The sequence below is a fragment of the Eptesicus fuscus genome, chromosome 1 (assembly GCF_027574615.1).
Source record: "Eptesicus fuscus isolate TK198812 chromosome 1, DD_ASM_mEF_20220401, whole genome shotgun sequence".
Taxonomy (NCBI): domain Eukaryota; kingdom Metazoa; phylum Chordata; class Mammalia; order Chiroptera; family Vespertilionidae; genus Eptesicus; species Eptesicus fuscus.
Window position 1 is genome coordinate 72,886,754 of NC_072473.1, and position 288,358 is coordinate 73,175,111.

Below are 288,358 nucleotides of genomic sequence, written 5' to 3' on the forward strand. Positions count from 1 at the left end.
TATAATAAAAGCCTAATATGCTAAGTATCTGGTTGACCAGTCGGCCGTTTAACCAATCAAAGCATAATATGCTAATGATATGCTAAGGCCACTCAACCGCTCACTATGACGTGCACTCACCACCAGGGGGCAGATGCTCCAACCAGTAGGTTAGCTTGCTGCTGGGGTCCGGCTGATCGGGACTGAGCAAGATGGGCCGGACACACCCTGGAACCCTCCAGCGGTCCCTCCCCCGCTGGCCAACCTCCCATGGCTCTCCCCAGCCTTGATGGTGCACTGGTGGGGTCCCTCAGACTGGCCTGCACCTTCTTGCAATCTGGGACCCCTCGGGGGATATTAGAAAGCCAGTTTTGGCTCGATCCCACAGGCCAGGCCAAGAGACCCCACTGGTGCATGAATTTGTGCACCAGGCCTCTAGTAATAATAATAATAATAATAATAATAATAACAACAACAACAATAACAGACACCACTTATAAAGCCCTCATTATACTGTACCATGCTGTGCTCAGCTAAATATCTTTATGCATTATCTTATTTGATCCTCTCAACAACTCTGTGAGGTAGGGAATATTACTATATTTATTTTAGAGGTGAGGAAACCAAAACTTAGAGATGTCACTCAAATAGTCAATGCTACTTTGACTTCACATATCTTGATCTGTCTGGTTTTCAAATCCCTTCCAGTCACCCACTGCTTTTGTTCTGCTAGGGTTCTAAGTGATATAAAGCACAGAGGAGACACTATATGCAAATGCATATTCTTCATTAATTGCTGGGCCTTTGGTCCCCAGATTTATGTACTATATGACTTTGGGAGAGCTGGCCTGAACTATTCATGAGCCTTGAGAACTTGTCTCTTGCTTTAGCATGAAACCTCCACCGGAGACAGTGTACTCTAGGCCTCTTTCTAACCCAACATCCTCCTGGTCCAATCCATTTAACCACCCAATTCCCACCATTCTGAAATGAGATAGGAAGAAAGAAAATTAAAGAGATTTTCTTAAAGATTAAGAGCAGAGCAAATGTAAGCTGCTTGTGCCCTTATTACTTTCTCTTGGACCCTACCCTCTCCCTCTTGGCCTTCCAAAGGCTTGCAGCAGGAGGATTGTCTATGCCCAGTCTTTCTGTACCAACCATAGGAGGCTTAAAAGAAAAGGTGAATACTAATCCCCTTTACTCTTCTCACCAGAGATCTTTGCATTTGGGAATCCTACCAAAAAAGGTTTTTGTGGTGCTGACAAGACCTTGATCCATATGAGGGATTCTTCTTCTTGGTATGGGAGAAAGTAGCCTTGAGCTCCCCGAGAAGTTGAAGTGTTTGACCTACAGTCAACATTGAGCATGCCAGACAGAAGGTAGCATCACATTAGTTACTGAGCTGTGAATCAGAGATAGAAGTCCCAGTTCTTGGGTGGGGCTGGCATTAGCAAAGAAGGACTTCCTTTGTAGATGTTTGTGATATTAGATTACAAGGAACAGGAATTGAGATTAAGACAGAAACTGACTTATCAGTGTAACTTGTTGTTAATGCCCAGAATATTGATGAAGGAAGCCCTTTAATTAAGTCCATCTTACTCATAGTCAGGATTTGTCTTTAAAATTGTAGCAGGACAGAACCTTCAGGTACAAAGTAGAGAGGTCATGAAGCAGGTAAGGCCCAATACATGATGTCAGGATAAACTCTTAGCTGGTGCCTTCTCACCCTCTTCATCTCTTATAACTGAAAGTTGTCAGTTATCTCATATCCTCATTGATAGGTTAGAGCTTTGCCTCCTACCTGGAATCCCAAGTGGTTCTCAAAGTGTGGCCCCAGGACCTTCAGCATTAGCATCACTTGGGAATTGATGAGAAATGGAAATTCTCAGATGGTACTCAAGATGTAGTGAATTGGAAAATCTAGGGTAACGGCCCAGCAACCTGTGCTGTGACACATCTTCCAGGGGATTCTGAGGCCACTCAAGTTTGAGAACTACTGCTGTAAGGTGCTTTGGTGGTCCAGGCCATACCTTCACAATACCATTAGTTAATCTGTCCCTGAATCCTTATGTGCTTCAAGCTCTGAGTTTTAGTAACTGTACAGCACTTCTTTCGACTTGTTCCCTGTCTAGTGATCCTGGCTCTGTGGCTGTCCCAAGTGGAAAATAATACTCAAACTCTCTTGCCTGATGCTATACAACCAGCTTAGTGTGCAAATACAAACTCAAATTGACTATGCCTGCACAAATCCAAATCAAAAGTATAGCATAGTGCTTAAGGCTCTATAGCAGAATGGATAAAAATGTGGTCTCTAGAACCAGGTACCTTGGATTTGAATTCTGATTCTTTCACTTATTAGCTATGTGATCCTGCACAAGCTATTTACCACTCAGAACCTCAGTTTTCCCATTTGTAAAATGGAGCTAATAGTAGTATTTTAGTCTAGGGAATTAATTAATATGTGTAAACTGTTTGGGACAGAGCCTGACACACTTTATTTTGAAATTATTGAAAAGCATGGCATGAACAGAATTTACAGAAGATGGGACTGTCATGTGAGTGGGGGGCACTTGTATAAATGTGACCTAAAACCCAGCCCCGGTATCTAAGAACCATCCTGAGTGAGAGCCTGATTGACTCACATGTGTATTTTGGCATTGTGTACATCCAACTTTCTGTGTAGCTTGGCCCAGGTGTACTTAACTTTATATATATATATATATATATATATATATATATATATATATATATAGTGTCAGTGAAGAAATAATGAACATCTACCAAGAGATTCTCAGCTTAATGGGAATACAGATGAAGAAGGAGAAATGATCTCTACCCTTGGGGAACCTACAGTATGGCTAGACAGATGAGATTAGCAGCATGGAATAACAGAAGAGTACAAGAGAGCATTAAGTGGTAAGTGGTGTAGCAGAGATGACACGTACTGCTGCACAAATCCAGAGAAGAGGAGATGAGGAAGGCTGGAAGGAGGAAGGGGTTTCTTGGAGGTGATATTTTGAGCTTGGCTTTTAAGGATGGGGAAGATCTTGCTGGATAGAGGGAAGTGTAAGTGAGAGGTGCTTATCACATTGGAAAAAGTCTCATTAAGGATTCTTTTAAGTAGTTGCCACCCTTAGGATGTTTAATATCCAACTCAATATACAAAGTTGTAAACATTTTGAAGCATACTGGACTAGGAGAGAAATATTTGGAGTCTTCATTTTATCACAAATTAGTTATATCCATTTACTCAATTTTCCTTCTATTTTCCAGGACTCTGTTTCCTCATCTATAAAGCAAGGGGCTGAACTCAATGACCTCTAAGATCCTACTTTGAATATAGCCTTACTAATTGCTAATGTTATTGAGTGCTTACTCTGGTATAGTTTGTATACTTATTAATTCATTTAACAATTCTTACAATATGTCATCCCTTTTGTGGATGAGAGAACCAAGATACAGGAAGGTTGAATAACACGTTCAAGGTTTGTTGTGTAATGGAGTCATGGACATATATCACTAGTACCACACAGTAAGTATATAACATAGGGTTTCTGTGTGGGAAGTATTTATAAACAAAGAAGCATCAGAATGTAAGCAGCCCTCTGATTTCTCATCATGCCATGGGACAGGCTGGACATAGATGTTTTGTATGCATTGTGGCCAAGATTCTAGCAGGAGTTGGGGGCCTGCCTGGGCCAGCACCCTAAACTTGGGACAGAGTATTCCAACTGTGAGAATGAACTCTGTCCCCAACTAACATTACATATTCATAAGCTATTTTAAAAGGAGCAAGGGAACACCTAATTTTTTAAGTGACAAGGAATATAATAAAGGATCTCCCAGCCTCAGGACCACACCAGGGAACAGGCATATGGAACACCAGAATCTGCATAGCAATAGCCTTACCTACCAGGCCAAAGACCTTACCTCTCTTCAGTAAGAATCAGTGCAGCTGAGCCAGCTCTTGGCCAAACTACCAAAATGGGGGAGGAAATAAGCCTACAGGGTCATCTGCATATGTCTCCTGTCAAGGACATCCAGCAGAGTTGGAATCAAACTCAAGCAGTGTGGTGCCAGAGCCCACGCTCTTAACCAATAAACTATGCAGTGTGAATTCTCACACTTATGCTAAATATAGTGATGGATTTATAAGGAAAGCAAGTTAACTTTTGAGCCAGTAAAGCCTGAATTTGAATCCTGGCTCTTCCATTTACCAGAGGTGAGGCTTTGGATAAGTTATTTAATCTCTCTGAGCCTCATTTTTCTGTCTGCATAATGAGAAAAACAAACCCCTACTTCCCAGGCTTACTCTGAGAATTAACTGAAATAGCCAAGGTGAAGTTCTAGTATCATGACTGGTATATAGGAAGTGTTTAGAAAGGGTGGCTGCTATTATCATCATGGGTGTTTTTCCTATTACTGGCTTGCCTTACAGAAATGCTCAGTTCTAAAATCACCCACAAGATGTCCCTCTCTCAATAGAAAGTTCTGTAGCACTGCTATGTGTATAATAAATATGTACATCTGAGGATCTGAGATTTTGAAAAATGATTTTCACATCCACGGCTGCCTGAACAAAAACATATATTGAACCATGTGCACAGGAGGAAATCATAGTTGGTTTGCAACCAAGGCACATATGGCTCTCAAGACAGTTCTAAGGCGAGCCTATCGCTTTCCAGGCTGCATGTGGGTGGTGACTACATCCCTACAGTCCAGTCCAAGCATGATGCAGTGGAAGGAGTTTGGGGGACTGTAATTATGTTCCTTTCTCAAGTCCTGAGGGAAGTATATGGCTCTCAAGAATGTGTGAATGGGTGAATGTGTGCATGAACGTGCGTGTGCCAATGTGCATAAGTGGGGGCAGAGAGAGGTTGGAGATGTAGCCTTCCCCCTGAAAATTTTGCACCAGACATAGAAGTATCCTTTCACTTTCTGCTATTCTGTGGATATTATTTTTGGTAGGTCCTTGTGATACAGGACAGAAGTTCAGAAAGATACTGTGCCGTTTGTGCAGAACAGATAATACCAGACCTAGAATAATTACATGTATTCAGGACAATGGAATAATATATCTAAGTGTGGAGGCTGCCTTTGCAGCAGGAGCTATATTGTCATGCATTTTTTTAACCACTTGAGAAATCGTTTCCTCCTGGTCAGCGCAGGGAGAAATAGCACAGAATAGCTGTTTTGATCCTTTCTTTCCTTCCATTAAACTCATTTGCATACTCAGGGCCTACTCAGCCTGGCAAATATTTTTCTCATTAGTCTATTGTATGTGGGCTTGTGTCTTTTAAGGATAATTTCCTTTGTTTCTGAATGAAGGACAATAGCGCCTGGCTGCTATTGCTGGATCACATCGCTTTGTTCCAGAAAGAGAAAATGGCCTTTTTTTCTTGGCAATTCTTCAGTATTCTGGATATTTCAGGGAAAGCTGTTTGGGCAGAGCAGGATCTTTCTGCCACAGAGAAACTCAGACATTGGGTCTCACAAGAAAGGTAAGCACTCTCTAAACACAACTCTCTTCCCAGGCGCACAGTGCCCTTACACTGTCCCCACCCTGTCCCAGTTGTTTTATCTAGACCGGACCTTTCTGGACAACATTCCAAGATCCACGTTTTTCTCAGATTTCCTCTCTTTGCCCAAACTTCTGTTTCTTGATATCCCTCCATCTCCCAAGGTTGTCCTTGGCTTCTTGCTTTGCAAACCAAGGAAAGCGCAAATTTTGGATATCATGGCAGTGTGGCAGGGGGTATGTATTGCCTTACTGTCATTTTTTATGGTGGCAACTAATTTGAATTCATTTTGGAATAGAATGCAATATTCCCTCAAATATTTAAGATAAAATAATGACTAATGTCTCTGTTCTAAGTGCTTGGTACATATTAATTAGGTTAATTTTTCTAACAATCTTAACAGGTAGGTTATATGTTTTATCCAATTTTAGAGATGGGAAACTGAGGCACAGGGAGGTTAATTACTTGTTCAAGGTCAAAGAGCTGGGTAAATGGCAGTCTGCCTGAGCGTCCATGCTCTTATCTAAAACTAGAGGCCCGATGCACAAAGATTTGTGCAAGAATGGGCCTTCCTTCCCCTGGCTGCCAGCACCACCTCTGCTCCGGCCGGAGCCGCCTTTTTGCTCCGGCCCGGAGCTGCCTTTCTGCCTTCCCACACTGCCCAGAGGCCCGGAGCAGCTGGGACGGTGTGGAATGCAAGCGTCCCCCCTGCCCCAACCTCTGGGCACTTTCGTATGTAAATTAAACCACCATCTTTGTTGGGTTGATTTGCATACTCACTCCTGATAGGCTGGTGGGCATCACGAAGGTATGGTCAATTTGCATCCTACTCTTTTATTAGTGTAGAGATACTGTGTTTTCTGTCAAGAACACATTGGATTATGCCCTCCAGACCTAGGGCATCTTTCTCTGCCATTAGGATCAAGTGCAACTCTTCTATTTAGTGGCTTTATAGTTTGACTTGGACCTTTGAGCCATGTAACATTCACTTGAAGGAATAATTCTGATATTGGGTATGAGGGCAAGTGACAGATCAATAGAGGAGACAGTTTAAGATAAGGATGCTTCTTTTCATCTTCACATTAAATCAGACCAGAAGTTAGTCATCTCTATTTATTTATAAGATCAGGGATATAAATGGGTATACCAGGTATACGTTTTAGTCCACATCATTAAGGGCAAATGTTAGGACTGAATCGTGCACACACCCCCCCCCCCCCATTCACATATTGAAGTCCTAACAGCCTATAAGGAAGTAATTAAGGTTGAATGAGAACTTGATCAGTTAGGATGTAGTGCCCTTATAAGAAGAAACACTAGAGAGCGCTCTTGCACTCATATGCTTGCTGGAGTGTGCTCTTGGGATCTCCTTCTCCCACTCCCTATCCCTCCTTCTTTCCCTCTCTCTCCTTCTGTCGCCCTCTCTCCCTTCCTTTTCCCACAAATATACACAAAGAAAAGGTCATATGAGTGCACAGTGAGATGGAGGTCCGTCTATAAGCCTAGATGGGAGGCATTAGAATGAAACTTATCCAGCACCTTAATTTCAGACTTCTCAGCCTCCAGCACTATGAGAAATAAATTTCTGTTGTTGAAGCACCCAGTCTATGATATTTTATTATAGCAGCCCTAGTCAACTAATATAGGCAAGCTATGTCTTATAAATAAAAGATAATATTTTCAGAGCCCCAACATGTTGTATGGGCAGGAAATTAAATGTCGGTTATTATTGAGGTTTCCTACATTCATTCATGAGGTCACTGAAGAGTCCTGGGCTTTTGTTGTGCCAGAAAATTAGGTGAAGACTGGGTTCTTAGTTCTTAGTGGTTTCACCTCCATTGTTGTTGCTTGGTCTCCAAGAGGTTGCCATTGACAGGTACCTGTTGACTGTCTTTGGGTACTGCTTCTCTAAGTGGGCCCAGAGATAATGTCTTTTTGACTACTGACCTGTCTGGGGCATTATGCCCATACAGAGTGCACTGATTTTGTCATTCAATTCTGACCTCTCCCAGTCTCAGTGGGAGGGAGTGTAAGTTCTTTCTCAGGCTCAGTGGCTTCCCTCTCCCCAACTCAAAGCCCTTCTCTCCATAGGCTGATCTATAATAATAAAAGCTTAATATGCTAATTAGACCGGACGTCCTTCCAGACGTCCTTCCGGACAACATTCCGGATCAAGCCAGGGCTGTGAGGGAAGCCTGGGTCCCATGTGCCAGTGGGAAGCCGGTGCCAGCATCCAGGGGAAGGAAAGCCTACTCTTGCACGAATTTTGTGCATCAGGCCTCTAGTATAGCATAATTGCCTTCATTAATCCTTTAGACTAGGGGTCAAGGAACTTTTTCTGTAAAGGTCCATATATTTTGGGTTTGTTGGTTATAAGGTCTCTGTTGCAAATACTCAACTCAGGTAGAAAGCAGCCATATACAAAATGTAAATGGATGGCCATATTGTGTTCAAATAAAACTTCATTTATGGATACTGAAATTTGAATTTAACATAATTTCCACAAGTCATGAAATATTAGTCTTCTTTTGACACCCCCCCACAGCCATTTGAAAAAAATCTAAAAACCGTTTGTATCTCACAGGTTTTATAAACACAGGCAGCAGATTTGGCCTATGGGCTGTATGCTGCTGATCTCTGTTTCAGACGTTTGCTACTCTAAGTGTGCGTGCATTGGCCAGCAGTGCTAACATTATCTGCAAGCTTATTAGAAATGCAGAACTTCAGGCCTCACCACAGACCCACCCAATAGGAATTGGAATTTTAATAAGATCCCTAGGTGATGCATATTAAAGTTAGAGAAGTACCAATTGAGAAACCCAGTGCTGGTTTCTCTTTTCTGGACACTAGAGAGGGAAGAACAGGTGCTAACATTAGTTATTCCGTTTTACTCCTGAATACCATCCATAGATATCTCAGCATTGACCTTTCTACCTGATTTCCACTGTTGCCCTTGGAACCACAATTAATAATGTGAGTTACAGCCAGTTTTTTGTTAGGCATGTTAATCCACAGATCATTAGCACTTGACCTCAGAATTAATCATTTGATATTTTTGGCAAATCTACTTACTTTTCAAGTTGTGGTTTATTTCTTTCAATGTTAAAATTCCCACTTGCTGAGTTGAGCACCAGCTGAGTATTTAGGGAAGAGAAACAAGGTCAAACAGCCTGTACTTAAAATTTTGTTGTGGCTAATTTCCACAGCATATACAAATCAAGTAATATAATGCATGGACCACTACTATGGAAAACAAAACAAAACAAAACAAAACACAAAACAAAACACAACTGGCAGAATGTTTTTAGAAGAGCACATGGTTTTGTTACATATTATTTATGTTCTGTAGGCTTTTCATTGCATTTTTCTAGACTAATATTAAAATGAGTTTGTATTCTATGAGTACACATCTGTGGGCATAGGTAGCTCAGAGGCATGGGCAGAAGTGTGGGGGAAAGTCTCCCTGAGATTAAAAATTTTTTTTAGCTAATCCATGAGATGATGTGTGACAGTCTCGTGAGGTAAGAGTGTATTGAGAATTAAGACATGTTTAGGTCAATGTGGGAAAAAGGAGACATATGTAATATTTTAAACAATAAAGAATTTAAATGAAAAATAAAAAGACATGTTTTACCTACCTTTGGCTCTTTACAATCACAATCTCTCTCATGTTTCCTTGGTGAATTGTAGACCAACTGTCTTATCACTAATTATCAGTGATTCCTGTGCAGGATTTCAAGGAACCAAGTTTAGGGGAAGCAGGAGACAGACTCCTGCTTTTCTCTTCTTTCCAAATCTTGTGGTCATTAAAGTTTGATTTCCATTAATGTCAACACCCCAATGAAAATGCAACTCTTCTGCATGTGTTTTGATTACCTTGTCAGAGGTCAGGCAAAGAGAGGTTGAACAGAAGTACTGCTCCTGCACTCTGTTATTTCTGCTTCCATTACTTGTCATATCTGTCAGTTTCAGGAACATTCATATCTATGGAGTCATTATTTTTAGTACTTTAATTATCTTGGATGTCTAAGGACACAATTAATGTATCATGGGTTGCAAAAATGGCAGGTAGCCCTTCGAGGTGTTTGTGCATAGGGAGTGGTTTTCCAAAGTTCTTGGGCATGTGGTAGATTAAGTTGGTAAATTCCCTTGACTCTTAGCCTCTGGATAGTCAACCTCTGAAGCAAATCCTTAATATTTGCTTTTGCCTCAAAAAATACTTTAAGATTTTCTTATCATTTCCTGTTTCTCACTCATTTTACACTACACACCACCCAACTTGATTCTCAATTTGATCTTCCTGGCCAGTGTCCTATGTGCTAATCTCATATTCCTGATAGATTGGAATAACAATAATAGGTAATATTTATTGAGTGTTTACACTGTGCCAGGCACCTTACAAACACTATCTCATTTAATCCTCTGACAACAACCCTAAAAGTTAGGTACTATTTTTACCTCCAATTTACAGATGAGGAAACTGAAGAATAGTGATCAAGGCCACATGAGTAGTATGTTCTGGAGCTGGGATTTTGGCCCTGACTCCAGTGCACATGCACTTAACTATTGTGCTATACTGCACTCAACTCAAATAACAGCTAACAGTTACTGAGTGCTTACCTTTTGGCCAAGCATGGTGCTAAGCTCTTCATATGTATTAACTCAGTTATTAATCCTCCTAACAATTCTAAATAGTAGGCTTTATTATTATCACTGATTTTCTGAAAAAAAGAAAGTGGGGCACAGAAATGTGAAATAACTTACCAATTCACACTATTAAACAATCAATGATAGACAGAAGCAGCAGTCGACTGCAGAGTCTACATTCTTAACATTCTCCTATGCTTTTTTCCAGATGCCTGCTGGGGCAAGGCAGATGATGTCAAAGAGTGAAGTATGTCCATTTGGGGAGATGGTGGGAGCCACTGTTCATTGTTACCATATAGGAGTGGTAAGTACAGGGGTGTCAGGTTTTAAAAGAAAAGTCCCAAACCTGGACCTTTATATGAAACTAGAGGCCCGGTGCATGACATTTTGTGCACTGGGGGATGGGGGAGGTCCCTCAGCCTGGCCTGCACCCTCTTGCACACAGTCCAGGACCCCTCGGGGGATGTCCAACTGCTGGCTTAGGCTCACTCCTCACAGTCGGACATCCCTCTTGCAGTCCAGGATTCCTTGCTCTTTACCGCCCGTCTGCAGCAGAGGCGGGAGAGGCTCCTGCCACCACTGCTGCACTTGCCAGTGGTGGGCCCAGCTTCTGTGGGAGCACACTGACCACCAGGGGGCAGCTCCTGCTTTGAGCGCCTGCCCCCTGGTGGTCAGTGTGCATCATAGCAACTGGTCATTCCACAGTTCAGTCAATTAGCATACTAGGGTTTTATTATATAGGATTTCCTTATTTTAAATATTGGCAACACATTTCAATTCTTTAAAAAGCAAGCACTGTTCTAGATTACAAAAAAATCTGTTTATAGGGAGCATTAAATTATGTATAAACTTATTTAATTCACATACAGAATTTATGAAATATTAATTGAGTGCTTCTTATGAACACTGCTAATTCTAGATAATATTACTCAATGTAAACCTATGGACTCCCCATTTTCTATGTTAGTTCTCAGTGTTAATAAGAAATTTGACTTCCTCCCTGATTTCATTGGTAACAAATCAGCTTAAATTATAGTTTATGTATAATTTAGAGTTTAATTATGCATTTTAGAGTTTAATTCCTCAATGAATTTATAAGGCTATTGGGAGAAAAATGTATACCTTCATAGTTTAGTATACCAAGGATGCATGTTGAATTATCTGTTTTCTAAATGTGAAGAAGTGGTATGAGAAATAAGTACTATTTTTTTGTAAACTTTGCGGTGAACAAAACACACATATGTTACACACACACACACACACACACACACACACACATACTCTACAAGTGAGACTGAAACAATGGGCCAACCCAGGGGTTTTCAATCATAGCTATACCTTAGAATCACCTTGAGATCTTTATAAAATGCTGATTCTAGAGCTCCAGCCTTAGCAATTCCTGCTTAAGTGGTCTGTGGTGGGACTCTGGACATCAATACTTTTTAATAGAAGCTCTCCAGGCATTCTAATATGCAGTCAGGGTTGAAACTGATAAATGGTGGTCCAACTGATGAATATGTGTTTGTCAGAAGGTTCCAAATGTTCTCTTTGAGGCTTTATCAACTGCTTTCTCTTTCATTAAAATCAAAGACTTTTATAAATAGGCAAGAATAATCATATCTTTATGTAGTGTTTTCTTGTGAACCAGACTGTTGTTTCTAATTCTTCTGTAGTGGCTGGGTAAATAGACAAGAACATGGGATAAAGGTGTGTATTTGTTGAAGAGGGTGTAACAGGTGACTTCTGAAATGGTTCCTCAATGGGTGGTTCCAGATCAGCAGCATCAGTATCACCTGGGGGAACTTGTTACATATGCTAATGCTGCAAAGGTCTATAGCCTATCTCAGTGGTCGGCAAACTGTGGCTCACGAGCCACATGCAGCTCGTGAGCTGCGGTTTGCCACTTTGTTGACTAATGAGTTTGCCGACCACTGTCATATACTATCCTTTACATCTTTGCACACAATATGCCACAATTGTCTAATCCTCACAGCTTCCAACTACACGGTAACATTTAGTCTAGCAGTGGTCGGCAAACTCATTAGTCAACAGAGCAGCAAACCGTGGCTCGCGAGCCACATGTGGCTCGTGAGCTGCAGTTTGCCAACCACTGGCTTAGCTTAACTTGCAGATCTATCTTCCCAGAGGCCTTGGATATATCATCCCAGAGGTTGGGAAGTAACAAGCATAAGTAGAGGTATAGGTCCATAGTCGGTAAACTGCGGCTCGCGAGCCACATGTGGCTCTTTGGCTCCTTGAGTGTGGCTCTTCCACAAAATACCACAGCCTGGGCGAGTCTATTATGAAGAAGTGGTGTTAGAAGAAGTTTAAGTTTAAAAAATTTGGCTCTCAAAAGAAATTTCAGTCATTGTACTGTTGATATTTGGCTCTGTTGACTAATGAGTTTGCCGACTACTGGTATAGGTGATTCCCTGCCCACTTATAAAGTAAATGTCATCACCTGTTGGTGAGGTGAGACTGGCTTATATGTAGCCATGCTTTTCCCTGCCCTTAGTTGACACAGCATTCTGGCTTCCCATTGAACTTCAGGGACTTGGGACTTACCTATTTTCAACCAACCCACAGAGCTGCCTCAAGCTGGTGCAACTCAAATGAACCATAGTGACAAAGGCCAACTACTCAGTAAGTGAAGCATGATGTATGGCTTCCTTTACTATAAAAACCTTCCTGTGGAAGTGAGGCTGGCAATCAAGTGGAATGAATTATTTTCTTACTAGAGGCCCAGTGCAAGAATTCATGTATGGGTGGGGTCCCTGGTGGGGGGAGGGGCGAGAATCAATAGGTCCTCTGGACGGGTGGTGGGACGCCCTTGCCGGCTGGGATCCGGATCTGTCCTGCTGACATTTGTGCTTGTTGTCAGGAGCCACCTGGTGGCTGATTTTATATTATTTCTTCCTTGAAGAGCATTTAGGGAGGGGAAGTGGTCACAGTGCCTGAGGCAGACTTCTAGGAGGCCAGAAGCACTGTCAGGATTGTGCCAGTGGTGCTTGTCCATCGGTGCCTGGCCTTTTCTCTGGAGATTGGACCTGCAGGACTACTGAGGGAGTGACTGCTGTGGGGCCAGTGGGTGGGTCGCCAGGACAGGTCAGTCAGCTGAGTGGCGCTCCAGCTATGAAAGCACACTGGCCACGAGGGGCAGCTCTTGTGTTGAGCGTCTGTCCCCTGGTGGTCAGTGCGCATCATAGCGATTGGTCAACGAGTCATTTGGTCATATATATATTCGTCTACTGTACATATTTTCCACTTGGCCCTGTCCTTACAAATCTGAGTTAGTGAATAAGAGGGAGCTGAGGTTAAGAAAGGGTCCATTCCAGATCCTGGGAGCTGGAAGATGGTGGCGGAATAGACAGATGGGTCCTGAGCCTTGTCCCGGAGCAGAAAGAAGGAACAGCTGAGCGTCGTACAGGTAGTATTTGTTGGTGAGTTAAGGGACAGCTAAACTCCAGGAGAAGATGGGGGACTGCTGGAAGGGGTTCCCCTGACTGGGCAGCTCCGACTGCAGCTGGGTTCCCTCTCAGAGCGACTGGCTTGGACGCGGAAACTGTGCCATCTTGAAGGGGAAAGTGGATCTTATTGAAAGCTTGAAAAGTTGCACCTGCGGCAACCACCGAACAGCTGTGAACCCCAGAACACTGGTCCCCAATTCATGCAAACACCCGGTTTCAGAGGAGGTCTACACTCCACCACAGAAAGGAGAGAGAGAACTACATAACCAGACATCCAGAGAAGAGAGACCATGGGGAGACAAAGAAACAGCCCACATATGAAAGAAAAGCAAGCATCACCAGAAAAGGAAGTAAACAAAATAGAGGCGAACAACATGTCAGAGAAAAAATTCAGAGAAATGGTCATAAGGTGGCTGAAAAGAATGGAAGACAAATTCGACAATATGAGTAAGAACCAAGAAGAAAAAATGAAGAAGAACCAAGAAGAAATGAAAAATGACATCGCTGCTGTAAAGAACTCAATAGAGAGCATCAAGAGTAGACTATAAGAAGCAGAGGACCACATCAGTGAGCTAGAAGACAAGGTGGGAAAAAATACCCAATTAGAGCAGCTTCTAGAAAAAAAAAATTAAAAGCAGGAGGAGAGCCTAAGGGAACTGTGGGACATCACGAAACAAAACAACATCCACATAATAGGGGTTCCAGAAGGAGAGGAAATTGAGAAAGGAATAGAAAACCTGTTTGAAGAAATAATGACAGAAAACTTCCCCGATATAGGAAAGAAAAACCCACACAAATCCAAGAAGCTCACAGAGTCCCAAGCAAAATGAACCCCAAAAGATCGACGCCAAGGCACATTATAATTAAACTGGCAAACACCAACGACAAAGAATCTTAAAAGCGGCCAGAGAGAGACAGAAAGTTACATACTAAGGAACCCCCATCAGACTAGCAACTGATTTCTCAACAGAAACCCATCAGGCCAGAAGAGAATGGAATGAAATATACAAAGTTATGCAATGGAAGGGTCTGAATCCAAGAATACTGTACCCAGCAAGGATATCAATCAAAATTGATTGTGAAATCAAGAGCTTCACATACAAAAAAAGGACTAAGGGAATTTATCACCACTAAACCAGCAATGCAAGAAATGTTAAAGGGTCTGCTGTAAAAAAGAATATAGGAAATGAAGAAGGAACACAGGGGTAAAGAATAAGAATGGTGACAAATAAGTACCTATCAATAATAACTTTAGATGTAAATGGATTAAATGCCCCAATCAAAAGACATAGGGTAACGGATTGGATAAGAAAACAAGACCCATATATCTGCTGTCTACAAGAAACCCGCCTCAGAAAAAAAGACGCACACAGACTGAGGGTGAAGGGATGGAAAAAGGTTTTTCAGGCGAATGGAAATGAAAAAAAAAGCTGAGGTAGCAATACTTATATCTGACAAATTAGATCTCAAAGTTAAGGACATAACAAGAGATAAGAAAGGCCACTTCATAATACTAAAGGGAGCAATCCATCAAGAAGAAATAACTCTGGTAAACATATACGCACCCAATACAGGAGCACCCAAATACATAAAAAAAACTCCTGGAGGATATCAAGGGAGAAATTGACAGCAATACACTCATAGTAGGAGACTTTAATACCCCACTATCACCATTGGACAAATCCTCTAATAAAAAAATCAGCAAAGAAACATCAATTCTAAATGATTCATTAGACCAGATGCAATGAATTGACATCTTGAGAACATTTCACACCAAAGCCACAGAATATACATTCTTCTCAAGTGCACATGGGTCATTTTCAAAGATAGACCATATGCTGGGATATAGGCAAAGTCTCTTCAAATTCAAGAAGATAGAAATCATACCGAGTATCTTCTCAGATCACAGTGGCATAAAACTGGAAATCAACTACAATAACAACAATCCAAAAAAAATCTAACACATGGAGACTAAACAGCATGCTATTAAACAATGACTGGGTTACCAGAGAGATCAAGGAAGAAATAAAAAAAAAACATCACGGCAACAAATGACAATGAAAACACAACAATCCAAAATCTATGGGACAAAGTGAAAGCAGTCTTGAGATGGAAGTTCATAGCTCTACAAGCCTACTGCAAAAAACAAGAAACAATGGTAATAAATTACCTAACCCAACAACTCAAAGAGTTAGAGAGAGAGCAACAAGAAAGGCCCAGTGTAAGCAGAAGGAAGGAAATAATAAAGATCACAGTGAAGATAAACGACATAGAGACCAAAGAAACAATACAAAAGATCAACAAAACCAAGAGCTGGTTCTTTGAAAGGATAAACAAGATTGATGAACCCTTTGTCAGGCTCACCAAGAAGCAAAGAGAGAGGACCCAAATAAACAATAAAAAATGAAAGAGGTGAAATAACAACAGACCTCACAGAAATACAAAGGATTGTTACAAAATACTACGAACAACTTTATTCCAACAAACTGGACAACCTGGAGAAAATGGACATATTCCTAGAAAAATATAACCTTCCAAATGTCAATCAGGAAGAATCTAAACAACTCAATAGACCAATAACTATGGAAGAAATTGAAGCACTCGTCAAAAATCTTTTGGCAAACAAAAGCCCGGGGCCAGACGGCTTCACAGGAGAGTTTTACCAAACATTCAAGGAAGAACTAAAACCTATCCTCCTGATGGCTGGTTAGCCAGAGACGGGTAAGATTCCTCAAGGAAGGAACAACCTAAGACAGGCACAGTCGCAGAGGGGCCATCAGGAGAGAATTTGGGGATCAACAGAGGTGGGGCACAGACACTCACCCCCCCCCAACATTGCAGGGGCCTGAACCCTAGCCTCTTCTGAGGCAGGTCTCCTGCCCCCATGGCTGCTTCGTGCTTCCCATGCCCAGCTCAGATCAGGACCCAGGTGACCGACAGAGACTTGGCCGACAGCAGCTGCCCTCTCACTCCAACAAGAATTGTTTGAGTTGTCTTGTACCCATGGTGTGGGGAAGTGGGTTTACGATATCTAAATCCAGCCTACCACCAGGAATGCTCAGGACCTACTCAAGAAGGCAAATAATCCCTTCCACCAATATTTACAGGGTAAAACAAGATTGTTGTTAGAGTAATAAATTTGAGAGTAAAATAGTAGTCAAGTTTTCAGGCAAATTTAAATTGGCTAATTGAAACAAGCGAATATTCTAGAAAAATTAATAGTACTGGATAAAAAGGTGTTCCTAAAGTGTTAACTAAAATTTTTATTGGTACTTCATCACATGATAAAATTGTGCACCAAGTAATGAACCAAAAACAGTAATATTATAGTGCAAAAAATTAAAATTTAAAAGCCATCAAGACTACATTATAAAATTTTCAAAAGCCTCCTAATATTTAAATCAATAAAGCAGAGGATAGTAGAGGAATATCATGTAAGGAAAAATATCCTGTAAGTAAATTACATCTAGAAAATTAATACTTTAGGAAATTAATTGTAAGGCTAAAAGCAAGACACCCATGAAAAACACACAAGGTCACAAAACAAGCCAGAGGAAAATCACTTGGGTAAAAAATGAAACAGGATTCCAAGTCAAATTTATAGAAAATATTCCTTTATTAACTTTTGGTCGAGAATATGTTTGTATATTTTCAGAAAACAACTCTGAGACCATGTGGATTCCAGCAACAGAGAGTAAACAACAGGACTACTCCAGCCATTAAGACAGAAGAGAAGCAGTCCAGAGACGGAAGATGCTGATGTGGCCTTCCCATACTAGCAGTTAGCAGCTGTGCATCACTGCAGGTTGCCCAGGACCAAACCAGAGAGAGTCGGACCTGCATTACCACCATTTGTCCACCATCCAGAACTGTAATGTCAGTGCTGACATGTACACATAAGGAACTGTTGGACATTGAAATTGGGTCTCAAAAGAACTGTTGGCCCAGAAAGAAACTCACTGCAGACTGATTCATTTGCCTGTCACCATAACCATTATTGCTTGTCTCATTTTCGGTTCTTATAAGTGTATTTCTAATAGCACATGATCTCACTCATCTAGGGGAAATAATGAACATAGACTGATGAACAAGAACAGACCCAGAAACAAGGAGGCATGGATCAGCCTGTCGGGCCTCAGAGGGAGGGTAGGGAAGGGTGGGGGTAAAGGGGAGAGATCAACCAAAGGACTTGTGTGCAAGCATATGAGCCTAAAGCAGTGGTTAAGGACAACAAGGGTGTGGGGGCATGTGTGGGGAGGGGTATGGGATGGGAATGGGGGGATGAGGACAATTATGTGATACCTTAATCAATAAAGAAATTAAAAAAAAACCTATCCTCCTAAGACTATTCCAAAAAATTAAAGAGGAAGGAACACTTCCAAGCTCCTTCTATGAAGCCAGCATCACCCTAATACCAAAACCAGATAAAGACAACACAATGAAAGAGAATTACAGGCCAATATCCCTCATGAACATAGATGACAAAATCCTCAACAAAATTTTAGAAAATCAGATCCAGCAGTACATCAGAAAGATCATACACCATGACCAAGTAGATTTATCACAGGGATGCAAGGATGGAACAATATCCGCAAATAGATAAACGTGATTCATCACATAAACAAATTGAGAGATAAAAATCATATAGTCATATCAATTGATGCAGAAAAAGCATTTGACAAAATCCAACACCCTTTCTTGATAAAAACTCTCAACAATGTGGGAATAGAAGGATCATACCTCAATGTAATAAAAGCTGTATATGATAAACCCACAGCTAACATCATACTCAATGGGCAAAACTTAAATAATTTCCCCTAAGAACAGGAACAAGATAGGGATGCCCACTCTCACCACTCCTGTTTGACATAGTACTGGAAGTATTAGCCATTGCGATCAGACAAGAAGAAGAAATACAAGGCATCCAAATTGGAAAAGAAGAAGTAAAGCTGTCCTTATTTGCAGATGACATGATATTGTACATAAAAACCCCATAAGACTCCATAAAAAAACTAACAGATTTAATAAATGAATTTGGCAATGTAGCAGGATACAAAATTAACGCCAAGAAATCTATGGCATTTCTATACACCAATAGTGAACTTACAGAAAGAGAGACTAAAAAAGAAATCCCATTTACAATTGCACCAAAAAAATTAAGATACCTAGGAATAAACTTAACCAAGGAGGTAAAAGACCTATACGCGGAAAACTACAGGACACTGAAAAAAGAGATAGAGGAAGACAAGAACATACCACATTCATGAATTGGTAGAATCAACATCATTAAAATGTCCAAAGCAATCTATAGATTCAATGCACTCCCCATTAAAATTCCAACGGCATATTTCACAGACCTAAAAAGAACTCTCCAAAAATTCATCTGGAATTAAAAAAGACCCCGAATAGCCACAGCAATCCTGAGAAAGAAGAAAAAAGTAGGTGGGATCTTAATAGCAGATTTCAAGCTGTATTACAAAGCCACTGTTCTCAAAACTGCCTGGTACTGGCACAAGAACAGACATATAGACCTATGGAATAGAATAGAGAATCCAGATATCGACCCAAACCACTATGCTCAATTAATATTTGACAAAGGAGGCATGAACATACAATGGAGTCAAGACAGTCTCTTCAATGAATGATGTTGTGAAAATTGGACAGATACATGCAAAAAAAGTGAAACTAGACCACCAACTTACACCATACACAAAAATAAACTCAAAATGGATACAGGACTTAAACATAAGACAGGAAACCATAAAAATACTAGAGGAATCCACAGGCAGCAAAATCTCAGACATATGCCGAAAGAACTTCTTCACTGATATTGCTCCTAGGGCAATGGAAGCTATAGAGAAAATAAACAAATGGGACTACATCAAAATAAAAAGCTTTTTCATAGCACAAACAACAACAACAACAACAACAAAAAAAAAACAATCAACAAAACAACAAGAAAGCCCACTGTATGGGAAAACATATTTGCAAATGTTATCACTGATAAAGGTTTAATCTCCAACATCTACAGGCAACTTATACAATTTAATAAAAGGAAGATAAATGATCCAATAAAAAATAGGCAACGGACCTAAATAGAATCTTTTCGTAAGAAAACAGAAGGAAGGCCAAGAAACACATGAAAACTTGCTCAAAGTCACTAATTATCTGAGAGATGCAAATCAAAACAACAATGCTTTACCATCTCACACCTGTCAGAATGGCTATTATCAACAAATTAAGAAATGACAAATGTTGGTGAGGATGCGGAGAAAAAGGAACCCTCATGCACTGCTGGTGGGAATGTAGACTGGTGCAGCCACTGTGGAGAACAGTATGGAGTTTCCTCAAAAAGCTAAAAATGGAACTCCCATGTGACCCAGTAATCCCACTTCTAGGAATATATCCTAAGAAATTGGAAACACCAATCAGAATGGATATACGCACCCCTATGTTCATAGCAGCACAATTTACAATAGCTAAGATCTGGAAACTGCCTAGGTGCCCATCAGCAGATGACTGGATCAGAAAACTGTGGTACATCTACACAATGGAATACTATGCTGCCATAAAAAAGAAGGAATTCTGTGGGAATCCCTTGTCACGTCCCGCGTGTTTCAGGGTTCCCGTTCAGGTCCGGTTTCTGGAGAAGGCCGCAATCAAAATGAAGAGAAGCTAGAAAAGAATCAATTTGGGAAAATGGGGGCCAGGCGGGAGTCCACCTCTAGTGGGAGGACTGCTCTGCTCCTCTGGCCTTTGCCATCCCTTTTATTGGGGTTCTGAGATACACCCAAAAGACAATCAGCAAAAATTTACATGATTAACAGGTGAGAGATTCTTTAACTACCAATGTCTCAACTAAACTATGAGTGAATGGCTCTGACCATTCAGAGCTATTAAGGTTGACCAGCCTTCTGGATTCCCTTTTCACATTTAACTTCCAATGTCTCAATGTTCGGTTTCCGGCAGAATTCTTACCATTTGCAGCAACCTGGATGGAACTGGAGAACATCATGCTAAGTGAAATAAGCCAGTCAATGAAAGAAAAATACATGATCTCACTCATTTATGGATAATAGAGAACATTATAAACTGATGAACAAAAAGATAGATACAGAGACAGTAAAGCATCAAACAGACTGTCAAATTATAGGGGGAAGGTTAGGGAGAGGTGGGGAGATAAGAGATCAACCGAAGGACTTGTATGCATGCATGTAAGCATAACCAATGGACGCAAAACACTGGGAGGTGAGGGCATGTATGGGAGTGGGGAGGGGGGGCAATGGTAAGATATGTACACATATAATACCTTAATAAAAAATGAATAACAAAAAAAGAATAAAAAAAATAAAAACGAAATGGTCCATTCCAGTATTCCTGTCAAGTGTGCTATGGACAGGCAAAATCTGGTTTAAGTCACACTATAAAAGAAAACAAAGGCATAAGCTACTGCTGCCAGACATTACAGCTGGTTAGGCCTGAAGAGCTGCTTTGCATAAGTAACCAATACCATTTACTGTGTCATCCACCAGGGAACTGCTGCCCCAGATGCTGTGGTCCTTCCATCACAAGAATTCTGATTGAATAGCCCTCACACCCATCACATATGGCCATCCCAGAAACAAAGATTACCATTGAATGAAATATTCTGGATCTCAACCTACAATGAATTGCTTACCCTCATCTAAGAGACTGCCAGAACTAATCCCATTGTGCCTTCCCAAGCCTCCCTGAACACCACTCATTCTACATACTTCCCTAATTATTTTCCTATTAGACATAAGCCACTTCTCCCCAAGCTCTTGCTGTACCCTCTAGAAATGCTTATCTGTGATGGCCAAAATCCCATGTACTTAGCTTCTTATCAGTACATGTCTTCTGCTTCTTACCATAATTGGAACCTTGGCTGCATCTTAACTGTGTTTCCCAGGAGCAGAGGTTGGGGTTGTCATAGCTCTCCCAAATTCCTTTATCATTGCCCTTCATCCCTCTTGCAGAAGCCCTACAGTTCCACCCTCTTCATTGCTGTCACCTTCCAAGCTCCTGATGACTTCCCATTTATCACAAATCTAGTTTATGGCTTACTCTCTTCCTTTTAATTCCTCTCATCATTCTTTAGAACTTCAGTATCTTTTGTCAAGTATGTCAGAGCTTTACATGGCTCAGGAGGCCCCTTTGTTTAAAAATAAATCTGTTATTAGAAATTCAGAGATGAGTTGTCCGGGAGTAGAAGACTTTGAGAGTGGGAGAAGAGGAGAGCGGACCACTTGAAGGGTATATTGGATCTTCTGAACCTGGGCACAGGGGAGGGAGGGAGGCAGGGTCCCAGAGTGGCTGGGATCTGTGCCCTGATCCACCTACCTCCCAGCAGCCTGAGGGATGAAGTAGAAATTCTCTTGATGGGGTGGAATGGCTTTGCTGTCCTTTCTACCCCAACTCTGATCATCATTCTTGCTGACTTCACATTCATGTTGATAACTCATCCCTCATAGCTTTTCACCTCCTTGATCTCTTCACTTCAATTATCTTTTCCTCTACCCACCTCAACTACTCATTCGCTTGGTCATATACTAGCCCTTTTTATCACCAGAAACTGCTTTATTTTGTAAATCATAACCTCCATTCCTGTGGTTCCTCAACCTTATCAGGTTACAGCTCTAATTGAATGATCCTCCCTACATTTTCTTTCTCAATTAGCCCGCTATTGTTTATATTTACCTCCTTCCCGAGCTTAGAGTCCATCTATAGTATTATTATCACTTTCTCTTTCCCTCTCAATCTTTTATATCCACTGAACTGTAATATCCTAACGCTAAGTTATCCTAGCCTCCTTCCCCTCTCCTTTTTTAAATAGCCAAGACTTTCACAACTTGGCTGACTGTCATCATTCATCATGAACTTCAGATGGATACATGACAATGTTCATCACTTCTATTACCCTTCCTTAGTGAGGGTTTTTGGATTACAGTTCTCTGTGTTGTCCTCTTCCTTCTCTCTCCTTGGACCTGCCTCTCCCACCCTTCCTTTCTTCTCATGCTTACTGATGACCTCAACCCACATGGTACGGAACAGAATCCAGAGAATGGTAACATTTTTATCTTCTCACCACTAAATCTACCCTCCTAAATACACATGAAACCATTGTCCTTCCCCCCTTTACAATGAAGAATATGTCTATTTTTCTTATGGTAGAAATCTAATCTAATAATAGACAAATATGCAAATTGACCGAACCTTCGCTACACCTAAGCCACGCCCACCATCCAAGACACGCCCACCAACCAATCAGGATGAGCATGCAAATTACCCCAACAAAGATGGCGGCTAATTTGCATATCAAGACAGCGTCCAAAGAAGCCAAGAGCTGCAGAAGGGAGTAAAGCTTCGAAGAAGCAAGCAAGCCCAGGGGCAGGGGGAGAAGGGCGGGGCAGAGGCGGGGCCGGGGGCGAAGGGAAACGCGGGCGGGCTGGAGAAGGCGGGGCGGGTGACAAGGGCGGAGCGGAGGCGGGGTAGAGTGCAGCAGGAAATCCTATTGCAGGATTTTTCCTGCAATGGGAAAGCTAGTTACTCCTATAAGAGGCCAATTTCTTTTAGATCCATTCAATCTTGCTTCCATAGGGGACTTGGGTTCTTCAGTTATCTCTTCTTTTTTTCTGCATTATCAATATCTCCCTTTTGTCTGTTTTTTTTTAAACATAAACAACAAACCACGTTATACATTTATTCAAAACACAAACAAAACAATGACATTTTCTCCCTTGATTCCACATTTTTCTCTAGCCACCATTTCATTTCTCTATTCCTCTTCACAGCTAACTTTTTTGAAAGATGTGTTTGTACATTCTCTTCTTACATCTTGTTCCAACTCAAACCCTCTCTAATCTGGCTTCAGTCCCCAACTGATTATATTTTGCCTATGTGGCGACTTGAGAATCAACCCTATAGGCAACTGAGATGGTAATTTCAAAGTCTATTATGGTTAGAACACAAAGGAAACTGAGGCTCAGAGAGGTTAAGTGATTTGCCTAAAATCATACAGCTAGTAAGTAGCTAAATTGAGATTGGATCCAGATACATCTAATTCTAGGAACTTATCATTAATAACATCTCTTCTGTGCTCTGCATATATATTGTTGGGATTATCACATTGAATTGTAATTATTTGTTGACATGTCCCTTCCTCCATTGGATTATGATTTCAAGGACAAGAACAAAGTTTAGAACACATAGTAGGTGTTCATTAAATGCTTGTTCAGTGAATGAAGGGATGCTGTTATCTGAGCACATTTGTTCTTTTTTATTTTGGTCATCAGCAGTGATGGATCACCACTGCTCACTACTTTTCATTTAATATAATCATAGAATCATGACATTTTAGAACTGCAAGGGACCTTAGAGATCAGGAAATTAAGATCCATAAAGGTTAAGTAACATACCCAAGGTCAACTGGCTAGTTAGTTGCAGTCTAGTGCTCTTCCCATACTATCTTCAATAGGTGTTACCGCTGCTTCCTTCCCTCCTTTGCCTCCCCCCCCCCAACATTCTCTTTTTCAATCTAAATAATTCCAATGCCAGGCATCATTCAGACAGCAGAAAGTCAGTAGAAGGACATTGTGAATGTGATGGGCAGCCAATGCAGTGTTTTTTAGTGTTAATGAACACTTTCCTCCTTGATTCGAGTTGGTGCCTGCTAGCTACTTCGGTTCTAGTTTAAAATATCCTTTTTATGAGCTCCTGTCTTCTATTATATTCATCATAGTGCTTTGGATATTTTAATGAGTTTTTTTCTTATCGCTTATTTATAAAACCAGACCTACTTTATAGTGTTTTGTTGTTGTTTTTTAATAACTCAAATTCCAAAGTCTTGTTCCTTTTCCATTGCTCTTTCTCCTTTATACTTTTTATGTTTGTGTGCTTGAAGATGAGCAGTGCATTTTTAAATGCAATCTTGTGAATTGTTAATAAAATGCTAGAGCAATCAGTTTTTCTATAGGGAAGAATAAACTACCTAACCAGAACCCTCAGCCTAAAGTTGTGAAAGTAGCAAGATCTCTGAAATAAGGCATAGTTGAGTTTAAATCCTGGCTTTCTACTTACCTATCTATTTATTTATTTTTTACTGTTTATCTCTTTCTTATTCTTTTTTTTTAAATTGAGGTATAATTGACATAACATTATATTAGTTTTAGGTGTACATCATGATTCAGCATTTGTATATATTGCAAAATGATCACCAAAATAAGTTCAGTTAACATTTTATTACTTAATAATTGTGTGATCTTGGGCAGATTGTTTAACCTCCCTGTACACATTTCCTCATTTTCAAAATGATAGTAATAGTACTGTGTCTATCACATAAAGTAGATGTAAAGATTAAATGAAATAATATGTAGACCTAGGTTTAAAATGCCCATTCTGCCACATACTGGCTATGGAATGATCACAGTAAAGTTCATTTAACTTTTTCAAACCTCAGTTTCCCTCTCTGTATAATTGGCATTGTTAATAGAATTTGATGTATAACATACAACCTCAAAATGTAGTGGTTTAAAATAGCCACCGTTTATTTGCTCATGATTCTGTGGATTGGTAGTTGGAACTGAACTCAGCTGGGATTGTCTCTGCTTCACGTGTGTCAGTTGGGTTCACTCATCCATTTATGTCAAGTAGCCTCCATCATATGTCTGACAGTTGGCTGGTTGTCAATAACGGTGATGGAAATAACTGGTTCATGTGTCATTCATCACCTGTTGTGTTGGCTTGGCTCATTCATGTGGTGAATGATGATTACCAAGAGCATCAAGAGAGAGCAAGATCCAATGTGCAAGCGCTTTTTGAGTCTCAGTTTGCTTTTATTTGCTATTGTCACATTGGTCAAAGTTAATCATATTACCAAACTCAGAGCAGGGTGGGAAGGAACTACCCTAGGGCATGGATGTAGGCAAGGTATTTATTGCAGCCATTTTATTTCAGACACTCTATCATATACTTGATAATACCTTTTACCCAGCATCTTTGTGAGAATTGGAGACAATGCATATCAAGAACTGAGTGAAATGACTGGTATAGTAGGTACTCAGCAAATGACAGCTAAAGCATATTATACTTTAGCTGACATAGAGTAAGTGTTTAGTTAAGTAAAGTTCTCTTTTCTGCCCACTCTCTTTTCCTCATTACTTGGTTATTAAAAGAAAACTGTGATTCAAAAAGCATACAAAAACAAAAAACAAGCCAATGTACATTAGCGATTTTAATTTTTTTATAATGTAAACAAACATCTACAATGAAACATCAAGTAAAAAAATTCCCCAGACCAAAACTAACGACGTTGAGACTGAACATACTTTATTATTGTACTTTCTGAATCTCTAGCCATAGGCTCTGATGTCCCTGAGGACATATAGGGTACTGGGTCTTCAAGAAAAATTCCATTATAGTGACCAAGGCATCATAGAAGATACAGACATTTGACAAAGAATTTTCATACCTGGGAGTTTAATCAAAACAAGTTTTGTGGTTGACTCTATTTTTCAAACAATGGCATTGCAATCCTTGCATCTTTGAGTTGGAAGGGACTTGACTTAAGAAGCCTTGGAATCTTAGATCTCCCATTCCTCCTCAGCTATGGTTCCCATACTTTATGATCTTAGGGTCACTTATACTCTTAAAAATTATCAAGGACCCCAAAGCACTTTTGTTTCTGTGGTACATATCTCTCTATATAAAAGCCTAAGTGACCATTGCAACCGAACATATGAGCGAACAGGCTGTGTGGGGCGACTAAGCTGGCAGGGGGGTTAGTGAGGGATGACCAAACGACTGAGCAGCAGGGTGCATGGGGTGACCAGGCCAGCAGGGGCGTTAGTGAGGGGCGACCAAATGACTGAGCAGTGGGGGGTCAGTGAGGGGCAACCAAATGACCAAGCAGCAGGCTGCATGGGGCAACCAGGCCAGCAGGGGGGTTAGTGAGGGGTGACCAAACGACTGAGCAGCAGGCTGCGTGGGGTGACCATGCCTGCAGGGGGGCAGTTGGAGGCAACCAGGCCAGCAGGTGGGGCAATGAGGGGCAACCAGGCTGGCAGAGGGGGCAGTGAGGGGTGACCAGTCCAGTAGGAGGGGCATTTTGGGCAACCAGGCCAGCATGGGGGCAGTAAGGGGCAACTTGGCTGGCAGGAGGGCAGTTAGGGGTGACCAGGCTGGTGCGGAGGCAGTTAGGGGCAACCAGGCCAGTGGGGGGGCCAGTTAGGGGCAACCAAGCTGGCAGGGGGCAGTTGGGGATGACCAGGCCGGCAGGGGGGGCAGTTGCAGGAGACCAGGCCAGCAGTGGGGGCAGTTAGGGGGATCAGGCAGGCAGGCAGATGAGCAGTTAGGAGCCAGTGGTCCCAGGATCGGGCCTAAACCAGCAGTCGGACATCTCCTGAGGGGTTCCGGGTTGGATAGGGTGTAGGCTGGGCTGAAGGGACCCCCCCATGCACAAATTTCATGCACTGAGCCTCTAGTCTATCAATATCTACTATGTGAAAAAATTTAACTGAGAAAAATAAAAATATAAAAGAATATACAACACACATTTCTTTACTGTCAGAGCAATGACTCATTGTAGTATGTTATATAACTTCTAGAAAATTCTGTAGAATCATAAAAGAATGAAAGTGAAAAAAGCAAATAATATTATTGTCTTATCTAACAAAGAGAAAATATGCTAATTGACTGTCACACCCTCACAAATATGGCGGTGCCCACAGCCAATAAGGAGGACATATGCTGATTGGCTGCCATGCCTCAAAGATGGCAGTGCCCACAGCCAATAAGGAGGGAATATGCTAATTGACTGCCACACCCTCAAAGATGGCAGCGCCCACAGCCACAAGATGGTGGTGCACAGTCCCCTCAGCCCTGCCGGGGCAGCAGGCACGGCACGGCCAGGCCTGCCCCCAGGCGGGTCTGACTGCTCCATGCACCTGCCTCCGGAGTCCCCCAGTCCCCTCAGCCCCCCAGCCACCCAGGGCCGGCCCGAGGCACAGGCAAGCCTCGGATGGTTGCTGCCCAACTGCCCAGGGCCTCCTGAGGTTCAGGTAACCAGGGCTGGCCGAGTCTTGCGCTGCTGGCAGTGGCAGCAGCAAAGGTGTGTTGGGGGCGTTGCCTTCCTCTGATTGCCGGGTCGCCTCCCACTCCTGAGGGCTCCCAGACTGTGAGAGGAGGCAGGCCGGGCTGAGGGATGCCCCACTCCACTGCATGAATTTTCATGCACTGGGCCTCTAGTATTATTATAAAAATGGATTTGACCTCATTAACACCTGACAGAGTTTTGGGGATTCCCAAGTGTCTGAGGAGCACACTTGACAAATTGCTGCTCTATAGTCTCCCTGTCAGATAGGAGTTGCTCAACTGAAGCATTTGGTGTCAGTACAGTAAAAAGGATCCACCTTGGACTCATGAGATTAACTTCTTCATCTGTAAAATGGAGATGATAATAATTAAATCTGCCTCATATAGTTGTGGAGATTAAACAAAGTGAAGCAATGTGTCTAACCTATATTAAGGGCCTTGTATAAAACCTGGCATAAAGCAGGACCCCAATAAATGCTGGTCCTCTCATCACTGAAATAAATACTTAATAGCTCACTTCCTCATGAAGCAGCTTATCTGGGTTCCAGTTTTTAGAAAATTTCTCCTCCTGCCTCTGTAATTTCTACCCTGTAACTTTAGTACTTATTTCTCTGTAGAGAACAAAGCAAAGCCCTCTGAGTTTTAGAAAAAGGCAGTTGGGGTATGTTTATTCTTCTTTCTTATAAGCTATGTCATGGTTTCCATCTTATCCTGGTAATTTTTTCTTTGGATAAAGTCACTAATTAAAAAAAATATTTATTGAGCATGAAAGTACTATGTGCTCAATAGGTGAAAAAAGACAGTACCTCTGCTTTCCAGAAGCTTGCATTCTAAACATAGGAGACAGATAAAAAGCAAGTAAGCAAATAAATAATAACAGATGTGATAGGTATTACAATGGAAAATAAAGCAAGGGAAGGGAACAAAGATTGTTGAGGGTGATATTTTAGGTAGTTGGTGGTGTTATTTAGGTAGAGTCATCACACAAATACTTCTCTGAGGAAATGGTATTTGAATGGAGATCAGAATAAAGTGAAGGGGGCAAGTCAGGCTGAGAAAAGTCAGTGCAAAATTTAATTTTTTTTCTAATCATGATTGGAAGATTTTAGGTGGGAAAATGAAGTGCTATGAATCATCTTTAAAAAAGCTAACTATTGCCATTTTGTGGAGAACAGACTAGGGGACAAGAATAGAAGCAGAGGAGAAAAAAAGAAAAAAAAATAGAAGCAGAGGGAATAGTTAAATAGCTCTTGAAATAATCCAGAGAAGAGGTGATGGTGCCTTGGAGGTGGTGAGAAGTTGGACTGAGATAGAAAGCAGTGCCAACAGGGTTTAATGAAGGAGTAATGTGTTATGTGAGGAAGAAGGATTCAGGAATTATACCCTAGGGTTTTGACCTGAACAACTGGATGAGAAATGGGGCATTAACTAAAGTGGGGAGGACTGGGTGAGGAACACAGGGAAGAGACAGGATAAGAGTTTTGTTTGGAATATATATTAAATTTGAGCTGCCTATTAGACATCTATGTAGAAATATGGAGTGAATAATCTGGAGCTCAGAGGAAAGTCAGGGCTTGAGATTGCCATTTGGGAGTCCTCAGTGTATAGAGAAAACATTCAAGAACTGAGCCCTGGAGCACTCCAATGGTTAGAGGTTGGGAAGATGGGGAAGAACCAGCAAGGGAGAATGAGAAAAAGTATCTGAGATATATAGGGTGGCACAAAAGTAGGTTTACAGTTGTTTGTATGGAAAATAATGCAATAATTAATAAATAATAATACAAGAATAAACTCTGTTTCATATACTCACAACTGTAAACCTACTTTTGCCCCACCCTATTATAGGAAAAAAATACAGGAGACTGTGTGGTCACAGAAGCCAAGATATGGTTCAAAAAGGAGGGAGTAATCAAGTGAGCCAAATGTTGAGAAGTTTAATGAGATGAAGAATAAGAGTTTGCTTCTAACTTTGGCAAGATGAAGGTTGTTGACAACCTTGATAAGAGTGGTGTCATTATCAGTAGCATGGAGACACAAGCCTTTTTGGCATGGGTTTAGGAGAGAATGAGAGTTGAAGAAATGGGGAGAGAACCATAGACAACTATTTTGAGTAATTTTGTTATAAAGAGGAGAAAAAATTGTGCAGTAACTGAAGGTGGGTATGTGGTCAAAGGAGTTTTTTGTTTGTTTTAAAAGGGAGATTTTGTATTGTGTTTATATTCTGATGGGAATGATCCATCAGCACATTGATGGAAAGAACAATTGGTGACAACAGAGAGAGGGGTTAACTACTGGAGCAAAAATGCTTGAATAGCTGAGAGTGGAAGTGATCCTATGCACAAGTTGGAGGAATGGCCTTATGGGAATGTGGAAAGCTGCTCCACAGAAACAGGAGAGACCTCAGGGTAAATGCAGGTGAGTTGATAGACTTGTGGGTTTGAAGATGAGGTAGTTCTCTTCTGATTGTTTGTATTTTGTCTATTAAATAAGAAGTGAAATCATCAGCTGAGAATTATGAAGGGGAGTTGTTTGGGGTTTCTTCATGGAAGAGCAGTATGAAATAGTTGTCTTGGAGAGAAGGACAGTAAACTGACTGGAAGCATTTAGGATTGTAGGGCATTGTTGAAGGCAAACTTGAGAGTTCTGGTCAAATTAAATCTAAAGTAGGGCCATTTTGCTGCATAGGTGGAGTTGTTCTTAACCGGGGTTAAGTCTGATGGAAGGACTACTTGAATACCTCTCCCACTTGCAGATCTATTCAAGGCAGTGGCTACAATGATAGAACCTGGGATTTAGCTGGGTAGTGTGGAAAAAGAATACATGAAAGGACAGATGGACAGTCTGTGTAGTATTATCCATGGATTGGAGGTAGAGATGATGTGGGAGGATTGAGGTTGAAATTATGGTGGCAATGAAGTTATAGGTAATGACTTCTAGAATATGACCAGAGGAATGTATGGCTGGGCTGGCATTATGGGGAAAAAAAGGTTATTAGAAGTGACGTCAAGGGATAATGGGACCAAGGGATTGGCTATATCCTGAAGTGGATATTGAAATAACAGGAGAAATGGTGGGAGAAAAAGACTGTGAGCCAGGTGCTAACATTTCTAATGAATGAACAAAAGGAAGTTACTGGGAGATTGGTGGAGTCCAGCCACAAGGAGGGGTGGTAATTGGTATAGTCTGATGGTCCACACTTTTAGTGGGCTGACATTTCTGAGATAAGAGGGAGGAGAAATGGCCTGGAAGTGGCAAAGAGGAAGAAGGAGGTCTCTCCTCTACCTCCAGTGGTATGAAGGGTGTGGAAAAGAAATCATCCACTGTTTGAGAGGGCTGTGTGGAAGCAGAGATTCAGGGAAGAGCCAAACTTCATTTAGAACAAGGAGTGGAATGAAATGTTTAGGATATAGGAGAATTTGCTGATGATGGGCTCTGAGTTTCAGAGAGCAGGGAAGGAGGGCTTTGGAGTTCATTGGTAAGAGGATAGTGAATCAGATTAGAGAATATATGGAGACTTAAGGTGTTGGGAATTGAGGTAATGATGCTCGCTGAGGGGCTAGGACTGTGGAGGTGACTGGGGTAAGCAGGGATGTAAGATGTGTCAGGATTAGTCCTGTTGGACACCTAGGAGGAGGTGGATTATCAATGCTAATTGTAACCTCCTTCTGGGTCTGGTCTCCTTATTGGAGGGGAGGCTGGAGGATAGATGCTCACACTAGGAACACTTGATACTACCTATGCTCCCTTAACATTTTCTGTGGTCCTTTTCAAGCCTGGAGTAAGGGGCTTATTAAGACTTTTCAATAATGATGATATCTTGAGGAACTTTAACTTAAGCCCTCTATATCTCTATTCATTCCCACCAAGGCCAATTCAAATGAATACACCATCTAAGAAAACAACAACACGTGCTTGTTATAGAAATGCAGTTTCAAGACAATTTCTGTAGCCACTTCAACACCTCCCAAACAGATTGCTGCACTGAGTCTTCTATCTTTTACCATTTAGTACGACAATTTCAATCATACAGAAAAATAGATTCACATAATGAGCTCCCATGTACCTAGATTTAACAGATGCTAACATTTTGACATGCTTGCTTCATCTATTTTTCCTTTCACTAAAATTTCTTCAAGTAAATTACATATACTCCTAAATACTTCAGTATCATAAGCCCTTTCTACATTGGAATTCTGAGGCTGCCACTGCTCCTCAAAATGTCATGCCAAGAACTATTCCAAATGTGGACTGGTCAGCCGAGTATACAGAAAGAATAACTAGACACAATTTTGTCAATGCAAATTACAATCTCTAAAATTAATCATTTTAGAGGCCACAGTACACTTTTGATTCAAATGCATTTGTGGTCAGCTAAAGTAACCAAGTTCTTGGCACATGAACTACTGCTGCCAAGTCAGCTTTCCACCATCATGCATTTGTGTAATTGAATTTTTGTTGGTTTTAGCCTATTGCAAATATTTTGAATTGGAATTTTGCCTTCCAGTGAATTAGATAATCTTTTCCCCCTTTGGTTCATCAGAAAAGTTGATAAGTAAACCTTTTATATATTCATGCAAGTATATAGTAGTTACTTTCTAAAACTGAGGCTTATGTTATCTCAAATTTGTGGAGACTGCAATAACATACAGAAGGCCAAGCACTAAGAGTGGACTTTTGTAGCATACATGATTTAAATGAACTGTTCCTGATTAATGATTGAAATCTAACCTTCTTAACTATTCAAACTTGACTATTCTCTGGAATAACAAACTGGTATCTGAATACAATTTTCTAAGGCATTCTAAGCCATCCCAGAATAACTATATAATATAAAAAAATCACCAGTTTTTTAGTGGAGCCTTAGAAACACCCACATTATTCATGATAGCTAACTCGAGGGGTTGGATTTGCTTTCTCATAGATCTCATTGGAACCCAAGGTATTGGATGCAATTTGGTGTCATATTCATGAAGTTCTTTATCTAGATTGAAATATTTCTAGTCTGGGGTTGCTCTAGGCTGCCATGCAGTCTCCCATATTTACCTTATAATCCTGATTTCCATTCAAGTGCCTCCAGAGGCTTGCTAAGAACAGTTAAAAAAAAACATGGAAAGTTCTTACACACTTTCTACTTTGAGCAAGCCAAGGTAGTTCTGGCCTCTTAGTTGCTTGTTTTGAGCCCTCAGTTTATCTCCCATGGTAGCAGACAACGACTCCAACTTTCCAGGGGAAGAAATTTGAGAAATCTTTTTTTTTTTTCATACATGAATATACTGTTACATTGCTTTCAGCATTCCAATATTCAACCTTGACAGCAATAGTGATTTGTATTGTCTGTCCACTAAGTGGTAAAAAAAAAAAAACTATTTAAAAACAGTCACAAAAATTGACATAAGTAACTTTGATAGGTATTGGCCAGAGAAAGAGTTAATATATATGCCCTTTTCTTTTTTTTCTCCAAGCTGTTCTTTAATTCTGATATTGTTACAGGTGATGTATTTTTTAAAAAAATTCTTTATTGTTTAAAGTACTACATACAGTATTACATATGTCTCCTTTTCCCCCCATTGACCTCTTTCCTGGTCATCCCACCCTCTAGCACATGCCCTCACCCCCTTTGGTTGATCTTTTCAACCTTCCCCCCCGCCCCTCGCCGCCTTGCCTCTGAAGTTAGATGGTTTATTCCATGCTTCTCTGACTCTGGATCTATTTTTTGTTGATCAGTTTATGTTGTTCATTATATTGCACATATGAGTGAGATCATGTGATATTTATCTTTCTCCGACTGGCTTATTTCGCTTAGCATAATGCTCTCCAGTTCCATCCATGCTGTTGCAAATGGTAAAAGTTCTTTCTTATTTACTCCAACGTAGTATTCCATTGTGTATATGTACAACAGTTTTTTAATCCACTCATCTTCTGATGGCATTTAAGCTGTTTCCAAATCTTAGCTATTGTAAATAGTGCTGCTATGAACATAGGGATGCATATGTCCTTTTTGAATGAAGTTTCTGATTTCTTGGGATATATTCCTAGAAGTGGATTACTGGGTCAAATGGGAGTTCCATTTTTAGTTTTTTGAGGAAATTCCATGCTGTTTTCCACAATGGCTGAACCAATCTGCATTCCCACCAGCAGTGCATGATGGTTCCTTTTTCTCCACAACCTCACCAGCACTTGTTGTTTGTTGATTTGTTGATGATAACCATTCTGACAGGTGTGAGATGGAACCTCATTGTTGTTTTGATTTGCATCTCTCAGATGATTAGTGACTTTGAGCATGTTTTCATATGTCTCTTGGCCTTCTGTATATCCACTTTTGAAAAGTATCTAAGTCCTTTGCCCATTTTTTTATTAGATTGTTTATCTTCCTTTTGTAAGATGTATGAGTTCCCTAGATATTTTGGAGATTAGGCCCTTATCAGATATAACATTGGCAAATATGTTCTCTCATACAGTGGGCTTTCATGTTGTTTTGTTGATGGTTTCTTTTGCTATGCAGAAGCTTTTTATTTTTATGTATTGCCATTTGTTTATTTTTTCCTTAGTTTTCATTGCCCTAGGAGTGTTGCAGAAGACCAAAGGAATACCAAGCACGCTTTCTAAAGAAAGGGAGGGACCCGTTTATTAACACTAGTGGACTCTGGGAATAATTTCCAAATCAGAGTGAAGAAACACGCAGAGGGCTTCACTTTTTTATAACCTTCTGGGGTCTTTGTCTTGCAGATATGGTTCCATCCCCTTTTGTGGGCTTACAGGAAGGCTCTCAGGTGTTGGGGGTCCCCAGGCCATATCCAATGATCTGTCCTAGGGGCAGCGATAACAACCCTCCCCCCCACGACCCAGGGCAGTTTTTATGGCCTGACACGCCTTGCAAGACCAGTTTCCTCCTCATTTCCCGCCCCCCCCCCCCCTGTCCCACAAGCTTCTTTAAGCCTTGTGGAGCAACGACCATTGGGATGTTATGGTGAACAGGGATGACGACTGCTCTTAGCTATTTCCTGCTGGAAAGGGATGATGACCAAGGGGTTAGCATCCCGCTTCTTCCTCTCAAAGGGGTTTGTAGGGAGTTCTGGTTTGTAGGACCATCTGAAGTTTAAAGGCATTCCTGTCCAGTTTTCAGGCAGGCAGAGGTAAGCAGTGGTCCCACACACGTAGAATGTTCCTGCAGGGGGCACCAGGGGTAGGTGGTGTTTTCAGCCTTGGGGGTAGAGTTGCATAGTTCATCTGGGAGGTGACCTGTTGGATGTTGGCCCTGCATACTGCTGAAACAAATAGGAGCAACATTAGTTAGCTGCACATTGGCTATGACAGGTCCTATTATTATTGTTTTCTGTCCAATATAATTTCCCCCCCGCCACATGCATTTGGTAGTAGAGTTGTAACATGCCGCAGGCTGATAAGTATAGCTAGCAAAAATCTGGCTTGATTTGGTTTTCTCGTGGACTACCTGGTCTAGCATATTTGGGTAGCGAGTTTCTAAGCAAGGAGCAAAGGATGTCATGACAAAGTGTAATCCAACAATTTATGATAAGGCCTTTGTTTCCTTGCTGTGTGGGGAGCAGTAATTTTATGGTGCTTCTGTGTCCCAGCAAGAGCAGATGAGTTCTCCTCCTGGTACTAGTCTCATATTCCACTGGCACTCATAAAAAGACAAGATAAGAATTATTAGATAAAACCAGTGATTAGCCAGAAATACTAGAGCATGTTACATTAGGAGGAGATAAGAAAGAAAGATTACGCCGAAACCGGTTTGGCTCAGTGGATAGACCGTTGGCCTGTGGACTCAAGGGTCCCAGGTTCGATTCCGGTCAAGGGCATGTACCTTGGCTGCGGGCACATCCCCAGTAGGGAGTGTGCAAGAGGCAGCTGATCGGTGTTTCTCTCTCATCGATGTTTCTAACTCTCTATCCCTCTCTCTTCCTCTCTGTAAAAAAATCAATAAAATATATATTTTTTTAAAAAGAAAGATTAGTGTTAGGGAGAATTAAGCAAGGTGTTATCTGAATTCCTTGGAGTAGGTTGCTCGGCCAGGTCTGCTGTCTTCTTAAGGGTGCTCCGCAAGGGGTGTTTCTGGTTAGAGGTCACCTTCCACTCAGTCTGGATGTCACTCGGCTGGTGGTCTGCCTTCACCCGGGAGTGGTGGATCCAGGTGTTTAGTCCTGCAACCTTAAGAGCTGTGGGGGTGGTTAATATGACTGGATAGGGTCCCTTCCAGGCTTGAGGGGCTTCTTTTTCCAATCCTTTACCCAAACCTGGTCTCCAGGTTTATAAGTATGTACAGCTGTTCCTAAAGAGATGGGTAGAAGGTCAATAACCCCACCTGTGGACCTCAAAGACAGTTTTTCCAAGTCCTTGTAGTTGTTTCTGGATTTCTAAGTTCCCTATTTTCCCCAAATCTCCCTTTGGCCGAATTAAGGGAGGGGGTCTACCTTATAGAATTTCAAAGGGAGAGAAACCTACCCTGGCCCTTGGGGCACAGCATACCCGCAGGAGTACAAGAGGCAAGATATCTGTCCAGGGTAAGGTTGTCTCTTGGCAAAGCTTAGCCATAGCCTGCTTTAGAGTCCTGTTCATGCGCTCCACTTTCCCTGAACTCTGAGGCCTGTAAGCTGTATGTAGATTCCATTTAATTCCTAAAGCATTGGCTACCTGTTGTACTATTTCTGCTACAAAGGCTGGGCCATTATCGGACCCTATGGTCAGAGGCATTCCATACCATGGAATTATATCCTTCAGCAATGCCTTAGTGACTTCTCTCGCCTCTTCAGTGTGAGTGGGATATGCCTCGACCCAGCCTGAAAAGGTGCAAACAAAAACTAGCAGGTATTTATTCCCTCTGCTAGGCCCTATTTCTATAAAATCTACTTCTAAGTCCTCAAAAGGAGCTTGTCCACAGCGCTGAACTCCTATCGGTCCCACAGGACCCTGTTTAGCATTGTTCTGAGCACAGAGGAGGCAACGCTGAGAGACTGAGGCACACAAGGAGGGAAGACGGGCAATTAGGTAGTATCTGCCTAACAAAGCTTCTAGGGCAGCCTTTCCTAAATGAGTGAGTTCATGCTGCTGGAGGACTACCTTATGGGCTAACTGTTCTGGGACACAGACCCTATGATCTGGGAGTATCCACCAGCCTTCCTTGTTCTCTTGCCCCCTTCTTTCTGGGCCCATTTCTCTTCCTGAGGAGTGTAGTTTGGAGGTTCAGGTAATTCGGGGCCAACATGATCCATGCCGGTGCTGCTTGTTCTTTAGCAGCCAGCTTGGCTGTGGCATCAGCACGCTGGTTTCCTTCTGATACTGAGTCTTTCCCTTTCTGGTGACTTTTGCAATGGATGACAGCTATTTCCTTAGGCTCCCAGACTGCTTCTAGTAACTTTAATATCTCATTCTGATTTTTTATTCCTTTTCCTCCTACTGTTAAGAGCCCCCTTTCCTTATATATGGCCCCATTGACATGCAGGGTAGCAAAGGCATAGTGCAAGTCAGTGTAGATGTTGACCTGCTTATCCTTACTGAGTTCTAGGGCTCTTACTAGGGCCCAAAGTTCTGCCCTCTGTGCTGACCATCCTTCAGGCAGGGCCTGTGCTTCAGTTGTCTCAAAGTTTGATACCACTGCATACCTGGCTCGTCTTTTTCCTTCATCTAAGAAGCTGTTGCCGTCTGTGAACAACACCAAGTCCGCGTTTTGCAGGGGCCTATCCCTTAGGTCTGGCTGGCTGGAATAAACCTCCTCTAGGACTTCCAGGCAATCATGCTCAGGGGGCCCCTCAGTTATAGGTAGAAAGGTGGCAAGATTAAGTGTTCTCACTGCTTCTAATCGTACCTGTGGATTCTCACATAACAGCCCTTGATACTGAGTCATTCAAGCATGAGTCAGCCAGTGCTGCCCCCTTGCTTCCATCAGGGTGACAACAGCATGAGGAACTTTTACATTTAAGTTTTGTCCTAAGGTAAGCTTATCCGCTTCCTTGACTAATAATGCTATGGCTGCAAGGGCCCTGAGGCACAGGGGCCACCCGGGGGCAACTGGGTCAATCCGCTTGGAGAGATAGGCTACTGGTCTTTGTCAGGGTCCAAACTCCTGGGTTAGAACTCCTAGGGCTACCCCGCTGTTCTCGTGAACAAAAAGATTAAAGTCTCGTGTCACATCTGGTAGCCCTAGTGCCGGGGCCTCAGTGAGCTTTGCCTTTATGGTGACAAAGGCTTTCTCCTGTTCGGGACCCCAGTCAATGGGTGCCTTCTCTTCTACTTTTAAAGCTTCATAGAGAGGCCTGGTCATGTCTGAAAACCCTGGGATCCAAATTCGACAGAATCCTGCCTCTCCCAGGAATTCCGGAATCTGCCGCCGGGTGCTGGGGACTGGGATGACACATACTTCCTGCTTCCTTTCATTCCCTAGCCTTTGTTTCCCTTGGGTGATCCAGAAGCCTAGATACTTGACTTCTTTCTGACAAATCTGTGCCTTTTTCTTAGACACCCGATAACCTGTTTCAGTTAACAGTCTCAGGAGGGCTCGTGTTCCCTCCCAGCACTGAGCTCGTGTGGAGCTGGCCAGTAGGAGGTCGTCTACATACTGGAGTAGAACACACCCCAAGTCCTGTCCTGGGAACTTAGATCAGATGCTAGTGCTCCACTAAAAAGAGTAGGGGAGTTCTTGAACCCTTGTGGCGGTCTGGTCCAGATGAACTCCTCTTTGGCCCCTGTTGTTGGGTTTTACCATTCGAAAGCGAGGAGAGGCTGACTGGAAGGCACTAATCAAAGACACAAAAAGGCATCTTTCAGATCTAGGCATGTAAACCATTCCGCCTCTGATGGGATGAGTCCCAGAAGAGTGTAGGGATTCAGCAGTGCTGAATGCAGGGTTATAACAGCCTCATTAACAGCCCGTAGATCCTGTACCAGGCGGTAGTCGTTAGTTCCAGGCTTTTTGACAGGCAAGAGAGGAGTGTTCCATGGAGATCTGCATCGTTTAACAAGTCCCCACTGAAGCAGCCGGTCTAAGTGGACCTGGATTCCTAGGCGTGCTCTAAGTGGACCTGGATTCCTAGGTGTGCTTCCCTTGGAATTGGATATTGGCGGATTTTAACAGGCTGTGCCCCAGGCTTTAACTCGATTATCAACAGGGTGTGGTCCTTAGCCAGGCCTGGAGGATTCCCTTCTGCCCAGACCAGCGGGAATTCCTTCTCTAATTCAGGTTCTAATGGTGAGGCCTTTGTATGGAGGGTTTAAAGTCTCCATTCTTCCTCCTACAGCACTGGTAAGGACAAAAGTCAAATATCTAGGGGAGGTCTCCTCACCTAGCCAAAGCTGTGATGAGCCATCTGGAGCAAAAGTGATTTCTGCCCCCATTTTGGCTAAAAGGTCTCTACCCATTAGAGGCACTGGACAGTCTGGCAAGTACAGGAATTCATGAATTACTTGATGACCGCCAAGTTGGCATTGGCAAGGGCAGCAAAATGGTCTACAGGTCTGGTCCCCAGTAGCTCCAATAATGGTGACCTCCTTTCCTGAGAGAGGTGCTACTTTCTGAGTGACTACTGAGTGCTCAGCTCCGGTATCAACCATAAAGTCCACAGTCTGGCCCCCAATTTTCATTCTGACCATGGGCTCGTGGGGGCCTAGTTGAAGTGAGTCCGGTCTGTCCTAGTCGGAATCAGCCATTGCTAGCCCAATGAGATCTGCTTCAGGTGGCTCTGGGTAATAGCAGCTGGGTGGAAAAGGGGGCCCAATCTTTTTACTTTGCCGTTTGGGACATTCATTCTTCCAGTGTCCTGTCTCCTTACAATAGGCACACTGGTCTCATCTCAGGTTCGCTCTTCCTTTTCTCCCTGGTCTGTATCCTTGCTGTGTCTTGGAGCCTGAGCCTCTAAAAGCTGCTGCTATTATATTGGCCCTTCTTTGTATTCTCTTTTCTTCCTCCTTCCTTGCTGCACTGTCTCAATTGATGAAAACCTTGTTAGCTATCTCTAGCAGTTCAGTAGCATTCTTTCCTGAAAACCCTTCCAGTTTCTGTAATTTTTTCCTGATGTCAGGCTGGGCTTGGCCTACAGAAACAGCATTTACCATGGTTTGATTTTCTGGGGCCTCAGGTCTAAAGGGGGTGTAGATCGGTATGCCTCACATAGTCTCTCATAGAAAGCTGCTGGACTTTCATCGGGCTTCTGGAAAACTTCAGAGATTTTAGCCATGTTGGTGGGCTTATTGGCTCTGGCCCTGACCCCCTGGAGGAAGGCCAGCAGATATCTTTCTAGCCAGGTCCTTCTATCTTCTGAGTTCAAGTTCCAATTGGGTTCCTCATCTGGGAAGGCCTCTTTGGCCCATCTGTCTGTATCTAATATTCCTTCTGGGGCCTGGGTCTGGAGCCACTTCCGAGCCTCTTTTACTACTCTCACGCACTCCTCAGTGTTAAAGAACGTGAAAAGGAGCTGCTTTCGGTCCACCCAGGTGGGCTTCTGGGTCTGGAAGATCGTTTCTAGGAGGTCTACCATGGCCTGAGGTTTTTCAGAATAAGCTGGGGTGTGATGTTTCCAATTCAAGATGTCACTGTTGGTAAAGGGCTGATAATAATAGACTGGCCCTCCATCCTGTAAGGCCCCATCTTCGCCAACTACTTTGGCACCCCAAATCTCCCTTAGAGGCATCTGACTTGCTGGTTGTGGCCTGGGCCCTTGATCGGCTGAACGCAAGTGCCGCCCAACTGGCTCTGGAGAGCCTGGTTGAGGAGAAACGGAAGGGGGCGGTGTTTCTGGACCTTTCAGACCAGCTGGGGAAACACTTGGTGCTGCCTGTGGCACATATGGAGATGGTAAAACTAGCGGGACTTCCTCAGGGGATCCTGGCAGAACAAGGGGTTGGGTTCCCTTCTGACAGACCTGTTTCTTTTCTCCTACTACTAAAACCTTACAGAACTGGACCCAAGGTGGCAAGGTTTGAGCAATTCCTAACCAGCTGTCTATGTAAGGGAACTGATCTGGGTGTCCGGAGTCTGTCATAACTACATTCCAGACCGCCCTGACCAGTCCTACATCTAAAGAGCCTTCTAGGTGCCAGCCGACCCCAAAGGCTGGCCATTCTAATTCACAGAATTTCCTCAGTGTTTTGGGGTTCATTTTAATACCATAGTCCTCAATAAAACCTTTTCAAAAATTTCCAACATGCAATTGACAACAGTGGATTTACTTTGTCCCAACCCCATGATGATCGGTGGTGAGAGACAGACAAGGGTGCAGAGAAATTCACTAAAAGCCTGGAGGGTCTCCTTAAAGACAAGATCCTTAATCAGTACAGGCGGAACTGTGAGCCCCACCCCTGAAAGTCCCAGCCAGACAAAAGAGACAAGAAAAGCCGCAAATACCTTAAATCTACCCCAGAATTCCAAAATTTCAACCTAACACAGCAAAATCACAGAGAAAACCAAAGCCCCTAGTACACAAACATAGACAGAAATTTTTATCAACTATCCCTCGTGATAGAGAGCAAACGTGTCTGAGAAAACTAACTCAACAGCACTGCTTGAGAATTTTGCAGACCATCACGGGTTCAGCCTTCTTTAGGTCAAACGTTTTAACCAGATGAGCAAACAGAAAATCAAAGTAGCTTTCGCTTTCACACAGACCAGTTAATCAGCAGATAATTATGCCAAGACAGACAAACATCTGTACTCACACTCTCTCAGTAGACTATCCCAGACTGGAGCTGAGCAGATAATGCCCAATTCCCCAGATGGGCATGGGGGCACTCCCAGCACCCAAGCCCTAGACCAGAATTCTTGACCGATGTCTCGGTGAGAATTTACCGGAGGAGTTAAGACTGCATCCAGCCCCCCTTCTCAGTAGCAAATTGGCTAGTCCCACACACAAACAAACAGAAGAGTGAACCCATAATTCCTTAATCTAATCTGAATTCACTCACCTCTGGAGTCCTGATTCCTGATTTACCTGACCAAGTCCTATGACTTTTGGGGAGGTGATCAAGCTCCCCCTTCCACTCACTTGGAGTGGGCCTGACTGACTGGAGCCCCTACCTTACCGATTCTGTTGACAGGTCCAGATGTGTCCGTCCACTTTCTCCAGATGCCAGCCAGGTCCTGGGCTGAAGTCCGGGAGCGTCTGGAGCGCCCGCCCCCCCCCCCCCCCCCAGCCTGGTTCAATTCTGCTAAAATTAGCAGCTTCCTGAGGCCTGTCCCTCGCCCCCGGGCCCCAAACCCTGTCCACTCACCGGAGGCAAGAGCCAAACGTGGTTAACTTCCTGGTTCAGGGAACCAAATGTTGCAGAAGACCAAAGAAATACCAAGCACACTTCCTAGAGAAAGGGAGGGACCCCATTTATTAACACTAGTGGACTCTGGGAATAATTTCCAAATCAGAGTGAAGAAACACGCAGAGGGCTTCACTTTTTATAACCTTCTGGGGTCTTTGTCTTGCAGATATGGTTCCGTCTCCTTTTGTGGGCTTACAGGAAGGCTCCCAGGTGTTGGGGGTGCCCAGCCCATATCCGATCACTGTCCTGGGGCCAGCGATAACAAGCCTTATCCCCCACCCCCAGGGCAGTGCATTGGTCACAGTTTTTATGGCCTGACACGCCTTGCAAGACCAGTTTCCTCCTCAGGAGCTGTATCAGTAAAGACATTGTTAAGACATATGTCTGATATTTTGCTGCCTATGGATTCTTCTAAGATTTTTTATGGTTTCCCACTTTATGTTTAAGTCCATTATCCACTTTGAGTTTATTTTTGTGTATGGTGTAAGTTGGTGGTCTAGTTTCATTGTTTTGCATGTATCTATCCAATTTTCCCAACACCATTTATTGAAGCAATTGTCTTGATTCTATTGTAAGCTCTTGCCTCCTTTGTCATATATTAATTGAGCATAATGGCTTTGGTTGATTTCTGGGTTCTCTGTTCTGTTCCATTGGTCTATATGTCTGTTCTTGTGCCAGTACCAGGCAGTTTTGAGAACATTGGTATTGTAATATAGCTTGATATCTGCTATTGTGATCCCTCCAACTTTATTCTTCTCTCTAAAGATTGCTGTGGCTATTCAGGGTCTTTTTTTATTCTATATGAATTTTTGGAGAGTTTTTCTTAGGTCTGTGAAATATCCCATTGGTATTTTAATGGGATTGCATTAAATCTATAGATTGCTTTGGGTAGTGTGGACATTTTAATTATGTTGATTCTGCCAATCCATGAACATTGTATATTCTTCCATTTGTTTATGTTTTCCTCTATCTCTTTTTCAGTGTCCTGTAGTTTTTCAAGTACAGGTCTTTTACCTCCTTAGTTAAGTTTATTTCGAGGTATCTTAATTGTTTTGGTGCAATGGTAAATGGGATTGTTTTTGTTTGTTTGTTTCTCTTTCTTTGAGTTCGTTATTGGTGTGTAAAAAGCCATATATTTGTGGGTCTTAATTTTTGTATCCTGCTACATTGTCGAATTCATTTATTAAATCTAGTAGTTTTTGTTGCAATCTTTAGGGTTTTCTATGTACAATATCATGTCATCTGAGAATAATGACAATTTATTTCTTCTTTTCCAATTTGGATGCCTGTTATTTCTTCTTCTTGTGTGATCGCTATGGCTAGCACTTCCAGTACTATGTTGAACAGGAGTGGTGAAAGTGGGCATCCCTGTCTTGTTCCTGTTCTTAGGATAAATTGTTTTATTTTTTGCCCATTCAGTATGATGTTGGCTATAGGTTTATATATCATATAAGACTTTGATTATGCTGAGGTATGATCCCTCTATTCCGACTTTGCTGAGAGCTTTTATCAAGAAAGGGTGTTGTATTTTGTCAAATGCTTTTTCTGCATCAATTGATATGATTATGTGATTTTTGTCTCTCAATTCGTCTATGTGATATATCACATTTATTGATTTTCAGATATTGTACCATCCTTGCATCCCTGGAATAAATACCACTTTGTCATGGTGTATGAACTTTCTAATGTAATACTGGATTTGATTTGCTAGTGTTTTTTTGAGTATTTTAGCATCTCTGTTCATCAGAGATATTGGCCTGTAATTCTCTTTCTTTGTGGTGTCTTTATCTGGTTTTGGGATTAGGCTAATGCTGGTGTCATAGAAAAAACTTGGAATTCTTCCTTCCTCAATAATTTTTTGGAATAATCTGAGGAGGATAGGTTGAATTCTTCTTTGAATGTTTGGTAAAACTCCCCTGTGAAGCTGTCTGGACCAGGGCTTTTGTTTGCTGGAAGTTTTTTGATTACTGCTTTAATTTCCTCCATAGTTAACTGTCTGTTCAGATTTTTTTTATTCTTCCTGATTGAGTTTTGGAAGGTCATATTTTTCTAGGAATATGTCCATTTCATCTAGGTTGTCCTGTTTGCTGGAGTAGAGTTGTTTGTAGTATTTTTGTACAACCCTTATATTTCTGTGGGTCAGTTGTTACTTCACCTCTTTCATTTCTGATTTTATTTATTTGGCTCTTCTCTCTTTATTTCTTGGTGAGCCTGGCTAGAGGTTCATAAATCTTATTTATCCTTTCAAAGAATCAGCTCTTGGTTCTATTGAACTTTTTTTGTTTGTTTGTTTTTGTTTTTTGGTCTCTATGTCATTTATTTGTGCTTCGGTCTTTATTATTTCCTTCCTTCTACTCACTCTGGGCTTTTCTTGTTGCTCTCTTTCTAGTTCTCTAAGTTGTAGGGTTTGATATCTTATTACCAGTCCGTCTGTCTTTCTTTCTTTCTTTCTTTCTTTCTTTCTTTCTTTCTTTCTTTCTTTCTTTCTTTCTTTCTTTCTTTCTTTCTTTCTTTCTTTCTTCTTTCTGAGGTAGGCCTGTAGTGCTATGAACTTCTCTCAGGACTACTTTTCATTGTGTCACATAGATTTTTCATTGTTGTGTCTTTATTTTCATTTGTTTCCAGAATTTTTAAAATTTCTTCCTTAATCTCTTTGGTAACCCATTTATTGTTTAATAGCATGCTATTTAGCCTCCATGTGTTGGATTGCTTTTTATTGTTTTTATTGTAGTTGATATCTAATTTTATGCCATTGTGATCTGAGAAGATGCTAGATATGATTTCAATTTTCTTGAATTTGTAGAGACTTAGCCTGTGTCCCAATATTTGTTCTATCTTTGAAAATGTCCCATGTGCACTTGAGAAGAATGTATATTCTGTAGCGTTGGAGTGAAATGTTCTGAGGATGTTGATTTTGTCCATCTGATCTAGTGAGTCTTTTAGGATTGCTGTTTCTTTGCTGATTTTTTTTGTCTAGTGGATTTATCTAGTGATGTCAATGGGGTATGAAAATCCCCTACTAGGATTGTATTGCTATCAGTCTTTCCCTCGACTTCCAGACTTATTTTTAAGTATTAGGGTGCTCCTGTTTTGGTGCATAAATATTTACCAGTGTTATATTCTTTTGCTGAATAGATCCCTTTAGTATTATGAAGTGGCTTTCCTTATCTCTTGTTATGGCCTTCACTTTGAAGTCAATTCAGTTAGATATATGTATTGCTACCCCAGTTTTTTTTTTTTTTCATTTCCATTTGCCTGAAAGATATTTTCCCATCCCTTCACTTTCAGTGTGTGTGAGTCCTTTGTTCAGACATGGGTCTCTTGTAAACTGCATATTTATGGGTCTTATTTTTTTATCCATTCAACTAAACTATGTCTTTTTATTGGAGCATTTAATGCATTTACATTTAAAGTTATTACTGAAAGGTGCTTCTTCATTGCCATTTTTATTCTTTATGCCTGTTTTCCTTCTTCCCTTTATATTTCTTCTTTGACAGCAGTCCGTTTAGCATTTTTTTTTTTTTGCATTGCTGGCTTGATGGCAATAAACTCCCTTAGCTTTTTTTTGTTTATCTGTGAGGCTCCTGATTTCACCTTCAATTTTGAATTATAGCCTTGCTGGATAGAGCATTCTTATATTTAGCCCCTTGCTTTGCATCACTTTGTATACTTCATTCCTTTCCCTTCTGGCCTGCTGGGTTTCTTTTGAGAAATCAGTTGATAGTCTAATGGGAGATCCCTTGTAGGTACTTTTCTGTCTTTCTCTGGCACCCTTTAAGATTCTTAGTTTGTCATTGATGTTTGCCAATTTAATTATGATGTGTCTTGGTATGAGTCTTTTTGGGTTCATCTTGTTTGGGACTCTGTGCTTCTTAGACTTGTGTGACTGTTTTCTTCCCAAAGTCAGGGAAGTTTTCCGTCATTTCTTCAAACAAGTTTTCTATTCCTTGCTCAGCTTCTTCTCCTTCTGGCACCCCTTTTATGTGGATGTTGTTTCATTTCATGTTGTCCCAAAGCTCCCCTAGACTCTCCTCCTGCTTTTTAAGTCACCCCCCCCCACAATTGCTGTTTTGCTTGGGTTTTTCTACCTTGTCTTCTAACTCACTGATGCAGTCTTCAGCTTATTCTAGTCTACTATTGAAACCTTCTGTTGTTTTCTTTATTGCATCTATATCATTCTTCAATTTCTCTTGATTCTTACACATGGTGAATTTTTTATCCAGTCGTTTGAGCATCCTTATAGCCATAACTCTGAATTCTTTCTCTGACAAATTGCTTGCCTCCATTTCATTTATTTTTTCTTCTGGTGATTCCTCCTTTTCTTTCATATGGAGATATTTCTTTTTCTCCTCATTTTTGCTGTTCTTTTGTGATTGTTTTAAGATATTATATCAAAATGCTATGCCACTCAGATTTTTTGAATTTGTATTATGTAGTAGATGTTTTGTGAGACCTTGTGGTTTAGTCTCTCAAGTCTTCTTGGCTGGGTATTCCCTCTATTTAAGATATTTGGGTTCTCTTGATGTAGTGAGGTCTTTAATGTTATTGTCCCTTTCATGGATGGAGTTTCCTCTCAGAGTGTCTGGTTATGTGGCTTGCTCTCTATCAGGTCCTGCCAACTGTTGTAGAGGTGCTAACAGAACAGCACAAAAATACAACACAACAAGTCACGGCACAAAAGGAATAGAGCACGAATGTACACAGGGCACCTATAATCCCAATAAAAGTGACCACCAAAGGAAAGAGAATTAGTAGAGAGAAAAGAGAACAAAAATGCTAGAGAGAAAATAATAAAAGAAAAGAAAAAGAGAGAAAGGATATGGGGAGAAAACACAATAAAACAAACAAACTAAAACCTCCAGAAAAGGGTGGGGCAGAATTTGTAGAAGCAGAACTTATATGCAGAAAATGAGGTTAAGAAATTGGATGAATAGGGGAAGGACCATGGTTTAGTATTATGGAGGGAGAAAGAAAATGAGTGGATAAGAATTTAAAAAATCTTAAAAATTAGAAATTTATTTATTTATTTTGAAAAGGATAATAGAGGAGAACTCAGATAGGCCTGAATTTAGGAAGTGAACTAATATAAAAATTAGGAGAAGAAAAGAGAAAGAGTGGAGAGGAAAAAATAGTGAATAGAAAAGAAAGGGAAAAAAGAAGGGGAAGTGGAGTAGGAGCAGGAAAGAGGAAATTTGATATATGAACTATAGGCCCCGTGCACGGATTCGTGCATTGGCAGGGTGCCTTCGCTTGTCCTGCGGGGATTGGGCTGAAACTGGTTCTCCGACATCCCCTGAAGGGTCCTGGATTGTGAGAGGGCAGTTCTCAGGTGATGCACCCTGGAATTGGGCTCCCTCCTCTCTGGTTCTGTGTGCATCACCCAAGAACTGCAGCTACCAAGTCACTGCGGCTCGGCAGCCCCTGTATTGAGAGCTTCTGCCCCCTGGTGGTCATTGCACGTCATAGCTACCAGTCGGATGGTTGAACGGTTGGACGGTCACTTAGGCTTTTATATATATACTAATAAAATGGTAATATGCTAATTAGACTGGACATCTTCCAGACATCCTTCCGGACAAAGCCACGGTGGCAGGGGCCGAGGCAGAGGTTGTTAGGAGCAATCAGGCTGGCAGGGGAGAGCAGTTAGGGGTGATCGGGCCAGCAGGGGGAGCAGTTAGGCAGCAATCAGGCTGGCAGGAGGGGCATTTAGCAGGCAATCAGGTCAGCAGGGAGGCCAGTAGGGTGATCAGGCTGGCAGGGGGGGGAGTTAGGGGGCAATCAGGCTGCAGGGGGGAAGTTAGGGGGCGATCATACCAGCAGGGGGGCAGTTAGGGTGTGACCAGGCTGGCAGGGGGGCAGTTGGGTGATCAGGCCATGGGGGGGGGGCAGTTAGGGGGTGATCAGGCCGTCAGGGGGGAGCAGTTAGGGGGCAATCAGGTTGGCAGGAAGAGGCAGTTAGGGGCAATCAGGCTGGCAGGGGAGTAGTTAGGGGCATCAGGCCAGCAGGCAGGTGAGCGGTTAGGAGCCAGCGGTCTCAGATTGTGAGAGGATGTCCAAATGCCGGCAGTTGGACATCTCCCGAGGTGTCCCAGATTGGAGAGGGTGCAGGTCGGGATGAGGGGACTCCCCCCCTCTCCTGTGCTTGAATTTTGTGCACTGGGCCTCTAGTATATAGATAAGCCAACAGAGACTACTATAATAATAACACATCAATAAAGCAGGTAAAGAAGATCCCTTTTTAACAAGTGTTAAAAAGGAAGAAGAGGGAAAAGCTAAGTGAGGAAAGGAGAAGAAAAACAGGATGAAAAAGGGAGAAGCAAGGAAGAAAGGGATTCCAAAAAATAAAAAATAAAATAAAATAACAATAAAATAATAAATAATACTAATTTTTTTTTAAAACATAAAAAAGTGAAGTGTCATTCACTTCAGCCATGTTTTAATGTCCCAAGGGGGCTGGTTTAAGACCCCATTCCTCTGTTCTGTCTTCCAATTCTGGTCTTCCTGTTACGTAGTTAGGTGCTGACCACTGTCAGGCACTTTCTTTGACTTTTGCACCGTTTTGAAGCCCCAAGCGATCCACTGCTCCTCTGCTTGTGTCTGTCTCCACAGGCCTTGGTTGTAAGGAGGTAGGACCAATCTTACCACTTTGCCTGTCTGCCAGTTGTCAATCTTAATCACTTAAGCATCTGTTTCTTTTTTTTTTTACCTTTTATTTTTTTTTTATAATTTTTTTTATAAATCTTTATTGTTCAGATGATTATTACAGGTGTTCCTCTTCCCCCCCTATAGCTCCCCTCCACCTGATTCCCCACCCCATACCCTTACCCCCCCGCCACTGTCTTCATTTATAGGTGTAAGATTTTTGTCCAATCTCTTCCTGCACCCCTCAGACCCCCTTCCCCCTGAGAATTGTCTGTCACCTCCCTTTCTATGTCCTTGATTCTATTATATTCACCAGTCCATTCTGTTCTTCAGATTTTTTTATTCACTTGATTTTTAGATTCACTTGTTGGTAGCTATGTATTTGATGTATTTTTGTTGTTCATAATTTTTACCTTTACCTTTTTTTTTCTTCTTCCTCTTCTTAAAGAATACCCTTCAGCATTTCATGTAATCCTAGTTTGGTGGTGATGAACTCCTTTAGCTTTTTCTTGTCTGTGAAGCTCTTCGTCTGACCTTCAATTCTGAATGATAGCTTTGTTGGGTAGAGTAATCTTGGTTGTAGGTTCTTGCTGTTCATCACTTTGAATATTTCTTGCCACTCCCATCTGGCCTGCATAGTTTCTCTTGAGAAATCAGCTGACAGTAGTATGGGTACTCCCTTGTAGATAACTGTTTTTCTCTTGCTGCTTTCAAGATTCTCTCTTTGTCATTTGCCCTTGGCATTTTAATTATGATGTGTCTTGGTGTGGTCCTCTTTGGATTCCTCTTCTTTGGGGTTCTGTGCGCTTCCTGGACTTGTAAGTCTATTTCTTTCATCAGGTGGGGGAAGTTTTCTGTCATTATTTCTTTAAATAGATTTTCAGTATCTTGCTCTCTCTCTTCTTCTGGCACCCCAAAAATTCGGATGTTGGTACGCTTAAAGCCGTCCCAGAGGCTCCTTACGCTATCCTCACACCTTTGGATTCTTCTTACTTTCCGCCTCTCTGGTTGGGTGTTTTTTGATTCCTCATATTCCAGATCTTTGGTTTGACTCTTGGGGTACGTTGATCTACAGTTGAGTTTCTGTATATTCTTTATTTCAGACAGTGTATCCTTAATTTCTGACTGGTCCTTTTCCATTTTTTTGGCATTCTCATTAAGGTCCTTGAAGGTCTCATTAAGGTCCTTGAAGGTCTCTTCAAGTTTATCAGCAGTTTTTAGAAAATTCTTGAGTAACCTTATAAATGTGGTTCTGAACACTGTGTCGTCCATTAGTTTACTTTCCTCCATCTCTTCTATTCGTGACCTGCTTCAGTGTCTCCACATTTTGGCTGCCTCCCTGTGTTGATGGAGTGGCTTTGTGTGGTCAGTGACCTATAGGGGCTGGTAGCTCAGCTTCCCCAATCTCCCTAGGTGGTCACTCTTGGTACCCCCCTTTGTGGGCTGAGTGCAAAGTCTTGGTGTTGTTAAGCCTTGATTGCTGTTGGTACACTTGGAGGATTTGACCTCCAGTCCAATTGCCTGTGAGGATCAGCTGTGTCTACTCCGGGAGACAGCCTTATTCAATTAGACTTGCAAAATTGTAAAAGCCTCTGTGCTCAGCTTGGATGGGATGGAGTTTCAGGGTGGAGCCTACATTCTTGGCTTCCCATCAGCCCCGCCCTATGAGGTTCCTGGGTCTCAGTGTCCCTCAGTGTCCCTCTGTACTCCCTGCAAGCACCTCTGAGAGAAAGGCGCCCTGGAGTTTCGCCCGCTGCCAAACAGTCTAGTCTCTCCCCCAATGAATCTGGATTCCCAGATTCTTGCCCGGAACTGGGTTTCAGTACAGTCAGAACTGGGGCTCAGCGCAGTCTGGAGCTTTTGTCTCCTTCCCGCTAGGGCAATTTAGTGGCACAGTCAACAGTCCATCCTCTGTGCACATTCCCGTGTGCACCTCCGGAGCTCTGCCTTTCGCCGCTCTCCTGAGTTTCCGCCTTACAGCCCAGATTCCCCCAGTATGAGCCTGGCTTCCCAGGGTCTCGCCCGGAACTGGGGTTCAGTGCAGTCGGAGCTGGGGTTCAGCGCAATCTGGAGCTTTTATCTCCTTCCCGCTAGAGAACGCCGGCCAGGAACTCAGACGCCCTGTCTTCTCCGGCTCCATCCTCCCCGCAAGCACGTGCGCCCGTGTCTCTGCCCGTGTCTCCATACCTCAGGCTTTTACAGCTCCTCTGATTTTCCTTGTGGTTTTCTCTTTCCTTCTAGTTGTGGGCGTTTCAGTCAGCCAGCTTTCCTGTGGTTCTGGATGATGTCCGTTTTGACTTTTAGTTGTATTTTTGAAATTGTTGTGCGAGGCTGCAGGTTAGGTGTTTACCTATGCCGCCACCTTGGTTTCCCATCAAGCGTCTGTTTCTCACAGGGCTTTAAGTGGGGGTGGTGCTGTTTTGCTTTCCAGGAATTAGATGGATATTTTTTCCCTGACCTAGAGCTACTCCACAGCGAGTGGCCCAAAATATTACTCTGGCCTTGGTTGATCAGAGGTCCTAGTTTGGAGACCAGTGGTTTTTTTTTTTTTTTATCAGTCTGGTTCCAAGAATAGTGGGGTGGACTAGCTATCCAACCCAGTCACTGAGGGCTCTTTGGGGCTATTTAGAGCCTTTTTTTTCCTTTTGTATAGTTCAAAATGCAGGCAGGGTCTGGCAGGCTGTATTTTCTGCCTTGAGGCCACTAGAAGGGGCTAGCTCTTCAGGAGAGAAATGGCCACTTAGGTTTTGAAAGTTATGAATGTCCCAACACTGGGCACATCTCCCTGACTTGCTTCCCTCCCCAGCCTCTCCTCAGGCACCTCAATTCTGTGCCTCTCCCTGCGCCTCAACCTCAGGTGAGTATTTGCAATTGAAAAGTCCTATGTTCTGGGTTTAGTGAATAAAAGCAAAGGCAAAATGAAAGCAAAACAACCATGAAACTGCAGTTTCTCTCCCCCAGCACTGCGTTGCTTGGGCCGCTTTTCAGGCCACCTTTTGGGGCTCAGCCTTTTGCGGCTATGGTCTTAAGTCTAGATTCCCCAGTCCTCAGCATCCCTGAGGCTTTTTCTTTTCCCAATTGGGTGTTATGCCTGTCACCAAGGGACATGGCTTTGGTGCAATGCAGCTTCCTCCTCACCTACTCTGTCCAGTGGCTGGGGTTCACTCTCCAGCCCAGATTCCCATTCCTACCATTTCCCAGGTGTCCTCTGCCCTTCTTTTTTGTAAATTGTCTCCTTAGCTGTGTCTAATTTGTTAATTCTGAGTGTATGTTCTCTGATTTAGTTGCAGTCTGGCCCCGGGACAAGGTGAAGGATATGTCTGCCTGTTCTGCCGCCATTTTTAAAAAATCTCTGTTTCCACTTTTTGAGTATTATGAATAAAGCATAATAGCTTTAAGCATTTATGTACAGGTTTTGGTGTGAACATAAGCTTTCATTTCCTTAGGTAGATACCTAGCAGTGGGATAACTAATTTCAAAAAGGTAGTTATTCAAATATCCAGATAAAAAAGGAAAAATGTCTACATTTTGGCAACCACCACCATTAATCATGTACCATTTCAGAGTAGTTTAATAACTCCAAACTTCACATCTGCATCACCATTTACTCTCAGAATCATCTTATTTTGAAACTGGGTACATTTGTGTTCTCCCAGAATTTCTGTCTTGTAATCTCCTTAGTAACGTAACATGTTATATTTTGGTTTATTGTTACACAGATTATAATAGGCTTTTGATCACACCTTCCCTGAAACAAGTGTATGTGAGTAAACATTGGGTAGTCTTGAAACAAGGCCCTATTTACTAACCCCTGAAAAACATTGACTTTATAATGACCATTCTTTAAGGAGATGCCCTTTATGTAGCTAGAATGAGCAATGACCTACCTGACATTAATTGAAAACCACTGTCCTAATATATCAAACCTATGAGCTTTCTACAGAACCTAGAGTTGCTGCCATTAGCATAACTCTTCTGGGCCAAGGTTCAGACATTTTCTCTAGAAGGTTTCTGTTAAAAATGTACATTTTAAATTTGTGAGGGCAGATTTTTAGCTCATTAGCTAGCGGTCACCTCAGAGAGATTGTGGCTCTGATCTCTGAGATTCCTCTCTATTGACAACTTCCCATTAGTCTGGAAACACTCATTTCTGTTTCACTCAACTGTGAGCTGTTAGACTTAGGGCAGCATTAATCTCTGTATTTCCAGTGCCTGGCATGTAGTAGGTTGTCCATGTATACTTCTAGAATGGCTGAATAAATGCATGATGAGCACATGATGTTTGAGGATAGAGAGTGGGGGATTTGAAGGGAAAAGTTCCTCAGGGGTGGCAAAGGCAAGAAAAGACATGCCTAGATGAAAGGGTACAATAGGAGTCCGGTGTACCTACCAGAGAATAGCAGAATAGAACTAATTTGTCCTGGGAATAGTAGACAACTAAAGATGGGAAATATTTGAAGAACAGATTTAAAGTTTAAAGCTTTTTGGAAGCTGTGGCTAAGGAGGCAGTCTTTGGAGACAGAATTGGCTAAAATCCCAGCATTGCTTCTTTCTACTGGAATTTGACTTTCAGTTCAAATGCAATGGAGATTAATTTTGGATGGGGTGTTTCATTGAAAGAATAATTTGATCTGACTTTTATTTTAATAAGATCACTCTGGGTACATTTTTGGGCTTAGAATGAAGTGGGAGGGCAAGAACAGCATCAGAGCCATCAGTAAAGAGGCTGTTACAGTAACCCAAGTGGGAGATGACAGTGCCTTTCATAGGATAGATACAGTGGAGGTTGCAAGAAGTGGTTAGATTTAGCATATATGCTGAAGGTAGAGTTGTCATAATTTCATGATGGATGATGCTGGATTTCCTTCTTCTGCCTAAAAAAAACCAAACCAAACACTTTATAATGTTTATAAACTATAAATAGAAGTTGATGATATTGGTTTAAGTAGAACTAATTTCCTAGTGAAGCAAAACTTTCTTGATGTGGAGGTACTAGTAACTGTGCATTCAGTATGTGTCCACCAGCTGACATGAGGCTTTAAAGTCCATGTTTTCCAGATGCCTTCTATAAGGAGCTTCAGCAGAGAAGTATTAACATTATATCTTTTCCTGTCAATTGAACCTGTAGCAAACAGAGCAGTGTGTATAATTTTATCTCACTTGAGAGCATATCTGACCATGGATCTTTCCCTGATTATATGGGGAATAGAATTCTTTCAGAGTGTACTTTTTTCAGGAAAAGCTTTTACCAAGTGAGATAAATACACTATGAAAACAATTTTATTAACTAAGAGTTCATGAACCCCTCCTTATCCATACATGTACACACATTCAGCTCCATATATTTTAAGTGCTGGTCCCTGGCCCTGATGTGAGAAGACAAAGTCTTGGTTAGAATAACAATTGATAATCTAATCCCTAAGTAAAATTTTCATTGTTGAATTCCTATTGATTATCCAGATAATTTTATACAATGGTGTAACCACTGCTCTGAGAAGGCATTTATGGATAGGGAAACCTCTGAACAAAGTATTCTTATGTAACTCAGATGGTAATTAAACTCCATAATTCAATTATAGCTTCCAGAATAGTGTCCCATCCCCTGATCACTATGACATAACTAGGCATTTCAAGCAGCAAGGGAAGTATTGGTAAGGGAACATGACTCTGTCAGAAGATGTGTAGTCTCATGATTGAGCCGAACTGTGATTGAAAAACATAATTGTCCTTCACTCTTGGGTCTGTGGGAGCACCTAAGAGCAATCTTTGGGAGTCCTGCATGTCTGAGGAAGTCACCAGAGACAGAGGGCATATGCAAATGGCTTTGGGAAGATTGGATAAAATCTTGCAGGGATGATATTTGATCCATTGGCCCTTTCTTTGAGGTGAGAGCTTGAGAACTAGAGAAGTCCTTGGGATTTGTGTTAGTGTGCTTATTCACAGGGTAATAGCTAGAGGCTGAAGCTTGAAGTGGGTGTCTGTCAATGAAATAGTGATATCCCAGTTTCTCTGAAGGGAAGTAAAAATTTCAAAGCGTAAGTGTTGAAGACTCAAGTGATTTTTTTGTCTTTTATTGTGCTTCAGTGTATTATAAAAAAGTATAACAAAGTCAGAAAGTTTATTCTTTCTTTTTTCCCCCCAATTTTTTTATTAAGGTATTATATGTGTATATATCTTACCATTGTCCTCCCCCAAACCCACACCCATACATGCCCTCACCCCCTAGAGTTTTGCGTCCATTGGTTATGCTTATATGCATGCATTCAAGTTCTTCAGTTGATCTCTTATCTCCCCCACCTCTCCCTAACCTTCCCCCTATAATTTGACATTCTGTTTGATGCTTTACTATCTCTGTATCTATATTTTTGTCCATCAGTTTATAATATTCTTTATTATCCATAAATGAGTGAGATCATGTGGTATTTTTCTTTCATTGACTAGCTTATTTCACTTAGCATAATGTTCTTCAGTTCCATCCAGGTTGCTGCAAATGATGATAATTCCTTCTTTTTATGGCAGCATAGTATTCCATTGTGTAGATGTACCACAGTTTTCTGATCTAGTCATCTGCTGACGGGCACCTAGGTTGTTTCCAAATCTTAGCTATTGTAAATTGTGCTGCTATGAACATAGGGGGTGCATATATCCTTTCTGATTGGTGTTTCTAGTTTCTTCGGATATATTCCCAGGAGTGGGATTACTGGGTCAAATGGGAGTTCCATTTTCAGTTTTTTGAGGAAACTCCATACTGTTCTCCGTAGTGGCTGCACCAGTCTGCATTCCCACCAGCAGTGCACGAGGGTTCCTTTTTCTCCGCATCCTCAACAACACTTGTCATTTGTTGATTTGTTGATGATAGCCATTCTGACAGGTGTGAGATGGTACTGCATTGTTGTTTTGATTTGCATCTCTTGGATAATTAGTGACTTTGAGCAAGTTTTCATGTGTTTCTTGGCCTTCCTTCTGTCTTCTTTTGAAAAGATTCTATTGAGGTCTGTTGCCCATTTTTTTATTGGATCATTTATCTTCCTTTTATTAAGTTGCATAAGCTGCCTGTAGATGTTGGAGATTAACCTTTATCAGTGATACCATTTGCAAATATGTTCTCCCATGCAGTGGGCTTTCTTGTTGTTTTGTTGATGGTTTCTTTTGCTGTAAAAAAGCTTTTTATTTTGATGTAGTCCCATTTGTTAATTTTCTCTTGAGAAACTCACCATCTTGCAAGGAAAGGAGGATTTTATTGTAGCCTGACTTTCCACGACAACTGCAAACACTGAACAGCCGTGAGCACCAGAACACTGGTCCCCAATCGGTGCAAACATGCGGATCTAAAGGAACTCTTCACTGCCCCACGGAAAGGTCAGATTTCACCTGGGATAAGGTGTGGTTTCTCATCCCCACAGCGGGAGAGGGAAGCATGTGAGCCGCGGGACCGGCAGGACTGGGAGGTCTGTGTCGAGAAAAATCTGCGTCAGTTGGAGCTGCCGTGATCCGTGAATGTGGAAGGGGGTCCTCTGAGCTGCTAACAGAAGGGTTCTCTAAAAAGCAACTCACTTTAATCTGACAAGGAGGGTCAGACTAAGAATTTTCAAAGGAGCGCAGGCTCCTTAGTCTTGCGTGCAGACCCACTGTCAGCACACTTGGGCTCTTTCCGACTCTGATTACTAAGCCCAATACATAGGAAAACCCAGGTGGGGAATAGCCTGAAAGACTGCAGGGGGAAGTTGTTTTTCCGGAATCTGGGGAGCAGAGCTGGGTGCAACCATCAGAGAGGCAGTTCTGAGGCGCACACCTCCACAAACCGGTAGTGAGTGCCATAGAGGAAAAAAAAAAAAAAAAAGATAGAGAGGCCCTGAAGGCAATTCAGAAACACTGCCACCCAGGGGCCGAAACACAAATTGTCTCTGGTGTAATCAAAAACAAATATGAGAAATAAAGATATGGCTGACTTAAAAATCAGGACTGGCTTACAACACTGAGGAGCAGTTGAACAAAGGGAACCGAAATACAGCCCAGACTGGGAAACAGGCGTACCAAACAGAACAACAACAGCTGCTACTGCACATTTTATTCTTCCTATTTTTTTATTTTAAATTATTTTTAAAAATTTTTTATTCTAATTTTTTATTTTTTATTTTCATTTTTTGCATCTTTTACCAAAGAACTAATTTTTTTCTTTTTCCTCACTCGATTTTCACCTTTTTAATTATTACATTTTTATTTTCAATCAGCATTATTATTACTATTATTTTACTTTTTTTAAAAAACTGTCATTTGATTTTATCTTTGTTTTATTTTGGGATTAGTGTCCTACATTCTATTTGCATCTTTCCTTTACAATCGTTTTACCCTATCTCAACGTTAACTTTATGCCATCACTCTCCTCCTAAACTTTCCCCTTTTGGTCTCCTGTTTATCTTAACCCTTTCTGGCTTTAGATTTTCCCTACTCTTTCAGTTTACCCTCTGCTAAAATCTCACCCTACTTATATATCTAATTCCCAACTCCCTGCTACAAGTCCATACACACCTCTCTCTACGCTACCTTAACTAAAAAAAAAAAAAAAAAAAAAAATTTGTTTTTCTCTCTGGCCTTTTGTTGTTGTTTGCTTGAATGTTGATTAGATTGAATCTTTATGCTTTTTTATGAGATTGTTTTGATTATTCTTTTTGTTTGTTTGTTTGGTTCTTTGTTTTTTGTTTTTGTTTGTTTTTTTACTTCTGTTTTCCCTTGCCTCACTTGGTATTAGTTGGTGTTGAAGTATGTATTAATCTCCAGGTTCGTGTTGCTGGAATTTGCTGGGATTAGTGGTTGTTCTATTGAAGTTTACTCCCCATATATATAGTTTGTTACCCTTCTCTCTCTTAGTATCATTCTTGTCTCTCTTACTTTTCTTTCTTTTCTTTTTTTCTTCTCTTTTCCCAAGTTCATATTCACACTCTTTTTTTGTTGTGGTTGCTGTTCTTTCTTTTTACTCTTTCTCTCCTATTCCCTAATTTGTCTTTCTCTGGTGGTCACCTTTATTGGAGGTTATTAATATCGTGAATACAATTCCGTTCAGTGCCTTGTGTGCTGTACCTGGTTGTGTTGTATTTTGTACCTTTAAATCAACGCAGGAGAGAGAGAACTACATAACCAGACATCCAGAGAAGAGAGACCATGGGGAGACAAAGAAACAGCCCCCATAGGAAAGAAAAGCAGGCATCACCAGAAAAGGAAGTAAACGAATTAGAGGAAAGCAACCTACCAGAGAAAGAATTCAGAGAAATGGTTTTAAGGTGGCTGAAAAGGATGGAAGACAAATTCGACAATATGAGTAAGAACCAAGAGGAAATGAAGAAGAAACAAGAAGAAATGAAAAATGACATAGTTGCTGTAAAGAACTCAATAGAAAGCATCAAGAGTAGACTCGAAGAAGCAGAGGACCACATAAGTGAGCTAGAAGACAAGATGGAAAAAAATACCCAATTACAACAGCTTCTAGAAACAAAAATTAGAAAGCATGAGGAGCGCCTAAGGGAACTTCGGGACAACATGAAACAAAACAACATCCGAATAATAGGGGTACCAGAAGGAAAGGAAACTGAGCAAGGAATAGAAAACCTGTTTGAAGAAATAATAACAGAAAACTTCCCTGATATAGGGAAGAAAAAACCCACACAAATCCAAGAAGCTCACAGAGCTCCAAGCAAAATGAACCCCAAAAGACCAACGCCAAGGCACATTATAATTAAACTGGCAAACACCAAGGATAAAGTAAGAATCTTAAAAGCGGACAGAGAGAGACAGACAGTTACATACAAAGGAACCCCCATCAGACTAGCAACTGATTTATCAACAGAAACTCATCAGGCCAGAAGGGAATGGAATGAAATATACAAAGTCATGCAAAGGAAGGGTCTGAATCCAAGAATACTGTACCCAGCAAGGCTATCAATCAAAATTGAAGGTGAAATCAGGAGCTTCACAGACAATAAAGAAATAAGGGAGTTTATCACCACCAAACCAGCAATGCAAGAAATGCTAAAGGGTCTGCTGTAAAAAAAAAAAAAAAAAAAGAAAGAAAGAAGTAGGAAGCAAAGAAGGAACACAGGGGTATACAATAAAAATGGCGACAAATAAGTACCTATCAATAATAACTTTAAATGTAAATGGATTGAATGCCCCAATCAAAAGACACAGGGTAACAGATTGGATAAGAAAACAAAACCCATATATCTGCTGTCTACAGGAAACCCACCTCAGAAAAAAGGACGCATACAGGCTGAGAGTAAAGGGATGGAAAAAGGTTTTCCAGGTGAATGGAAATGAAAAAAAAACACTGGGGTAGCAATACTTATATCGGACAAATTAGATCTCAAAGTGAAGGACATAACAAGAGATAATGAAGGCCACTTCATAATACTAAAGGGAGCAATCCATCAAGAAGAAATAACTCTAGTAAACATATATGCACCCAATACAGGAGCACCAAGATCCATTAAAAAACTCCTGAAAAATATTAAAGGAGACATTGACAGCAATACAATCATAGTAGGAGACTTCAATACCCCACTATCACCATTGGACAAATCCTCTAAACAAAAAATCAGAAAAGAAACATCAATCCTAAATGACTCACTAGACCAGATAGAATTAATTCACATCTTCAGAACATTTCACCCCAAAGCAACAGAATATACATTTTTCTCAAGTGCACATGGGTCATTTTCAAAGATAGACCATATGTTAGGACATAGGCAAAGTCTCTCCAAATTCAAGAAGATAGAAATCATATCAAGTATCTTCTCAGATCACAGTGGCATAAAACTGGAAATCAACTACAATAAAAACAATCCAAAGAAATAAAACACATGGAGACTAAACAGCATGCTATTAAACAATGACTGGGTTACCAAAGACATCAAGGAAGAAATAAAAAACATCATGACAACAAATGACAATGAAAACACAACAATCCAAAATCTATGGGAAACAGTGAAAGCAGACCTGAGAGGGAAGTTCATAGCTCTACAAGCCTACTGCAAAAAACAAGAAACAACGGTAATAAATTACCTAACCCAACAACTCAAAGAGTTAGAGAGAGAGCAACAAGAAAAGCCCAGTGTAAGCAGAAGGAAAGAAATAATAAAGATCAGAATGGAGATAAACGACATAGAGACCAAAGAAACAATACAAAAGATAAACAAAACCAAGAGTTGGTTCTTTGAAAGGATAAACAAGATTGATGAACCTCTAGCCAGGCTCACCAAGAAGCAAAGAGAGAGGACCCAAATAAACAAAATCAGAAATGAAAGAGGTGAAATAACAACAGACCCCGACGAAATACAAAAGATTGTTACAAAATACTACGAACAACTCTATTCCAACAAACTGGACAACCTAGAGGAAATGGACATATTCCTAGAAAAATACAAACTTCCAAAACTCAATCAGGAAGAATCTAAACAGCTCAACAGGCCAGTAACTATGGAAGAAATTGAAGCAGTCATCAAAAAGCTTCAGGTAAACAAAAGCCCGGGGCCAGACGGCTTCACAGGAGAGTTTTACCAAACTTTCAAGGAAGAACTAAAACCTATCCTCCTCAGACTATTGCAAAAAATTCAAGAGGAAGGAACACTTCCAAGCTCCTTCTATGAAGCCAGCGTCACCCTAATACCAAAACCAGATAAAGACAACACAATCAAAGAGAATTACAGACCAATATCCCTCATGAACATAGATGCCAAAATCCTCAACAAAATCCTAGCAAATCGGCTCCAGCAATACATCAGAAAGATGATACATCATGACCAAGTAGGATTTATCCCAGGAATGCAAGGATGGTACAATATCCGCAAATCAATAAACGTAATACATCATATAAACAAAGTGAGAGATAAAAATCACATAGTCATATCAATAGATGCAGAAAAAGCATTTGACAAAATCCAACACCCTTTCTTGATAAAATCTCTCAACAAGGTCGGAATAGAAGGATCATACCTCAACATAATAAATGCTATATATGATAAACCCACAGCAAACATCATACTCAATGGGCAAAAACTAGAACCATTTCCCCTAAGAACAGGAATAAGACAGGGATGCCCACTCTCACCACTCCTGTTTGACATAGTACTGGAAGTATTAGCTATTGCAATTAGGCAAGAAGAAGAAATAAGAGGCATCCAAATTGGAAAAGAAGAAGTGAAGCTGTCCTTATTTGCAGATTACATGATATTGTACATAAAAAACCCAAAAGATTCCATCAAAAAACTAATAGACTTAATAAATGAATTCGGCAATTTAGCAGGATACAAAATTAACGCCAAGAAATCTATGGCATTTCTATACACCAATAGTGAACTTACAGAAAGAGAGACTAAAAAAGCAATCCCATTTACCATCGCACCAAAAAAATTACGATACCTAGGAATAAACTTAACTAAGGAGGTAAAAGACCTATACGTGGAAAACTACAGGATACTGAAAAAAGAGATAGAGGAAGATATAAACAGATGGAAGAACATACCATGTTCATGGATTGGTAGAATCAACATCATTAAAATGTCCATACTACCCAAAGCAATGTACAGATTCAATGCACTCCCCATCAAAATACCAACAGCATATTTCACAGACCTAGAAAGAACTCTCCAAAAATTCATCTGGAATGAAAAAAGACCCCGAATAGCCACAGCAATCCTGAGAAAGAAGAATAAAGTAGGAGGGATCTCAATACCAGATTTCAAGCTATATTACAAAGCCACTGTTCTCAAAACTGCCTGGTACTGGCACAATAACAGACATATAGATCAATGGAACAGAATAGAGAATCCAGATATCGACCCAAACCACTATGCTCAATTAATATTTGACAAAGGAGGCATGAACATACAATGGAGTCAAGACAGTCTCTTCAATAAATGGTGTTGGGAAAATTGGACAGATACATGCAAAAAAATAAACTAGATCACCAACTTACACCATACACAAAAATAAACTCAAAATGGATACAGGACTTAAACATAAGACGAGAAACCATAAAAATACTAGAGGAATCCACAGGCAACAAAATATCAGGCATATGCCAAAAGAATTTCTTCACTGACACTGCCCCTAGGGCAATGGAAGCTAAAGAGAAAATTAACAAATGGGACTAAATCAAAATAAAAAGCTTTTTTACAGCAAAAGAAACCATCAACAAAACAACAAGAAAGCCCACTGCATGGGAGAACATATTTGCAAATGCTATCACTGATAAAGGTTTAATTTCCAACATCTACAGGCAGCTTATGCAACTTAATAAAAGGAAGATAAATGATCCAATAAAAAAATGGGCAACGAACCTAAACAGAATATTTTCAAAAGAAGACAGAAGTAAGGCCAAGAGACACATGAAAACATGCTCAAAGTCACTTATTATCTGAGAGATGCAAATCAAAAAAAACAATGAGGTACCATCTCACACCTGTCAGAATGGTTATCATCAACAAATCAAGAAACGACAAGTGTTGGCGAGAATGCGGAGAAAAAGGAACCCTCGTGCACTGCTGGTGGGAATGCAGACTGGTGCAGCCACTGTGGAGAACAGTATGGAGTTTCCTCAAAAAACTGAAAATGGAACTCCCATTTGACCCAGTAATCCCACTCCTGGGAATATATCCGAAGAAACTAGAAACACCAATCAGAAAGGAGATATGCACCCCTATGTTCATAGCAGCACAATTTACAATAGCTAAGATTTGGAAACAGCCTAGGTGCCCGTCAGCAGATGACTGGACCAGAAAACTGTGGTACATCTACACAATGGAATACTATGCTGCCATAAAAAAGAAGGGATTATCATCATTTGCAGCAACCTGGATGGAATTGGAGAACATTATGCTAAGTGAAATAAGCTAGTCAATGAAAGAAAAATACCACATGATCTCACTTATTTATGGATAATAAAGAATATTATAAACTGATGAACAAAAAGATAGATACAGAGACAGTAAAGCATCAAACAGACTGTCAAATTATAGGGGGAAGGTTAGGGAGAGGTGGGGGATATAAGAGATCAATCGAAGGACTTGTATGCATGAATATAAGCATAACCAATGGATGCAAAACTCTGGGGGGTGAGGGCAAATATGGGTGTGGGGTAGGGGGGGACAATGGTAAGATATGTACACTTATAATACCTTAATTAAAAAAATAAATTGAAACAATTTTTCTCTTTAGCTTCCATTGCCCTAGGGGCAGTGTCAGTGAAGAAGTTCTTTTGGCATATGTGTGAGATATTGTTGCCTGTGGATTCCTCTGGTATTTTTATGGTTTCCCGTCTTATGTTTAAGTCCTGTATCCATTTTGAGTTGATTTTTGTGTATGGTGTAAGTTGATGATCCAGTTTCATTTTTTTGCACGTATCTGTCCAATTTTCCCAACACCATTTATTGAAAAGACTGTCTTTATTCCATTGTATGTTCATGCCTCCTTTGTCAAATATTAATTGAGCATAGTGGTTTGGGTCGATATCTGGATTCTCAATTTTGTTCCATTGATCTATATGTCTGTTCTTTTTCCAGTACCAGGCTGTTTTGAGAACTGTGGCATTGTAATACATCTTGAGGTCTGGTATTGAGATCCCTCTTACTTCATTCTTCTTTCTCAGGATTGTTGTGGCCACTCGGGGTCTTTTTTATTCCAGGGGAAATTTTGGAGAGTTCTTTCTAGTCTGTGAATTATGCTGTTGGTATTTTGATGGGGAGTGCATTGAATCTGTAGATTGCTTTGTGTAGTATGGACATTTTAATGATGTTGATTCTACCAATCCATGAACACGGTATGTTCTTCCATCTGTTTACGTCTTCCTCTATCTCTTTTTTTCAGTGTCCTGTAGTTTTCCATGTATAGGTCTTTTACCTCCTTAGTTAAATTTATTCCTAGGTATCTTAGTTTTTTTGGTGTGAAGGTAAATGGGATTGCTTTTTTAGTCTCTCTTTCTGTAAGTTCACTATTGGTGTATAGAAAGGCCATAGATTTCTTGGCGTTAATTTTGTATCCCGCTAAATTGCCGAATTCATTTATTAAATATATTAGTTTTTTGATGGAGTATTTTGGTTTTTTTTTATGTACAATATCATGTAATCTGCAAATAAGGACAACTTTACTTCTTCTTTTCCAATTTGGATGCCTCTTATTTCTTCTTCTTGTCTAATTGCAATGGCTATTACTTCCAATAATATGTCAAACAGGAGTGGTGAGAGTGGGCATCCCTGTCTTGTTACTGTTCTGAGGGGAAATGGTTTTAGTTTTTGCCCGTTGAGTATGATGTTTGCTGTGGGTTTATCATATATAGCTTTTATTATGTTGAGGTATGATCCTTCTATTCCGACCTTGTTGAGAGTTTTTATCAAGAAAGGGTGTTGGATTTTGTCAAATGCTTTTTCTGCATCAATTGATATGACTATGTGATTTTTTTTTCTCTCACTTTGTTTATGTGATGTATCACGTTTATTGATTTGCAGATATTGTACCAACCTTGCATTCCTGGGATAAATCCTACTTGGTCATGGTGTATGATCTTTCTGATGTACTGCTGGAGCCGATTTGCTAGAATCTTGTTGAGGATTTTGGCATCTGTGTTCATGAGGGATATTGGCCTGTAATTCTCTTTCATTGTGTTGTCTTTATCTGGTTTTGGTATTAGGGTGATGCTGGCTTCATAGAAGGAGCCTGAAAGTGTTCCTTCCTCTTGAATTTTTTGGAATAATCTGACGAGGATAGGTTTTAATTCTTCCTTGAATGTTTGGTAAAATTCTCCTGTGAAGCCATCTGGCACCGGGCTTTTGTTTGCAGGAAGCTTTTTGATGGCTGCTTCAATTTCTTCCATAGTTACTGGCCTGTTGAGCTGTTTAGATTCTTCCTGATTGAGTTTTGGAAGTTTATATTTTTCTAGGAATATGTCCATTTCCTCCAGGTAGTCCACTTTGTTGGAATAGAGTTGTTCATAGTATTTTGTAACAATCCTTTGTATTTTGGCGGGATTGTTGTTATTTCACCACTTTCATTTCTTTTTTTTTAAAATATTTTATTGATTTTTTTCAGAGAGGAAGGGAGAGGGATAGAGAGTTAGAAACGTCGATGAGAGAGAAACATCGACCAGCTGCCTCCTGCACATCCCCCACTGGGGACGTGCCCGCAACCAATGTACATGCCCTTGACCGGAATCGAACCTGGGACCTTTCAGTCCGCAGACCGACGCTCTATCCACTGAGCCAAACCGGTTTTGTCACCACTTTCATTTCTGATTTTGTTTATTTGTGTCTTCTCCCTTTGCTTCTTGGTGAGCCTGGCTAGAGGTTCATCAATCTTGTTTATCCTTTCAAAGAACCAACTCTTCTGTTTGTTGATCTTTTGTATTGTTTCTTTGGTCTCTATGTCGTTTATCTCCATTCTGATCTTTATTATTTCTTTCCTTCTGCTTACACTGGGCTTTTCTTGTTGCTCTCTCTCTAACTATTTGAGTTGTTGGGTTAGATAATTTATTACCATTTTTTCTTGTTTTTTGCAGTAGGCTTGTAGAGCTATGAACTTCCTTCTCAGGACTGCTTTCTCTGTGTCCCATAGATTTTGGATTGTTGTGTTTTCATTGTCATTTGTTGCCATGATGTTTTTTATTTCTTCCTTGATGTCTTTGGTAACCCAGTCATTGTTTAATAACATTCTGTTTAGTCTCCATGTGTTTGATTTCTTTGGATTGTTTTTATTGTAGTTGATTTCCAGTTTTATGCTGCTATGATCTGAGAAGATACTTGATATGATTTCTATCTTCTTAAATTTGGAGAGATTTTTGCCTATGTCCTAACATATGGTCTATCTTAGAAAATGACCCATGTGCACTTGAGAAGAATGTATGTTCTGTGGCTTTGGGGTGAAATGTTCTGAAGATGTCAATTAATTCCATCTGGTCTAGTGAGTCATTTAGGATTGATGTTTCTTTTCTGATTTTTTGTTTAGAGGATTTGTCCAATGGTGATAGTGGGGTATTGAAGTCTCCTACTATGATTGTATTGCTGTCAATCTCTCCTTTGATATCTTCCAGGAGTTTTTTTTTTTTATTTATTTCGGTGCTCCTGTATTGGGTGCATATATGTTTACCAGAGTTATTTCTTCTTGTTGGATTGCTCCCTTTGGTATTATGAAGTGGCCTTCATTATCTCTTGTTATGTCCTTCACTTTGAGATCTAATTTTTAGGATATAATTATTGCAACCCCAGTTGTTTTTTTTTTCATTTCCATTCGCCTGGAAAACCTTTTTTCATCCCTTCATTCTCAGTCTGTATGCTTCTTTTTTTTCTGAGGTGGGTGTCCTGTAGACAGCAGATATATGGGTTTTATTTTCTCATCCAATCAGTTACCCTGTGTCTTTTGATTGGGGCATTCAATCCATTTACATTTAAAGTTATTATTGATAGGTACTTATTTGTCGTCATTTTTATTATATACCCGTGTTCCTTCTTTGCTTCCTATTTCTTTTTGTTTTTACAGCAGATCCTTTAGCATTTCTTGCATTGCTGGTTTGGTGCTGATAAACTCCCTTAGTCCTTTTTTGTCTGTGAAGCTCCTGATTTCACCTTCAATTTTGATTGATAGCCTTGCTGGGTACAGTATTCTTGGATTCAGACCCTTCCTTTGCATGACTTTGTATATTTCATTTAATTCCCTTCTGGCCTGATTTGTTTCTGTTGAGAAATCAGTTGCTAGTCTGATGGGGGTTCCTTTGTATGTAACTTTCTGTCTCTCTCTTGCCACTTTTAAGATTCTTATTTTGTTGTTGGTGTTTGCCAATTTAATTATAATGTGCCTTGACGTCGGTCTTTTGGGGTTCATTTTGCTTGGAGCTCTGTGAGCTTCTTGGATTTGTGTGGGTTTTTTCTTCCCTATATCAGGGAAGTTTTCTGTTATTATTTCTTCAAACAGGTTTTATATTACTTGCTCAGTTTCCATTCCTTCTGGTACCCGTATTATTCGGATGTTGTTTTGTTTCGTGTTGTCCCAAAGTTCCCTTAGGCTCTCCACATGCCTTCTAATTTTTTTTTTTCTAGAAGCTGTTGTACTTGGGTATTTTTTTCCATCTTGTTTTCTAGCTCACTTATGTGGTCCTCTGCTTCTTCTAGTCTACTCTTGATGCTTTCTATTTTGTTCTTTACAGCAGCGATATCATTTCTCATTTCTTCTTGTTCCTTCTTCATTTCCTCTTGGTTCTTACTCATATTGTCGAATTTGTCTTCCATTCTTTTCATCCACCTTATGACCATTTCTCTGAATTCTTTCTCTGATAGGTTGCTTGCCTTGAATTCGTTTACTTCCTTTTCTGGTGATGCCTGCTTTTCTTTCCTATGGGGGCTGTTTCTTTGTCTCCCCATGGTCTATCTTCTCCAGATGTCTGGTTATGTAGTTCTCTTTCTCCTTTTCTTGGTACAGTGAAGAGATCCTTTGAATCCGCGTGTTTGCTCTTATTAGGGACTGGTGTTCTGGTGCTCAGAGGTGTTCAGTGTTCGCCGTTGTCGCGGAAAGTCACACACACACACACACACACACACACATATTCAGAGCCCATTAATGAACCACATAAGATAATCAGGCCCTAGTCCATTTGACTCAGTGTACAGAGCATTGGCCTGTAGACTGAAGGATCCCAGGTTTGATTCTGGTCAAGGGCACATGCCAGGTGGCAGGGTTGATCCCCAATAGGGGGCATGCAGGAGGAAGCCAATCAATGATTCTCTCTCATCATTGATGTTTCTATCTCTCCCTCTCCATTCCTCTCTGAAATCAATAAAAATCTTTAAAAAAAGAAAAGAAAATCAGTCTCATGACATATACACAGAAAATAACACAACACAATCAAGAACCAGGCAGTGAGAAACGGAAGACCTCATAATAATAAATGTTTTCATTTATTTAACATTTAACACATATTTATTGAGCAATTATTAGGTGCTAAGAACTATTGTAGGAGATATAAATACAAATGTGAACAAAACAGACAAAATCCATGCCCTCTTCTATTTTAGTGTGTGTGTTGAGGGGGGTTTTAAACAGATAATAAATAATAAATAAGGTAAGATACAAGAAGATTTTCATAAAAAGAAAAATGCTATAAAGAACATAAGACGGGGTTCTATGGTAGAGTGATTTATGGGCCTGTGTGACAAGGCCAACCCAGAATGAACTAGGTCATCAAGGAAGGCCTCTCTAAGAATATGGTATTTGAATTGTGATCTAAACAAAAAGAAGGGTTGGACCTTGTGTAGATCAGGAGAAAGTAACTTTCAGAGGGATTAGCAATGCAAATGCCCTGAAGTGCTAACCACTTGGCTTATTTGCACAAGAATGGAGGCCTGTTAGTATGCTCTTGCAGTACTATAGGCCTGAGATGATGATGGCTTGAATTAGCAAGAGAGCAATGGAAATGGAAAGAAGTGATTGGATTCAGGGTATAATTTAGAAGTGAAGTCCGTAAGACTTATATGTATATTGGATATGGGAGATAAAAGACAGAGAGACTTAAAGAATAAATCCGAGGTTTTGTGTCAAGCAGTTGAGTGGGTGGTGGTATGCCACTAACTGTGGTAGAAAAGCCTGGAACAGAAATATGTTGGGGAGCAGGTGGAAATCAAGAGTCCTGTTTTGTACATATTAAGTTCGAGATGCTGATTAGACACACAAAAGTGGTTGCCAAATACTCATCACCATATATCTTCATATTTGTAAGAAGCTCCTCAGGTCCTCCATCAGAGATGTTTTCCTTATTTTATTCACAGATTAATGAACTTGGTTCTGCAGTTTTTAAATCCACAAAAAAGCTTTGGCATCTCTCTCTTTTGAGTACCAGATTCCATTTGTCAAATTACATACTGAAAAGATCCCCCCAGCCTAACATGTTTAAAGCTAAATCTGTTGTCTTTCTCTTCACACTTTTTCCTTCTGTATTTTTTTAAATCCTGCTCAATACTTCCTTTGTTCACACTATGATACAAGCTTATTTCTAGACTCTGCACTTCCCTCACCCCAACATTCAATGAATTAAGTTGTGTTGAATAATATCTCCCAAATAGCTCTCTAATCATTCTCCTACTCTCCATCTGAACTGCTACTACCATTCAAGACCACATTACTTCTTGCCTGCATTACCATATAAGCATATGCTGCTGCACCATCATCTTAAATCACCTTTTACCCACTAAATTTTTAGTAACTCCTGCTTATATTTCAAAACTTATATCAGTGATAACTTTGTCCAGGAAGACTTCACTGACATTTCTTACTTGTCCACCACCGCATTTAGATTAAGCAACCCCTATTATGTCTCTATAGTACCCTGTGATTGCTCTTTTTGTTATTTTTAAAATTTCTTTATTGATTAAGTTATTACGTATGTGTCCTCATCCCCCCATTAACCCCCCAACGCCACCCCCACTCATGCCCTCACCCCTGTTGTCTGTGTCCATTGGTTAGGCTTATATGCATGCATACAAGTCCTTTGGTTGATCTCTCCCCCTTAACCCCACCCTCCCCTCCCTTCCCTCTGAGGTTTGACAGTCTGATCGATGCTTCTCTGTCTCTGGATCTGTTTTTGTTCATCAGTTTATGTTGTTTACTATATTCCATAAATGAGTAAGATCATGTGGTATTTATATTTCTCTGACTGGCTTATTTCACTTAGCATAATGATCTCCAGTTCCATCCATGCTGTTGCAAATGGTAAGAATTCCTTCTTTTTTACCACAGCATAGTATTCCATTGTGTAGATGTACCACAGTTTTTTAATCCACTCATCTGCTGATGGGCACTTAGCCTGTTTCCAAATCTTAGCTATGGTAAATTGTGCTGCTATGAACATAAAGGTGCATATATCCTTTCTGATTGGTGTTTCTAGCTTCTTGGGATATATTCCTAGAAGTGGGATTGCAGGGTCAAATGGGAGTTCCATTTTTAGTTTTTTGAGGAAACTTTATACTGTTCTCCACAGTGGCTGCACCAGTCTGCATTCCCACCAGAAGTGCCAAAGAGTTCCTTTTTTTCCACATCCTCACAACACTTGTAGTTTGTTGATTGTTGATGATAGCCATTCTGACAGGTGTGAGATGATACCGCATTGTCGTTTTGATTTGCATCTCTCGGATGATTAGTGACTTTGAGCATGTTTTCATATGCCTCTTGGCCTTCCTTCTGTCTTCAATGGAAAAGTACCTATTTAGGTTCATTGCCTATTTTTTGATTGGATTATTTTTCTTCCTTTTGTTAAGTTGTATGAGTTCCCTGTAAATGTTGGAGATTAAGCCCCTATCGGTGATAACATTGGCAAATATATTCTTCCATGCAGTGGGCTTTCTTCTTGTTTTGTTGATGGTTTCCTTTGCTGTGCAAAAGCTTTTTATTTTGATGTAGTCCCATTTGTTTATTTTCTCTTTAGTTTCCATTGCCCTAGGAGCAGTATCAGTGAAGAAATTGCATCAGCATATGCATGATATTTTGTTGCCTGTGAATTCCTCTAGTATTTTTATGGTTTCCCGTCTTATGTTTAAGTCCTTTATCCATTTTGAGTTTATTTTTGTGTATGGTACAAGTTGGTGGTCTAGTTTCATTTTTTTTTTTGCATGTATCTGTCCAATTTTCCCAACGCCATTTATTGAAGAGACTGTCTTGACTCCATTGTATGTTCATGCCTCCTTTGTCTAATATCAATTGGGCATAGTGGTTTGGGTCGATATCTGGGTTCTCTATTCTATTCCATTGATTTATATGTCTGTTCTTGTGCCAGTACCAGGCTGTTTTGAGAACAGTGGCTTTGTAATATAGCTTAATATCTTGTATTGAGATCCCACCTACTTTGTTCTTATTTCTCAGGATTGCTGCAGGTATTCGGGGTCTTTTTGTATTCCAAATGAATTATTGGAAAATTCATTCTAGGTCTGTGAAATATGCCGTTGGTATTTTAATGGGGATTGCATTGAATCTATAGATTGCTTTGGGTAGCATAGACTTTTTGATGATTTTGATTCTACCAATCCATGAACAGGGTATGTTCTTCCATCTGTTTATGTCTTCCTCTATCTCTTTTTTCAGTGTCCTGTATTTTTTCGCATATAGGTCTTTTACCTCCTTAGTTAAATTTATTCCTAGGTATCTTACTTTTTTTGGTGTGATAGTAAATGGGATTGCTTTTTTAGTGTCTCTTTCTGTAGGGTCACTATTGGTGTAAAGAAATGCCATAGATTTCTTGGCATTAATCTTGTATACTGCTACATTGCTGAATTCATTTATTAAGTCTAATAATTATTTGATGGGGTTTTCTATGTACAGTATCATGTCATCTGCAAATAAGGACAGTTTTACTTCTTTTTTTCCAATTTGGATGCCTTTTATTTCTTCTTCTTCTCTGATTGCAATGGCTAGTACTTCCAGTACTATGTTGAACAGGAGTGGTGAGAGTGCGCATCCCTGTCTTGTTCCTGTTCTTAGGGGAAATGGTTTTAGTTTTTGCCCGTTGAGTATGATGTTTGCTGTGGGTTTATCATATATAGCTTTTATTATGTTGAGGTATGAGCCTTCTATTTCCCCCTTGTTGAGAGTTTTTATCAAGAAATGATGTTGGATTTTGTCAAATGCTTTTTCTGTGTCAATTGATATGACTTTGTGATTTTTATCTCTCAATTTGTTTATATGATATATCACGTTTATTGATTTTCTGATATTGTACCATCCTTGCGTCCCTGGTATAAATCCTACTTGATCATGGTGTATGATCTTTCTGATGAACTGCTGGAGCCGATTTGCTAGAATTTTGTTGAGGATTTTGGCATCTGTGTTCATGAGGGTTATTGGCCTATAATTCTCTTTCTTTGTGTTGTCTTTATCTGGTTTTGGTATTAGGGTGATGCTGGCTTCATAGAATGAGCTTGGAAGTGCTCCTTCCTCTTGAATTTTTGGAATAGTCTGAGGAGGATAGGTTTAATTCTTCCTTGAATGTTTGGTAAAACTCCCCTGTGAAGCCGTCTGGCCCCTGGCTTTTGTTTGCCGGAAGCTTTTTGATGGCTGCTTCAATTTCTTCCATAGTTATCAGCCTACTGAGATTTTTAGAATCTTCCTGATTGAGTTTTGAAAAGTTGTATTTTTCTAGGAATATGTCCATTTCCTCCAGGTTGTCTAATTTGTTGGAGTAGCGTTTTTCATAGTGTTTTTTTTTTTTAAACAATCCTTTGTATTTCTGTGGGGTCTGTTGTTATTTCTCCTCTTTAATTTCTGATTTTGTTTATTTGGGTCCTCTCTCTCTGCTTCTTGGTGATCCTAACTAGAGGTTCATCAATCTGTTTTGTCCTTTCAAAGAACCAGCTCTTGGTTTCATTGATCTTTTGTAGTGCTTTTTGTTTGTTTGTTGTTGTTGTTGTTTTTGTCTCTATGTCATTTATTTCTGCTCTGATCTTTAGTATCTCCTTCCTTCTGCTCACTCTGGGCTTTTCTTGTTACTCTCTTTCTAATTCTTTGAGTTGTAGAGTTAGATGATTTCTTACCATTTCTTTCTTTCTTTCTTTCTTTCTTTCTTTCTTTCTTTCTTTCTTTCTTTCTTTCTTTCTTTTTTTTTTTTGAGGTAGGCCTGTAGAGCTATAAACTTCCCTCTCAGGACTGCTTTCATTGTGTCCCATAGATTTTGGATTGTTGTGTTTTTATTGTCATTAGTTTCCAGGATGTTTTTAATTTCTTCTTTCATCTCATTGGTAACCCAATCATTATTTAATAGCATGCTGTTCAGCTTCCAAGTGTTTGAGTTTTTTGGATTATTTTTATTGTAGTTTATTTCTAGTATTATGCCATTGTGGTCTGAGAAGATGCTTGGTATGATTTCAATCTTCTTGAATTTGGGGAGACTTTGCTTGTGACCCAATATGTGGTCTATTTTTGAAAATGTCCCATGTGCACTTGAGAAGAACGTATATTCCATGGCTTTGGGGTGAAATGTTCTGAAGATGTCAGTTAAGTCCATCTGATCTAGTGCGTCATTTAGGATTGCTGTTTCTTTGCTGATTTTTTTGTCTATAGGATTTATTCAGTGATGTCAGTGGTGTATTAAAGTCCCCTACTATGATTGTATTGTTGTTGATCTCTCCCTTGATATATTGCAGGAGATTTTTTTATGTATTTGGGTGCTTCTGCATTGGGTGCATATATGTTTTTCAGGGTTATATACTCTTGTTGTATCAATCCCTTTAGTATTCTGAAGTGGCCTTCCTTATCTCTTGTTATGGCCTTCACTTTGAGTTCTATTTTTTCAGATATAAGTATTGCTCCCCCAGCTTTTTTTCATTTCCATTTGCCTGAAAAACATTTTTCCATCCCTTCACTTTCAGTCTGTGTGAGTCCCTTATTCTTAGTTGGTTCTCTTGTAGGCAGCATATATATGGGTCGTGTGTTTTTATCCATTCAGCCACTCAATGTCTTTTGATTGGAGCATTTAGTCCATTTATGTTTAAAGTTATCATTGAAAGGTACTTGTTTTTAGTCATTTCCATTTTTGTGCCTGTGTTCCTTCTTACCTTTTTATTTCTTCTTTTTAAAGCATTCACTTTAGCATTTCTTGCATTGCTGGCTTGGTAGTGATAAACTCCCTTAGCCTTTTTTATTTTTTTGTCTGCAAGGCTCCTGATTTCCCCTTCAATTTTGATTGATAGCCTTGCTGGATAGAGTATTCTTGGATTCAGTCATTTTCTTTGCAACACTTTTTATACCTCCTTCCATTCCCTTCTAGCTTGATGTGTTTCTGTTGAGATATCATTTGATAATCTGATGGGGGATCCTTTGTAGGTAACTCTCTGTCTCTCTCTTGCAGCCTTTAAGATTCTCTCTTTGTTGTTAACATTTGCCATTGTACTTCTGACGCAACTTGGTGTGGGTCTTTTGTGATTAATCTTGCTTGGGATTCTCTGTACTTGTGTAACATTTTTCTTCCCCATATCTGGGAAATTTTCTGTCATTATTTCTTCAAATAGATTTTCTAATCCTTGTTGTTCTTCTTGTCCTTCTGGCAGCCCTATTATACGTATGTTACTTTGATTCATGTTGTCCCAAAGCTCCCTTAGGGTCTCCTCCTGCTTTTTAATTTTTTTTTCCAGTTGTTGTTCAGATTGAGCTTGTTTCTCTACCTTATCTTCTAACTCACTAATTTGTTCCTCTGCTTCTTCTAGTCTACTGTTGAAACTTTCCATGGTGTTTTTGATTGTAGCTATATCACTTTTCATTTCTTCCTGATTCTTGCATAGGTTGTTGATTTTCTCATCCATCCGGTGTATGAATTGCACGACCATTACTGTGAATTCTTTTTGTGTCATGTTGCATGCTTCCATTTCACTAATTTCCTTTCTTGGTGACTCCTCATTTTCTTTCCTCTGTGGATTGTGTCATCTCTCCATTCTGACTATCACCAGAAAGTTTAAATGTTGAGTTGTGTGGGCCTGGGCCGTGTGCAGTGGGAGCTTCGCACCATCCAATTGTTACTGAAGAGCTCTGACACTAAGACGTGTGGTTGCCATGGGTTGGTGGGAACCAGGCTCTCCCAGGGTTAGTGTTACCAGTGCTCAGTGTGGCCTTGTGTGCGCACCTAGAATCAGGGACCCCACCTGCACCGTGCTGAAACAGAGACCCTGCTGGCATGTGCTGAAAATCAGAGCCCCCTAGCATGTGCTAGGAGTCAGAGTTCCCCTGTGCCTGCACCAAGAATTGAGTATCAGAGTCTCTGTTGCTTTGTGCGGCCTCTCGCTGAGAATCAGGGTCCCTGTGTGTGCATGCACCAAGAATTGGAGTCATTGGCTCTTAGTGTGAATGCACTGGGAGTCAGGGATCCCAGGCGCATGTGATAAGAAACAGTCAAGTCTGCCTGCCTCCAGCCCGGCGAATTGGGGTCCCGGTCAGCTTGGGGGACTGGGTTGCACAGTAGCACTGTGTTGGCAGGAGGTCTGCTCCTGCACTGTGGAAAACAGACTTCCGTGTGCGCTTGCCCAAAATCGAAGTCAGGTGGCACTGCCACTCTGTATGGGCTTCGGGTTTGGTTGTCCGATTGCGTTGCGGGGAACAGATTCCCAGTGTCCACACGCTCCCAGGCTCAAATTCCTATAGCGGCACTGAGGTCCATGCGAGGCGAGGGTCTATCAGTTACTATGGCGCTGCCCGTGAGCCTGCAGGCAGGGAGATAGGCTCTGTGACTCACAGAAATCTGTGGCTGGGATGTCTGGATTCTTGGTGTCTGTGGGTCTGCAGCTGTGGTTGCAGGTCTCTGTCCCCAGTGGCTGCAGGGTCCTGGTTTGCGTCTGAGACCAGACTGGGTGGTGCTGAGTCCAGGATCCTAGTCTCAAGCAGCTCTGTTTTTCAAGATAGTGTGGTCTCTGTGCCCATGCTGGCTGCCCAGGAGTGTCCACGTTGTGCGGGGCTCCACCATCTAAGACTGCCCAGTTTGGGAGCCCCTTGGAATCCCTGCAGAATTCAACTGTCCCTAGCTCATACACACGCATACCACACACGTCCACACACTCCTCTGTTGCTCCCTCACTCTCTAACACTCTCTCCCTCGCTACCTTCCTACTGGTTGCCATCTTCCAGCAGCCGTGATTGCATTTATTATAGCATATACCATATGGTATTATTATTGCTTCTTCAGTTGTCTCTTTTAAAATCCACTGTGAGCATCTAGATATCAGGAACTTTATCTCTTATTGTCATATCTCCAATGGCCAATGTGGTGTCTGAAACACTATTGTCAGTCAATAAATGTTTTTGAATGCATGAATACTTGAAACAAATTACAAGGGAAACCTGCTTATAAGGAAATTGACAAAAGTAAGAAACAATAGCTTATACTTGCATAAGTGAGGAAGGAAACAATTAAATATGCCATAAAAATCTCAAAAAGTATAATAATCTGGGGTTACTTAATGTAGGGACTATTAGTATTGAAACAGAAACTTTAGGGGAATATAGACAGGCTTAGGAAATTTTTAGAATTGGGGTCCATGGAAAAACACAGGGCTACAGACTTGGAGAAGGTACATTTCCATAACACAAGGAAGCCAGGTGCAGTTATATTTCCATAAGACAAGGAAGCAGCAACAGGTATCTATATGTATAAAGAGCCATGGTCTGTAACATTAAAAATGACCAAAGGGATGACTGAACGCCAGGCTGCACGTGCAGCAGGTTCGGGTGGGCAGTGACTGGTGAGCGGGCTGAACTGCTGACCTCTTGGATAGAGAGAGAGGCATAGTGCTGGCAAGGCCAGGAGAGAGAGAGAGGCATGGGCTGATCATCAGCTGCCATGGAGGCTGAGGATCAGACCCTGCTTCTCTCTCAGGGCCTCGCCAGCAGCTGTGCTGCTTTCTCTCTCTGAGAGGTAAGCAGTTCAGCCCGCTGGCCAGCAGCCTGGGGTGGCTGTTCATCAGCCCTGCCTCTCTGATCAGGCCCAGAGACAGGCCCGGAGATGCTGACTGGCATAGAAACCGACCAATCAGAACCAAATATGGGTGAACTGTTAGTAGCCAATGGCTGCTTAGGAGGTGGAGCTTTTAACACTGACTGGCAGAAACTGACCAATTAGAACCAAATCTGGGTGCACTGCACAGGCAGAACCTAAGGTGGGGGCTGAGGAGTGGTTTTAAGGGCAACAGCTGTTTGGTGTAAGGTGTAAGAAAGCAGTTCAATATTTTAATGACTGGTTTGGCAGTATAGTGCATATGGCTAGCTATCAGTCCAGATATAGGGATTATGTATTTTTGTCAGCTAAGATCACCTCCTCCTGCTGACAAAAGCTCCCCCCCATTTAAGCAATCCTATACTATATAATTTATGTATACTACTAAAGGGGTAATATGCTAATTAGACTGCATCGACTGGCCATCGTCCGGACGTATGACTTCCTTCCAGACAGAGCCATGGTGGTGGGGGGACAAGGCAGAGGCAGTTGGGGGCAAGATCAGGCTGGCAGGGGGTTAGGGACAATCAGGCCAGCAGGGGAGGGCTGTTGGGGGTGAGATCAGGCCTGCAGGGTAGGGCTGTTGGGGGCAAGATCAGGCCGGCAGGGGAGGACCATTGGGGGCGAGATCAGGCTGGCAGGAGAGAACAGTTGGGGGTGAGACTAAGCCAGCAGGGGAGGGAAATTATGGACAATCAGGCAGGCAGAGGCAGTTAGGGGCGATCAGTCTGGCTGGGGAGAGCAGTTAGGGGTGAGATTAGGCCAGCAGGGGAGGGCAGTTAGGGGGGATCAGGCAGGCAGGCAGAGGCAGTTAGGGGCAATCAGGCAGGCAGGCAGAGGGGTTAGGGGCAATCAGGCACACAGGTAGAGGCAGTTAGGGGTGATCAGGCAGACAGGCCGGTGAGCGGTTAGGAACCAGTGGTCCCAGATTGCAAGAGAGATGTCCAACTGCTGGTTTAGGCCCGATCCCCCAAGGGGTCCCTGATTGGAGAGGGTGCAGGTTGGGCTGAGGGAACCACCCCCACATGCATGAATTTCGTGCACTGGGTCACTAGTCTATATATATAAAAAGCCAGCGACCATAATGGCCATAATGACCATAATGACTGGTCACTATGATGCTCACTGTGGCCAGCAAACCAGCCCAATCAGGGGGTGGGGCCTGCCAGCCAACCTCGTGGACCCTCCCCTCTGCTGGACTGCCCCTGATTGGACTCTCCCACCCCGATCAAGAGCGGGCCACTGGCCAAACACCCCCTCCTTTCTCCCTGGCCATCCCCGCCTCTGTTCAGCCTGCCCCACCACAGTAGGCCCACAGCCCCTCCCCCTGGCCACCCCACCCTGATCACAACCCCCCACTCCAATAGAGGGTGTGGCTGGCCATCCAACTTCTTGCAGGCCCTCCCCCAACCCGGCCCCACCCCAGATCAGACCTCCCACCCCATCAGGGGCCAGCCGGCCAGCCAATCACCCATGGTCCCTCCCCATGGCTGGCCCCACCCCCAGTTGGCCCCCCAGCCCCAATTGGGGGCAGGGCCCACTGGCCAATCGCCCATGGCCCCTTCCCCCAGCCGGCTTGGCCTTTATCGGGCCTGATCGGCATGGGCCGGCTGGCCAACTCCCACCATGTCCTCCTCCTGACAGCCCCAGCCCCAGTCCGTCCCGATTAGGGCCGGGCCGGCCAAATCCCACCTGTGCATGAATTCGTGCACTGGGCCTCTAGTATTTCCATAAGACAAGAGAACTGGAAGTAACCAAAAAAGGTCTATATTTACAAAATAAAGAAGGAAGAAAGCCCAGAAGGAATAGAAGGACAATGAGGGAGGAGGGCCTTAGGAGTCACTATAGTAACCAATTCAAAAGGGAATATTGACCAATCAGAGGGGGTATCAGGACACAGGAACTTCTGCCTTTATAAATCATGGAAACAGGAAGTCAGTGGGATCCTTTCCCCCTCCCAGACCCCTCTCACAATCCAGGACTGCCTGCTTCCAACGGCTCACCTGCCTCTGCCTGATTGCCCCTAACTGCTTCTGCCTGCCAGCCTGATTACTCCCTAACTACTCCCCTGCCAGCCTGATCAACACATAACTGCTCCCTGGCCAGCCCGATTGCCCCTAACTGCCCTCCCCTGCCAGCCTGGTCACCCCTAACTGCCCTCCTCTGCTGGCCCAGGCACCCCTAACTGCCTTCCCTGCTGGCCTGATCACCCACAACTGCCCTCCCCTGCAGACCTGGTCTCCCCCAACTGCCCTCCTCTGCCAGCCCGGTCACTCCTAACTGCCCTCCCTGTTGGCCTGATTGCCCACAACTGCCCTCCCCTGCTGGCCTGGTCCCTCACAACTGCCCTCCCTTGCAAGCCTGGTCCCCCCCAACTTCCCTCCACTGCAAGCCTGGTCCCCCCCAATTGCCCTCCCTCCCCTGCAGGCCTGGTCCCCCCAACTGATCTCCCCTGCAGGCCTGGTCCCCCCCAACTGCCCTCCCCTGCTGACTTGGTCTCCCCCAACTGCCCTCCTCTGCTGACCCAGTCACCCCTAACTGCCCCTCTACTGGCCTGATCGCCCACAACTGCCCTCCCCTGCAGGCTTGGGTCCCCCCCAACTGTCCTCCACTGCAGGCCTGCCCCCCTGAACTGCCCTCCCCTACAGTCCTCATCCCCCCCAACTGCCCTCCCCTGCTGACTTGGTCTCCCCCAACTGCCCTCCTCTGCTGGCCTGTTCACCCCTAACTGCTCACAACTGCCCTCCCCTGCTGGCCATCTTGTGGCGGCCATCTTGTGTCCACATGGGGGCAGCCATATTTGACCACATGGGGGCAGCTATCTTGTGTGTTGGAGTGATGGTCAATTTGCATATTACTCTTTTATTAGATAAGATGACTAATCTACATCAAACTAGCTTCGGGAAAATTCTTATAGACCACTAATTTAAAACAGCCTATTCTGTGTTTCCCTCCAGATTGATTTGGAGGTTTAGATTATAGATGGTATCAGAACTGATGCCCAAACCATAATTTCATTTTCACACAAAAGTGCAAAGGTGCACTTTCTGAGAGCATCCTAAAAATCTCTCATATACTAGAAAATTAAAGAAAATGTTTTTTTTTTAAATAGGAATGTCTTCATAATGTTCATGACCTGTGTAAATAAAGTTATCAATGTTTTGATGTAAAGTAGTATGGAATTGATGACTTGTGCCTTGACCCTGTGCTTAATTGTTCCATACCACTATATTCTTTAGCCTCATTTTCCTGTTCCTGATGTTTGCCCTAGAACTCTTTTTTTCCAGTTGACTAGCTCAATAAATTGCTGGACTATACATAATACAGGTAACAAAGGTCTAGGCTACTATCAATCCATATTATAGTAATCAGCAACCTTCTAAATATTTGTTTAGAAGTGATTGATGGACATCACTTGGGAAAGCAGAACCAGGATGAATTGTTTGGTTATGACCCACTCACTGCTTACATCTTCATTGGATGATCCTTTGCAGGGATGGGTGTTTGGAGTTGGGGTGGGTAAGGTGGGTAGATTGGGGGAAGAGGGAATATTGCAAACCAATAAAAAGAGAGCAAAGTCCATTTACAAGTCTTTTCTATAATGCAATACTATTCAAACTTTAAAAAACATAAATCCCTTTTTTTCTGAGAAGATGGAGCTTCATTAGGGTAACAGAGAATTGTCTGATTTCAGGATGGGCAGTGAGTATGAGACTTCTGTTGTTCCAGTTTCAAGTAAGCCTAGAAGAGTGACATGTTGTATAGGAGTAGGAACAGATTGAGAGAAAAAGTCTTTTCAAGGAGAAACAAAGATTCATCCCTATCTTTTTTAAAGTCAGTACTTTGTTAAAAAACACACAAAAATAAACCACAGATATTTCACACGCAGGAGAAAAAAATTCTACACTCCACAGTGCCTAGTATTAGAGGGGCTACACATAGGGAGCGGCCTGATGAGTGCTGTTGTTTGACATAGAAGCCTACAAATCATTAAGAGACACTAACATTTCTTTAGTACCTACCATGTGCTATGCTTTATAGTTTTCTTTTTCTCTTAATTTAATTCTCACAACATGCCTATGAGATAAATACTATTATTATCCCATTTTCCAGATGAGAAAATTAAGAGCTCTAGGAGGTGACATTAATTGCCCAAGATAACATAGCAAGTAAGTGATGGAATTATCATTGAAACATAGGTATCTGGAATGCCAATGGCCATGCACTTTCCACTAAAATACATTGTCCTATTCACTAGCAAGCACCATTCTCCTTCCCCCTTATCACCTCTCAAATGTCTGGAGAGTTTTGCACTAGTAATTCATAGCAAGACTGGTTCCAATGTGATTTGAGGATTGTATAACCTTAGGGTCTCAGAGTGCTGTCTCACCAGCATGCCAGGTGAACCAAGGGGGAACATATTAAAGGGTACTAGGTGAAAGTGAAAGTGAGAGCTCTATAAAAGTGAGGGAATAATCCTGTTGAGTAATCAGCAGTGTTCAGACACCTGTAAAATGCTCTCCTGGAATGGGGTTTGAGGATGGAGTCATCTTAAGGCCCCAGTATATAATTATGTGGTTTATAAATGCATTTGTTTCAGTTAAGTGTGACACCTTTGATGGTTACTAATGGATATGCTAGTTAAAATCAGAACAGGATTTTTAAAATAAGAGAAATATCAGAATTCATTTAATGTTTTATACTGGAAAGAATACAATATTTCTTTCAACTGAGAAACCAAAATATCTCTGTCGCTCCTATGACACTAATGAATCACAGACATAGTGAGCTTGCCAAAGACACAGAAGAAAAATATATTCTTTATTGTGACTGAATCATGTCAGGATAGAGTATATATTTTTTTCAGGCTTCAATTTTGAATAAATGAATGAATGAGAGGTGAATGGATGAGAACTTCTTTTGTAAGAAGATGTTCTCTGCTCACCCCTGAAATTCTGAAAACATTTTCTTAAAGACACAATGTTAGAAATGGTGTTATTTCTACCCATCTTAAAAACCCACTAAAATCTATCCTTGTAAAAACTATAACAACAACAAATACAACAGCTACTACTACAATGACAAATGTTTATTGAGAATTTGCTATATCCTAAGTACTTTCTAATGTAATACCCACAAAAAGCACATGATATTGGGTACTGTTGCTGATATTATTTTACAGATGAGGAAATAGGCTCAGAGAGCATACCTTTCTTGACCTAGATCACATAGCTAGGGATTGATGATTATAATTGACTCCACAAATCACTTCCTTTAACTCCTACACTGTACTGTTTAAGGATTATGTTTATAGAGTACCCCTTTTTAAAATTAAAATTTTATTGTTGAAAGTATTACATATGTCCCCCTTTACCCCCCATTTACCCTCTCTAAATATTGCAAATATTGCACCAGCCTTGTATCCCTGGAATAAATCCTACTTGGTCATGAGTTATGCATACAAGTTCTTTGGTTGATCTCTTCCCATCCACCCACCCTCCCCCGCCTTCCTTTGAGACTCCACAGTCTTGTCCATGCTTCTATGTCTCTGGATCCATTTTGTTAATCAGTTTATTGTTTTCATTAGATTCCATATATGAGTGAGATCATGTGATGCTTGTATTTCTCTGACTGGCTTATTTTGCTTAGCATAATAGTCCCCAAGCCCCTCCATGCTGTCTCAAAGGGTAAGAGATCCTTCTTTTTCACTTATGCATAGTATTCCATTGTGTAAATGTACCACAGCTTTTTTTTTTTATCCACTTATTTACTGACTAGAGGCCTGGTGCACAAAATTCATGCATGGGTGGGGTCCCTAGGACTGGCCGGCAATCAGGGCCAATCTGTGGGGCAACTGGTGAGGCAATTGGGGAGGCCTCACTCACTGGTCTTGCCCCCCCCCCGCCACTGCCGGTCGCCTCCCTCTGTGGGGCAACCAGCAGGATGATCAGGGGCTCCCCGCTAGCACCCACCTTGGCTGGCCTGGGGCCTGCGGGCTGGGGCAGTTCCTGCATTGAGCATCTGTCCCCTGGTGGTCAGTGCCAGTCGTTCTGCCGTTCATTCGATTTGCATATTAGGCTTTTATTATATAGGATGGGCACTTGGGCTATTTCCAGATCTTAGCTATTGTAAATTGTGCTGCTATGAACATAGGGGTGCATACATTCTTTCTAATTGATGTTTTGGGTTTCTTAGGATAGTATTCATTGAAGTGGGATCACTGGGTCTAATGGCAGTACTATGATTAATTTTTTGAGGAAATTCCATACAGTTTTCCCTAATGGCTACACCAGTCTGCATTCCCACCAGCAGTGTACCAGGGTTCCCTTTTCTCTACATCCTCATCAGCACTTGTCATTTGTTTATTTGTTGATGGTAGTCATTCTGACAGGTGTGAGGTGATTCCTCATTATAGTTTTGATTTGTATCTCTCTGATGATCAGTGACTTTGAGTAATTTTTTCATATGTCTCTTGGCCATCTGTATGTCTGCTTTGGAGAAGTGTATATTTAGGTCCTTTTCCCATTTTTTAATTGTATTGTTTGTCTTCTTTTTGTTAAGTTGTATGAATTCCTTTATATATTTTAGATATTAAACCTTTATCAGATTTATCATTGTCAAATATGTTCTTCCATACAGTGGGCTCCCTTTTCATTTTGTTGATGGTTTCTTTTGCTGTGTAGAAGCTTTATATTTTGATGTAGTCCTATTTGTTTATTTTCTCCATAGTTTCCTTTGCCTTAGGAGATGTATCTGTAAATGTAATACAGTAAGAGATGTCTGAGATTTTGCTGCCTATGGTTTCTTATAGGATTTTTATGGTTTCATGACTTACATTTAAATATCTTATACATTTTGAGTTTATTATTGTGTATGGTATAAGTTGGTGATCTAGTTTAATTTTTTGTATGTCTCTGTCCAGTTTTCCCAACACCGTTTATTTAAGGAACTGCCTTGACTTCATTGTATGTTCTTGCCTCCTGTGTCAAATATTAATTGAGTATAATGGCTTGGGTCAATTTCTGGGTTATCTGTTCTATTCCATTGATCTATATGCCCGTTCTTGTGCCAGTACCAGGCTGATTTGATTACAGTGGCTTTGTAGTATAACTTGATATCTGGTATTGTAAATCATCCAACTTTCTTCTTCTTTCTCAAGATTGTGGTGGCTATTTGGGATCTTTTTTGGTCCCATATTCATTTTTGGAGTATTTGTTCTAGATCTGTGAAATCTGTTGTTGGTATTTTAATAGGGATTGCATTGAATCTGTAGATTGCTTTGGGTAGTATGGACATTTTAATGATGTTAGTTTTACAAATCCATGAACATGTTATATTCTTGCACTTGTTTATATCTTCCTCTATTCCTTTTTTCAACATCCTGTAGTTTATGAGTATAAGTCTTTTACTTCTTTGGTTAAGTTTATTCCTAAGTGTCTTAATTTTTTGTTGTAATGTTAAATGGGATTATTTATTTAGTTTATCTTTCTGACAATTCATTATTTGTGTATAAAATGCCATTAATTTCTGGGTATTGATTTTCTATCCTGCTACATTGCCAAATTCATTTATTAAATCTAGTAGTAGTTTTTAAGTGAGTCTTTAGGGTTTTCTATGTACAATATCATGTCATCTTTGAATAATGAGAATTTTACTTCCTCATTTCCAACTTGGATGCCTCTTAATTCTTCTTGTCTGATTGCTGTAGCTAGGAATTCCAGTACTATGTTGAATAAGAGTGGTGAAAGCGGACATCCTGTCTTGTTCCTGTTCTTAGGGGAAATGGTTTTAGTGTTTGCTCATTGAGTATGATATTGGTTGTAGGTTTGTCATATTTGGCCTTTATTATGTTGAGATATGATCCCTCTATTCCCACTTTGCTGAGAGTTTTTCTCAAAAATGGGTGTTTGTGCCCTGTCCAGTTTGGCTCAGTGGATAGAACGTCCGACTGTGGACCAAAGAGTCCCGAGTTCAATTCTGGTCAAGGGCACATACCTTGGTTCTAGGCTCCTCTCTGGACCGGGCCCTGGTCAGGTCACGTGCAAGAGGCAACCAATCGATGTGTTTCTCTCACATTGATATTTCTGTCATTCCCTCTCTCTTGGACTCTCTCTAATAATCAATGGAAAATTTTTCTTGAGTGAGGAGTGAAAAAAAAAGGGTGTTTGATTTTGTTGCATGCTTTTTCTGTGTTTATTGATATGATCATGTAATTTTTGTCTTCTAAGTTGTTTAGGTGTTGTATCACATTTATTGATTTGCAAATATTGCACCAGCCTTGCATCCCTGCAATAAATCCTACTTGGTCAAGGTGTATTGTCTTTCTAATATATTGCTGGATCTGATTTGCTAATACCTTGTTGAGGACTTTAGTATCTATGTTCATCAGGGAAGGCTGACAGGAACCCTTGTGGTTGGCCACTTTAGAAAATGGTCCTTCATTCCTTGTGAGCATGGAGGTATTCAAAGGCCCATTTCTCATAAAAGACAGCAGTTTAAGTACAGAGGAAAGAGCAATTTGGAAACCATCTACTAACTGCAGAGTAGAGCCTACTAAGAACAATTATTTCCATTTATGCCTGGAGGATCACTGTAGTAAAGGAAATGGAACAGGATGTCAGAGAGTTTTTTTAATTTTCTTCATATCACTTTTTTAAATGTTTTAATGGAAATATAATCGACATATAGCATTCTGTAAGTGGGAAGTATTCAACATATTGCTTTGATGCATTTATAGACTACCACTGTAGTATTAGTTAACACTTGTCATGTGATATAAGTATCATTTCCTTTTTTGTGTGGTGTGGACATAAAATATTATTGAGCCACAAGAATGAAGGAAATCTTATCATTTGTGAAAACATAGATGGACCTTGAGGGCATTATACTTAAATGAGATAAGTCAGACAGAGAAAGACAAATACTGTATGATCTCACTTATATGAAATCTAAAAATCTGAACTTGTAAAAGCAAAGAGTAGATGGTGGTTACCTGGGACTGGGGGGTGGGGGAATTGGGGAAGTTGTTTAAGGGTATTACTTCTTCACATAGCTTTTTTAGACTACCTTTACCATGAAATGGATACTCCTCAGAAACTACTGAACATTTGTTTTCCTTCTGTTGTGGTTGGGATGACCATAATTTTTTTTTACTCCAACTGGGACACTTTACATAGTGAGAGAGTGTGAGATGTGCTAGTAATAATGGCATCAGACATAAACTGGAACTGTCCTGTACAAATCCAGGACTTACGGACATAGTAATTATGATGCATGCATTGTTTTATCTATATTCTAGACATTTGCAAATTAAACCAAAAATGTTGTGAACTGCTTGGCATAATCTTCCTATTCTCTGACATCCCTAACACAATATTTTAAATGTACATAGAAGTCTTCTTATCCAAAGTAATTATACCTACTTAGTTAATTGAAAAAGTCAGGTAAAGGAAAATATTAAATGAACATGACATATACTTACCTTAAACATATTTTTCAAAATATATGTTTATTTATTAGCTCGTCTTTTGATCTAGAACCTACCAAGTCCTTTTCTTTGAGGATGAGTTCATTGACTGGTGTTCTATGAACCTTTTTTTTTTTTTTAAAGAAACCACACCTATAAGGCATCTAATTAATGTTCAGGGATGTTTCTTTATAGTGAGATCCTAAAGATACTTGTAATAAGTAATAGTTCTCTCCTTATTTTTTTCATTTTTAAAATACATACACATAACATACAATTCATTGTCTTAACCATTTTAAAAAATATATTTTATTGATTTCCAAGAGAGGAAGGGAGAGAGAGAGAGAGAGAGATAGAAACATCAATGATGAGAGAGAAACATTGATCAGCTGCCTCCTGTATGTCCCCCTACTGGGGATCAAGCCTGGAACCCTGGGCATTTGCCCTGACTGGGAATAGAACTGTGACTCCTGGTTCATAGGTTGATTCTCAACCACTGAATCACACTGGCTGGGCATTAACCATTTTTAAGTGTGTAGTTTAGTGTTATAGAATACATTTATAATGTTATATAATCATCACCACCATCCATCTCCCTAACTCTTCTTTAATTATCTTTATTGTTGAAAGTATTACAGATGTCCTCTTTTTCCTGCCACTGTCTCCCTCCACCCCACTACCACCTCCTCTCAGGTATTCACCTCACTATTGTCTATGTCCATGGGTTATGAATATATGCACATAAGTTCTTTGGTTAATCTCCTCCCCCGTCCCTTCCCTCTGAAATACGTCAGTCTGTTGCATGCTTCAATGTGTCTGGTTCTACTAGTATTTTGTTCATCAGTTTATTTTGTTCATTAGATTCCACATATAAGTGAGATCATGTGACACTTTGTCTGGCTTATTTTACTTAGCACTGTGGTTGGCAAACTGCGGCTCTTTGGCCCCTTGAGTGTGGCTCTTCAACAAAATACCTTGGCCTGGGTGAGTCTATTTTGAAGAAGTGGCATTAGAAGAAGTTTAAGTTTAAAAAATTTGGCTCTCAAAAGAAATTTCAATCGTTGTACTGTTGATATTTGACTCTGTTGACTAACGAGTTTGCCGACCACTGACTTAGCATAATACTCACCAGGGTAAAAGATCCTTCTTTTTTACAGCTGCATAGTATTCTATTGATTTCCCTAACTATTTTCATCTTGCAAAACCAAAACCCATTAAAACACTAACTCCCTATTTCCTCCTCCCTCCAATCCCTGGCAACCACCATTCTACTTTCTGTCTCCATGATTTTGACTACTTTAAGTACCTTGTATAAATGGAATCATATAGCATTTGTCTTTTTGTGACTGTCTTATTTCACTTAGTATAATATCCTCAATATTCATTCATATTGTAGCATAAGTCAGAATACCCTTCTTTTCAAAGGCTGAATAATATTCCCTTGTGTTTATATATCACATTTTTCTCATCCATTCATCCATTCATGGACACTTGGGTTACTTCCACATTTTAGCTATTGTGAATGATGCTGCTATGGACATGGGTGAACAGATATCTTTTCAAGACTCTGTTTTCAATTCTTTTGGGTATATACTCAGAAGTGGAATTTCTGGATCATATGGTAATTTTATTTTTAGAGCCACACTGGTTTTCCACAGTGGTAGTACTATTTTGCATTCACATCAGCAGTGCATTAATATTCTAATTTATTTTCTTTTTTTAAATATTAGCTATCTTAATGGGCGTGAGGTAATATCTCATTGTAGTTTTGATTTGCCTTTCTCCAATGAATAATGATGTTGAGGATGTTTTCATGTGCTTATTGGCCATTTGTATATTTTTTGAGAAATATTTATTCAAGTTCTTTGCCCATATTTTAAATTAAGTGTTTTTTTTTGTTGTTGTTGTTAAGTTTTAAGCGTTCTCTATATATTCTAGATATTAACCCCAGATAACTTTATCAGATATATGATTTGAGGAAATTTTCCCAATTCTGTGGGTTGCATTTTTACTTTGTTGATACAGTCTTTTGATGCACAAAATTGTAAAATATTAATGAAATCCACTTTGTCTATCTTTTCTCTTGTTCACTCTGCCTTTGGTGTCATGTACAAGAAATCACTGCCAAACCCAATGTCATGAAGCTTTTGCTCTATGTTTTATTTTAAAAGTTTTATAGTAGTAGGTCTTACATTTAGGTTTTTTATCCATTTTGAGTTAATTTTTATATATGGTATAGGGTAAAGGTCCACCATCATTGTTGGCATGTGGATATCCAGGTTTCCCAGTCACATTTGTTGAAAAGATTGTACTTTTCCCAATTGAATGATCTTGGCACCATTGTCAGAAATCATTTGACTGTATATGTGAAGTTTCTTTTGGGGCGTTCTATTCTATTCTATTAGTTTATATGTCTGTCTATATGCCAGTACCATGCTACTTTGATTACTATAGCTTTTAGAATGTTTTGAATTCAGGAAGTATGAGTTCTACAGCTTTATTCTTTTTTAAAATTGTTTTGAATATTTTGGGTCCCTTGATATTCCCTATAAATTTTAGGATTTTTTTTTTTGTGTGTGTGTATGTGCAAAAAAAGTCACTGGGATTTTCATAAGAAGTTCATTGACTCTGTATATTTGTTTGGGTAGTATCATTATTTTAACAATATTAAGTTTTCCAATCCATGAACATGGGCTAATTTTCCATTTATATCTTATTTAATTTCTTTCATCACTTTTTTTCTAAAAGTTTTATAGTTGTTTCACCCACATCTAATTTGACAGCAATTTTTTTTGTAACAGACTTGAGATAGCTTTTATTGTAACAGTTGTAGATAGAGTTTATTTATTAGATACGATCAGTAGGGTAAGTAATCTTGGGAAGACACACGTGTCTGCAGTGTCCTTTAAGCAAGGACACCTTAAGATTAAGACTAATGATTCCAGTAAACACCCAAGGGTCCACACATACAGAGACTTGTTTGGAAATGTCAAGGAATAATTAGGGGCACCGCCTTCAGCCAACTCCTCTAAGTTGGAAATTCCTTCTTTTTTTATATTTAATTTAATTTTATTATTTTTTATTTAATTTAAAAAATTTTTAATTTTTAATTTCTATATTGATTAAGGTGTTAACATATGTGTCCTTATTCCCCCATTACTCCCCCACACCCCCACTAATAACCTAACCCCCCTGGTGTCTGTGTACATTGGTTAGGCTTATAGGTATGCATACAAGTCCTTTGGTTGATCTCTCCCCCTTACCCCCACCCTACCCTACCTTCCCTCTGAGGTTTGATGATCTGATTGATGTTTCTCTGTCTCTGGATCTATTTTTGTTCATCATATTATGTTGTTCATTATATTCCATAAATGAGTAAGATCATGTGATATATATCTTTCTCTGGCTTATTTTACTTAGCATAATGCTCCCCAGTTCCATCCATGCTGATGCAAATGGTAAGAACTCCTTCTTTTTAACCGCAGCATAGTATTCCATTGTGTAGCTGTACCACAATTTTTTAATCCACTCATCTGCTGATGGGCATTTAGGCTGTTTCCAAATCTTAACTATTGTAAATTGTGCTGCTATGAACATAGTGGTGCATATATCCTTTCTAATTGGTGCTTCCAGTTTCTTGGGATATATTCTTAGAAGTGGGATCACTGGGTCAAATGGAAATTCCATTTTTAGTTTTCTGAGGGAACTCCATACTGTTCTCCACAGTGGCTGCACCAGTCTGCATTCTGACCAGCAGTGCATGAGGGTTCTTTTTTCTCCACATCCTCGCCAGCACTTGTCATTTGTTGATTTGTTGATGATAGCCATTCTGACAGGTGTGAGATGGTACCTCATTGTCATTTTGATTTCCATCTCTTGGATAATTAGTGACTTTGAGCATGTTTTCATATGCCTCTTGGCCTTCCTTCTGTCTTCTTTGGAAAAGTATCTATTTAGGTCCGTTGCCTATTTTTTAATTGGGTTTTTTATCTTCCTTTTGTTAACTTGTATGAGTTCCTTGTAAATGTTGGAGATTAAGCCCCTATCAGTGATAACATTGGCAATATGTTCTCCCATACAGTGGGCTTTCTTGTTGTTTTGTTGATGGTTTCCTTTGCTGTGAAAAAGCTTTTTATTTTTATGTAGTCCCATTTGTTTATTTTCTCTTTAGTTTCCATTGCCCTAGGAGCAGTATCAGTGAAGAAGTTCCTTGGGTATATGTCTGAGATTTTGCTGCCTGTGGATTACTTTAATATTTTTATGGTTTCCCATCTTATGTTTAAGTCTTTTATCCATTTTGAGTTTCTTTTTGTGTATGGTGTAAGTTGGTGATCTAGTTTCATTTTTTTTGGCATGTATCTGTCCAATTTTCCCAACACCATTTATTGAAGAGACTGTCCTGACTCCATTGTATGTTCATGCCTCATTTGTCAAATATTAATTGAGCATAGTGGTTTTGGTCGATTTCTGTGTTCTCTATTCTATTCCATTGATCTATATGGCTGTTCTTGGGCCAGTACCAGGCTGTTTTGAGAACAGTGGCTTTGTAATACAGCTTGATATCTGGTATTGAGAACCCACCTACTTTGCTCTTCTTTTTCAGGATTGCTGCAGGTATTCTGGGTCCTTTTGTGTTCAAGATGAATTTTTGGAAAGTTCCTTCTAGGTCTGCGAAATATGCCGTTGGTATTTTAATGGGGATTGCATTGAATCAATAGATTGCTTTGGGTACTATGGACATTTTAATGATGTTGATTCTACCAATCCATGAACATGGTATGTTCTTCCATCTGTTTTCCTCTTCCTCTATCTCTTTTTTCAGTGTCCTGTAGTTTTTCGCATATAGGTCTTTTACCTCCTTAGTTAAGTTTATTCCTAGGTATCTTAATTTTGTTGGTGTGATAGTAAATGGGATTGCTTTTTTAGTCTCTCTTTCTGTAAGTTCATTATTGGTGCATAGAAATGCCATAGATTTCTTGGCATTAATCTTGTATCCTGCTACATTGCCGAATTCATTTATTAAATCTATTAGTTTTTTTTATGGAGATTTTAGGGTTTTCTATGCACAGTGTCATGTCATCTGCGAATAAGGACAGCTTTACTTCTTCTTTTCCAATTTGTATACCTTTTATTTCTTCTTCTTGTCTAATCGCAATGGCTAGTACTTCCAGTACTTTGTTGAACAGGAGTGGTGAGAGTGGGCATCCTTGTCTTGTTCCTGTTCTTAGGGGAAATGGTTTTAGTTTTTGCCCATTGAGTATGATGTTGGCTGTGGGTTTGTCATATATGGCTTTTATTATGTTGAAGTATGATCCTTCTATTCCCACCTTACTAAGAGTTTTTATCAAAAAGGGGTGTTGGATTTTGTCAAATGCTTTTTCTGTGTCCATTGATATGACTATGTGGTTTTTATCTCTCAATTTGTTTATGTGATGTATCACGTTTATTGATTTGCCGACATTGTACCATCCTTGGATCCCTGGGATAAATCCTACTTGGTCATGGTATATGATTTTTCTGATGTACTGCTGGATCTGATTTGCTAGAATTTTGTTGAGGATTTTGGCATATATGTTCATGAAGGATATTGGCCTATAATTCTATTTCATTGTGTTGTCTTTATCTGGTTTTGGTATTAGGGTGATGCTGGCTTCATAGAAAGAGTTTGGAAGTGTTCCTTCCTCTTGAATTTTTTGCAATAGTCTGAGGCAGATAGGTTTTAGTTCTTCCTAGAATGTTTGGTAAAACTCCTCTGTGTAGTCGTCTGGCCCTGGGCATTTGTTTGCTGGAATTTTTTGATGACTGTTTCAATTTATTCCATAGTTATTGGCCTATTGAGATTTTTACAATCTTCCTGATTGAGTTTTGGAAGGTTGTATTTTTCTAGCAATATGTCAATTTCCTCTAGGTTGTCTAGTTTGTTGGAGTAGAGTTGTTTATAATATTTTTTTAACAATCCTTTGTATTTCTGTGGGGTTTGTTGTTATTTCTCCTCTTTCATTTCTGATTTTGTTTATTTGGGTCCTGTGTTTCTTGGTGAGCCTGGCTATAGATTCATCAATCTTGTTTATTCTTTCAAAGAACCAGCTCTTGTTTTCATTGATCTTTTGTATTGTTTTTTTTTTTTTTTTGGTCTCTATGCCATTTATTTCGGCTCTGATCTTTATTATCTCCATCCTTCTACTCACTCTGGGCTTTTCTTGTTGCTCTCTTTTTAATTCTTTGAGTTGTAGAGTTATATGATTTATTACCATTTTTACTTGTGTTTTGAGGTAGGCCTATAGCTCTATAAACTTTCCTCTCAGGACTGCTTTCATTGTGTCCCATAGATTTTGGATTGTTGTGTTTTATTGTCATTAGTTTCCAGGATGTTTTTAATTTCTCCTTTGACCTCTTTGGTAACCCAATCACTGTTTAATAGCATGCTATTCAGCTTCCAAGTGTTTGAATTTTGGGGGCTATTTTTATTGTAGTTTATTTCTAATATTATGCCATTGTGGTCTGAGAAAACACTTGATATGATTTCAATCTTCTTGAATTTGGGGAGACTTTGCTTGTGACCCAATATGTGGTCTATTTTTGAAAATGTCCCATGTCCGCTTGAGAAGAAGGTATATTCAGTGGCTTTGGGGTGAAATGTTCTGAAGATGTCATTTCCATTTGCCTGAAAGACATTTTTCCATTCCTTCACTTTCAGTCTGTGTGAGTCCCTTGTTCTGAGGTGGGTCTCTTGTTGAGAGTATATGTATGGGTCATGTTTTTTATCCATTCTCTCACTCGATGTCTTTTGATTAGAGCATTTAGTACATTTACATTTAATGTTATTATTGAAAAGTAATTGTTGGTAGCCATTTTTATTTTATTTTTTGCCAGTGTTCTTTCTTACCTTTTTATTTCTTCTTTTTACACGCGTCCCTTCAGCATTTCTTGCATTGTTGCCTTGGTAGTGATAAATTCCTTTAGCTTTTTTTTTTTGTCTTTGAAGCTCCTTGCTTCCCCTTCATTTTTGAATGATAGCCTTGCTGGATAGAGTATTCTTGGATTCAGTCCCTTGGTTTGCATCACTTTGTAAATTTCCTTCCATTCTTTTCTTGGCCTGATTTATTTCTGTTGAGAAATCATTTGATAATCTAATGGGAGCTCCCTTGTATGTAACTTTCTCTCTCTCTCTTTGTCCTGAATGTTTGCCACCATAATTATGATGTGTCTTGGTGTGAGTCTTTTTGGCTTTATCTTGGTTGGGACTCTCTGTGCTTGTGTGACTTTTTTCTTCCCCACATCAGGGAAGCTTTCTGACATTATTTCTTCAAATAGGTTTTCTAACTCTTGTTCCTCTTCCTGTTGTTCTGGAACCCCTACTATTCATATGTTGCTTTGTTTCATGTTGTCCCATAGCTCCCTTAAGCTCTCCTCCCGTCTTTTAATTTTTTCTCCAATTGCAGTTCCGTTTGAATGTGTTTTGCTTCCCTGTCTTCTAATTTGGTAATTTGGTCCTCTGCTTCTTCTAGTCTACTGTTGAAAGTTTCCATGGTGTTTTTTATTGCTGCTATATCACTCTTCATTTCTTCTTGATTCTTACATAAGTTGTTAAATTTTTCCTCCATCCGGTTTATGAACTATATGATCCTTAGTCTGAATTCCTTTTCTGACATATTGCTTGCCTCTGTTTCGCTTATCTGCTTTTCTGGCGATTCCTCCTTTTATTTCCTTTGGGGGTTTCTTTGTCTACCCAGTTTTGGTCTTACCGACTGATCTAGATGTCGAGTGGTGTAAGGGCTGCTCCTTGGGTGGCAGTGGCTCCTTGGGCTGAAGTTGAACCTCAGGTGGTTGCTGAAGTGGCTGCTCCTCAGTTGGCAGCAGCTCCTCTGGTGGGTGCTGTTTGCAGCAGTGGTGTCTCCTCTGGCTGGAGGGGGAGGCTGCTCACACAGCTGCTGTTCCTTGGATGGGGGTGGGCTGCTCACATGGCTGATGATCCTTGGATTGGGACTGGCTGCACACTGCTACAGTTCCTCAGATGGGCTGGTCTGCTCGTGAAACTGCTGTTTCTTGGTCAGGGGCAGGATGCTTGCCAGGCTGGTGCTCCTAATATGGGTGTGGACTCATCGTGCATCTGCTGCTCCTCGGATGGGGGATGGTCTGCTTGCATAGTTGCTCCTCCTCAGGCGGGAGTGAGCTGCACTTATGGCTGCTGCTCCTCGGACGGGTTTGGGCCGCTCACCCAGCTGCTGCTCGTCGGACAGGTGCAGGCTGCATGTGGCTGCTACTCCTTGGACCAGTACGGTCTGCACGGGATTGCTACTCCTCAGATATGGGTGGTCTGCTCATGTGGTTGCTGCTCCTTGGTCCAGGGTAGGCTGCTTGGGTGGCTCCTGTCCTGCTCCTTGAATGGGGGTGTGCTGCTCATGACGCTGCTGTTCCTTTACAGGGGCGGGCTGCTCACACAACTGCTGCTCCTCGGATGGGGCCAGGTTGCTCACACAGCTGCTGCTCCTCAGACAGGTTCAGGGTGTGCCGGAGCCTGCCAGCACTGCAGTTGAACGGTACCTGAAAAGGGGGGTGAGGATTAAAGAACACAGACACAGTAGTTACCGGGAGGACTGACAGTTCAAGACTGCAGCCCCGAGTTTATTTTCTCAGCCCTTTTTATAAGCAGAAACAGCTTGTGCAAGCATAAAGGTCATTGCCCGGGCAGCATGTTTTTTCCGCCTTAGCAGAATCCCAAGTACACTTTAAACTTCTCACTCCGCCAATTTCCCTATCCTTGTTCCTGTTATTGAGAACCTATTGCACTCTTGACCCTACCACAGTGCTACTTCCTCTTCAAGCCTGCTTAGTATCAAACCTAAATATGTGAAGCAAAGGCCCCAGCAAAGCGGGGAAAACAAGGTTACTGGATTGTTTACCTGATTGCCTCTCACAGTTTCCCACAAGGGTGCGGGCTGCACACAGCTGCTGCTCCTCAGATGGGGGTGGGCTGTGCGGGGCTGTTGCTCCTCAATCGTGGGTGGGCTGGTTTTGCAGCTGCTGCTCCTCAGATGGGGCGGGTTGCTCGCATTGTTGCTGCTCCTCAGATGGGGGAGTGGGCCAGTTATACAGCTGCTGCTCCTTGGACAGGGGCAGGCTAGGCTGCTGCTCTTAGGAATGGGGTGGGCTGCTCATGTGTCTGCTGCTCATGTGGTCACAGTCCCCTGGGCTAACGCGGGCTGGTCAGAGAGGTACGTGCTTCAGAACTCACAGAAGCCTGTGCCTAGGGTGGCTGGAGACTCATTGACCATGGGACCACAGCTGAGGTAGCAGGTCCCTGACAGTGGTGGATGTAGAGTCCCAGGTGTTCTCTAAGGGCACCCTGGGTGGAGGTGAGGCTGGGCTCCTAGTCACAGCAGCTCTCCCCTTCAAAAAGGCTAGGCCTCTGAGGACAAGCTGGCATCATGGTACTGTTTGCAATGGTAGCAGAGGCTGCCTAGTTAGGCGAGCCCAGTTAGCCTGCCCCCAAAGGTCCTGTGGGATCTAACTGTGCCTTACTCACATACACACACACACACACCCACATGAGCACACACTCCTCTTTTGCTCCCTCTCTCCCTCATGCTCTCTCCCTCACTGCTGCCTTTTTACTGCCTCTGTAGTTGCATCTTGGGTGTTATTGACCCATTCGTGGATGGAGTTTCCTCTCCAGGTATCTGGTTAATGTGGCTTGTTCTCTAGTTCCTGGCCAGAGAGGATAAAATTCACCTCGACAAGACACAACACAAAGGGAACAAAGCACGAATATACTCATGACATCTATGACCCCACTATAAGTAACTACCTGAGAAAAGATAATTAGGGGAGAGAAAAGAGAGCACAAATGATATCAAAGAGAGAGAAAAAGATAAGAGAGAAAAGAAAAAGAAAAAAAGGAGAATATATATATGGAAAACACTACAGAACCAATAGATAAACCAAAAAAATACAAACACCAAACACTCAGAAAGAGGATGGGAGCAGAATCTGTAGAGGCTGAGCTTATATACAGAAAATAAGGTTAAGAATTGGATGAATATGGGGAGGTCCTCAGTTCAGTGTAGAGGAAGTAGAAAGGGGATGGATAAGAAGAAAGAGAATGAGAAGAAAATAATAAAAATTTACAAAAATTGATTTCTAAAATGGTATAAAAATTAAAAATAGCAAATAAAAATAAAATAAAATAGAGTGATGGAAAAATAATGCAAAAAGAAATAGAAAATAAAGCAACAAATAAAAACAGGGAAACAGAAAAAAAAGAGATAAAATTATCTATCTATATAAAAGCCTAATATGTAAAGTGTTGCCTTGGGAGTTGGACCAACCAGGGAGTTCGATTGCTAGCTATGACATGCGTTGACCACCAGGGGGCGGTGCGGAATGAAGGGAGGCCCCAGCAGGCAGCTGAGGAAGGGAGGCTCTGGCCAGCAGCTGCTAGGGACCCTACCCATGCACGAATTTCGTGCACTGGGCCTCTAGTAATACTAATAAAGAAAAAATTGAAAAAGTGAAGCGTCGTTCCTTTGGCTGGCTTAAGATCCCAGTCTTCTGTGCTGTCTTTAGGCCAGTCCCTTTGGACTCTCAGGGACTATTTAGGTTTTTTTTTTTTTTTTAATCCTTTGTGCTATTCAGGGTTGGATCTGGGTGTAGCTATATTGGTTGCCTGGAAACTGGAGGAAGGGGCTATCTATTCAGGACAAAATGGCTGCCCAGGTCCTGGGCTGAGGTATGACTCAGCACCAGACTCACTGCTACTTCTCCTGGACCCCCTCCTTTCCCCGGACTCCAAGAGTCCGCACCTTCTCCCTCATCTCAGCCATGAGTAAGTGTCTGTATCCGAAAGGTCCTAGGAACCAGGTTCAGTGAAGAAAGGCTCAGGTCACAGAGAGGGGAAAGACTGGGCCTCTGCATGCTCCTCTCCTGCTGGTGCTGCATGGTCTGGCCAGCCCTTCAGGCTGCACCCTCTGGATTCAGCCTTTTGTGACTGTGTACCCAGTTCTAGAATCCCCTGTGGTCCAGCAGTCCTGTGGCCCTTCTTTCCACAGTCAGACGCTGTGCCTGCCCCCAAGGATGCGGCTTGGTGCTGTGCATGTTCCTTCTAACCCTCTGGGCTCAGAGCTCTGGCAGACTCTCCTTGATATTACCTTTTTCCAGGGATCCTATGCCCTTCCCAGCTGCAAACTGTATCACCCACTTAGTCTCCTTCGCCAATTCGGGTTGGATGTTATTTGTTTCAGCTGTTCATTCTATCTGCTCCAGGACAAGGCTCGGGACACGTCTGTCTATTCTGCCACCATTTTGTCTCTTCTTGACAGCAATTTTAAGTTACTCCCTTTAACTAGTCTTTTCAAATCTTTTAATGAAATTTTTCATAGAAACAACTTCCTTTTTTACACATTTATTTACATAACATTTTATTAAACTACACTATCAGATAACAAACGGAATTGGTAGAAATAGGTTTTTAAACAAACCAAATTGACTCTTGGTAATCTTAGAGCATTATGGGTGGAGCAGAGGCACAGGAAAACTAGGGAATAGCCTATAAAAAGCAATGGCTCAGAAATTTGTCCTGTGGATTGCAGTTTCAGGTTGTGCCTCAGAGTTTTGGCCTGATTTCTCTGACAGCATGTCCTATCAATTTCAGACTTGCCTAAGCAAACCCCACAATCATGGGAACCAAAGTCCTGCAATAAATTTCTATATCTAGCAATGGCTCAGTTAATCGCTGGCATTAGTCAACAAGTTTTATAAAGGGAGTGGTGAAGTTTTGTTAACCTGGTGAGTTGGTTAAGTGGATAATTAGTTAAAAGAATATTTACTATAGAAGGTTCTAGTAAATTTTTATTGAGTTTAATTGAATTTAACTGTCTTAGAAACCAAGATGGTGGCATAGGTTAAACACCTAACCTACAGCCGGGCACAACAATTTCAAAAATACAACTAAAAGTCAAAACGGACATCATCCAGAACCACAGGAAAGCTGGCGGACTGAAATGCCCACAACTAGAAGGAAAGAGAAAACCACAAGGATAATCAGAGGAGCTGTAATAGCCTGAGGTATGGAGACACGGGCGGAGACACGAGCACGCGCGCGTGCGGGGAGGAAGGAGCCGGAGAGGAAGGGGCAGCTGACGGCCTGGTCGGCATTCACTAGCAGGAAGGAGATAAAAGCTCCAGATTGCACTGAACACCAGCTCCAACTGCACTGAACCCCAGTTCCGGGCGAAACCCTGGGAAGCCAGGCGCACGCTGGGGGAATGAATCTGGGCTGTGGGGCGCAGGCACAGAGGAGCGGCGGAAGGCAGAGCTCCAGAGGCACGCACGGGAATTCACGCAGAGGAGGGACGGTTGCCTGTGCCGCTTAATTTCCCTGCTGGGAAGGAGACAAAAGCGCCAGATTGCGCTGAGACCCAGTTCCAACTACACTGAAACCCAGTTCCAGGCAAGAATCTGGGAATCCAGATTCATTAGGGGAGAGACTAGACTGTTTGGCAGTGGGCGAAACTCCAGGGCGCGTTTCTCTTAGAGGTGTTTGCAAGGAGTACAGAGGGACACAGACACAGGAACCTCATAGGGTGGGGCTGACAGGAAGCCAAGGTTGTAGGCTCCACCCTGTAACTCCGCCCCATCCAAGCTGAGCACAGAGGCTGTTCCCTGCTGAGTGCCTCAGGCAGTAGCTGACCTACACTACATTGGAGACCCAGAAACGAGGGCATCTAGTGGTCAGTGTGAGATGACACCAGATTTCAACCACTCGCATAAGGGATACATTCAAGAGGCAGACTCAGTGAGCGCCAAAGCCTTGCTGCACCAAGACCCGGCCCATAAACATGTCTCCTGCACAGCAACTCTTCCTATATAGACAAAGAGGGTCCTCACGGCCAATTGGCCTGGAGGACAATTCCTCCCAGTGACACCAACAACAATCAAGACTTAACTATACAAAGGAGGACCAAGATGAAGGCATAGGGTGGAAGCCTGATTGTTGCCTACCAAAACAATTTTGAGACTACGATGGGAGAGCAGAGCAGACACCATCCAGAACCACCGGAGGGCTGGCTGAGCAGATGCTCTACAACTAGAATAAAAGAGAGGGGTACGCGGAATGATGCTGATGCCGGTGACCCAAAGTCCACACTTTAAGAACTACTGCTCAGGCGACACAATGGCGGCCTGGAACGTGCTCGGCGCAGTTCCCCCGGTGGTCTCCGGCTGAGTGGGACGGCTCCACTCGCTGCCAAACACGGACAGACGAGCCCCTGGGAGACACGGGGTGGGAGACTCCGCACTTGCTGACCTCCGAGTCCTTCAAGAATCTCAACGCCCCGGAAGTGGCCAGGTGTGCACGCTCGGCGACCGGCCACCACTGCAGACCCAAGGGCCGATGCAGCGACACTGGACCAGCCCGCCGCCGTGCACCGGGCACACCGGAGCTTCGCCGAGCCCGCCGCTCAACGAGTTCTGCGGCAGCTGCCCTGGAGCTCTGAGAAAATGGCCGAAGGAATTGCTGAGAGGGAATTGACCAACAGGAATTGGGATCAAGAAGACGAAACCCCGCTGAGACCCGGGTCCGGGGGAGGCTGCGAGCCTCTGGGCTCGGGTGTGGTCACACGCCCTTGGGTCTAGGTGAGGCCTCACGCCCCTGGGTCTGGGTGAGGTGACGCAACCCTGGGTCCAAGTGATGCCGGATTCCGGGTTCGGGTGGGGCCATGCGCCCCTAGGTCCAGGTGAAGCTGAATCCTGGGTCCAGGTGAGGCTGTGTGCCCCTGGATCCGGGTAAGGCTTGGTCCCAGGTCTGGGTGAGGCCTCACGCACCTAGATCCGGGTGAGGCCACGAGCCCCTGGGTCTGGGAGAGGCCACGCGCCCCCGGGTCCAGGTGAGGCCATGTGTCCCTGGATTCGGGTGAGGCTGGGTCCCAGGTCCGGGTGAGGCCTCGCACACCTAGATCCGGGTGAGGCCACGCGCCCCTGGGTCTGGGAGAGGCCACGCGCCCCCGGGTCCGGGTGAGGCCATGTGTCCCTGGATCCGGGTGAGGCCTCGCGCACCAAGGTCCGGTTGAGGCCACGCGCCCCTGGGTCTGGGAGAGGCCATGTGTCCCTGGGTCCGGGTGAGGCCGTGTGCCCCTGGATCCGGGTGAGGCCACACGCCCCTGGGTCCGGATGAGGCCACACTCCTCTGGCTCCAGGTGAAGCTGGATCCCGGGTCCGGGTGAGGCCGTGTGCCCCTGGATCCTGGAGAGGCTGGGTCCTGGGCCCGGGTGAGGCCACGCGCCCCTGGGTCCGGGTGAGGCCACGCGCTCCTGGGTCCGGGTGAGGCTGGAGCCCGGGTCCGGGTGAGGCCATGTGCCCCTGGATCTGGGTGAGGCTGGGTCCCGGGTCTGGGAGAGGCCACGCACACCTAGGTCCGGGTGAGGCCACGTGCCCCTGGGTCTGGGAGAGGCTGGGTCCCAGGCCTGGGTGAGGCCACGTGCCCCTGAGTCCGGGTGAAGCCATGCCCCTGGGTCTGGCCGAGACCAAACCAGAGGGAGTCGGACCTCTGTTACCACCATTTGTCCACCATCCAGAGCTGAGGGGTCAGTGCTGACATGTACACATAACGAACTAGTGGACATTGAAATTGGGTCTCAAAAGAACTGTTGGTCCAGAAAGAAACTCACTTCAGACTGATTCATTTGCCTGTCAGCATAACTATTATTGCTCGTCTCACATTCAGTTCTTATAAGTATATCTCTAGTGACACGTGATCTCGCTCATCTAGGGGAAATGATGAACAACATAGACTGATGAACAAGAACAGAACCAGAAACAAGGAGGCATCGATCAGACTATCGGGCCTCAGAGGGAGGATAGGGGAGGGTGGGGGGAGGGAGGAGAGATCAACCAAAGGACTTGTGTGCATGCATATGAGCCTATTCAATGGTTAAGTTCAACAGAGGGTTGGGACATCCATGGGGTGGGGTGTGGGATGGGAATGGGGGGATGAGGACAAATATGTGACACCTTAATCAATAAAGAAATAAAAAAAATAAAAAAATAAAAAAGAATTTAACTGTCTTTAGGAAGAAGTTTTTCCACCTTCTATTATGTCTGTGAAAGGGAAGTGCAGAGATCGTGACTAGTTTTATAAAAATTAATATTTTAACCATTGCCCCCTTTGGCACTATGTACTACATATATTATTTATTTAGTTGTTTATTGTCTGTCATCAATGCTAGAATCAGGATTTTGTGCTCTATTATTCACTGATATTCCCCTAAATTCTAGAAACAGTGGCTGACAAAATGATAGATGCTCAATAAATATTCATTGAATCAATAAATAAGTGATAGAATGTCAAAGCTTCAAGGGACCTTTGAGATGATCTAGTTCCATCCTTTTATTTTATAAAGATGTAATATAGCATAGAGGTTTAGTATGGGACACAGTCAGACAGATCTAGGGTCAAATCCATAACTTACTTGCTATGTGATTTTGGGCAAATCACTTAACCTTTCTGTTACTCAGTTTCCTCATCTTCAAAATGGGGATAATATTAGTGAACTATTTTGAGGGGGGGATTTTGAGGAGTCAATTAGATGATGCATGCAAAGTACTTAGTATATGGTAGTTTTGCAATAGTCAATGTTTAGAAGTAGAAATTGCTTCAAGGGTTTGTTATAGAAGGAATTTAATGCAGGGAATTGGTAATAAAGGGGATGAAGGTGTTGAGAATATAAACAGGAGAAGAAAAGCTAATCCATAGATTAACAACAACAGAAAGCTAGGGCTTGGAGGGACAATAGGAGAAGGTGGTGTTACCAGAGCCCAAATACTTGATCACCTGAGGTAAGCTTGAAACTTAGTTGGCCAGTCTGTTAGGAAATGAATCCATAGGGAATATTCAGCTACTATAGGAGATGCCACCCTAGGTGGAGAGTGAGGGAGAAAAATACCCTAGCTCTCTCTTCCTACTGCATAACAGTCTATGTCCAATATTTCTCTCATTGTCTGAACCTAGATAGAATTTTGCTCATGTGAGGACCTGGGAAAGGAAGCCTGTAGTGGTCTCACCTAATCTCCCTGCTTTTGATATATGACAGAACCTGGGATCAATGAGGAATGGCATGGTATTTAATCAACAAGAACTATTATTTCTATTACTAGAGGCCTGATGCATGAAATTCGTGCATGGGTAGGGTCCCTAGGCCTGGCAGGCAATCACTTTCCCAGTTCATTTTGCTTTTGGTTGCTGAAGACTTCTAACCAAACTTGATGATAGCCTGAAGGTCCTAAGGAGCTAAAGGACAGACATTCCTACTGGTACAGTAACTCTTTAAATGGCAAGACTTCATGTTCATCCATGTTCTGCCCAAGGTCAGAGTATTTTTTTACAATTCTTTGTATTTCTGTGTGGTCTGTTTTTACTTCACATCTTTCATTTTGATTTTGTTTATTTGGGCCCTCTCTCTTTGTTTCTTGGAGAGCCTGGCTTGAGGTTCATCAATCTTGTTTATCCTTTCAAAGAATCAGCTATTGGTTTTATTGATATTTTGTATTTTTTGTCTCTATGTTATTTATTTTTACTCTGATCATTATTATTTCATTTCTTCTGCTTACTCTGGGCTTTTGTTGTTCTACTCTTTCTATTTCTTTAAATTGCAGTGTTAAATAATTTATTACCGTTTTTTTCTTGTTTTTTAGAGGTAGGTCTGTAGAGCTATGAACTTTCCTCTCAGGACTGCTTTCATTGTGTCCCATCGATTTTGGATTGTTGTATTTTCATTGTCATTTGTTTCCAGGGTGCTTTTTATTTCTTCTTTGACCTCTTTGGTAACCCAATCATTGTTTAATAGCATGGTATTTAGCCTCCAAGTATTTGATTTTTTTATTGTTTTTATTGTAGTTGATTTCTAGTTTTATGCCATTGTGATCTGAGAAGATGCTTGTTATGATTTATATCCTCTTGAATTTGAAGAGACTTTGCCTGTGTCCCAATATGTGGTATATCTTTGAAAATGACCCATGTGCACTTGAGAAGAATGTATATTCTGAGGCTTTGGGGTAAAATGTTCCGAAGATGTCAATTAAGTCTATCTAATCTAGTGAGTCATTTAGTATTGATGTTTCTTTGCTGATTTTTTGTTTAGAGAATTTATCCAATCGTGTTAGTCGGGTATTAAAGTCCCCTACTATAACTGTATTGTTGTCAATCAACTCATAAACATAAACACACCAAATACAGGAGCACCCGAATACATAAAAAAACTTCTGAAGGATATCAAGGGAGAGATTTTTTTCTTGGTTCTTTTTCAGTTCCTCTTGGTTCTTATACATATTGTTGAATATGTCTTCCATTCTTTTCAGCATCCTTATGACCATTGCTCTGAATTCTTTCTCTAACATATTGCTTGCTGCCATTTCATTTACTTCCTTTTCTGGGGATTCCTCTTTTTCTTTCGTATGGGGGCTGTTTCTTTGTCTCCCCATGTTCGCTCCTCTCACGGCGTCTGGTTATGTATCTCTCTCTCTCCACTCTCTAGGAGATATCTGACCTTTCTGTCCACAGATTTCTTCATCAGCTCTCTTTCATTTCTGGTTTTGTTTATTTGGGTACTCTCTCTTTGTTTCTTGGTGAGCCTGGCTAGAAGTTCATCAATTTTGTTTATCCTTTCAAAGAACCAGCTCTTGGTTTCATTGATCTGTTGTATTGCTTTTTATGTTCTCTATGTCATTTATTTCCACTGTCATCTTTATTATTTTCTTCCTTCTGCTTACACTGGGCTTTTCTTGTTGCTCTCTTTCTAATTCTTTAACTTGTAGGGTTAGATAATTTATTACCATTTTTTTTTCTTGCTTTGTGAGGTAAGTCTGTAGAGTTATGAACTTCCCTCTAGGACTGCTTTCACTCTCTCCCATAGATTTTGGATTGCTGTGTTTTCATTGTTGTTAGTTTTCAGGATATTTTTAATTTCTTCTTTGATCGGTTTGGTAACCCAATTATTGTTGAATAGCATGCTATTCATCCTCCAATTGTTTGAATTTTTTGTTTGTTTTTGATTTCTAATATTATGCCATTGTGGCCTGAGAAGTTGTTTGATATGATTTCAATCTTCTTGAATGTGAAGAGACTTTGATTATGACACCTTTGTGGTCTATCTTTGAAAATGTTCCATGTGCATTTGAGAAAAATGTATATTCCTTAACTTTGGGGTGAAATGTTTCGAAGATGTCAATTAATTCCATCTGATCTAGTGCGTCATTTAGGATTTCTGTTCCTTTGTTGAATTTTTGTACAGAGGATTTATCCAGTGATGTCAGTGGCATATTAAAGTCCTCTACTATGATTGTATTGTTGTATATCTCTCATTTGATTTATTCCACAAGGTTTTTTTATGTACTTGGGTGCTCCTGTATTGGGTGCATATAGGTTGACATGAGTTATAGCTTCTTGTTGTATTGATCCCTTTAGTATTATGAAGTGGCCTTCCTTATCTCTTGTTATGGCTTTCACTTTGAGGTCTGTTTTGTCCTATATAAATATTGCTACCCCAGCCTTTTTTTCCATTCCATTTGCCTGAAAGGTATTTTTCCATCCCTTCACTCTCAGTCTCTTTGTGTCCCTTGTTCTGAGGTGGGTCTCCTGCTGACAGCATATATATGGGCCATGCTTTCTTATTTATTCAGCCATTTGATATCTTTTGATCAGAGCATTCAGTCCATTTATGTTCAAGTTTATTATTGATAGGTACTTGTTTGTAGCCATTTTTATTTTTGTGCCTGTGTTTCTTCTTCCATTTTTATTTCTTCTTTTTACACCAGTCCCTTTAGCATATCTCTTTTGCTGGCTTGGTAGTGATAAATTCTCTTAGGTTCTTTTTGTCTGTGAGGCTCCTGATTTCCCCTTCAAGTTTGACTGATAGCCTTGGTGGATAGAGAAATCTTGGACTAAGCCCCCTTCCCTGCATCACTTTGTATACTTCCTTCCATTACTTTTAGCCTGATGTGTTTCTGTTGAGAAATTTGATAATATAATAGATCCCTTGTAACGAACTCTTTGTCTCTCTCTTGCAGCCTTTAAAATTCTCTCTTTGTCACTAACATTTGCCATCATAATTACAATGTGTCTTGGTGTGGGTCTTTTTGGGTTCATCTTGTTTGGGACTCTGTGCTTTTGTGACTTTCTTCTTCCCCAAATCAAGGAAGTTTTCTGAAATTATTTCTTCACATAAGTTTTCTAAACATTGCTCTTCTTATTGTTGTTATGGCACCCCTATTATACATATGTTGCTTCATTTCTTGTTGTCCCCAAACTCTCTTAGGCTCTCCTCCTGACTTTAAAATTTTTTTCTCCTATTGCAGTTCAGATTGGATATGTTTTGCTGCCCTGTCTTATAATTGACTAATTTGGTCTGCCGCTTCTAGTCTACTGTTGCAACTTTCCATGGTGTTTTTTTTTTTTTTTTGTAGCTATATCACTCTTTATTTCCTCTTGATATTTACATAAGTTTTTTATTTTCTCATCCATCTGGTTTATGAACTCTATGACCCTTGTTTGAATTCTTTTCCTGACAAATCACATGCCTCCGTTTCATTTAGTTCATTTTTTTTGGTGATTCAACCTTTTCTTTCTTTTTGTGTTTGTTTCTTTGTCTCCCCATTTTTGCTCTCACCAAAGGATCTAGGCATCAAGTTCCACTGGACCTGTGACTGCAGCGGTGGACTTGGCAGAGGGTTGCACAGTCACCAGGCCCAGGGTCAATGTGTCAGGCTTGGTGGTGGTTCATGAGGTCATGGCACCCAGGATTGCTGCATGAGGTACCTTGTGTTGCTGTGTCAGGCTTGGCAGTGGTTAGCATGGTCATGGTATCTGGGGTTGCTGCCTAAGACTAGGCTGTTCACGTGCAGCTGCAGAGTCTGGGTTTGCTGCCTAAGGCTTGGATATTATGATGCAAGGTTTTACTGTGTTTTTCTCTTATTCAAAGTAACACATACTCATTTAAAAAATGTGATAAGTACAGAAAATCACAAAGAAGAAAATTTAAATCACCAATAATTCTGATATTCAGAGATAATATTGTTAATATTTTGTAGCCTGTCCTTCCAATCTTTACAATACACACATATATACACCTACAAACACATAATAATACACACACACACACACACACACACACACATATATACACACTCATACCCACATATGTATGCATTTTATAAAGTTGAGATCATATTAAATTGTTTTGTAACTTGTTTTTTTCCACTAATATGTTATGGGAAATATTTTTCAGGTTGTTAAATATTATTTTATAATATAATTTTAAATAGCTGTATTGTATTAAAACCTATATTGTTAGACATTCATTTTCTGCAACTTATTTTACTATTATATATAATGCTGTAATAATCTATTCCCTACAAAAATATTTATGTACCTCACTGATTATGTTCTGTTGGGTTAATTTTTAGAGGTGGTATTGCTAGAGAAAAAGGACTCCATGTTTTTGTCATATAGAAATTGTATTCCATTATTTCTTCCACTTATTATAAATGTTAAAAATGCTGTTTGTTTCTCCATATTTTTGTAATTTTTGTAGGTGAAACTGCTATCTCATTTCTTTTAATTTACTTGATCACTAGTGAATTTTACCAACTTTTCTTATGTCTATAAGGCATATATATCTTTTTTATGAAGTTCCCTTGTGTGTTTTTTGTATTACTTTTTATAATTTTTTAAAATTAAAAACATTTAATTGAATTTATTGGGTTAAATTGGTTAATAAAATTACATAGGTTTCAGGTATATAATTCTGTAATACACCATCTGTATATTGTATTATGTGTTCACCACCATAAGTAAAGTCTCCTTTCATGACAAATTATCCCCCTTTAACCTCTTCTACCTTCCCCATCTCCCCCGCCTCTTTTAATCACCATACTGTTGTCTGTCTATGAGATTTTTGTCTTTGCTTAATCCAGGGGTCCTCAAACTTTTTAAACAGGGGGCCAGTTCACTGTCCCTCAGACAGTTGGAGGGCCAGACTATAGTTTCAAAAAACCACTATGAACAAATTCCTATGCACACTGCACATATCTTATTTTGAAGTAAAAAAACAAAACGGCAAAAACACCCGCATGTGGCCCACGGGCCGTAGTTTGAGGACGCCTGGCTTAATCCCTTCACTTTAAAAAACATATTTATTGTTGGGAGTATTTCTGATGTCCCCATTTTCTCCCCTTTGCTTCCTTCCACCAGGTTCCCACCCCACCTCAGGCCTTCACCACCCTATTTTCTGTGTCCATAGGTAATGAATATATGCATATAAGACCTTTAGTTAATCTCTTCCCATTATACCTGCTCCCCTTCCATCTGAGATTCGTTGGTCTGTTCCATGTTTCCATGTCTCTGATTCTATTTTATTCATCAGTTTGTTTTGTTTATTAGATTTTATGTTGGTTTATTTTGATTTTTAGGTTGAATTGTTGATAGGTATATATTTATTGCCATTTTGTTGTTCATATTTTGACCTTTCTTCCTACTCCTTTTCCTTCTCCTCCTCCTTCTTCTTCTTCAGGATACCATTCAACATTTCATGTAATACTGGTTTGGTGGTGATGAACTCCTTCAGCTTTTTCTTATCTGTGAAGCTCTTTATCTGACCTTCAATTCTGAATGATAGCTTTGTTGGGTAGAATAATCTTGGTTGTAGGTTCTTGCTATTCATCACTTTGAATATTTCTTGCCACTCCCTTCTGGCCTGCATAGTTTCTGTTGGGAAATCAGCTGACAATCGTATGGGTGCTCCCTTGTAGGTAACTGTTTTTCTCATGCTGCTTTTAAGATTCTCTCTTTGTCTTTTGCTCTTGGCATTTTAATTATGATGTGTCTTGGTGTGGTCCTCTTTGGATTCCTTTTGTTTGGGGTTCTCTGTGCTTCCTGGACTTATAAGTCTATTTCTTTCACCAGGTGGGGGAAGTTTTCAGTCATTATTTCTTCAAATAGTTTTTCAGTATTTTGCTCTCTCTCTTCTTCTGGAACCCCCATAATTCTGATGTTGGTACGCTTGAAGTTGTCCCAGAGGCTCCTTACACTATCTTCAAATTTTTGGATTCTTTTTTCTTTTTTCTTTTCCAGTTGAGTGTTTTTTGCTTCTTGGTATTTCAAACCTTTGACTTAATTCTTACATTCCTCTAGCCTGCTGTTAGGTCTCCGTATAATATTTTTTTATTTCAGTCAGTGTATGTTTAATTTCTAGTTGGTCCTTTTACATATCCTCGAGGGTCTCGCTAAATTTATCAGCCTTTTCTAGAAAATTCTTGAAAAACCTTATAATCGTGGTTTTGAACTCTATATCCAGTCGTTTGCTTTCCTCCATTTCTTTCATTTGTGATCTGTTTCTTTGTCTCCACATTTTTGCTGCTTCCCTGAGTTGGTAGAGTAGCTTTGTGTGCTAGGTGTCCTATATGGCCCAGTGGCTCAGCCTCCCCAGTTACCTGAGGTGGACACTCTTGGTGCACCCTTTTGTGGACTGTGTGTACAGCCTTGTTGTAGTTAAGTCTTGATTGTTGTTGGTATCACTTGGAGGAATTGACTTCCAGGCCAATTGGCTGTGAGGATCAGCTGTGTCTATGCCAGGAGAACTTCTGTGCTGGAGACAGCCTTATGAGATAAGACTTGCAAAATTGCAAGAGCCTCTGTACTCAGCTTGGATGGGGCAGAGTCTCAGGGCTGAGCAGACAGCCTTGGCTTCCTGTCATCCCTGCCCTATGAGGCCCCTGGGTCTCAGTGTCCCTTGGTAATCGCTGCAAGCACCTCTGAGAGAAAGCTGCCCTCGAGTTTCGCCCGCTGCCCATCAGTCCAGTTTCTCCCACTATGAATCTGGATTCCCAGATTCTCACCTGGAACTGGAGTTCAGCGCAGTTGGGAGCTTCCGTCTCCCTCTTGCTAGAGAAAGCCAGTGGCACACTCAGCAGTCAGTCCTCTTTGCACACACTCACCCGCGAGCCTCCAGACCTCTGCCTTTTGCGGCTCCCCTGAGTTTCCATGTGCTTTCTCTTTTCCTGACAGTCCAGATTCCCCCCATATGAGTCTGGCTCCCCAGGATCTTGCTCAGAACTGAGGTTCAGTGCAGTCGGGAGCTTCCGTCTCCCTCCCACTAGAGAAAGCCAGCCAGGCACTCAGCCGCCCGTCCTCTCTGTGTGCGTGTCTCTGTACCTCAGCCTTTTGCAGCTCCTCTGAGTCTCCATGTGCTTTTTTCTTTCATTCTAGTTGTAGAATTTCCACTCAGCTTTCCTGTGGTTCTGGATGATGTCTGTTTTGTCTTTTAGTTGTAGTTTTGAAATTGTTGTGTGAGGCAGCAGTTTAGGTGTTTACCTATGCCGCCATCTTGGTTTCTCTCCTCTAGAGTTTTATGGTCTCATGTCTTACATTTAAGTCTTTTATCAATTTTGAGTTTATTATTGTGTATTATGTAAATTGGTGATCTAGTTTCATTTTTTTTGCATGTACCTGTCCAATTTTCCCAACACCATTTATTGAAGAGACTGTCTTTACTCCATTGTATGCTCTTGCCTCCTTTGTTAAATATTAATTGATCATAATGGCTTGGGTCAATTTATTGGTTCTCTGTTCTGTTCCTTTAATCTATGTGCCCCTACTTGTTCCAGTACCAGGTTGTTTTAACAACAGTGGCTTTGTAGTATAACTTGATATCTGATATTGTGATCCCTCCAACTTGGTTCTTCTTTGTCAAAATGACTGAGGCTATTTGGGGTCTTTTTTGTTTCACATACATTTTAGAGTGTTTATTCTAGATGTGTGGAATATGCCATTGGTATTTTAATAAGGGTTTAATTAAATCTATAGATTGCTTCAGGTAGTATGGATATTTTAATGATGTTAATTCTACCAATCAATGAACACAGTATATTTTCCTCTTGTTTATATCTTCCTCTATCTCTTTTTTCAATGTACTTTGGTTTCCCCCAGTACAGGTCTTATAACTCCTTGCTTAACCCTTTGCACTCGCTGGCTTTTTTCTCTATTCCTTTATTCTACTCAGGATTTAATTTTTTAAATATCCCAGATTTTACAAAGCACAGCAATAGAATAAAAAACTGGAGTTTCTTTTCATACAAATTTATTTATTTCATGTAAGAAAAGCCAAAATAAAGGAGGAGGGATGGAGAAAGTGAAGGGATGGGTTACCAATGTTAATCATGTTGAGTCACACTCGACATCTGAGTGTAAAAGGTTAAGTTTATACTTACGTATCTTAATTTTTTGCTGCAATGGTAAGTGGGATTGTTGTTTTTCTGTTTCTCTTTCTGAGAATTCATTATTGGCGAATAAAAATGCCATCACTTTCTGGGTGTTAATTTTGTATCCTGCTACATTACCAAATTCATTTAGTAAATGTAATAGGTTTTTGCTGCAGTTTTTAGGGTTTTCTATGCGCAATATCATGTCATCTGTGAATAATGGCAATTTTACTTTCTCTTTTTCAATTTGGATGCCTTTTGTGCTTTCTTCTTGTCTGATTGCTGTGACTAAAACTTTCAGTACTATGTTGAATAAGAGAGCTGAAAGCAAACACCCTGTCTTGTTCCTGTTCCAGAGTGTGGGGTGAGAGGTTTTCCAACAGTGGGCCAATTGCTTCTGCCTGCAGGCTGATTGTTATTCTCATTCTCCTCATGAGTCTTAGAAACTCCACAGTGTGGGGCAAGGGGTTTTCCAATAGGGTGGGGCAATTGCTTCCCTCCTTCCCCCCTCAGAGGCAAAAGTTGCCTGGATAGTAAAATTCTGCCAGAGAAAGTTGTCCTCTGCAGAATGATGGAATGACTCCGCACAGGAAACCAGGGTGTCTGCCTCTTAAACTCTAACCCCAGAGCCCCCAACTCTGGCTTCTGCTCACACAGCTCCTGTCCATTCTTCCCTCTCTCTGCCAGAGCTCAAGGTAAGTGGCTGCACATAAACTTTTGTGCATTGTTCCTTTAAGAGGGTGCCTGCATCTCTAACCATCTCTCCATGGCAGACAGCATCTCTGCTGCTTTTCACAGCCAGATGTTGTGTGGGCATCTTTCTCCGTTCTCATGCTCTGGGCTAGTGAGACCAGCTTGGGGTTTAGACCCCAGTGTTCTCAGTGGAAACTGTCAACAGATGAGATATCCATCTGTAACTTCAGCTGCTGTCTGTGGTAACTCAGTCAGCTCTCCCATACCTCCACACTTCATACCAGTCTCTATGTGGTCTCCACTTTACGTCCTTGATTATAAGGTTTCTCGCTATTCTTCAGTTGATTATTCAGGATAGTTTTTTTTATATTTTAGTTGTAATTCCAGTTTGTTCCTGGGAAAGTGTCAGTGTAGCTTCCATTTAATGTGCCACCATTTTAGAACCCCTCACATGAATCACATATGACCTTTAGATATATTTTGTTCATTACCCAAAGAATAATCCAATTGTGATTTTATTTGAAATGCCAGTGCATTTACAGATTAAAGAGAGAGGTATTGCTATCTTTATAATATTTGTTCTTACCATCTGAAAACATCATATTACTTTTCATTTTTATGAATTATAAAATACATGCCCTCAGAATTCAGTTTTGAAAATGACCTGTAGACCAGGGCAGACAGCTTGCATGTATATCCTACATCTTTATGTTGAAGATTAGTTGGTTCATCATCCAACCTAATTAGGCAATTTGACAACTTCAAACACCAGGATAGGAAGCAGCCTAGAAAATGTGGCCCTTTCAACTATTAGCCCCTAGAGATATTCAGATGTTCCAGTTGCACATATCCTCCTAGGTCATTTTGGGCTTTTATCCTTACAGAGGCACTCTGCTTGAGGGTGTTTTTATTTTTATTTTTTATTTTTGTTTTTGTGTTTGTTTCTTTTGCTATTAGAGAAGAGCCTGGAGTCTCCCTTGTGAATAGCAATATGTCAACACTTCTCTAATTAGAGACCCTACAACTAAAAAGAGCCAGGGAAGGGCCATGATTTCAAACAGAAACCTAATTTTAAAGCACAAAATGTAGCCAGAAAAACTCTTAAGTGTTAAGATTCCCTGACATGGTCATTAGCATTCAAAGACACATCCACTAAGTGTCACACACACACACACACACACACACACACACACACACACACACTATTTTCTGTTCCAGTTGCTGAAGTAGGAACATTTTCATTGTTCAGAAGAAAAAATGTAACTTGTATTACTCTATCAATTCATTTTTTATATTTTTAATGTATTCCTTAGAGAGAGAGAGAGAGAGAGAGAGAGAGAGAGAGAGAGAGAGAGATACATTGATTTGTTGCTCCACTTATTTATGAATTCATTGGTTGTTTCTTATATGTGCACTGACTGGGGATTGAACCCATAACCTTGGTGTGTAACAATGCTCTAACTAATTGAGCTACATGACTAGCATCTATATCACTTCATATTATTTGAAAATTGGGGATGCTAAAAGAAGTTTCCTTATTCTATTAAGGAAATATGAAGATAATTAGGTGATAGCTTTTGGAGATAAGTTGAAATTTAGAAAGCCCAAATTCTGAAGTAAATAGTCAGCAGTGGTGGAAGAAATATTAATGTTTACTTCAAAGAATAAAATTCCATTGGTTAGATTGATTTGATATGTTTTGGGGAACATAATTAAGCACATTATAGGACTCTATATAGTAATAACCTGATGAAATAGGATTAATCTGTGAGGTAGAGTTTATAATAGGTTTCTTTCTATGCAAATAAATATCAGGATTCTAGTTTTATCTCTATAATACCATTGTATAGGTATCAACAAGGATAGGACTAGTTAAGAGGGGAGAGAGATATAACTTCTGAAATGATGGCGTAAGGACCTCCATAAACCCAGTTGCATCTCAAAAATATTCATGCTAACTGAAAGAAGCCAGTTATAAAAGACCGCATATTGCATGCCTCCATTAGTATGAAATTTCCAGAATCTGAAAATCCATAGAAACAGAAAACAGACTGCTAATTATTTTATACTTTTTAACAATTAAACGGTTGCCTAGGTTTATGGCAGGACATGGGGAAAATGGGCAGTAACTCCTGATGTGTAGGGTTTCCTTTTTGGATGATGAAATTTTCTAAATTTGGGTTGTGGTGATCATTTCACAACTTGTAAATATAGTAAAAATTACTGAATTGTATACACTGGGTGAATTGTATGGCATGTTAATTAAATATTAATAAAACTTTTTTAAAAAAGGGTACAGAATATGAATTTAGCAGAACAGTAGTGATTGAGCTGATACCATAAGTCTTGAAGCACCTAACTATTCTGGGCCTTATTTTGTTTATGTATAAAAATAAGAGTAATAACATCAACATCAGAGTTGTTTCAATAATTGTTACAATTTTAAAGCACTTAATTCACACATAGTAGATTTATAGGTGATCAAGAAAGATATCAAATTTCATGTGACTAATTGTTAAGGAGGAGGAAAAGTAGGTACAGTAGATTCAAGTGGGCAATCAAAATCAAAGGTCCAGGAAGTCAGAGTCAGCAGAAACTACAAACATATAGGGTTTGTGTCTACCAATGCCTAGAATAACTGTCCTTTGTGTTATTCTGCTTTTGTATTGTTTTCTGGGTTGGGTAACCTTTCGAGAACCAGATAGAAAAATACAGCATCTGCCTTATATCTTTTCTTTCCACTGTCATCAAATTAATAAGCTCTGCATTTTCATAAAATGAAAAAAAGTTATGTTTTCTGGGCTGATAGTTGTCTTGGGACCGTCTTTTCCCATGTCTGGTGGGAAAATTAATCCTCATCCCTTTGCCTTTCCTAGAAATGTAAAGTATTGAGCCATCACCCCCATTTTTGGAACCATCTGATCTACCCACTTGACTTTCTAAGCACAATTTCTTGCTTGGTCAGCTTCTGCTAGGTGGTCTGAGGAATTGGAACACTGTTCAACTCTTGTCTTAAAGCACATATCTGAAGCCAATGTAGCTTTTTCTCCTTTGCCAGTTAACTTAATGAGGTTCTTTAGGATGGCTCCACTGAGGTTTTGTAAAAGTGAGAAGGAATATTGAAACCAATTAAACTCCAGTCTTGGAAGAAGAAACATGACTGGTGAACTGAGTGTTACCACCAGAGATAGCAGTAGCTCAGAACCTTGGCCATGACAGATTATAACACAGCTGGTGGGAAAGTGGGAGGCAGACAAAATCCTTGAGCTTTGCAAGTTGTAGGTAAGAAGCCTGCTAGTCAGACAAGTTTTACAAATCACTTTCACCTGGACCACAATGGTGCTTATAGGAAGATTGACCTCTAGACCACAAGAGTTATCCTCTGTGGAATCTATGCTGCTACTCTTCATCTTTGTTAGGATAAAATGAACCCAGATTTTTGGTATCCTTTAGGAAAAGTTATAGACATATTAACCATTTTCACAGGATTGCAAAAATCTGCCAATCTTCTTGACTGATTAATAAGCACTGCTCCTGAGATGTGTGGAATGACAGTTTTGCAATTTTATATGACAGCTTTGATGATGAAATCTTGAGTGCTTAGAATGTTTTGGAGGCAGTCCTCCAGTGAACTGTATTGAAGCATGAAGTTCTTCAGAGTTCTATAAAGGCAATTCAATCCTTGGGAAGATCGGGGAGGTGCTCTGAGTGATACTAAAGCAAATTTGGTAAGACATAGCAGTAGGGAGAAGAGAAAGACATTCTGGAAGTTGGTGTCAAATAACAGCTTAGGGATTGAGTTTGCTCTCAATGGAAGAAGATGAGTATGACATTTGTAAATGTTGCTGGGAATATTTCAGTTGAGGTAACACACTTTGGTAATGGATTTCTTTACCGAAAGGAAAGTTGAATACCCTGGAGGAAGTGAATAGTCTTCTCCTTCTGTCACTTCAGATAGACCAGGTGGCTAAATGGAAAAAGAAAGAGTGCAAGTGCCCCTGAGTCCCAGAACTAGCTTTTCTGGTGGCTTTCTGTTGCCACTAGGTCTTAACTAGACAGTGTTTCATTCATAACACTTACTGTATGTTGAGTGGGGTACTAGTTTTCTTTATTAAGGTTATTTAGAGAAATGTAAAATCTGAGCAGGAAGAGTTATAGTTGACCACCTTCCTTATAATAAATGCTGCTTATGGTGTCTCAGAAGGAGAAAGCTAAATAATAACAAATCTCACTTAGCCTTCACACAACCTTATGAGGTATCATTATTATCCATTACTAGAGGCCCGGTGCGTGAAATTCGTGCATGGGGGGTATCTCCTCAGCCCAGCCTGCACCCTCTCACAATCCTGGACTGCTGGCTCCTAATCACTCACCTGCCTGCCTTCCTGGTCAGCCCTCACGAACCCCCCCCCCACCTGCTGGCCTGGTTGCCCCACGCAGCCTGCTTGTTCAGTCATTTGGTCGTCCCTCACTAATCCCCTTGCTGGCCTGGTAGCCCCATGCAGCCTGCTTGTTAAGTCATTTGATCATCCCTCTGGCTGGCCCTGGGCGGCTGGGCAGCCACCATCCGAGGCTTGCCTGTGCCTTGGGCTGGCCCTGGGAGGCTGGAGGGATGAGAGGACTGGGGGACTCTGGAGGCAGGTGCGCAGAGCAGCTGGACCTGCCTGGGGGTGGGCCCGGCCGTGCCATGTGCCTACCTCCCTGGCAGGGCTGAGGGGACTGGGCGCCGCCATCTTGTGGCTGTGGGTGCCATCATCTTTGAGGGCGTGGCAGTCAGTTAGCATATTACCTCTTTATTATATAGGATATAGATGAGTAAACCATGATTCAGGAAGATTAGATAACTTGCCCAAATTCACACACCATATGAGTGATAGAGCCAAGATTGGAATCCATGTCAGTCAGATTCTGAAGTCTATATCTTTAACCACAAAACTTGTTACTACTTTGCATGGGGAAATGACTTTCCCTGCAACAAACAAGGTCTAACTAAACAGTTTGCTTATCTGAAGTTAGGGAAGAGCCTATTTTAAATTACCCACAATACTAACAAAATGGGTTTTCTGAGTTGCTTTTTTCTGGTTAACTGAGAATATTCATGGGTATTTTAAAAATATATATTTTATTGATTTTTTTACAGAGAGGAAGGGAGAGGGATAGAGAGTTAGAAACATTGCTGAGAGAGAAACATTGATCAGAAGCCTCCTGCACACCTCCTACTGGGGATGTGCCTGCAACCCAGGTACATGCCCTTGACCAGAATCGAACCTGGGACCTTTCAGTCTGCAGGCCAATTCTCTATCCACTGAGCCAAACCGGTTAGGGCATTCATGGGTATTTGTACCATTCTTCTTTCACGTGGTAGTTGTAGCTGGATTACTAACAACAAAAGAGGGCAAGACTCAATACATAAGTACTGTTCAAGCGTCACAAATGCTATTGTCACATTGAATAAAACAAGTCAAATGGCTGAGCCCAGAATCAGAGAGTAGAGAAATAGTCTACATTTTAATGGCAGGAGTGGCAAAGTTACAAAGACTGTGCATACAGTGACCTCTGGACAAACTGGGAACCATTGCTAAAACAATGAACCACACCTCCTATTTCATGTCTGACTTTGTTTTAAATCTTGTTCTTTACCCATATAGAATTGCTTCCTATTCCCTGTTCCATGTTTCTTTGCCTTTGCTTGTGCTGTTCTTTCTACTTAAAATGCATGCCACTACCCCACCACCATCTAGTCAGTTAATACATATTTATTCCTTAAAGGTCACCTCCTGCTTCCTCAATCTACACAGTATCCTGCACAGATTACCACCATTACACCATTACATTGTACAGTATTCATCTGTTTAAATATTTATTTCTTCTTACAAGCCTTTAATCACCTGAGGGCAAGTACTGAATTTTTTTTTGTATACCCTGCAGTTGTCAGTGTACTTGCTACATAGCAATAGCTTAATATGTGTATGCCTAATTAAAGAGTCAATGAAGTTCCATCCAATATTTTGGTAGCCTGTCCCCCACCCCATAAACTGATAATTTAGCTGAAGTTATAATCTCTTGTCCAGTTTCCTTAAAGTGCTATTAAGTTTTTCAAAACTTAAAGTGGATCTTCAATTGAGGTTTTTCAAGACCATCTTGAGATATAGGGATTGTGGGATGTGATCAAGTCCAGGATTGGGAATCACTTACTTAGAGGAGCACTATCCAAAACTATTGCCTAACCTTTCTGAGAAGACTGGTTCATCTCTCGCATTTGATGTGAAAATATAGTCTCATAAGTACAAAGTACTAAGTCAAGTAGCAGAGGGGATGATAAGAGTGTTGCATAGCAATTGAACATGTGTACCATCCATGATATTTGTGTTTCTGGGCAACAGAGTTCAGAGAGATAGCTAATATGCTGAAAAGTATGGTGACAACAATTTGTATCCAGAGATAAGAAGATAAAATGTGGCTCATGATGCACAAGAGGTGCTGAGTATGATTGAAAGCCTGTGAACTTGTACTTTTCATGTCTGTCAGCAGGTATTTTTCTCCTTTCTTCAAAGTACTAGCCTTTTTATAAATAGTCTTTATTCCTCACATCCTTCCAAAAATAAACAAAAATATCAGCCTAGTATTTAATAGCCCTTGCTGAGAAAGGAGTGAACACATTCCAAAGTGTCAGATACCCACTTAGCCTAGCCTGGCAGAGGATCTCAGTAATGGACCTGCAGAACTTTGGCCGCCCAGGGATTTCAGTGGCTTTAATGGTTCCAGCTCATTGCTTTCTACCAATGTCATCATCTTTAACGAAAGAAACAGGAGCCCCAGTGAGGCTTTCTGGCCTTATTCTTCACTTCTGCAAGCTTCATTGCCTTTTGTCCCTGCTTAGTCTTTACCTCCTGCAGAAGTATTCACATCAGCTAACTCTCCTGATAGTTGGATGGAGGTGCTGCTTTTTTCTTTCAATGATGTAAGTATATCTAAAGCAGATGGTCACATCTTTGAAAATAACTGGATATTGGAAGAAGGGTGGGGCTTGGGAAAAAAGATAATACCAAATCCTATATTTGCTCCCCCCTCCACATATGACCTTCAAAGCTCACAGAAATCCTTGCAACAGCTTAAAACTGCCAGTCTCAGATTCTAAAGAAGCTCTTTGTGGGGCTTTATTTTTAAGGATCTGAAGACTTGATTTCAATGGGTCACAAATTGCCTATATTGGGTCTTTCCCTTACTACTTGAATTTTTACAAAGTGAAAGGCCTTTTTTTCAAAGCCATAAATATTATAAAAGTTGGTTCTGTCATTCATAGCCCTTGTCTTCTAGTCAGCTTTACAATGTAACCACCTCAAAACCAACAATGACCATTGGCTTCAAGGTTTTGAAAGTGCATCTTAAAATCTTATGAGCAGGAGCTGCCACACAAAGCCATTAACAGACCTCATAATAGTTTATCAACACAAGCTTGGGAGATGAATAAGATGCTGAAGGGCAAGGCAGATGTGTAAAGGGGTGGTAGAATGATGGGGTTAACTGACTTCCTCTAAAAGGTTGATGAATGAAGAGAATTAGGAAAGGATTGGATTTCACAGATGTGCATGAGTTCCTGAGGGGAAATGGAAAAATTTTTATAAGGATTCTCTAAAAAATACTATTAGTTTCTTAAGTATCATTTTAGAATTTTATTTTACATACACTAACAAATATAAATATATTATTATTGTCACATTATTTTATTTTATTTTTAAAAAATCTTTATTGTTGACATTATTACAGATGTCCCTCTTTTTCCCCCCCATTACCCCCATCTACCCGGTTTCCTCCCCACCCCAGGTCTTCGCCACCCTATGGTCTGTGTCCATAGATAATGCATATATGCATATAAGATTTTTATTTAATCTCTTCCCACTCACCCCTCTTCCCTCTGAATATAGTCAATCTGTTCCATTTCCATGTCTCTGATTCTATTTTATTCACCAGTTTGTTCATTAGACTCCTATTCATTTAGTTTGATATTTAGATTCAATTGTTGCTAGGTATATATTTGTTGCCATTTTGTTGTTCATATATTTTTTTAATCTTTTTCTTTTTATTCATTTTCTAATACCCTTCAACATTTCATATAATACTGGTTTGGTGGTGATGAACTCCTTTAGCTTTTTCTTATCTGTGAAGTTCTTTTTTTTTTTTTAAATATATTTTATTGATTTTTTACAGAGAGGAAGAGAGAGGGATAGAGAGTTAGAAACATCGATGAGAGAGAAACACCGATCAGCTGCCTCTTGCACACCCCCTACTGGGGATGTGCCCATAACCAAGGTACATGCCCTTGACCGGAATCGAACCTGGGACCCTTGAGTCCGCAGGCCGACGCTCTATCCACTGAGCCAAACCGGTTTCGGCATCTGTGAAGTTCTTTATCTGACCTTCAATTCTAAATGATAGCTTTGCTTGGTAGAGTAATCTTGGTTGTAGGTTCTTGTTTTCATCACTTTGAATATTTCTTGCCACTCCCTTCTGGCCTGCATAGTTTCTGTTGAGAAATCAGCTGACAGTCGTATGGGTACTCCCTGGTAGGTAACTAACTGTTTTTCTCATGCTGCTTTTAAGATTCTCTCGTTGTCTTTTGCCCTTGGCATTTTAATTATGATGTATCTTGGTGTGGGCCTCTTTGGGTTCCTCTTGTTTGGGACTCTCTGTGCTTGTTGGACCTATAAGTCTATTTCTTTCATCAGGTGGGGGAAGTCTTCTGTCATTATTTCTTCAAATAGGTTTTCAATATCTTGCTCTCTCTCCTCTTCTGGAACCCCCATAATGTGAATGTTGGTATGCTTGAAGTTGTCCAGAGGCTCTTTACACTAGCTCATATTTTTGGATTCTTTTTCTATTTGCTCTTCTGATTGGGTGTTTTTTGCTTCCTCATATTTCAAACCATTGATTTGATTCTCAGAATCCTCTACACTACCATTGAATTCCTGTATATTATTCTTTATTTCCATTAGTATATGCTTAATTTCTGACTGGTCCTTTTCCATTTTTTTGGAAATTTCTAGAAGATTCTTGAGTAACCTTATAACCATGGTTTTGAACTCTATATCCAGTAGTTTGCTTTCTTCCTTTTCTTACATTTATGACATGTTTCTTTATATCTTCATTTTGGCTGCTTCCCTGTGTTTGTTTCTATGTATTGGGTAGAGCTGCTATGTCTCCTTGAGTTGGTAGAGTGGCCTTGTGTAGTAGGTGTTCTATAGGGTCCAGTGGCTCAGCCTCCCCAGTCACCTGAGCTAGGAGCTCTAGGTGCACCCCTTTGTGGGTTGTGAGAACAGTCTTGTTGTAGTTGAGACTTGATTGATGTTGGTGTCACTGGGTGGAATTTACCTCCAGGCCAATGGCTGTGAGGACCAGCAGCAACTACAGTTGGATAACTACTGTGCAGGAGACACCCGTATGGAGCAGGACTTGGTTCAGTGGGGCTTTGGTGCTCACTGAGTCTGCCCCTTGAGTGTGTCGCTTATGGATGTGTAGAGTTGTAATCTGATATGATCTGACACTGACCACTGGGACACTGACTCTTGGGTCTCCAGGGAGGTGCAAAGTCAGACACTGCTGGAGCCACCAAGCAGGAGCTACAGAGAGATATGCAGATTCCTCCTCTTCGCATTGGTCCCCAGATGAGGCCCAGCTATGAAGCAAGGCAGGCTGGTGCCAGTGTCAAGTGTTGGGCCTTTTATTGATAGGTTTGGGGCTCCCTGACTCAGCTGCAGCTTGTTTGAGAGATTTTAGCCTGAGAAAGGACAGGCCATTCATATGCAAAAGCGACTACACACAGCTTGGATAGAGTTGTAAATTGGATGAGGCAGAGTCTTAGGGAATCACTAGGGTGGGGCAAACAGAAATGACTGCCAGTCAGCCCTGGGACCTTGGAGGTCCAAGCATAGGAACAATGATCCTTGTGAGCACCTCCATCTGGGAAAAAGCCACCCCCAAGTTCCTGCCCTGATGCCAGACAATCCAGTTCCTCCTCGTATGTGTCAGTTTTCCCCAGAGCCTCACCCTGGTGCTGGAGCTCAGAGGAAGTGGGACCTTGTAAGTTAAGTATGTGGTACCGGCCTTTTGGAGGAACAGCTGGGTCTCTAGCAGCCTCTGTGTCACTGAGCCCCTATCCGCACTGGTTTTTACAGCCCATAGTTCTAACTACATGTAAGGGCTTCTTTTCCCAGCTCTGGTACCCTGGTCTGTGGGTCTGGTGTGCGTCTGGGACCCCTTGCTCTTCTGGGCAGCCTCCACAGAGACAATCTCTCTCCCGATTAAAAAAGCAGCACACATGGGTGCTGTTCCAGCCCATTCCACATCTCCATACTGTCTACCAGTCTCAGTGTGCTTTCTTCTTTACTTCTCTAGTTGTTGGACTTCCATTCAGCCAGCTTTCTAGCAGTTCTGGATGATGGTTGTTTGACATTTTAATTGTACTTTTGATGTGGTTGTGGGTGGTGGCAAGTATAGGTGTTTCCCAACACTGCTATCTTCCCTAATTCTTCACCTTAACTTAAAAAAAAATTAGGTACAGTTGATATACAGTATTATATTAGTTTCAGGTATACAATTTAGTAATTTGACATTTATACACCTTACAATGTGATCACCATCTGTCACCATGCAAAGTTATCACAATATTATTGACTATATTTCCCTTTACCCACATTTTTTACACAAATAGTGGTATAGTATATACATCATTCTGCACTTTGCTTTTATCAATTAATAAGGTATCTTTAACATATTTTAATGTTAATATAGAGGGGCCTTCATTATTCCTTTTCATAGCTGTATAGTATTTTATTTAATGTGTGCTCTATCTTTTTCCTAACTAAATCTGGATAAATGGAATTGCATTTTTTTCTAATCCTTTGCCTTAGATAAATTTAGCTATTAGATAAATTCTTTAAAATAGAATATCTGGATTAAAAGGTAAATAAGAATTTTTTAGAGAACAGATCTTTATAAATTCATTATTTTATTAAGGCCAATCATGCTTTCTCTTCATTTGAATTGTGCTCTCAGAAGCAGTCTTTAAAGTGAGAAAAACAGAGACTGTGCTGGTTGAAACTTATGCATATAAGAGGACCCATGGAGTTCAAACTTGTTTGTTCAGGCTGGCCTGTTACAAAGTGAGAGCCATGCATCCTTAAAATTCACTGTGAATGAGATTTAATTACTGGAGTAAATGTCCTGGGTGTGATCCAAGGCAGAAGTGAGGAGATGAATGGATTGAGGTAAATGAAATAGAAGCCAAGAAAGAGCTTTATTCTCATTGTCCTCTATATCCACAACTATAATTCTGGGAAGCTGCCTATATATTGAGGTTATTGTGATACTAGTGAAAAGTGAAACTGAGAACAGCAGCCATGTGCAGCCTGTACCAGTCCGAGGAACAGTAACCCTGCAAGCAACCTGCCCCATCAGAGGAGCAGAAGCCAAGTGAGCAGTGTGTCCCCACCAGCCAGAGGAGCCACCACTGCTGTGAGCAGCACCCACCATAAGAGCTTCTGCCAACTGAGGAGCAGCGAGTGCTGCGACCACCCGAGGAGCAGCCCCCAAATGACTTGACACCTAGATTTTTCGTTGAGAGCAAAACTGGGGAGACAAAGAAACTCACAAAGGAAAGAAAAGGAGGAATCGCCAGAAAAATCAGCTAAGTGAAACAGAGGCATGTCATATGTCAGAAAAAGAATCCAGACTAAGGGTCATATAGTTCAAAAACCAGATGGATGAATAAATGAACAACTTATGTAAGAATCAAGAAGAAATAAAGAGTGTTATAGCTGCAATAAAAAAAAAACACAATGGAAACTTTCAACAGTAGATTAGGAGAAGTGGAGGACCTAATTAGAAGACAGGGAAGCAAAGCATACCCAAACTGAACTACATTTGGAGAAAAAATTAAAAGACAGGAGGAGAGCCTAGGGGAGCTTTGGGACAACATGAAATGAAGCAACATACGAATAATAGGGGTGCCAGAATGACAGGAAGAGGAACAAGGTTTAGAAAACCTATTTGAAGAAATAATGTCAGAAAACTTCCCTGATGTGGGGAAGAAAAATGTCACACAAGCACAGAGAGCCCCAAACAAGATGAACCCAAAAGACCCACACCAAGACACATCATAATTACAATGGCAAATGTTCAGGACAAAGAGAAAATCTTAAAGACTGCAATAGAGAGGCAGAAAGTTATGTACAAGGGATCTCCCATTAGATTATCAAATGATTTCTCAACAGAAACACATCAGGACAGGAAGGAATGGAAGGAAATTTACAAAGTGATGCAAAGCAAGGGACTGAATCCAAGAATACGTTATATCCAGCAAGGCTATCATTCAAAATTGAAGGGGAAATAAGGAGCTTCACAGACAAAAAAAGGCTAAGGGAGTTTATCACTACCAAGCCAGCAATGCAAGGAATGCTAAAGGGACTGGTGTAAAAATAAAAATAAAAAGGGAAGAAGGAACACAGGCCCCCAAAATAAAAATGGCTACAAACAAATACCTAACAGTAATAACTTTAAATGTAAATGCACTAAATGCTCCAATAAAAAGACATCGAGTGGCTGAATGGATTAAAAAAAACATGACCCATATATATGCTGTCTATAAGAGACCCACCTCAGAACAAAGGACTCACACAGACTGAAAGTGAAGGGATGTAAAAATATCACTCAGGCAAATGGAAATTTAAAAAAAGGTGGGGTAGCAATACTTATATCTGACAAAATAGACCTCAAAGTGAAGGCTAAAACCAGAGACAAGGAAAGCCACTTCATAATACTAAAGGGAACAGTTCAAAAAGAAGATATAACTCTGGCAAACATATATGCACCCAATGCAGGAGCACCCAAAAAACACCTGGAAGATATCAAGGGAGAGATCAACAACGGTAAAATCATAGTAAGGGACTTTAATACCCCACTGACATCACTAGATAAATCCTCTAGACAAAAAATCAACAAAGAAACAGCAATCCTAAATAACTCACTAGTTCAGATGGACTTAATTGACATCTTCAGAACATTTTACCCCAAAGCCAGAGCATAAACGTTCTTCTCAAGTGCACATGGGACATTTTCATATATAGACCACATACTGGGTCACAGGCAAAGTGTCTCCAAATTTAAGAAGATTGAAATCATATCAAGCATCTTCTCAGACCACAATAGCATAATATTAGAAATAAACTACAATAAGAACAATAAAAATTCAAACACTTGGAAGCTGAATAGCATGCTATTTAATAATGATTGGTTTACCAATGAGATCAAAGAAGAAATTAAAGACATCCTGGAAATGAATGACAATGAAAACACAGCAATACAAAATCTATGGACAGAGTGAAATCAGTCCTGAGAGGGAAGTTTATAGCTTTACAGGCCTACCTCAAAAAACAAGAAAAATGGTAATAAATAATTTAACTCTACAACATAAAGAATTAGAAAAAGAGCAACAAGAAAAGCCCAGAGTGAGCAGAAGGAAGCAGATAATAAATATCAGAGCAGAAATAAATGATATAGAGAGCAAACCAACCAACCAACCAACAAAAACCCCAAAAAACAATACAAAATATCAATGAAACCAAGTGCACCAAGAAAAAAAGAGAGAGGACCCAAATAAACAAAATCAGAAATGAAAGATGCAAAATAACAACAGAACCCACAGAAATACAAAGGATTGTTAAAAAAAATACTATGAACAACTCTACTCCAACAAACTAGACAACCTAGAAGACATGGACATAGTCCTTGAAAAATACAACCTTCCAAAAGTTAATGAGGAAGAATCTAGAAATCTTAATAGTCCGATTTCTATGGAAAAAAATTGAAGCAGTTATCAAAAAGCTTCCAGCAAACAAAAGCCCGGGGCCAGGCAGCTTCACAGGGGAGTTTTACCAAACTTTCAAGGAAGAACTAAAATCTATCCTCCTCAGACCATTCCAAAAAATTCAAGAGGAAGGAACACTTCCAGGCTCCTTCTATGAAGCCAGCATCACCCTAATACCAAAACCAGATAGAGACAACACAATGAAAGAGAATTACAGGCCAGTATCCCTCATGAACATAGATACCAAAATCCTCAACAAAATTCTAGAAAATTAGATCCAGCATTACATCAGAAAGAACATACACCATGACCAAGTAGCATTTATCCCAGAGATGCAAGGATGTTACAATATCTGCAAATCAATAAACCTGATACATCACATAAACAAATTGAGAGATAAAAATCATATAGTCATATCAATTGATGCAGAAAAAGCATTTGACAAAATCCAGCACCCTTTCTTGATAAAATCCTTCAGCAAAATGGGAATAGAGTGATCATACCTCAACAAAATAAAATCTTTACATTACAAACCTACAGCCAACATCATACTTAGTGGGCAAAAACTAAAACCATTTCAACTAAGTGCAGTAATGACACAGAGCTGCCCACTTTCACCACTCCTGTTCAACATAGTTTTGGAAGTGCTAGCCATAGCATATAGACAAGAAGAAGAAATAGAAGGTATCGAAATTGGAAAAGAAGACATAAAACTGTCATTATTCACAGATGACATGATACTGTACATAGAAAACCCTAAAGACTCCATCAAAAATTATTAGACTTATAAATGAATTTGGCAAACTAGCAGGATGCAAAATTAACACCTAGATTTCTATGGCCTTTTTACACACCAATAGTGAACTTACAGAAAAAAGACATTAAAAAAAACATCCCATTTACCATTGCACCAAAAAAAAAAAAATTAAAACACCTAGGAATAAACTTAACTAAGAAGGTAAAAGACCTGTACTTAGAAAATTACAGGACACTGAAAAAAAGAGATAGAGGAACATATGAACAGATGGAAGAACATACCATGTTCATGGATTGGTAGAATCAACATCATTAAAATGTCCATACTACCCAAAGCAATCTATAGATTCAATGCAATCCCCATTAAAATACCAACGTCATATTTCACAGACCTAGAACGAACTCTCCAAAAACTCATCTGGAATTAAAAAAGAACCCAAATAGCTGCAGCAATCCTGAGAAAGAAGAACAAAGTAGGTGGAATCTCAATACCAGATATATAGCTGTTTTACAAAGCCACTGTTCTCAAAACTGCCTGGTACTGGCCCAAGAACAGACATATATAGACCAATGGAATAGAATAGAGAACCCTGAAGTTGACTCAAACCACTATGCTCAATTAATACTTGACAAATGAGGCAAGAACATATAATGGAGTAAAGACAGTCTCTTCAATAAATGGTGTTGGGACAATTGGACAGATACAGGCAAAAAAATTAAACTAGACCACCAACTTAAAGCATAAACAAAAATAAACTCAAAATCGATAAAGGACTTCAACCTAAGACAGGAAACCATAAACATATTAGAGGAATACACAGGCAGCAAAATAGCAGACATTTGTAGCAGTAATATCTTTACTGACACAACTCCTAGGGTAATGGAAACTAAGGAGAAAATAAACAAATGGGACTACATCAAAATAAAAAGCTTTTGTATAGCAAAAGAAACCATAAACAAAACAAGAAAGCCCACTGCATAGGAGAACATATTTGCCAATGTTATTTCTGATAAGGGTTTAATCTCCAAAATTTATAGGGAACTCATGTATCTTAACAAGAGGAAGATAAACAATACAATAAAAAAATGGGCAAAGGACCTAAATGGGCACTTTTTGAAAGGGGACATAAAGAAGGGCAGGAGACATATGAAAACATGCTCAAAGTCACTAATCATCCAAGAGATGCAAATCAAAACAACAATGAGGTACCATCTCACACCTGTCAGAATGGCTATCATCAACAAATGACAAGTGTTGGACAGGATGCAGAGAAGAAGGAACCCTCTTGAACGGCTGGTAGGAATGCAGACTGCTGCAGCCACTGTGGAAAAACAGTATGGCTTTTCCTCAAAAAACTAAAAGTGGAACTGCCATTTGACCCAGTGATCCCACTTCTAGGTATTTATCCCAGGAAATCAGAAATACCAATTAGAAAGGATATATGCACCTCTATGTTCATAGAAGCACAATTTATAATAGCTAAGATTTGGAAACAGCCTAAATGCCCATCAGCAGATGAGTGGATTAAAAAATAAAACCTGTGGTACATCTACACAGTGGAATACTATGCTGCTGTAAAAAAAGAAGGAATTCTTACCATTTGCAACTGCATAGATGGAACTGGAGAGCATTAATCTAAGTGAAATACACCAGTCAGAGAAAAATAAATATCACATTATTTCACTCATTTATGGGATATAATGAACATCATAAACTGATTAACAGAAATAGATACAGAGACAAAGAAGCATCAAACAGAGTGTCACACTAGAGAGGGGAGGCAGGGGAGGGTTTTGGGGGGGTAAGAGATCAACCAAAGGACTTGCATGCATGCATATAAACATATCCAATGGACACAGGAGGCACTGGGGTGGGGTGAGGGCACGTGCTGGGAGGGGTATGTAGGCCGGGGGGAGGTCAATGGGGGAAAAAGGAGACATATGTACTACTATTTGTCATAATCTATATATTTTTTTTGTATTTATTTATTTATTTATTTATTTATTTATTTATTTATTTTAAATTTCTTTATTGATTAAGGTGTCACATATTTGTCCTCATCCCCCCATTCCCATCCCACCCCTCTCCCCACGCATGCCCCAATCCCCTGTTGAACTTAACCGTTGGATAGGCTTATATGCATGCATACAGGTCCTTTGGTTGAACTCTCCCCCTCCCCCCACCCTCCCCCTACCCTCCCCTATCCTCCCTCTGAGGCCCGATAGTCCGATCGATGCCTCCTTGCTTCTGGTTCTGTTCTTGTTCCTCAGTCTATGTTGTTCATCATTTCCCCTAGATGAGCGAGATCATATGTCACTAGATATATACTAATAAGAACTGAATGTGAGACGAGCAATAATAGTTATGCTGACAGGCAAATGAATCAATCTGTAGCGAGCTTCCCCCTGGACCAACAGTTCTTTTGAGACCCAATTTCAATGTCCACCAGTTCCTTATGTGTACATGTCAGCACTGACCCCTCAGCTCTGGATGGTGGACAAATGGTGGTAATGGAGGTCCGACTCCCTCTGGTTTGGTCTCGGCCGAACCCAGGGGCACGGCGTCACCCAGACTAAGGGGCACGTGGCCTCACCCCTACCCAAGGGGCGCGTGGTCTCACCCGGGCCTGGGACCCAGCCTCACCCGGATGGATCCAGGGGCGCACGGCCTCACCCGGACCCAGGATCTGGCTTCACCCGTACCCAGGGACGCTTGGCCTCTCCCAGACCCAGGGCCACTTGGGCTCACCCGGGTCTAGGTGCACGAGGCCTCATCCGGATCCAGGGATGCATGGTCTCACCCGGACCCAGGGACGCTTGGCCTCTCCCAGACCCAGGGGCACGTGGCCTCACCCGGGCCTAGGAGCACGAGGCCTCACCCGGATCCAGGGACACATGGTCTCACCCAGACCCAGGAACGTTTGGCCTCTCCCAGACCCAGGGCCACTTGGGCTCACCCGGGCCTAGGTGCACGAGGCCTCACCCGGATCCAGGGACACATGGTCTCACCCGGACCCAGGGACGCTTGGCCTCTCCCAGACCCAGGGCCACTTGGGCTCACCCGGGCCTAGGTGCACGAGGCCTCACCCGGATCCTGGGACACATGGTCTCACCTGGACCCAGGGACGCTTGGCCTCTCCCAGACCCAGGGCCACTTGGGCTCACCCGGGCCTAGGTGCATGAGGCCTCATCCGGATCCAGGGACGCATGGTCTCACCCGGACCCAGGGACGCTTGGCCTCTCCTAGACCCAGGGGCACGTGGCCTCACCCGGGCCTAGGTGCACGAGGCCTCACCCGGATCCAGGGACACATGGTCTCACCTGGACCCAGGGACGCTTGGCCTCTTCCAGACCCAGGGCCACTTGGGCTCACCCGGGCCTAGGTGCACGAGGCCTCACCCAGATCCAGGGACACATGGTCTCACCCGGACCCAGGGATGCTTGGCCTCTCCCAGACCCAGGGGCACGTGGCCTCACCCGGGCCTAGGTGCACGAGGCCTCATCCGGCTCCTGGGACACATGGTCGCACCCGGACCCAGGGACGCTTGGCCTCTCCCAGACCCAGGGCCACTTGGGCTCACCCGGGCCTAGGTGCACGCGGCCTCACCCGGATCCAGGGACACATGGTCTCACCCGGACCCAGGGACGCTTGGCCTCTCAGACCCCGGGGCACGTGACCTCACCCAGGCCTAGGTGCACGAGGTCTCACCCGGATCCAGGGACACATGGTCTCGCCTGGACCCAGGGGTGTGTGGGCTCTCCCAGACCCAGGGGCGCTTGGCCTTGCCCGGGCACGGGATCCAGCGTCATCCGGGTCCAGGGGCACTTGGCCTCACCCGGACCCGGAGTCCGGCCTCACCTGGACCCAGGGGCATGTGGCCTCACCTAGACCCAGGGACGTGAGGCCTCACTTATACCCAGAGGCGTGTGACCACACCCTAGCCCAGAGGCGCGCAACCCCGCCCGCACCCGGGTCTCAGCGGGGCCCCGTCTTCCCGATCCCAATTCCTGCCAGTCAATCCCCCCTCAGCAATTCCCCTGGCCATCCTTCCAGAGCTCCAGTATGGCTGCTGCAGAACTCGTCAGGCAGCGGCTCGGCGAAGCTCCGGTGCGCCCGGTGCATGGCGGTGGGCCGGTCTGGCGTCGCTGCGTCGGCCCTTGGGTCTGCATCGGTGGCCGGTCGCCGAGCATGCGCACCTGGCCGCTTCCGGGGCGTTGAGATTCTTGACGGACTCGGAGGTCAGCAAGCGTGGAGTCTCCCTCCCCATGTCTCATAGGGGCTCGTCTGTCCGTGCTTGGCTGCCAGTGGAGCCGTCCCCTCAGCCGGAGACCGCCGGGGGAACTGCGCCGAGCACGTTCCAGGCCGCTGTTGTATCGCCTGAGCCATAGTTCTTTTGTGTCGCCTGAGCCGTAGTTCTTAAAGTGTGGTCTTTGAGTCACCGGCATCAGCATCATCCCACATACCTCTCTTTTATTCTAGTTGTAGAGCATCTACTCAGCCAGCCCTATGGTGGTCTTGGATGGTGTCTGCTCTGCTCTCTTGTCGTAGTCTCAAAGTTGTTGTGGTAGGCAACAATCAGGCTTCCGCCCTATGCCTCCATCTTGGTCCTGCTTTGTATAGTTAAGTCTTGATTGTTGTTGGTGTCACTGGGGGGGCTCTCTTTGTCTATAAAGGAAGAGTTGCTGTGCAGGAGACACGTTTATGGGCCGGGTCTTGGTGCAGCAAAGCTTTGGCGCTCACTGAATATTCCTGTTGAATGTGTCCCTTATGCACGTGGTTGAAATCTGGTGTCATCTCCCACAGACCACTAGATGCCCTCGTTTCTGGGTCTCCAATGGGGTGTAGATCAGCTACTGCCTTAGGCACTCAGCAAGGATTACAGCAAAAACTGTAGTTTCTTCCTCCTGTCTGAGTGGCCCTGGAGCAGTCCGACTAGAACAGCAGTTCATCTGGTCCGCTGCCAGAGAGCAGGCCACCCACATGCATAAGCCGTTGCTTGGGGCGCAGGTGTGCCTGCAAGACTTGCGGGGCAGGTCTTCAAAACGTGCGGGGCGGGTCCCAGGGCGGGGCGGGGTCTCAGGGCGCCAACAGGCCATGGTGCGGCGAGCCACGATGGCTGTGAGTCTGGTCCTTCTGCCTTCCACGTATCTAAGTCCCCTCGTTCCGCACTCCAGCGCAGCAAACACTGATTGCTGGGCGCACCTCCGCAAGAGTCCCGCCTCTCCCCGCAGGCATCTGGGTCTCCCGCGGTTCGCCAGAAGATGGATTTCAGGGTGATGGAGAGCTAATCTCCCCTAGGTTTGGAACAAAAGCCCCTTTCCCCCGCCACCAGCCAGACCCACGCGCCTCCACACCTCACCCCCTCCGATTTCGCTGGGTGCGAGGCAACAGAACAGCCTTTAACCTCCGCCGCCATCTTTTTCAAACTTCCCAATTTGTACTTCTTAATCCCTTCATTTCAGTCAACTCTTCTGAAGTCTAGCGCCGCCGGGAGGTGCACGGAGAGGGCGCCCGGGCCTCCGTCCGGTGTGCGGGGCGCGCGGCCCGCGGGTGCCGCGCGGGTGCTGCGCGGCGGGAATGGGTGCTGGGAGGCCACCGGGCTCCGGGCGCCGCCGCTGAGGCGGCGTCCCCAGCATCCCGGGCCTGGCGGCCTGCGGGGGCGGCGGAGTTGCGAAAGTGAGTGAGTTTCCCAGGGTTTCGCCCGGAATGGGGTTCAGTGCAATCGGAGCCAGCGCTCAGCGCACTCTGGAGCCTTTATCTCCTTCCTGCCAGTGAACGCAGGCCAGGTCATCAGCTGCCCCTTCCTCTCCGGTTCCATCCTCCCCGCAGGCGCGTGTGCTCGTGTCTCCGCCCATTTCTCCATACCTCAGGCTTTTACGGCTTCCCCGACTGTCCCCGTGGCCTTCTCCTTCCCCCCAGCTGTGGGCATTTCAGTCCACCAACTCTCCTGTGGTTCTGGACGATGTCCGTTCTGACCTCTAGTTGTATTTTTGAAATTGTTGTGCCCGGCTGCAGGTTAGGTGTTTAACCTATGGCACCATCTTGGTTCCTCTCTCTCATAATCTATATTATAAGAACCCAGTAGCCCTAACACTGTAACAACCAAAGACCGGTCACCAGGAGGCTGCATGTGTGGTGAGATGCATGCGGGTGGGCAGTGCTGCGTGCGCGGGCGAGGTGCACATGTGTAGGGACTTGACTCTAGGTCCTGTGGTGCTGCGGTACTTGGGGGAGTCCCGGGGCGCAGCGAGGTCTGGGGCCCTGGGTCTCGCGCGATTTCCTGCAGGTCTGGGTCTCGCGTGATTTTTCACTCTGGGTCACTAGTTTAAACAATAAAAAGATATTTAGGCCAGTGCCTTATATATAGTATACACCCAATACTGTTGGCTGTCAGCAACCACAGACAGCAATAGCACCATCACCATCATCATCCAAGTCATTGATTGAAAAGGTATTTGATCATTGTTGATCTTATATCATCTCATTAAACAACTCACTTGATTGAATTAAGCAGCTCTTTTAAATTTCTTAAGCCAACTTTCAGATAAAATGTGCTGGAGGAATTTAGGTGCCCTCCAGGATTTGTGTTGCAGAAATGATTGCCCTTTCTATGGTCAGGGAATAGGTCATCCTATAGTTGGCTTTGGTGTCCTTCAAGAAAACGAACTCAGAGATAATTTGGGTGGCATTTAGAAACTCTTCTTCCCACAGCATCGTTGCTACCAGACAGATGGAATGATGTGTTTTGAGGCTGTGCTTGTGTTATCCTTAGGCAGTGTCAATTTGTAAAGGATGTTTCTTTCACAGATCTTGTTATCACTTATAAAATTGCTGTCAGTTTCTTCCCTTTGCTTTCAATTACATACTGTCTCTCCTTTGTGTTGATGACACCTCTCTTTATACAAAGCATTAGATAAAACATGAAATGTATGAATGTATCAGCATATTCTCAATACTTTAAGGAAGCCTAATAAATCCCAGTAAACATACCCTTCTCTAGAAATGTATGCTTAATACAGTAATAAACATGAAATTATTTCTCTGCTCTATTATCTTTCTAGAAACAGTTGCCTCAGAACATCCTTGAAAACAAGTAGAAAATAGTACATCCACTGATGCTGAAGCCGAATCAACCATATATACCTCTTTTCCAGCAAAGCAGAGGCAGAAATGGAAGGATAGGCAGAACTCAAAGGCAAGGGTCTTTGAAGACAAAAATTATAATTGAAGGTAATGGCATCTGCTGACATGGAAAGTATGTGGAGCTTCATATTTTAATGCCAGATTGTAGTTTCTGACACAGATTTTTGCTCTGTGAGCTTGGAATACTATTTAAATTTTCTGGACCTTGGTTTCCTTATTTAAAATGTGAGAAATAATCCTTACGTCTTGGACTTGGAAGGATAAGTGATATAATGATATTTGAGAAGTGTAGGAATAGATGCTCTATGAGAAGCTTTTTTCTACTTTTCCTGTCTTCTCATGTCTATGACTTAGTTTCATATATTTCTTGACTTCTATACCTGATTAACAGGTTTCCTAACAAACTTATTTCCTGTCATCTAGGGAGATGGCCAGTACAGCACCTTGACTTTCTCACCAACTATACAACTCCTCTCTACTCTACTTCAGCCAACCACAACCACACCTTGGATGTTTCTGAACTTTGAATTATTTTACCTTTGTGACCTTGAATTCAGAGCTACCTCTCACTGAATCTGTTATTTTCCCCTACTCACCACTGTAGATACTCAGTCCTTAATTCACAATGTTCTTCCTGCCTGTCCTTACCTTCCTGTCCATCAGACACCCCTTGGCCAGTCATGCCATTGCTGGTTGCTCCAACATCCTTGAACTCTACGCCCTTTGACTGCCACATGCTCACCAGCCCTGTCCCCACCTTGGGTCATCTCTGTTCTCTGCTTTCTCGGAATCAGAATGTTGATACCTGTGGAATAAAGGCACAAACATTTGTTGTCTAGGTCAGTGGTCGGAAAACTGCGGCTCGCGAGCCACATTCGGCTCTTTGGCCCCATGAGTGTGGCTCTTCCAAAAAATACCATGGCTTGGGCGAGTCTATTCAGAAGAAGTTACATTAGAAGAAGTTTAAGTTTAAAAAATTTGGCTCTCAAAAGAAATTTCAATCTTTTTACTGTTGATATTTGGCTCTGTTGACTAATGAGTTTGCCGACCACTGGTCTAGGTGGTTTACTGAATAATGTTATTGGTTCTGACACTTTTATACCTTATTTACTCTCTATCATTACTGTTCCAGCAATTAGTCTAGTCACCTTTGTTGACATCCTATATAATAAAATGCTAATATGCAAATCGACTGAATGGTAGAACAACTGGTCACTATGATGCGCACTGACCACCTGGGGGCAGATGCTCAAAGCAGAAGCTGCCCCCTGGTGGTCATTGCGCTCCCACAGAGGGAGCACTGCTCAGCCAGAAGCCGACCACTGACCTAGACAACAAATGTTTGTGCCTTTATTCCACAGGTATCAACATCCTGATTCTGAGAAAGCAGAGAACAGAGATGACCCAAGGTGGGGACAGGGCTGGTGAGCATGTGGCAGTCAAAGGGCGTAGAGTTCAAGGATGTTGGAGCAACTATGAGCTGGGCTCATGGCTGGGGAGCACTAAGGATGTCCAACTGCTGGCCTAGGCCTACTCCCGGACTGCGAGAGGTCACAGGCTTGGCTGAGAGATGCCCCCCCCCCTCGAATGTACGAATCTTGTGCACCAGGCCTCTAGTATTCATTATAATGGATGTTCCAGATATTTTCTGTGTACAAGCACTTTTTATTTATTTTTATTGTTTGAAGTATTACATATATCTCCTTTTTTCCCCCCATTGACCTTCCCCCAGCCTCCCCTACCCCTGTGATATGCCCTCATCCCACCCCCCAGTGACTTGTGTCCATTGGTTGTACTTATATTCATGCATACAAGTCCTTCAATTTATCTCTTTCCCCTTCTCCCCAACACTCCCCAGCCTTCCCGCTATAATTTAACAATCTGTTCGATGCTTTACTGCCTCTGTATCTATCTTTTTGTTCATCAAGTTATAATGTTCTTTATTTTCCATAAATGAGTGAGATCATGTGGTATTTTTCTTTCATTGCCTGGCTTATTTCACTTAACATAATGCTCTCCAGATCCATCCATGCTACTGCAAATGGTAAGAATTCCTTCTTTTTTACAGCATCATAGTATTCCATTGTGTAGATGTACCATAGTTTTCTAATCCACTCATCTGCTGATGGGCATTTAGGCTGTTTTCAAATCTTAGCTCTGGTGAATTGTGCTGCTATGAACATAGTGGCGCATATATCCTTTCTGATTGGTGTTTCTAGTTTCTTGGGATATATTCCTAGAAGTAGGATGACTGGGTCAAACGGGAGTTCCATTTTTAGTTTTCTGAGGAAACTCCATACTGTTCTCCACAGTGGCTGCACCAGTCTGCATTCCCACCAGCAGTGCACGAGTGTTCCTTTTTCTCCATATCCTCACCAGCACTTGTCTTTTGTTGATTTGTTGATGATAGTCATTCAGGTATGAGATGGTACTGCAATGTTGTTTTGATTTGCATCTCTCGGATAATTAGTGACTTTGAGCATGTTTTCACATGTCTCTTGGCCTTCCTTCTGTCTTCTTTCAAAGAGTTTCTATTTAGGTCCATTGTCCATTTTTTATTGGATCATTTATCTTCCTTTTATTAAGTTGTATGAGTTCCCTGTAAATATTGGAGATTAAAACTTTATCAGTGATAACATTTGCAAATATGTTCTCCCATACAGTGGGCTTTCTTGTTGTTTTGTTGATGGTTTCTTTTGCTGTGCAAAAGCTTTTTATTTTGATGTAGTCCCATTTTATTTTCTCTTTAGTTTACATTGCCCTAGGAGCAGTATTGGTGAAGAAATTGCTTTGGCATATGTCTGAGATTTCTCTGCCTGTGGATTTCTCTAGTATTTTTATGGTTTCCTGTCTTATGTTTAAGTCCTTTATTCATTTTGAGTTTATTTTTGTGTATGGTGTAAGTTGGTGGTCTAGATTCATTTTTTTGCATGTATTGTCCAATTTTCCCAGCACCATTTATTGAAGAGACTGTCTTGACTCTATTGTATGTTCATGCCTCCTTTGTCAAATATTAATTGAGCATAGTGTTTTGGGTCGATTTCTGGGTTCTCTATTATATTCCATTGATCTATATGTCTGTTCTTATGCCAGTCCAGGCTGTTTTGAGAACAGTGGCTTTGTAATACAGCTTGAAATCTTGTATTGAGATCCCACCTACTTTGTTCTTCTTTCTTAGGATTGCTGTGGCTATTCAGGGTCTTTTTTTATTCCAGATGAATTTTTGGAGAGTTCTTTCTCAGTGTGTGAAATATGCCATTGGTATTTTAATGGGGATTGCATTGAATCTGTAGATTGCTTTGGGTAGTATGGACATTTTAATGATGTTGATTCTACCAGTCCATGAACATGGTATGTTCTTCCATATGTTTAGGTCTTTCTCTATCTCTTTTTTCAGTGTCCTGTAGTTTTCCGTGTATACCGTATTTTCCGGCATATAAGACGCCTGGGCGTATAAGATATTCCTGGGTTAAAAAGTTGTTTTATATACGGGAAAATACAGTAGTCTAATATATTTAATCCATTATATCTAATCCCATCCATATAGTCCAATATACCGTATTTTCCAGCGTATAAAATGACTTTTCAAACCAGGAAAATCTTATACGCCCAGTCGTCTTACACGCCGGAAAGTACGGTAGGTCTTTTACCTCCTTAGTGAAGTTTATTCCTAGGTATCTTAATTTTTTTTGGTGTGATGGTAAATGCGATTGCTTTTTTAGTCTCTCTTTCTTGGTGTATAGAAATGCCATCGATTCCTTGGCGTTAATTTTGTATCCTGCTCCAGTGCCAAATTCATTTACTAAGTCTAATAGTTTATTTGATTGAGTCTTTAGGGTTTTTTTATGTACAATATCATGTCATCTGCATATAAGGACAGTTTTACATCTTCTTTCCAATTTGGATGCCTCTTATTTCTTCTTCTTGTCTAATCACAATGACTAATACTTCCAGTACTATGTCAAACAGGAGTGGTGAAAATGGGCATCCCTGTCTTGTTCCTGTTCTTAGGGAAAATGATTTTAGTTTTTGCCCATTGAGTATGATGTTGGCTGTGGGTTTGTCATATATAGCTTTTATTATGTTCAGGTATGATCTTTCTATTCCCACCTTGCTGAGTGTTTTTATCAAGAAAGGGTGCTGGATTTTGTCAAATGCTTTTTCTGTGTCCATTGATATGACTATGTGGTTTTTATCTCTCAATTTATTTATGTGATGTATCATGTTTATTGATTTGTGGATATTGTACCATCCTTGCATTCCTGGGATAAATCCTACTTGGTCATGGTGTATGATCTTTCTGATGTACTACTGGATCTGATTTGCTAGAATTTTGTTGAGGATTTTGGCATCTATGTTCATGAGGGATATTTGCCTATAATTCTCTTACATTGTGTTGTCGTTATCTGGTTTTGGTATTAGGGTGATGCTGGCTTCATAGAATGAGCTTGGAAGTGTTCATTCCTCTTGAATTTTTTGGAATAGTCTTAGGAGGATAGGTTTTAGTTCTTCCTTGAATGTTTGGTAAAACTCCCCTGTGAAGCTGTCTGGCCCCGGGCTTTTGTTTGCTGGAAGGTTTTTGATGACTGCTTCAATTTATTCCATAGTTTTTTGCCTATTGTGATGTTTAGATTCTTTCTGATTGAGTTTTGGAAGGTTGTATTTTTTCTAGGAATGTGTCCATTTCCTCCAGTTTGTCTAGTTTGTTGGAATAGAGTTGTTCATAGTATTTTTTAACAATCCTTTGTATTTCTGTGGGGTCTGTTGTTATTTCTCCTCTTTCATTTCTGATTTTGTTTATTTGGGTCCTCTCTCTTTGCTTCTCGGTGAGCTTGGCTAGAGGTTCATCAATCTTGTTTATCTTTTCAAAGAACCAGCTCTTGTTTTCATTGATCTTTTGTATTGGTTTTCTTTTGGTCTCTATGTCATTTATCTCTGCTCTGATCTTTATTATTTCCTTCCTTCTTACACTGGGCTTTTCTTGTTGCTCTCTTTCTAACTCTTTGAGTTGTAGGTTTAGATAGTTTATTACCATTGTTTCTTGTTTTTTGCAGTAGGCTTGTAGAGCTATGAACTTCCCTCTCAAGACTGCTTTCCCTGTTTCCCATAGATTTTGGATTGTTGTGTTTTCATTGTCCTTTGTTGCCATGATGTTTTTTATTTCTTATTTGATCTCTCTGGTAACCCAGTCATTGTTTAATAGCATGCTATTTAGACTCCATGTGTTTGATTTTTTTGGATTGTTTTTATTGTAGTTGATTTCCAGTTTTATGCCATTGTGATCTGAGAAGATGCTTGATCTGATTTCTATCTTCTTGAATTTGAAGAGACTTTGCATGTGACCCAACATATGGTCTATCTTTGAAAATGACCCATGTGCACTTGAGAAGAATGTATATTTTGTGGCTTTGGGGTGAAATGTTCGGAAGATGTCAATTAATTCCATCTGGTCTAGTGAGTCATTTAGGATTGATGTTTCTTTGCTGATTTTTTGTTTAGAGGATTTGTCCAATGTTGATATGGGGTATTAAAGTCTCCTACTATGATTGTATTGCTGTCAATCTCTCCCTTGATATACTCCAGTTTTTTTTTTAATATATTTGGGTGCTCCTGTATTGGGTGTGTATATGTTTATAAGAGTTATTTCTTCTTGTTGGACTGCTCCCTTCAGTATTATGAAGTGTCCTTCCTTATCTCTTTTTATGTCCTTCACTTTGAGATCTAATTCTTCAGATATAAATATTGCTACCCCAGCTTTTTTTTTTTTTCATTTCCATTCACCTGAAAAACCTTTTTCCATCCCTTCACCCTCTGTCTGTGTGCGTCTTTTTTTCTGAGGTGGGTTTCCTGTAGACAGCAGATATATGGGTCATGTTTTCTTATCCAATCAGTTACCCTATGTCTTTTGATTGGGGCATTTAATCCATTTACATTTAAAGTTAATATTGATAGGTACTTGTTTGTCTCCATTTTTATTCTTTACCCCTGTGTTCCTTCTTCACTTCCTATTTCTTCTTTGTACAGCAGACCCTTTAGCATTACTTGCATTGCTGGTTTGGTGGTAATAAACTCCCTTAGTCCTTTTTTGTCTGTGAAGCTCCTGCTTTCACCCTCAATTTTGATTGATAGCCTTTCTAGGTACAGTATTATTGGGTTCAGACCCTTCCTTTGCATGACTTTGTGTATTTCATAACATTCCCTTCTTACCTGATGTGTTTCTGTTGAGAAATCAGTTGCTAGTCTGATGGGAGATCCTTTGTAGGTAACTTTCTGTCTCTCTCTGGCCACTTTTAAGATTCTTACTTTGTTGTTGGTGTTTGACAATGTAATTATAATGTGCCTTGGCATTGGTCCTTTGGAGTTTATTTTGTTTGGGACTCTGTGAGCTTCTTGGATTTGTGTGGGTTTTTTCTTCCTTATATCAGGAAAGTTTTCTGTCCTTATTTCTTCAAACAGGTTTTCTATTCCTTGCTCAGTTTCCTCTCCTTCTGGCACCCCTATTATGTGGATGTTGTTTTGTTTCGTGTTGTCCCAAAGTTCTGTTAGGCTCTCCTCCTGCTTTTTAATTTTTTTTTTTTTATGGAAGCTGCTCTACTTGGGTATTTTTCCCACCTTGTCTTCTAGCTCACTGATGTGGTCCTCTGCTTCTTCTAGTCTACTGTTGATGCTTTCTATTGAGTTCTTTTTAGCAGCTATGTCATTTTTTTATTTCTTCTTGGTTCTTCTTAATTTCCTCTTGGTTCTTACACATATTGTTGAATTTGTCTTTCATTCTTTTCATCCACCTTATGACCATTTCTCTGAATTATTTCTCTGACAGGTTGCTTGCCTCTATTTTGTTTACTGCCTTTTCTGGTGATGCCTGCCTTTCTTTCATATGAGGGCTATTTCTTTGTTTCCCCGTGAGTTCTCTTCTCAGGGTGTCTGGTTTTGTAGTTCTCTCTCTCTTTATCCCAGGTGAAATCTGACCTTTCTGTGAGGGAGTGCAGAGCTCCTCTGATTCCACGTGCTCACGTCATTTGGGGACTGGTGTTCCTGGGTTGGCAGCTGTTCACTGGGTGTTGTTGTTGTAGATCCCTGGAATTTTCAGGCTTCCTACAACATGCACTTTCCCCTTCAAGATGGTGTGGTCTCTGCATCAGAGCAGGTCGCTTTGGGATGGATCACAGCAACAGTGGGTGCACCTGGTCAGGGGAACCCCACCGGCAGTCCTCCACAGTCTCCTGGAGTATAGCTGTCCCTCAACTTATCAACAAACACTCCCCATGAGACCACACCCTCTCTTTTTGTTCTCTCACTGACACACTATCTTGCTGTCTTCCTTCCCGTTGGCAGCCATCTTCTCCCCGCTGTGTACAAGCTCTTAATCCTGATTCCCCTACACTCTCAGCAGATGAGCTCCCTTAGAACCTCATGAGAAGACAGGGTATCCATCATGCTTTCCATATATTTTTACTTATACTTTTTTCACCTACTCAGACTTTATATCTTTCATATTCTGTCTTGTTTCAGCTAAAGAAATGTTCCTCTTCTTTATAAGGCTAGTCCCGCCCCCCTGAGTTTTAAATGTTCTTTTTCTTTCTTAAGGTAAGGGTACACTCCATCAATTTCTGCTCTTTCTCTAGTACCGTCTTTCTATCTCCATTACCTTCTACTCATATCTTCTCTAGGGTGAAATAAAAGTCCCTTAATCATTCAGAGCTACTATTTTATCTCTTTACTTTATTTCCTTGACAACTTCTTGAAATAACAGTCATACTGTCTGCCTCCATTTCCTTGCAACACACTAACTCTTTAACCTGACTTCTTTACCTAATGCTACTTACAAACCCAGAGAGGCCTTCTTTGAGCATACTATTTAGTGGTATCCCTCCATTATTCTCTACCCTTGCATACTGATTTTTTCTTTCATAATAATTACATTTGATGTAGTGATTATGGGTCTATTGTCTCTCTCCCCTGTTATACTATAAATGATATGAATACAATAAGTATAGAATTCTAGTCATAATTGTGTTACTAAAATCCTGGCACAGTGCTTGGGAACACCATGGTATACCTTCAGAAATGTTTGTCGAATGAAATTAGAATGAATGAATACTCAACTAAAATGCTCTTCTGTATATTACCAGGCTTTAATTCCAATGGTTTTTCCTTAAGTTTCATCTTATAGGATTTTTTTTTTTGGTAGCATTTGACACTGTTCAAACTCTCTTCTTTGTCTTTCTTTGAAACATTTCATTTCCTGACTTCTGTGGCATCACACTGGTCTGGTTTCTCTCTTACTTTTATTCTTCCTTCTTTTTACTTGCAAGCATGGTTTTCCTTAATCCATATCTATAGCTGTTTCTTGAGGAATTTACTCAAGGTAGGTCATCATCGTTGTCACCATGTTGTGGTCATTGTTTCCCCTCCTCTTCCTCTACCTCTTCAGCATCCTCTTTGCGATTCTGACTTAAGTAATAAGTCATCCAGACTTCTACAATCTTCTTCCTTTCTTAAGAACTCTTATGTCCTTCCAGTTCAAACCCAGATTACCATATTTTAGTGACTATTAGTAATTAAGAGTGTGTGAGTGAGGAACTCTATTTAAAATTTTATTTAGTTTTAATGAACTTAAATTTAAATAGTTCCTAGTAGGACAATCTAGAAAATGCTCCCTTTTGGTCCAGTGCATATGAGTCCATGTCAACAGATGTTGTTGGTCAGATATGTAGATGGGCTCAATAGGGTAGATGGCCATTGACCCTTTAGTCAAGAAAATAGGAAATTTGAGTGGCAAGTGGGGAAAGTGGCAAGGGTAGAGACTGTGGCATATAGCCAGGAGTTGGACTGAGGTCAGGCATAATAGGAAAAAAATTCCCTAGAGAGGTGAATTGAATCAACAAAATATTGCAATCAAGTTCTACTTTTATGGGGAGTCTGAGGAATGGGATGTTAAGTCAGTCTTTTCAATTTTAAAGGGTTCTGCAAAATTTGAGGAACAGGATAAAAGTGGTATGAACTTATGCAATATGTGTGCTGGGATGGTAGAGGAGATGGGAAGGGAGGGGACGGAAAGGATTGAGGAGAAGAGGAGAGGAGAGAAGAGGTAGAGATAAGGTGACTCTTGGGTTTCTGTATTTGGACTGGGAGGCTGGTGGCACCACTAACTACTTTAGGGAATTCAGGAGTAGGAATAAGCTCAGAGGGTGTGAAATTATAGTTTCAATTTTGGTTATATTGAATCAACAGTAATAATTATAAGTAGCAACAATAATTCACATGTACTGAATACTTACTATGTGTCAGGTTCTGTGATGAGCATGTTATGGTTAATATCTCATTTAATTCTCACGGGTAGGTACTATTATTGTTCCCATTTTACAGGTGAGAAAACTGAAGCATTAAGAGGTCAATTTCTTGCTCATGGTTGTAAATGTCAGAGGTAGAATTTGAATCAGAGTCCACACTATACACCAGTAGGCCACACTGCCGTTCAATGTGGAACATTACAAGTGATGGTTTCTAGAAAATATTTACATGCATGAATATAAAATTTATAGGAAATACCTGGGCATGTGATCTAGATTTAAGAGTCATACGCATATAAGTGTTAGTAAACTGTTTGGAAGTCAATGAGATCTTCCAGGAAGAATAAGACAAGAGACTTTTGGATGGAATCCTGAGGAACAACCATATTTAAATATGGGCAAAGAAGCCATGGAAGATGATTGAAAAAGGCAGTCAGAGAGGTAGGAAGAAAATCAGGAGAGTATGGCATAATAAAAGCCAGAGGAAAAGGAAACATAAAGATGGAGGGAATTATCAAGCATCACATGTTGCTGAGAGGTTAAGATAAGAACTGAGAAGGGTCCATGTATTTAAGAAATAAGGAGGACATTGGTGACTTCAGTGAGAACAATTTCAGTAGATAAGTGAGAGTGGAAACCATGTTATAGGTTGAAGAAAGAGTTGGTGGTGAGGAAGTAGAGATAGTAAGTATAGATTACTTGTTTTTGAAGCTTGGTCATGAAAGAAAAGATGATTGATAGTATCAACAAAGGGCAGAGTATCAAGGGAAGTAGGAATTACTATGTGTCAGGTTCTGTGATGAGCATGTTATGGTTAATATCTCATTTAATTCTCACGGGTAGGTACTATTATTGTTCCCATTTTACAGGTGAGAAAACTGAAGCATTAAGAGGTCAATTTCTTGCTCATGGTTGTAAATGTCAGAGGTAGAATTTGAATCAGAGTCCACACTATACACCAGTAGGCCACACTGCCGTTCAATGTGGAACATTACAAGTGATGGTTTCTAGAAAATATTTACATGCATGAATATAAAATTTATAGGAAATACCTGGGCATGTGATCTAGATTTAAGAGTCATACGCATATAAGTGTTAGTAAACTGTTTGGAAGTCAATGAGATCTATTTATTTAAGATGTGTGAGATTTTCAGGTCTTTATTTGAATAGGGGAATGAGCCATCAAATGTTAAATATATGGGAGAGATAAAGGCTAAGTTTTGGAGCAGGTATCCTAGGGAGATAGAGGATGAGATAAAGAGTTCAAGTAGAGGCTTGGCCCTTTATACCCTGTAAGAGACAAAAAGGTAGGCACTAGCAAAGTGTGTGAGGAGGGGCCCAGGAAGTTGGAAAAGTTTATGCCCAGTAGTTTTTGTTTCCTCATTGTCAGGAAATAGGCCATATACCATATTGGGAGAGAGATGGGGGTGCTTTGTACTGCAAGTCTTCAATCATTAGTTTAGGATTAATGTTTACCTAGCACCTGATCAGGGAGGTCTCCACAGATATGTAGTATGTGACCCAGGTGGCCAGTGTTGATCAAGAAACTTATCATTTCCTGGTTTCTGGAGAAAGCCATGGCCTATAAGCTTTGAGAATAGAGTATGGATCAGCATTACCTATCTTCTCCAATTGGGATGAAATACCTTTTACCTTAGTTAGTCAGAAACAAGTTTGGACTTCTTAAAAAAGGAACCCTGAATAGAAAATTGGTGAGAGGGGGCAAATAACACAGAAGTAAACAGCTTTCAAGAATATAGATTCCTTATTTGAAATACCCCTGATGATGCAAAAGATAACCAAATTTCAGGTTCCCTACCAGGCTCCTTTTCCTCTTATTGTCCCATTTTCATAGACTTTCAGTGATTCTCGCCTCCACTGCAGTTAGATCATATCAGGCAGTCCCTTCTCTTGCATGTTGAAATATATAATCTCCACATTGTTGACTTCATGCTCCTTATTCCTCTACCATGGAAGACCCACTTCCTTCCATATAGCCTAAATATTACTTATTGTGATGGTTTATTTTAGGTGTCAACTTGACTGGCCATGGAGTCAGTCAAGATTAAACATTATTATGTTTAATGGATGCTCAGATTAAACCTTATTGCTGGGTGTGAATATGAAGATATTTATGGATGACATTAGCATTTGAATTGCTGGGCTCAGTAAAGTTTGATTGTCCTCCCCAGTGTGGGTGAGCCTCATCCAATTGTTGAAGGCTGAATAGAACAAAAGGTACAAAGAGGAGAAATTCACCCCTTTTTGATCCCTACCACACTGCTTGACATCTCATCTCATCTTCTCTGGCTCTCACACTGGGATTTAAACCATCAGCTAATCATGTTCTCAGACCTTTGGACTTAGACTAAATTATACCACTGGCTTTCTTAGGCTTCCAGCTTTGAGACGGTACATTTTAGGACTCCTCAGGCTCCATAACTGCATGAGATAGTGCCTCATAATAAATGTCCCTTAAAAATTGTCTGTCTGCCTGTCTAATCCTTTACTGGTTAATTTTTCTGGAGAACTCTGACCAATGTACTTATTTTTGAAGTCTCTGATCAACATTCACATTTTCTCAGAAACATTTCTGATTAAGGCTGTCCTGTGGTAATCTCTTAAATCTTTTCAGCACATTGAAGAAGTGGTCCTCAACCCCCACTAATCACTGTAATCACCCAGGGAACTTTTACACATACTGCTGACTGGGCTCCACTCTAGAGAGTCTGATTTAGTTTGTCTGTGGCTTGGGCTTTAGTACAAGCTGATTATAATGGTCGGCCAATGTGGAGCAGACAGAGCTTTTGTTTGTTTGTTTTTTAAATTTATATATATACTAGAGGCCCAATGCATGAAATTCATGCAAGAGTAGGCCCTCCTTCCCCTGTCTGCCGGCACCAGCTTCCTTCTGGCACCCAGGACCCAGGCTTCCCTCTGGCACCCGGGACCCTGTCTTCCCTCACAGCCCTGGTTTCATCTGGAAGGTCGTCTAGAAGGATGTCCAGTTTAATTAGCTTTTATGCTTTTATTATTATAGATATATATTACTAATAGTACTACAGATGTCTCTCATTTCCAGTCCCTTTTATGTCCCTCCTCCCATCCCCTACCAACACCCCCAAGTCTTCACCACCCTATTGCCTATGTCCTTGGGCTATGCACATCTATACACATAAAAAGCCAATGACTGTAACGCCATAACAACCAGAATGACTGGTTGCTATGACGCCCACTGTGACCAGTGAACTGGCCTGATCAGGGGTGGGGAGGCTACCAACCAACCTCCTGCAGCCCTTCCCCTCAGCCGGCCCCGCCCCTGATCAGCCTCTCCCGCCCCTGGTCAGCCTCTCCCACTCCCTTTTGAATTTGGTCAAGGGATCATTGACAAAGCTATATATGGGTTCCAAAAAGGCCCATTTCCCAATTATTGCATCTCAAGCTGGCCAAATTATCAGAATTTCCATTTGATGAATTTTTGAAGTCTTCTCATCATATTGTGGGTGCCAAGCAGACCAAGCCTTCTCATGCAATTTCAATTGCTAGCTGCAGTAGAGCAGCATCTAGTGTTTGTTTCCATCCCTTAAAAATTAAATTTATTAAGTTAACATTGGTTAATAACATTATATAAATATCAGGTGTACAACATTATAATTCTATATCTGTATACTCCATTAAGTGCTTACCAGCCTGAGTTCAGTTTCCATCACTTTTGAGGAGTGGGTTAGATTGGGATAACCCTAATCCATTCTCTGTCCTCCTGGTTCAAGAAAAGTGTGGTAGAGGTGGGGAAACAGCATAAGGTCATTCTCAGATGTGATTTTTTTATTGAACAATTTAATTTATAGTGATGGATAAAGACATTAGAAGACTTTTAAACCATTGGTGCTTATATTTGACAGGAAATATCTAAGGCATTTGCCTTAACACTGCCATTTTCCCTGCCTGTGCCACTTTTGCTCATTTTTCTTCCCACAGTATCAGGACACAGATGATACTGCAGACAATCTCTGAATGTCCAGCTCTCTGCATTGAACACACAGAAGCACTTCTCTTTGACTCCCAAACCTGTACTTTTCTAGTTGATAGGGTGTGTTAGGGCATTGTACTCACTTAGTCCATTTCAAATCCACTGATTGGCCCTGAGGCTGAGCTTCAAATACCCTTCTCTTCCTAGAAGCATGGAGAGTAGTTCATTGGGAGAGGAAGAAGCAGGATAGCCCATCTCTGGCAATAACAATCATATTCATCCACACATTGTGCTACAATCTCTGGTATAGGAATCTTTCAGGAATGAACCAAATATTTCCTGGACTACATAAAGTAGCACATTGTCTCTTGTAACTCAGATGGTGAACATAGAGAAGTAAGGTTGGATGAGGAAAAGATGGGAACAGTGTTGTAGCAAAATCTGTCTTGTAGAACAAGATTCTTATTTGCAGTATCACACTGGAAGTGGAGTGACATGACTGCTGCCACCAGGAAAGAGCAGATGGGGAAGTGACAGGACTAGATAGAGAAATATATAGAAGAGGCTAGAGGTGGATTTTTGAGGTCAGCATGAAAGAGAATTTATTCAGAAGCACACCCAGACTTCCTGGTATTTTGGAACAGATGAAGCAGCAAAAGTGTTGAGTAGTTGTCCTAAATTGTCAATAACAGTTAGTCAAACATTCATGAGTTTAAAATCAGAATAAAGTCTTTAGACTTCAGGCTGAGTCTGAACTAGGGCTAATATCCAGTTCAGAGAGTTGCCTGTTCTAGATTCTTCCTTAATCAATCAAGACCTGAAATTGATTCTGTGCATCCATGGTTGGAAATAGGTACTTTGTTTAAAGTACATGTTTCATTATCCCTTTTTTTCCTTTATTGTGGCTGGCTAACTGGATTGATTTGGTGCCAACTAGCAGGAAGTGAGGATGGGATAGTTGATTTATACTAGATCCCATCTATTAGTTTGATTTCTATTTTAAAATCTTTGATAGAATTTGAAATCAGTGACATTAGAGTGGACCCAGCAACCTATTAGAAAAAATTTAAGAGTTCTTCAGTATATTTCCAAGAAGAGTGAAAAGGGAATGCTTTTCTGACCCTCAAAATGTCTGGCATTTTTGAGTTAATAATAGGAATCATCTTGGCCAAACCCCTGAGTGATATGCTTTCTTTATGGCATGGTATTTATCACTAAGATTTTGGAGAAGGACACAATTTGTATGGAATGGAGTTTAGGAAGTGTCCAGCAACCCCTTTAGCTTCAAGGGCTCTAAGAAGAATTAAGACAGATGTCTGGGTGTGAAACTGCAGGCACGGGGAAGGCATAATTAGAGAAGGATGAAGCAAATGTATGAGAACAACAAAATAGGGAAGCAGAGACCCCAGATAAGAAGCACAGAGAAGATTATACAAATAGGTCAAGGTCCACCCAAAGTGATGATAAGTTAGATTTCCTTTCTTTGTTTTAAAACTTTGGAGGCATGTGGGGCTTACAAGTTGGCTGGGACCTTGATGTTGGTAGCTTCAACCTGGAGACTGGCTCTCTCTTTTTTTTCATTCCTAGAATTCTTTTTATTTTGTATTTATGTTGTTTTTTTTCCTCCACCTTTTACAATTGTATAACTTGACCCTACCCCCCTTTCCCTCTGGTAATCACCATACTGTTGTCTGTGTTAAGATATCTCTGCCTTCTGCCACTTTCCATTACCACCACCACCCAAACTTGATTTGTTCATTCATTCAACAACTGTGTGGGGTCCACATCAATGAACAAAACAGAAAAATATTCCTTTTCTGGTGGACTTTATATTCTGGAAAGGGAGGAAGATAATTAACACATAACAAAAGATAATAATTTCAAATAATGATAAATGTTATGAAGAAAAGAAAGCAAGAGTATGTAACAGACTGACACAATGCATGTGTGTGTGTGTGCACATACTTATACTAATTTAGTCTGGATGGTGAGAGAAGGCATCATCAAGGAGGTGACCTTTTAGCAGAGAGTTAATTGACAAGAAAGAGTCCACCAATCAAAGACTTGAAGGAAGAACATTTGATGTATAGGGAAAAGCAAGTGCAAAGACCCTGAGGCAGAAACAACCCTGTGTATTTTTGGTGAACAGAAAGAAGGCCAATATAGCTACAGTATATTGAATGAGGGGAAGAGTGGTAGGAAATGAGGTCAGAGGTGTGGAGAAGTACTAAGAACTATGAACTCCAGGTTCTGAGCTACATTAGAATTTTATAAGCCAGGAAGGAATTTAGATTTTATTCTGAGAACAATGGGAAGCCATTGGTGGGTTTGAAGAAGTGGTGTTACATGATTTAGTATACATTTATTTAACAAAAATATTCCATTTACTACATGAGGAATGAATTGTAAGAGGGCAAGACCAGAGATAGAAAGACCAATTACAAACTCTTGGGAATGTCTAGGCAACAGATTTTGGTGACTTGAACTAGGGTGATGGTCATTGGAGATGGATATGGAAGGATAGAGGGTATATTGTGAATGTACATTTGATAGGACTTGCAGATGAATTAAACATTAGTTATGGGGGAAAATAAAGAGGGGATGATGAACTTATGTAACTGGGTAACTTGTGGTACATTTACCAATGTAGGGAGATCACCCACTTCAGTAGTGGGTATCTGGTTTGGGGTGGTGGTGAGGGGGTTGGGACCAAGAGTACAGTTTTGAACATGTTAAGGTTGACATATGTATTACTTAGAAATATCTGGCAATTGGGTATATAAATTTGGAACTCAGTGGAGATGTCAGGTCTAGCGATATTATTTTGAGAGTTGTCATTGAAAATCATAGATGTATAAGGTTAGCAAAGTTCAGAAAGTAAATATAGCAAAGGGGAGAGTCTACTGGGGCCTGGGCAATGCCTGCATTTAGAGGTTGAGCAAAGGACAGTAACAAGCAAAGGAGACAGAGCAAGAGCAGTCACTTAGTTAGGAGGAAAACCAGGATAATGACCTGGATACCAAGAGAAAACCATATATCAAGAAGGAGATATTATATATTCCAAAGATGGCCATAATGATAACTTTCATACCACATGATTTTATTATGATGTGACATTGCCATTACTCCATTAAGAAGTGGATTGATTCTTCCCTAGCCAGTTTGGCTCGGTGGATAGAACATCGGCCTGTGGACTGAAAGGTCCCAGGTTTGATTCCGGTCAAGGGCACATGCCCGGGTTGTGGGCTCAATCCCCAGTGGGGGGTGTGCAAAAGGCAGCCATTCAATGTTATCTCTCATCATTGATGTTTATACCTCTCTCTCCCTCTTTCTTCCTCTCTGAAATCAATAAAAATATATTTTAAAAAATATTTTAAAAAAGAAGTGGATTCTATGTATCCTTGCTTTGAATCTGGATGAATATTTGTGATTTCCCTGACTAATGGAGTATGATAAAAGTGGCATTATGTGACTTCTGAGCCTAGGTAATAAATGTAAGTCAGATTCACTATGGTTCTCTGTCTCTGTTTCTCAAGACATTAGCCTTTGGCGCCCTGAGCCACCATGTCAGAAAAAAAACAACACAACAGTTAAAGAAATCATAGAGTAGGGAGAGATGCCCAAGGAACCCCAGATGTTCCAGTCTCCAGCTGTTTGAGAATCCACAGAGCAGGCACTAAACATGTAAATGAACAAGACTTCACATGATTACAGCCCTAGCCATTATCTTATGGCAAATGTGTATAAGTCATGAGAGTTACCCAACTGAGTTGTATTCAAATGCTTGACCTCAGAAAGTGGGAGAGATAATAAATGATTGTTGTGTTAAGCTACTATGTTTGGGGTGATTTTTAATACAAAATAAGGATGAGGAGAAAAATAATGTCTGTTAGATTTGGCAACATGGAGATCATTGATTACTTAAGCAAGAACAGATTCAGTGAAGTATAGAGATGGAAGCCCAACTGGAGTGATAGAAGATAGAGTGAGAGGAGGTAGAAACAGTACCTATAAATGATTCTTTCAAGATTTCATCCTGGGGTTGCAAGGATGGTACAATATCTGCAAACGAAATTGAGAGATAAAAATCACACAGTCATATCAATTGCTGCAGAAAAAGCATTTGACAAAATCCAACTCCCTTTCTTGATAAAAACCCTCAGCAAAATGGGAATAGAGGGATCATACCTCAATATAACAAAAGCATTATATGACAAACCTACAGCCAACATCATACTCAATGGGCAAAAACTAAAACCATTTCCCCTAAGAACAGGAATGAGACAGGGATGCCCACTTTCACCACTCCTGTTCAACATAGTTCTGGAAGTGATAGCCATAGCATATAGACAAGAAGAAGAAATAAAAGGTATCCAAATTGGAAAAGAAGACATAAAACTATCATTATTAACAGATGACATGATACTGTACATAGAAAACCCTAAAGACTCCATTAAAATTATTAGACTTAATAAATGAATTTGGCAATGTAGCAGGATACAAAATTAACACCCAGAAATCTATGGTATTTCTATACACCAATAGTGAACTTACAGAAAAAGAGACTAAAAAAACAATCTCATTTACCATCGCACCAAAAAAATTAAGATACCAATGAATAAATTTACCTAAGGAGGTAAAAGACCTGTACTCGAAAAACTATAGGACACTTAAAAAAGAGATAGAGGAAGACATAAACAAATGGAAGAATATGCCGTGTTCATGGATTGATAGAAACAACATCATTAAAAAGTCCATACTACCCAAAGCAATCTATAGATTCAATGCACTCCCAATTAAAATACCAATGGCATATTTCACAGACCTAGAACAAACTCTCCAAAAATTCATCTGGAATAAAAAAAAAAGACCCCGAATAGCTGCAGCAATCCTGAGAAAGAAGAACAAAGTAGGTGAGATCTCAATACCAGATATCAAGCTGTATTACAAAGCCACTATTCTCAAAACTGCCTGGTATTGGCACAAGAACAGATATATAGATCAATGGAATAGAATAGAGAACCCAGAAATCGACCCAAACAACTATGCTCAATTAATATTTAACAATGGATGCAAGAACATACAATGGAGTCAAGACAGTCTCTTCAATAAATGGCGTTGGGAAAACTGGACAGATACATGCAAAAAAAAAAATGAAACTAAACCACCAACTTACACCATACACAAAAATAACTCAAAATGGATAAAGGACTTAAACATAAGACGGGAAACCATAAAAATATTAGAGGAATCCACAGGCAGCAAAATCTCAGACATATACCCAAGGAACTTCTTCACTGATACTGCTCCTAGGGCAATGGAAACTAAAGAGAAAATAAACAAATGGGACTACATCAAAATAAAAAGCTTTTGCACAGCAAAAGAAACAATCAACAAAACAACAAGAAAGCCCACTGCAAGGGAGAACATATTTGCCAATGTTATCACTGATAAGGGTTTAATCTCCAACATTTACAGAGAACTCATACAACTTAACAAAAGGAAGATAAACAACCCAATCAAAAAATGGACAATGGACCTAAATAGATACTTTTCGAAAGAAGACAGAAGGAAGGCCAAGAGACATATGAAAACATGCTCAAAGTCACTAATCATCCAAGAGATGCAAATCAAGTGGACACTGCAGTACTATCTCACACCTGTCAGAATGGCTATTATCAACAAATCAACAAACGGCAAGTGCTGGCGAGGATTCGGAGAAAAAGAAACCCTCATGCACTGCTGGTGGGAATGCAGACTGGTGCAGCTACTGTGGAGAACAGTATGGAGTTTCCTAAGAAAACTAAAAATGGAACTTCCATTTGACCCAGTGATCCCATTTCTAGGAATATATCCCAAGAAGCTAGAAACACCCATCAGAAAGGATATATGCACCCCTATGTTCATAGCAGTACAATTTACCATAGCTAAGATTTGGAAACAGCCTAAGTGCCCATCAGCAGATGAGTGGATTAAAAAACTGTGGTAAACTATACAATAGAATACTATGCTGTGGTAAAAAAGAAGGAATTCTTACCATTTGCAACAGCATGGATGGAGTATTATGCTAAGCGAAATAAGCCATTCAGAAAAAGATAAATATCACATTATCTCACTCATTTATGGAATATAATGAACAACATAAGCTGATGAACACATCCATCAGACCATCAAACCTCAAAGGGAAGGTAGAGGAGGGTGGGGGTAAGGGAGAGAGATCAATCAAAGAACTTATATGCATGTATATAAGCCTAACAACCAATGGACACAGACACCAGGGGGGTGAGTTTATGAGTGGAAGTGTGGAGGGTAATGGGGGGGTAAGGACACATATGTAATACCATAATCAATAAAGAAAAAAATAAAAACTACAGGACTAATAAAAAAAAAGATTTCAGTTAAGGGGAGTGGAGACATGGGACAGTCATTAGAGAGATCAAGGAAAGTTTTCTCTTTTTTGAAATGGCATATACTTGGCATGTGTTATAGAGAAAACTCAGAAGAGAAATCCTATATAATGAAGACATAATATGAAAATTGACCATCACTCCAACACACAAGATGGCCACCCCCATGTGAACACAAGATGGCTGCCACAAGATGGCCGGCAGGGGAGGGCAGTTGTGGGCAATGAGGCCAGCAGGGGAGGGCAGTTGGGAGGGACCAGGACTGAAAGGGAGGACAGTTGGGGGTGATCAGGCCTGCAGGGGAGGGCAGTTAGTGGTGACTAGGCCTGCAAGGGAGGGCAGTTGGGGGTGACCAGGCCTTCAGTGGAGAGCAGTTAAGGGTGACCAGGTTGGCAGGGAAGAGCAGTTAGGGGCAACCAGGTCTGCAGGGTAGGGCATTTGGGAGTGATCAGGCCTGCAGGAGAGGGCAGTTAGGGGTGACCAGGCCTGCAGGGGAGGGCAGTTGGGGGCAACCAGGCCTTAAGGGGAGGACAGTTAGGGGCAACCAGGCTGGCAGGGGAGGGCAGTTAGGGGTGACCAGGCCGGCAGGGGAGGGCAGTTAGGAACAATCGGCCTCACAGGATAGCAGTTAGGCGTCAATCAGGCTAGCAGGGGAGTGGTTAGGGGATGATTAAGCTGATAGGTAGAAGTGGTTAGGGGCAATCAGGCAGGCAGGCAGGCAAGTCGTTGGGAGCCAGCAGTCCTGCATTGTGAGAGGGATGTCCAACTGCCTGTTTAGGCCCGATCTCACTGCCTAAACGGGCAGTTGGACATCCCTCGATGGGTCATAGATTGGAGAGGGTGCTGGCTGGGATGAGGGACACACACCCCCATGCACGAATTTCATGCACCGGGCCTCTAGTTAATGATATAAGAGAGAATGACTCAGCTCCTCATTACCTCTTACTTGGAGTATTGCAATAGTTTCCTTAAGGGTCTGTCTCTGATTTCTTCCCAAGGTCATTTGTCTTACACATTACTGGGTGCTTAATTTTCTAGGTTCAAGTATGTCTTTCATCATATTACACCCTGTTCAAACAAAACAAAAACAAAACCACTCCATGGTATCCTTAGCCTTTACATCAAGTCACAGAGTCCAACAGCTGAAAGAAAAAGATTAGCTAATATATACCCTTTTTAGTTACAGAATTGATGGTGACTTGCCCAAAGTCAAACAGCTGCCTAGTGAAGTAGAGCTGGGGCCTTGATCCAGATCTCATGGGTCAAAATCTAACATTTAGGGCCAGCCTTGTTCTCATTAATGGCAGTCAAAAGTGGTAGATCAGAGGGACTAGAATCTGGATGAGACTTTCCAATTCTTAAAAGTCTACTCTCACCCTTTCTTTATAGTCCCACAGCTAGCACTTTACTTCATGCCCCCATTACATCTCATTTGTACTATCACAATAATTCCCTGAATATTTTTAAAAATTCTTTAGTGTTGAAAGTATTACGTATGTCCCCTTTTACCCCCGTTGTCTTCTTCCAGCCTCCCCCGCCTCCCAGCCCCAGCCCTCAACACCCCTCCCCCTTGCTGCATCCATTGGTTATGCCTATATACATACAAGGTCTTTGGTTGCTTACTTTCCACCCTCTTCCCTCCTCCCCGCTTCCCTCTGACATTTGATGGTCTGTTTGATGATTCTGTGGATAGATTCTCTGGATCTATTCTTATTCATCAGTTTATGTTGTTCATTATATTCCACAAATGAGTGAGATCATGTGATACTTATCTTTCTCCGACTGGCTTATTTCGCTTAACATAGTGCTCTCTAGGTCCATCCATGCTGTTGCAAATGGTAAGAGTTCTTTCTTTTTTTACAACAGCATAGTATTCCATTGTACCACAGGTTTTTAATCCACTCATCTGCTGATGGACACTTAGGCTGTTTCCAAATCTCAGCTATTGTAAATTGGGCTGCTATGAACATATGGATGCATATGTTCTTTCTGGTTGGTGTTTCTGTTTTCTTAGGATATATTCCTAGAAGTGGGATCACTGGGTCAAATGGGAGTTCCATTTTGAATTTTTTGAGGAAACTCCATACTGTTTTCCACAGTGGCTGCACCAGTCTGCATTCCCACCAGCAGTGTATGAGGTTTCCCTTTTCTCTACATCCTCACCAGCACTTGGCATTTGTTGAATTGTTGATGATAGTCATTCTGATTGATGTGAGGTGGTACCTCATTATTGTTTTGATTTGCATATCTTGGATGGTTAGTGATTTTGAGCATTTTTTTTCATATGCCTCTTGGCCTTCTGTATGTCTACTTTCTTGAAGTGTCTATTTAGGTTCTTTGCCCATTTTTTGATTGGATTGTTTATCTTCCTTTTGTTACATTGTATGAGTTCCCTATAAATTTTGGAGATTAAACCCTTATCAGATGTCACATTGGCAAATATGTTCTCCCATGCAGTGGGCTTTATTGTTATTTTTAATTTTTAAAATATATTTCTTTCTTTATTTCAGAGAGGAAGGGTGAATGAGAGATAGAAACATCAATGAGAGAGAATCATTGATTGGTTGCCTCCTGCACGCCCCCTACTGGGGATTTAGCCAGTAACCCAGACATGTGCCCTTGGCCAAAATTGAACCTGGGACCCTTCGCTCTATCTACTGAGCAAAACTAGCTAGGGTGGCTTTATTGTTATTTTGTTGATGGTTTCTTTTGCTGTGCAGAAGCTTTTTATTCAGAGTAATGGTTATAAAGATGCCTTGAATATTTTGATTCTTGGTTCTCTCTGGGAGTACAATAGCATAATGGATGGTTACAAGCATGGGCTGTGCATTTAATACTTTTATAGAAATGTGTTCTGGAGTTTGAGTCCTACCTCTGCCACTTACTGGCTGGGTGACTTTTGCAAAGTTAAATAACCCTCTTGAGCCCTTTATAAGATGGGACTTCTTATGGTAAGGCAGATAGTTCCACTCATATCAGGATAATGCTGTTTTATAAATGCAGAAACCAGGAAAGAGTTCAAATAGAGTCCCACAAACTCTATTTAGTAGATGTTTTAATCAAATTAACAAGTAAAATTTGTTCTAGCCTTCTACCTTGACAAATATACCTTCATAATGACAGATGATTGATTGAAGTTTAGCAAAATATCAAAATAATTGGATTTTATCATTATGGTACATATCTAGATATTCTGTGGTGGGCTGGTGAAATTAGGATGAATAATAAAATAACATACAGTTAGTACATTATTGTATATTCCTTAAAATTTACTTTTTTGGCCCTATGACAGTAAAATAATTGATTATATTGTTATAATCAAGATTTCAACATAAATTGTTCTACAGAACAATTTTTCATTATCTAAATAATTAAATAAAATGTAATTGTATTCAAATCCAAAATTTGAATACATGTTCATCAAAATGTGAAACAAAGCATGTAGAAGTGAAAAAGTTAAAATTATTTTTCATACGTTTTCAGAGAAGTAACTTTCTTTTAAGCCCGGCTGGTGTGGCTCAGTGGTTGAGCAGAAACCTATGAACCAGGAGGTTATGGTTTGATTCTTAGTCAGGGCACATGCCTGGGTTGTGGGCTTAATCCCCAGCGTGGGTGCATAGGAGGCAGCCGATCAATGATTCTCTCTCATTATTGATGTTCCTATCTCTCTCTCCCTCTCCCTCTCTGAAATCAATAAAAATATATTGTAAAAAATAAATTATTCAACATATTACATTAAAATTTAAGGAAAAATAGTAATTAACTAGGATTAGATTTTAAATAAAAATGTTTCAAACATGACTAAATATTTTAATGTAATTCTTTGAAAATTTAATAAAATATTAAATGTCTTTATAAAAATAAAATGATCAATTCTACTATTCAGTGTCCATTTAGTTTCCAGTATAAGAATTGGTATCATGTTGATGCATGATACATCTAGATCTTCCTATATATATTAAGAGTAATAAATATGGTTTAATATTGCAAAAAAGCCCTTAATGGCCATATACAAAGATAATTCATTAATATCTCTGGTACTATGAACTGGAATACAAAGGGAAACAAGAAAATTTATGATTGGTATTACTTGGAAATAGTACTTCATTATACAAAAAATCTACTGTATTTATATTTATGGACAATTACTTTGACAATTAATTTTTCTCTTTTTTTTCCAATGTTGTTCTGTCCAAATCCTCCCCATATGCTAAGACATTGTCAGATTTTAAAGTTGGCAGAGGTGCAATCTCCAAACCCTATTGGCATTGTGTTTTGTTTTGAGAACACAGGGCAGGAGATATATAGATCATTGGCTGAACAGCGGTACACATAGGAGTGGATATTTAGGGTTATGGATTGAGCTGTGACAGTGCTGAATTATGGATCTGGAGTGACAGAAGCTTCTATGTATTCTTTAATAACTGGTGTGTGTGTGTGTGTGTGTGTGTGTGTGTGAGAGAGAGAGAGAGAGAGAGAGAGAGAGAGAGAGAGAGAGAGAGAGAGAGATGCATAATGTTCTAAAGCATAGGGCCAAGGGCAGGGTCCCTCTTGCTCAGAACTAACAGTGGAACTGATTAGAACATTTGTCATAGATAATGTTGCCTGGTCTATTTGTCTCCCCCACTAGATTGTGAGCTTCATTTTTTTTTAAAAATATTTTATTGATGTCTAGAAAGAGAGGAAGGGAGATAGAGACATCATTGTGAGAGTATAACATCAATATGCTGCCTCCTATACACCCCCTACTGTAAGGGAGGGAGGGAGGGAGGGAAGAAGGGAGAGGGAGGGAAGAGGAGAGAGGGAGAGAGAGAGAGAGAGAGAGAGAGAGAGAGAGAGAGAGAGAGAGAGAAGGATTAGGAGGAGGAGGAGGAGAAGAAGAAGAAGAGAGGGGAAGGGAGGCATCAATCTGTTGCCTCCTGCACACGCCCTACCTGGATCAAGCCTGTAACCTAGGCATGTGCCCTGACCAGTAATCGAACCAGTCTCCTTTCCCTGCACAAGATGATGCCCAACCAAATGAGCCACATGGGCCAGGGCAGATTATGAGCTTCTTTGGGTTTATTTATATTTTATTCCATGTCTCTATTTCATCCCTTAAATCACAGCCTGGAGTTTAAGCCACTATTACTTTTTTACCTGTATCAGTCTTTTAACTGGTTTCCATGTTTGCCTTCTTCAAGCCATATTCCACACTCTGCCTTCCACAGGGACATTTTAAAGATGTACTACCTCTGTGAGGAAAAAAAAGTATTAGAACTTCTATGTATAAATATTAAAATATTTTTGTGTGCTATCATGTCTATAAAGTATTAGTAGAGCAACACCTATTCAATTTATATATTAGTATATGTTTTATGCCTTTCTTCCTGAGGGCTCTCCTATTGTTCTTTTACAACAGTGATATGACTGGTATGCACTTCTTGCTGCTCTCAACCTATCCAAATTATATTAATACTCCAGGTCCCAGATCAGATCTTCTTTCCCCTGACACTTATTCACTAGAGTGGCTGAGCTTTATGACTAAATTGTGGCTTTGCAGGCTTAGCAGCTAAATCGAGCTTAAAGGACAGAGTCCTAGTCCCAACCCTGTGTGGCTATGGGGTAGTTTCCGTGTCTCCATCTGAATGGTGTGTGTGTGTGTGTGTGTGTGTGTGTGTGTGTGTGTGTGTGTGTGTGTGTTTGAAAAGAACAAGACAACTTAGAATCTGGTCCTGTGAAAGGCTCTCAGGTTTTTGATCGAATATAGTATAGAGCTTTCCAAAGTGTGCTGGAGAAAGATTATATTGGGGCTTGGCTTCCTCTGTTGTTATTTTTGGGCAACAACGTGTTTCCACTCCCTCAGGAGTATTGACTGGGATGGTATCACTTGTGTTGGTTCCCAATAATCTTTACAGAGTGGCTAATTACAGACTGGCAGCAGAGAGAGAATGCAGAGAAAAGTGCACAATGTGCATCTGCTAGACAAATTGTACTCTATGCATGGAATAACAGCTGTAATGGGTGTGTTTTGGGGGGGCAGGGGCAGGAGACAGGCAAGGAAATATTCAAGAAAGTATGGTGGCATTAGTCATGCCCATGCCTTTTGGAACAGGATTTTGCTATCCTCATAGTTTTTCAAGGACACAGGCAGTTTCTTATGAAAGGGAATAAAAAGTCATGCTAGCCTCATTGTTTCACCTGCTCATAGTCCCTAACTCTCTCTCTATGAAGTTTATTTGGAAATTTGGGAATATTTGGTTTTGCAGACATACATGCTTCCTGAGAGCAGTGCCAGCAGATCTTTTGTAGATACTTGACTTTTTGAGGTGTTCCCTGTCTACACCATAAACTTATGACCTGATTTAGGGCCGTACTATATCTTCACAATTGTATTTGCCATTCCTCACACCTCACCCAGGACATGGTGGTTATTAAATATCTGTTGAATGAATGCATTGATACTGTATGTCTGATAGATCAAGAGATTGGATTATAAAAGTTTCTTTTAAGAAACAAAGGGCCATGGAGATGCTGTAGATTTTATTCAGTGAGCAGTGTAGAGGCTGGGAAATTAGCATAAGGTAAGACACTGGCCAAAGGAACTATCAAGTTAAGTTCTGTATCTAGGACAGAAGTGTATTATATGCTCTTCTAGGTGGTTATTGTAGTACAAAGCAGTCAGAAGAAAACAGGTGATCCCTGCCCCTGCTTGTGGTAGTCCTAAAAGTTGTGGAATACCCTAATGGCCCATAAATATTTCTGCCAAAATTCTTCCATTTTCCATTGAGTAATAACAACTTACTTTTATTTATATTTACTATGCATCTTTTCAGTTGAGGAAACGAAGACACAGAGAAGTAAAGTAACATGCTTAAGGCCACAAAGCTAGTGAGTTGAAAGAGCTGAAATTCAACCTGTGAGTCTGACTCAAGCACTAATAGGTTTAAGCACTCTGTTATCCCACATTACAGCCTGACCGTTAGTTACTTCCTTGAGTGAAGGCACTGAAATTACTGCTAAAAATGTAAATATCTAGGATTATCCACTATTTATCACTTGTTTTCAGCTTATTCTTTGCTCAAGATATTTCTTGATACAATATGCAGCCTATACATACATGAATATGAACTGACTAAACTTATACAATTTGATGTTTTGACATGTGTACCATCAACACAATCAATATAATGAAAACATTCAACACTAAAAGTTTCCTTGTGCCTCTTATAAACCCTCCCTTTCACTTCTCTTTATTCTCTTTGCTCTGTCCCTGGGTAGCTATTGATCTGCTTTCTGTCATTATAGTTTATTTTGCATTTTCTAGAGTTTATGTAAATTGAATCATACAATGTATATTATTTTTTTGTCTGACTTCTTTTATTATGATTATTTTGAGTTTCATCCATGTTGTTGAGTGTACCAACAGATCATTTTTATTGCTGAATAGTATTATTTTGGGATATACCACAATTTGTTTATTCATTCATATATTGATGGACATTTAAGTTGCTTCAAGGTTTTTGCTATTACAAATAAAGTATTTACGAATATTTATATACAAGTTTCTGTATGAACATATTTTCAATTATCTTGGGTAATAACCCAGTGTGGCTAGATTATATGCTCAGGGTCTCACAAAGCTGAATTTAAGGTGGTGGCTGGGCTGAGTTTTTATCTGGGGTCTCTGGGGAAAAAGCCACTTTCAAGATCATTCTTATTGGTGAAGACTTTGGTTCTTTGTGGTTGTAGGACTTGTTGGTTGTCATTTAAGAACCACTCTCAATTCATAGAAGCCACTGACATTCCTTATATGTGGCCCCCTCCATTTTTCAGCACCATTTGTTTAGAAAAGCACACACAGGGGATGGGAGAGATAACCAAAGGACTTGTATGCATGCATAGTAGCATAACTAATGGACATGGACCCTGGGGTGGTGAGGGCTTGTCCTCGAGGGTGGGAGTGGTGGTGGGGGGTCAATCGGGGAAAAAAGGAGACATATGTAATACTTTAAACAATAAAAAAAGAACACACACAAAGTCTATCATATTTCTTCTGAATTCCCTTTATAAAAATCATTGTCCATATATATGTGGGTCTATATTTAAACTTTATACTTCATTTCATTGATATGTTTGTCAACATTTATGTCAGTACCACAGTGTTTGTATTACAGTGTATTACAGTAGTTTTATACGACTTAAACTCAGATACTGGAAGTCCTCCAACATTGTTCTTGTTATTTGAAGCTGTTTTGGCTATTTTAGGTTGTATGTATTTCCATATGAATTTTTGACCCAGCTTGTTCATTTCCAAAAAATGGTTTTTTTGGAATTTTGATTTGGATTATGTTGAATCTCTATATCAAATTGGTGAGTATTGATATCTTCACAGTTTGAGTTTTCTAATTCTTGAGCATAGTATATTTGCACTATTTAGTTAGGACTTCTTGATTGCTTGTATCATTGTTTTGTAGTTTTTAACATACAGATCCTATGCATATTTTGCCAGGTTTATCCATGAGTATTTCATATTTTTTATTCTATTATAAATTGTATTGTTTTTAATTTTTGTTTCTAATTGTTTATTGCTAGTATACAGATATGTGTTTTATTTTTTATATAAGCCTTGTATCCTTCCACATTGCTAAATTCACTTATTAATTATAGTAGATTTCTTTTTGCAGATTATATTGGATTGTCTACATAGACAATCATGTCATCTTCAAACAAAGGCAAGTTTACTTATTTCTTTCCAATTTGGTTGTCTTTTATGTCTCTTTCTTACTGTATTGTACTGACTAGGACCTGTAGTATAATGTTGAATAGAAATGAGAATGAAAATTGTTGTCTTGATTCTGACTTAAGGAAGAAATCATTCAGGTTTTTTTTTTACCATTAATTACGATGTTAACTGTATTTTTCCATAGATGCTATTTATCAGGTTGAAGAAATTTCCTTCTGTTCTTAGTATTATGAAAATTCTTTTTTTAAATCAGGAATAGATGTTAAATTTTATCAAATTATTTTTCTGCCTCTGTTGAGATTATCATGTTTTGTTTTTTAAAAAAACATTTTGTTTTATGTTTCACACATAAAACTGAAATTTGTGAACACAAACAGCAGTGTGGTGACTTCCAGAAGGAAGGGGGTGAGAGGTGAAGGGAGTCCTAATATAAGGTGACAGGAGAAGATCTGATTTCGGGTGGTGAGAAAATGGTACAATATATAGATCTTGTAACATAGAAACCCACACATGAAACCTATATGTTCATGTTGACTAATATCACTCTAATCAATTTAATAAATAAATATTTTTAAAAACTATGTTGTTAATATGGCAAATTACACTGACTGATTTTATTTTTATTTATAATGGTATATAGGTGCAGGTCAATTTTCATGGGATTGGGACCAAAGTCCTGGTGTTGCCAGAGGATTTAGGTCTGGGTGTGTAGATCAGGGAAATAGAGGCTACTAAAAATAAACATAACCACCTCTGTACCATTTTCTGGGTTCTGTCCTGTTGTAACCTCTTGTATATAGTGTTTTTAGGCAGTGGAATTTTTTTCTCCACTTTTTGCATAGAAGCAAGTGACTTTCATTTCCATCTAATGGTCCAAAGAGAAGCAGGAAAAAACAGATTGCACATGATAGTGCTAAATTTGAAAGTGATAGAGAATATTTTGAGAGGACACCCTTCACCAGCTTGTACCACTGCTGCCTATGAATAAAAGGGGCATTCCCTACATAAAGACATCATTTAAATTTCAACAAAAAAAGTCAAGTAAAAAAAGCCTTGTTTTAAGATAGATTCAGACAAGATGTAGTATATAATGCAGACTTTAAGTTCCAAGTTTCCCCTTGCCATGCCCTCGACTGAGCAATCTTAAAATTACATCTCTAAAGTAACCTTCCCTCCCTTAGTTCTAGTCCTGGTTGGATTCTTGGACCCACAGCTGGGACCACTTAGTTCCCACATACATGAAGGCCCAGCCCTATCTCATGTACTCTCTCTAGTTAGGGTATAATTATGGAGTCCTTGATCCATAGCACACAACTCAAAATTGAGTCAATCTGGTTTTCTGTTTCCTGATGGATTCCTCCTATACCTAATGTATCTTGATGTAGTTGTGCTTTGGCCTTGGGCTTGCCTTGATGTAGTTATGCTTTGGCCTAGGGCTTGCCTCTTTTTTTCCTTTTAATTTATCTTTATTGTTGAAAGTATTACAGGTATTCCCCTCCCCTATTCATCCCTTCTACTCCACACCCCCCTTCTGCTCCAGGCCTTCATCCCACTATTTTCTGTGTGTTTGCCTCTTGATTCCAGACATGGTGATAGATAGGATCCTTGCTAGGTTCTGCATTACATCTACACACTGCCCTGCCTGCCAGTCTCCATTTCCCAGCTATTGTTGGACTTCCCTGATGTCAATTACTGTTCCTCTGCCAATTTCCTGCTGATTCTTCCCCTGTAGACCCAGATATTCTCTTGGTATCTATAGCAGCATGATATAGCAGTTAGGGGTACTGGCTCTAGTGTCAGAATCTGCTACTACGTTGCTGTGTGACCCTTGGCAGGTTACTGAAAAAATATGAAACTAATTTTAACCCTTATCTTTAAATTATAATAACAGTATCTACCTTATGAGGCTATTGTGAAAAGTACTTATTGGGGTATCTGGCATATGCTTTTTGAATACTTAGTAAAACATTGGCTATTACACTGGGAACTTCCTGGAGCACCTGTTAGCCTAGCTGGTTTTGTCTCATCTTGTCTTTCCAATTGTCTCAGCTGATGCACCTAATTCTGTTACTATTAATGGACAAAGGCAGCCCTGTCTTTTTTGGTCAAAGTGCTAGGGAAGAAGTTAAAGGAAAAGAGTCTAGACCAGCCTCTGTTTAGTTGTGGGCTCCTGGAAAAACTGTGATTCTGAACAAAGTGACTCTTCTCAATTGGGAAGAGGAAAGACTGCTTCTTCTGAAAATTGGAACTTCTCTAGGAGGAACAAAAAACATTTTTTTTTAAAAAAAATAAGCATCTTTTAAATCTCAGCAACAAGGCAGAGAGACGGAGAAACCCATAAATTCTCTGCTGGGTATTTGAAAGATTTCATCTCATTTGCCTTAGTATTTGTGGTACTAAGGCAGATGGGATGAAAAAAGTACCCAGTTAAGGTAAAAAGAAGTGCAGAACAAGCCTATGAAAAAGAGCTTGCTCACCAACTAGGCCCAAGATTCATTAACAGAAGGGCTCTTGCAATGGAACTAATTGGCCCAGAAACTCACTAAGATTCCAGCTTGTGGTTTTTCTTCTCGAGTGCCCCAGGACTCCAGGTAAAGTGATATTCCAGAGGCTCAGCCCACTGGAGTATTTTCCCATCTGTTGCCTGGAAGTCATCCTTGCCTAGGCATGGAAGTTATCCTTACCTAGGCAGATATGGCTCAGCACAGAGGCCTGCATTTTCTGGATGAGTGAAGTCACTAAGTAGCTTCTGCTTCAGTCTTGAAGCTATTGTGTCAAATCCCCATCCTTAATTATTTCTCAGGAGTTTTTTGAACACTAACTCATTTTAGCCTGATTAAGCCAGTATATTATTTCAGAGAGGTAACACATTAATAGAGATTATGTAATGACTATTTCATTAGGATCCACTAACTCACCAGCAGAGAGTGAGGACTTGTGAGTCCTGCACTTGAAATGGGTTAATATTTGATGAAGGTACTGTTACAGAGTAGGGAGAAGGATGGCAGGGACAGTTTTGACAATGTAGGCTTACAAAATGGAAACTCATTTTAGCATCCTTTGAGCATAACATAATTAGGAAAGTTAAAACTGCTGGGGAAAAAAAAACATGATACCTTCCAAAGTCAAACGGAAATAATTCTTGTATTATTCACAGTTTTAGATGATCTGTACATTGGTTGTGCCTTCTTTGGTCATGAGCCCAGGAAGTGAAGTCGATCACTGCTCAGAGAGCCTATAAGACTATAAGAAATGCTTGGGATTCCTTGCATCTGCTCTTCAACTGAACTTCAAACAGAACATAACTGTTTCCCCCTCCTATGCAGATCTTGTCTTGTCTTCATGGTCTGGCTCAGCAACTGCCTCTTCCTTGAGGCCTTTCCTGTCCAACCCATCAACAGTGCTCTTTCCCCCTGTGAACTCCATACTGGGTATAAATAGGCATTTGAACTTAGAGAATCTTTTCATGTATTCATGTCCTGTCTCTCTGCCTAGAGGAGAAGCCCTTGGAGGACAGGGCCCATTGCTCACTCACATTGCTAACCCCACATCATTTGACACAGAGTCACCTCTCAGTAAATTCTTGAAACCTTGTCTAGGCACCTTTGCCTCTGAAAATAAATGCAGAACTTTCCTTTCTTTTGACATTTTTGTTTATTATAAATTACACACCCAACATATGGCGACATTGTCATTGTAAAATTTCAAATGATGCAGATAGTGTTAAATTCCTTTTGACCTTGACCACCCTCCACATCTTAGTTCTCTTTCTAGACATAATTACAGTTTAAGTTTGGTAGGTATCCCTCCAAACATTTTTCACTGATTGACATTCATGGAGATAAATATATCAGTATGTGTTTTCCCACGTATGGGTGTCATATATTATTTTGCAGCTTGCTTTTTAAATGTAATTATCTTTAGGACCTTATCATGTTAGTAATACAGATTTACTCTACTCAATTAAACTGACGTGTTGTATTTCATAGAGTAGATATATTGATCCCCTATAAATGCTCATTTTGTTTTCTCTTTTTTTAAAAATATATTTTATTGATTTTTTACAGAGAGGAAGGGAGAGGGATAGAGAGCTAGAAACATCGATGAGAGAGAAACATCGGTCAGCTGCCTCCTGCACACCCCCCACTGCGGATGTGCCCACAACCAAGGTACATGCCCTTGACCAGAATCGAACCTGGGACCTTTCAGTCCGCAGGCCGACGCTCTATCCACTGAGCCAAACCGGTTTCAGCTCATTTTGTTTTTTTCTTAATGTTGGTTTAATTATTGCAAACAACAGTATGATAAAAAAAATTCTATATAAACAGCTCCTTGAGCACACATCTGTTTCTCCAGAGAAAATATCAAAAAGTTGAATCACTGGGCCATAGGGTATGTGGTTTTTTTCCCCCTCAAATAAATCCTTCCTGACTCATGTGGAAGCAGCTGGAAAATGTCTCTCCCCAAAACCTACAGCTTACAGCATCAATGAGATTATTATTTTAAAAAATCTTTTCAACCAGGAGATAATAACAAATTTATGCAAGTCATTTCCTGGGCTTTATGGCTGTTGTTCGGAGATTTTTAATTTTATTTTAAATTTTTGTTGTTGTCAATCCTCACCTGAGGATATTTTTCCATTGATTATTTAGAGAGAGTGGAAGGGAGAGGGAGAGACATAGTGAGAGAAACATTGATATAGAAGAGACACATCGATTGGTTGCCTTCCTGGTTGAGCCTGCAACCGAAGTACGTGCCCTTGACTGGAATCGAACCCAGGACCCTTCAGTCCACATGCCGATGCTCTATCCACTGAGCCAAACTAGGTAGGGCTTGCTTTATGTTTTTTTTTCAATTACAATTGATAGTCAATACTATATTAGTTTCAGGTATACAGCGTAGCTTTTAAATAGTGTGATTTTACTGTCACTGTACAGCCCTAGGTGGAATTCAAAGTGGTTTTTGGGTTGTAAAGCAATACAGCAGCTAAGCCAACAGCAGGCAAGGTGGGGCTGCTACTCAAGTAACCTTCTTGTGAGCTATACTACCATGTAGGTCTGATTTTCCTACTCAATGCTCCAGAAAGCCACTGGGAAACATGTGTTTTTAGCCGTAGTAGGCAGTTTGTGAATGAGTTTACATGGTTTAAGGACACATTTCTCTGAACTTGGAAAAAACAGGTGGAAGCCTACCATTGCTGTCAGCAGGATGGCAAGCCACCTTGGAATACAAAGGCTGGCCCAGTACAGTGAACACAGCAGTAGTTTAAAAATAAATGCAGTTCAACTAAAATAATTATAAAATTAAATTTTGAGGCAATCTTAGAAATGTGAATATGTGCTAGGTTTAGATGATAGAAAGGAATTATTCATTTTTGGTGTTTGGTGTTGTAGTAGGCAGTTAGGCATGAGCAGAGTAAGGAATGATAGGACAGGTGCAGGGGGTCACCAGGGTGAAGAACCTCGGGTGCTTAGCAATGGGCAAAACTACAAGCCCTTGCACCACCACTCCCTTAAGCATTAACCCCTGGAAGATGACATCTAGGCTTCAGCTCCAGGCTGAGAGAAGCAGAAAAATTAGATGTAGAGATGTCATTGCGGACATCAGGACCAGCAGCAGTGACTAATGACTTTTGCCCTGGCACTGACCAATCAGTGGAGACCAGGACGCCAAGGAGACACAACTGGAGAGCTGATGAATATTCTATTGAGATCCTCCCCTGATACCTCCAGATAAAAGCCTTCAGGATAAAGGACCCAGCTCACTCTCTCTAAGGAGTGCCTAGGAACCTTTTTCCCACCACTTTCCCCCAGGCATGTTTTCTTTGCCTCTTTCTTTCTCCTATGCCCCAAGGGCCCTTCTTTTGCCTCTGTAACTTTTTTTTGAGCCCATTTCTTCTATGGCTCACTTTTTCTACCTCTGTGACTTTCTAAGTAAACTGTCTCTTAATGGTAACACAAGTACTGAGGTTGTTGAGCCAAGGTTTGGTCTAGCTCATAGCTAACACCTGGTGCTGTTTTCCTGCCACTAACAGTATAATAATGTTATTGGGGATGTGTAATAAAAATATCTATATTATTTAGAGATACATAATGAAGTATGCAGGGATTAAAGGACATTTTTGAGATTTGTTTTAAAGTACTTTAGAAATAAAGAAAACAGGGATAGCTAAAGTGATAATTGCAACATTTTGTTACTTGTTGCTTTGGATGAATGATCTATGTGGGGTTCGTTATATTATTCTCTCTACATTTTTGTATGTCTGAAAATGTTCAGAATGCGTGTTTATAAATTAGGCATGATAAAGAGTCACTTGGAGAAAAGGAACACCCAAAGCAACCTACCAAAGGAGACTATGGATTCATTTCTTGAGATAAATTTTAATGTATAGTTGGATATTCTATTCTCTAATGAGATTTAATGCAGATCTGTCAAAAAGATTGGGAACTGGATGAGATGTACTTTGAAAGTCTACTCTGGTATTGCTATTCCTTTGTACTCTAGGGACAGGTATCTGTATGCAAGCCTAAGGTAAGAAAATCTGAATTCTTACAGATGTAGCATTTCAGATATTTTTCTTTTTTTATTGAATGCATTTGGCATATAACATGTATTTTAATGCATTATAAGATGCATTTAGCATTTTAAAAAATAAAAAGTTCATTCAAAACTCATTTAAGTAGCCAGTTGCCCCTTTGTTTGTTGATTGGATTAAAATATTTTTTGTAGTCAGATACTTATGAGAGTATATGTGCTATTTATTTTTGACAAATAAATGGTATATATTTTTAAGTGTATAATGTGATGATTTGATATACATATACTTTGTGAAATTATTACCACAATCAAGTTAATGAAAACATCCATCACCTCACATAGTTACCATTTGTGTATATATGTATGTGTGTGCGTGTGTGTGTGTGTGTGTGTGTGTTGAGAATGCTTAAGATCTACTCTCTTATCAAATTTCAAGTATGTTATGCAGCATCCTTAACTGCAGTCACCATGCTGTACATTAAATCTTTAGAACTTATTCATCTTATAACTGAAGGCTTATACTCTTTGATCAGAAGCTCCCCATTTCTAGTACTCCTCCTGCCCCTGGCAACCACCATTCTATTCTCTGTTTCTAGGAGTTCAACTTTTTAAGATTTCACATATAAGTGAGGCCATACAATAGTTGTCTTTCTCTCTCTGACTTATATTTCACTTACCATAATGACTTCCAGACTCATCTATGTTATTGCAAATGGAAAAATTTCCTTCTTTATATGGCTGAATAATATTCCACTGAGGAAGTGTAATGAAAATATATATAATATTTAAGATGCATACTGAAGTATGTAGGGGCTAAAGGGTATGCTTAAAATTTGTTTTAAAATTATTTAGAAATAAAGAATAAAGAGATAGCTATGTGATCTGCCTGTATCTATATCTGTATCACATTTTATTTATCCATTCACCTGTCATTTATCTGTCAACAGACATTTAGTTTGGTTCCATATCTTGGCAAATGTGAATAATGCTGCAATGGACATGGGAGTACAAATATCATTTCAAGATCCCGATTTCATTTCTTTTGGACATATACCCAGAATTAGGATTACTGGGTCATGTGATAGTTCCATTTTTAATTTTTTGAGGAAACTCTATACTGTTTTCCATAGTGACTGTACCAATTTACTTCCCACCAACAGTATACAAGGGTTCCCTTTTTTCCACACCATCAGCAACACTTATCTTTTATCTTTTTTATAGTAATCACCCTAATAGGTGTTTGGTGATATCTCACTTGATTTTAATTTGCATTTTCCTGATTAATAGTGATGTTGAACACCTTTCCATATACACGTTGACCATTTTTAGGTCTTCTTTGGAAAAATGTCTATCTATTCAGGTATTTTCTTTGCTATTAAGTTGTCCACGTTTCCTATATATTTTGGATATTAACTCTTTATCAGACATATGGTTTGCAAATATTTTCTCCCATTCTATAGGTTGCCTTTTCATTTTGTTGATTGTATCATTTGCTGTGTGGAAGTTTTTAGTTTCATGAGGTCCCACTTGTTGATTTTTGCTTTTGTTTTTCCCCTATGTTTTCTTCTAGTTTTATATTTTCAGTTCTTACATTAACATCTTCAATTCATTTCAAGTTAATTTTTTGGGAGTGGTGTAAGATAGGTGGTCAGTTTTATTCTTTTGCACATGCCTATCCAGTTTTCCTAATACAATTCATTTAAGAGACTATCCTTTTCCCATTGTGTGTTCTTGGTACTTTGGTCAAAGTTTAATTGATCATATATGTGGGGTTTTATTTTTGAGCTCTCTATTCTGTTCTGTTTGTCTATGCATCTGTTTTTATACCAGTACAACACTTTTTTATATTATAGCTTTGTATATAGTTTGACAGTAGGAAGTGTGATGCCTCTAGTTTTGTTGTTTTTTTCTCAAGATTATTTTGACTATTTGGGGTCTTCAATAGTTCCATACAAATGTGAGGATTGTTTTTTCCATTTCTGTGATAATTGCCAATGGAATTTTTTGAATTAATCTTTTAATGGGAAGGCATAAATATTTACAAAATGAATTTGAGTTTCATTCTGTCATCTGAATGACTTAACATATTTTAAGATGTGTAATAGTGAAATGTGAAGGTCAAAATACTCAGCAGAGATATCCAAAGACCCATGAGATGTACTTGCCAATGGAATTTTGATAGGGTATGCATTAAATATATACATCAGTTTTGGTAGTTTGGATGTTCTAATAATATTAATTCTTCCAATCCATGAGCACAGGATATTTTTCCATTTATTTGTGTCTTCCTCAATTTCTGTATGTGCATTTAAGGAATGAAAACAGAGTGAAATAAAAGGAACACTTAAGTCATCACCACCCAGCTTATGAAAATAAAAATTGCCAATAATTGTGAAATTACCTGTCTGCTTCTGAGTATATCCATCCCCTATCTCCCATGAAGAGATAACTGCTGGCCTAAAATTTGGATAAATCATTCCTTGATATTTATTATTTTATCACACATATGTGTATTCCTAAATATTGTTTCATTATGCTTTTGAAATTCACATAAATGAAATCATACTATATCTTGCTATTTTATTCAATATTATGTTTTTCAAATTGATTCAGATTAATGTGATTGGTATTAGTTCATTTTAACTACTGTATGATATTCAATTATATAATTACTAGTGGCCTGGTGCATGGAATTCGTGCATGGAGGGGGTGTCCCTCAACCTGGCCTGCACCCTCTTCAATCTGGGACACCTCAGGGCATGTCAGACTGCCAGTTTAGGCCTGATCCCGCAGGACATCCCTTTCTCAATCTGGGACCACTGGCTCCTAACCGCTCACCTGCCTGCCTGCCTGATTTCCCCTAACCACTCTGACTGTTGGCCTGATCGCCCCCAACTTCCCCGCTTCTGGCCTGATCACTCCTAACTGCCTCACCCCTGCCAGCCTGATTGCCCCCAACTTCCCCCACTGTCGGCCTGATTGCCCTCAACTGCCCCCCCCCCCGCCGGCCAGCTTGCCCCCACTGGTCCCCTTGCCAGCCTGCTTGCTCCCAATTGCCCACTCCTGCTGGCCTGCTCACCCCCTACTGCACCCCCATGCTGGCCTGATTACCCCCAACTGTCCCCCCTGCCAGCCTGATCTCCCCCAACTGCCCCCCCCTGCTGGCCTTCTCACCCCAACTGCCACCCCCTGATAGCTCCCAACTGACAACCCCCCTGGCTGGCCTGATCGCCCCTAACCTGCCTCTTCCTCATTCCCGCCACCATGGCTTTGTCCAGAAGGACTTCCAGAAGGTCTCCTGGAAGGTCTCCTAGTCTAATTAGCATATTACCCTTTTATTAGTATAGATATTAGGATTTATCTATTCTTTTGATGGATGTATGGGTTATTGCCAGGTTTTTTGTTATTAAAAATATTGATGCCATAGACATTCTTATTCATGTTTGCCAATGCACATGTGTAAAAGTTTCTCTAGGTATATAGCTTGGTCGGGAATTCCGGGTTGACTACATGATATGTACATATTTAACCTGAGTTTAGTTAGAATTCTTTCAGTGATGATTTACATTTGGTTCTGCCAGTAGTCTGGAGAATACTATGAACCTTGGACTGTAAGTCATCATAAGCACAGTGCATGTATAACTAAGTGTGTTCCCCTTTTTAGGGGTATATGCATCCTATGGCAACAACCTCATTACAAAGTGACAAGTCTGATCCATGGAGGAAAAGATCTTTGTCATCTTGAGTCAGTGCAAGACCTTTTAATAGTGGGACCTTCCCTGACTTTCTGAATAGCTCTTTGGGCCTGGGACTGACTCAAGGTTATTTATGAGTTGACCTTTGAACTAACATTTCTATCCATGGGAATTATCACAGCACTGAATTGGTTCTGTTAAAACAGCAACCTGAAAGATGTTACTGTCACCAGGAAGATGAATTCTTTTTCCATTTACTCTTATAGAAATAACATTCTGCAGGGCCCCATATTGTACCTAGAAAAATAGAAGGTGGGTAAAATTTGTCTTCTGGAAAGCCTCTAAACTCTTTTTCAGCCACCCTAGATGAGAGCTGCTCCAGATGCCAGTGCCCTGGGTTTTCTACAGTGTATTGTCACATTCTAGTCTGCCTTCCTGGCAGCATGCTATGTCCTACAATCTTCCAGACCTCTCTGCTCCTTAATTTCCTAAAGGTCCCATGCTCCCAAGGTGACAGCCAGCTTATCTGACACCAAGCTCCATGAAAATGTATTTGTGGTGTCATTGGGTACCCATGTGTTACTAGGTGATCTCTCTCGTTTCCAAATATAGTTTTAACTCAAATAAGTGACTAATAATTGGAAGCTCAGGCATGATGGTTGTTTGTAGAGGAGAATGTTCTGGGTAAACAAGCAGAGAAGCAACACAGTACAAACACAGTGGTGCAGTTTTAGGGTACAGGGTGAGAGATGTGGGATTTGGAATGTTTTTAGTCTGGTGTGAAAACTTCCCAGGAGGCATGAGTGACTTCTAATAACTCCCAACTTATTGAACAGGACTTGCTCTTTATGTGATTCAAATCAGTTCTAATTGATGAGCCCTGCAGGCGAAAAAACATCACTCCCTTAGTTTTTCCTGTGGAAAAAAATGGCAGCTAGGCTGATTACTCCATTGGTTTATTTGTCTCTATAGAAACTCTTGAAACAGAAACCTGGAGAGTAAGGTCTGCCTTTGCCTTTATTGAGGCCAGAGCCTTATCTTACTGGAACTAATGGTTCAGAAAATGCTTCCAGTGTCTCCTTCACCAGAACAAAAGGCCTTCTGTTGTCTCCTAGTCACCACCATTACCAAACCTCCTTTGAGCTTCATAATTCTTATCTCCCCTTTTGACTTTTGAGTCTCTTTATTAAATATTTAACACATCCCTATCATGATTTTCACTTTTTTTCTCAATAATTCTCTGTGTATTCTTTCCTCATTCTGCATCCTCACAAAGGAAGATGTAAGCCCACTTTTGCCCCCTTGGACAAGAGGAACCTCTAAGTGCTCTTTGGAACTTTCTCCTGATTTCATTCCCTCTTTTATCTGTCTCCCAACCTTTATAATTCCATAAGATATTTATGTTTGGCTTAAAAGAAGGCTCAAGGATTACCTAGTCCAAATAAAATAGATGCCTTCCATAAAAACATCTTCTCCTGTTAGGGAGAATACAAGGAATAGCTTTCCCCTAAAGTTGTTATTTTCTCCCTCCATCCTTCTCTTTGCCAATATATTTCCTAAAAGAGTGGCCTACATTTCCTGCCTCTATTGTTTTCCCACCCACTTGCTTCAACCCACTGCAGGGTCACTTCTGCCTTCACCACTCCATGGAATTACTCTTTGAAAAGTCACCAATGGCCTCTTGGGTGTTCAATCTAGTGGCCTCTTTTTAAGCCCTTAGTTTAATTAAGGCAGGTTTTCTAGGTACATTGATATTCTCAGTCATTGGCCAAATATAAAGGGCCCAGTCTTTGTTTTCAAGGAATAAAGGAGAATAGATGTAATGAAGTTTGTTCCTGACATAACACTAGGGCGTGGGGATGGTGGGGTGGGGAGGAGCTGTTGTCTTTCTTTCCTTGCTGTGATTAAAAACCAAACAAACATCCATTCTTTCATTTATTCATTTGACATATACATTTGTATATCTACTATGTGGCAGGATAGCAGCCCTCAACATTCTGGAATGTGGTGAAGCTTCTTTCTGCTCATATAAGGACCAAGAGGTGGGCAGACCCTCGAATTGTCTTAATATCTGAGTTGCCAGATCCTCTGTAAGCTCAGCAATTAGTTGCCACACCTGCCAGTCACTCTTTAAGAGCAATGCTCAGTTACCTGAGGATGCATTTTAAAAGCCTCATACTAAGATACAAAATTATCCACATTGCATCATTTTTTAAAATACCACTAGGATGAGGTGGGAGGAATAATTTGAGTGTAATTTATTTGAAAAATCCGTTCTGGCAGGGAAAATTTAAGTTAGTATTAATACAGAGCCCCTTGAAAAGAGGTCAAGGGGGTAACAAAGCTTTAAAAAATTCTGTTTCATAATCCTGCTTGTTTGGAAGGAGGGAGGATTACAGCTTGTCTGAAGGAGCTGGGGGGCAGGGGAAGCCATGGCCTCTAGTCCTTTCTTAGAACTTCTGAGCTTATTAGCAAAGGGAATCAATATTCAAAAAGATTTCACCACAAGTTGCAAGAATTTGGACTCTTCATTCAATGTGATTATTTCCTACCCCCTAGCTGTCCAGATGAGAGACTCTAAAACACGCTGTTCAGGCATGATAAAAATATTAGCCAAGCCTTATGATGTTTGGACATGCTAGGCAACATTGGAGTCATTAATCATGGGGTTACTGACAGATGCTAAGTACAAGTATCTGTATGCTAAGTTTTTTCTTTTACTGATCAATGCAGGGATTGGGGAAGAAAAGGATAAAGTACATTTGGGGGTGTGTTATGCATGCCTATTTGACCCAGATTCAGGAACCAGAAAATAAAATGCAAAATGGGAATTCTTCACCACCCTATTGTCTGTTTCTATGGTTATGTATATATGCATATGAGTTCATTGGTGAAGAACTGGCAGGGGGGGGGAGGGAGGAGAGGGGGGAGAGGTCAATGGGGGAAAAAGAGGACATATGTAATACTTTCAATAAGATTAAAATAATAACAAAATAAAAAACCAAAATTACAAAATGGGATTCTTTTAAAAAAATTTATTGGGGTGACATTGGTTAATAAAATCACACAGGTTTTAGGTGTACAATTCTATAATACATCATCTGTATATTGTATTATGTGTTCACCACCCCAAGTCGTCTCCTTCTATCACCATTTATCTCCCCTTTACCCTCTTCTACCTCCCCCACTCCCCTTTCCCTCTGGTAATCACCATACTGTTGTTTGTGTTTATGAGGGTTTATTTTTTTGCTTAATCCCTAACTACATTTGAAGACTACTAAGCATCTTAATTCTCTTAATGATCTGGAATGTTTTAAGGATAATTAAAGCTAACTAAAATAAAAGGGCCTACTCTTCAAAATACACATGGTGAGCATATTCTGAGACTATGAAATTATACATTTCTGTTTCCCAGGTAAGAATTTGCTTGTATAAATAATCCATAAGTAGAAAAAAAGCTTATTTAATATTCATATTTTAGAAAGTACCAATTCCTTAGAAATTTTCTCAGTAACCAAGAAGTTCCTATATTATTGTACCAGTCTAATAGATCTGCCTGTTAGTCACTTAAGCCTACAGGAAATGCATTTATTAGGGGGTAATCTATGTTATTAAGTACTCAGGGGAATCACTATTAAGTTATGAATCAGTGTCACTGTTGATTTAGGGAAAAAAATGAGTCTTCACAGATTTTTCTCACTGATATCCAGATATCTAGAGAAAATTGGGAAAACTTCAGCCTTGGAGCTTAAATATATGCATACAACATGACTCCTTTAAACAGAATAGGGAAAGTCCCTTCAGGGTTGGCATATTTTAACTCCAATTCTATGCATTAGATTATACAAGAGAAATCTATTGTATAACTGTATTTGAGAAAAAAAATGGTTTGAAATGTGCTTAAAAGATTGAAAAAGAAGAAAGTACAAAATCCTTTACAAAGCCCAAGTTAAAAAACCAAACAAGTACCAGAGTGGATTATTTGTAGCAAAAATTGTCAAAAATGCTGAGTGGGGGTCCTAGACAGTTTTGCTCAGTGGATAGAGCATCGGCCTGGGGACTGAAGGGTCCTGGTGGGAGGCAACCAATCGATGTGTTTCATCTATGTTTCTCTCCCTGTGTCTCTTCCCCTCCCTTCCACTCTCTCTAAAATTCAGTCCTAACCGGTTTGGCTCAGTGGATAGAGCCTTGGCGTGTGGACTGAAGGGTCCTAGGTTCAATTCTGGTCAAGAGCATGTACCTTGGTTGCGGGCACATCCCCAGTAGGGGGTGTGCAGGAGACAGCTGATTGATGTTTCTCTCTCATTGATGTTTCTAACTCTCTATCCCTCTCCCTCCCTTTCTCTCTGTAAAAAATCAATAATATATATATATATATATATATATATATATATATATATATATATATATATGAAATAGTGAAGGCTTAATGGTTGATGGTTGTCAGGTATTCTTCTACATGTATTATCTCATTCAAGCCTCACAACAACTTTACATTATGAGAAAGTACTATTATAATCCCCATTTTACATTATTATCCCCATTTTACAGAAGATGAAACTAGGAGAAACAAAGATGGCAGCATAGGTAAATACCTGAACTTGCTGCCTCGCACAACCACTTCAAACTACAACTAAAAGACAAAACGAGTATCATCCAGAACCATGGGAAGGCTGGCCGAATGGAAATTCTACAACTAGAAGGAAAGAGAAAAGCACACTGAGACTTGGAGGAGGTGCAGAGGTGCAGAAGTGAAGTGCAGAGGTACGGAGGCACGCGTGCGGAAAGGGCTGGCAACTGAGTACGCTGTTGTCTTTATCAATCAGGATGGAGATACAAGCTCTCAACTGCTCTGAACTCCAGTTCCGGGCGAGACTCTGGGGACCCAGATTCATATGGGGAGAAACTGGACTGTCTGGCATTGGGTGGAACTCGAGGGTGGCTTTCTCTCAGAGGTGATTGCACCTATCATTGTTCCTGCACGGTGCTGTGGGACACAGAGACAAGGGACCTCTTCCAGGCAGGGCTGATGGTCAGCCATTGTTGTTTGCTCCACCCTGGTGATTTCCTGAGACCCCGCTCACCCAATTTACAACGCCACCCAAGCTGTGCACAGAGGCTTTTGCATATGAATGGCCTGGCCCTTTGCAATCTGAAACCTAATATACTGCAGCTGGGTCAAAGAGCCTCAGAGCCTCCAAAAGAAGACCCAAGGCTCGACAGCAGCTTGCATTGCTTCATAGCTGGGCCTCATCTTGGCACTTCCAAACCCCAAACAAAGAGAAAGAATCTGCAGATCTCTCTGTAGCTCCTGCAGGGTGGCCTCTCTCTTTGGAGATCCAAGAGCCAGTGTACCCAGTGGTAAGAGAGAGACCATCCAGACTACAACTCTGCAGATCCATAAGAGACACACTCAGGGGGCAGACTCAGTGAGCACCGAAGCCCCACTGAAGCAAGTTTTGCCCCATAAGGTTGTCTCCAGCACAGAAATTCTCCCATTGTAGACACAACTGATCCTCACAGCCAATTGGCCTGGAGGTCAATTCCTCCCAGGGATACCAACAACAATCAAGACTTAACTACAACAAGACTGTGCACACAGCCCACAAAGGAGTGCACCAAGAGTGTCCACCTCAGGTAATTGGGGAGGCTGAGCCACTGGGCCCTATAGGACACCTAGCACACAAAGCCACTCTATCAACACAGGGAAGCAGCCAAAATGCGGAGACAAAGAAACAGGCCACAAATGAAATAAATGGAGGAAAGCAAACTACTGGATATAGAGTTCAAAACCACGGTTATAAGGTTATTCAAGAATCTTCTAGAAACTGCCGATAAATTTAGTGAGACCCTCAAGGATATGAAAAAGGACCAATCAGAAATTAAGCGTACACTGACTGAAATAAAGAATAATATACAGAGATCCAACAGTAGACTGAAGGATCCCAAGAATCAAGTCAGATTTGAAATACAAAGAAGCAAAAAACTCCCAACTGGAAAAGCAAAAAGAAATAAGAATCCAAAAATATGAAGATAGTGTAAGGAGCCTCTGGGACAACTTCAAGCGTACCAACATCCAAATTATGGGGGAGCCAGAAGAAGAGAGAGAGCAAGATATTGAAAACCTATTTGAAGAAATAATGACAGAAAACTTCCCCTACCTGGTGAAAGAAATAGACTTATAAGTCCAGGAAGCACAGAGAACCCCAAACAAAAGGAATCCAAAGAGGACCACACCAAGACACATCATAATTAAAATGCCAAGGGCAAAAGACAAAGAGAGAATCTTAAAAGCAGCAAGAGAAAAACAGTTATCTACCAGGGAGTACCCATATGACTGTCAGCTGATTTCTCAACAGTAACTATGCAGGCCAGATGGGAGTGGCAAGAAATATTCAAAGTGATGAATAGCAAGGACCTACAACCAAGATTACTCTACCCAGCAAAGCTATCATAATTGAAGGTCAGATAAAGAGCTTCACAGATAAGAAAAAGCTAAAGGAATTCATCACCACCAAACCAGTATTAAATGAAATGCTGAAGGGTATTCTTTAAGAAGAGGAAGAAGAAGAAAAAGGTAAAGACAAAAATTATGAACAACAAAGTGACAACAAATACATATCTATCAACAAGTGAATCTAAAAATCAAGTGAATAAAAAGTCTGATGAACAGAATAAACTGGTGAATATAATAGGATCAGGGGCATAGAAAGGGAATGGACTGACAATTCTCAGGGGGAAAGGGGTGTGGGTGGTATGGGAAGTGACTGGACAAAAATCATACACCTATGGATCAGGACAGTGGGGGGCGGTAAGGGCAATGGGGGGTGGGAACCGGGTGGAGGGGAGCTATGGGGGCAAAAAAGAGGAACAACTGTAATAATCTGAACAATAAGGATTTATTAGAAAAAAAAAAGAAGATGAAACTAAGGTTCATAAAAGACTTTCCCAGCGTTACATACAGTTAACAAGAGATGGAACTGGCATTCAAATCTAGCCTGTCTAATTCTGTGTTTATCATCACTATATAGGAATGGGGGCTGCCACTCATCATACTCTACTGGAGGTAACTTTATAGATAATTAACCATTCTGCCCACTTCCCCAAGTCTGTATTGTGGGGATAGTGAACCTGAGGCCTAGAGTGGGAAGATCAACACTCTAGAATGTGGCTGCTGCTCAGATAAGAATTGCTGAGCTTATCATGATCCAATACAGGAGGAGCATCCTAAGTCTATATTTATTGCCAAAACAAATACTATATAAAAAAAGCCTAATATGCTAAGTGTTTGGTCGTCTGGTGGTCCGTTCAACCAATCAAACATAATATGCTAATGATATGCTAAGGCTGCTCAACAGCTCGCTATGACATGCACTGACCATCAGGGGCCTGGCAGTCGACAGGTTGACCAGTCACTATGACGTGCACTGACCACCAGGGGGCAGACACTCTGACTGGTAGGTTAGCTTGCTGCTGGGGTCCAGCTGATCGGGACTGAGCAAGATGGGCTGGACATGCCCTGGAGCCCTCCCGTGGTCCCTCCCCGGTTGGCCAACTTCCCGTGTCCCTCTGGCCCTGATCCTGCACTGGTGGAGTTCCTCAGCCTGGCCTGCACCCTCTCACAATCCGGGACCCCTCGGGGGATGTCGCAGAGCTGGTTTCGGCCCAATCCTGCAGGTTGGGCTGAGGGACCCCACTGGTGCATGAATTCGTGCACTGGGCCTCTAGTAAGTAAATAAACAAACTAGTTTATGGCTTGTGTAGCACCCTCTGTCACCAGGTTTAATGACTTGTGTGCAGGTTACTTCTGGGGCTTTGTGGTTATGGAGTGAGGAGGTGGAAGTGGCTTTGCCTTTACATCAGGGGGTGCAGCAAGTGTGGAGCCTTTGAGGATGGGAGAGTGCTTGACTCACTTGTCTCTGTACCTGGGCTGCAGTAATCTTTCATTTTAAAACAAGTATTTAAATATACACTGAGTGGCCAGATTATTATGATCTCTGAATGCATAATAATCTGGCCACTCAGTGTATATCCTATAAAATAAAAGGCTAATATGCAAATTATCCCCTTGACCAGGAGTTTGACCAGCAGGCAGGCTGGCCAACTGCCCATGTCCCCTCCCCCTGGCCAGGCTGGCCGGACCCCACCTTGCATGAATTCATGCACTGGGCCTCTAGTACACACACACACACACACACACACACACACACACACACACTGAGTGGCCAGATTATTATGCGTTCAGAGATCATAATAATCTGGCCATTCGGTGTAGTTGATATACAATATTATATTAGTTTCAGGTACATAATATAGTGATTCGGCAATTAAATACCTTATTATGTGGTCACCACACTGTCTAGTAACCATCTGCCACCAGGTCAAGTTATCACAATATTATTGGCTATATTCCCCTTCACCTTTTCTACCTATCTCTCCATCTCCCACCCCTTTGGCAACTATCAGTTTGTTTTCTCTTTCTATGAGTGATTTTTCCCCCATTTTATTTATTTATTCATATACTTGTGTGTTTTTTAGATTCCATATATAAGTGAAATCTTATGGTATTTATTTTTCTCTGTGTGACTGGACAGTCAGCCTTGTTCCAAGTCCCAATTGAGACTGGCAGCTCAAGTTCAAATTGATTCTAAGAGGTGGCTCCAAGGTTGGTGGGGAGATGGGAGCAGGAAGATGGGAGGCCAATGTACTTGGGAGAGAGGGACTTTGATGCAGTCCAGCAAGGAGCATTTTCCCTGAGCTTTCTCTTTGCCCTGACCATCCCTCAGAGCCTCTACCCTCCTTATCAACTGAGCAAAGAATGCTCACCCTTCATCCTTTGTCGTGGGAACTTTCAGAATTAGTTCATAAGGAGAGGAGGAGAGGGTAAATTAAGCTGTAGCTGGAACAATTATTCTTCATTGACAACCTTGCTCATCTTTGGACATTTAGAGGAAAAGAGAAAAAATGGTGAGTCTTGAGCTTGAAATCTTTTTATGCAATCAGATGGCTTTTTTTTTTTTAAAGGAAGCCATTATTTTTAGGTTTTTCATGTTTGTCTCACCATGATAAAGCGAACCATCTAACTCAAAGTGAGGCCAGAGAATGAGCCCAGTGCATCTGTCAAAGAAGTTTGGAAAAAAGGAGAAAAATAGTTTTCACGTGCCATTCCTTCTGCCTGAAATGCTCGTCCTCCACCTTTTGAGATTTCAACTCAATTTTCACTTATTCAGGGAAGCATTCACAATTACACACCACCCCTTCCTTCAAGGTCCGCTATTACCTCTTTTCAGAGAACCATATAGTTCCACTTGGTGTTACCTGTCACCGTTGTCACTTTACTCTTACTGGTGTGATGTTTTTGGATGGATGACTATCTCCTACATTAGACTAGAAGTTTCACAAGGGCAGGGACTTATACCCCAATCTTCGGGCTCCTCAAAGTTGGCATACTTCCTGGCACACTTTCGGTGCTCAGCAATAGTTTGCTGAATAAACAAATGACTCATCAAACAAGATCCAGTATGTGGAAGTAGAATACTTTCCATCATTTCCTCTGTCAAGAGAGGCAGTATAGCATATTAATGCACCTCTGAAGTCAGAATACTTCAAGTTCCAGCTTTCTCATTCACTTGCCATTTAATCTTGGTAAGATCATTTAAGGTCTCTGCCTCTATTTCCTCATCTATAAAAAGGGGAGAATAATTGCTGTTGTAAGGACTAAATGAGTTAATGCATGCAGAACACATGCTTGGCATATTTGCCACATTCAATAACTGTGAGCTATTATTTTATTAAAGCAGTTGCTTTAGACTATACTAAACAATTGCGTGCAGCTGTTCTTTATATGCCTTTTGACACCAGTGGCAGAGATATTGTACTGTGTTTTTATTCATAGTCCTTGGGTCCACTTCTATTCCCCCGCCACACACACATTCTCTGTTTCACTCCAGTACTTGATTTGATGTCACTGAGGCAGTTAGTATAGGGGTCCTTGTGAATGTCACTAATGTTTCTGGAGGAGGGATAAACATGAAGGCAAAGCATAAATCCAGCAGCTGCCTAGGTTTCAAAGCAGTAAAATGAAATAAGTGTCCTGTGCATTTCTTTGTCTTGTGTCACTTTGATGTGACAGTAAAATAAGTGCCCCATCAACAACTAATTACTTGGCAGATGACCAAGGAGGGTTCTGGCTTCTGCAAGATTGCTTGGGAGCCAGCTAGGTATTTGTGGTTCAGTACATTGGCTATTTCATTAGTCAGTGGGGAGGAATTGAAAGAAGCAAAGAGTTTCCTATGTGTGGTGCACATAGGAAAGAGTTTCCATTTATTTAGTGCAGAGATTTTATGCATGAGGTTCCCAAGCTTTGAAACAAATGCATGCTGATAAGGAAAACATTGTGCCTGCTATTCTAATCCTGCCGCCCATAGGCAACCATAGTGGGTATTCCATCCACGATGACTGCAAATCGTCAACACCTTGAACCTTTGTGTACTGTTGATTAAAAGTTCCCATTTGTTTCCTGATGCTCATGTTGGATCCAGAGACGTTAGGGTAAAGATTTGACATTTGAGCTGCTCCAATGGTAGAGCAGCTTTGACATTTGTTTGAGGAGAGTTTCGCATTTCTTTTTTATTTTATTTTTCAGTTGCAGTTTACTTTCAGTATTATTTTGTATTGTTTTTACGTGAACAGCATTGTGATTAAACAATCATATACTTTACAAAGTGTTCCCCTGATATTTCCAATACCCACCTGGTACCACACATAGTTATCAAAATATTATTGACTATATTTCCTATGCTGTACTTTATATCTCCATGACTATTTTAAAAATACCAATCTGTACTGCTCAATCCCTTCACCTTTTTCACCCAGTCCCCCAACCTCTCTCCTTTCTTGCAATCACCTGTATAGTCTCTGTGTCTATGAGTCTGTTTCAATTTTGTTTGTTTATTTATTTTGTTCTTTATATTCCACATATAAATGAAATCATATGGTATTTTTTCTCTATGTTCATTGCAGCATTATTTACAATAGTCAATACATGGAAGCAACCCAAGTGCCCATCAATAGACAAGTGGATTAAAAAAAGTTGTGGTTCATATATACAATGGAATATTACTTGGCCATGAAAAAGGAATGAAATCTTACCATTTGCGACAGCATGAAAAGTTCTGTCATTCTAAGCTCAGGTTCTGGAATGAGACAACCTGGGTTTGTGTTCTATAACCTTGGCCATGCCACCTAACCTCTCTGTTCCATCTTTTTCATTGGAAAAAAGATCCAAATCTTAAAGGTTGTTGTGAATATTAAATGTTATTCTTATAGAGCATCATGTAGCGTAAATGCTCAACAAATTATTATTAGTAGTAATATTTGCTTTATTTTTATATTCCTTTATATAATTTATTAATAGCCATCTCTGTGCTAAAAGTCTTATTAAGTCCTCACAATCATGACTGTGAAATAAGTATTATTCTTATCTCTGATGTACAGGTCAGAAAATTGATACTGTGAGATACTAAGTCACTTATCCGGGGCCACACAACCAGTAATTAGTTAAGCCTTCTCACTTCACCACCATGTGGGGAGGAAGGAAGGAGGCTATAGAAAAGAAGTAGAACTAGCAAGGCTCCAGGCAAGATGCTTGCTCTGTCTTCAGGGTAGACTGAAAAGGGAAGTCCAAGAATCCTGGACAATCAGCCACCCCCAACTGAGCAAAGAATGCAGGATGCCACTCGGCATCTCTAGTATTTGGACTCATTGCCACCATGATAATTGCTCTGTATGAATATAGATATCCTTTTCCTCCCTGACTCAAGGGCAAACCAAAGAAATTTCTTTTAGGTAGACAGTATAGCCCAGTAATTAAAAGCAGGCTCTCTGGACTCACACTGCTTTGCTTCAAATTCTATAATTTTCTGAGTGATTATGAACTCTTATTCAACCCTCTAGGCTAATAGTTTTCCAAGTGTGGTTGAAGATCCAAGGAGGTCCATGAGTTCAGAACTATTTTTATGATAATACTAAAATGTTATTTGCCTCTTTTACTTCCATTCTCTCACCAGTGTACAGTGAAGTTTTTCAAAGACTTCATGATGAGTAATGATGTCATTACCCTCTTGGCTAATGTGATGTGTGCTCTTTGGCTTAAAATTTTTTAGTTTTAACTTCTAATGTGCTAAATATTGAGATACACATATCTCACATACAAAAGCTCATTGTAGCCCCGGCCAGTGTGGCTCAGTGGTTGAGCATCAACCTATTAACCAGGAGGTCACGGTTTGTTTCCCAGTCAGGGCATATGTCCAGGTTGCAGGCTAGATCTTCAGTATAGAGCATGCAGGAGGCAGCCAATCAATGATTCTCTCTCATCATTGATGTTTCCATCTCTTTCTCCCTCTCCCTCCCTCTCTGGAAAAAACAAACAAACAAGCTCATTGGGGTCCTCCATGATTTTTATGAGTATAAAGTGGTCTTGAGATCAAACAGTTTGAAGACCACTGCTTAAATTTTAGTTTCTTCTGCAGATTAGGAATGATAAGAATACCTACATTATAAAAGTTATTAGGAGATTAAAGGAGATTATGCACATAAAGTTCCTAACCCAATGCCTGGTATATGGTAAGTAGGTGCTCAGTAAAAAGTTATTTTCAATGTCTTTATTGATTTTCTACTTTGTTCTGGATTTGCTGAGGGTCTACAGTTAATATCCTTGTAAACTATAATGTGGACATATACATGTTTATTTATTAGGAAAAATACATGCATTATCAGTCATTCGTGGGGTCATCACAGTTCTGGGCATAGTAGCAAAACATATAAGAGCTCTCAATTAGTCTGAAGAGACAGGACTCACAGGGGAAACAACATCAAACCTGGTAATATGTGCAACAATGCACGGAGTGAGACACTTCTGTACTTGTGTTCTCTAGAGGTTCAGAGAAGAAGTAGGCCAGAGTCAGAGATTGAAAGAGGTTTGGCTGGGTGATACATGTCACAGAAATATTCTAACCACACCCAGTGCGATTGTGTGTCTTCTCAGGAAGCCTATAGGATATGTGCCAGGCCCTTAATATCTACATTAGAAATTAGATGTTCCTTGGAATCTGGGAATGCTCTGGTGCACTTAAAAAAAACCCACACCAGAAACCAAATTTCTAGTTCTTTAATTGCACTATCAGAAAATGCAGGCATTCAGACTCAGGTGACCTGATTTCAAATACCGATTATCTTACTTCAGTAACTATGGGAGCAGGGCATGGCCAGTCACTGTATGCAGACTTGCGATCCTGTTGTAGAAAATGTGGTTGGTACTAATTGGCATCCAAATAAGGGGTGGTGGGCAAAGAAGAGCGTGTAGATGATGGCACTTTGCAAACTATAAAACCCTAAATGAATGTGTAGTGGTGTCACCACATGGTCCTTTGCCTTTTTTGCCGATTACATCTCTACCCCAATAATGTTCTGAGACTGGTGGCATCTGCTCCAGAGAGGAAGCAGTCCTGGAATAGCCTGGGTATTTACAGAAGAAATTGGCAGAGTCTGAGTTGTGAAACTCAATGGTCTGCTCCAGATCATCCTGTTGAATTTCTCACTCTCATGAGCACTAAATTTGCTCTCCCCATTTAAAAAAAAATAGCTTTGTAATTTTGCTTATTTTGTTTCTCCTCACTTGCTGTTGGGAAAAATTTAAGGATACTCCTGTACAAAGGGGCTGTTCCTTACCTCAGAATAATCCTGGCAAGCTGATAGCTCACCTCTCATTGTCAGGCACACAGCAGGAGAGTAATTTAGAATTAATGGCCTTTTCTAAACCCATTAAAGAAACTCTAAAGAATAGTTCTGCTGTTCCCAGGCATAAGAAGGATTGTTTTATGTGGTTTGGGTGCCTCCAATAAGCTAGTTACCAGTGGAAGAGTAGCTGCAGTCTGCCCTCCAAAGACCTGCACTCATAATGAGCTCAAATTTTACCTAAGCATAACTAAACTAGTTAGTCTGAGTTCTGGTTACCCATGCAGGCTTTGGAGCCTCCTCCTCTTACTCACTTTGTGACATTAGGCAGCTCATGTCATCTATATGATTCAGTTTCTGAATCTGTCAAAGAGGAATCATGAGTACTTATCCTATTCAGCTAGTGTGGAGATTGGAGGAGGTAATGAATGTATGTTTATCTCTGTGTCTGGCATATAGTCAGCACTCAGCAAACATTAACAGTTATTACCATGACCAAGCTAGAAGCTGGTCACAGTGTAAAGGAAGTCACATCCCTGACTTCTGTGGGCTTGTAATCAAAGTGAGATAAAATATAGTATATAGACAACTCAAATGTGGGTAGAAGAGCCAGGGAGGTTGCATTTAGTTCAATGGCTGTTATTTCCTCTTGGTGGTTTTACTTAATTCTCCTTACCACAGAAGGAAATATTCTTTTAACTGCTTGGAAACCATTTTTCCTTTAGTACCCCCACCAAGTGGGGTGAGGGGAAAGAGAAAGGGAGAAGTTAGTGGGGACAGGGAGAAACATGAGTTCTTGATTCAAAGGGGCTTTTGGGAAGATTGCTTGGGTGGTTTCACCAAGGCAATGCTTCATCTAATCATCGTGTTGCAGGCAATGTTCTGGCCCTAGCCAATCATCCTGTATAATAAAAGAGAAACATGTAAATTGACCATACCTCCGCTATGCTCACAAGCCAATCAGGAGTGAGTATGCAAATTAACCAGACAATGCTGCCAGTTTAATTTGTATACCCAGGCCGCTCTGAGCCTGTAGGCCTGCGCATAGGGTCCCAGAATGCCCCTGGCCAGGAGTGGCCGACGGGCGCTGGTGCCAAGTGGCCCGGGTCCCAGGACAAGTGGCCGGGGGTGCCAAGTGGGTTGGTCCCAGGACAAGCGGCTGGAGGTGCCAAGCGGGCTGGGTCCAAGGACAAGCAGCCAAGGGTGCCAAGCACAAGTGGCCGTGGGGTGGGGCGGGAACTTGGCGATGTGGTGGAAGTTCCTGCCCCATGGCCACTTGAACTGCGTCACCATGTCTGTGGGATCCACGCGCCCCAGCCCACGGACACAGTGAATGCGCGGACGCCGGGCTTGGGGGTGTGACCCTAGCCCAGTGGACACAACGCATGGGATCCTCTGCACATGGGCTGCAGACGAAACACCTTTTCTTTTCTTTTCTTTTCTTTTTTTAAAAAAATATATTTTATTGATTTTTTTTACAGAGAAGAGGGGAGAGGGATAGACTCTCAGAAACATCAGTGAGAGAGAAACATCAATCAGCTGCCTCCTGCATACTCCCCACTGGGGATGTGCCCCCAACCAAGGTACAACCAGGAATCAAACCTGGGACCCTTCAGTCTGCAGGCCGATGCTCATCCACTGAGTCAAACCAGTTCGAGCATAAACACCTTTTCTGACCGCTCATTGGCTAAGCTCCCTGTACACCTCCACTTGCAGTGTTCTTGGTAACTTGGGTAATAAGAATCCAAGAAGGTGATCTAGGGTTTTTCCACAACATTCATGGAGTAAAAACGAAGGTCCACTGCTTGAGGGGCTAAGAAATGTCCTATCCTGCCCTAGCCAGTTTGGCTCAGTGGATAGAGCCTTGGCCTGCCAACCACAGGGTCTGGGTTCAATTCTGATCAAGGGCATGTACCTAGGTTACAGGCTTCTCCCTGGCTGGGGCCCAGGTCAGGGCTCATGCAGGAGGCAACCAATCAAAGTGTCCCCCTTACACTGATGTTTCTCTGTCTCTCCCTCTCTCTCTTCCACACTCTCTAAAAATCAATGGAAATATATCCTCAGGTGAGTATAAAAAAAGAAAGAAAGAAAGAAATGTCATAGCCTATGAAAGACACATCTTGAAAATGCCTAAAGAAAGTTGTCATTTTTTTCATGGTGAAGGAACTGGAGTCCGTGTTAATGAAAACGCCTTAGCAGTTGCAGTGGCTGGCAGTGGCTGCAGCAGCAGGGTGATGGGGCTGGCACCTTCCCCTGATCAGCTCATTTGCCTCCCACAGAGGAAGGCCAGACTGCAGCTTAGGCCCGCTCCCCTTGGACATCCATCAGTAGGACATCGCCTGAGGGCTCCCAGTCTGTTGAGAGAGGGCAGGCTGGACTGAGGGACACCCCCTGTGCACAAATTTTGTGCACCGGGCCCCTAGTATATTTATACCCAGAAAGTGAAGATGCCAGAGGCAGGTGTCAAAAACAATAACATTCCCAGAAATGAATAATCCTTCCCTAACTCTGCTGCTTGGGAGAGCTCCTTGTGAAACTGTATTCCCAGCCAGGGCGATGGGGTGGGTCCACGATGAGAACATTTGATACTGGTCTGTAACCACACTGCAAAGCCTATGGAATATGGGAGTAAAGGTTTGCCTTTTCAAGGACTCATCCACAGCCTTGCTTGCAGTACTTGGCACCCTTACAAAGCTAAGCTATTGCTTGTAAATCTTTGCATCTTTCTGCTCAGAGAAATGCAAAGACAGACAGGGGACTTAAAATGGTGGGAGTTGCCGTTCTTTGAAGATAAATTAGAAATAAAGATAAATTCTAGAGTTAAATATAGAAAATGTATTTATTTTAAATTTAAATTGAATTAGAATATAAAAATCCTATATAATAAAAGCCTAGGTGGTGTCATGCCATTGATGGCCACCACGAGATGGCTGCTCTCACATTGTCACAAGATGGCCACCGGCTGGCAAGGGAGGGCAGTTGGGGGTGACCAGGCTGGCAGGGGAGGGCAATTGGGGGCAACCAGGCCTGCAGGGGAGGACAGTCCTTCAAAATTTATAGGGAACTCATACAACTTAACAAAAGAAAGATAAACAATCCAATAAAAAAAATAAACAAAGGACCTCAATAGATACTTTTCGAAAGAAGACATACAAAAGACCAAGAGACATGAAAACATGCTCAAAGTCACTAATCATCCAAGAGATGCAAATCAAAACTACAATGAGGTACCATATCACACCTGTCAGAATTGCTATCATCAACAAATCAACAAACGGCAAGTGCTGGAGAGGATGTGGAGAAAAAGGAACCCTCATGATCTGCTGGTGGGAATGCAGACTAGTGCAGCCACTGTGGAGAATAGTATGGCATTTTCTCAAAAAATTAAAAATGGAATTTCCATGCTACCCACTAATTCCACTTCTAGGAATATATCCCAAGAAACTAGAAACACCAATCAGAAAGGATATATGCACCCCTGTATTCATAGCAGCAGAATTTACAATATCTAATATTTGAAAACAGCCTAAGTGCCCATCAGTAGATGAGTAGATTAGAAAATCATGGTACATCTACACAATGGAATACTACGCTGCTATAAAAAGCAGGAATTCTTACCATTTGCAACAACATGGATGGAACTGGAGAGCATTATGCTAAGCGAAATAAGCTAGTCAGAGAAAGATAAATATCACATGACCTCACTCATTTGTTGAATATAATGAACAACATAAACTGATGAACAATAATAGTACCAGAGTCATATAAGCATTGAACATACTCTCCAATCTATTAGGGTAGGGGGGATGTGGGGGTAAGAAATCAACCAACGGACTTGTATGCATGCATATGAGCATAACCAATAAACACAGATGGGGGTGTGTGAAGGCATGTGTTGGGGGATGAAGGCAGCCAGGGAGAGGTCAATGGGGAAAAAGGAGAGTTATGTAATACTTTAAACAATAAAGTGTTTAAATTTTTTAAAAAGTATCATGACATGAGTCTTAAAGAATTGACATTCACAAGTCTACTCCCAGACACTGTCTATGAATCAATAGAAAAAGTGAGCTCTGAGTAGATTCCAAACAGTGGTGGCACAAGTGGGAGCTACACTCACACTGTCCCAGGACCAAACTGGAAATACAATTAAAATACAGAAAAGCCACCCTGATAAATCATCTGAAGACTAGATGGAGAGAACCCTAATAACCAAGGATGGAAAGTTAAGAGTGCTTAGAGACTGGTAGGAAGCGTGAAGGCATGAAAGGACAGGCTGAGCTCCCACAGATAACAGCTGAAGATTCAGAGGAATATCTCAGCTGTTGGGGGCTCCCACTGAGAATTCCGGGATATAAATCCCAAGCTGGGCTCCCCTGCCCAGAGCATGAGAACTGAGAATGGTGCCCACATAACATCTTGCTGTGAAATGCAGCAGGGATGCTGTCTGCCCATCAGATATGGCAGGAAATACAAGCACCTCTTAAAGGGTCAACACACAAAATTTCATGTGAAGCCACTCATCATGAGCTCTGGCAGAAGGAGGAAGAATGGACTGGATCTGTGTGACCAGAAGCCAGGATTGGGGCCTATGGAGTTGGAGCTCAGAGGGGAGCCACCCTGGTTTCCTGGGATGAGTCATTTCCTCATGTTGTGAAGGAAATCTTACTCCTACAAAACTTTGTTATCAAGGCAGTTTTTGACTGGAGGTAAGGCAGTTGTACCCCCCCTGTTGGAAGACCTGTCTCCCCACTCTGTGGTCAATAGCCTGAGGTTAATAATGACTGAGTGCTAATGGAACTCCAGACAGTGGTGGGTCTCTGGAGGGTTTGAGTCTTTACCTGATCTATTTTGGGCCCTGAGCTAGGAAAAACAGATCCTGGTGCAAAGGCACCCATTCAGAGAAGAAGAAGCCAAAAGCTGTAGATTGCTGAAAGCTCCAAACAAGGTACTTAGAGCCAGACACAGACAGCATCTGAAATTGTCCTGAATTAGAGATTGGGGGTCATAGCAGATCTACCAAATACAGAGACACAAACACAAATAGGAACCAAAATGGGGGACAAAAATAAGTTCCAAATGAAAGAACAAGAGAATTTTCCAGAAGAAGAGCTAAATTAAATGGAGATAAGAAATTTATCAGACATAGAATTCAGAATAATGATGGCAAAGATGATCAACAGCATGAGAAAATATATAGCAATTATGAAGAATGACATAGCACTAATAAAAAACACATTAGAACAGTGGTTCTCAACCTTTCTAATGCCGTGACCCTTTAATACAGTTCCTCATGTTGTGGTGACCCACTACCATAAAATTATTTTCGTTGCTACTTCATAACTGTAATTTTGCTACTGTTAATGAATCATAATGTAAATATCTGTGTTTTCCGATGGTCTTAGGCTCTACAGCAGCAGTTCTCAACCTGTGGGTTGCGACCAACAGGTTGAGAACCGCTAGCAGGGTTGCCTAAGACCATTGAAAAACACAGATATTTATATTACGATTCATAACAGTAGCAAAATTACAGTTATGAAGTAGCAACGAAAATAATTTTATTGTTGGGGATCACCACAACATGAGGAACTGTATTAAAGGGTTGCAGCATTAGAAAGGTTGAGAACCACTGCATTAGAAGGAATGCAGAGCAGATAAGGGAAAATTGAGGATAGGATCAATGAATTAGAAGACATGAAAGAAAAATCACTCAATCAGCGAACCAAAAGGAAAAACAGGAAGACACCTAAAGGGAGCTATGGGACAACATGAACCAAAACAATATTTGCATAATAACTGGGCCAGAAGGGGAAGAAAGTGAACAAGGGATAGAGAATATGTTCAAAGAAATAATTACAGAAAATTTCTCTAACCTAGTGAAGGAAAAAGTCACACAAGTCCAGGAGACACATCAAGTCCCAAGCAAGAAGAACCCAAATAAGCCCATGACCAGACACATCATAATTAAAATGCCAAAAATTAAAGATGAAAACTCTTAAAGTCAGCAAGAGAAAAGCAATTTGTTACCTAAAAAGGAGCGCCCATAAGCCTGTCAGCTGATTTCTTATCAGAAACTCTACAGGCCAGATGGGAATGGCATGAAGTATTCAAGGTAATGAAAAGCAAGGATCTAAAACCAAGATTACTATATCCAGCAAGGCTATCATTCAAAAGAGATAGTGAAGGAAAGAGCTTCCCAGACAAACAAACCAAAAACAAAACAAAACAACAACAGCTAAAGGAGTTTATCACCAGAATAACAGCACTGCAAGAAATAATAAATGGATGGCTGTAATGAGAAGAAATATATATGCATACAGAATTAAAATGGCAATAAACAAGTATCTATCAATAGTAACCTTAAATGGAAATGGATTTAATGCTTCAATCAAAAGACATAGGGTAGCTAAATGGATGCAAAAAAAAAAAAAACTACCTAATTATATGCTGGATACAAGAGATCCACCTGAGAACAAAAGACTCACACAGGATGAGAGTGAAGGGATGGAAAATATTTTCCACGTGAACAGAAATGGAAATAAAAAAGCTGGGTAGCAATACTTATATCTGACAAAATAGACTTCAAAATTAAGGCCATCACAGGAGAGTTAAGGTCACAACTTAATACTAAAGGGATTGATCCAACAAGAGTACATAATTCTAGTAAACATAAATGCACCCAATATAAGAGCACCTAAATATGAAAAAAAAAAATGTCTAGAGTACTTTAAGGTAGAGATCAACAACAGCACAGTCATACTAGGGGACTTTAACACCCCACTGACTTCACTAGATAGGTCTTCCAGACAAAAAAGTAGCAAGGAAACAGATTCTAAAAGACACACTGGATCAGATGGATTTAAATGACATTTATAGAACATTTCTCCACAAAGCTGCAGAATATACATTCTTCTCAAGTGCACATGGGGCATTCTCAAAGATAGACGACATGTTAAGACACAAAACAAGTCTCTACAAGTTCAAGAAGACTGAAATCATATCAAGCATCTTTTCAGATCACAATGGAATCAAATTAGAAATCAACTACAGTAAAGACTCAAAAACATTCAAACACATGGAGGCTAAGTAGCATGTTATTAAACAATGAATAGACTACCAACAAGATCAAGAAAGAAATAAAAAACTTCCTGGAAACAAATTAAAATACACATACTTCAATACAAAGTTTTTGGGATACAGCAAAAGCAGTCCTGAGAGGGAAGTTCATGGCAGTACAGGTCTACCTAAAAAACAAACAAAAAAACAAACAAATAAAAAAAAAAACACAGAAAAAAAAACCCAAAAACAAAACAAAGAAACAAAAAACAAGAAAAATTAATAATAAACCATTTAACCCTACAACTTAAAGAATTAGAAAAAGGAAAACAATAAGAGGTCAGAGTAAGTAGAAGGAATGAAATAATAAAGATTAGAGCAGAAATTAAAAAAAAATCAATGAAACTAAGAGTTGGTTCTTTGAAAAGATAAACAAGATTGATGAACCATTAGCCATATTCAACAAGAAATAAAGAGAGAGGACACAAATAAATAAAATCAGAAATTAAAGCAGTGACATAACAACTGACACCACAGAAATACAAAGGATTGTAAGAAAATACTATTAACAATTATATGCCAGCAAGACAGGCAATGTGGATTAAATGGACACATTTCTTTAAACAATACAATCTTCTAAAATTGAATCAGGAAGAATCAGACGCCTTGAATAGGCCAATAACAACTGAGGAACTAGAAGCAGTAATAAAAAAAATAATAATAAAAAACTCCCAGCAAACAAAAAACTATGGTCCTGATGGCTTCACAGGGGAGTTTTATGAAACATTTGAAGAACAAATAAAACTTACCCTCCTCAAACTATTTGAAAAAATCCAAGTGGAAGAAGTACCTCCAAGCTCTTTTATGAAGCCAGCATTATTCTAATTCCAAAACCAGATAAAGACACTACAAAGAAAGAGAACTACAGGCCAATATCCCTGATGAACATAAATGCTAAAAACTTCAACAAAATATTAGCAAATCAGATCCAGCAATATATTAAAAAGATCATACACCATGACAAAGTGGGATTTATTCCAGGGATGCAAGGCTGGTCCAATATTCATAAATCAATGAAAATGCTACACCATATAAACAAATTGAAAGACAAAAATCATATGATCATATCAATAGATGCAGAAAAAGCATTAGATAAAATATAACACCCATTTTTGATAAAAACTCTCAGCAAACTGGGAATAGAGGGATCATATCATCATCATAATAAAAGGCCAAGAGGCATCAAGACCAAAACGACCAAACAACTGTTACCATGAGGTGGCATTGACCACCTCAGCCCGGATCTGGTGGGTGGTGCTGGTGGTGGCGGTGGTGGCTAGAGTGAAGCAGCTGGGTCCTGGGTGCCTGGTGGTGGCTGTAGAGAAGCAGCCCTGGTCCCAGATACCTGGCAGCGGCCAGAGCAAGGCAGCCCAGGTAATGGATGCCTGGCAGCAGCAGAAGCAAAGCAACCCGGGTCCCAGTGGATGGCGCCAGTAGCTGGAGCAAAGCAGCCTGGATCCTGGGTGCCAGAGGGAAGCTGGTGCCAGCAGCTGGGGGAAGGAAGGCCTATTCTTGCATGAATTTTCATGCATCGGGCCTCTAGTCTCTACATAATAAAGGCCAGATATGACAAACCTACAGTCAACATCAGACTCAATGGGTAAAAACTAAAACCATTTTCCTAAGAACAGGAACAAAACAGGGATATCCATTTTCACCACTCTTAATTCAACATTGTACTGGAAATTCTAGCCACAGAATTTAGAAAAGAAGAAATAAAAGACATTCAAATTGGAAAGGAGGAAGTAAAACTCTCATTATTTGTAGAACACATTATGTTGTACATAGAAAACCCTAAAGACTACACCAAAAACTTCTAGATTTAATAAATGAATTTGGCAATGTGGCAGGATACAAAATTAACACTCAGAAATCTATGGCATTTTTATACACCAATAATGAATTGTTAGAAAAAAAAAACTAAACAAACAATTCCATTTAACATTGCAACAACAAAAAAAAATTAAGATACTTAAAAATAAACTTAACCAAGAAGGTAAAAGACTTGTACTCAGAAAACTACAGGACCTTGACAAAAGAAATAGAGGAAGATATAAACAAGTTGAAGAATATATCGTGTTTATGCATAAGCCATGGACACAGACAATAGGGTGGGGAAGGTGTGGCATGGGCTAGAAGGGGTTAATGGAGGAAAAGGGGACATATGTAATACTTTCAAGAGTAAAGATTATAAAAAAAAAAGAAGAATCAAAAACATGATTCAGCTGTCCACCTGGCAAGGGAAATACCAAGATCACAAAGGTGATTTTCCCAGATAGAGTCTCATTCAAGTCTGCTGACCTCTTCTATGTCCCCAAATATGGGAAACTTGGTTGCATAATTTGTGGTATGTGGTATTTTATCCATTTTGAGTTTATTCTTGCGTATGATGTAAGATGGTGGTCTAGTTTCATTTTTTTCCAATGTATCTGTACAATTTTTCCCAACACCATATATTGAAGAGACTCTCTTGACTCCATTGTATGTTCTTGCCTCCTTTGACAAATATTAATTGAGCGTCATGGCTTGGGCCGGTTTCTGGGTTCTCTGTTCTGTTGCATTGATCTACATACCTGTTCTTGTGCCTGTACTGGGCTGTTTTGATTACAGTGGCTTTATAATATAACTTGGTATCTGGTATTTTGATCCCCCCAACTTTGTTCCTTCTCAATATTGCTGCAACTATTCTGGATCTTTATTGGTTCCATATAAATATTTGGAGTATTTGTTCTAGACCAGTGAAATATGCTATTGGTATTTTAATAGAGAGTGCATTGAATCCATAGATTGCTTTGTGTTATATGGGCATTTTAATGAAGTTGATTATACCAATCCATGAACATAGTATATTCTTCCACTTGTTTATATCTCCCTCTATCTCTTTTTTCAATGTCCTATAGTTTTCCAAGTATAAGCCCTTTACCTCCTTGATTAAGTTTATTCCTAGGTATCTTAATATTTTTATTTCAATGGTAAATGGGATTGTTAGTTTAGTTTATTTTTGACAATTCATTATTGGTGTATAAAAATGCCATAGATTTCTGGGTGTTAATTTTGTATCCTGCCACATTGCCGAATTCATTTATTAAATCTAGAAGTTTCCTTTTGATGGAGTCTTTAGGGTTTTCTATGTACTATATTATGTCATCTGTGAATAATGAAAGTTTTCCTTCCTCATTTCCAATTTGGATGCCTTTCATTACTTCTTATTGTCTGATTGCTGTGGCTAGGACTTCCAGTACTATGTTGAATAAGAGTGGAAATAGATTTTGTGTAATGCCTTTTGTGTGTCTGTTGATATAATCATGTGATTTTTGTCTTTCAATTTCTTTATGTGAGGTATCATGTTTATTGATTTGCTAATATTGTACCAGCCTTGCATCCCTGGAATAAATCCCTCTTGGTCATGGTGTATGATCTTTTTATATATTACTGGATCAGATTTGCTAATATATCTTTGAGGATTTTAGCATTTATGTTCATCAGGGATATTGACCTGTAATTCTCTTTCTTTGTAGTGTTCTTATCTGGTTCTGGAATTAGGATAATGCTGGCCTCATAAAAAGAGCTTGGAGGTATTCCTTCCTCTTGAATTTTTTGGAATAGTTTGAGGAGGATAGGAGTTAGTTCTTTGAATGTTTGGTAAAACTCCCCTGTGAAGCCATCTGGACCAGGGCTTTTGTTTGCTGGGAGTATTTTGGTTACTGCTTTTATTTTCTCAGTTGTTATTGGACTATTCAGGTTGCCTGATTCTTACTAATTCAGTTTTCGGGGATTGCATTTTTCTATGAATTTGTTCATTTCATTCACATTGTCCATCTTGTTGGCATATAGTTATTAGTAGTATTTTCTTACAATCCTTTGTATTTCTGTGGCATCACTGCTTTCATTTCTGATTTTATTTATTTGTGTCTTCTCCCTTTAATTCTTGATGAATATGGCTAATGGTTCAACAATCTTGTTTATCTTTTCAAAGAACCAGCTCTTGGTTTCATTGATTTTTGTTGTTGTTCTTGATTTTAGTCTCTATGTCATTTATTTCTGCTCTAATATTTATTATTTCCTTCCTTCTATTTACTCTGACCTCTTCTTATTTTTCTTTTTCTAACTCTTTAAGTTGTATGGTTAAATGGTTTATTATTAAATTTTCTTGTTTGTGAGGTAGACCTATACTGCTATGAACTTCCCTCTCAGGACTGCTTTTGCTGTATCCCAGAAACTTTGTGTTGAAGTGTGTATATTTTTATTTGTTTCCACGAAGTTTTTTGTTTCTTTCTTGATCTTGTTGGTAGCCCATTCATTGTTTAATAACATGTTACTTAGCCTCCATGTGTTTGAATGTTTTGGAGTCTTTACTGTAGTTGATTTCTAATTTCATTCCATTGTGATCTGAGAAGATGCTTGATATGATTTCAGTCTTCTTGAACTTGTAGAGACTTGTGTGTCCTTTAGAATCTGTTTCCTTGCTACTTTTTTGTCTGGAAGACCTATCTAGTGAAGTCAGCGGGGTGTTAATGTCCCCTACTATGACTGTGTTGTTGATATCTCCCTTAAAGTACTCTAGAAGTTTTTTAAAATATATAATGTTTCTATATTGGGTACATATATATTTACCAGGATTATATACTCTTGTTGGATCAATCCCTTTAGTATTAAGTTGTGACCTTAACTCTCCTGTGATGGCCTTAATTTTGAAGTCTATTTTGTCAGATATAAGTATTGCTACCCAGCTTTTTTATTTCCATTTCTGTTCGCGTGGAAAATATTTTCCATCCCTTCACTCTCATCCTGTGTGAGTCTTTTGTTCTTAGGTGGGTCTCTTGTAGACAGCATATAGTTGTGTCATGTTTTTGTGTCCATTCATCTACCCTATGTCTTTTTACAAATCTTTATTGTTGAAAGTGTTACATAGGTCTTCCTTTCCCCCCCATGAACCTCTTCCAGCCCTCTCCCATTCTTCTTTTCCAGGCCCTCACCACCACATTGTCTGTGTCCGCAGGTTATGCATATATGCATACATGTTCATTGGTTGATCTCTTCCCACCCACCCTCCCTGCCTTCCCTCTGAGATTCAACAGTCTGTTCCTACTTCTATGTCTCTGTGTCTATTTTTGACCATCAGTTTATTTGGTTCATGAGATTCCACCTATGAGTGAGATCATGTGATGCTTATCTTTCTCTGACTGGCTTATTTTACTCAGCATAATACTCCCAAGGTCCATCTATGCTGTTGCAAATGGTAAGAGTTCTTTCTTTTTTTATTGCCCCATTGTGTAAATGTACCATCATTTTTTTTTATCCACTCATCTGGTAATGGACACTTAGGCTGTTTTCAAATCTTAGCTATTGTAAATTAAATTGATATGAACATAGACGTGCATATAATCTTTCTGATGAGTGTTTCTGATTTCTTTGGCTATATTCCTAGAAGTGGGATCACTGGTTCAAATGGGTGTTCCATTTTTAATTTCTCAAGGACTCTCCATACTCTTTTTCACAGTGGCTTCACCAGTCTGCATTCCCACCAGCAGTGTGCTAGGGTTCCCTTTTCTCCACAACCTTGCCAACACTTGTCCTTGGTTGATATATGGATGATAGCCATTCTGACAGGTGTGAGGTAATATCTCATTTTCATTTTGATTTGCATCTCTCAGATAAGTCACTTTGAGCATTTTTTTATATGTCTCTTGGCTTTCTGTATATTCTCTTTGGAGAAGTGTCTATTTAGGTCCTTTTCCCATTAAAAAAACATTTTTATTGATTTTAGAGAGGAAGGGAGAGGGAGAGAGAGATAAAAACATCAATGATGAGAGAGAATCATTGATTGGCTTCCTCCTGCACGCCCCCAACTGAGGACTAAGCCTGCAACCCAGGCATGTGCCCTTGACCAGACTTGAACAGTCCTTAGGCCAACGCTCTATCCACTGAGCCAAACCCACTAGGGCATAATTGGATTGTTAATCTTACTTTTGCTAAGTTGCATGAGTTTCCTATATATTTTGGAGCTTACCCCTTTTCATATGTATTGTAACCTATGTCTTTTGATTGGATCATTTAATCCATTTACATTTAAGTTTATTATTGACTAGAGGCCTGGTGCACAAAATTTGTTGCATTCGGGTGGCGGGGGGGGGTCCCTCAGCCTGGCCTGTGCCCTCTCGCAGTCTGAGAGCCCTCGGCAGATGTCCACTCACCAGCCATGAGCCTGTCTCAGGGCTTCTGGCTGAGCTGTGCTCCCCCTGTGGGAGCGCACTGACCACCAGGGGGGCAGCTCCTGCATTAAGCATCTGCCGCCTGGTGGTCAGTGTGCGTCATAGTGACCGCTCATTCCTGTGTTCAGTCGATTTGCATATTAGCCTTTTATTATATAGGATAGATACTTATTTATTTCCATTTTAATTCTGTATGCTTATGTTTCTCCCTCTATTTTTTCTTCTCATTATAGCAGTCCCTTTAGCATTTCTTGTAGTGCTGGTTTGATGGTGATAAACTTCCCTAGTCTATTTTTTTTTTTTTTTTGGTCTGGGAAGCTATTTATCCATCTATTTTGAATGATAGGCTTTCTGGATATAGTAATCTTGGTTTCAGATCTGTGCTTCCATTACCTTGAGTACTCCATGCCATTCCCTTCTGGCCTGTAGAGTTACTGATAAGAAATCAGCTGACAGTCTTATGGGAGCTCTTTTGTAGGTAACACATTTCTTTTCTCTTGCTACCTTTAAGATTCTCTCTTGTCTTTAATTTTTGGCATTTTAATTATGATGTGTCTAGTCATGGGCCTATTTGAGTTCTTCTTGCTTGGGACTCAATGTGTCTTTTGGACTTGTGTGACCTTTTCCTTCACCAGGTTAGGGAAGTTTTCTGCCATTATTTCTTCAAACATGTTCTCTATCCTTTGCTTACTTTCTTTCCTTTCTGGCATACTTATTATCTGAATATTGTTACATTTCATGTTGCCCCACAGCTCCCTGTAGTTGTCCTGTTTTTTCTTTTCAGTTTTTTGATTGAGTGATTTTTCTATCCTGTCTTCTAATTCACTGATCAAATCCTCAGCTTCCTCTAATCTGCTGTGTATTCCTTCCATTGTGTCCTTTCTTAGTGTTATGTCATTCTTCATAATTAGTATATATTTTCACATGCTGTTGGCATTTTTGTCATCATTATTCTTAACTCTATGACTGATAAATTTCTTATCTCCATTTTACTTAGCTCTTCTTCTGGAAAATTCTCTTATTCCTTCATTTGAGGTTTGTTTTTTGTTTTTTTGTTTGTTTTTTTGTCTCCCCATTTTGGCTACAATTCTCTATGCAGTCTCCACTTTCCATCCTTGGTTACCATGGGTCTCTCCAACTAGTTTTCAGTTGATTATGAATAAATTTTTAAATAGTACTTGACTTCGTCTTCTTCAAGAGGCAGTAGGAGAAAGGATATCAGATAATATAATTTATGTAGACAAAAAAGAACAAAACAAAAATATTTATTTCCTATGGGTACATATCTGTATATATAAATGTATAGAATGTGTTCTGGAATGATACACACCAAAGAGATTACTCATGTTACTCTTGGGAGTGGATTAGGAATTCAGGGTTGAAGGTGCAGTCAAGAAAAGCTTTTGATGTCAGCCTACCTTGGTTCAATTCTGTCTTAGCCAGTTACTAAGTATGTGATGTTAGACAAATGATTTTACTACTCTCTACCTCAGTCTTCTCATCAGTAAAATGAGGACAATAGCAATACCTACCTCACTGGGGATATATATATATATATATATATATATATATATATAAATTAAATACATGTAAAGAAATTGAGCCATATCTAGCATATTATAAATGCTCAAAAATGTTAGTCATTATAATTTTTTTGCAGAGGCATTTGTACATGGAACAGACTGACAGCTGGTAGGGGTTGGGAATCTGGATGAAAGAAGGTGAAGGGATTAAGTATATATATATATATATATATATATATATATATATATATATATATATATATATTAGAGGCCCAGTGCATGATTGAATCATGCACGTGTAGGGTCCCCTACACGCTTTCGCTTTTCGCGGTGGGGCTGGGTGCCTGTCTGCTGGTGCACCAGGCCTTTCAGAAGTCTCAGGCTCGGCAGAGGCTTTTGAAAGGCCTGGTGCCGGAGCAGACAGGCACCCAGCTCCCACACTTTTGATGGTCCTCGGCCGCTGAGGGGGGCTACCCTGCTGTTGAGAGGCGCAGGGGGCGGGTCCCGCCTCCTGCGCCTCTCAACAGCAGGGTAGCCCCCCTCAGTGGCAGCGGATCCGTGCCTCTCAATGGCCGTATAGGCCACCCTGAGTCTCACCCCCCAGCCTCCCGCCGCCCAATCGTGGGCGTAGCGGAATGATGGTAATTTACATGTTACTCTATTATTAGATAGGAAACGCGGGCGGGCTGGAGGCGGGGCCGGGGGCGAAGGGAAACGCCGGTGGGCTGGAGGAGAAGGCGAGGCCGGTGACAAGGGCGGGGCGGAGGCGGGGCCCGGGGCGAAGGGAAACGCGGGCGGGCTGGAGGAGAAGGGAAACGCGGGCGGGCTGGAGGAGAAGGCGAGGCCGGTGACAAGGGCGGGGCGGAGGCGGGGCCCGGGGCGAAGGGAAACGCGGGCGGGCTGGAGAAGGTGGGGCCGGTGACAAGGGCGGGGCGGAGGTGGGGCCGGGGGCGAAGGGAAACGCGGGCGGGCTGGAGGAGAAGGCGGGGCCGGTGACAAGGGCGGGACGGAGGCGGGGCTGGGGGCGGAGGGAAAAGCAGGCGGGCCGGAGGAGAAGGTGAGGCGGGCGGCAAGGGCAGGGCGGGGCGGAGGCGGGCGACAATGGCGGAGCAAAGGGAAATGCGGGCGGGCTGGAGGAGAAGGCGAGGCGGGTGATAAAGGTGGAGCGGAGGCGGGGCCGGGGGTGAAGGGAAACGCGGGCGGGCTGGAGGAAAAGGCGAGGCGGGCGGCAAGGGAGGAACGGAGGCGGGGTAGAGTGCAGCAGGAAATCCCATTGCAGGAATTTTCCTGCAACGGGAAAGCTAGTATATATATATATTATATATGACAAAGACAGCATTGTAGTGATAGCCAGAGAGAAATGGGGGTAGGGGTAGATGGTGGTGGACAAAGTGGTATTGACAGAAAAAGACTTTGCTTTGGGATATGGGTGCAGGATGCAGTATATAGATGATGTTTTCTTGAGTTGTACACTGGAATCCTCTATGGTGTTGTGAACCAGTGTCACCCCAATAAATTTAATAAAAAATGAAATGCTTTTTAGAAAATATAAAGTATTATCTTTGATAGTGATAAACCTTGTTTTCTGCCTCTATACTATTTTAGTGGGTAATTAGACTCTTTGAATACAGTGATTATCACTCAGCAGGAGTACTCACTCTTTCAGGAGGTATATCATAGTCCCTGTAAGGGAATCTATGGCTTGAAAGCAACCCTGTAGAGACTGTAATATGCATTCCAAGTGGGCACAACCCTCAGTCTATATGAATGAAGTTATGTTTCCAGTCATTGTCAAGTACAAAGCAGCCCTTTCTCAAAGAGATAATGCAGTATTGGGTTTCCAGGAAATAGGAATAAAGTGATTTAAGTATGGGACTTTATACAACTAAAATTCCCCACAGCTAACACCATCTTACTGCCTACAATTACAACATCACAAAAAGATTAACTGTATGCAATCAAAAGGAATATTGAACCACAGCACCTCCTGTTACGTACCACAGGTAGTTTAGAATACATTGAATCCCCAATTCACAGCACTATGTATCATTTGAAATCTGTTAGGAATCATTAAAATAATAAAAAATGAATAATCTGAGTATCTTTGACCTTCTTTTCATGGACAGCATAGTTGCCTTCTAAACTATGACCCACTTAAATGAATATTAATATGAGTTTGAAATTTTGACTGGTGTGAGAAATTGGGAATATATTTGCTACTAATAAGAACTTTACCTGAGAGGAAAAATTGGTTTTAAATGCCCTATCAAACATATAGTTAAAATGGTCTGTATAAGAATGTGGTGAAATAAGAGGGGGTATAGAATTGTCAGTCTGACCAATCAAGGTGGTAGCTTTACCAGAGAATTCAGAAGAAAGAATGAGGCCACATGTTTTTGTGAAATAGTATTTGACTATCAGAAGATCTCACTTTAGGTCCCTTCTGTTACTGACTTTGAATTCATCAAAGTTAAATTCTCGGCCTCATTTTTCTCCTCCATAATTTGACAAGACTGGACTTGATGAGTTCAAAGGTCCTTTTGGCCTGAATATTCTATTAGTTGTTAATGGCATTATCCAGAGTCATGAATTTCTGCCTGGGGCCTTACTCTGAGCCAACCATCTATGGTATGTAAGGGAGAAACAAAGCTCTCTGATGAACCCTCACCCATTTGTGGAACCAAATTAAACTTTGAGACGTCAGTTTTCATTGAAATGTCATCTCTAGATTGACTGCTTTTTATAAAAAAAAAACAAAGGCCTTTTGATTCATCTTTGCATTAGTTAGTGATGGTAGGCTTTGGGAATGTTTTCTGATATGACAGTACATTGGGCTTCTTTATTTGGAATTAACTTCAACAGAGCAACTCTATCAGCTGTGGTGGAAAATGTACATGAAGATGACTGAGGTGTTTGCACCAATTCTGTATGCTAATGAAGGAATCTCCAGTTAAATCACACTCTACAACCCTTATTTACTTCCCTTGAACCCCCTGTTTTTGCTATTATGAAGGAAAAAACCCTGGCTTGACTCTGACTACTGTTTGCTGGGCAGTGATGACTGAGAGAAGCCATGGAACCTCTGGATAAGCAGAATTCCTTTTTTGCACTCTCTACCTTGTCATTCTGTTCTCTGGGAAAAAGTCTCTTAGTTATGGTTGTGGGTCTCTTTAGCTACAATGGGGAGAGGTAGCTATGGCCTTGCACTGATATTTGGTAATTTTTCTCATTAAGGGATCTGTGGTTCTTACTTAGGATAAATCTGAACCAGCTTGAGGCAGGGACTTGCTTTGCTTTAGTTTTATTCTTTAAAAAAATCTAAATTGTTTGAACTGCAAAAGGAAAGATAATGAGTAAGTCAGCAGAATAGTGACAACTAGTTTGATAGATAACAAAAGTAACTGCGCCTTTACTTTATGTAGCATATCCGTATCATCATTTTATTCTGCTTTTTGGACCCATCATGTGAGCAGACAATGGTACTTCCATTTTACAAATTAGAACATTGATAAGTCTAGTAACTCACTCAAGGACAGTTATTGACTGAAGTGAGATTCTAATCCTAGCCATTCATCTCAAAGTCTAGTGTTTTATTGGAATGAATACAGTCCTGATTCTCTAAACTCTTTCTGGTAGGGAACCACAATGGCATACTGTGACTGGGAAGAGGACAGGAGAAGTGATCTGCCTAGGTGCAGACCATAAGGAGGTACATTGAAGAAAAGTCAAAAAACAAGAATAAAACCAACTCTAAGTCTGTCTGCTTTTTATTATTATAACTAGAGGCCTGATGTACGAAATTCATGCAAGAGTAGGCCTTCCTTCCCCTGGCTGCGAGCACCAGCTTCCCTCTGGCACCCGGGACCTGGGCTTCCCTTGCAGCCCTGGCTTCATCCAGAAGGGCATCTGGTCTAATTAGCATATTACGCTTTTATTATTATTGATGTCTTGGCAACTTTAAACATATTAGTAATAAAATAATTCTCCTGCTGAAATAAACCACTTTCATCACTCTTCCTTGGAGGTAAGGGACTTCAGGTTGTCCATCAATTGCCAAAGATGTTGCTTAAGGCCAGAAAGGAAGTCAGGCAGTAGGCTTTTGACTAGAAAAGTCCCTCAGTAGGACACTGAATCAATTAGCAAGTGTTTATTGAACACTGTTTTCTTGCTCAGCACTGGGTTCAGAGCTTGAGGAAAGAGCAATGGGGCATGGTTCCTGCTTCAAGGAGCTAACTTACTTTGATGAGTTAGGACTTATGTTGAGGCAGCTATAGCTCACACTTGACACAACAGATAATTAAGAATGTGATCAGGCAGACTGTACAGTATAAAAGAGCTCATTCATTCATTTGAGAGTGAAATCTAGATTTGGGTTCAAATTCTTTCTCTATCATTCTCTGGCTCTGGGATCTTGAGCAAGTGACTTATTTTCTCTGTGTCTCATTTTCCTTACATGTAAAAACTGAGGATGCTAAACTGGGTAACATTATAATAGCAATAGGATTCCTTTGAAGATTAAATGAGATAGGAAGTGCTTAATAGATTTTAGCTGTTATTCATTTGCCAAACATTTAGTGAAAATATATTGTTTGTCATATTCTGTGCTAGTTGGAGATAAGGCCAGCACTTAAGGAGCTTCTATAACTCACTCATTGTTACCAACAATTGAAAAGAAGAATAATGGAATGGCTTAGAGCACAGGCTTTGACCTGAGATCATCTAGGCTCAAAACTAACCTCTGTCATTTTATGCCTGTGTGTTCTTAAGCAGGTTACCTAATCTCTGTGTGCTTCATTCCCCTCATCTATAAAGTAGGAATAATAATAGTATATAGATCATTGGATTGTTATGAAGATTAAATGAATTAAAAGATGCTACACACTTAGAATAATATCTGGAACATATTTATCATTCAGTAATTTACCATTATTATGGTTTGCTCTTTTGCCAGCACTAATGGAAATAACATTAATTTGGTTACTGGTAAAAGGTTCCTAAATCAGTTACAGAAATGTTTAAGCTTTAAGGTGATGTGTATCTTTTGACTGTAGTCTACTTGATTATGCAGTATGAGGTAGTATGCTGATTTTATTTTATTTTATTTTTAATTTCTTTATTGATTAAGGTGTCACATATTTGTCCTCATCCCCCCATTCCCATCCCCCACCCCTCCCCACAGATGCCCCACCCCCCTGTTGTCCTTAACCATTGGTTAGGCTTGTATGCATGCACACAAGTCCTTTGGTTGATCTCTCCCCCCTACCCCCACCCTCCCCTACCCTCCCTCTGAGGCCCGACAGTCTGATCGATGCCTCCTTGTTTCTGGGTCTGTTCTTGTTCATCAATCTATGTTGTTCATCATTTCCCCTAGATGAGTGAGATCATGTGTTACTAGAAATATACTTATAAGAACCGAATGTGAGACGAGCAATAATAGTTATGCTGACAGGCAAATGAATCAGTCTGCAGTAAGTTTCTTTCTGGACCAACAGTTCTTTTGAGACCCAATTTCAATGTCCACCAGTTCATTATGTGTACATGTTGGCACTGACTTTTCAGCTCTGGATGGTGGACAAATGGTGGTAATGCAGGTTTGACTCCCTCTGGTTTGGTCTCGCCCAGACCCAGGGGCACAGCTTCACCTGGACTCAGGGGCGCGTGGCCTCACCCGGACCCAGGGGCGCGTGGCCTCACCTGGACCCAAGTGTGTGCGGCCTCACCCAGTCCCGGGATCCAGCCTCACCCGGACCCAGGGGCGCGTGGCCTCACCCAGACTCGGGATCCAGCTTCACCCAGACCCAGGACCCAGCCTCACCCAGATCCAGAGGTGCACGACCTCACCCGGACCTGGGATTCAGCTACACCGAGACCCAGGGGCTTGTGGCCTCACCTGGATCCAGGGGCGCACGGCCTCACCCAGACCTGGGACCCAGCCTCACCCGGATCCAGGGGCGCATGGCCTCACCCAGACCCGGGATCCAGCTACATCCAGACCCAGGGGCACGTGGCCTCACCCGGACCCAGGGGCGCGTGGCCTCGCCCGGACCCAGGGGCACGGCCTTACCCGGACCCGGGACCCAGCGGGGCTTCGTCTTCTTGATCCCAATTCCTGTCAGTCAGTTCCCTCTCAGCAATTCCTTCGGACATTTTCTCAAAGCTCCGGGGCGGCTGCTGCAGAACTCGCTGGGCGGCGGGCTCGGCGAAGCTCCAGTGCGCCCGGTGCGCGGCGGCAGGCTGGTCTGAGGTCGCTGCAGCAGCACTCGGGTCTGCAGCGGCGACCAGTCACCGGGTAAGCGCACCTGGATCCGGCACCCAGCGGGGCCTCGTCTTCCTGATCCCAACTCCCATCGGTCAATTCCTTCTCAGCAATTCCTCCGGCCATTGTTCTGGATGGTGTCTGCTCTGTTTTCCAGTTGTAGTTTCAAAATTGTTGTGGTAGGCAACAATTAGACGTCTGCCCTATGTTGCCATCTTGGTCCTCCAGAAGATTCTTAAGTAACCTTATAAATGTGGTTCTGAACACTGTGTCGTCCATTAGTTTGCTTTCCTTCATCCCTTCTATTCGTGACCTGCTTCGGTGTCTTCACCTTTTGGCTGCCTCCCTATAGCTCAGCTTCCCCAATCCCCCTAGGTGGTCGCTCTTGATACCCCCCTTTGTGGGATGAGTGCAAAGTCTTGGTGTTGTTAAGCCTTGATTGCTGTTGGTACACTGGGAGGATTTGACCTCCAGTCCAATTGTCTGTGAGGATCAGCTGTGTCTATGCTGGGAGACAGCCTTATTCAACTAGACTTGCAAAATTGTAAAAGCCTCTGTGCTCAGCTTGGATGGGGCAGAGTTTCAGGGTGGAGCCTACAGCCTTGGCTTCCCGTCAGCCCTGCCCTATGAGGTTCCTGTGTCTCAGTTTCCCTCTGTACTCCCTGCAAACACCTCTGAGAGAAAAGCACCCTGGAGTTTCGCCAGCTGCCAGTCTAGTCTCTCCCCCAGTGAATCTGGATTCCCAGATTCTCCCCAGAACTGGGTTTCAGTGTAGTCAGAACTGGGGCTCAGCACAGTCTGGTGCTTTTGTCTCCTTCCCACCAGGGCAATTCAGCGGCACAGTCAACAGACCATCCTCTGAGCACATTCCCGTGCGCGCCTCCAGTGCTCTGCCTTTCGCCGCTTCTCTGCATTTCCGCCTTACAGCCCAGATTCCCCCAGTATGAGCCTGGCTTCCCAGGGTCTTGCCCGGCACTGGGGTTCAGTGCAGTCGGAACTGGGGTTCAGCACGATCCGGATCTTTTGTCTCCTTCCCGCTAGGGCAATTCAGCGGCACAGGCAACAGTCCGTCCTCTGCGCGCATTCCTGTGCGCGCCTCCGGAGCTCTGCCTTTTGCCGCTCCTCTGTGTTTCCGCCCCACAGCCCAGATTCCCCCAGCATGAGCCTGGCTTCCCAGGGTCTTGCCCGGAACTGGGGTTCAGTGCAGTCGGAGCTGGGGTTCAGCGCAATCTGGAGCTTTTATCTCCTTCCTGCTAGAGAACACAGGCCAGGCCGTCAGCTGCTCCTTCCTCTCCAGCTCCATCCTCCCCGCACGAGTGCGTGCTCGTGTCTCCGCCCGTGTCTCCATACCTCAGGCTTTTAAGGCTCCTCTGGTTTTCCTTGTGGTTTTCTCTTTCCTTCTACTTGTGGGCATTTCAGTCAGCCAGCTTTCCTGTGGTTCTGGATGATGTCTGTTTTGACTTTTAGTTGTATTTTTGAAATTGTTGTGCCAGGCTGTAGGTTAGGTGTTTACCTATGCCGCCATCTTGGTTTCTCCCCAAAGTAACTTTTAACACAGAGAAACACCGCTTACACAGAAGGGTCTTCTGGGTGGCTAGAGCTGTCTTAGAAGCCCTGTCCTGTGACTCTCCTTGTATAGATACACTCTTATTAGAACAGACCACCTCATCATCCATTTTATGCCAACAACCTACAGATGACACAAGTGCAAACACTTCCAGCATCACATCGCTGTACAGAAGTCTCTGAGCCTCATCAAGGAGCCCCCATTCCTCCTGAGAGAAGGCAATGGCCACGTCCTCAAAGTTCATATCCATTCTGGATGCTGGGACCTGGGCGGCAGGACCTGAGCGGCACCGGTCCCCAGGCTGGAGGGTTCAGTGGGGTCAGGCTGTGGGAACACTGTGAGCAGAGAGGCATCCAGGAGGGGACCCCGATCTCGGTCTGTTGGGGCTCCAGGAGCCTCAGACACACCCTGCACTGCAGGCAGCTGCCTCCCAGGCCTCCTCCTACTCAGTCCAGTGCCCTGAAGCCTGTGACTCTGTGAACAAAGACCTAAAACATTACAATGACCACCATGAGGAGGAAGGCAGAAGTCCCCAGTATGCTGATTTTAATTTTCTAGTTAATTAACCAAGGGTTGACTAGAACACTCTATTGACTTCAACCCTTGTGGTTGCAAATCTTTCTTAAAGGCATGTAGCCACTTTCAGACTAGTAAATAGAGTCTAGCGACTATCTCCAAGTCTGAACTAGAGGCAAAGGTTCCTCTCCAATGCTATAGTGATGTATTTGACATTAGGTAGTCTAATTATAACTGCAGTGAGTGAGTATGATGGTCCCCAGATGCCATAGAATTCTTGGGATTTCTAGTTTTCTGTTTATACTTTGTCAATGACTATTTTTCATGTTTTTTTTTAGTAGCTTACAATGCAGGGACAAGTTAATGGCTTCATAATTTTTCATGTCCTTCAGGTAGGAACTCAGTTGCAGGTTTCTTTGACTGTTTCTAAAAGCAAGGGCCAGGCAGCTGTGTGTTACTTTCTCCATCTATCCTTATGGTTGGTTGGGGCATAAAATGAAATTTTTTTGCAAAGGCTAAGTCTCTTGGGGTAGCAGCAGCAGAAAGTAAGTTTTGTACAGCCAAAAGGTATCTCTAAAAGGGTTCAGACTGTTCCTTTTGCTCCCAACATCTCTCCTACCAGTCTTACTAGCTTGGCACAATGCCTGGAAGTCCCACCATAAGAGTTATCCTCCAGAGCAATCCTGCCAAATAGACATGCATTATGGAAATGTTTTATATCTGTATTATCCAATACAGTAGCCACTAGCACATGTGGCTCTTGAGTACTTAGAAACTGATAATTTAATTTTAAATCATCGTAGGTAGCACTTAGTTGCTATCATATCAGATGACATAGCTATGGATGCTTTGTGTAAATGTTTAATTACTTTTTTCCTAAAGATATTGAAGGCCCCTGTTAAATTTCAGTTGTGTTACTAAGGGGAAGAATAGTCAATTTTCATCTTCTGTTCATAAATGATTGTTGTAAAATTTAGCTTGTTTGCTCCTAATAGAGATAAGTGTGGATTATTAGGAAAGTGAGGGTGATGAGCATTTTAAGGGAGAAGAGAATTTGGGCTTGGAGAACTTTTACAAAAAGAACAGGCAATAGGGTACTATTGAAGGAGCAAGCTTGGCACTGTACTAATAGATGGTAAGAGCAAAAGCAAATTTGTCCTAATTCATCTTTCATTGAGTGTTGGTGAAGATTTAGGTAGGCAGAGTGGGAGAGGAGTCGAAGGCTTGGTTTATGAGCTTGGAGAAATGACTATCTCATTAATGAAGGAACTTTCCTCACCAGATCCAGTGTATATAAGGCTTTTCTTGAGCTGGCCAACTCTGCAGTAGAAATGCCAGGACTGTGTCCTAAAAGGCCAAGCTTGGTGAGTCACAGGCCAGGGAGAAGAAGGCAAGAGGGAAGGGGATAACTCTGGAAAAGTTTTAACCTTGAGAGACTTTTGCTAACCTGCCAATAGAAGTAAAATCCAGCATCTTTCCCTTCAGTTTATATCCTTAGTACTTAGATAAAATGCCAGTTAGTAAACTACCCCTTCTTTCTGGGATCTCTAAAGCTTCCACTGGCCAGACTACTCACAGATAAGTCACCCTTTCCAATTATTTGGAAGTGTGGTGCATGGGACAAACTATAGCTACTCATGTTGAAGCAATCACTATTTCAAATGTACTCATTAGCTTCTGCAGACGGTGTCCAGACTCTTAGAGGGGGTCTTGTCTTATTGGAGTCTGTCAGCTTTTAGTGGTTTATATTTTCTCTTATCCAGTTTAAGTGCTTGGCATTAAATAAGTTTTATACTTCAAGATTTACCATGGAAAAGATCAACGACCCCACAGTGAAAGTTAATAGTCAGTGTACAGCACTAATCACATTCCCCAAGGAGGGTGAGCATCAGGGCAGCAGGGATCTAGAGCTAGTAAATGGCAGGTCCTCCTGGTGGGAACCAAGTATTAAATGAAGGACAGGGAAGTGCTTGTACTGTGTGGAGCTAGGAGGGCTCCAGGGGTTAGGGCACTCATGAGGACACTCAGGCTGCCTGATGCTACCCTATTGAGAAGGGCTTAGAGTTCATCCTTAAAACAGATCTGCTCAGTGACAGTCACAGAATAGAGGTACTAGGAGGAGAGCTTACATAGGAAACTAGTTGTGGGTGTGGAAGGCTTTACTGAGCCCCAAATTGGAACATATGGACTGACATATATCTAACTTAGGAATGTTGAAATTAGGCCTTTTCCGGCAATTCTCAGCATTATGGTTGATTCTTTTATAGATTACTCTCTCCTCCCAAAATGGAAATTCTACTTAAGGAGACACCTGCTCTGTCTTTATGTGGAGGGTAGGGTTGAGGTCTACCATCCCTCTGTCTCTTCCATGTAGTTCATAAGAATGAAGCAGCATCAACATGAAGTCTTATTTCCAATATTTGCAGAGCACATGGCAAAACTACAAATACAGGTCTCTGGCTTATAGCCTGCATACCCCCATCTCATCATCTTCCTCCTCCTGGCTCACTTCTGCCCCTGGTTCTCTTTCCTTGCCATCAGAGGCCTCATGTACAAGCATATGGACATGCTGAACTGTATGTCCAAGCTCCATACAGCACTTCCATATCCCAAACAGCTGTCCTAGATCACCCCATAGTCTAGGAGTGTGTACAACTGTAGCACTATCTGCCTCTGTGAGGATAACACTGGGGGAAGAGGCCTACATAAGCCCCTGGAACAGGCTGTTGGACAAAGAACTCTGGTCCTATTTACCTGGACTTCAGTCTAGAAGCTGAAGGTCAGGACTCCAAGTGGGAATGTCCTTTTGACCCCATTTGTTTGGGAGAAGTGCAGCCAGAGGAGAGCCAGAGTGGGGTTGTCTAAAGTACAGGCCTTAGTACAGGGCCTCTGCTTGGGTCTAAGGAAATACTGTTAACCTGATAACAGTATACACAATAAATGTGGATAGATCACTGTGTTACTGTTTTTGGTTAGAGACTCCATCAGCCACTGGTGGAGTATTGTGTTTTGAAAATAACTTCAATTAGCTGCAAAACAACAAATACCAAGGGCCAGCTGAAGTGGTGACCAGTATTCCTGCTGCTGAATATACAATCATTCCTGTGCAGCTGAGCACAGTGGGACTCTGACTCTAAATCTGATGGCTGCCCTTCATAGACAGTTAGCTGAGAATAGACAGTTTTTTTTATTTTTAATTTAAATTCTTTATTGTTTAATGCATTACATAAGTCTCCCTTTTCCCCAATTGACCTCTCCTCGGCCACCCCCAACCCCCAGCATAATACCTCACTTCCCTGCCCCCCCCCAGTCTGTGTCTGTTGGTTATGCTCATATGCATGGGAATAGACAGTTTAAATTCAATGAGACAGGAATATCCCTCGACAACCTTGGGTTTTAGGGACTGATGCCTGAGAAAGTACTGGAATTATAATATAAAAGCTGAGCCCCATTGTGGGTATCGTTCCTAGGAACAAATTGTTGGCATTACATTATTGATTGAAGTAGGTAACTCAGGAGTTGACAAGTTCCTTTCTGGCTGTTCTGGTCATTGGTGAACTATAGAGCTCAGAAACACTCACTTATGGTCATGTAGTAGCCAGGGCATTTATACCTCATCAGTTCTTGTCCCCTCTTTCTATGTTGTGCCTACCCCAAGGAAGCCAGACAGCTCAAGGGCTTGAGGTATGCTCATTGAGAAGGACCTATGGACATTTCATTTGTCTATATCTGTGATTAAGAATGGTTTCCATGAACACTAATGCACTGTTGGTGGGAATGCAGACTGGTGCAGCAACTATGGAAAACATATAGACTTTCCTCAAAAAAAAAAAAATAGAACTGCCTTTTGACCCAGTGATCCCACTTCTGGGTATATATCCTAAGAATCAACAATCAAAAATAATACATGCACCCCTATGTTCACAGTAGCATTATTTAGAATAGCCAAGATCTAGAAACAGCCTAAGTGTCCATCAGTAGATGAGTGGATAAAAAAGCTATCCTATTGATACATTTACACAATGGAATACTCCACAACTGTAAAAAAGAAGGAACTCTTACCCTTTGAGACAGCATGGATGGACCTGGAGATTATTATGCTAAGTGAAATAAACCAGTCAGAGAAAGGCAAATATCACATGATCTCACTTGTATGTAGAATCTAAAGAACAAAATAAACTGATAAACAAAATAGGACCAGAGGTTGGATAAATGGAACAGACTGACAGATCTCAGAGGGAAGGAGAATGGGGTGGGCTGGAAAAGAGCAACCAAAGAATATATATGCATGTATGCATAGCCAATAGACACAGATAATAATGTGATGGAGGCCTAGGGGGTTGGAGGGAAGTAAAGGGGCGGGGTAATGGGGGACATTTGTAATAGAGTGAACAATAAGAAAAAAGTGGTTTGCGTTGAATGGTTTTTATATGCCGGACTGTGTGTTAAGTGATTAACATGCAACTTATCATTGAATTCTCACAGTAGCACTGTGAGAATTTTGTTATCATCCCCATTTCATAAATGAGCAAATTGAGGTGGAGAGTTGTTAATTTGCCCAAATCCATGCAGCTGTAAGTGGTAAAGCCAGTATGCAAATTCTAGTGTGACTTCAAAGCCCATGTCTCTGACTGTAATCTCAACCTCCTGCCTGTTCTCTCCTTCATCTGGGCCTAGTATCTGCATAGAATTCACAATGAACTCTTCCCTACATTTAATTTAGGATTCAGGTCATTCATATGCATTTGGTGAATTCTTATTGTGTGCACAGTCCCCTAAGCTGTTGTTGGAGCATATAAACTGAAGAGGTGTATTGACAGCATGCTCAGCAGAGCTGAATGAGTTGAATTAAACTCAGCATCCTGGCAGAGAAGACTTGAAATGAGCTTGTGAAGGACAAGAGAGTCATAGTTCAGCAGAGAGGAGGACATTTGTGTGGGGTGCTTGGCATAGTGTCTGGAACATAGCAGACTCTCAGTACATATTTGTGGTATTAGACTTGGCAGATCCCTAGCAAGAACGTGAATTAAACTGACCTTTACCCTCTATGCCTAGCAAAGCACTCTTTATGTCTCCTCTACCCTTTGTGCTTAGCAAATAGCCAGGTCCCAAATGAAGGGAAAGGAAGAGCACTGTTGTCTGAAGACAGTGTAGGGAGAGGCTGGGTTTTAATCTCAATTCTGCCACTTGCAAGCTCTCTGGTCTTGGAAAAATTACTTAATCTCTTTATGCTTCAATTTTCACATATATCAAGTGGAGAGCGATAATGCTATCCATATCATGGAATTGTTATGAGAATCAAATGAGATATGCATGTAGCACTGGGCCTGGCATATAGCAGGTACTCAAGAACTGTTTGCTATTACTATTATTTCTATTACTATTACTACTACTACTACTACTACTACTACTACTACTAGTACTACATTTGTTTAGAAGCTTGATGACTTCCAAGCAATATTCAAAGATCCTTATCCCAAAGTCCTTTCCAAAATCAAGTATGCATCGAGGATACATAGAAGAACTCAGTTCATCTACTTTTTTGTTAATCTTCACCTGAGTATATTTTTTCCATTGATTTTTAGAGAAAGTGGAGGGAAAAGAGGGAGTGAGGGGGAGAGAGAAACACTGATCATTGATGTGAGAGAGATTAGTGATCAAACCTGTAATACAGGTACATGCACTCAACTGGGAATCGAACTTACAACCCTTTGCTGTGCAGACCAATGCTTTAACCTTTAAGCATCACCTGCCAGGGACAATTCACCTATTTTTGAAGATAGATAAACATACATGCACACACATACGTGCATGAAATGTCTGATTTAATGTTAATAAAAGTCTGTACAATATGAAAGCTCTGAATTATCTTGTAACATTCAAAGTTACATTATGGAAAGGGAAATGTATGAGTTAAAATTAAATACTGAGTAGCTACATGATAAATGCTCATTATTTCCTTAAATATAAAGGATGTACTCTTTAAAAAAAAAACACACACACAGAAAATACCATGGGAAAATAATAGGATATTAGTTGAAACCAGAGTTTAATTTGAAAATGATTCTCCTCAATAAGATTTGAGGATAGGTCCTTGATCCTAGATTCCAACTCAGTGAATGATGGGCAGTCTGGATCTAAGCTGAGAAGAGCAATTATCTAATTAATTCATTAGGGCCTTCAAAGAACCAGTCTTGGTTCTATTGATTTTTGAATTGCTTTTGGTCTCTATGTCATTTATTTCTGCTCTGATTTTTATCATTTCCTTCCTTCTAATTTGGACTTTCCTTTTTGCTCTCTTTCTCGTTCTTAAAATTTTAGGGTTAGATAACTTACTACAAGTTTGTCTTGTTTTTTGAAGTAGGCCTGTAGTGCTAGGAACTTTTCTCTCAGGACTGCTTTCATTGTGTCCAGTAGATTTTGGATTGCTGTGTTTTAATTTTCATTTGTTTCCACAATGTTTTTATTTCTTCTTTGACACCTCTTTGGTATCTAATTAATTGTTTAATTGCATGCTGTTTAGCCTCCATGTGTTTGATTATTTTTTATTGTTTTTACTGTAATTGATATCTAATTTTATGCCATTGTGATCTGAGAAGATGCTTGATATGATTTCAATCTTCTTGAATTTGTAGAGACTTAGCTTATGTGCTAATATGTGGGCTATCTTTGAAAATGTTCCATGTGCACTTGAGAATAATGTATATTCATTAGTTTTGATGTGGAATGTTCTGAAGATGTCAATTAATTTCATCTGATCTAATGAGTCATTTAGGATTGCTGTGTCTGCTGATATTTTGTCTAGAGGATTTATCTAGTGGTGTCAACGGGGTATGAAACTCCCCTACTATTATTGTATTGCTATCAATCTCTCCCTTGATATATTTCACAAGATTTCTTAAGTATTTGGGTGCTCCTGTATTGGGTGCTTATATGTTTACCAGAGTTATATCATCTTGCTGAATCGATCTCTTTAGTATTATGAAGTGGCCTTCCTTATCTCTTGTTATGGCTTTCACTTTGAGGTCTATTTTGTCAGATATAAGTATTGCAACCACAGATTTTTTTTTTCATTTCCATTCTGAAAATTCTTTTTCCATCCCTTCAATATCAGTCTGTGTGAGTATTTTGTTCTGAGAAGGGTCTCTTGTAGACAGCACATATATGGGTCTTGTTTTCTTATCCATTCAGCTACCCTATGTCTTTTGATTGGATCATTTAAAACATTTATGTTTAAGGTTATTATTGATAGGCACTTCTTTGTTGCCATTTTTATTCTTTATGCCTGTGTCCCTTCCCTTTCTATGTCTTCTCTTTACAACAGTTTCTTTAGCATTTCTTGCGTTGCTGGCTTGGTGGTAATAAACTCCTTTAGCCATATTTTGTATGTGAAGCTCCTGATTTTACCTTCAATTTTAAATGATAGCCTTGCTGGATAGAGTATTCTTGGATTTAGTCTTTTGCTTTGCATCACTTTGTATACTTCATTCCATTCCCTTCTGGCCTGATGTGTTTCTGTTGAGAAATCAGTTGATAGTCTAATGGGAGATCCCTTATAAGTAACCTTCTGTCTCTCTCTTGCAGCCTTTAAGTTTTTTACTTTGTTGTTGATATTTACAAATTTGATTACAATGTATCTTGGTGTAAGTCTTTTTAGGTTCACCTTGTTTGGGATTATGTGTGCTTCTTGGACTTGGGCTTCTTCCCAAAGTCATGGAAGTTTTCTGTCATTATTTCTTCAAAGAGGGTTTCTATTCCTTGTTCAGCTTCCTCTCCTCCTGAAACCCCTAATATGCGGATGATTTTTGTTTCATGTTGTCCCAAAGCTCCCTTAGACTCTCCTCCTGTTTTTTAATTTTTTTTCAGTTGCTGCTCTACTAGGGTGTTTTTTTTCTACTTCATCTTCTAACTCATTGATGTGGTCCTCAGCTTCTTCTAGTCTACTGTTGAAACCTTCCATTGTGTTCTGTATTGCTGCTATGCCATTCTTCATTTCCTCTTGATTCTTGCACATTTTGGAGAACTTCTCATCCAGCCTTTTTAGCATCCTTATAATCATTACTCTGAATTCTTTCTCTGACATATTGCTTATCTCCATTTCATTTATTTTCTTTTCTGGTGATTTCACCTTTTCTTCATATGCGTGTTGTTTATTTGTCTCCCCATTTTCTGTTCCTTTGTGGTTGTTTCTATGTATTAGCTCAAACTGGTATGGCACCCAGATGTTTTGAATTTGTCTTATGTAGTAGATGTTTTGTGGGACCCAGTGGTTTAGTCTTTCAGGTCTTCTGAACTGAGTATTCTAGGAATTTCACCTACTTGAGATATTTTGTCTCTCTTGATGTACTTGGGTCTTGAATGTCATTGTCCCACTCGTGGACATTATTCATAATAGCCACAAAGGGAAAACCATATGAATGTTCACCAATTGATGAATGGGTAAACAAAATGTGGTATATTTATACAATGGCATATTATTTAGTCATAAAAATGATTGAAGTACTGATTGATGCTACAATATGGATGAACCTTGAAGATGTTATGGTAAGTGAAAGAAGCCAAACATAAAAGGCCATATATTGTATGATTTTATTTATATGACTGTCCAGAATAAGTAAATCTATAGAGACAGAATGTAGATTTGCATTTACCTAGGGTTAGTGTAGGAATAGAGGCTTGTGGGGCGGAGGGGAGATAGCTAGTGTGAAGTATTCCTTTCATTTTTTTACTTGCATCATTTAATTTTTATAAATATCAAGTAGGATGGTATTATTATCCAGATCCTACAGTTAAGAAATCAAAATACTGAAGGTTAAGTAAGTTTCCCAAGGTTACACAAATATAATAGGAGTCAGGACTAGGATTGTTTCAGGTCAGGGGTTCTATTTTGGATTGATGGAAATGTTCAAAAGTGGTAGTACAGCTCTGCAGATGTATGAAAGCCATTGAATTATACGCTTTAAATCAGCGAATATTGTATATGGATTATATCTCAAGTCTGTTAGAAAAATATAAACAAAGTCTATGCTTGAATAATATATTTATTCTTCCAATGAAGAAAATCTGGGGGTGGGATCAAATCTTCAGAATTTTATTTTATTTTTAATTTAAATTCTTTACTGTTTAAAGCAGGGGTCCTCAAACTTTTTAAATAGGGGGCCAGTTCACTGTCCCTCACACCATTGGAGGGCCGGACTATAGTTTAAAAAAAAACTATGAACAAATTCCTATGCACACTGCACATATCTTATTTTGAAGTAAAAAAACAAAACGGCAAAAACACCTGCATTTGGCCCGCAGGCTGTGGTTTGAGGATGCCTGGTTTAAAGTATCACATATGTCTCCTTTTTCTCCCATCGACCTCTTCCAGCTCCTTCCAGCCCCCAGCACATGCCCTCACCCCCCTACTGCCTGTGTCCACTGGTTATGCTTATATGCATGAATACAAGTCTTTTGGTTGATCTCTTATGCCCCTCCCCTACTTTCCCTCTGAGGTTTTATTTTTTTATTGTCTAAAGTTTTACATATGTCTCCTTTTTCCCCGATTGACCCCCACTGCACCATTCCCACCCCCGAGGTAAGCCCCCACCGCCCCAGTGTCTGGGTCCAGTGGTTATGCTAATATGCGTGCATACAAGTACTTTGGTTGATCTCTAACCCCACCTCCCCTGCCATTTGTCTCTGGATCTATTTTTGTTCATCAGTTTACCTTGATCATTATATCCCACATATGAATGAGATCATGTGATATTTATCTTTCTCCGACTGGTTTATTTCCATTAGCATAATGCTCTCCAGTTCCATCCATGCTGTTGCAAATGATAAAAGTTCCTTCTTTTTTATAGCAGTGTTGTATTCCATTATGTAGATGTACCACAGTTTTCTAATCCACTCTTCTGCTGATGGGCACTTGGGCTGTTTCCAAATCTTAGCTATTGTAAATTGTGCTGCTATGAACATAGGGGTGCATATGTCATTTCTGATTAGTGTTTTAGATGTATTGGGATATATTCCTAGAAGTGGGATTACTGGGTCAAATGGGAGTACCATTTTTAATTTTTTGAGGAAACTCCATACTGTCTTCGACAGAGGATGCACCAGTCTGCATTCCCACCAGCAGTGCAAGAGGGTTCCTTTTTCTCCACATCCTTTTCAGCACTTGTCATTTGTTGATTTGTTGATGATAGCCATTCTGACTGATGTGAGATGGTGCCACATTGTCCTTTTGATTTGCAACTCTTGGATGATTAGTGACTTTGAGCATGTTTTCATATGTCTCTCTGCCTTCTGTATGTCCTCTTTCAAAAAGATTCTATTTAGGTCCTTTGCCCATTTTTTGATTAGATTGTTTATCTTCCTTTTGATAAGTTGTATGAGTTCCCTGTAAATTTTGGAGATTAAAACCTTATCTGAACATAATTGGCAAATATGTTCTCACATGCAGTGGGCTTTCTTGTTTTATTGATGGTTTCTTTGGCTGTGCAGAAGCTTTTTATTTTGATGTAGTCCCATTTGTTTATTTTCTCCTTAGTTTCCATTGCTCTAGGAGCTGTATTGGTAAAGATATTGCTATGACATATGTCTGTTATTTTGCTGCCTATGGAATCTTCTAAGACTTTTTATGGTTTCCAGTCTTACATTTAAGTCCTTTATCCATTTTGAATTTATTTTGTGTATGGTGTAAGTTGGTGGTCTAGTTTCATTGTTTTACATGTATCTGTCCAATTTTCCCAACACCATTTATTGAAGTGATTGTCTTGATTCTATTGTATGCTCTTGCCTCCTTTGTCAAATATTAATTGAACATAATGGTTTGGGTGGATTTATGGGTTCTATGTTATGTCCCATTGGTCTATGTCTGTTCTTGTACCAGTACCAGGCAATTTTGAGAACAGTGGCTTTGTAATATAACTTGATATTGGGTATTGTGATCTCTCCAACTTTGTTCTTTCTCATGATTGCTGTGGCTCTTTGGGGTCTTTTTTTATTCCAGATGAATTTTTGGAGAGTTTGTTCTAGGTCTGTGAAATATGCTGTTGGTATTTTAATAGGGATTGCATTGAATCTATAGATTGATTTATGTAGTATTGACATTTTAATGATGTTGATTCTACCAATCTATGAACATGGGATATTCCTCCATTTTTTTTATGTCTTCCTCTATCTCTTGTTTCAATGTCCTGTAGTTTTCTGTGTACAGGTCTTTTATGTCCTTAGTCAGGTCTATTGATATGTATCTTAATTTATGTGTGGCAATGGTAAATGGGGATTTTTTGTTTTTTAGTATCTTTTTCTATGAGTTCATTATTGGTGTATAAAAAAGCCATAAATTTCTGGCTGTTAATTTTTTTATCCTGCTACATTGGTGAATTCATTTATTAAATCTAATAGTTTATTTTATTTATTTATTTATTTATTTATTTATTTTTTGCTGGAGTCTTTAGGGTTTTCTATGTACAATATCATGTTATCTGTGAATAATGACAGTGTTACTTTTCCTTTTCCAAGTTTGATACCTTTCTCTTTTTTTATCAACTAAATAATTTATTATATAAAGTGCAAAAAACTAAGTAGAACTGAGTTGTGTTGTATTTATTGTGATAACTAACGTTCAAGATGGTGTTACAGAATTTACCAGGTGACCGGAAAATACACACACAGGAGAACTTGGAGATATAGGAAAAACCCATTTATTTCCAGATGTATTAGTACTGTGACTCATGGGAGCCTGTTTCCAAATCCTGAGCAAACCAATATGGAGGAAGCTTTCTCTTTATACCCTTTTGTTTCTTTGTCCCCCAAATAAGGATCAGACTTCTGGACCTTTCTTGGGCTTTGCAAAAATCTCTGTGTGTTGGGATGGGGGCTGTGAGACCACACCTAAAGACTTGGCCTGGTGCCAGCGCTGATAACCCCCTCCGAGGGTTGTGTATTGTTCATGGTTTATAGACTCTGTAAAATGTGATTATTTAGGTAAACAGGTCTTGCAAGACCAGATAATTAAAGAAGGGAAAGTGACTAGACTATAGGCTAGCAGGAATGTGCATTAAGGGATACTAATTAACTAGGTACAGAGTCAGGTTGCTGGTCTCCCCCTCAAAAAAATGTCTTATTTTCCTCATCAATGGCACAGCGAGCCTTATCTCCTGGTATAGATACCACTTCCACACTGAGTAGATAATTTTATTCAATCGTCAATCTGCAAAATAGGGTTTTGTAGAAATTATGTATGTGGTTTCTGAGGCTAAATTTTATTTCATTTTTTTCTTTTATCTTTTTACCTTTTTTTATTTTCTAAAGTTTTACATATGTCTCATTTTTCCCCAATTGACCCCCTAACCCATCCCTTCCCAGCCCAGGCAAGCCCCCACAGCCCCTGTGTCTGTGTCCATTGGTTATGTTAATATGCATGCATATAAGTCATTTGGTTGCTCTCTAACCCTTACTCCCCTACCATTTGTCTCTGGATCAATCTATAATTGTTCATCAAATTATGTTGATTATTATATCCCACATATTAGTGAGATCATTTGATATTTATCTTTCTCCAACTGGCTCATTTCACTTAGCACAATGCTCTCCAGTTCCATCCTTGCTGTTGCAAATGGTAAAAGTTCGTTCTTTTTAATAGTGGCATAGTATTCCATTATGTAGATGTACCAGTTTTTTAATCCACTCATCTGCTAATGGGCACTTGGGCTATTTCCAAATTGTAGTTATTGTAAATTGTGATGCTATGATCATAGGGGTGCATATATCCTTTCTGATTGGTGTTTCTGTTTTCTTGGAATATAGTCCTAGAAGTGGGATTACTGGGTCAAATGGGAGTTGAATTTTTAACATTTTCAGGAAACTCCATACTGTTTTCCATAGTGGCTGCACCAGTCTGCATTCCCACCAGCAGTGCACGAGGGTTCCTTTTTCTCCTTGCCAGCACTTGTCATTTGTTGATTTGTTGATGATAGCCATTCTGACAGGTGTGAGATGGTATCTCATTGTTGTTTTGATGTGCATCTCAGTGACATTGAGCATGTTTTCATATGTCTCTAGGTCTTCTGTATGTCCTCTTTGGAAAAGTGTGTATTTAGATCCTTTGACCATTTTTGGATTGGATCGTTTATCTTCCTTTTGTTAACTTGTATGAGTTCTCTAAAAATTTTGGAGATTAAACCCTTATTGGACAAAACATTGGAAAATATGTTCTCCCATGCAGTGGGCTTTCTTGTTGTTTTGCTTATGGTTTCCTTTGCTGTGCAGAAACATTTTATTTTGATGTAGTCCCATTTGTTTTTTTTTCTCATTGGTTTCCATTACCCTAGTTACTAGAGTCTAGTAGCTGCATTGGTAAAGATATTGCTATGATATATGTCTGCTATTTTGATGCCTATGGAGTCTTGTAGGATTTTTATGGTTTCCTATCTTACATTCAAGTCCTTTAGCCATATTGAGTTTCTTTTAGGGTATAGTGTAAGTTGGTGGTCTAGTTTCATTTTTTTTTTTGCATGTATCTGTCCAAATTTCCCAGCACCATTTATTAAAGAGACTGTTTTGACTCTATTGTATGCTCTTCCCTCCTTTGTCAAATATTAATTGAGCACAATGGCTTGGGTCAATTTCTGGGTTCTCTCTTCTGTTCCATTGGTCTATATGTCTGTTCTTGTGCCAGTACCAGGGAATTTTGAGAACTGTGGCTTGGTAATATAGCTTGATATCTGGTAATGTGATCTTTCCAACTTTTTTCATCTTTCTCAGGACAGCTGTGGCAATTCAGGGTCTTTTTTTTATTATTATTCCAGATGAATTTTTGGAGAATTTGTTCTAGATCTTTGAAATATGCTGTTGGTATTTTAATAGGTATTGCATTGAATCTATAGATTGCTTTTGGTAGTATGCACATTTTAATGCTGTTGATTCTACCAATCCATGAACATGGCATGTACTTCCATTTGTTTATGTCCTCCTCTATCTCTTTTTTCAATGTCCTGAAGTTTTCCGAGTACATGTCTTTTACGTCCTTAAGTTAAGTTTATTCCTAGGTATCTTATTTTTTTTTTGGTGCAATGGTAAATGTGATAGTTTTTTTGTTTGTTTGTTTGTTTGTTTCTCTTTCTTTGTGTTCATTATTGGTGTATACAAAGGCCATAGATTTTTGGGTGTTAATTTTGTATCCTGCTACATTGACAAATTCATTTATTAGGTCTTGTAGTTTTTTGATGGAGTCCCTGGGGTTTTCTATGTATAGTATCATGTCATCTGCGAATAAGGACAGTTTTACTTTTTTTCCAATTTTGACGCTTTTTATATCTTTTTCTTGTGTGATCGCTATGGCTAGCACTTCCAGTACTATATCGAACAGGAGTGGTGAAAGTGGGCATCCTTGTGTTGTTCCTGTTCTTAGGCGAAATGAGTTTAGTTTTTGGCCATTGAGTATGATGTTGGCTGTAGGTTTGTCATATAAGGCTTTTATTATCTTGAGGTATGATCCTTCTATTCCCACTTTGCTGAGAGGTTTTATCAAGAAAAGGTGTTGGATTTTGTCAAATGCTTTTTCTGCATCGATTGATATGGTCATGTGATTTTTGTCTCTCAGTTTGTTTATGTGATGTATCACATTAATTGATTTGCACATATTGTACCATCTTTGAATTTCTGGAATCAATGATCTTTCTAATGTAATCCTGAATCTGATTTCCTAGATTTCTGTTGAGAATTTTAGTATCTCTGTTCATCAAGGATATTTGCCTATAGTTCTCTTTTTTTTTTTTTTGTGGTGTTTTTATCTGGTTTTGGGATTAGGTTAATGCTGGCTTCATAGAAAGAGCTTGGGAGTGTGCCTTCCTCTTGAATTTTTGGAATAGTATGAGGAAGATAGGTTTTAGTTCTTCTTTGAATGCTTGGTAGAACTCCCTTGTAAAGCAGTCTAGACCAGGGCTTTTGTTTGCTGGAAGATTTTTGATTGCTGCTTCAATTTCTTTGGTAGTTATCGTCCTATTCAGGTTTTTGATTCTTCTTGATTGAGTTTTTGGAGCTTGTATTTTTCTAAGAATATGTGCATTTCATCTAGGTTGTCCATTTAATTGGAATAGAGTTGTTCATAGTATTTTTTCATAATTGTTTGTATTTCTGTGGGATTGATTTTTACTTCACCTCTTTCACTTCTGTTTTTGTTTATTTGGTCCCTCTCGCTTTGCTTCTTGGTGAGCCTGGCTAGAGGTTCATCAATCTTGTTTATCCTTTCAAAGAACCAGCTCTTGGTTTTGTTGATCTTTTGTATTGTTATATATATATATATATATATATATATTTTTTTTTTAATATATTTTTTATTGATTTTTTACAGAGAGGAAGGTAGAGGGATAGAGAGCCAGACACATCAATGAGAGAGAAACATTGATCAGCTGCCTCCTGCACAGCCCCTACTGGGGATGTGCCTGCAACCAAGGTACATGACCTTGACCAGAATCGAACCTGGGACCCTTCAGTCCACAGGCTGACGCTCTATCCACTGAGCCAAACCGGTTTCGGCTGTATTGTTATATTTTTTATTATTTTGGTCTCTATGTCATTTCTCTCCGCTCTGATCTTGATTATTTCCTTCCTTCTTCTTATGCTGGCCTTTTATTGTTGCTCTCTTTCTAACTCCTTGAGTTGTAGGTTTAGATAATTCATTACCATTGTTTCTTATTTTTTGAGATAGGCTGCAGAGCTATGAACTTCCCTCTGAAGACAGCTTTCACTGTGTCCCATAGATTTTGGATTTTTGTGTTTTCATTGTCATTTGTGGCCATGATGATTTTTATTTCTTCTTTGATTTCTTTGGTAACCTAATCATTGTTTAATAGCATGCTATTTAGCCTCCAGGGGTTTGATTTTTTAGATTGTTTTTATTGTTTATGGTTTATAGACTCTAGTTTTATGCTGTTGTGATCTGAGAAGCTTGACATTATTTCTATCTTCTCCAATTTGAAGAGACTTTTAAGATTCTTACTTTTTCATTGGTGTTTGCTAATTTAATTATAATGTGTCTTGGTGTCGATCTTTTGGGGTTCATCCTGTTTGGGACTCTGTGAATTTCTTGGACTTGTCTGAGTTTTTTCTTCCCTATATCAGGGAAGTTTTCTGTCATTATTTCTTCAAACAGGTTTTGTATTCCTTCTGGCACCCCTATTATGCAGAAATTGTTTTGTTTTGTGTTGTCCCAAAGCTCCCTTAGGCTCTCCTCCTGTTTTTTAAGTTTTTTTTTTCTAGATGCTGCTCTGCTTGAGTATTTTTCCTACCTTGTCTTCTAGCTCAATGATGTGGTACTCTGCTTCTTCTAGTCTCCTACTCATACTTTCTATTGAGTTCTTTATAGCAGCAATGCCATTTTTCATTTCTTCTTGGTTCTTCATTTCCTCTTGGTTCTTACACATATTATTGAATTTGTCTTCCAACCTTTTCAGCAGCCTTCTGACCATTTCTCTGAATTCTTTCTCTAACTTTTTGCTTGCTTCCATTTCATTTACTTCCCTTTCTGGTGATGCCTCCTTTTCTTTTGTATGTGTGCTGTTTTTTGTCTCCCCATGATCACTCTTCTCTGGATGTCTGGTTATGTAGCTCTCTCTCTCCTGTGTTGACTTAAAGGCACAAAATACACAACAACAAGACACAGCTCACAGGGCACCAAACACAAATGTATTCACAATAATAATAACCCCAAATAAAGGTGACCACCAGAAAAAAGAGAGCTAGGGGATATGAAAGAGTGCAAAAAATGATGTTGAGAAAAAGCAAAAATTTAAGAACAAAAAGAAAGAGAATAAAAAAGAAGGGGGGAAAATATATGTATATGAGGGAAAACTCCAATAAAACAACAAATAATCCAAAAAATGCATACAACAAACACCCAGAGATGAATGCAAACTACAAATAACAACTAATCCAAAATATGTAAGCTACAAACCTTCAAACAATAAAGACCCAGATGAATCTGAGGAAGCAGAGTTTATTTCCAGAAGGTAAGGTCAGGGAATTGAATGAATGGGGGAATAGTCACAAATCAGTATAGAGGAGGTAGGAAGTGAATGAGTGTATCAGAAGAAAAGTAAAAAAAACAAACCCTAAATACAAAAAAAGAGAGAGAAAAATATATATACTAAGTTTTATATTTAAGAAAATTTATATATATGTGTATATACACTGAGTGGCCAGATTATTATGATCTCTGAATGCATAATAATCTGGCCACTTAGTGTATATCCTATATAATAAAAGGCTAATATGCAAATTGTCCCCTCATCCAGGAGTTTGACCCGCAGGCAGGCCGACCAACCACCCATGTCCCTTCCCCATGGCCAGGCTGGCTGTACCCCACCCATGCACGAATTCATGCACTGGGCCTCTAATATATATATATACTGAGTGGCCAGATTATTATGCGTTCAGAGATCATAATAATCTGGCCACTCAGTGTGTGTGTGTGTGTGTGTGTGTGTGTGTGTGTGTATATATATATATATATATATATATATATATATATATATATATATAAATTTTCCCCTTCTTTAATGTACCTATATATGTATTAATTTACTATTGGAAAAGGAGAATAGAGAGTAGCTAGGCCTGAGTTTGTGATTGTAATTAGTTAAACTATTAATAGAAGAAGAGAACAAATGAGGAAAGGAATAACAGAAGCAAAAATACAGCAACAATAACAAAAAGGAACAACAAAATAAAAAACCCCAAAAAACAAATACAAACAAGCAATAAAAACCAAACTAGTCAACAATCAAACATTAACAAGACAGACAGAAAAAAGGCAAATAATTAAAAAAAAAACAACAACAATACAAAACACACACACACACAGACAAAAAAAAACAACAAAAAACAAACAAAAGGGAAGTAAAAGAAAATCTCTCTCTGGATAGTGAAGAAAGGGAAGAGAAAATTTGTATTGGCTTGGCACAGGGGAGCAGAAATTGGATATATGAGTAACATCAATTTTTAACAGGGAGTAAAAAGAAAGGATAGAGAAAAACTAAAGCAGGAACAAGGTAAGAGAAACAGGGCAAAAGGGGAACATGAGGAAGAGAGTGTTGGTATAAAGGAAAAATTGAGATAGAGTAAAATAATGCTACAGGTAAAATAAAAATAGAATGTAGAACACTAATCCAAAAATAAAATAAAATAAAATAAAATAAAATAAAGAAAAAATAAAATAAAACTTAAAAAGGTAAAATAATAGTAGTAATAATAGTAATTAAAAACAAAAATATAATAAAAAAGGTAAAAACAGGTGAGAAAGAAAAACATTAGTTTCTCAAGTAAAAGATAAAAAACAAAAATGTGAACTGTTCTGTTTGGCAGTTCTGTTTCCTGTCAGGTAGACATCCCAGTATTGGAGTTCCCTGCACTCCACAGCTCCTCTGTGACATAAACCACAACCCTGTTTTCAAGCAGTTGGGAGCTCTTTGTTTCTTAGCCTGCCTTTAGTTGCATTCACACAAGAGTCAATTTCTGATACAACCCCTGGGTGGCAGTGTTTCTGTATTGATATCCAGGGCTAAAAGGCTCCTCCCCTACCCAGTGTTTAGATGGCTTTCCCTGCTGCACTTAATGCTGGGTTAGAGGGATGGACTGCCCTAGAGCTGGCTTTCTGTTCGTTTCTCCGCACTTTGTTGTCCAGGTTCCACAAAAACAGCTTTCCTCTGCAGTCTCGGGGAGTGTTTTTTAATTAGAAGATCCTATGTACTGGGCTTAGTAATCAGAAGCAAGGGTTTAAAAAAGAAAAAGAAAAGAAAAAAAAAGCCATGGAATGCACTGGCACAACTCCAAACTGCCCTCCTGTGTCCAGCCCTGACATGGGACCCCCTTCCACATTCGAGGGCTACACTTACCCCAAGGTGTGTATTTTGTGGGGCGCAGTCTTCCTTTGAGACTCTAGTTCCCACTGCACACATTTCGTGCATGTTTCTCCCTCCAGCCTGGATCCCAGATCTCACCTCTCCCTAGACGATAGCTGACCTTTCCGTCCATGTATTTCCTCAATGTCCACGGATTTCTCACCAGCTGTGTTTTATTCGCCAATTCCGGGTGGATATTAATCGATTCAGCTGTTCCTTCTCTCTGCTCTGTGAGAAGGCACAGGGGTTGTCCACATACTCACGCTGCTTTGTCTCCTCCTGGACAGACTTTCTAGGGGCCCACGGTCGGTCAGAGAGGCTGGATTCTTGGTGTTCCTGGGTTCGCAGCTGAGGTAGCTGGTGGCTGGGGGTTGTGGCTGTAGTGTCCCGGGAGGTATCCAAGGGTCTCCCTGTTTGAACTTAAGGCTGGGCTTCATATCACCGCCACTCTCCCTTTCAAGATGGCTCAGTCTCTATGCAGAGCAGGCTGCTCCTGGAGAGATTTCAGCAGCAGTAGAGGCTGCCTGGCCAGGGGAGCCGGTCCAGCAGTCCCCAACAATTCCTTGGAATATAGCTATCCCTCACTCACAAATACATACACTCCCCGCACATCCACTCACTCTCCTTTTGTTCTCTCACTCACACACTCTCTTGCAGCCTGCCATCCTGTCAGCAGCCATCTTCCTTTTTCTCAAGTTTGATACCTTTCATTTCTTCTTCTTGTTTGATACCTATGGCTAGCACTTCAGTACTATGCCCAACAGTAGTCATGATAGTGGGCATCCTTGTCTTGTTCTTGTTCTTAGGGGAAGTGGTTTTAGTTTTTTCCCAGTGAGTGTAATGTTGGCTCTAAGTTTGTCATATAAGGCTTTTATTATGTTGAGATTCAATCCCTTTATTCCCACTTTGCTGAGAGTTTTTATAAAGAAAGGGTGTTGTATTTTGTTGAATGCTTTTTCTGCATCAATTGTTGTGATCATTTGCTTTTTTCTTTCAATTTGTTTATGTGATGTATCACATTTATTGATTTGTGGATATTGTACCAACCCTGCTTCCCCAGAATAAATCACACTTGACCATGGTGTATGATCTTTTTAATGTATTGTTGGATGCGGTTTGCTAATATTGTGTTGAAGATTTTAGCATCTATGTTCATCTGGAATATTGGCCTGTAATCCCCTTTGTAGCATCTTGATCTGATTTTGGGATTAGGGTAATGCTGTTTTCCTAGAAAGAGCTTTGAAGTGTTCCTTCCTCTTGACTTTTTTGGAATATTCTAAGGAGCGTAGGTTTAAGTTCTTATTTGAATGTTTGGTAAAACTCCCCTGTGATGCCGTTCAGACCAGGGCTTTTGTTTGCTGGAAGTTTTTTGATTACTGCTTCAATTTCCTCCATAGTTATTGGCCTATTCAGTTTTTTTTTTTTATTCTTCCCAATTGAGTTTTGGAAGCTTGTATTTTTCCACAAATATGTCCATTTCACCTAGGTTGTCCAGTTTGTTGAAATAGAGTTGTTAATAGTATTTTTTTAAACAATTTTTTTGTATTTCTGTGGGGTATGTTGTTATTTCTCCTCTTTCATTTCTGATTTTGTTTATTTGGGTCTTCTCTCTTTGCTTCTTGGTGAGCCTGGCTAGAGGTTCATCAAACTTGTTTATCCTTTCAAAACCAGCTCTTGTTTTTATTGATCTTTCATATTTTTTTTTGGTCTCTCAATTTCAGTAATTTTAAAATCTCTTAGGTGATTCTAATATGCAGCCATGGCTGAAAAGCTCTTCATTAAGGGAATGAAGGACTATAATCTATGTACACTCTGATTCAATGTGTCAATAAATGGATAGATGATGGAGACCAGTCTTGATTCTGTTGCCTGGCTATGAAGCACAGGCAGCCATCGTGTGGAGCAGAGCAGGCAGTGTCAGTTTTTCTGAAAACTCAAGTCTTTCCCTTGGCCTGTAAGTAGGTGCATGGAGTGACCTTGCCAGTCCTTTCATGACATACCTAACTGTACCCAAATTCACGAGGCTGCACTGAAGAAACAGTGCATACATCTGGGGATTAGAGTTCCTTTCAAAGAAAGTGCTTTGTCCACAAAACACACAATATTTTTGCATTTTTCTAAAGCTGTATGAATTTCCACATACCATCTGTCTGTTATTTTTACAAGTTCCTTCCTGAAGTAGGTTTGCCTTTATGCTGACAGAATTTGAAGGCAAAATTACAATATAGTCTTTAGAATTATTATATAGTATTGTCTTCTTAGTGGTTATTTTTTATTATGAGTTTTATCCGCCCTTCCTCCCCCCCCAGAAGCCTCCATGAGTGAATCTAATGCATATAAATGAGGGCACTTAGATGCCATCCTTAGAGAGCACAAGGTGGTTATACTGTCAAAGTTAATGAACTAATGTATTGCTAATCAGCCCAGCTTATAATTTAATTGGGATAATTGAAATATTGAATAGAATCAAGTATGTTGCATTTTTAACCATTTACATTCTTCATTCATTTTCATTAAACAGAAGTTAAACGTTTGTGCTTGTTTCCCTACTCTTTTGCTAGTCTGGCTAAATAATAGCAAAACTATTGGAACAGGAATAGCAAACCTATTAGAACAGATATCTTCAAGCCTATCACCTTTATTGAATAGTTACAATTCTTAGTTTGCAGGTCACGATTTAAAATATCACAGAACAGTAGAGCTTTGCACAATAACATGTAGAGCCATGACTCCTGGAAGCTTTTCTGACTCTGGAATTGAAATGATGCTTTAAGAAGGGATGGAAAGATATTAACAGAACCCTGTACTCTAGGCAGAGGCCTCCCAGATAGGACTGCTCCCCTCAAAATGCCAGCCAGGATCCCTAGTGTTCTGCATGGCACCTACCATGACTGGAAATACTCCTTTCTCCACGTCACTCTGCTCTTTTTCCTGTGTGGTTTCATTAGCCAACATCCTTTATATCATCTGTTCTTGGGCCTCTGCTTTATTAGACTTTCAGTTCTAACCCCCCAATCTCATAGTTCCTGTTAATTTGTGTTAGTGCATCCTTACATAATATTCATGGCACAATTTACATCTGCTCAGGTTAAAGCTAGAACTGCAGTGTACAGTTATTTACCAAAATTTCACTTACACACACACACACACACACACACACACACACACTGTCTTAACCCTGTAAAGAATATACTAATTTCATGGAGGCAACAAAGAAAAAGAAAAAACTATAGCTAATAAAAATCTCCAAAATCCCACTCAAAGTGCTATATTCTTCATTAATATTAACTAAGAATTAGTGTCTAATATTATGGACAATGCAACTGCCACAATTAAGAAGGAATAACATTAAGGATAGTGGTGGAATATATAATGATGCATAGTAGGTGTTCAATAAATATTTGCCTAGTGTATTTATTCATTTCACACAAAGTTCTGACTAATAGCACACAGCCATGGAGATCCAACACAAAACAAAAGCAAGGGGCTTCCTCTCAATAGCAGGTTTTATTTGGAGGTTCAGAGAAAAAGGCAAATGGGAATTGTCCCAGTGATAAAAAAAAAATTGTATTTCAGACTGTGTTTCTTATACTTTAGCATGCATAAGAAAACCTGGAGGGCTTATAAAAACACAGACTGCTAAGCCACACCTTCAGAGTTTGTGATTCACTAGACCTGGGGTGGCGCCCAATAACTTGCATTTCTAATATCTTCGCATGCTGATGCTGGTGGTCATAGAGTTACTAAGCATCTAACTTGCCTGGGGCTGAGGAGTTTTACAAGAATTAGGAATTTTAGTGCTTAAAATTGGGACAGTTCTGGGAAAACCAGTATGGTGATTCTACTGGTCCAGGACCAGACTTTGAGAACCATTAGTCTTGGAGATTGTGTGGTAACCAACAGGATACCCTATATGTTCAGACAGTATCAGTATTTCATATTATTTCAATTCTAGATAGCCATACTTAGTGATTGAACTAATTAATAGAGTAAAGAGGTACTTTTACTTGGAAATTCAGGGTTAAGTGGTCTGATGTGTTCTCCTAACCCAGTTCTTAGGCCTCTGCCTCACTCCACCCCTCCCCCACCCAAGTCCCTGGACTGAAAAGGGCCTTCTGTTCAGTTCTTCCATGTTCTCTAGGTGGAATCTGCTTTGATTCATGGAGCCACTTTTAGAGGCACTGTGTGTAGGACATTGGAAGGAACAGACTTCTGTGTCAGTCAGACCTATGTTTGAATCTACCACTTCTTCATTATGTAGCTGTGCTTAAGTCACTCAACCTTCCTGAGCTTCAGTTTCATGTAGAAAATGAGGAATACAGTGGAACCTAATTTCTCAGACTTAATTTGTTCTAGACAGCTGTTTGAAAACCGAATCATTTTTTTCCTATTACAAATAATGTATATTGAATTAATCCATATCAGACTCCCAAATGATTCCTTGTTTTAACCTTTCTTATATACAGTTCATGTCTAATGTACTGTTTAAGTTATAAATAAGTACTTTAAAAACAAAAGGAACATGAAATTTAACAAAAAGAAAAGGAAATGTATAGTAAAAATGAAAATTTAATAATAATCCTATATAATAAAAGGCTAATATGCAAATCGACTGTATAGCGAAATGACCGGTTGCTATGATGTGCACTGACCACCAGGAGGCAGACACTCAATGCAGGAGCTGCCCCCTGGTGGCTAGTGTGCTCCCACAGGGGTAGCGCCACTCAGTCAGAAGCCAGGCTCATGGCTGGCAAGCGCAGAGGCAGTGGCGGGAGCCTCTCCTGCATCCTCAACAGGGCTAAGGATGTCTGACTGTCGGCTTAGGGGAGCAGGCCTAAGCTGTCAGTCAGACATCCCCTGAGGGCTCCTAGACTGTGAGAGGGCACAGGCTGGGCTGAGGGATTACCCTCCCCTACCTGAGTGCACGAATTTTGTGCACTGGGCCTCTAGTAATAATAATAAGCAACAAAAGCAAAAAAAAGAAAATACATGAAGATATTCATAGCACAATATCCTGAGATTTTAACAGTGGTAAACTGACTCATACTCCTTTGTTTGTCACCTGAGAGACTTGTGACTGATCATATAGCTATCAGCATGAAAGGGTTGTCAGGTTGAGAAGTGAATTGTTCAAGATGGGAGATGTTCGAGAATCGAGGTTTGACTGTATAATGCCTTCTTTACAGGCATTTTTATGATAGCCATTGTGAGAATTAAAGTGAAGGTATGAATTAAGTTATATATATGGTATATGACACACAGTAGGAACAAAATAAGTGGAAGCTATAATCATAAAAATCTTAAGGTCTAAGGCCTATTATTGGATGGCATAGGATCACACCACAAATATTAAAATGGAAAGTTTGCCCTTCCTTAAAGAGTTGCAAGTCACTGATATGAGGTCCATTGGCTTTGTTGTGTGGCTTAAAGAGTGCAGTGAAAGCACAGAAGGTATCTCAAAGAAGTAAACTATGTCACAGAAAGAAAATTAAAAGAGAAATAACTCCTCTACTGATACTATTAATGAGTTAAGATTCAAACATTTTTCAGTTAACAGATCTCCCTTTATTCACCTAGCTTCACTCAGTCATATTTTTTAAGTAGGAAAAGTTTGTTTCCTCATCCTCACAGGCATTTAACATGTTCAGGCTACCTTCTGCCTGCCCAGAGTACCACACTTTTTTTGCTCTTCCAAGACTACCAGGGCTCAGTCTAACTGTCTTTCTTACTACTGTCAACTAGTGGATATTGCCCAGGGATGCTGCTAAAACATCCTACAATGCTCAGGATAGCCCTCCAACAAGTAATTATCTGGCCCCAAATGTCAACAGTCCTACAGTTAAGGAACTCTACTCTATGCCTTCAGTTTTCAAATTGCTGTTGGAGAATAATGTGTCCTATTTTTCAGCCTCAGCCTTCCTAGAATTTCAAGTTTGTTCCAAGATTTTGGGATGCTTTTTAAAGCATCAAAACAAACTATGTTCTGGAATATAAAATATTTTAAGATACAACCCTTTTCTTATTTTATAAATATCAGTCACATCATTTTCATGTGAGGGCTAGAAGTATTGTGGTAGGCAATTAATAATATTTTTAAATTGTGGTAAAATATATGTAACATAAAATTTACTATCTAACCATTTTAAATGTACAGTTCAGTGACATTAACTGTATTCATATTGATATGCAACCATTACCACCATCCTTCTCCAGACCTTTCATCTTCCCAAACTGAAACTCTGTACCCATTAAACACTAACTCCCCATTCCCCCTTGGTTCCCAGCCCCTGTAAACCACCCATTCTACTTTTTGTCTCTATGAATTTGTCTATTCTAGGTATCTGTCCTTATGTGACTGGCTTATTTCATTTAATATAATGTTGTATTCTGTACAATGACATTTAGAGACACTATACTTTTTAAAGAGGTGGGTATCTGTCTCATGTGCACATATGGTGTATGTATTTTCATGAGAGTGTTAATAATAGCTATGATTTCTATAGTGCTTACTATGTACCAGGTAGTGTGGTGATCTCTCTCTCTCTCTCTCTCTCTCTCTCTCTCTATCTCTCTCTCTCCTTCTCTCTCATATCCATGGCTTGGATCCCACTTCCAGACTTTCATAGCCTCTTTCTAGAGTTTCTTTTCCCAAAAGGAGATTTTGACATTAGTGTGCATACATCTAGGCCCAAGAGTAACTGTTTATAGGATGTGTAATGGATTTTTTACACTCAGACTGGGGTTTCCATCTATATACCTACAACACAGGATGTTGCTGATTGGAGCCAAGAATGAGAAGAGAAGGGAGGTGGGTGACTTTCCCTGTGCTGCCAGATTTTTATGAAGTACTCTGAAGAGTCCAGACATTCTGAAAACCTAGACATCCAGGTTATCAAGGTAGGAGAACAGAACATATTTTATTTAACAGTTTGTTAAACTTCTTTTGACACATGGCATATGGACCTCCATTTTTACACTTGCCCCAGTTCCACATTAGGGACAGGCTTGTTTAAGGTTGGGTGCATAGGTTTAGCTAGAAGCTCTGAAAAGGCTACCAGTGAGGTAGAATGGTAGTGGTTGGTTTGGATAGAGGAAGAAACGAAGGAGAATACATGGCTGGGGCTAAATCATCACTGCTCCTCAAATATACATCTGGAGAGTTTCAGTAACATGAGTGGTTTGGTACATACATTCTTGAATCAGACTCTCTGGGTTTTAATCCTGGCTCCGTACTTGTTAACTGCACAACCTTGGATAAGTCACTTAATACATATGTTTGTCAGTTTTCTCATCTGTAAAATGGGAATGACATTAATCTATTTTATATGGTACTAAAGTGCTTAAAATCTTGCCTGGCATATAGTACATGCCATGTAAGTGTTAGCATTTTAGTTATTTCCATTTTAGTCTAGCTGGGTGTGGTATGCAGATGTCTTGAGGGAATTATCAGCAAGGTTATCCCTTTCATCTGGCTCCTTTTTTACTCCCCAGGACAATGTGAATACCCTAGAACCGTGGTCGGCAAACTGCGGCTCGTGAGCCACATGCGGCTCTTTGGCCCCTTGAGTGTGGCTCTTCCACAAAATACCATGGCCTGGGCAAGTCTATTTTGAAGAAGTGGCTTTAGAAGTTTAAGTTTAAAAAATTTGGCTCTCAAAAGAAATTTCAATCGTTGTACTGTTGATATTTGGCTCTGTTGACTAATGAGTTTGCCGACCACTGCCCTAGAAGATGATCAAAGTGAAAAGAGGTATTCCTGAAATGGGCTTCTCTGTAAGGTGGGAGGACAGAAATTGGGCTAGGAGGTCTCTTATTTATGTTTGGCCTCACAGGGTAGAAAGAAGGCCTGGGTGATAAAAAACAACAACTCTGAAATCATAATCAATTTTTCTGAAGTTATACTGAGGATGAGATGGGTTCATTTTCTATTCCTTCATCCCAGACTACCACTGCTTTACTTTCCCTAGTTTCCTTGTCCCAGATAGAACCCAGAATTCCCTTTCCATTAAACCCAAGCACCAGCCTTTTGGATGATTGATATGGTTTTGCTTTGGACTCCAGGCCGTGTGCGCTTGGCTGTATGTTCTTTGTCATTTTCTGTGCAATGAGTTTCCCATGGTTCGCCTCCAGTGCCTTTTCAGGACTGTTCTATCTGAGGTCCTTTTTTAGGTGACAGAAATTGCATGTAATGTTAGGTAGACTGTCCGATTATCAGTAAGAACATTAGGCTTGGAGGGATCTTATAATGAAAGGAAAGATAATTAGGGTTTAGCAAAGTGGCCAAGGGGTGAGGAAGGAAATATATGCCAGCAGACAGTATAGTTTTAGATGGAGATAGGAGCACAGGATATCTGGTTTTTAAGTGCAAACTTTGTGATGTTAATCATAATACCAAGAGCAACTGCTATGTGCTAAGCACTTTCCATGTATTATATCTCATTTTACCTTCACCAAAAACTTGTAAGGCAGGTACTAGTATTATCCCCATTTTACAAATAAAATAATACAGTCTTAGAGAGGTAAATTAAATTTCTTGAAGTCACATAGCTAGTAAGGTGTGTAGATCTGGGAATGATACTAAGGCAAACTTGTCTCCAGAGATCATGCTTTAACCATTTACTGTAGGCCAGGCCCTATTCTAAGCATTTGACATGCACTATACCATTTAAACCTTACAACAGTGATAAAATATACCTTCTGCTATTATCCTAACTTTATAGATGAGGAAACATAGACACATAGAAGTTATAAAACTTTTCTATTTAATAAATGGCAGAGCCAGGGCTCTTATCCATTTTGCCATGAACACAAACAACATGACATGAGGTAAACAAGAAAATTCCAAAGCAAAGAGATGTTATAAACTACTAGTGGCCTAGTCATGAATCCGTGCCCCTTGAAAGGAACTGTAGGCCGTGAGGCTGTGGTAGGCACAGAGGCAGGTCTCGGCCCATCCTCCATACCCCTGCCTGGCCCCTCCCACCACGGCCCCAGTCCCTTGTCTGCCAGCAGCCCCACTCCCGCTCTCTGCCCCCTCTTCCACGCGCTGATGGCTTAGAGCAATTGGGGCAGGCACCAGCAGTGGGTGCAAGCAGCAGCTGCTGCCCCAAAAACCCCTCAGGAGCATGGGGAGGTGGAGAAGCCCTCGGGGGAGATCAGGGCCAGCAGTCGCTGCTCACACCTGCTGATGGCGCCAAGCGATTGGGACCATGCAAGGCACTGGCAGCTGGTGTGAGCAGCAGCTCCAGCGCCAGCTGTGGGTGCAAACTGGGCTGGCACTAGCAGTGGGTGCAAGTGGGGCTGGCGCCAGCAGCAGGTGCGAGCACCGGGTGGGACCGCAGCATGCTGGAGCAAAGAATTTTCAGTAACCACCAGAGGCTCTCCCCGATGACAGTGACTGGTGCCCCGCCTTGGTCTGGCACTCCCGCTCACCTGCTCCGCCATCCTGTCGTGGCCAATGCCCACCATGTTCTGCACACGCCCCCTGGTAGTCAGCACACGTCATAGTGACCAGTCGTTCAGTTGTTCAGTTGTTCTGCTGTTTGGTCTATTTGCATATTAGCCTTTTATTATATGGGATAAAGACGAAGAGTGGATCACTGAGAAGACAAAATGTAAATTACAAATAATAGGGATGTGTAACAGTAGATGGGTTTGATAAGGCCACACCTATGTTCTTGTTTTAGCCTCTTTCAATCATTGAATGAGCTCTATTATCCAACAGTATTTAAGGTAGAGCTTAACATTCTATAGCAGCTCCATATTTGACTCACTTGGATGGTTCACTAATATCTGCTATCAGATCTTGTGTAAATTCAATTTATGGTTTTGTCCATAATCTTTAAAACATGGCATCCAATGTAATTTCAGTAAATATTAATCTTAAAAGTCTCTCTGTGTTATGGGTCCAATTAATTCTACCATATCATGTATGACTGTCTTTCTCATTCTTCTGTAGGACTGATGGACTTCTTGCTATAGTTTGAATGCTGCAGGTTCATACCTGCCTATATGCCCAATATTTGTTGAATGATGAAAGCTTTTTGGTATAAGTAGAGGAGATGGAATATTAGACAAAGGTGGAAGAATTTACCTTAGCTAGGAGGAATGTTAGTTCCTTTACTATAACAGGAGGAAATGATGATAATAACAATACCCAAAGTAACAAATAGTTATATAGGACTTACCACGTGCCATGCACAATTCCAAGCACTTTACACATATTACCTCATTAAGTTTTACAACCTTATTAGTTAGGTATTACTATTGTTTATACTTTATAGAAAACAAAAAGCACAGAAAGGCTCTATGATTTAACAAAATTCTCATAGCTAACAAGTGATAGAGCTATTAACTATAAAAAGACACACAGGTATTGGTAGACCTTTATATTTGTGGTCAAGAAGAGGAGAATGTTTATGTCGAATGGCTTTAGTTTTCTTTGTAATTTGCAAGGAGAAAGGAAGGAGGATGGAGTCAAGTGATAGAGGTTTGAGGAGAATGAAGAAAATTTTAAGTAGTTTGTGGAGAGTTGGAAATGGAATTGGCCAATGTCTTTGGCCAGGGCTTCAGGAGGTGTATGTATGAGGCTGGTGGTCATGAACACTTAGTGGTCCCAGTCTTCCTCATGTGTGACTGTCTAGCAGTTATTGATCACTTTGATGCAGACATGCTGAAAGTGAATGGGAGTGTTCATTCAGGATTAAGGTTTTGCCAGATGGATGCAATGAAATGACAGAGAGGCAAGAGAGTTTAGGATGTTGACAAGAATTATTGAAAAGATGGACTGAGGGGAGGATCTAAACTGGATAAAAAGCAAGGTAAAGACAAACTAACTGATGGGGTAAAGAAGTCAATGAACTTGAGATCTTAATGAATTCCAAGAATGGTTGTAGTTGGAGTACTTGAACACACAAAGTCAAAAGAGAAGAGGTTATGTACAGAGAATAGGATGCTGGAGTTAGTGATATGAAAGGTGAAGTATATTCACGGATTTTATGGATGGGTGGTTAATCTAGGGCCGCGGTCAGCAAACTTCGGCTCGTGAGCCACATGCGGCTCTTTGGTCCCTTGAGTGTGGCTCTTCCACAAAATACCATGGCCTGGGCGAGTCTATTTTGAAGAAGTAGCATTAGAAGAAGTTTAAGTTTAAAAAATTTGGCTCTCAAAAGAAATTTCAATCGTTGTACTGTTGATATTTGGCTTTGTTGACTAATGAGTTTGCTGACCACTGATCTAGGGTATAGGGGCAGGTAATTTAAAATTTGAAAATCAAGGAGCTAAAAAGCCAGGGGTATGGAAGAGCCATCCATGTGGATATTGATGTCACTAAGAATGATTACAGGGCTTGGGTTGGGAAGGACAATTCCAAGGTCTGATAAATGAAGGAATTGTTGACAGCTACAGAAAGAGGGAGAGAGAGAGTTTGGTGCAGTTAGATGACATAAGCCAAAAGAGAGGTTCATAAGGGTTGTGGGCTTGATCACCCATAGGGGGCATGCAGGAGGCAGCCAATCAATGATTCTCTCTCATCATTGATGTTTATATCTCTCTCTTCCTCTCTGAAATCAATAAAAATATATATATTTTTAAAAAGAACACTAGAAATAGCAACGAGGAGCAGGGATGACAGCTACCAAACTTTTGAAATTTTGGTATGAGAAAATAATTAGCCACCACTTCACATTATTGCAAGGGAAGCAGTGTTCACATTCCATGATTTATCTGTTTCCATATACCTTATTCTTCTCACCCTTGATTATTTTCATATATTGATCAGTGTGTGTGTGTGTGTGTGTGTGTGTGTGTGTGCGCGCGCGTGCACTAAACAAGACTAGTTAAGACTGTCATTGATAATTTTTTAGAAAAATTCCAGTTCACATGATAGACACACCTATTTAAGAAAGTGCATTTTTAGATGCTGTCCAACAGCTCTCTCCTGAATTCCAGTTAAAACAGGGTAAGATGAAGAAATTTTTCAAAAAGAAATCCCTCTAAAAGGTGTGGGGTCCTGCAGCTCTTTTGTACCAGCCTGAAGATGTCCAACACAGTTTGGAGAGCTCTGTGAATGTCTAGGAGCAGAAGTAGGCCTGCTAAGGGTGTTGCACACAAAGCTTGCCTTAAGGGACCCATGCAGTTTATGCTGCATTCAGTGTAGTTGCTTCAAATAAGTTGTTGAAGAGTTAAATGCCTGAGAGTATTTCCTGGGTTGGTGGTGGGAAATGAAATTATCTTATCTTTGAAAATGCCATCATAATTCTTTTCCAGAGTGTGATGGATCAGAGAGAAGGAAGGAGAAGGAGGGAGATGGAGAGAAGGTGTGGCAGAGAAAGAGAGGGGGGACATGAATATGAGTGAGCTAACTTATATGTCATTTAAGCAACATCCTTTTTAGTCTTCTACACATTGAGAAAACATGAGGTCTTGGATGATAACTAGATTTCATCTCCAATTCAGCTCCCCTATGGGCTTTCCTGCATTAATTAGTTCAGGAGATTTGGTGAGTTTAGTGACAATATTAGCTTGAAAACAAGGGAAAAGTCACTGTGCTAAGCCAGGTCTCACAGGGAGCCAGGGCACTGGCTGGCTGTTAGATCTTTTATCGATTCTCAGTACCCTCTTATCTAAGGACATTTGAGTTGAATTCAGAAGCAGGACAGTCTCATTTTTTTTTAAATTTTCCAAATACAGTTTACTTTTAGTATTATTTTGAATTGGTTTCAGGTGTATAGCATAGTGGTTAGAAAATAATATACTTTCTAAACACCCTGATATTCCAGTACCCACCTGGCACTGTACTTAGTTATCAAAATATTATTGACTACACTCCCTATGCTATACTTTATATCCCTGTAACTATTTTTTAATTACAGACCTGTACTTTTCAATCCCTTCACCTTTTCCACCCAGTCTCCTAAGCCCCCTCTCTCTGGCAACCATCAGTCTGTTCTCTTTATCTATGAGTCTGATTCTGTTTTGTTTATTTATTTATATTATTCTTTAAATTACATATATAAGTGAGATCAAATGGTATTTGTCCTTTTTTTGGCTGACTAATTTCACTGAGCACAATACACTCTTGGTCCATCTGTGTTGTCACAAATGTTAATATTTCATTCTTTTTTATGGCCAAGTAATATTTCATTGTATGTATATACTTGTCTATTGATGGGAACGTGGGTTGCTTCTATAGCTGGGCTATTGTAAATAATGCTGCAATGAAAATAGGAGTGCATATATTCTCTCAAATTAGTGTTTTAGGTATTTTGGATATATACCCAGAAGTGAAATCACTGTGTCATAAGGCAGTTGCATTTTTAATTTTTGAGGACTCTTCATATTGTTTTCCATAGTGGCTACACCAATCTGCATTCCCACCGACAGTGCACTAGGGTTCCATTTTCTCCACATCCTCACCAGCACTTGCTTCATTGATGATAGTCATTCTGACAGGTGTGAGGTGATATCTCATTGTGGCTTTAATTTGCATTTCTCTGGTGATTAGTAATGCTGAGCAACTTTTTATATGTCTATTTGCCAGCTGTATGTACTAGAAGTATCTATTCAGGTCTTATGCCCTTTTAAAAAAATTGGATTTTGTTTAAGTGTTGAGTTGTATGAATTCTTTATAAAATTTGGATATTAATCTCTTATCAAATGAACCATTGGCAAATAACTTCTCCCATTCATTAGATTGTCTTTTCATTTTGTTGATTTTTTTTTTTTGCTGTACAAAATTTTTTTAGTTTGATGTAGTCCCATTTGTTTATTTCTTCTGCTGTTTCCTTTGCTTGAGGAGATATATCAGAAAACATATTGCTAAGAAAAATGTCTGAAATTTTACTGCCTATGTTTTCTTCTAGAAGTTTTATGCTTTCCAGTCTTATACTTAAGTCTTTAATACATTTTGAAATTATTCTTGTTTATGGGTAAGAAGGTTGTGTAGTTTTATTTTTTTACATGTATCTGACCAACTTTCCCAACATCATTAATTGAATAGACTATTGTATATTGAATATACTATTGTATATTCTTGCATTCTTTGTCAAATATTAATTGACCATATGTCTAGATTTATTTTTGGGCTCTCTATTCTGTTTCATTGATCTATGTAGATGTTCTTATGCCAGTACCACAGTTTTGATTATTATAGCCTTGTGGTATAGTTTGATATGAGGTATTACGATACTTCCAATTTCAACCTGAACTTTGCATCCCAGGAATAAATCACACTTGATCATGGTATATGATCTTTTTAATATATTGATGGATTTGGTTTGCTAATATTTTGTTGAGGATTTTTTAAATCTATATTCATCATGGATATTGGCCTATAATTTTATTTCTTTGTAGTTTCTTTATCTGGTTCTGGAATTAGGATAATGCTTACCTAGTAAAATGAGCTTGGGAGTCTTTCCTTCTCTTGAATTTATTGGAATAGTTTGAGAAGGGTAGGTGTTCTTCTTTAAATGATTGGTAAAATTCACCTGTCAAGCCATCTGGTCCAGGACTTTGGTTGGGAGTTTTTTATTACTGAGAAGCTGGAAATTCCTGTACAGTCATTTTGAAATGAATGGCATCAAAAGGGTCCTGTCAAACTATAAAAGCGCTGTTTATTTTTAATTATCAATAATATTCACAAGAGATATCCTTGACTGATTGTCTAGCCAGCCAATCTAAAATACCATGCTTATAGACTTTAACTGTATAGTTTACTACTTAGAAGTATGGAACAAGTTGAAGCAGGTTAACATAGACTGCTTGGGTCTGAGTCCTGGCTCTATATTTTACCAGCCCTGTGACCTCAAGAAGGATACATGGTCCCTCTAAACTTCCATTTTCCAATGGTGATAGTGGGGTATTAAAGTCTCCTACTATAATTGTATTGCTATTAATCTCTCCCTTGATATCCTCCAGGAGTTTTTTTTTATGTATTTGGGTGCTCCTATATTGGGAGCATATATGTTTACCAGAATTATTTCTTCTTGTTGGATATCTTCCTTTAGTATTATGAAGTGGCCTTCCTTATCTCTTGTTATGGCTTTTACTTTGAGGTCTATTTTGTCAGATATAAGTATTGCTACCTCAGCTTTTTTTTCATTTCCATTTGCCTGAAAGATATTTTTCCTTCACTTTCAATCTGTGTGAGTCTCTTGTTTTGAGGTGGGTCTCTTGTAGACAGCATATATATGGGTCATGTTTAATAACCCACTATCACCATTGGACAAATCCTCCAAACAAAAAATCAGCAAAGAAACAGCAATCCTAAATGACTCACTAGACCAGATGTAATTAATTGACATCTTCAGAACATTTCACCCCAAAGCCACAGAATATACATTCTTCTCAAGTGCACATGGGTCATTTTCAAAGATAGACCATATGCTGGGTCACAGGCAAAGTCTCTTCAAATTCAAGAAGATAGAAATTATATCAAGCATCTTCTCAGATCACAGTGGCATAAAACTGGAAATCAACTACAATAAATACAATCCAAAGAAATCAAACACATGGAGACTAAACAGCATGCTATTAAACAAGGACTGGCTCACCAGAGAGATCAAGGAAGAAATAAAAAACATCATGGCAACAAATGACAATGAAAACACAACAATCCAAAATCTATGGGACACAGCGAAAGCAGTCTTGAGAGGGAAGTTCATAGCTCTACAAGCCTATTGCAAAAAACAAGAAACAATGGTAATAAATTACCTAACCCTACAACTCAAAGAGCCAGAAAAAGAGCAGCAAGAAAAGCCCAGTGTAACCAGAAGGAAGGAAATAACAAAGATCAGAGCGGAGATAAATGACATAGAGACCAAAGAAACAATACAAAAGATCAACAAAACCAAGAGCTGGTTCTTTGAAAGGATAAACAAGATTGATGGACCTCTAGCCAGGCTCACCAAGAAGCAAAGAGAGAGGACCCAAATAAACAAAATCAGAAATGAAAGAGGTGAAATAACAACATACCCCACTGAGATACAAAGGATTGTCACAAAATACTACGAACAACTCTATTCCAACAAACTGGACAACCTGGAGGAAATGGACATATTCCTAGAAAAATATAACCTTCCAAAAATCAATCAAGAAGAATCTAAAGAGTTCAATAGGCCAATAACTATGGACGAAATTGAAGCAGTCATCAAAAAGCTTCCGGCAAACAAAAGCCCAGGGCCTGACGGCTGCACAGGAGAGTTTTACCAAACATTCAAGGAAGAACTAAAACCTATCCTTCTCAGACTATTCCAAAAAATTCAAGAGGATGGAACACTTCCAAGCTCCTTTTATGAAGCCAGCATCACCCTAATACCAAAACCAGATAAAGACAACACAATGAAAGAGAATTACAGACCAATATCCCTCATGAACATAGATGCCAAAATCCTCAACAAAATTCTAGCAAATCGGCTCCAGCAATACATCAGAAAGATCATACACCATGACCAAGTAGGATTTATCCCAGGAATGCAAGGATGGTACAATATCCGCAAATCAATAAACATGATACATCACATAAACAAAATGAGAGATAAAAATCACATAGTCATATCAATTGATGCAAAAAAAGCATTTGACAAAATCCAACACCCTTTCTTGATAAAAACTCTCAACAAGGTGGGAATAGAAGGCTCATACCTCAACATAATAAAAGCTATATGTGATAAACCCATAGCAAACATCATACTCAATGGACAAAAACTAAAAACATTTCCCCTAAGAACAGGAACAAGACAGGGATGCCCACTCTCACCACTCCCGTTTGACATACTACTGGAAGTATTAGACATTGCAATTAGACAAGAAGAAGAAATAAAAGGCATCCAAATTGGAAAAGAACAAGTAAAGCTGTCTTTATTTGCAGACGACATGATATTGTACATAGAAAATCCTAAAGACTCCGTCAAAAAACTAATAGACTTAATAAATGAATTCTGCAGTGTAGCGGGATACAAAATTAATGCCAAGAAATCTATGGCCTTTCTATACACCAATAGTGAACTTACAGACAGAGAGACTAAAAAGCAATCCCATTTACCATCGCTCCAAAAATATTAAGATACCTAGGAATAAACTTAACTAAGGAGGTAAAAGACCTATACAAGGAAAACTACAGGACACTGAAAAAAGAGATAGAGGAAGATGTAAACAGATGGAAGAACATACCATGTTCATGGATTGGTAGAATCAACATCAGTAAGATGTCCATACTACCCAAAGCAATCTATAGATTCAATGCACTCCCCATTAAAATACCAATGGCATATTTCACAGACCTTGAAAGAACTCTCCAAAAATTCATCTGGAATAAAAAAAGACACCAAATAGCCACAGCATTCCTGAGAAAGAAGAATAAAGTAGGAGGGATCTCAATACCAGATTTCAAGCTGTATTACAAAGCCACTATTCTCAAAACAGCCTGGTACTGGCACAAGAACAGACATATGGATCAATGGAACAGAATAGAGAATCCAGATATTGACCCAAACCACTATGCTCAATTAATATTTGACAAAGGAGGCATGAACATACAATGCAATAAAGACAGTCTCTTCAATAAATTGTGTTAGGAAAATTGGAGAGATACATGCAGAAAAATGAAGTTAGATCACCAACTTATGCCATACACAAAAAGAAACTCAAAATGGATACAGGACTTAAACATAAGACGGGAAACCATAAAAATACTAGAGGAATCCACAGGCAGCAAAATATCAGACATATGCCAAAAGAACTTCTTCACCTATACTGCCCCTAGGGGAATGGAAGCTAAAGAGAACATAAACAAATGGGACTACATCAAAATAAAAAGTTTTTTTACAGCAAAAGAAACTATCAACAAAACAACAAGAAAGCCCACTGCATGGGTGAACATATTTGCAAATGGCATCACTGATAAAGGTTTAATCTCCAACATCTACAGGCAGCTTATACAACTTAATAAAAGGAAAATAAATGATCCAATAAAAAAATGGGCAACTGACCTAAATAGAATCTTTTCCAAAGAAGACAGAAGGAAGGCCAAGAGACACATGAAAACATGCTCAACGTCACTAATTATCTGAGAGATGCAAATCAAAACAACAATGCAGTACCATCTCACACCTGTCAGAATGGCTATCATCAACAAATCAACAAATGACAAGTGTTGGCGAGGATGCGGAGAAAAAGGAACCCTTGTGCACTGCTGGTGGGAATGCAGACTGGTGCAGCCACTGTGGAGAACAGTATGGAGTTTCCTCAAAAAACTGAAAATGGAACTCCCATTTGACCCTGTAATCCCACTCCTAGGAATATATCCTAAGAAACTGGGAACACCAATAAGAAAGGATATATGCACCCCTATGTTCATAGCAGCACAATTTACAATAGCTAAGATCTGGAAACAGCCTAGGTGCCCATCAGCAGATGACTGGATCAGAAAACTATGGTACATCTACAGAATAGAATATTATGCTGCCATTAAAAAGAAGGAATTCTTACCATTTGCAGCAACCTGGATGGAATTGGAGAACATTATGCTAAGTGAAATAAGCCAGTCAATGAAAGAAAAATACCACATGATCTCACTTATTTATGGATAATAAAGAACATTATAAACTTGAACAAAAAGATAGATACAGAGGCAGTAAAGCATCAAACAGTCTGTCAAATTACAGCAGGAAGGTTAGGGAGAGGTGGGGAAGATAAGAGATCAATCAAAGGACTTGTATGCATGCATATAAGCATAACCAATGGACACAAAACTCTGGGAGGTGAGGGCATATATGGGAGTGGGGTGGGGGGGCAATGATAAGATATGTACATATATAATACCTTAATAAAAAAAATTGAAGAAAATAAAATAAAAATAAATAAACTTCCGTTTTCTCTTCTATAAAATGGTAATGATAATAATAATTCTATGGTTGTACAGTAGTTAGCATAGTATCTTATTAAATGATTAGTTAATAGCAACTCATTACTTTATAGTGTTTTTTATTTTATGAGTATGTATTAATTTAATCATAAATGAAGACAATAAAGGTTTTTTTAAAAAGCCTGTTAGAATTCAGTTAGCCTGTTGTCCTGTTTTCTAAAAACACTAAAAAGAGATGTGTTCATGTTAACTTTATGTACATATAGTAAAAGATCTGCAGGAGCTGTTCAGTCTGAAAATTAAAATTAAGGATCGTGTTGTGGTTTATCTCTTTTTCTTATAATACTAGAGGCCCGTTGCATGAAAATTCATGCACTGGAGGGGGTTCCCTCAGCCTGGCCTGCCCCCTCTCACAGTCCAGGAGCCCTCAGAGGTAAGAGGAAACCCAGAAATCAGGGGAAGGCAATGCCCCATCACACCTCTGCTGCTGCCACTGCCAGCAGTGCAAGCCTAGGCCGGCCCTGATTACCTGAGCCTCGGGCAGCCCTGGATGGCTGGGCAGCTGCCATCCAAGGCTTGCCTGTGCCTTGGGCCAGCCCTGGGCAGCTGGAGGGCTGAGGGGACTGGGTGCCGCCATCTTGTGGCTGTGGGCACTGCCATCTTTGAGGGCGTGGCATTCAATTAGCATATTCCCTCCTTATTGGTTGTGGGCACCACCATCTTTGCGATGGCTTGAGGGTCAATTAGCATATTCCATCTTTATTATATAGGATTGTCTACTAGATACCTGATTAGATAAAATTTGTGTAATTAGGAAGCCTATAAATATCAGTGGTACCCATCTTCTAGATGTATTAATGGAAAACTGTAAATTTTATTATCAAGCAGTTAATTTTATCATTAAAAGTAAATTGTAACTCTAAATGAACACTAGAAAAATTTGAGAAGTGGATTTTTCAGAGAGCCAGTAAATTCCCAGACACTGCTTAGAATGAGCAGTGGCTCTTTTTGAGATGAGCATGTCCAGTAACTATGGAATTCTAGGTTAAATGTGGAGCAACTGCAGGATGTGTCTGATGCCTGTCCAATCTGATTCCTGATTCCTGACTCCTCCCTCATCTTTACCTCATCTATAATCCTATTTTACACATTGAATTGAGTACCAGAACAGATAAGCAGCAAAATCATGAGTTAGGTCTTTAATCTCCATTCCCTCTTCTCTACTCCTTTTCTTCTACATGCCTATTCAAAGCCTTCATCCCTGTCTCTCCCCAGTGGTGCTCCTTCCATGTTGCCTTCCCTAAAATTGTTTTATAGCTCAACTAGAAGCCCAATGCATGAAGATTCATGCCAGAATGGGCCTTCCTTTCCCTGGCTGCCTGCACTGCCTTCGCTCTGGCTGGAGCCGCCTTTCCGCCTTCCCACACTGCCCAGAGGCCCGGAGCAGCTGGAGGTAGTGCAGAATGCCTGTGTCGTCGCCATGGTGATGACACAAGCGTCCCGCCCCTCCCCCGGCCGATCGGTGCCTGCATATGCAAATTAACCCACCATCTTTGTTGGGTTAATTTGCATACTCACTCCTGATTGGCTGGTGGGCATTGCAAAGGTACGGTCAATTAGCATGTTATTTTTTTATTAGGTAGATACCATCCTTTTTGGTACAGTGATATGGTATAGTGATATATACTCTGATGGTAATGATGATTTTAAAATTTTATCTTTTATTTTTTTAAATAATATATCACATTATAGAAGGTTAGGAATGCAAGAAATAGAGGAATTTCTATGAGAGCATATAAATGGGTGTCTTTAGCCTGAACAGATGGCACATGGGAGGTCTGGGTGGGGAAGTGACATGTTGAACAGAAACTTGAAGGATGAGTAGGGGTTATTTGGATGAAGAGGGTACGGGTGCATGGTGTTCAAGGCAGAGAGGCAATTCAAAGGCCCTGAGGTGGGGAGAAACTTGACACTTATGAAAACTTCAAAGAAAGTCAGTGTGAATGGAACATATAGATGCGGCTAGGGGGTAGAGAGGGACCAGATGATTTGGGCCTTTTAAGCCATGATAAGGATTTTGGATTTCATCCTAAAAGTGATGGTAAGCCATTAAGAAGTTTTGAGCAGTAGATTATTGTGATTAGATTTGTGTTTTAATGGAGAACCACATCTTCCTTGAGTTCAGCCAAAGTTTGTCTCAGTTTACCTGACCCTGATGATGTCTTCTTTCCATTTAAATGTAGTTCTTCTCCATAAAGGGAGAGATCCTTCACTAACTAAGGGCAATCCAAGAGACAGCTATTTGATTCTGAAATGGGTCTGTTTAAATCTCTTGTGTGTTTTGTGCGTGGGGCGGGGGATCATGCCCCCACCCTTTTAAAACTACTTTTCTTGAAGTTGGTGACACACCAAGTCTCCTAGGTCAAATTACACAGGCTCTAAGATCAAGTCCTTATCCTGTGGACTGGGTAACATCTTCTGAATAACTAAAATGCCTCTTAAGTATTCCTCGCACTGAATAGGTTGCCATTGGATTGCCACTAAATTCAATGCTGAGAACACTCAATATCAATGCTATTGCTTTTGGCTTTGGGGCTGAATAACACATCAAAATCAATAATTGAATGATTTACTGTTCCTTAGGGTGGCTGCATTTCACGGAGACAGCCTAAATGGAATTAATCGTGGGCTAATTAAAGTGCTCCCTGCTTCTCTCTCAAGTTCCCCCTTGAGCATTGTCTGCAATGAGTTGTGCAAGTCCCAGAAAACTGTAAATCACTACTTGGCTTAAAGAAAAATGTATTGCTTTTCTAATCTTATTGAACACTTAAAACAGATGTTTAAATCTCTACAAGTTTTAGATAATTAAAATTATAAATCTGTGCTCTTTGAACAGGAACATGAGTAGAGATCAGAGGTAGAAATAGAATCATGTTGAGGTGATTCATCTGGTCACTTCAGGTTTATTACTATAATGAAGGCTGTTCCCAGGCAAACTAGCAGAGTGAAGTTTGTTTTAGATGCCTTTTCACCTTCCAGCATTCCAAACCCCCTGAGCTGTCCTATGGCTGTCCAGCACTTCCTACTGTAGGGCCCATTCCTTTTGACATCAAAGTTTATCCTCTCTATATTTCATTCCCTAAAGGCTTTGCTGAATATACTAGTTAGGGTAATGGAACTGCAGTAACAATTAAATTCCCACCTCTCAGTGGCTTGACATCATAGTTGATTTTTCATGCACAGTCAAAAGTGGGTGCTCCTGATTAGTTGGAGGCCCCTCTCTAAGGACACATGCTAATTCATTTTGTGGCTCTATTGTCTTCAGTATGTTGATCCCAAAGTTACCATTCTCTTCTGTGTCAAGTTGGCAGAAGAAAAAGGGCAAGGAGAATCATGTATGTGAGGTTTTCCTGAGCCATAACTGGAAGTGTAGCTTGTGTTTACAGTCCATGTATACTCTTAACTTCAATGGAGACTGGGAGGTATACTCTAGCTTTGTGTTTAGATGGAAAGAAAATGGGGTTTGATGGATAGCTAGGCAGTCTCTGCCACTCTTGACAACTAAAGAAAATCTGATAAATTTGCAGCAAGGGATTAGTGGCTTACTCCTTCTTTGGTATTTTCATTTCAAATGGGGCTTTCTAGAATAAAGGTATATAGTCAGAAAACAGATTGATGTATTAAGTTGTGGATCACTTTTATTTCATTGCTTTTCAATTACATGTCAAATGTCAACTGTTTAAACTTCTCTAAATCCTTGATAATGACAAAATGAATACATATATGCCTTACAGAGTACTCTCTTTCTGTCTCTCTCTCTCTCTCTCTCTCTCTCTCTCTCTCTCTCTCTCTCTCTGGCAGACACCCCCCCCACACACACATACACAATGGTAATGATGAAGAGGAGGATAATTGAAAAAGCAACGAGAAGCTTTTCTGGGGCATTTTCCCCTTGAATTCAATTGGGCTTTTTGCTAAGGACTGCTGTGATCATGATTCTAGTATTATTTGCCACTGAAGCAGTTGCTTGAATGTTTAGTTATTAAGTTATTAATCTGTTCTAATAAGGAATTTTTGGCTTAAGATTTTTTTTATAACCAACTATCTTCTAATATTTTACATTCACAAAAAGATGTGAAAATTGAATAAGTATATCAAGCAAAATCTAATTTTTACATAATGAGTTAGTAAGATGAAGGACATTTGAAAAATGTAAACTGGCAGTTTATCCAGAAGGTTTTATATAAAAATCTGTTCTATTTTGCTTGGGTGATGATGGGAAATGAACAAATATCTCAGTTTTTTTGATACTTTACGAATTTATTAGGGTACTGAGAATTTAAAAAATATATATTTTTATTGATTTCAGAAAGGAAGGGAGAGGAAGAGAGAGAAACATCAATGATGAGAGATAATTATTGATCACCTGCCTCCTACACACCCCCTATGGGGGATGGAGCCTGCAACTTGGGCATGTGCCCTGAATGGGAATTTAACCCTGATCTCTTGATTTATAGGTTGACCCTCAACCACTGAGCACACTGGTATGGTGATACTGAGAATTTTAAAAAACATATATTTTTTTTATTTTTCAATTACAGTTGACATACAATATTATATTAGTTTCAGGTAATAACCCAGTGATTGGATACTATATAGCTTACTAAATGATCACCCTGATAAATCTAGTACCCATCTGACACCATACATAGTTATTACAATATTACTGTCTATATTCCATATTCTGTGCTTTATATCCCTGTGACTATTCTGTAATTACCAATTTGTACTTCTTCATCCCTTCATCTTTTCACTCATCCCCCAACACCTTCCCTCCCTCCATCTTTTAAAATCCTAGTCCCCCAAACCCCTCCCCCATGGCAATAACCAGTTCTCTCTCTGTGTCTATGAGTTTGATACTGAGAATCTTAATAAAAATAAAGTAAATTTAAAAGTTTTAGCCAGGTTTTTATTTTTAATCAGTCAGTTGATTTCATTTAAATAGCATTTTATTTCACTCTCCAGAAACTGGCTCTGACCTTTAAACTATCCTTGCTGGGGGCTAAGAACATTTCTCGTTCTGTACCAATATTATTCAGATACAGTGATGACTATTACCCAGTTACTTTAGGTCTAAAATAATTTCTTAAAGTAATTGGAGACACATTTTTAGGAACAAATTCTGTAATACTCCCATTATTGAGCTGGTGAAATTTTTAAGAACTTGACTCACTGGAGTTATTAAGGATGATTTTGAAATATTGCTCCAATCTTTGATAATGTAGGTTTTATGTCTTCCCAATTAAGAGCCTTTATGATAAGTCAGCTCTATTCTTCTCTCTGGCTTTTCTGCCTTTCCACATATTAAAATACAAGGCTATCAAAAAATCTCATCATATTGTGCTATATCTCGTTTCAGTGCATGTGGAGATCTACTTTCTCTGAATCTCCAGGCTAAGCCTATTATGAATATAGTTTTCAAGTCTTTTTCCCATTCACCCACAAACTTTGCTCTCTACTCCACCCTTCAATCAGTACCTGAAACTTAAATTATTTTAGGCAGTAACACCTCTCAGTATTTTGCACTAGCGGGGACTTTGTAATATTAATTTCTTAATTCTTGTGCACAGATTACATGTGGCCTCTGCATTCAGGAAGCTTACATTCATCAATAGACAGCATCTTGGCTATACAGATCTATTGAAAGTGACTACTTGGAATTTTCTAATGTCACCCACTTGCCTAGTGATAAACAATGATGTGTCTTTTAGCAGTTCTAGTGTAGTCATTATGGAGCCTCTGGAGTAGGACAGGTTTTTCTTTAAATCTATATTAGCCACTTCCCAGTTGTGTGATTTTGGGCAAGTTATCTAATTTCTTTGAGTGTCACTTTCTTCTTTGGTAAATAATGATGATAATGCCTACCTCATGGGGCATTGTGTGGATGATATCCTATCTAATAAAAGAGAAACATGCAAATTGACCACACCTCCACTACTCCCACAAGCCATGCCCACCAGCCAATCAGGAGCGAGTATGCAAATTAACCCAACAAATATGTCTATGGCCATGGAGCTGGAGCAAGCAGGAGGCTTGGGTTGCCGCCAGCAATGGAGGAAGCCAAGCTTCCCACCTTCCCTGGCTGGCCCTGGCCTCCACTTAAGGCTAAAAAGTTTCAATTATAGAAGATAAATAAATCCCAACAAAAATGGCAGCAGCCATGGAGCTGGAGCCAGCTATAGGCTTGGATTGCCCCTGGCAATGGAGGAAGCCAAGCTCCCTGCCTGCCCTGGCCTTCCCTGGCCTCCGCTTAAGGCTACAAAGTTTCAATTATAGGAGATAAATAAATCCCAGATACCAGGGCCTCCACTTGGGTTGCCGGGGGGCGTGGCCAACCTGCAAACCACCACAGGCCCCTTGCCCAGGCTGCCCCATGCCCCAAGGGAACCCCACCCTGATATGGAACACCCTTCAGGGCACACCAGCTGGCTCCTACCCATGCACCAGGCCTCTATCCTACCTAACAAAAGAGTAATATGCAAATTGACCATCACTCCAACACACAAGGTGGCTGCCCCCATGTGGTCAAAAATGGCTTCCCCCATGTGGACACAAGATGGCCAGCAGGGGAGGGCAGTTGGGAGGGACCAGGCCTGCAAGGGAGGGCAGTTGGGGGCAATGAAGCCTGCAGGGGAGGGCAGTTTGGGGTGACCAGGCTGGCAGAGGAGGGAAGTTGGGGGCGACCGGGACTGCAGGGAAGGGCAGTTGGGGGGGACCCAGGTCTGCAGGGGAGAGCAGTTGGGGGACCAGGTCTGCAGGAGAGGGCAGTTGGGGGGACCATGCTTGCAGGGGAGGACAGTTAGGGGTGACCAGGCCTGCATGGAAGGGCAGTTAGGGGCAATCAAGCTGGCAGGGGAGCAGTTAGGCATCAATCAGGCTGGCAGGGGAGTGGTTAGGGGGTGATCAGGCTGGCAGGCAGAAGCGGTTAGGGGAAATCAGGAAGGCAGGCAGGTGAGCAGTTGGGAGCCAGAAGTCCTGGATTGTGAGAGGGATGTCTGACTGCCCATTTAGGTCTGATTGAGCCTAAACGGGCAGTCTGACATCCCTGGAGGAAATCCCCCTCCCCCCCCCATGCATGAATTTCATGCACTGGGCCTCAAGTTAGATAATAAATGTAAAGTAGCACAATGCTTGGCACAAAACAAACACTCCATAAATGTAAGATACTATTATAAAAGATGGTATTTATGAAATCCCTAATTATACTAGCTTTTGATCAGGGGACTGAGAAATACAAGATATTTGCCATGTTAAATAGATAAAAACATTTTTTCCCTTTCTTCCTCCTTCTTGGATTCAGGCGAGTTTAAGGGATAATTGCATATTGCCTCATAGCAGTCATAATTATATAATTTGAAAATAGGGAGAAAAGTAGCAGGGATCATCTCTGGAAATAGCCCAGTGTTCTGGGGCTGAAGGGGGCCAAGAATGGGTGCCAGGACCCAGGCCTCAGGGCTTGATTTGGGACTAACAAGGTTTTATTTCCAAAGTGACAAGAAATGCAAGTTATATATTTATTGAGTGCCAAAAAAAAATCAAATCAAATCAAATCAAAGAAGCCAACACCATTGATTTTTAGTACAAAGAATGAGAGTAGAACCAGAAACAGGAGATGAAAGCAAAGGCTCAGAAGCAGGGCAGAATTTGTTTGGAGTAGGGGAGCAGGAGAGCAGGAGCAAGAATGGAGGGGAGATGAGGGAGCAGAATTGAACACTAAAATAGGGCCAGAGTACCCGTGGCATATTTTATGAGCTTATGGTCACATAGTCCATGAGTTAGCAATGCATGAGTTAGTGACTTGCTCTGCATATAGATGGTTGGTTGCACAACATTAACTTACTTTTGCCACAACTCTGCCCCTGCAAAGACACCTGGTATTCCCCAAAGTCTTGAGAAATATTTCATTTTCAGAAGGGTACAAGAGGATAATTGAAGTTTTTTTTTTCAATGACAACATAACTCTCATAGGTTAGGGATGTCCTCCAACTTCCTAGTTTCTATTAGTGTCCTATATTGGACCTACAATTTGCAAATTATTTCCATCTATATTTTATTTCATTTGAGGGGATCAAATTCTTTGAGTTATTAATTATGGTGCAGAGTAGTTCTGCCTTTCGTTTCTTCTCTCACCCCATTTTTAAATGTGATTGGCTGTTTTTCTTGTTGTTGTTGGTTGGGTAAGAGGAGACATTTCTAGTATTACCAGGAAGAAATGATCTGGTTCTTATTTCCTCTATCTCTGCTTTTCATGATTTTCTGAGCTCTCATCATTCCCCTTCTCAGACTTTATCTTTCCAGTTTGAAAAATTCTCCTTATATGGTGCATTTCATTTGGCATCTACCCATTCTATTGATCAATTCACAATCAACCTGGTAATGCATTTAAATTTCTATTATGTGCTCAATATGGCATTAGACACCAGTGGGGAAATAATAGAAGGAAAAACACTATCAGTGTACAGAAAGCCTAAGCTTTTGTTGGAGATTACTTGGAGATGGAAAAAAAATTAGAGAAGTGTTATAAATATTGTATAATCAACAGCAGACACTGCAAGTCTTGTAGGTCAGTGACCTCATATATTAGTGTGCTTTAGAATCACCTGAGATCCCTGTCAAACACACAAATTCCTGAACTCCAGAGAACCTGATTCTGCAGGTCTTGGGTGGTGCCTGGGAATCTTCTTAACCAGATTCTTCAGTTATTATGGTGGGGGGGGGGTCTCTAAACCATACTTTGGGAAGCAGTGGGATAAAATATCTGTGAAAATGGGGAGACACATAAGGGCTGCAGGTGACCAGAGAAAGTGTCATCAGAGCCTGGAAGGGTGGGGTGAATTTGGAGAAGAGGTGGTGGGAGGAGATTCAGAAAAGAGGTACAAGAGATGTGCATGAGAATGGGGTATGTTGCAGAGATTGGCTTATTATTCACCAAATCTTTTACCTTTTCTTCCTTGGCACAGACTACATTTTCTAGCCTCCACAGAGTGAGGTGTGGCCATTTGACTAAGTTCTGGCCAATGGAATGTGGGTAGAAGTTGTGTATCAAATTTAGTCCTGGCCCATAAATCCCCATATGATATTTCATTATTGCTCATCTCCCATCTACTGGCTAGATGTTGATGTTCTAGATCAGTGGTCGGCAAACTAATTAGTCAACAGATCCAAATATCAACAGTACAACGATAGAAATTTCTTTTGAGAGCCAAATTTTTTAAACTTAAACTTCTCCTAACGCCACTTCTTCAAAACAGACTCGCCCAGGCCGTGGTATTTTGTGGAAGAACCACACTCAAGGGGCCAAAGAGCCACATGTGGCTCACGAGCCGCAGTTTGCCGACCATGGTTCTAGATGACCTTGGAATCAATATGATGAATCTGGCAGAGCCTCTACCAGCATGAGTGCCCAAGTAATTGTGACTATTTCTCACCATTAAGGAACATCCATTTTAGAATTTGCTTAAGTAAGACTTTTATTGTGTTAAGCTTTCAGGGTTTATCTGTTAGAGCTTCTAGTATAATATTGACATTGAGGGAATCGGGCCAACCAAGGCAGATTTCTGGGGTTAATCATCATTGTACTTCTTAGGATTTTTTTTCAAGGCTGACCATTATCCAGAATTAATGCATGGACACTAGAACTATATGCAATCTTCCAGGTAAATTGTCTCATGAATCTTATCAACATTTTCAAGATGCTTTTTGCATACCTCTATGTTATCTTTTATGATCAAGGACTCCTATCAGGACATTCCTTTAGCCCTAAATCCCTTTGACAAGAAGGAAAGGGTCTGAAAACAAACATTTCACTACAATAGAGGAGTTAGATTTTTCAGACTCTTTAAAGCCTTCTTGCATCAAGCAAAGGTAGCTGAAAGCATATTAGCATGCATTGGAAAGGACTTACTTCTTCTCCCACCCACATCCTGCCTTTCCCCTGCTCCACACCTGCATAACGGCTTGGCTCCTGGGAAGCAGGTTGTCTGACTGCAATTAAATTTAAGCACTTCCTCAAGCAGTTGGTAAAAAACAACAACACAGCTTTGGCATAATTATGTTTCCGCTCCTACTACATAGAAAGGAGCTGAAAAGATAGTAGCTGACTTATAAATTTGTGAAGGTCTTATCATTAGAATTCCCATAATTCGTTGATTACTTAATTGTTCCTCGTAAAAGATATCTTATGTATATTTTCCACAGAATTAGTAACTTTTATATTTATTATTTTTCAGTAGAAAACACTGACCTTCTTTTAGTGGGACAGGTGCCATTTAGCCCTGTGAAATTCAGAGTTCATCTTGCTGGCACCTTCTCACACTGACCTCTTCCTTTCAGGGATTGTGGCAGCAAAACCCTGCCGTGTGTTAGTGTGCAGCAGGCTTGTGATCTGGGCCAATCCTGCTATTGCAAGCTGTTTAAGTTATGATTTGGAGGCCACTGTCATACTCTAAGGTTTCCCCATGTTGAGAAGGATCTCTTCCTGGCCTGAAAAAGTGTCTAGAATTTTCATTATTGAAGTAACTTTTTGGGGGCTATGACATTGTCCCTAGAAAGTTTCCAGTTAAAATACAATAAATTGCAAGAGCCAGAGTAACTGAATAACCAATAACAAAAGTGGGCTTATTAGCATTCAATAAAAACAGGACATCAACAGAATGGGATTCAGTGTGGAAAAAGCTGGGCACATGGAGCATTGTCTGCTTCAATGGAGTATCGTGGTAGAAGGTAAAGAATACCCCAGCATCTCTGGGGCCAGGTGAGACCCCTGGCAACTTGGGGCAAGTACATCTTGGAACTTAACTCAAGGAGCCTCAAAGAGGGTTTATTTTCCAAAAAATCAGAAATGGTAGATAGCAACTGGAATATCAGTAAGAAATGAAATTTGAAATGGGACAGAAAAGCATAGAGAATGCAGATAGAATGAGAAGCTTCAAATGGGAAGTAAAGCAAGGATTTGAAAACTGAGAAGTCAGCAGATCAAGCCATATTCCTGGAGAAAATCACTGGACAGAATAACAGAACAGACAAGGCACAACTGTGACAAAATAAAGACATATTAGATGTTTCTCCCATCAGACCAAGAAGTTGCTACCCTCAATGCCTCACCAACCCAGTTCTCCTTTGACTCATATGTGATGCAAAAATTTAATGTTACCAATTGTTTTTACTGTCTTGAGTGTGCTGAGGCCATTCTGCAACCAGCTGGACTGCTACTAAAGATCATACCATTATCCTCACAGAGTAGAGCATGGAGATGCCTACATAGGCAAGTCAGATACATCCAGTGTGTCCTTTCAGTGAATATCTGGGACTACAGGCACTATCACAGGTAGTCAAAAATAAAAGTACACTTTTTGACTAATGCCTGTTAGTTACCATGAAATTTCTTCTTACATTTCTCTTTTCTGTGGAATTCCTTGTGTTAACTGATGGTTACCATTGTTAGGGAGTATGGTATTGGCAACTGATAATAAAGTTCACAGAAACTGGCCAATAAATTGGGATTGTGTTTCCTTTTTAGTTTTCATGGCTAATTATTAGTATTACTAGAGGCCCGGTGCACGAAATTCGTGCACTGGGGAGGGTGTCCCTCAGCCCAGCTTGCACCCTCTCTAATATGGGACCCCTCGGGGGATGTCCAACTGCAGGATTAGGCCCGATTCCTGGAATCGGGCCTAATCCTGCAGTTGGACATCCTTCTCACAATCCGGGACTGCTGGCTCCTAACCGCTCACCTACCTGCCTGATTGCCCCCTAACTGCTTCCTTGCTGGCCTGATTGACCCCTAACTGCTCCTCTGCTGGCCTGATTGCCCCCAAATACCCTCCCCTGCTGGCCTGATCACCCCCAAGGCTTTTATTAGTATAGATATGACACTGCACAGAAAATTTTACTAACCCTGCTGTACAATAAGGGCTTGACGATTGAATCATTAGGACCAGACACCAAGATTTCCTTTCTTTGAATAGTGGAGGGAATACTTATCTTGTCTTTAAGTTGCCCGGAAATTAAAATGAGATAATGACTTAGAAAAGTATAAAAGCACCACATAAAGACAACTGTCTTTTTAATGAAGTGGCAAAATGAAAAACACTTTTTATTCTCCCCTTCCTTCCTTTACAGCTTTTATTTAAACTTTGAAATTTATAAAAATTTCACTCCAATTTTCATTTCTTTACATTCAACATTATTTTGTATTGGTTTCAGGTTTTATATTAGTTACAGAATAGTGGTTAGACAATCATATACTTTACAAAGTGTTCCCCGATATTTCCAGTACCCACCTGGCATCATACCATCATTACAACACTACTGACTATATTCCCTACTTAAGTGACAATGGGTTTACAGGTTCCTTTCAATCTTTCTTTTGTGTTTTTCGTCCTTCCTTTTCTTTCTCACTTCTTCCCTCATTTTCTTTATATAGTATCTCAATTGGCCATCAAAGCTCAGTGAAGGCACTGGGACACGCTTCATCCATTTTACAGACCAGGAAACTGAGGCCAATTCCAGTTGGCTCTGGAACTTGACTCAGGAAGCCCTCAGAGCACACAGGAAGCCCTCAGAGCCATGCTCTTTGAGCTTCCTAAGGGGCAGCGGCCCAGCAAACAGAACAAACCTTCCAGTCAGGCTTCCGAGCCTCTTTCTCAAGCACCTCTTCATTGCGGATGCTCCACATTCTTTCCTCTCCCCCTATTCTTTACTGCCCCCCCTTCTCCGAAGCAGGTGGAAGGCTTCCCACTCACTGCCTAGGCATGCTCTGCTATGGGGCAGGCTGTAGCGAGCTTGCTTTTGGGTGAAGGCAGGAGCAGTAGTCGCTGCCTCTGAAGTGTGAAGGCCTCCTGAGCGAGGCCCATTAGCACTGGGAGCTTCTCTGAATCACCTCAGTCAGTCCAGTAACCTGCAGTGCAGCACCCCTTCACTGAGGTGGCTCCACCCCTCAACCCCCGCCTCAGGGGTGAGGGTCCTTGCCCCTCTGCCAGGAGTCCTTCCATGCCCCTTGATCCCTGGCTGGGCCCACCCACATCTTGGGGGCACTGCAGAACCTCTGTCTCTCTGCAGATGAGGCAGATCCCTGCCCTAGATCTCGGCAAAGCTATGAATCTGTGGCCAGAGGCTTGGTCTGGGTCTCAGCAACCACATGCCTGCAATGTTCCCAGGGACCCTGGGAGGGGCTGGGCGAGTCCTGCCACGCCCCCCCCAGGGTGGCGATCGCCGTCCCGGGACCCCCGGGAGCGCCAGGCTCGGCCCCAACACGCCCCTCCCCCCGGGTGGCGATCGCCGCCCCGGACCCCCGGGAGCGCCAGGCTCGGCCCGGACACGCCCCCCGGGTGGCGATCGCTGCCCAGGACCCCCGGGAGCGCCAGGCTCGGCCCCGACACGCCCCCCCAGGGTGGCGATCGCTGCCCCGGACCCCCGGGAGCGCCAGGCTCGGCCCGACACGCCCCCCGGGTGGCGTTCGCCGCCCCGGACCCCCGGAACTAAGAGGATTGGGCGCCGCCATCTTGGTCTTCTCAACGGCCGGATAGGCCACCCGGAGTCCCGCCCCCAGCCTTTCGCAGGCCCAATCATGGACATAGCGGAGGTGCGGTCAATTTGCATGTTTCTCTATTATAAGGTAGGATTGCTGCTGTTATCTATCTATCTATCTATCTATCTATCATCTATCTATCTATCATCATCATCATCTATTTTTTTTTTAAATCCTCACCTGAGGATATTTTTTCCATTGATTTCTAGAGAGAGTGTAAGGGAGGGCGGGGGAAGAGAGAGAGAGAGAGAGATTGACATGAGAGAGACAGATCTGCACACACCCCTACTTATGGCCGAGGAATCTGCAATTGAGGTATGTGGCCTTGATCATAAATAGAACCCGTGACCCTTCAGTCCAAAGGCTGATGCTCTAACCACTGAGCAACCAGCAAGGGTAGTCCATCTTATTTTTAATAAGAAAAGATAGAATATGTTTACAAGAAGAGGATGTCAATATAATGCTGCTCTTTTATGGACAGTAGCCAGGACCTGTAGGATATCATTCTTAATTGGCATATTTTCCCAAGTTAGAGATAAGCAGAGAGGTACCCAAAAGGTTCATCTGTTTTCTAGAAACTGAAGCCAGCTTAAATATCCAAGAACCCTGAAGACCTGTCTTTTGTCTTCACCTCAAGATCTACTTTTTTCTTCTATTATAGTTTTTGAGTACTTTATTGACTCTGCTTTTGGCTTCACTTAAACAGTGAATTCTTATACCTGGATTAGAACAAGAAATATACCTGTAGTTTATTCTCCATAGTTTTTTCCAGGGTAAAAAACAGTTCTTTCCTGTAAGGGGAATATAAGCAATGTGCTCCTGTGTGAATACTTATTACTCGTCTGTCAGAAAAAGATTACAGAAATTTTCCTTAGGGGAGAATGTCATGAAGATTGTTTTCCTCCTGCCTAGTAAATTTCTTGCAGCTGTACCTCTGTGGTACTGCAGCTGTAATTCCTTTTGGAAATTCACCTGGCATAAATGCACCATGGAGACAAATTCCCATTGCAGCAAAACATTGCAAATATATTTCTCCAGAAATGAATATAGAATATTTTCCTACTGTGTAAGAATGCTTGAAGTAGTGTGAACTGTTGGAATTTGATTTGATGAGTCTTGATCTTTCAGTTCACTGTGGGCCACCTTCATTACACTAGGGTTGGGGGATAGGATCAACAGTCTTATTAGACTCTAAGCCTCTAATAGAAAACTTTGACATGAGTTGTCATGATTTGGGCAATAGTATTTGACTTGTGATATGTCTAAAATGGAGTAATATTACCTTGCCTGTGATTACCCAGAGTCTAAGATCTCAGGGAGACAGAGCATTCAACCAAATATACTGGTTCCAGGGCATGTGGGGATATTTTACAGCTGGTAGCCAGGTTGGCACCTGCCCACCATTGCTTACAGAGCTATGCAATGAACTGCTGCTCTAGTGACCATCAGCTCAGCAGCCTTCTCCAATTAAGCATTCACTAGAGAATTATTTCTAGGTTACCAGCATTGCCTCTTTATTGTGTTTTACTATGTTGCACACAGCTGATGGCATTGTAAGCTGCCAGCCCTTTCATATAGATTTATTTATATGGACAGAACAACCAGTGGAGTGTTCACCAGTAAACAAAGACCCACAACTATAGTTACACCCTGGTTGGCTAAGCTGACCTGAACCGAGGACCAGAAATTATAAATTTAATATAGAATCTGCCTTGATAGGATTGAATCATTAGATTCCTGCAATAATAATAATAGCTAGCATTTATTAGGATCTTACTATGTTCTAGGCATTTGTAAGCAAGTAGGTATTACTTATATAACACTCATCACAATACAGTCAGGTGGTATTGTTATTTCCCTCACTTTATAAAGACAAAAACTGGTGTGCAGAGAAGTGACACTTTCTCAAGGTCACACAGATAGTAATTTATGATTTAAACATCTTGGGAATCTGGCTCTGGCATCAAGGTTCTTAGCCACCACATACACTGCCTCATTATTATTGTCAGAGAGGAAAGTAAAAATGATTTTATACACTAATATTTAGAAGCAGTAAAATGTAAATGCCACCAGTGACTTGTTGTGTCACTGGTGGCAATAGTTCACTTGGCTCCCCAAACCCCCATTTCTACATCTAAGACTGTGACTAACAATATTTGCCACACCCACGCACTTATGTTGTTGGAAGATGCACAGTAAATATTATTTGAAAACAGCCTATCATTTCAAACCTGTTTCTGTTGAATTTCCTTGTTTGAAGGTTGGTGAGTCTCAAATATTAGGCAGCAGTGGAGATAATACAGCACAGGCTCCAAGTTAAAACAAAGTGAATATTAATACAAGTTCAGTCCAGGGAAAGGAGGAAGGAATCTGACACACCAAGGGGACTTATGAAATGAAAAAACAGATTGGTAGGTCAGGGTCAGAGGAAAAAAGACTAAAGGCAGGTTTGAGAGTGATCAGGCTCTTTTCTTGTTGATCTTAGTGGTTTTCTTTTTCCTGACAGAATAGCATTATTTGAAGGGAGAAGGAATAGAGGTAGAAATTAGAGTGTATCATGCATGAGGCTCTGAAAGAATGTAACACACTACAGAGAGCTACAGACACAGACGAGCTTCCATTCTAAGACAAATATTCAGATTAAATCACTCCTTCGTACCAGAATATCCCTACTAAGAAAATTGTCATGGAATTTGGCCACCATGGGAAAGGAATAGAGTCATGCAGGACTTCAGAGGAACATTAGGGAATTACAGAAATGAACTATATTAAAAATGTTTTGTCCTACAGAAAATCATAAAGTATTCTTAAAAGAAAAAGTCTCTATATTCATTACAGAAAAAAAAAATGCTCTTTGACTCAGTGAAGCATTTGGTGTTGATTATCTCATCACTAGAGGCCTGGTGCATGAAATTCATACACAGGGGGGGCGGTCCCCTCAGCCCAGCCTGCACCCTCTCCAATCCAGGACTCCTCAGGGGATGTACGACTGCCGGTTTAGGCCCAATCCTCAACCGGCAGTTGGACATCCCTCTCACAATCTGGGACTGCTGGCTCCTAACTGCTTACCTGCCTGCCTGATCATCCCTAACTGCTCACCCTGCCAGTCTGATCACCCCTAACCACCTCTGCCTGCCAGCCTGATTGCCCCTAACTGCCCCCCACTGGCCTGGTTGCCCTTACTGCCCCCTTTCTGGCCTGGTCACCCCCAACTGCCCCCCACCCCCGATGGCCTGGTCACCTCCAACATTCCCCCCACTGGCCTGATCACTGCCAACTGCCTCCCCTGCTGGCCTGATTGCCACATGCAGCCTGCTGTTCATTCGTTTGGTCGTCCCTCATTAATCCCCCTGCCAGCCTTGTCGCCCCACATAGCCTGTGTTCGGTCATCCATCGGTTGTTTTGGTCATGACAGCCCCTGGCTTTTTATATATTAGGACTAGAAGCCTGGTGCACAAAATTCGTGCATGGAGGGGGGCTGTCCCTCAGCCCAGACTGTACCCTCTCCAATCTGGGACCCCTGGAGGGATGTCCGACTACCCGGATGTCCGACTGCCCACCGGGATCAGGCCTAAACGGGCAGTCGGACATCCCTCTCACAATCCAGGACTGCTGGCTCCCAACTGCTTGCCTGCCTGCCTTCCTGATTGCCCCTAACCACTTCTGCCTGCCAGCCTGATCACCCCCTAACCACTCCCATGCCAGCCTGGTTGATGCTTAACTGCTCCCCTGCCAGCCTGTTTGCCCCCAACTTCCCTCCTCTGCTGGCCTGGTCACCCCTAACTGCCCTCTCCTGCAGGGTTGATCACCTCCAACTGCCCTCCCTTGCAGGCCGGGTGCCTCCCAACTGCCCTCTCCTGCTGGCCATCTTGTGGTGGCCATCTTGTGTCCACATCAGAGCAGGATCTTTGACCACATGGGGGCAGACATATTGTGTGTTGGAGTGATGGTCAATCTGCATATTACTCTTTTATTAGATATGATAGTGGCCTGGTGCACGGGTGGGGGCCAGCTGGTTTGCCCTGAAGGGTGTCCCGGATCAGGTGGGGGTTCCCTTGGGGTGTGGGGCGGCCTGAGCGAGGGGCCTGTGGTGGTTTGCAGGCCAGCCATGCCCCCTGGCAACCCAAGCGGAGGCCCTGGTATCTGGAATTTATTTTCCTTCTACAATTGAAACTTTGTAGCCTGGAGCAGAGCCAAGCCTGCTGCTCCCTCCATGGCTGGCAGCAATTTCTATTGCAGTTAATTCACCTTCTATAATTGAAACTTTGTTGCCTTAAGCGGGTGGTCCCGGACAGGGTGTGCAGAAAGCTTTGCTTTCCCTGTTGCCTGGGGCAACCCTGGCCTGCTCTCTCAAGCTCCATTCTGCTGCCATTTCTGTTTGAATTTGTTTACCTTCTATAATTGAAACTTTGTAGCTTGAGTGGAGGCTTAGGCCTGGCAAGAGCAGGCGGAAAGCTTGGTTTCCTCTGTTAACTAGGAAACCTTGCTCTCTGTTGCTGTAGCCATCTTGGTTGGGTTAATTTGCATACTTGCTCTGATTGGCTGGTAGGCGTGGCTTGTGGGTGTGTTGAAGGTGCGGTCAATTTGCATATTACCTTTTTATTAGGTAGGATAGTTTTATTACAAAAACAAGACAACAACAACAATGTTTACCATTTATTTTGTGCCTATAATATAACAAGGGATATGCTGTCATATCATAAATACATTTTAAAATCTCACAATAATCTTATGAGATAAGAACTATTTTTTTTAAATACATATTTTATTGATTTTTTTTTTTTACAGAGAGGAAGGGAGAAGAATAGAGAATTTGAAACATCAGTGAGAGAGAAACATTGATCAGCTCTCTCCTGCACACCTCCCACTGGGGATGTGCCCGCAACCAAGGCACATGCCCTTAACCAGAATCGAACCTGGGACCCTTCAGTCCACAGGCCAACGCTCTGTCCACTGAGCCAAACCAGTTAGGGCAAGGTAAGAACTATTATTATCCCCATTTTCTAGATGAGAAAACTGACCTTCAGAGATCAGTGGCTTGCTTCTTGATCACTTAGCTAGTCACAAACTTTTTAAAAAAAAATATGATTTTCTAGTTTTATTGATATATATTTGACATATAGCATTGCATTAGTGTAAGATTTACAACATAATGATTTGACATATGTATGTATTGTGACATTATTACCACAATAAGTTAACATCCATCACCTCACATATTCTAAATTTATTTTTAGTTGAAAGTATTACAGATGTCCCCTATTTTCTCCCTTCCCCCCCCCCTCCACCCAGCTCCTGCCCTACCCCAGGCTTTCACTGCACTATTGCTTGTGTCTATGAGCTAGGCATATAAATTCTTTAGTTAATCTCTTCTGCCCCCCCCCTTCCCTCTGAGATCTGTCAGTCTGTAAAAGTTTTCCATCTCTTTCTCTTGACAGCCATTACCATTGAGTTATATATTTGTTTATGTCTTTGTTTCCTGGTTTATTGTCTTCTCCCAAACTAGAATGAAAATGCCATGAGTGCAGAGATTTTGTTAAATTCATCAGTATATTCCTCACATCTAGAATAGTCCAAGGCATATAGTAGGCACCTGCTGTTCACAGTTGTTGAATGAATGACATAGTGGCAGAGATGGAACTCAATTCCATATTTAAGCGCCTCCAAAGCCCTGGATCTTTTGACTACTCCATATTGGTGCTTTCTCTCCATACTTATTTTTTCTATTTAATAAGACTAAAAATTGAAAGTTATAGCTTTCTGTTTTTACCTATGCTTACTCTCAACTCAACAGTGACAGGAATAGCAAATAATTGGCTGATGATTTTCCTCACTTAATTTAATGCAAAAAAGTTAACCAAAACAAAACCCCATTTCCCATAAGAAAACTTTCCCTGAGAAAGACATGGGTATATAATAAATGAAAAGGTAAAAAATGACTATATTCTGGATCCATGGGAAGTTTGAACTCTTTGGGGTATTTTATCTGTTGTTATTGTTTGTGTTGGGTGGGGAAGGGATTTATTTATTTTTATTCATATCAGTGGGTGGCAGTACTTTTCGTAGGCTGGAGATGGACTAAACAGGGAATTAGCAAGCCTGGTCCACATACTGATAGATAAAGAAAATTTGAAAAGCCAAAGTTTATAAGTTGCTTTTTCCTGGAGTGTGGTTAACTTCTAATTGAAATATAGATTGAAAAACACCATCTGTTGAACATAATGTCAGTGTAGGAGAATTTCTAATAAGTGGATCCATCAACTCTGGTAACTTTTTGATGAGTCTAATATAACGTACACAATTCCATATTAATTATATGTGGTAGAAATGTGATAATACTGGACATTCTCAGGCTGTTTTTCTAATCTCCATTCTCTACCTCACCTTTTACAAAATTGCTTAGCTGATTTACTTCATGGGTGTGACTAAACTGGGGCATTCTTTCTCAGTGAGTGTTATCTCCTTTTGTGGAGGGCGTTCAGAAGGTACAGGGGCATATGGATTGAATACAATTGGAACTGTACACGTTGGCATTCTTCTCCAATACAGCCCACATATGATAGAGTCCACAAGAGATGGCCATTTGTTGATCATTTATTTGTCTGTCTCTTTACTGGTTTGAAAGCACCTTGAGAAAATGGATTTTTTAAAAAAATTCCTTTTCCTATCTAGCAGAAGACGTGGGATATAATAGTTGTTCAAGTAAAGTTTGTTCCTTGTGATTTTGGTTGTATTCTTTTGAAGTTTGCACACTAATGGGAACATTGTCAGAGACTTGAAACATTCTGGTTACATATTTCTGATTCAGTACTGTTTGCAGGCCATGGCTAAAGAAGGTGTCTGAAAGTACAATCCCATATTAATCTGTGCAAATGTCAAGTTTTATTTGGTAAATTTTGTGCTCATTTGTTGATCTCCCAGAGAGCCTTGAAGGACACATTAATATACTCATATTTTCATCATCAACATTGACTGAGATAAACTTTATGCAGAACTGGTGATACAATGTAGAGATATAGTTCCTGACTTTTAGGAGCTGGGATGCAAGACATGGCCACGTAATCATGAGGAACAGCACAATTGACCACAGATTCCAAGTACTCAGTGAACAAGTATGAACAGAAAAAATTAAGGTGACAGTAAAAACTTTAGCCAAGATGTTCTGCTAAAGGCTATAAGCAATCTGGTTATTAGAAACACCTCAGATAATGGGAAATTTTTTACTTTTGTTGGAATGTTTATTGCTATAAAAACATAGCCATGCTGTGCTAGGTGCTGAATGTTCACCTCTCTTAAATATCTTCAATGCACAAATTAGCTCAAAAGAGACTAAAAACCTAATGTTTTCTTTAAAGGAATTCTTTGCTGAATCAGTTATTTTTTTCATGTGCTAATTATAGGTAAAAAAAACAAACAAACATGCCATAAATAGCTTCATAAAGTGATTGTGATTTTAGTTTTCATAGTTAATGTTAGCCTAAGCTGGCTGAAAAGAAGTGAAAAGCTCCAAGATCAAAACCATGATCTGATAAAAAGCAATTGCTTGATTATTTGTACAAACTACTTATAGAAGAATCATGGTTCTGAAAGCAAATGGAACGGTATTTTCAAGATAATAGTCATTCCCATTTTGTTTTCTTTAAAATATTCCCACATGTGGTATAGAAATTTGCAAATAGAAGATACAAAGTAAGGGTAATGCCATTTAGTGATAAAAAATATAAACTGGGATAAAGAGCATCAAAATGATTTTAAAACTAGATAAGATTCATAAACTTTAAGTGAATCATCTTCTTTGAAGGGAGAACAAACCCTAGCAATTTTTATTGCTATTTGCAAATAACATTTGGGAGTGATAAGTGCCCAATGCATTTGCTATTGTAAGGAATTTACTTTATGCCTCCCCCATTCCTATCATTCTTACCCCAGGATCTTATCCAAGATGCATTGATTTCTCTATCAGTAATTTCTTCTGAATAGCTAACTCACTCTTCAATCTTACAAGATTAACTACACCTCCAACTGCTATGGCCAATTTCTGAAGTTTATGGTCCATTTCATAAAGTCTTGTAAATCAGCCCTTACTTCCATTTAATTATGTCTTCCTGTAGAATGCATGTGCCAGCACTGCTTCAGATTTATCTGTGAGGCCAAGTGCCAGTGATCTTAATCCAGCATCTAGAAGGGTTCAAGAATCTGGAGAAGGCACTGTGTGTAAATTGACTAAAGAGTCCAGAGACGAAATATAATTTTGGAAGGCATTATGAGGAGCCAGAGAAGACTTGGTTAAAGGAACTAAATTCTCCTTGTCTCAGGACCCCTTGCTTTTTATTAACACAAATTGTCCTAAGGCAAGGTAGATATACACATCAAAGGCCAGGGTTTAGTATACAGAATCCATTGTCAGATTGGAAGAATTGCCTACAGCTGTTCAGGTGTTTGGCCGGGAGGAGGCAATAACATGTAGATTGAAATGTCCTCAGTTGTCTGGCAGCAAGCAATCATCCATGCATCCCTTTCAGCTCTGGGGAAATGTCTTCAGCCATTTCCAGATGATTCAGCCCTGCTGACATGCTGGAATTGGCTTCTGGCAGTCAAGAACCAGAAAACCTTATCATGGGTTAATTGTTTTAAATACTATTAAGTTGTTTTCTGTATTAAAATGGGTGAGGTTAAGAATATCAAGTTTGGCCGAAACCGGTTTGGCTCAGTGGATAGAGCGTCGGCCTGCGGACTCAAGGGTCCCAGGTTCGATTCCGGTCAAGGGCATGTACCTCGGTTGCGGGCACATCCCCAGTAGGGGGTGTGCAGGAGGCAGCTGATCGATGTTTCTCTCTCATCGATGTTTCTAACTCTCTATCCCTCTCTCTTCCTCTCTGTAAAAAATCAATAAAATATATTTTTAAAAAAAAGAATATCAAGTTTGACAACCAACTGTGTTTCTTTTCATTCAAGGTCTGGCACAAGACTCATTAATTTTAAGAAAACTTCTCTGACCAACTACCTCTCCAAATGCAACCACAACCCATCCCCCAACCACAGCCCCTGATATCTCATAATATTATTCTACTTTTATTTGTATTTTTGTGCACTTAAGTACAGTTCTATCTTGAATGATATGTTTTATATACATAGATTCTGCTCTATAACACAGTGGTTAATGGCTTGAGATCTAGAGTCAGACTGTCAGGATTTGGTGCTCTCTGCCATGTAATAGCAGTGTGATTTGGAGCAATTTACTTCACCTATTCATGTCTCAGTTTCCTTATCTGCAAAATGGAGATGATAATAATAGCACCTCCTTTATAAAGTTGTGAGGATTAAAATTAAAATGTGTACAGCTTTTAGCATGTACTCAACCAATAGTGTTATATAAGTGTTAGCTATCTTATTAGCTAAATATAAGTGTTAGCTATTATGTTTTGGATGTTTCTATTTTTGAATTACCTTTAAGAATTTTGGAGGGCAAGAAGTATGTTTTCAATATTTACATAACCTCTGTGATGTGTCAACTTGACTGGATCAGGGGATATCCAAATATCTGGCTAAATATTATTTCCGCCTATATCTGTGAGAGTGTTTAGTCTGGGATGAGATTAACATTTGACTTGGTGAGCTCATTTAGGTAGAAGGCCCGCCCCTTTGTGGGTAGGTGTCATCCAAGTCATCAAGGGCCTGCATAGAACAAAAAGGCAGAGGAAGGAGGCATTCACCCATTTTTTTCTGCCTCATTGCTTGAGCTGGGACATCTCATCTTATCTTCTCCTGCCCTTAAACTATGACTTAAACCTTTGGTTCCCCTGGTTCTCATTCCTTCAGACTTGGATTGAATTATACCACTAGCTTTTCTTGGTTTCCAGGTTGCAAATGGAAGATCATGAGACTTCCCATCCTCCATAATTGTGTGAACCAATTCTTCAAAATAAAACTCCTTTTATATCCCATTAATTCTGTTTCTGTAAAAAAACAACAACAAAGTGCAGGAAATACTACCAAGGTAGATAGTCTAATATACTCCCTCTGTAGCATGCATACAGGAAGTGTATGATTCCTGAAATAATGAACAAATTAATGGATCATTGTAATGATTCCAGGTGTATGTATATAATTACCCCAATATAGCTGATATTTTCAGAAAAGTATTTATAATCAAAGGAAATATTTAGGCAAATGTCTATATCATAGGAGGCAGTGGATGATTAGGAATTGGCCAGACCCCACCTGGGTTCAGATCAAGACATGAATTGGATTTTGAGAAGACTTCCTTGAAGAAGACTAATTTTAAAATTCAGAGAAGCCTAAAATTTGTGTCCTGAGAAGCAATGAAGGCAGCTGGAAAAAAATAATTTGAGGGAGATAGATATACTAATTGTTTTCTGATGCAAGGGAAGGATTAGCCTTAGTCTATCTATGTTACCCAGTATACAGAGCTCAGACCAATAGATGAAAATTACAGGATGGAATATTTGGTCTCAATATGAAGAAACACTTTTTAATCACTTGGGCTGCCCAATAGTGGAATGAGTAGCCTTGCAAAGTAGTTTGGCTGGGTTTACAGGCAGCCACTTTGCCTTCACATTGGATAGATGCAGATGTCACTTTTGTGGCGGGAGCTTTGAGTTGTGTTCAAGGCCAGTGGGTAGGCCATATCAGCTGCAGAGCCACACTGAAAGAGTTAAAGAGAGTACTCATTCTGCCTTTCACTTAATAGAAGATAGAGGTAGGGCAAAGGTTGTCAGTGCCATAATAGTTGTCCAGGTAACATGGTATGAGAACACAGAGGAAGGAGAGTGTGATATATATTCTAGGCCTGAATCATTCGATATTTTGTAAATCTGAAAAATCTTCTAGGACAATGCTAACCAAATATAGATTTCACAAATTAATAAAATCCCCCCACCCCACCAAATGGATGATCTGACATAGGAATACCAACATTTTATCTTGCCAAGTGAGGACATTAAAAAAACAACAACAAAAACCTGCCCTGGCTGGTTTGGCTTAGTGGATAGAACAATCGGACTGGACGGAAGGGTCCCAGGTTCGATTCTGGTCAAAGGCACATGCAGGTGGCCGCCAATCAATGATTCCCTCTCATAATTGATGTTTCTGCCTCTCTCTTCCTCTCCCTTCTTTCCTCTCTGAAATAAATAAAAATATATTTTTAAAAAACTTACTATCTGCTTACATTATCATTTTGTAAAAGAATCAATGTTCAAAAAGAAGGAAATGGAACATAAACTTGCAATAAAATATTGAATGATTTCAGTGTTACAAAAAACACACGTTGCTCAGGTTTTCTCATTTCACCATGGTCAAGTAAATCATCATGGATGGGCATGAGTTCACAAAGAAGCACTTGGGAACCATTGGCTTCAGTGGTATTTTCTAATTATTCCAAGTGAGAATCCTACTTCCCCCTTCTAGAATTCTTCTAACCCTCTAATGGATTGCTATTTTAAGTATTATCTTCTAAGAATAACATTTTATCCCATAGGTCCCACAAAACTCAAAGTGCAGGAAATACTACCAAGGTAGATAGATCTCAATCTAATTTAAGTTTTGCTGGGGTTTGACATCATCTGTAGGGATCCCAGGAATACTTACCACTTAGTAAATCTGTGCTGGGTTATCTTTTAATTACTTTAAGAACCCAGATAATAACATGGTGTAATATTACTATTTTTAATGCCAAAAGTCTAGGAATTGTAGATGCAATTAGGAAAATAACTTAATCCATGAAGAATAGGGATTTCAGGTTTTTGATATCTCCTAAAAGCCCTTTGAACCTGCCTGGCATAATAGATAAGGTAAAATTTCATTTTCAGTAATGGATAAGGTATTGAAGAAGTACCTGAAGAAAAATATTCTAAATATCTACTCTGACAAGGGAAGGGCTCCTATAATTTTTTTAACCTTTAATTCCATTTCAGAATCATTGATATACAACTGCTTGATATCAAGTTGGAATTTGTCTACATGTGAAATCACTTTTTTGAAACATATTATCTCTAATGGAATGATAGAGCATTTTCTAGAGAAAAATAAAGATTTATGTTTTGGCTGCACAGCACAGGCAGCAGATTATTATATGGATTAATGGTTTCTATATTGTATTGTTTTGCTTTTAAATGTTCAGGTTTTTATTTTAAAATCGCATTATTCAAAAGCTCTTGAGAAGTGACAGTAGCCACAACAAGATGTGGGGCATTCACCTTTCTCTCCTCTCCTCCAACTTGATTGCCAAGCTGTCTTGATAGCAACGTGAGAAAGGGCCCAAGGTTGGTAAAAGGAGCTACTTTGTACACGGGGCCAGGGCCTGTGCATTGATTCACTACCTCGTTTGACCAGCACACACCTCTGTGCAGCAGGGAGGCTAAAGACGGTTCCCATTTTGAGATGAGGAAGCTGAGAATCAGATTGGGGAAGCCATTTGACAGGGATATGAGCCATCTGACCCTCCCCCTTCCTCCAGGGACACCATTAGGGAGGTGGATAGGAAGGAGGTCCAAAAACTTCCCTCAGAGGGATGCAGCCAGCTCACGCATCTTCAGCATCCATCCTCTTTCTTCTGACAGTGCCACCATCACCTTTTAACCCTTTCTGGGCCCTGATCTTCCTCCCTTCCTGATGCCCTGGTGCCCCAGTGTCTCTGCTGTCATAACTGTCCCCAAAAACCTAACCCACTTTCCCCTCCATGCCCATCAGATCTGACCAGGCCTTGGTTCATTCCTTCTGTGCTTTGCTCCAAATAAAACTTACACATTTTGCCTGGCCCATGTGGCTCAATGGTTGAGCCTTGACCTATGAACCAGGAGGTCACAGTTGGATTCCTGGTCAGGGCACATGCCCAGGTTATGGGCTCTATCCCCAGCAGGGGGCATACAGAAGGCAACCTATCAATGATTCTTATCAACGATTCTTATCATTGATGTTTCTCTCCCTCTCCCTTCCTCTCTGAAATAAATAAATAAATAAATAAATAAATAAATAAATAAATAAATAAATAAATAAAAACATTTTTTAAAAAAGCTCTTATGATGCTTTTGACATCTCAGTTTGGAGTATAAGGAATGTAGGGTTTATGCCCTTGTGAAAATCCCATGTCTACTAAGATTCCAAATGGTTATTTTCTCACAATTTAATCCATATCTTCTGAAGTACTAAGAACCTCTACTCATGGTTGCCCAACACTATTTTAAAACAACGTGGCTTATTTATTCCACCACTAGGAGCCACTTTTGAAATCTGTAAATTTGTTGGACTAAATATAGCTCAACTTAAAGCCATATTGCCCAGCATAATCTATATATATAAAAGCCTAAGTGACCATTATGACTGAATGACCAGAACGACCAGAACAACTGGTCAACCAGTCACTATGAAGTGCACTGACCACCAGGGGGAAGATGCTCAATGCAGGAGCTGCCCCCTGATGGTCAGTGCACTCCCACAGCCAACCTCCCATGGTTCCTCCCCCTGGTCAGCCTGGTCCCGATGGGCTGCAATCACTGGCCAGGCCAAGGGACCCCACCCATGCATGAATTTGTGGACCAGGCCTCTACTCCAAAATAATAGAATATGGCATTTGCCCTTCAAACAGCAGGATTTACTGTCTCCTCAGATTTTTCCAGTATATCTGTTTACCAGTATATTCAAGCCAATATCTTTTTGCTAGAAGTTGGTACTTGTCTCAGTCACAAATTCTCAATTATGTGCTTAGTTGGCTATTCAAGAATATTTTCCTGCCTTCATCAGAATCATATAAACCTTTTGCATAGTAAAATGCCTCATTTTTCTAGGTTCTTTTCTAGGTAATGGCTGTTGCCTTACCCCTATCCTTATTCTCTTCCCATAGTCCTCCTTGGGTCAAACTATAGGCTTGAATTTTCATTTTTCCACCTTGCTCTCTGTTCCCAATGTTTATGATTTTCTGGCGCTAATCTACTTACTGGACTTCTGACTTCTGAACACTGTGTGCCTTATATTGCCTTTGAACCCTAACTCCAACTTGCTTGACTGATTCTGATTTGCTGCTTTGCTCTGACCTTTTCTTTCTGGCTCCCCATCAATTCTGGAATGCTCACAGCAGCCGCCTCCTTGGGCATTGAGTCCCAGATCCTTTTCCAAGACTGCATCTATCTTGTGCTAATTTCCTTTCCTCTGTCTTCAGACTCACCTCAGCTCTCCTGATCCTGGCTCACAGTTTGCACCCATGGCCCACTGCCATATGTATTCTCCAAAGCTGACAATGTAGTAGACCTCTTCCTTCTACCCCCACTGGGCCACCACCAAAAAAAACCAAGAACAGATGTTTATATTTTGAAGTCTTAACAGCACTTTTGTGTGAGCTGGTGGAAGGAGGACACAGGATGTGGCCTCTTAGCCTAGATGGACAATATTGCCACATACCAAATGGGAAATAATAACAATAATTACTAAGAAGGGAGATTTTTATGAGTGCTTAGTGCCCCAGAGGCCAGAAGTCCTTGCTGTCACATGGTAACCAGAAAGAGCAGAGGATTTGGCTGAGAAAAAAGGTTTTAAAGGGTCATGTCCAATTCTGAGCTTGGTCAAGGAGAAAAAGAGCAGCATTCATTTTCATCATGAAAAACACTTTTTTTTTCCCATTGTGTGGGCAGTAGTGGGGGACAAGGCAGTGATTAAAAGGAAAATCAATTAGTTAGGAATCTCAGAGTTAATAGCATATGTCAATTGAAGTCCTTCAGATAGCATGTTTTTCCCCCCTTAATACAGGAGATTTATATAGTTCCAGAACTCACATTTGCATTAATGAGGATTTCACATGTAAATTTCCAGCAAATCCAAGGGAGTGTTAATTCTTTACACCTGGATGGTGCTCTGAGAAATCCCTCCCCCACTTAGTTTTTCACAATGCAATGGATAATAAAAAGAAAAATTTGGAAATTGCCCATCCAAATGACATAAGTTAAAACAAAGAAGGTGTTTATAAGAAGCTCCTTGCTCCTAAGATAGAAAAGGCTCTGATACCATCTTTGTTCTTAGCTGCTGTTCAGAGAAAAGGTGTTATGTAAATCCAAGGGCACAGTCTTGTAATTTCTTATTATTATCACTATATGTTGTTGAATTTATTAAATTATGCTGATTAGTGGTCTGATGTTTCTATAAGAAATAATAGCAGTTATCAGCCTCTAGGGATGAAAAAGAGAGGTTATCAGCTACATCTCTTATTTCCTAGTCAACACAGATAAAAGGATGATTTATTTTACTATATTAAAAGTTCACCAAAAATGCTTTCCTTACTTCCTTGGGAATAAGGAGTAGGGACAAATATGAATCAAAGATGAAAATTTGAGGGAGGCAGATTTCAGGTCAATATAAGAAAAAGTTTTTAAAGTATGAGATCTGCTTCTAAATAGAGAGGGTTTTTTTGTGATTTTTTTTGTTTGTTTGTTTGATAGGGAGTGAGTTTCCTGTCAATGGAGGTATTCATATTGAATAATAATATGTTATAGAAATAGATCAAGAGATTTCCGAATTAGCTAATCCCAAGGTCCCAATCAACTCAGACTTTTAAAAACCATTATTTCAAAGTATTTGTTTGAAGGGAAGGAATCAAATTTTTACAAAGTTTTAAGAGGTGATAAATATAAAATCTTTAGGAACCTCAGAACCATAACACATTTCCATGTTTTTAAAAGCACTTTTTTATTTTGAAAGAATTACAGATTCAAACAAATTGGAAAATAGGAGAGGGAAGTGTCATGCACCCTTCATACAGTTTCCCCTAGTTGGTTACATCTTCCCTAACTACAGTACAATATCACAACCAGGAAATTGACATGGCACTCTTATTAGCCGTTTTCATGTCCCTTAAAGCATGAGTGGGGAACGTCTGGCCTGTGGGCTGTATAAGGCACGGAAAATCATTTGGTCTGGCCCAACCAAAGCAATTGCAGATGGGACTCAAAACTCAATGAATCTAGGAGCTTTTTTCATAGCAACATAAATTTATATTAAGTGAATTATATTCAGAGAATGATGTTATAAGTATCCAAATGGTACTTGGCAGAAAAAAGGTTCCCCACCTCTGCCTTAAAGAATCTGAGTTACCCAGGGAATGTTTTCTTCGTTTTTTCATGTACATATGGTTAAATCATATTTACATGAATGGGAACTGTGTTAGGGTTCAGTGTGTGTATAAGGGATGATAAAGAAACATACTTGCCACCTAAAATGCTCTACAACTTCCTTCCAATGCCTCAAAACAACCCCAGTATAGTGAAATTCAGAGACTGTCTTTATTAGAAAGCCAGTAAGTAAGGTTGCAGAGCAAGTGTTCAAACCCAGGTCTGGCTGATTACCCATCCAGATTTTGTGAAGGCACCTCTGTATCTGCTGATGTGTGAATGGGGTGCTGGTTAATAAGCTTCTTCACACAGATCTTTGGTCTTAAGTTAGAAGTGGGAAACCTCCCCCTTCCCTGCCAAATCCTCTCTAATAATAGACAAATATGCAAATTGACCATACCTCCGACACACCCACAAGCCACGCCCACAAGCCACGCCCACCATCCGATCAGAGCGAGTATGAAAATTAACCCAAACCAAGATGGCTACAGCCACAGAGAGCAAGGTTTCCTAGGTAACAGAGGAAGCCAAGCTTTCTGCCTGCCCTAGCCAGGCCTAAGCCTCCACTCAAGCTACAAAGTTTCAATTATAGAAGGTAAACAAATTCAAACAAATGGCGGCAGAATGGAGCTTGAGAGAGCAGGCCAGGGTTGCTGCTGGCAACAGGGGAAGCAAAGCTTTCCGCACACCCTGTCCGGGACCACCCGCTTAAGGCAACAAAGTTTCAATTATAACCCCAACACAAATGGCTGCCAGCCGGCCTCGGAGGGAGCCCCAGGCTTGGCTCTGCTCCAGGCTACAAAGTTTCAATTGTAGAAGGAAAATAAATTCCAGATATCAGGGCCTCCGCTTGGGTTGCTAGGGAGCGTGGCCGGCTTGCAAACCACCACAGGCCCCTCGCTCAGGCCACCCCACACCCCAAGGGAATCCCCACCTGATCCGGGATGCCCTTCAGGGCAAACCAGCTGGCTCCAACCCCTGTACCAGGCCTCTATCCTATCTAATAAAAGAGTAATATGCAGATTGATCATCACTGCAACACACAATATAGCTGCCCCCATGTGGTCAAAGATCCTGCCCCCATGTGGACACAAGATGGCCACCACAAGATGGCCAGCAGGAGAGGACAGTTGGGAGGCACCTGGCCTGCAAGGGAGGGCAGTTGAGAGGGACCAAGCCTTCAAGGGAGGGCAGTTGGAGGTGATCAACCCTGCAGGAGAGGGCAGTTAGGGGTGACCAGGCCGGCAGAGGAGGGAAGTTGGGGGCAAACAGGCTGGCAGCAGAGTGGTTTAGGGGGTGATCAGGCTGGCAGGCAGAAGTGGTTAGGGGCAATCAGGAAGGCAGGCAGGCAAGCAGTTGGGAGCCAGCAGTCCTGGATTGTGAGAGGGATGTCCGACTGCCCTCAAGGGGTCCCATATTGGAGAGGGTACAGGCTGGGCTGAGGGACAACCCCCCTCCATGCACGAATTTCATGCACTGGGCCTCTAGTTGATTATAACTAGTGTAAAATTTTAAATTCAAGATCCCAATAAAACATTTAAAAGTTGTCCTTTGTTGATTGTAACATATAAGGACACCAGGTTGAGAAGGATCCTTACTATATACAGTGGCAGCTTATATTGGGTTATGCCTATTTTGAAATAAAGGCATTAATAATTTTTTAAATGTTTATTTTGATATAACTGTAGATTCATAAACAGTTATAAGAACTAATATAGTGAAGTCTTTTGTACACTTTACCTAGTTTCAGCCAAAGATATCTTATAAAACTACTAGAGGCCCAGTGCACAAAATTCATGCATGTAGGGGTTGTCACTCAGCCTAGCCTGCACCCTCTCCAATCTGGGACCCCTCGGAGGATATCCGACTGCTGGTTTAAGCCCTGTGTGATCGGGCCTAAACCAGCAATCAGACATCCCTCTCACAATCCGGGACTGCTGACTCCTAACCACTTGCCTGCCTGCCTGCCTGATTGCCGCTAATCACTCCCCTGCTGGCCTGAGTGACTCCTAACTGCTCCCCTGCCAGCCATCTTGTGGCAGCCATCTTGTCACAGCCATCTTGTGACGATGTGGGGGTGGCTATCTTGTGATGACATTAGGGCGCAAGGGCACGAGGGCCACCTAGGCTTTTATTAGTATAGACTAGAGGCCTGGTGCATGAAAATTCATGCACTGGAGGGGGGTCTCTCAGCTCGGCCTGCCCCCTCTCACAGTCTAGGAGCCCTCAGGGGTGGGAGGCCACCTGGCGATCAGAGGAAGGTGATGCCCCCATCACAACTCTGCTGCTGCCACTGCCAGCAGCACAAGCCTTGGCCGGCCCTGGTTAACTGAGCCTCGGGCGGCCCTGGGAAGCTGGGCAGCCACCATCCAAGGCTTGCCTGCGCCTCGGGTGTCAGCTGGGCAGCTGCCATCCGAGGCTTGCTTGTGCCTCGGGTGTTGGCTGGGCAGCCGTCATCTGAGGCTTGCCTGTGCCTAGGGCCAGCCCTGGGCGGCTAGGGAGCTGAGGGCAGGTCAGGCTGCACTGTGCACCTGCCACCCCCCCAGTGGGGCTGAAAGAACTGGGGGACTCCGGAGGGGCTGGGCACCACCATCTTGTGGCTATGGGTGCCACCATCTTTGTCATGGCATGATGGTCAATTTGCATATTCCCTCTTTATTAGATAGGATAGATAGTACAGTAGTACCATATCTATCTATCTATCTATCTATCTATCTATCTATCTATCTATCATCATCATCTATCATCTATCTATATCTATCATTTGTCTATCATTTATGTATAATACAATATACGTATAATATAACCAGGAGATTAACATTTATATAATCCATCCATCTTACTCAGATTTCATTAGTTTTACACGTTCTCATTAGTATATATTTGCATGTATTTAGTTGTATGTAATTTTATCACATACGTAGATTCTTGTGAGCACCACTAAAATCAAGTTACAGAACAGTTCCATCTTCACAAGGATCTCTTTGCTACCCTTTTATAATCATAGCCACCTCTCATGCTCCCCCTCCTAAACCCCTGGCGATCACTACTCTCTTCTATATCTCCATTATTTTGTCATTTAAAAAATGTTACATAAACTGAATCATATGGTATGTAACCTTTTAAAATTTGATTTTTTACTCTGCAAAGTTCCCTGGAGATTCATCCAAGTTGTGGTTTTTTTTTTGTATCAATAGTTTGTTTCCTTTTTTTTTTTTTTTTTTTTGCTGAGTAACTTTCTATGGAATCCATTAACACAGGTTTTTTAAAAAATATATTTTATTAATATTTTTACAGAGAGGAAGGGAGAGGGATAGAGTGTTAGAAACATTGATGAGAGATAAACATTGATCAGCTGCCTCCTGCACACTCCCCACTGGGGATGTGCCTGCAACCAAGGTACATGCCCTTGACCAGAATCGAACCTGGGACCCTTCAGTCCGCAGGCCAATGCTCTATCCACTGGTTAGGGCTTAACACAGTTTTTTAAACCATTTATCTATTTAAGGACATCTGGGTTGTTTACAATTTTTGGCTATTGCAATAAAGTTGTTCTAAACCAGGGGTCCTCAAACTTTTTAAACAGGGGGCCAGTTCACTGTCCCTCAGACCGTTGGAGGGCTGGACTATAGTTTTAAAAAAAACTATGAGCAAATTCCTATGCACACTGCACATATCTTATTTTGAAGTAAAAAATCAAAACGGCAAAAACACCCGCATGTGGCCCGTGGGCCGTAGTTTGAGGATGCCTGAAAACATTCATATACAGGTTTATATGTAAAGGTAAGTATTCATTTCTGTCAGATAAATGCCCAGAAGTGCAAATTCTTAGTTTTATGGTAATTGCATGTTCAATTTTATAAGACTCTGTCAGATTCTTATAGCGTGGCTGTACTGTTTGCAGTAGCAGTATTATACTGAGGGGTCATTTATTTTATACTAACCATGTTCCAGGTCTTGTGCTAACTACTTAACATGAATCGTCTTTATTAATCCTAAAAAGAAAACACACCCTCCATTTTAACATATGAGGAAGTTGAAAACCAAAGAGGTTAATTAATGTGTTCAAGGTCACACAGCTGGCAAGTGGCAGAGGTGGACTTGAACCCAAGCCAATCTGATCCTAGAGCATGTATGTACTCTTAACAATGACACTATCCTACATAAATATAAATGTAAATATAAATATATACATATATTTAAAAGCCCCAAGTAAAGCAGATGGCAAGTTCTTCAATTTGTCATACAACAAATAATACAGTATAGTTCTTCAAAGATATTCAATATTAAAAATTCTACTGTGATGACTCAGAGTAAAGTTGGAGAACCAGTTTCTAAGTTTGTAAAAAAATGCTTTGGTTGAGTTGAAATTGATAGTCCTATTGGTTTGGCTGTGGTAGGCGAGAAGCATAGGAGATATATAATCAGAATATCTGAGCCTCACATTTTGGATTTCTTACTAGATATGTATGTAAGCTCTCACTTCACCTCACTGAGACTCAGCTATGCCCTCATCTATAAAATGGGGCTAATTTCCCTTTCTCAAAGAAAATTTTGTGATTAAAGAAGCCAATGAATATGAATGTACTTTATAAACTCTAAAATACTATATACATAATAGTAAAAGGTTATTATTGTTATTATATGAAATTATTGTAGCAAGATTGCAGATACAATGCACAGGATAACTTGGATGTGCAGAGAAAATCAACATGTACAAATGTGTCTATATCTAATAGAGCTTTTCTCTTATGGTCTCTGTTGCAAGTACTCAACTCTGAGAGCAAAAGCACTACAGACAATATGCAAATGAATAGGAGTGAATAAATTCCAATAAAACTGTATTTACAAAATAGGTGGCAGATTAGGCCCATGGGTCATAGTTTGCCAACTCTCAATTTAAATAATCCCTTTAGATAGTGTTCAGTTTCTCTTGGATAAAAATGCTGTGTCAGATAATGTTTCCTTACTTTTTATAAGATGATGTCTAAGCATATGAGGTTTAGGTCTTGTGGAACCTCTTGGTGTTAAGGAGAAGATGGAGGTTCTTGAATCCATGTAGCCTTTGTACTGTACTCTGGATTTGGTGGCTGACTGACATCCTTTGTCTCCTATCTATTGCTTGCTTTACTGGCATTTACAGCTAAAGGTTATAGTTTCATCAATTGTTATTTGACTTACTTTTGTTGGTTTGATCAGAGCCTGTACATGTGCCCACTTTGCCTCTGCTTCCTTTCAGCTCCTATTGTTTATAGGTTCTGAGTATATGCCAGGCCTTCCATCTCTGGAGTGGACTCATTTCTTTGCCACAGACCCAATGTCTCTCACCTCAGTGCCCATTCCTCATGGAAACTGAGGGTAGTTAGGGAAAGCTAAATTTCAAGACTCTCTGCCTGACCAAGGAGACTTGGATGTAGCTGGCCTAGACTGGAAGTCATAAGGGAGTCTGTGAGGTAGTCTCTTTTATAGTTTCAGTTGGAGAGTAGTGTTACTCTTACTTATCTTGCTGTGATTCTCCCTGTAGACTTCTGTCTCTCCTGCCTTTCTCTCTTCCTTGTTCCCCTCACAATTTCTCAGAACTGGAAAAGTGGAAATATTTTTTTACCTCTACTAGATTGTATCCTTTTTCTACTGTAAAGTTGACCTAGCTGTTATACTGAAATGGATTATTTTTCTGGGACACTCTATGATCTATCTAGATCCTTAAACTTAACCCTTGATTTACTAATGTAGAAGATAAAGGAATTTATATATATATATACTAGAGGCCTGGTGCACGAAATTCCTGCAAGGGGTGGTGGTGGTGTCCTCAGCCCAGCCTGCACCCTCTCCAATCTGGGACACCTTGAGGGATGTCCAACCGCCCATTTAGATCGGGCCTAAATGGGCAGTTGGACATCCCTCTCACAACCCAAGACTGCTGGCTCCCAACTGTTCACCTGTCTGCCTGCCTGATTGCCTCTAACCACTTCTGTCTGCCAGCCTGATCACCCCCTAACCACTCCACTTACAGCCTGATCACCCCCTAACCACTCCACTGCCAGCCTGATCAATGCCTAACTGCTCCCTGGCCAGCCTGATTGCCCCTAACTGCCCTCCCCTGCTGGCCTGGTCACCCCGAACTGTCCTCCCCTGCCAGTCTGGTCATCCCTAACTGCCCTCCCCTGCAGGCCTGGTCACCCCTAACTGCCCTCCCCTGCCAGTCTGGTCACCCCTAACTGTCCTCCCCTGCAGGACTTGTCACCCCCAACTGCCCTCCACTGCCGGCCTGGTCACCCCCAACTGCCCTCCTCTGCTGGCCTGGTCACCCCTAACTGCCCACAACTGCCCTCCCCTGCTGGCCATCTTGTGTCCACATGGCGGCAGCCATCTTTGACTAAATGGGGGCGGCCATATTGTGTCTTGGACTGATGGTCAATTTGCATATTACTCTTTTATTAGATATGATATATATATATATATATATATATATATATATATATATATATATATGCACACTAAAGGCCCGATGCATGAAATTAGTGCAAGGGGATTGGATCTCACAGCTCTAGCGACTGCCTTGGCCCTCACAGTCCCGGCTTCCTCTGGAAGGTCTCCAGAAGAACATCTGGAAGGATGTCCAGAAGGTCATTTGGCTGTCTGGTCTAATTAGCATATTATGCTTTTGTTATTATAGATATATATTCTTATATATATTCACATATATACACATACTACTATATCTTTACATAGAATTATATATAATTTATGTGTGTTTATATATAATTCCTAGCAAGAAATGGAAAAGAGTAGATATATTTTGGCAGTAGTAAAAATTACATTAATGTTATCAATTATGCTATTGTTATTGTCATAAGACAAAAGCCTGGCTTGTAGGCCTATTGCCCTACCTACTGCGTTATCCTATTTTATATCAGAAGTGAATATTGCCCTGCCTTTTTATTTTTCTCCTGTCATAAATGCTAATTTCTCTGCCATATGCTTCCACCCCCTCCCCAAATGATTGCCCCAGGCAGACTAGGGTGTAAGTTAAGTTCTCAAAAAGGCAAAAGAGAAAAGCACAACAATAAATTTCAAACTATTTTCCCTTTTAAATGATTTTTTTTCCTCTTGGCAGAGTTGATCTGACTATGAGAGGCAGTACAATATAGTGATCAAAAGCACAGCCTTTGGAATCATACATATCTGGTTTTAAGTCTCAATTCCATTACTAGACATTAAATAATGATTTAGTTTTTAAAGCTGTAAAATGCAGATTATAATAGTAAGTAGTGAAGATGAAATGAGAGGAAACATATAAAATGCTTTGTAACAGTAAGTAATCAATAAATGGCTATTTATTGTATTGTTCACAACAATGATACACCTGTTGAACAACTGAGCTAGAGTCTACATCTGGGTCACCATCTCAAGATCTGATCTTAGCATGTCAACCCAAATTCATTTCTTCTAGGAGAAATGCAGAAGTTGTGCAAGTCTCAGTTTGCCTGTAAGATTTGAGATAGGTGGGGGAAACAGAAAAAAAAGGGGGGGGGCTTTATAATTTTTTTACCTCTTTTAAAAACTCACATTATCTACCAGGAGAGTAGAAAGGGCAAACTGGAAATAAAAAAGAAAGGAAAAGGAGGCAATACAGAGTGGTGGCTTTCTCTTATTAATCAATCCAGAACACAGTTATATACTTCTCCCATAGCACCTTCCCCACATCCTGGTTGGTACCACAGCAATTGGAAGACCATTATGATTTGTGCTCAAAATCAAAACAGATTGGAGGTTGTAGACCACAAGCTGTCTAGGCAGGATAGTTGCACATGGCAATTCCATGGAAATACATGGCAGGAGCGGGGGATACACAAGAAAACTGAATGTTCAATTTTGCTTTGCAAAGAACTGTTTGCCCAGAGAGAGGTTTTGAAGTATATCTGGAAAGAAGAAAATCATATTAATATGTCCTGTTGTATTACTTGTATATTTTGAAAAGTAAAGGATTAATTGGCTTTAAAAAATTGGGCTCTGATGAAAGTTACTTATGTATTGCTTTGCTTCTGTCTTTGATACTGAGAACTATTTTACAATAGGCAAAAATAGTGTCTGCATTTTTTTTCTTGCATTCTACACCCTTATTTTAATGAAAACTGTCTCTGTATCTTGTTAAGTGAGAATCATCTCTCCTGTTTCCTGCGGTAGAGGAAAAAAAACAACAGGGAAAAGAAATGGAAGGTTAAATGTCAAGTGCCCAAGGTATTTCAGTCTAACCTTGGGCAGAGGCCATCTACTGAACACATAATATAATAAGGCAAACTCCAGAATGTGTTTTTATAATGCAACTAGAGGCCCAGTGCACGAATTCATGCACCAGTGGGGTCCCTCAGCCTGGCCTGCGGGATTGTGCCGAAACCGACTCTCTGACATCCACTGAGGGGTCCCATATTGTGAGAGGGCACAGGCTAGGTTGAGGGACCCCACTGGTGCACCATCAGGGCCAGGGAGGGTTGTGGGAGGTTGGCCAGCTGGGGACAGACCACGGGAGGATTCCAGGGTATGTCCAACCCATCTCGCTCAGGCCCAATCAGCTGGACCCCAGCAGCAAGCTAACCTACCATTCAGAGCATCTTCCCCCTGGTGGTCAGTGCACATCATAGCAACTTGTTGACCAGTCGACTGTCTGCCCCTGGTGGTCAGTGCACCTCATAGCGAGTGGTTGAGTGGCCTTACCATATCATTAGCATATTGCGCTTTGATTGGTTGAATGGCCGACCAGTCAACCAGACACTTAGCATATTAGGCTTTTATTATATAGGATGGCTTGCAAGCCATGCTAACAGTGGGCTGTACTCTCACAGCTCTATTTATTTATAGCTGCCCCCACCCAAATGCTACAGAACATCAAGTATTCAGACAAGTTGGAATGCTACTAGAGTATACAAAAAGCAAATAATTAAAAGCCCATTCCAAAATGCCTATCCTCCCTAATAATTAGGTAGGAATTGGGAAAATAAGGGTTCTTTTTTTAAAAACCTCTAATGTGATTGAGGGACCAGGAGGGCAGGTAGGGGTGAAATAAATGTATTTTGACTTGACCAGTAGGATAGGAGGGTTTTAGTTAGATTTAGAGGCTCCAGCCAACACTCGACATTTATACAAATCTATTCTTCTGGTCAGTGACTTTGTGTCCTCTAAATCTTCTTGTTGGGTGGTCTTCGAGACCAGGACTTCGTGTCATAGTCTTTAAATTTAAAGGGTGTTGCATGTTCTAAACAACTGCAGAGTAATTGTGTCCTGACTCTTTGAACATGGCCCTGATTGGTCTATATTTCTTCAATGCTTTTTTTATTTATTAGCAAAAACCATTCATTGTATAGACAGATGGGGCCATACTGAATATATGAGGGTGCCTAACAGTTAGAGACAGCTGCTTCAGGTAAATACAGTTTGCAGATAGGCAAAGGAATGCCATATTATGCTAATTTCTCCAAAATAACTTTTTTAAAAGTTTATAGCTGAGCATAGTCAGATTCTGTTGCATTCCCAAGATAATGATAATTCAAATAGTAATGAAAGTAAGGGGCATGGGTGGTGTCTTTCCTCCTTCCCACACCCTTCTGTGACTGCCATCTTAAAGGATTTTGAAGGGTAGCCCAGAAGGCAAAACACACTTAAGTGAGGAGGCAATCTGCTTATTTATTCTGATTCCTGTTAACTAGCACGATGTGTTATGAGCTTCCAGCACAAAAACATGTTGTAGCAGCCCTAAATGATGCCAACCTTGTATACCATGAAGTGTATTTTTCAGTTATCTCTTCACGTAACTTCAGCCTAGCACAAATTAGGGGTCTCTAGGCAGTCCTGAGGTCTGAGTTCTAATCTTAGCTCAGTCACTTAACTCGTGTGACCAGGGGCAAAGTGGTCTCTAGGTTTCTATTTACTAATCTTTGAAATGGGGTAAGGTGAGTTCATAGAGGTGCTATTGAGGATGCAGTGAGTTAATACAAGTACTTTGAAGAAATTGTGTAAATATACAAAAGCATTGCATAACTCAGTTTTCAGGATTCCATTTCTAGGTGTAGATGAATGAGTTCAGTGCTGGAAATAGCTTATTTACTAAACAAAAATGATATTTACATTTCCAAAAATCCTAAATGCCATTTATTTACAGGAACAAATTTCACTCTGATCACTCCATTCGCTTGATAGCCCTGAGTATGTTGCCTGTACTATATGAAGTGACACTTGCCTCTAGATTTTTAAAAAATAAGCATTGTTCTGGTCTGTTTACTATGTGTTCTGCCTTTTTACCATTAGAACAATGCTTCTTAAAATGTGGTCCTTATGCCACCGGCACTAGAATCTCTTGTTAAAGTGTGAGTTCTTGGGCTAGTAACCCTGAGGATCACATCAAGAAGGTCTGTTGAGGACCCTGCTATCTAAATTGTCACATTACATTTTTAGGCTTACAACATTAAAGTTGCCTAGGGTAGAGGTGAACTGGTAAGCTCATCATTTTTTTCTCTTTATCTGTCATAGTCTAAAGATCAGTGTCCAGTAAGCATGGACAGGCTAACTAGCATATGTTATTCTATGTTTCCCCTCTCTTATTTCTCACAGCAAGTGTGGGTTACCTCATTTTGTGCAAACATTCATATTTGTAGGGCAGGGGTGGGATAAAACTTACAGTCCTTTCCCTTAGACTTGACATGCAAACGGAAGTCTTATTTTTCTCTTGCTCTATGCCCTAGGAACTATTTTAGCTCTATGGAATCAGAGTCAGTCAGGCGGGTTTGCACCAGCAAGCTTCCAAGACTCTTCATCACAGCTGCCAAAGCAGTGCTTCTCAAAGTATGGTCCCTGAAGCAGCATCAGTATCACTTGGGAATTTGTTAGAAATGCAAATTCTCAGCACCTTTCTCTCCACTAGACCTACTGAATCAAACTGGAGTGTCCTTGGCAATCTGTGTTTTAACAAGCCCTCCAGGGGATCTTGATGCATGCTGAAGTTTGAAAACCACTGCCCCAAAGCGTTCATTACTCCTAAACTGCATTCTCTCTAAACCTTGAGGAGAAATGATTTGAGCATGAAAATAGGGGCATGGCAGTGTAGAACAAATTACTTAATTGTTAAAGTCTTGCTTAGGGTAATTATACTTGATGGATATCAAATATTTAAATAGTAACTCTTCTAAAAGTGTCATGAATGCTATACTCACAAACACAATCACAACACTCAACCACATATACATATATATATATATATATATATATATATATATATATACATTTGCATTTCTAACAAATTCTTTGAGAAGCACTGCTTTGGCAGCTGTGATGAAGAGTCTTGGAAGCTTGCACAATATTTATATTATATATATATATGAAGTATATTTGTGGACACACACATAATTATTATATATCATATATAATACTAGTATATCACATCACATGTAATATGTTATAGGTTATATGTTATAGGTTCTGTTATATGTTACATGTTATATACTAGACATGCTATATACCATATTTTTATATATGTAATTAAAATAATACTTAAGAAATAAGAAAAAAGAGAGACATTTAGGCAGTAATAAAAATCTAAGTTGATAAAAATGCAATAGATAAAAATGCAGGTAAGTGAATAAGCTTGAAATATATACCAATCAGCAGGTCCAGGTGATGTGCATTCTGGGCCTTGAGGGAATTCACTAATGATTGCACTAAGCCACTGACAACTGGAAAATCTAAAAAAACTCATGTGGTTATGCACCATGTTTTGCCTTGTCAGCACTCTGCATAATTGTGGTACTCTGGCAGGTGCATTCATTAGGCCCTATCTGCCCACTGCCTGCCTCCCACCAAGGAAAGAAAATATTCCATTTCTAGGTATAAATGGTATCAAAGTTAACAGAATACACTTTTTTTTAAATCTTCTTTCTTATAAATGGTTCATCCTCAGCAATACATGTTGTAATTCAAGCCTCTGGTGTATAACACATGACAAATGTTCTCAAGGCCTACACAGGGCAGCTGGGCCTATGTGGCCTTCAACTGCATGCTGAGATTTACTAGTGTACAACCGGACAGTGAGAGTGGAGAGAGCAAGCTAGGAGCTTTTCCAAAGACAGGCAGTTTGAAATCAAGACAAATTTCATTCCAATGATGTTTTCTCCTTTGACATGGTCCTGAGACTAAAGATGGAGAGACAGAAGGGGCTGAACAGATATTTGGCCAAAGGTGCAAGCTCCTCATGGGTGAATGAAAGCCTTTGGTCCTTGCTGCTTCTGGAGACCAAAGGGTCAGGCTGGGTTGATTATCATTTGGTCTGACCTAAGGTTTAAGAAGCCTAGACACAAGTTGGGACCACTCCTTCTACAAACCAGTTAGTGTCCCCCCAGTGCATTAACAGGCCATACTCCTGACACTAACCTTATGCTGTATCCTTATTGCCAGCCAGCCAGTCACTTCAGAAGTTAATGGGAGTAAGGGTAGATGCTTCTGTGTAACCCCATCCTGGGAAAAAAGAACTTCAAATGCATTTTCTTCATAGATAGCACAGATGCTTTGTGGTAATGAATGATTCTAGAGGATTTTGGATAGGGATTTGGTGTGTTGATGTTCTTTTCCTGGATATATTTACACAACCTTAATTAACTTTTCTCATATTTCAATGAAATCTAGGACTTTTTCTCAGCTCATTTTGATGTGCTGTTTCAATATCTTATATAACTCCATGGTCCCATACCAAAGAAAGGAAACAAAGCCATGTATATTTAAATTGTAATATGTCAGAGTAGTAGACATTAGTGCAAACATTACTGATCTAAGAGGTAGGGGTCCTTGTTTATTATCCCAGGACTATCATGATCTGGATTGATCATCTTGGGGTCAACTATTTCCATCTTCTTTGGCCTCAGTGTCCTCATGTGTTAAGTGTAGGCATTGGATGATATGACCTCTAAGAGCCACTATCATCTATAACATTCTGTGAATTGTTTATAGTAGATACATAACATACATAATTTTATAATTTGTTGCCTTGAAACTAAGAATAATACTTCAGGTCCATGGTGGATACGTTTGTCATTTTGCTAAGACATG